This window comes from Arvicanthis niloticus, chromosome 4 (genome assembly GCF_011762505.2).
Source record: "Arvicanthis niloticus isolate mArvNil1 chromosome 4, mArvNil1.pat.X, whole genome shotgun sequence".
Taxonomy (NCBI): domain Eukaryota; kingdom Metazoa; phylum Chordata; class Mammalia; order Rodentia; family Muridae; genus Arvicanthis; species Arvicanthis niloticus.
The window spans coordinates 94,198,466-94,477,703 of NC_047661.1; the positions used below are offsets into that span (position 1 = coordinate 94,198,466).

Below are 279,238 nucleotides of genomic sequence, written 5' to 3' on the forward strand. Positions count from 1 at the left end.
ATTCTCTAATTACTGGCCCAGATTCTTTCCTGGCTTAACTCCCATAACTTCCCCCCAAGGAGAGCCCACACTAGAAACCAGCTGTTTTATGTTGTCCCGTTTCCCCACTCCCTTGCTCTCTATTTGGAGGGAGAAAACCAGCCAAGCCAGAAAGCCACTCAAGCTTCACATTCCCTTGTACTTAGTGTGGCCTCCTCCTCTGTCAGCACTCTGAGAACTCTGAGGAGTGGCAACCACTGCCCCTCTTACAACTGAAAAGAAAAGGCTTTTATACTCTTCTTGTTTCCACTCTGCATTTCAATATATAAGAGCATAAGACTAGTTGTGAGTTGCATAGCTAACCAGCTTTTGGGTTTGGGTGGAGGAAATAAAGGACAAAAGCTAAGTGACATTTCAGTGCTAGGAAGTTATCAGCAAAGGTGAGAGGTGAGACCTGAGATCCCCGCCCTTCTCCATCTTGTCCTTCCCAGTGGCATCAAGGCCTTGGGTGCAAACTATAAACATTTGTTGAAAGGATGTTCAATAACGAAAACACAGTCTGTTCCACTATCAATGGGGGATACCAGGAACTCTTGTCTGAAGCAGATCCAGCCTTGGAGGATGTCTTCCTTCCTCTAACAATGTTATCTTCAGGATAAGGTCCTGAATTCCTCATACTGAGGAGCCCAGATGTCTTTCTCTGACTTCATAAGATTAAGTACTGCACATGCAATAGACTCACGATGCTAACAATGTCAAATATTTCATAAACTCGAACAGAAAGAGAAAAAAAGGAAATGTGTGTGACCTCACTCCATGGTGAGACAGAGGAAGGAAAATGATCCCACTGAGGACTAATGCATATGTATTATTATTCACTCCACATTTCCATCAATCTTACCCCATTCTAATCCCACACTAACCTGGTGGGAATGGTGGGCAGAGATTACAGTCTCCATTTTATGTCTGAAAAGTTGAAATTGCTACAATCTTGACAAGAGAAGGGTCCCAAACCAGAGCCTAGCTCTGCTCTTCCAAGATGAGAGAACTAGTATTTCCTCTCCTGTCCGTCATTAGGCTCTAAGGTCTTTAAATTTCTGTGTAGAGTGTTACTTTTCTTTAGTGGATATACTTTAATCTTTCCACCTAAAAAAACCCAGAAGACAAGGCTATGTCATATTCACTTGGTTTTTTTTATATTTAAATAAGTCTCTATTGAAATGTAGAACCTCAATGATATTTAATAGCAACCAAATTATTTTAATAAATAATATTTGTCTTTCTAATATATTAACTGGTTCCCAATTTTACACCCAAACAAGGATGAAGTTTACTTCTTAATGAATGCCACCTTCATTTAGTCTGAGTAAACTTATTTTCTTTGTTTGGAAAGGGTCTTGTTATGTGTAGACCAGAAGCACAGACTTTTTTTTTTTTTTTTTTGTATCTTCCTTACTCAAGCTCTGACTCTAAGATCATAGTTTAAATGACCACATCAATTCCTAACAGTTTTTAACTTCAATATTTCCTATTCATAGTTTACAATGTCAAAGCTGAGTAACTATTAATTTTTGATCAAAGTGAACAATTAGTTTAAATGTTAAACTAAAAGCAGTCGTTGCAAAATAAAAAAAAAGAGAGAGAGAGAGAGACAAGCAATACCAGACAATCCACTTCAAATAGGATAGCAACTGAAACAGACAGTATGAGCTGTGATTTCGAAGAACACAGGTACACAGGGCCTCTCATGGAATGACTGCTGTGTGACAAGGTAGGAGAAGGTGTGGCCATCCAGTGGCTCACTGTTCTTGGGCCGTGTGGAAACTCTTGGGCAGCCTCTTTGGAACGTACAGAGCTGAAGAACATCTACTATGGGCTAGACTTCCGTGTACTCTGTTTAGAGCTGGCTCACCTGTCATGAGTTATCCTCATCCTTAAGATTCTGGGGAGTGTGTGTTATGTCAGTCATGAGATGTGTGATGGTTTGAATAATGACCCCCATAAGGTAATATATTTGAATGTTTGATCACCAGGATGTGAAACTATTTGAAAGACTTGGGATTAGAAGGTGTGGTCTTGTTGGAGTAGGTATGTCCCTGTTGGACTTGTTAAAATAAATATGTCACTGGGAGTGGTCTTTGAGGTTTCAAAAGGCCACACCAGGCCCCAAGTCTCTGTGTGTGTGTATGGATCAGGATGTAGCTCTCAGCTACCTATCTAGCATACCAAACTGGCCATATCTACCGCCATATTCCCTGCCATAATGACAATGGACTAATACTTAGAAACTATAAACGAAACCCCAATGAAATGCTTTTCTTTATAAGAATTACCATGAATATAGAATCTCTTAATCACAGCAATAATTAAGCTGACACATTTCAAAATTTGCAGCCTTCAAGTTGAAGAATAAATCCCTTCTTGATGACTACATCATGAGGAAGAAACCAATGAGCCAGAGTCCAAAGCTCTGCTTGGATAGCTTTTTTATTTTTTTCTTTTCTTTTTTTTTCTTTCTTTGTTTCTTTCTTTCTTTGTTTCTTTCTTCCTTTTGTGTAACAGAGCAAAACTGAATTTAGAAAGCAAAACTGAAATCTATTTGATGACCTTCAGGAAGGAGACTTCAAAGAAAAGATTTAATTGGAAATTGTAACTACTTGGCTCTTCTGGAATAGAATTCATTCACTGAGAATTAAATGTTGCTGGTTATTTGGCTCTCGTTTATACTGTTGTGTCTCTGCAATACATTTCCTGATCTTTCCACAGACTTTGTTCGGATCGGGTCTCGGGGATTCTATTTGCAGCTTACTGTAAGTTATTACATCTCATCTCTAAGTTCAGCACTTCTTAAACTTTTACACTCACAACCCTTCCTACTCAAGAAAGTTTCACATGACCTTAGCCAAATAAGTGGGTAAAATAGGTATATAAATAATTTACAGGCTATAATTCATAAGCAGATTAATTTTAAAACAATTCATTCCTTGATATCTGTATATTGACTATTAAAGATAGAAACAAATTTGCAAAGATATGTTTATTTATCTAACATAATACAATCCAAAGATATGCCAATTTGATACATGCTGAAGAATCATGGTAGGAAATACTGAAAGTTTTTTTTTTTTTATAATTAAGCCATTGTATCACTGTGAGAGCAGAAAGCTACGTGTCCAGTAAAAACACTGCAATGAAGAACATTCAGTAGCTGAGGTATTTCAGGCATTACTTGTTCTGATGCATGGTGTGATGGCATGCTCACTGCAAAGTTCATGAGTTTAATAAAGTCCCACAATGCAACATGGGCAAGCTCTATCAGAAACCCATTGGTTTCCTTACCCATTTGATTTTCAATTATTTTAGGTCTTTACATGATCAGGAAAATTGTATTGTTGACAAAATTTTCATGCCCATCCTCATGCTCTGTTTCTTGATCTTACATGAATTCCCATGTGTTAAGAAGTGTTAAGTTTGAACAGTCTAAGAAGTCAGTCTGAACTATTTGTCCAGTGTAGTGAATGGTATGTGTGCATGTGTTTAGAGATTGAGGGTTACCATGAATTCTCAGGATTCCAGCATACATTGATAAAACACATGTTACTTACATTGAGGGCAGACAAATGTGAGAGAAGCAGACACCCACAAATCCAATGGCCTAAACTAAAAAAAAAATAAATAACACACACCAATCCAATCATGTTTTTAACAACTGTTCAGCCTCTTACCTGCCTTCTCTATGACAGAAAACAGTGTCAGTGCCAAGCCCTTGGGCAAGATTATACCTGTAGCTGTTAAAGGCTGTTATATCCAGAAGTTGACTTTTCTCTCTCTTTAGAGTTGTTTAACTTAAATATATTATAGAAATGTGAGTTGTGGATTCATGGGGTGTTTCAGTGGATAAAGAGGTTGCAACCAAGCCTGATGGCCTGCATTCAATTCCCCAAGATCCATATATTTAAAAGAGAAAATCAGATCCCAAAAGTTGCCCTCAGACTTGCATACACAGACACACATACACACCACACACACACACACACCATGGCATGCACACATACACACACATTTACAATAAATGAGCAAATAAATAAATAAACAAATAAATAAGTGGGGTAATAAAAATATAAATTGAAGTGACTTGCAAGAGTCAACAGAGCCTGATGTGTTACTCAGAACTCAGAGCAGCATCCGGGATATACTGGGAGCTTAAAAATTAAACTGTTCCTGGACAAGGAGACAAACGACAAGGAAAGGTAGGCAATCTACTGGAATTTTTCAAATAATACTAGTGATTTAATCAACAAGGGTTTGGGGGGGGTATTTATTTTTTTATGTTTTTGTATTGGATATTTTATTTACATTTCAGATGTTATCCCCTTTCCCCATTTCCCCCCACCCAGAAACCCCCCACCCACGCACCTACTCCCACCTTCCCATCCTCGAATTTCCCCACACTGGAGCATCCAGTCTTCACAGGACCAAGGATCCCCTCTCCCACCTATGCCCAACAAGGTCCTCCTCCCCTATATATGCATCTGGAGCCATGAGTCCCTCCTTATGTGCTCACAGGCTGGTGGTTAAGACCCTGGGAGCTCTGGTTGGTTGGTATTGTTTCTCTCCCCATGGGGCCACAAACCCTTTAAACTCCTTCAATCTTCTCTCTAATTCCTCCTTTGTGAACTCCTTGATCAGTTCAATGGTTAGCTGCAAGCATCTGCTTCTGTACATGTCAGGCTAAGGTGACCTCTAAGGAGACAGCTATATCAGGTTCCTGTCAGCATGTTCTTCCTGACATCCACATTAGCATCTGCCTTTGGTGACTGCACATGGGATGGATACCCAGGTATAACAGTCTCCAGACAGCCCCTCCTTTAGTTTCTGCCCCACACTTTGTCTCCATATTTGCTCCCATGAGTATTTTGTTACTCCTTCTAAGAAGGACCGAAGCACCCACAATTGGTCTTCCTTCTTCCTGAGCTTCATGTGGTCTGTGAGTTGTATCTTGGGTATTGTGAGCTTCTGGGCTAATATCCAATTATCAGTGAGTGCATACCATGTGTGTTCTTTTGTGATTGGGTTACCTTACTCGGGATGATATTTTCTAGTTCCATTCATTTGGCTAAGAATTTCATGAATTCATTGTTTTTAAAGAACTTCTGGGGAATCACCATCCCTGACCTAAAACTGTACCACAGAGCAATAGTGATAAAAAAAAAAAAAAAAAAAAAAAAAAAAAAAAAAAAAAAAAAAAAAAAACCTGCAAGGTATTGGTACAGAGACAGGCAGGAAGATCAATGGAATAGAATTGAAGACACAGAAATGAACCCACACACCTATGGTCACTTGATTTTTGACAAAGGAGCTAAAACTGTCCAGTGGGAAAAGGACTGCATTTTCAACAAATGGTGCTGGCTCAACTGGAGGTCAACATGTAGAAGAATGCAAATCAATCCATTCTTATCTCCTTGTACAAAGCTCAAGTCCAAGTGGATCAAGGACCTTCACATAAAACCAGATACACTGAAACTAATAGAAGAGAAAGTGGGGAAGAACCTTGAATACTTGGGTACAGGGGGAAAGTTCCTGAACAGAACACCAATGGTTTATGCTCTAAGATCAAGAATTGAAAATGGGACCTCATAAAATTGCAAAGCTTCTTTAAGGTAAAGGACACTATCAATAGGACAAAATGGCAACCAACAGATTGGGGAAAGATCTTTACCAATCCTACATCCAATAAAGGGCTAATATCCAATACAAAGAACTAAAAAAAATTAGACTCCAGACAACCAAATAGCCCTATTTTAAAAATGGGGTACAAAGCTAAACAAAGAATTCTCAACTGAGGAAACACAAATGGCCAAGAAACACCTAAAGAAATATTCAACATCCTTAGTCATCAGGGAAATGCAAATCAAAACAACCCTGAGATTCCACCTCACATCAGTCAGAATGACTAAGATCAAAACCTCAGGTGATAGCAGATTCTGGGGAGGATGTGGAGAAAGAGGAACACTCCTCCGTTGTTGGTGGGATTGCAAGCTTGTACAACCACACTGGAAATCAGCCTGGCAATTCCTCATAAAATTGGACATGGCATTACCTGAGGGCCCAGCTATACCACTCCTGGGCATATACCCAGAAGATGCTCCAACATATAGCAAGGACATATGCTCCACTATGTTCATAGCAGCCTTATTTATAATAGCCAGAAGCTGGAAAGAACCCAGATGTCCTTCAACAGAGGAATGGATACAGAAAATGTGGTACATTTACACAATGAAATATTTCTCAGCTACTAAAAACAATGGAGTCAACAAGCATTTTGAGTCACTGTCTTTATTAAGTTTCAATCTTAATAGCTTAGTCACAAAGACCCTCATTGAGTAATATTTTGGCAATCTAAATAATCGCTAATCTCTTGACAAAACTGATTGGTTCTGTTAAAGACAAACACGGAAGCCTTGAATGTTGGGGATGTTTAGTACAGACTAAGAAGAAAGGATCTGTGCCATAGTCCTCTCCCAATAGCACCCAGAGCTTGGTCAGGCTAAGGAAAACAGAATTGCATATAGTCAACAACCTTTCCTGTAAGTTAGGTATCATTAGTGTGTGTGTGTGTGTGTGTGTGTGTGTGTGTGTGTGTGTGTGTGTGTGTGTATGTGTGTGTGTGTATGTATGTATGTATGTAGGCATGTATGTATATAAAGTTCTTATCCCATTGGTGAACCTGATACACAGTAGTAGTTACTCAAAATACTCAAAAATATTCATTGAGAAACTGAGTGAATACATTCCCATATATTTAATAATAAAACATATTGGCTTAGGTTTTATATGTGGGACTCTTTCCAAGGCAGAAACATTTGTATCCTATGATGCCTTTGTAGCATTTACAAAAGGCTAATTCCTCCTGTAAAGTTGTAGAGGAGACCCCATTGTCACTTAAGAGGACTCAGAGCTGACATGACTCATGGGGACCCAGTCCTACTGGCCTGGAGCCTGAAGTCTAAGTTTCAGCTCCAACATCATCCAGTCTGGGCACAGCTGTTGGAACAAACATTTCTCTACTGGTCACGCATGAGGCCTAGCCCTGAGTAAGTGAATTGTTGCCATCTTTTCTGAGTAACAGGATTATCGTTCTACTTTTGTCTTGTCCAGATATGTCCACGATGAAGAGACAGTCTATACAAGTGTTGGCAGGAAGAAGCCAGTAACACTCTTTCAATGCAAGAGACAAACACATGCTTTCTCTGCAACCTGGAAAAGCATTGTTTACTCATGACAAGCTAACTTTCACTCATGCTATAAAGAAGGTCTCTCTCCCTTTGAGTAACAGCAGTCTCCTCTCAGGGAATTGAGTTTTTCTTCTTCCACCTCCCTTTAACGTCAGCCAGCATTTCTACCATTGAGTTCTCTGAGTCATAAGCCAGACAATTCCAGGGTACACTCCCTAAACCAGGTTCTTTGACATGAACCACAGCCAGATCCGAGCTATTTCCTGGATGGAGAAGGCAGCTTGTTTGCTTTGTTCTCTTGGGTTGATTAGAGCCTCGAATTTTTCCCAAGGGACTTCACATGGCACCACCAACCCTAGGTGAATGTCACCTCCTTTAGTGACACCCGGGCTTCAGATTCATCTTCATTACTATCTCTACAACTCACAAATATTTGGGAAGGAAAGAAGCTAACAATGTCTAGCCTCTCCCTCAGCTGAGCATCTTTGGCAGACATGTTCTCCGTGGGATTCTGGCCTCCTCATTCTCTATTCCCTAATGCAAGCATTCCTGCACTGGAGATGTTCTCCTCACTGTTTTATTTCATTTAGAAAAGCACTTTGTTCTATTTTGGGAATATTATTGAATGTTCACGTTTCCCTTACCCACTGTTGTACAATAAACCACTTCAAAATTTTAGTGAGTTGAAAGAATAAGCTATGATTTTTTTTTAAAGAGTTTTTGAGTTGACCATGGGCAGCTTTGTGAGTCTTGACTAGAGTCTCTTCTATAGTTTCTGTCAAATGCCACCTGAGGGCTCTTGGATCTGGATATCCAGGACGGCTTACACACACACATGGCTATTGGTACCACTGAGTAGGAGCTCGGCTGAACTTCTCTTTCTACACAAATTTCTTCCCAAGGCTTGAGCTTCTCATGCGAGATATGTGAGTAATAAGAAATAGTGTCAACTAAAGAGGCCCAGGCAGAAGCTGCAAGGGACTCAGCATAGTGTCAACATCTTCAGAATTCTACTGATTAACCATGAATGAGAGAGTCAGCACAGATTTCACAAGTTCTATGGTACAGGAGAACCACAGGGAGGGACAGCCCATTTCTGAAGTCTAATCCAATGTTATACAATTAGAGGGACTCAATTCACATTCAGATTGGGAATCTAACTGAACAATAATTGGTATGTAAATAGTGGTTTAAAGTGTAAATAGTGCCAACCACTATTTACATGAAAGAAATCTGCCAGAAACAAAGTACGGGACACACACACAAAAAAATAAGACGAAGAAGGAACCATGTACACCAGCATCCAAAGGCAATGGAATAATGGAGAACACGGATGTGGGGCCATAGATGCAGAAATAACCATGACAAGTACACTTAGACAAGCCAAATTTCAAGCAAAGGAAACAATCCACTGTGTCAAATGCCCTGGAAGGACAGTTATGTGAAGCATGAAAAGTATTTCCACTGGATTTAACAATCAAGTGGTCATGTGTGACCTTAGTAAGGAGAGGTTTAAGGAACAGGGAAACCAGAGTAGAAAAAAATAGGGCAATGAATAATATCTAAGAAAGAAAAAGCAAAGAACAACGACCATCAGAGTACTGAGGAAGGCTTTATGCACTGAGATGCCAAGGGAAGGTGCTTTATTCTCAGATTGTTTGCATGTGTGGGCGGGCAGAGTGGCTCTCCCATCTGCTTTCTCACTACTCCTCAATGTTCTCTGCAGAGGTAGCATTCGAGCTGACACAGGAGAACGAGTACGTGTGCACAATGAGTTGAAAGGATCATGATCTTGGCTGGGATAACAGCAAGGCTGTGAGCAAGTGAGGAGCACGTTTGGTTCATTGAGGAATAGACTGGAGAAAAGCAAGCTGGCAGGTGGGGGAGTGATGTGCTAGTACACAAGCGAGCTATGGGTATTGTGGTCTTTCTTGGCTCGTACTATGCGTGAATTTGTATTTCTTACAGTAGAGTCACTGGAGAGTCTGAAACAAGAGAATGGCATGATTTTTCACTCTCTTTCAAAAAATAAACATACACCAACCCAGAGATTCAACTCCTAGGTATTAACCCCGAAAAAATGAATGTATGTGTTCAGAATATCCACATTGGGAGCTGGGGAGACACTCAATGGATAAGGGTGCTTGCAGCACTAGCAGGAGTATGTAAGCTCAGATCCCAGGACTACATTGAAAGCCAGATGCAGCCACCATGTGCCTATAACCCAGGCACTGCAGGGCAAGCTGATATAGAAGGAGCATTGTAGCTCCCTGATGGCTAAACTAAGGGAAAGACGGTGAGCTCCACATTCAGTGAGAGTCTCCACCTTAAAAGTATAAGGTAGAGAGCCATAGATAAGGAAACTAGACATTTTCTGGCCTTTGAGTACACAGAGGTATGCACACTTGCATGCATACATATACATAAGCAGAGAACACACACACGCACGTGTGTGTGTGCGCGCACACACACACATACACTATAGTCATGTAAAATGTTGTCATAATAACCACAAATGGAAAAGTCTTCTTATCCACCAATAAATGAATAAACAGATAACAGACTACTACTTGGCAATAAAAAAGAAAGAATTTACTGGCGATGGGTGACTATATTTTGTATGATTGAATTTCTGATATTCTATGAGAGGAGAAACTACTTTAGGCTGGGAAAAATTAGAACACTTTTCCTTTATGGTGGGAATGAAGGGGAGGCTTGTCTGGGGCAGTGGTTCTCAACCTGTGGGTTGTGACCCCCAAAAGGATTGAATATCAGCTATCCTGCATATAAACGTTTACATTACAATTTACACCAGAAACAAAATTACAGTTATGAAGTAGCAATGATACAATGTTACGGTTGGGGGTCACCACAACATGAGGAACTGTAACAAATGTTACAACATGAGGAAGGTTGAGAACCACTGGGAGACAGAAGGGAACTGGTTAGAGTGGCTACGATATGCTTTTATTATGGGATGGGGTCACACAGATGCCAAAGCTAGCAAGTGTAAACTATACCCCGTGTTAGCCAAAAATCTAAGAAGCGGTAACAAACAGAAATGTATGGCAAAAATTTTCATTATAAGAAAAAGTACACAAATATTAGCATGCCGTTAATAACACCCAATGTTGTAGTGCTCGAAAAGAGACCACTGGTGCCTGCAGTTTCTTTAAAGTGTACTAAAGTCGAGGCAGAGGGATGACTAAATATGGGGATAAATGGCTGGACAGGATGATAAGATGGGCCAAAGTAAAACATTACTTGAGTAAAACACTACTCCATCCAAGCATTTCAACTTTGCTTTCCGTCTTGAAGATTTTCATAATGAAGTACCCTGCTGAGCTTTAACAACTTGACACTGCCTAGAGTTCTGAGGGGAGATCAGCAATTGAATGTCATCTGTGGGGGTTCGCCCTGATTCTTAACTGATGCAATAGGGCCCAGCCCACCACAGACAGCACCATTTCAATGCCAGCATCCGGGTTCCTGGTAGTTGGTCCAGAACATCAGAAGAAAACTAGCTGAGCATGTATCTGTGAGAGGCAGCAACGAATATTCCTCCATGACTTCTGCTGCATTTCCTTGGCTGTGAGTGTGTTCCCTGGTCAGAGGTAATGCTGTGTGGAATAGCTGTCAGACATGCCTTCAAGTCCCTGCTTGAGTTCCCTCAATGATGGACTGTGACCTGGAAGAGCAAACCTGTAGCTTTGCTCATGGTATTTATCACAACAACTGAATGAAACTGAAGCAGGCAGAAAGGTCAAGCTGGCCTCTCCTTATGTCATTGATTTCAGAGACTACTGGAAATCAGGAGGTAGGAGAAAACTGTCTCAGCAGCCAACGCAGAGAGTGTCTTCAGTGTGCAGGGCAATGCCAGTGACTGTGGCCGTGAGAATGCCTTCAGGGAGCAATGGACAGGTTCTATATTTATGTTGGAAGTAGAGATGATTAGGCCTTTTGATGAATTGTATTACTTTATAAATAAAATGATGAGCTAGGCATGGTGTTGCAGGCCTGCAATCCCAGTACTCTGGAAGCAGAGGCAAAAGGTAAACATATAAGAATTCATCAAAGTGGACTATAGTGGATTTTTTTTTTTTTTTTGGAAACCCAATATATGGAGATTATCAAATTTATAGGATCAAGCATTAGTTTTACTTTGTTACTATGGGGATTGAAACATTTATGTAATACTTGCATGGTAAACAAAAAATTTAAAATGAAATTGTAGCTCTGTAGATTTAAAATCTTCAAACTATTTGAAACTAGGTTTAGTGTGCAGTAAGAAGAGCATATGATCAGTGTTAATTTAAATTTTTAACGATTACAGCAAGGTCATCAGAGGCATATAACACTGTCTGTGTAACAGTGCATTCCACCTTAGGAGGTAAGGTTAAAGCTGTCAAGATGGCTCGGTGGGTAAAGGCACTTGCCACTAAACTCCACGACCTGAGTTTAATCTTCAGAATGTACATGGTGGAGGGAGACAGCTGACTCCATACATTGCCCTCTGACTACCATACATATTCCATGTCACATACACATTGCTTGTGTGTGCACATGTGTGGACACACAAAACAAATAGATTATAAATCATTTAAAATGTTTAAAGAACAAAATTAACTCACCCCTTCCCCTCTGGCAATGTTACTTCCAAATCACCTATAAAAAAAAAAGATGGAGATGCAGCTTAGTTGGTAGAGAGTGATAAGCCCAGGATTTGATCTCCAACAAAGTGGAAACAAGGGCATTGTGGCACAGACTGGGAGGAGGCAGGAGGATCAGAGATTCAAGATCATCCTCAGCTGCTTAATGAGCTTGAGTCTAGCCTGTGCTTCATGAGATCCTGTCCCAAAACAGAGAAAAAGAGAGAAAGAGAGTTCCATCCCAATAAAATAACTCAGTTGATATTTAATAAGTGTTGCAGATGCTTGTCTTCTTTTCTTCTTATTTGCTGGTTTCATTTTCCTGTTTGAATTTGTCTAAACATAGTGCATGCTCTAATAACTTGACCTAGACTCTAACTCCTTAAGAGTCTTAATATATGGTATGATTTTATTTATGTTTTTCTGACAAAGGGTTCAGACCCCTGGAGGCCTCTGTAATACAACACTCTCAGATGCAAGATTTTAACACAAATTCCCAACCCCTTGGTTAGACTCCTGGTTTCTTCATCAGGCACAGCATACAGAGAGAAGCTCTAGATTAAGGAGGTAGGCAGAAAAATTGGGGGAGAAATGAAAACCTGTCATCCGTGTCATTATTTCCGAATTAAGCCTTAAGGAGTAGGAGAGGTGTCACTCTCAGCATCTCTGCGGTTGCCTGAGCTGCATCAGTGTCTGCAGCTGCATGATACACTCATCAGAGCTCACTGAAACACTCACCTCCTCTCCCCCACCTGTGCACCCCCCTGTCTCTCAGTGGAAACAAGGCCGATGTTTGTTCAAGCTCAATGGAAAATAGTAGCGAGCGTGATCTCGGTTTGCTTTTTCTTTTTAAGGTAACAACTGATCGCTTGCTCAAGTGCTTGACGAAGACTGAGGTGCCACCCTGAGCTCTGAGAGTTTCATTGAACCTTCATAGCAACGGTCCTAGGAGGTGGCAGCTATTATTATCTGCATTTTACAGGTGAAGTATCTGATGCTCCAAGGTTAAAGCATCTGCCCAAGTAGCAAGAAAGAACTGGAGTTCAAAAGGAAGTCAGACCATTGACACAAAAAGGCCTGCCGTGCCCTCAGCCTCACTGATCCCTCATGGAGTATGAGGAAGACCGATGGAGCCCCTTGAGTCTTCCACAGCTGTGCAACTCCATGGCTACTCCTCTGCTATGGGGAGCATTAGAACCAGTAGCTGAATCCAGAGACATCAATAGCAAGTGCTGCTACCCAGGCCTCAAGGCCTCCTATCTCCAATGTCCATCATCACAATGTTTAATGAATTGCCGTACTGTTCATCTAAAGTTGAGTATAAATTACACTAATGTGTTTTATCATAATGAATAGAAATCTGGCTGAGGTAACATTTGCATTTTCTCCACTGCCAGACCACTGTCTCTCCCCTCTGACTTCCCTGCTGTGCTCTTTGGAAGTTCAGCATCATCTTAATTCATAATCAATAAATAGGGTGTATGTTCCACCTCCTTGAAAGGGAACATCTCTCCAAGTTATTAAAATCAAAATTTGAAAGCATTCATGTCATCTTTAAAGCCTGTTTTCACTCACAGATTTCTGTATAATCCACATGGCTTCTCCATAGTAGGGTCTGTTTGACTTCCATAGTCGATAAAAGTAGTGTCAAAAAAGAAAGCATTTTATTCTGTTTTTACATTTCTCTGGGAGAACTTACCTTCTAAATCTGAATTGCTTTCTATACTTTAAACATGCAGTTGGTAGTCTCTCTTTACTGTCTACAGGAAATAAGGAATGTCTGTTTTTGAGTAAGGTTGAACATAGACTTGAAAGATTAGTAAGTAGTGAACACTGCTGTGGTCATGCAAGACCATGTGTGTTACATGTATGGCTAGGAAAGGTGCAAAAGCAGTGTGATTTGATCATTCGAGGACAACTCACTTTCAAGGATTGGTTCTTCAACCCCCTCAAGCCCCACTCCAGCGTGAATTAATACTTGACCGTCACAGTCCAAGCAAGAGCAATGACTTCTCTATGGTGCCTTCAACATCTGTCCTTTAGTGAATATAAACACAGAGTTTGGCTTTGCCTAGCACTGATTCAGCAAGTCTTTAGATTAACCATCTCTTGATAAAAAAAAAAAAAATGTGTTTATAAAGTCTAAGTGTTGTAAAAAAAACAGAGATGCCTACCACAAACAAAGGAAAGTGTCCATCCACTGAAATCAGCTGGGTAAGAATGCAGCCAACCTCACTCAGCTGATAACAAGCTCATGCCTGGTGGTTTCACTCCATTCAAGGAACTTCTTTCCCAGGCTGGATGGGTACAGCATCACCCAAGATTCTTTTAAATTAATAACAACCTTTTTATCTTTAGTCACCCTTAACAACTAAACAGTTAAGTCATGGCTCAATGGCCTGAATTTGATCCTTGGAATTTCCCTAAAAATGTTTTCTCTGCGACAGAATTTCCCTGAGAGAAAAGGAAGAAACGCAATGAATTCACACATTGTTTTTGGAATCTGTATCGGTCAGGAAAAGGAGTGAATACACCTAATAGTTAAACTTTCCAGAGTGTAACTTTCTGGTACTTAGAAGGGGCTTGGCATGGCAGACAGAATGAGTGACATCAGAGCTTCATCCCGATCATTTCAAAAGTGGCCATCTATGTGGCATTTTATGGCCACAGATGATTTCCCACGTCTGCACAGATGATACCAAATGACTGCATTAATGACTGCAAGGACACGGAGCAGACATGAAGAACCAAGGTGACTGCACTGTTGAAAAGGTGTGAGGAACTATGGGTCACTGGTTAGTCCTGAATAAGGGAATGCAAATACTCTTTGTTTTTCCTTTAGACTCAGCTGTACTCTCAGACTTTCCTAATTAATCTTAGTGGTGTAAGTCAGCACACCTCTCTCTCTCTCTCTCTCTCTCTCTCTCTCTCTCTCTCCTCCTGTTGGATTTTCTTTCTCATCCCACTCTATAAATGTTACATTGCCATTCTCTATACGCATTCAAGTGGAAGGAATTCACACTCACTTGATGTGATGTCTAAGAGATGCTAGGATTGATTGAAGGCCCCGGGAAAAAAAGAAAAATTCCATGTTTTTCCTAGAAAAAAATTTAGAGGCCCCTGAAGGTTTATATAACAATCTGGCAAGTCCCCAGACTGTTTTATTTACAACATCTGTTATCATTGGTGGTCATAAACATCGTTTTTTTTTTCCAAGTGAAAAGAGAAGTATGCAGTACTTGCTGATTAATTCACATAACTGAAAGCCTTGAACAGATAAAGTCTATCAAAGTCCCTCGGGTGGGATAGAAGGGAAACGTGTGCATTTAACAGGCAAATGTTCTCACATTCAAAAGAATGTTCAGTGGTTTGAGCACTGTGTGAATTATAGACTCAGAAAGCCTTCTAGCTGAGAAACTTTACAATATCCTGTCTGATCATATGGGAGCCCAGTGAATGATACTGGCAGTCACAGCAGAGAAATGAGCTTGTCAGAGGCACTTAGTTACTTCTCAAGGCCATTCTTGGGGTCAAGGGCAGCTGGATAAGGAACACGTATGAATGGAACATTTGAGGGCACAAGGAAACAGCCACAGATCTGACTGAAACCAATTTTCAACTTTCCAGAGGCTTGAAAACTCCTTAAATGTGGAAAGTCATTAAGAACACCGACTCTAGCAGAGAACTCTGGCCCTTACTACTTGTAAGAACATTCAAAGAGCTGGTTGAAGCACATATCTCTCGACCCATGTTCAAACATTTGGATTTAGTTAGTCTAGAATGTGATGAGGATTTGCAATTTTAACAAGCTCCAGGTATAAATGATGTCAGCACATGGATCACACTTTGAGGATAAGGTCAGATGGCCTGACCTCCAGCACTGTCTCTAACACTTACCACTGTCATATGGGTCCCTTAGTCAGCTTCTCCCGGAAATGAGATAACGAGTTCCTATTTTATAATGCTTTGGGGCGAGGTTAATGAGGGAAACCACATGATTAAGAGAACAAACCTGAAAGCAGGCTCAATACATAAATATTATGTCTGTGAAATACTTTATATAGCACATTATCTCACTCTCCAGATTGAAAAACACAGCTCTGAGAGACTGAATAACTGCCTGGTCATCCCTGAGGGAAGGAGCAGGGAAACCGAGAGATAGATTTCTGGGTATCCAGGCTATCTCAGGGCACAAGGCTGAAATGTCCTACGAGGTCTTGCGAAAGCTGAACACCGTCACGCAGTCTGAAACACACGACCTTCATGTAGGAAATGAATCTTTTTAAAGCAAGTGTGAGAGGCACACATCTAATGATGAAGTCTGTACCCCACTTCTGCCAAAGGCAGAGAATACACTGTCCAGGGTCATCAAGATGGGAAGTCAAGGCTGTACTGAACAAGGGGCCTGTTAGAGCCCTATCTGGGATGCTGGCATTACTCTATCTCTGCAGGAGATGAAAGGGCTGGATGACATTACACATAGATAGCTCTTGACTCTCAGAAGCACATGGAGGCCATGAGTACAATCACAATCCCAAGCTTCCAACAGGACACCTGGGATTGCCGAGTTACAGCCAAGATACTGTCTATATTTGACTGCTGAGACAGAGAAAATCTTTAACTTTTGCATTAATAAAATACATAATTATGCATTTTTTTAAAAAAAGAACAAAACAAACCCTCTTCTGAGCCCATAGAACGTGATATGCTTTTTGTTTTCATTCTGGGGATTTTTTTTTTTTTTTTTTTTTTTTGGTTTGGTTTGGTTTGGTGTTTTTCTGCAGAGCAGCTAAAAGGGTGATGACACCTAACCCCTCTTCAGCTGTACTTCTGCATCGGAAATCAGGAGAAAGGATGTTCTTCTCACATCCTCAATAAGCCTGTGCTTTGGGAAACTGGAATACCAGGAGGAACACAGAATCTTGGAACATTGCATTCAAAGCAGATCTGAAAAAAAAATGTTTAAAACTGATGACATTCATAAGATTCCAACAATACTTACATAATATCAAAACCTGCTTTGAATTGTACCAAACTGACAGCTTCATAGATTTCCTATGCTTATTGTACCTTCGTGTGTACAGAGCCTAATAACTGCCTTGCACAGGTTTGCTGTTACTATTTGAAATCATTCTGATTATTTGGTTCTATGGTAAAGCAGCAGACTTCACAGGCTGATTCAGAACTGAGATTTTCCTGACTATAAAGTAAAAAATATTCCTTCAGATAGATTTTTAAAAGGAACTGTCATTGATGGGAAAGAGAAATATTCTGACAAAAAAAGTTTCACTAAATATGGAAAATGGGCTGTTTGAGAGAGAGAAAGGAGGATCTCTGGACTGGGGCTTGGTGGCCACCAGCCTGGCTCTACGTTCAGTGAAAGTTCCTAAGCCAAGAATGAGAGCAGATCCTCAGCACACTCCCTCGGCCACCAGACACATATGTGTGCATGTACCACACACAGAAACATGAGAAGGTAGAGAATAAAGAGACAATTTCACTGTATAAATAAACCACATAAGCATTGATTGATCCTAATGATACATGCTTGTAATCTTAGCACAAAGAAGACTGAGGCAGGAAAATCGTAAACTCAACACCAGCCTGGGATATACAGCAAGATTCTGTCTCAAGAAAATAAAAACAATACAAACAAATGAAAATATATCATCTCATAGCCAGAAAAGTACATAGAAAAGTATGTATGGTACTAGCCATACCTGTACCATCAAATCAAACTATACCCTGATCTCTCCTCTCTCTTTCTCTCTCATTCTCTCTCTCTCTCTCTCTCTCTCTCTCTCTCTCTCTCTCTCTCTCTCTCTCTTTCTCTCCTCCTCCTCCTTTCCCCCTTCTCCTCCTCCTCCTCTTCCTCCTCCTTCTCTTCTTTGTCCCCATCATCATTCTCTTCTTGCTCCTCCTCTTCCTTCTCCTCCATTTCTTCCCCATTTCTTCCCCCTCCTCCCTTACCGAATCCCCCTCCCCACTCCCTCTTCTCTGTATCTTTCTCTAGATCTGTCCAGCTTCAACTCTTGCCCATTGCCTGCATTGGGCTTTGTGGGTCTAACAAAACTCTATTTTACCCTGTGGTTTGGGTTGGCTCTGACCTTCTCAACATCTATTTTCTGCTGTGCTTCAACATTTACCACAGAGTCCCAATCCCAGCTCTCTCCACATTACACGATTTTGGAAAATTTATGTCACCCCCACTGGCTCCTATGACTCTTCCAACTCCCCCCCCCCCCCCCAGATCTTATTCAGCTAACAAGTTGCAAGAAGCAACCCCCCACCCCATTTGGGGAACAATGGATGGCACAAATGGTGGCAGAATTATGGTTACATATTTTGTTCAGTCTTACCATTATGTTAGTTTCTTGATGGTGCTGGGAACTGAGCTCAGAGCCTTGAACTTACTAAGCAAGTGCTCTGCGGCTGAGCCTCATTGTAAACCCTTGTTCAGTCCCATTAATGACAAATTGTAACTCCAAGTCAAGAGAAAAATGGCAGAAAGGGACAATGTTTCAACACAAATTGCAAGGCTCTGCAGATATTCTCTGCTACATTTTAAACTTTGCTCTTTGTTCCTCTCTGGACTAATCTTCTACTAGATCAAATTTATATTCAATTATATTTATAATATTTATATCCTATTTTATTCTATTATATATCTAGATCAAACTCATATTCTAAAGCAATGTATTTCATCAAAGGAGAATGTCTAGACCTCTTCCCAGGCTCACTTTGTTGTAGAGGTAAGTGCTTTGATTCTGTTGTTATGGTTTATTTATTGTATTTGGGTTTGTTTATTTGTTTGTTTGTTGAAGGCTGCTCACTAGCAGGTACAGGTCATAATCTAGTTAATCTAGTACTTAATGCTACTCTCTCTGGAAGAAATGCTTTAAAGAGATCAAGCCAGCAACATTTTACCCAGGAAAACTCTTGTTTAGCATTCAGTGGGATTCTTATCTCTACCACCAAGTCCCTTTAGGTCTCTCTCTCTTGAATTCTAACTGAAGAAGAACCATAGACAGTTTCTGGTTTTTGTAAGCTTCAGGGGTGACCTATCTACAATCATGTCAATGATTTCCTTACCAGAATTCAACAAAGAATTTCTCAAATAGCAAAGTACAATATGATCTTCATCTGCAGATAGAATTATGTCCCTGATAGCACAGCTCCAGTAGCTGTACTAGCTAAGCCAAATAATAACAATTGGTTGCATAAATCTGGCAGAAGGAACGCCACATTCCTTTCTCTAGAAGTCTCCAGAACGTCACTGAGTGTTTATAGCCACCAAGTTTGGTTTCAAATCAAAGATGCCATGGGCAATAGCTGGGCAGTAATGTAGTGCCACCTAGCTTCTCTCCTGGGGTTGAGTCCATCCCCAGGTTTTCTGTCACTGAAGAAACTGGGTTGTCTTCTGCAGCGTGCCAGGGGTTTCTGGGGCACAAACAGGCAAAGGAAGAAACTTCTCTGTGTCCATCTCTCCAGGGACAACTGCACATTAGAGATTTCCCTTAGAGTTGGGCAAGATTCTCTATAGCAGTGGTTCTCAACCTTCCTGATGCTGAGACTCTTTAATACAGATCCTTATGTTGTGATGAACCCCAACCAAAACATTATTTCATTGTTACTTCATAACTGTAATTTTTCTACTGTTACGAATTATAGTGTAAGTATCTGATATGCATAATACCTGGTATGTGGCCCACAAGGGATTGAGACCCACAGGTTGAGAATTGCTCTACCAACCGGTTAGTTTATCATAGATTTGACTTCTCCCATCATGCATTTCTCCTAAGCAACCCCACCTTATGCGCAAACGACTCTATTTCTATACAGTATGCTTTCCCAGCCTAGAATCTCCTTGTCCTTCTCTCTTTCAAGTCTTTCCACACATTCAGGCTTCCCTTCCTTCATCAGCCTTTCCTAACCACACCGAGCTATAGTCCTAATCTCATGTCTGCACTGTTTTATTTTCACGCCTCTGTTAAATCTTCTGTTACTCTGCAGGAGTCATCCCGTTCCAGGCATGGATCTGGGCTCACCTACTCTTCCTTCAAAACTGTCACACTTCCTATCAGATAAACAATACGGCAGACTCCTTGGTGTTCCCTTAACAGTGCGCACGCAGCCTCTAGTAGACGTCCCCGTTAGGCTCCAAGCAGGAGATGCATTCTAGTCTTCCGATTCGTAATTTATGTTGTTGCTGAGTGAATAAAAGATTGAATTCATAAAGCACAGTTGTTTATTTGGTATTGTTTCTCTAACTAGTCTACATTCTGAGAGAGCTGGCTGCATCTGAACACAATGACAAATGCCTGCTTAATCTTTTTTTTTTTCCTCATGAAAATATGAAAACAAAATCCCAGGGAGTTTACTCTCCCAGTCAGTCAATCAGTATCCCCTCGCCTCCTATTTTCACTCTAAGACTTGCTTCTATTCCACTGGGGGAAATAAAGGAAGGGAAGCAATCAGGATTTCTGCCAGAGTGGAAGGAAGATGAAAATTAGAAAAGTCAGCTGAGGTTAGCTGGAAACCCGGAGGTCAGTCAGGCACCACAGCGAGGCTCAAGCACTCAGCTGTGCTGAGCCAGGACACAGCCTTTAATGATCCAAAGTCATCAGAGGCACAGGGGAATCTGCCGACACAAATGCAGCTCCAGACTGTTCTCACATTAGACAGAGTGACCACTTTAAAATGTCACCCAACTGTTGACCATCCTCCAGTGACCGCATAAGGGAAAAGCTGAGGCAAGCTAAGATTCCTCCCGAGCCTTCCCAGCTCACCTGCTTGCTCTTCCTCAGATGTGGGTATTCCTGATGTAAACTGCCATGCTATTTCCCTCACCCAGTCCCTGAATTTTCTATTCTCTGACTATTTCCCCAAACACATGCCCATCTCTTGTTTTATCCAGGTCTTATACAATATAACCTTCGGGTATGACCTTCCCTGGCTAACAAACCCAGGCTATAAAGCCAGGCTACTCCATTATCTCTTCCCTTTATCTTGAATCAAAGCTTTTATCGACTCTAGAAATCATTTTTTATACTTGTATTAAATATTTTATCTTTTTCTCCACAAGAATATAAATTTTAAGAAGGAAAAAAGCTTTCCATTTTCATTTCCATAAAGACCTTAGATCTGAATCTTGAAAGAATAATGTTTTGTGCACATGTCCCCTTATCTTTGTGTGTAGACTAACTACTGTGAGAAGCCTCATATTCTGGTACATATGACAGAGATTTCCTCCTTGCCCATAATCTTGTCTGTTCTGAGTGTTCCCATTCAGGTGGCCCAAGGAGTGATCAGTCTTCCAATCCCGCTGCTACGCATCCCCTACATAACCTTGGAGTCTGTCTCCAAGATTCTCTACATCTGGCTGGAGATGGGGAGCTAAGAGACTGAGAGTACTACACAGGGAGTTTGGGGAATCGCCTCTGGAGTGATACAGACAGTTTTCATACACACTCCTTTCAGCACAACCCAGTCACTAAGCCATATTGCTAAAGGGGAGCCTAGCCATGCAATCTGCCTGTGATGCACTAGGGAAAAGGAAGTGGGGTTTGGCGAGCATGCAGCACACTAACTGTCATGTAGCATAACCATTAGGTGATACACATGACAACTTGTAAAGGAGCTAAAGGCACGCTGGAAGAGAGTGGGAAGGGTGGACTAGGACAAAGCATTGCAGATGTAAAGAAGAATTTAGAAATAACAGCACATCTCAGGAATCTGAGATTGTAGAAGGGGATGGGCATAGGATATGAACCATGAAGGCAAAAGACTGGAGAGATGCGTGGAATCTGGGTCATGAAGGGCTTAATCTGCAACGTCAAGATGTTCAGACTCATCCTACATGAAATGGGAGCCAGTGGAGGTTACTACGGGATGGGACTAGGAAAACATAATTGCATCCACATTGTTTTAAAAAGGTTCCCTGATGACTGTGGAGAAGGTGAAATTCAGGACACATAAAATGCAGACAAGATACTTTAATAAGGATCTGTTGCTGAAATAAAAGAACCATTGGAGGATGGGAACCCAAACAAAGGCAGTGGGGTAATGTTTGTTAAAGTCTGGCTGATTTCTGGAAAGTCTCATGAACACACTGTTTTCAGGGAGCTGAAGACTCTAATATCATTAAGGGACTTGAAATTCCATCAAATAAAGGGGATAATAAAAATCACATTTTAATTAAATTTCTAATTAGATTTTCTAAAGCCTGCCATTAAAAACAATACAAGGCAAACTAGATGAATAAAACTGTCTTCCCATCAGAGCTACGAGATTACAGGGGTATGCGGCAGGAAAAACTGGGTGGGAGAATGTACTGGATTCTCACATTGATCGTGAGTACAAGAAGGAAGAAATTGAGAAACACCTCCAATCCTTATTCTGAAGATACAATTCTAATTAAAGAGCCAGTACAGATTTATTGCTCATTGTAACACTGAATCCCTCTCCACCAGCTTTATCAATATCATCCTTTCTTTATATATATATATATATATATATATATATATATATATATATATTTACATTTCAGATGCCATCCCCTTTCCCCATTTCCCCTCCCTAGAAAACCTCTATCCCATGCCCCCTTTTCCTTTTTGCTTTTATACATTTTTAAAAATGTTAATCAAAGGCTTTATAAGTTTGGTAATGCTCAATCAGAAGTGTAACCCAATACCCAACCTAGATATATAAACTATCTTTGACTGGTGGAGACACGTGAACATCTGCCTCCATGCCCCCCCTCTTTCTCTCTCTTTCTCTCATCACCTAGCTTCACCCTTTCTGTTAAAATAAAACTTTTCTCTCAAAATGCAATTAGAGCATAATTATTCCTAATTGTACCAGTGAGATACAAGATAGTCCTAATACCCAGTCCATCATTTTGTTGACTAACCAGAACCGCTGTCATCTCTCCTAACTAAAACACTTAGTTTTGAACCTGGCTTTTTTCTTGGCTTTAGAATGAATGTCAGCTGAAAACCATCCACTCAGATCTTTTCTCTTAAAGTAAATAGCCAGGATTGGCTATGAGACTATAGGTCTTCAACCCCATCAGAAATCCAGAATGACTAAGTTAACTGAAATTATGGGAAGCACTAAGCATAGCTTCTAAAACTTAACCAATTTATAGAGACTGCTGAACACCTGGAAAGCCCCTATACTACCGACCGTTGGAGCATCAAATCTTCAGCCTTCTGACACAGAATCATCTGACAGACCTTAGTGATACAGAATTATTAAGGGCTGATTACTCTGTCTAGGCAGATATAATCAGTTGACTATTCTGCAAGTGTGTCCTTTTCTGGACAGTAATTTGTCTGTAGATGGAAAGAGGCAATTCTTGCCTAGTGGCTGTCTCACCACAACTGGAGTAACTCCAAAGATGCTCAATTTCTTCTTAGAATCCAAAACAGGAAGCTGTCAGGAGCAGACAGGTCTCTAATCAAAATGAACATTAATATAGAAATATTTATAAAGTCAATTCTATGGACTTCTGACGTTTTGAAAACCAACTATCCATGTAAGGTAACCTGGACTGTTGTCTGTTAACTCCTCTCAGCTATTTCTAAATAAAATATGGGAAACACCCTAACAATAAACTAAAAGCCCTGAATTTGCTATAGTCCCTTAACTCATAGGCTAACAGTCCCAAATCAGTTTAAAAAGTTAAAGAAGGACTGGGTCTAAGCCTTGTATTCCTAAATGTGTTATACAGGCACAATGCCCATCAGAGTATCAATATTCATCTCACTTTTATATCAATAAGAAGCTTATACCAATGAAAACTTTAAATTTGAAATCAAAGTAAATTTTGTACCATTTAAGAAATTATAACTTCATCTTGATATTAATTATACAGATTTCTACCAATAGGTTATGGCTATGCAATAAGTCCTAGCTAATCCTCCCTGTTCCAACAAAACCACTACTTTTCCCTAGAAAGACAGACCAATATTAACCACCTTAGTCCCCAAGCCCAGGGAATAAGGGCACTGACTCTTCTTTAACTTCTTCAAGCTGATTGTGGGCATTGAGATATTAGAAGAGGGGTGTGGGGAAGAGTAAATTGATAAGCCTCTGATGCTGAGTCTTCACTGCATCCAGATGGAATTCCAGGACATCAGAGGTTTGAGCAGGTCTGCTCAGTATGCTTGATGAGTAGACACACCAAGGCTGTGTATTCTGCAATATACAATTTTCAGAACAAGTTTTAGTATCAAGAAAAAAAATTTTTTTTCCCTAGAGGGCTGACATTTTTTTAAAGATGTTGGTTCTAACAACTTTTCTTCTTTTTTTCCCTTTTTAAAATTGGTTGTAATGTTTACATTTCAAATTTTATCTCCTTATCCCATTCCCCCTACCACCCAGGAACCCCTTATCCCATCCCCCCTCTTTGTGCTTCTATGAGGGTGTGATTTTCTAGTTTCTGTGATGCTGTTTCCATTAACATAAACTGCCTCCAAAATTTATAAATCCTTCCCTTTGTGTTGTTAAATCTCCTATTTTTCTTTTCTTTCTTTTTTCTTTTTTTTCTCTTTTTTCTCCTTCCCCCCCATTTTTCATCTCTCTCTTTTTTTAAATTGGGTATTATATTTACCTTTCAGATTTTATCCCCTTACCCCACTTCCTCCCACCACCCAGAAACCTCCTATCCCATCCCCCCTCCTCATGCTTCTATGAGGCAGTGCCCGAACCTACCCCCCCCACTACCCCCTCCCTACCCTCACACCCCCCCCACTCTGTGTTCATTTTTTATGGGACCAAGAAACTCCTCTCCCACCCATGCCCGACAAGGCCATCTCCCCTACATATACTGTTGGAGTCATGGGTCCCTCCCTATGTGCTCCCAGGCTAGTGGTTTAGACCCTGGGGGCTCTGGTTGTTTGGTATTGTTGCTTTCCTCCTGGGGTCACAAACCCTTTCTGCTCTTTCAGTCTTCTCTCTAAGTTCTCCATTGGAAAACCCTTGATCATATCAGTGGTTAGCTGTGAGCATCTTCCTCTGAATGTGTTAGTATTTGGCAGACCTCTAAGTAGGCAGCTATATCATATTCTTGACAGCATGCACTTCCAGCCATCCACATCAGTGTCTAGCTTAGGTGACTGTACATGGGATGAATACCCAGGTGGAATGGTCTCCTGATGGCCCCTCCTTCAGTTTCTGTCCCATGTTTTGTTTCTATATTTGCTCCCTTGAGTATTTTTGTTACTCGTTCTAAGTAGAACTGAGGCATCCCCTCTTGGTCTTCCTTCTTCATGAGCTTCATGTGGTCTGCGGGTTGAGTCTTTGCTATTCCAAGCTTTTGGGCTAACAGCCGCTTAACAGTGAGTAGATACCTTGTGTGTTCTTCTGTGATTGGGTTAACTCACTCAGGATGATAATTTCTAGATCTATCCATTTACCTAAAAATTTTTCGAATTCATTATTTTTAATAGCTAAGTAATACTCCGTTGTGTAGATGTACCACATTTTTTGTATCCATTCCTCTGTTGAGGGACATCTTGGTTCTTTCCAGCTTCTGGCTATAATAAATAAGGCTGCTATGAACATACTGGAGCATATGTCCTTATTATATGTTGGAGCATCTTCTGGGTATATGCCCAGGAGTGGTATAGCTGGATCCTCAGGCAATGCTATGTCCAGTTTTCGGAGGAACCACCAGACTGATTTCCAGAGTGGTTGTACCAGCTTGCAATCCCACCAACAATGGAAAAGTGTTCCTCTTTCTCCGCATCCTCGCCAGCATCTACTATCACCTGAATTTTTTATCTTAGCCATTCTGACTGGTGTGAGGTGGCATCTCTGGGTTGTTTTGATTTGCATTTCCCTGATGACTAAGGATGTTGAGCATTTCTTAAGGTGCTTCTCGGCCATTTGAGTTTCCTCTGTTGAGAATTCTTTGTTTAGCTCTGTACCCCATTTTTAATAGGTTTATATGGTTGTCTGGAGTATAATTTCTTGAGTTCTTCGGATATCTTGGATATTAGCCCTCTATCAGATGTAGGATTGGTAAAGATCTTTTCCCAATCTGTTGGTTGCTGTTTTGTCTTATTGACAGTGTCCTTTGCCTTACAGAAGCTTTGCAATTTGATGAGGTCCCATTTGTCAATTCTTGATCTCAGAGCATAAGCCATTAGTGTTCTGTTCAGGAACTTTTCCCCTGTGCCTAAGTATTCGAGGTTCTTTCCCACCTTCTCTTCTATTAGTTTCAGTGTACCTGGTTTTAAGTGAAGGTCTTTTATCCACTTAGATTTGAGCTTTGTACAAGGAGATAAGAATGGATTGATTTGCATCCTTCAACATGTTGACCTCCAGTTGAACCAGCACCATTTGCTGAAAATGCTGTCCTGTTTTCCACTGGATGGTTTTAGCTCCTTTGTCAAAGATCAAGTGACCATAGGTATGTGGGCTCATTTCTGGATCTTCAATTCTATTCCATTGATCTTCCTGCCTGTCTCTGTACCAATACCATGCAGTTTTTATTACTATTGCCCTGTACTATAGTTTGAGGTCAGGGACGATTCCCCCAGAAGTTCTTTTGTTGTTGAGAATAGTTCTAGCTATCCTGGGTTTTTTGTTGTTCCAAATAAATTTGCAAATTGCTCTTTCTATCTCTATGAAGAATTGATTTGGAATTTTGATGGGGATTGCATTGAATTTATACATTGCTTTTGGCAAGATGGCCATTTTTACTAAATTAATCCTACCAATCCAGGAGCATGGAAGATCTTTCCATCTTCTGAGATCTTCTATTTCTTTCTTCAGAGACTTGAAGTTCTTGTCATACAGATCTTTCACTTGCTTGGTTAGATTCACTCCAAGATATTTTATATTATTTGTAACTATTGTGAAGGGTGTCATTTCCCTAATTTCGTTCTCAGGCTGTTTATCTTTTGAGTAGAGGAAGGCTACTGATTTGTTTGAGTTGATTTTATATCCAGCCACTTTACTGAAGTTGTTTATCATGTTTAGGAGTTCTCTGGTGGAAGTTTTAGGGTCGCTTAAGTATACTATCATACAATCTGCAAATAGTGAAATTTTGACTTCTTCCTTTCCTATTTGTATTCCTTTGACTTCCTTTTGTTGTCTAAATGCTCTAGCTAAGACTTCCAGTACTATAATGAATAGGTAGGGTGAGAGTGGGCAGCCTTGTCTAGTCCCTGATCTTAGTGGGATTGCTTCAAGTTTCTTTCCATTTAGTTTGATGTTGGCTACTGGCTTGCTGTATATTGCTTTTACTATGTTTAGGTATGGACCTTGAATTCCTAATCTTTCCAAGACTTTTAACATGAAGGGATGTTGAATTTTGTCAAATGCTTTCTCAGCATCTAGTGAGATGATCATGTGGTTTTTTTCTTTGAGTTTATTTATGTAGTGGATTACATTGATGGATTTCTGAATATTGAACCATCCCTGCATTCCTGGGATAAAGCCAGTTTATTTATGTAGTGGATTACATTGATGGATTTCTGAATATTGAACCATCCCTGCATTCCTGGGATAAAGCCTACTTGATCATGATGGATGATTGCTTTGATGTGTTGTTGGATTCGGTTTGCGAGAATTTTATTGAGTATTTTTGCATCGATATTCATAAGAGAGATTGGTCTGTAGTTCTCCTTCTTTGTTGGGTCTATGTGAGGCTTAGGTATGACCGTAATTGTAGCTTCACAGAACGAATTGGGTATTGTTCCTTCTGTTTCTATTCTGTGGAATAGTTTGAAGAAAATTGGTATTAGGTCTTCCTGGAAGGTCTGATAGAATTCTGCGCTAAAACCATCTGGCCTAGAACCTTTTTTGGTGGGGAGATTTTTAATGACTACTTCTATTTCTTTAGGAGTTATATGACTGTTTAGGTGGTTTATCTGCTACTCGTTTAACTTTGGTACCTGGTATCTATCTAGAAAATTGTCCATTTCATCCAGATTTTCTAATTTTGTTGAGTATAGGCCTTTGTAGTAGGATCTGATAATTTTTTTTAATTTCCCCTGTTTCTATTGTTATGTCTCCCTTTTCAGTTCTGATTTTATTAATTTGAGTACTGTCTCTGCGCCCTTTGGTTAGTCTGGCTAAGGGTTTGTCTATCTTGTTGATTTTCTCAAAGAACCAGCTCCTGGTTTTGTTGATATTTTGTATAGTTCTTTCTGTTTCAATTTGGTTGATTTCGCCCTGAGTTTGATTATTTCCTGCCGTCTACTCCTCTTGGGTATATTAGCTTCTTTTTGTTCTAACGCTTTCAGGTGTGCTGTCAAGTTATTAATGTATGCTCTTTCCATTTTTTTTGTGGCTACTTAGAGCTACAATTTTTCCTCTTAGTATTGCTTTCATGGAGTCCCACAAGTTTTGATATGATGTGTTCTCATTTTCATTTAACTCTAAAAAGTCTTTAATTTCTTTCTTTATTTCTTCCTTGACCAAGTTATCATAGAGTAGAGCATTGTTCAGTTTCCACGTGTATGTGTGCTTTCTGTTGTTTTTGTCCATGTCAAAGACAAGTCTTAGTCCATGGTGGTCTGATAGGGTACAAGGGATTATTTCAATCTTTTTGTATCTGTTGAGGCCTGTTTTGTGACCAATTATATGGTCTATTTTGGAGAAGGTACCATGAGGTACTGAGAAAAAGGTATATTCTTTTGTTTTAGGATGAAATGTTCTATAGATGTCAGTTAAGTCCAATTGGTTCATAACTTCTGTTAGTTTCATTGTGTCTCGGTTTAGTTTCTGTTTCCACGATCTGTCCATAGCTGAGAGTGGGGTGTTGAAATCTCCCACTATTATTAGTGTGAGGTGCAATGTATGCTTTAAGCTTTAGTAAAGTTTCTTTTATGTATGTGGGTGCCCTTGCATTTGGAGCATAGATGTTCAGAATTGCAAGTTCCTCTTGGTACATTTTTCCTTTGATGAATATGAAGTGTCCTTCTTTATCTTTTTTGATTACTTTTGGTTGAAAAATGATTTTATTTGATATTAGAATCGCTACTCCAACTTGTTTCTTGGGGCCATTTGCTTGGAAGATTGTTTTCCAACCTTTTACTCTGAGATAGGTAGTGTCTGTCTTTTTCACAAAGGTGCGTTTCCTGTATGCAGCAAAATGTTGGGTCCTGTTTATATATCCAATCTGATAGTCTATGTCTTTTTATTGGAGAATTGAGTCCATTGATATTAAGAGATATTAAGGAAAAATGGATGTTGTTTCCTGTTATTTTTGTTATTGGCAGTGGAGTTATGTTTGTATAGCTACTCTTTTAGGGTTGTTGGAAGATTACTTTCTTGCTTTTTCTAGGTTGTAGTTTCCCTCCTTGTGTTGGAATTTTCCACCAATTATCCTTTGAAGTGCTGGATTTGTGGTAAGATATTGTGTAAATTTGGATTTGTCATGGAATATTTTGGTTTCTCCATCAATATTGATTGAGAGTTTTGCTGGGTATAGTAGTCTGGGCTGGCATTTGTGTTCTCTTAGGGCCTGTATGATATCAGTCCAGGATCTTCTGGATTTTATAGTCTCTGGTGAGAAATCTGGTGTAATTCTTATAGGTCTGCCTTTATATGTTACTTTATCTTTTTCCCTTACTGCTTTTAGTATCTTCTCTTTGTTTTGTATATTTGATGTTTTGATTATTATGTGACAGGAGGTGTTTCTTTTTTGGTCTAGTCTATTTGGGGTTCTGTAGGCTTCTTGTATATTTAAGGACATCTCTTTCTTTAGGTTAGGGAAGTTTTCCTCTATAATTTTGTTGAAGATATTTACTGGCCCTTTAAGTTGGGAGTCTTCACCTTCATCTATACCTATTATCCTTAGGTTTTGTCTTCTCATTGTGTCCTGGATTTCCTGGATGTTTGGGGTGTTAGGAGCTTTTTACATTTCACATTTTCTTTGACCGTTGTGTCTATGTTTTCCATGGTATCTTCTGCACATGAAATTCTCTCTTCTATCTCTTGTATTCTGTTGGTGATGCTTGCGTCTATGACTCCTGATCTTTTTCCTAGGTTTTCTATCTCCAGGGTAGTCTCCCTTTGAGATTTCTTTATTGTTTCTACTTCAATTTTTAGATCCTGTACGGTTTTGTGTAATCCCTTCATCTCTTTGGTTGTGGGGTTTTTTTTTTTTTTGTTTTGTTTTGGTTTGGTTTTGGTTTTTTTTTTTTTTTTTTTTTTTTTGCATTTCTTTAAGGGCTTCTACCTGTTTACCTGCATTCTCCTCAAATTCTTTGAGAGTGTTGTTTATGTCCTTTTTAAACTCCTCCATCATCATCATGAGAAGTGATTTTAATTCTGAGGCCTGCTTTTCTGGTGTGATGTGGTGTTCAGGACTTGCTATGGTTGGGGAACTGGGTTCAGGTGATGCCAAGTAACTTTGGTTTCTGTTGTTTACATTCCTGCGCTTGCCTTTCACCATTTGGTTAGCTGTAGTGCTACTCGAACTCACTGGTTCTGACAGGAGTCTGCCTTTCCAGTTATCTTGGTTGTGTCAGAACTCCTCAGGGTCCAGATGACTCTATGATCCTGAGCTCCAGCTGTTCTGGGTACAGTGGCTCTTCTAGGATATTTCAGGATATGGTGTCTCCACAGTAGTGGAACAGCTAGGTGTTTGCTGCTCTGAATGTAGTTGCTCCTCTATGATGCTTCAGGATATAGTGTCCCTTGCTCTGCAGCTCTGTGGGCCGTGTCCTCTCTAGGATGGCTGCAGCTCTGTGGTCCTTAACCTCTCTTGGGTACCTCTGCAGCTCTGCAGTCCGTGACCTCCCTAGGGTGCCTCCGGATTCAGTTTCCAGAGGGGGGCAGATTGGCTGGGAGACTGCTCCAGCCACAGGTATCTGCACTCCCTAAACTCCTGTTTAGACTCCCAGCAAATTAATGGCTTCCATACACACTGGTTGCTTTATCCTGAAGGTTTTTGTGTCAATCTCCAAACGGCATAGGACCTTTAGGAAATGACTAGGTCATAAAAGCAGAGCCCTAACTGCAGGGTTAGTAGAACTTCTAAAAGGGGATCAGAAACCTAGCCCTCTGTTACGTGAAGGGTCACGCAAAGGCAGTGCTCATGAGCCTGAGAAACAGCCCTTACCAATCAATAGGTCATGCTCTTCCTAACCTCCAAAACTATAGGCAGTAAATCCCTGTTGTATAAAAACTCCCTAGTCTAAAGTGGTTTCTTATAACACCACAAGGGACTAAGACATTAGCCGTGCTCTTGCCATTTTCCCCCTCTCAGAACCCTTCCTCAGCTAAGCCATGGCTTCTGAAAGACCTCTAATTAAAGACCATTTCTCCTTGGGGCATCATCTCCACCCTGGATCCATGCTGTATGTTACCTTTTTATGCTTTATGGTTTCCATAATACTTATCACACCCAATGCAATATATAGAGACCCTTTGTTAGCTCCCTCGACCAGATTATAAATTCCACAAAAGCAAAGACTTTCATCTACACACAGATATATTTACAGAATAAATAAATGACTTTGTGGACAAATGAAGGAAAGACTTGTCACAGTTCAAAAAAAGGAAGGCAGGATACTTCCTAACAAAGAAATAAAGAAAGATTTGTCGTTAGGATAGGCTTTTAATTGGTCCTTGAAGAGTTGGTAGAATTTAGAGAATAAAAGATGAACCATGGAGGCTCAAGTTTTTCCCAAACCAATGAAAGCATATTATCTATAATAGTATATATAGTATACTATATATACTATATATATATATATAGTATATATATATATATATATAGTATATATATATAGTATGTATATATATTATATACATAGTATACTATGTATACTATATATAGTATATATATTATATATACTATTATATATAGTATACTATATACTATTATATATAATATAAATATAATAGTATATATATATTATAATATATATACTATTGTATATAGTATATATAATAGTATATATAGTATAGTATTAGAATTAACTAATAGTTAACATGTTTTAAAATTACCCTTAGAGATGTATTTGAATGCACAGAAAAGGGAGAATTGAATGAGGACTTTTTAGATGTTTTTTTGAAGGCTCTGGGCATGCTCAAAGGCCCTAGGGGGAGAGTGGAACTGAGGACATGGAAAGCATTCTCCCTTTCTGGTAATAACTCAAACCATCCTCTGATGAATCTGAGGTATTTTTTTCATGTGTTGATAGAAGAAAGGTTTTCTTAGGTAATAAAAACAGTGTGGAAAAAAATTAAGATCAAAGACAAAGATGAACAATTTGTGTGTGTGTGTGTGTGTGTGTGTGTGTGTGTGTGTGTGTGTGTGTTGAGACATTTCTTAAATTATGAGTAAAGAATACAGAGAAAGTGAGAGGAGATGCTTTCAGACAAAGTGACAGCAGACAAGACTCCAGGGAACACATAACACTGAAAAGATGAATCCTCACCAATTTAAAATACCCCAAAGGGACTGTCCCAGCACTGGCTGATTATTCTTCAAATGTTTTTTATTTTATTTTTGAGATTATAATATAATCACATCATTTCTCCCTTCTCTTTCTTTCCTCCAACCTCGCCTCATATACCCCTCCTTGCTCTCTTTAAAATCTGTGGCTTTCTTTTTCATTACTTGTTGTTACATATATGTACATATCTGTATATACATAAATGTGTGCATACATATATGTGTGTGTACATATATATGTGTATATATAAAACCCACAGTCTGTATAATATCACTCATATGTCTTATTTTCAAGACTGACCGTTTGTATTGTGGAGTCAATTGTTGTGCTCTTCCCCTGGGAAGACTATCTCTCCCACTCTCAACATTCCTTAGTTGCCTGTGGCTCTTTGTGTAGGGTTGCGGCCTCTGGCTTTCCTCCATTCACTTTGGCATGTCTAGTGGTATTGACCTTGTTCAGCTCATGTTTAAGCAGACAAGTTGGTGAGACTTTATGGCTGCAGCTTCTGATGTTACTAGGAGACATGCTCTCAAAATAAACTTCCTGAGCCTTCAGCTTTTATACTCTGACTACCTTCTCTTCCACAGTGTTCCCTGAGCCTTAGATGTGGGAATTGTTTTGTAGATATAAACCACTGGGTCTCGAATCCACTACTCTGCATCTTGATTGGTTGCAGTTACTGCAATGCTCTTCATCTGTTGCAAAGAGATGTTGCTACATCTGTCTGTGGTTATAAGGACAAACATTTAGATTGTAGTTAGGAATTAGATTGGTTTAGTAAAATAGTAGTTTTGGGTTCTCTTCCAAGATCAATGACTTCACTAGCCCTGAGTACTTGGCTAGATTTCTAGTACCAGGAATGATTTTTCTCTTCTTGAGTGGATGTTAAGTCCAATTAGAGAGCTCTTGGTTATGACCAAAATATGCATGCCATTATTGCACACGTAAGGTTATCATGCCATGCTGGTCATTGTAGTTCATGGGCATCATAACTACACAGGGGGCTTGATTGACTTTTTCTGTTGGAAGTCTGCATGGTGCCTTCTGGTGCCATGCAAACTGTTCCTCAAGCAGGAGACTTCAGGTCAGTTCCATCTCCCAGGCTTCTGTGTCTGAAGTTCACAGTGCCTTCAAGTAATAGGGACTTACCTACTACCTTTAAGGAGCAAATAAGCTTAATCTTCTGATTACTCTTTGTTCTCAAGAAGCTCAGTGACTTATCTCCTCCACAAGAATGCAGAAGATGCTATGATTTATCTACTCCACAGAAACATGGTACCTAAATCCGAATGTTATACAGAAGGAAAGTTGTGAGTTGCTTTAACTAATAACTCATTTTCCAGAGGTAAAGTGAATGTCTAGGATATATATATATATATCTTTATCAAGGTCACAGAGAAGGTTTAGTGTCAGATCTTGGAAAAAACACAGGGCTACTGGCTGCTTGTCCAGTTCTCTCTTTCTACCAAGCTGACAATTGTCCACAGTATAACATATTTTATTGAGCAATGAAATAGGTCATGTGGCCAGTACTTTTGGTATATTATCTCATACCAGATACAGAGCTTAGATCCTGGCTTACACATCACTTTCTATTGGAAGTTCAAGGTTGAGCCAACAATTGTTCATTTCTTTCATTTTATCAAATGTTAACAAGACTGCTTATATTTTAGATACTGTGTTAGACACCAACAAGCCAACGATAGATGCAATAGTCATGCTCTGACTTCCTAGAACTTATATTGTGGTGAGAAGGGTAAAAACCAGTGACAGATACGATTGCCAAATATTGTAATGAATGATGTGCACGAAGCAAAGGATAATTGTGGCATCAAATGCATGGTGCCTTCCTTAAATAGAGGAGCCAGAAAACATTGCTAAGATCTGTCATGGAGGTAGAGTTTAAAATAGGTAATGGAGTTAGACACTGGAAGATTTTAGGTCAAGAGAAGAGAGGTAAAAAGCTCTTGAGATAGCAGGGAGACAGAAGGCCTGCTTGTATGAAGCTTAGGGTCAGAGGAGGTGACCTGAAATGAGGTCAGGGTAGAGACAAGGCCAAGACATGTGAGACTTGGAAAAGCTGGTTTGGACCTTGAAATTTCAAGCAAGTATGTAGGAAGCCATTAGCAGATTTTAGTAGCATGGTCTAATTTATATTTTACCAAGAGTTTTGTATGGTAGGCAGTATTCTATTCATTAAAAAAAACCTCACTTAATCAACTGGAAAATGTTCATCCAATTATTACAATGATTCCATTGGGTAAGTGTTGTTACCAGAGTCATTATAGCTGCCTCCATTTCAATTATAAACCCACAGGCTTAGTGAGAGAGCCAGGATTCAAGCCCCTATCACAGATTCCCAGAATATTTCCACGGAACTACTGTATTTTTGCTTTCAACTTACATTTATCAATGAGAGTAGAAAACAAGTGGAGGCGGAGATATTAATGAAGAAATTGTCACAAAGCCAAGGGAAGAGTTGATAATTTATGAATTACAATGGTGGATGCTCAATTTCGTAATACATTACAATGGCAGCAATGGAGATAAAAAATGAGAATGGGCTTCAGATGTGCTGTGATAACAGAATTGATGGGATTCTGATTCAGTGGACTCAGGAGGTGAAGGCAGGTTTAAAAACAAAAGAAGGATAATATTCTCGAGTTCCTAGCACAAGAATGGACATGATAGATGGTGGTTGTGGTTATGATGGTGGTGGTGGTGGTGGTGGTGGTGGTGGTTATGGTAATTGTAATTGTGGTGGTGGTGGTGTCATTGGTTTTAAAATTGAAGATAAGGCGAGACTGTCAGGTTTACTGGCCCATGCATTAATGTCAGCGCTTGAGAGGAAGAGGCAGGTAAGTCACTATGATTTTGAGGTCAGGCTCAATATGAATATAGTTCATGATAGTCAGAACTACAAAATAGAGAGAGTCTGTATTTTAAAAAAAAAAGAAAGCAAGTTTTTAGAGCTTATTTTGAACACGTTGAGTAAACATGTTTATGAGTATACCTCTCAGAAAGATGACTACTAAAATTTAGAAGGTAGTTGTTTTTGAAACTCTGGCAGATGAGCAAGACAAATCCAAGAGTGAATTTAGAGAAAGGTCCAGTACTAAAGACTAAGGAGCCACACTATGAAGAGTATTTTAAGTGGAAGAGCATATTGATGAAATGTGATACTTCAGATAGGAACAGGAAAGAAGCAAGAGAGTCTGGAGACAGACATTCAAGACAACAATACATGAGGAGAAGGAAGAGGAGGAGGGGGAAGGGGAAGAGGAGAAGGAGGGTAGGAAGAGGAGGGAGGGGAGGTAGAAGAAGAACTTGGCGGGCCAGTGAGATGACTAAGTAGGAAAAGGCACTACTTGCTGCCAAGATTGACAACCTGAGTTTGATACCCAGGTTCAACATGGCAGAAGGAGATACTCAACTGCTAGAAGTTGTCCTGAACTTCACATATGCATCATGGCATCTACAGGCCACGTTTTATTCATGAACATGGGTAGGAGCCAGAAAGATGGCTCAGTTGGTCAAATGTTTACCTTGCAACAGCCTAAATTTGATCCCAAGCACCCATGTCTTAAAAATAAAATGAAGAACAGGAGTAAGTTAGATCTGCTCCATCACTTGTTGATGGGGTCTGTCTGCTCCCAACCCCTAAAGAACATCTCACTCAGCTCCCAGAGATGGAAAAGTCCATGCTTAAGGCTTTGTTTACTTATGTTCAAAATCCCACGAAATACCAAACTGAATTATTTCTATGTGTTGGATGAAATATGTTTCAGGCCCACTCTGCAAACTTGGAAAAGAAGAGAAAGAGAAAGATACATGTGAGGAAATGATGGGTCTATGGAAATAGGGAGAGGCAGAAGAGAGAGCACAGCACGCCTCAGACAGCAGCTTTAACTGCATTACACATTTGCCTGGGACAGGCTCACTGCTCTGAGCCACTCCTGTTCACACTGGCACCTTTTGATAAGTGAAACACCCATTCAGGGTGTGAGCAAATGTCCTCTCTCCATATTCCATTGCTCATAGCATTATGGATACATCTCCTGAACAGTCCTCACATCGCCACCCTCTCTAAAGAGGCATCAGGTTCAAAACTGACAACCCAAAGGGAGGTGGGGAAAACATGGTTCATCAATGTGGCTAACTCTCGAGACTCTGCCTCCCAGGGTCTTTAGAGGAAAAAGATAAAGGAAACCAGCTGCTTCACAACTTTCCCCTAGAAAACCACAGCAGTTATGTAACCAATATTTTTCAGCAATAAAAAACTTTTCTTAGAGAAAAGAATGGATGAGCTAACAGATGAATGAATGAAAGAAAGAAAAGATCTCCAGCCTTGGCTGATTCCCTATAGATTTTTCCGAGCATTCCAGACTCGGAGGGCTATGATATTGGAGTCATTAAGAGTGGAATGCAGGAAATGCTACAAGGAGTGTAAACAAAGAGACCTTGGCTCCTGGGTAATGGCTCCTCAACATTTGTCCTTGTGGAGTCTTTAGGCAATCACAGCCAACTGTTCTCAATTCCCTTATCTGAGGATGAAATTTCCCTGACTATGCAGAAAGGAGGCTGCCCGTGGCCTCCCAGAGGAGGCATTTTTGAAAAGCAAGCATTTCCCTTTCTCAGAGCCACCCCCTTCAGAGAAGGTTAGCTTTCCGGGAGAGGCTCCAAACCGTCCAGCAACTCTGTGTCCCTGAATTTTGGACAGAGCAACAGTAAGGAGAAAATTCAAGGAGAGTCCTTAAAAAGAAATAAAACAAAACAACTTTTCAGCTGGCTCCTAAAGGGGGTAAGAGAGGACACAAGAAGACAGTCGTGTTCCGAAGGCCTTGGAACCAAGTTAGTCGATGCTGGACCTCGAATCGTGAGTTAGTTCTCAGGTGGGTGTGCCAAGCAAAAAAATTTTTTTCTCATCTTGGTAATTAGTGGCATTTCCATATAATTCCCTAAATTGTCCATGTGGTACTATATATCCATTTATTTTGATGGCCCTGATTCATGGAAATGGTGTCTAGATAAAATTGCATAAAGAGACTAGAGAATAAGTTGTCTTGCCTTCAAACTGACTTCACATTCTACTGACAAAGAGCTAATACTTTCATCCAACTGTCCTCTCCACGTGTGAAAAATGGTCCTGTTGTCTGGAATTTTCCCTTGCCCCTGACACCACAAAGAGACTGGCAGAGGAGTCAGGTATGACTGATATAAAGTCTCTATTGCATCAGCATATGAGCACTTGGTAAACATTACTTCTTCTCTGCTCCCGACATTGTTCCAATCACAATGGCCTTGCTTTGCCTGCACACTTCCAGAGCATTTATTGCTGGCTGATTTGCAACAGCCCTGCCTTGGGTTTTCTCACCCTGTCTCATGGGTTTTCTCTCTACACCAGAAGCACCTCGGGCCATTGATTTGCATCTTAGGATAACGTCATTATTTTCTAATCCAGCAAGCACTGTCACATGAAAAGCTCTTGTCCAATGAGAAAAATCTACTTCTTTTTATCTGAGTAGAGTGGCAGATAAACTATACTCCTGCATTCTTATTACAAATCTTTTCTACAAGAAACGGAGAAAGAAAGAAGGCACAAGTGTTCACAGGGAACCCTCCCACCTGCTGGAGGTTTAACGTTCAAACCTTACTCTTTACATTAAGCTTCTTCTGGCCCCAATTGGTGGAATGTGAATTGACTTGGCAGAGGAAAAATTTCCCCTCCATCTGACTGATTGTAAGGGCACCTTGACAACCTTAACAGAACCGTTTCTGTGTGAGATGAAATAGGAACATCAGGGGTTGGATCCACAGCACCTGCTCATCACTGGTTTTGATTGGCTCACTGGTTTTTGTCAGGCATTATCAGCAGTGACAGTAAGAATTGTGACTCTGGGCTGGAGAGATGTCTCAGTGATTAAGAGTGCATGCCGCTTTCCCAGAGGGCACAGTTTGATTTCCAGAACACATTTTAGACAACTGCTTGTAACTCCAACTCCAGGGGATCTGAAGCCCTCTGTTGGCCTCCCCAGACACCTGCATACACAGGGCAGATGCACACGCCAAGCAAAATACAATAAGTCTTTTTGTTTTTATAAAGCTGAGAATCTGTTAACAATTTTTCCCAACCTACCTACAAACTGTCCATTCTCCTGGAAAAAAATTTAAAAATAAACCCAAAATATAAGTTGAAAAAATAGCAGCCTGGAACTCTCAATTGCCTGTCTACTTGCTAAAATCCCAACCCCTGCAGCTACCTTTTGTCCCATTTCAATATGCAAGAGAGACATTTGTCCAGAAAAATGTTTTTCTATCGGCTGAATTCCGCCTTCTCAGCAGTCCAGGATGAAGAACAGTCTGTTTAGCAAAAGTCCCTGGAGTTTCATTACCCAAATAAACACAGAGCTCAGGGTCCTCCCCTTCTCAGAGAAGGGGATCAGAAAATCACAGTTCTCGATTCAGAGCATCTGAGTTTGTCTCATGACTTTTACATTGCAAATTTCCCATTTACTTAATGGGAAAACTTTATTACTTTTTAACGGTCTTTTCACATCATCATAGACAGAGATGATCTCAGGTTCAATAAGGTAGCAACCTGATCTCAGAGAGGACTAGGGACTAGGGGGAGGATACAAGATGTGCTAGGAGGAAGGCCCTGTGTCAAAGAGTGTCTAGAACTGCTTTTAAATACAAATCCAGAATCCACAAATTTAGAGATAAGCTTCTCTTGGGTTGTGTTCTGCTGTTGCCTAGGTTACTGTTATGGTTTGGATGTGAAACATTCCACCGAAGGCTCATACTTTAAAACGTATGTCCTCAATGCACCGATGTTCAGAGGTGGTGCTGAAACTGGAGTGATTGGACCATGACAACTTTAGTTTCACCATCGGATTGGTCCACTGATAGGTCCATGGCTTTAGAAGCTTTGAAGGGAGATGAAAACTTAAGATCCAGGATGTAGTGTAAAGAAGGTGACCACTGGGGGCATGATCCTGAGGATATTATCTCTTTCCTGGACCTCCTCCTTCTTCTTTTACTTACTGAATGGCATGAGGCAAGAAGATTCCTCCACCACCCACTCCTGCTGCCATATCTTCACCTCCACCGTTTTAAAATTAGAAGCAAGTGGAGCCATCTTATCATGGCTTAATGCATCAGAAACCATGAACCAAAAGCTTTCCTGTCATGCCTGTTTTGTCAGACATTTTTGGCTAAGCAGCCCAGTTGTTTACATCAAATGGATCTATGTCCTCAATGTAGGAGCTGGCCAAGTGTCTATTGCCCTCTCCTTCCCTGGTCACCTGCGACCTGATAGCCATTCATCCTTACTAACTAAAGCCCATGGTTTATATTATGGTTCACTTTTACATTTTGAAGTTCTACATATGAGTCATATGTATCCACTATCACAGTATCATACCAAATAGAATTTAACTTTCCTGAAGTCTCCCATGCTTTATCTCTTTACTCCTTCTCTTTCCCCCAACCCCTAAATCCTGACAATTACCAATATTTTTACTGCCTCAATAACTTTGCCTTCTTTTATAAGTAGAGTCATACCGTTTGTAATGTTTTCAAACGTTTTTTCATTTAACCATATACATCTAAGCATCCATATTTTTCATGACTTAACGGCTAGTTCTTTCACCATGTATAGCATACCACTGCACGAAAGCACTATAGTTTATTTATCTATTGAAGATCATCTTCTTGCTCCCAAATTTGAGTTGGCATGATAGTAGCTCTATAAACATTACATTGTGGGGTTTTTAAAGTGTGTGTCTTGTGTGTGTGTGTGTGTGTGTGTGTGTATGTGCATTTGTTTTAAAAAATACTCATCCAATACTCATCCTGTGGGGTGGTGGGGCAGTGGGGCGGTGGGCTGTGGGAAGCAGCTGGGTGCTTGGTTGAGCATGAGCTTGGAACCTGGGACCATTATTAGATGGCAGGAGTTTGGCTATGCTCCCAGGCCCGGTTCTTTTCATTTAGCTTCAGCCCTCCACAGTCCCTCCCAGAGAGAGGTCTATGGCCATCAGTCATGAGGAACAGGCCTCAGGCCCTACAGAGATTTACATACTAATGAGATACCTGAAGGCCAGAGGGTGGAGCCAATTAAGCATTCTTTCCCAGCCCCCCCCCCCCCCCCCCATTTAACTCAGGTCTGCCCTGGGTTGGGGAGGTGGGTGCACATCCAGATCCAACGACCACCCACCATGACATTAAAGCCTGTAAAACTCATGGACTTTCTCTCATCATTGGGACCTTTAATGAGCCACAGCTGCGGTGCCTAACTTCGCATGGAGGAACTCTCAGCCTTTCCCAGCCGCATTACCCACATCATCTTTTCCTCATCAAACCTGTTTGCCAACAACTTGTTGACTCTGTGCACTCCTTATTCTATTCTATCAGTCTTCCTTCCTATGTTTTGGCTGGTTCTACACTGTCATGATGACCACGCCTTTACACAAAGTCTTGGATAGTGTTAAAGTTCTACAGCTTCACCTTATTTAATGGCACAGGTGTGTGTGCACACACACAATGTTCACATACATATACACATACATACACATATGCTCATGTTACAGACACATACACATATGCTCATGTTACACATGTGCACACACACACACACATATATACACATGCACATACACAATCCACACGAGTGCATGTGCACACACACATGCAAATACACATGCTCATGAACATATATTCACATACACAAAACACACAGAGAGACATGCACATGCACATGGCTGTACCATATAAACTGTACCACCAGTTCATCAATGTCCTCCAGTGTACTGGGATTCTGATTGGGAGTGTGTTGAAACTACCAATGTGGTCAGGAGCCTCTGACAGTTTGATAGAGCATTTTCCTTCCACGAATGTAGATCTCTTTGTTTATTTAGATCTTCATTACTTTCTTTCAGAACTTTATGATTTTTCTCATATGTATCTCGAATGTAGCATCAGATTTGTGCCCAAGTATTTCAATAAATACTTGAGTATTTAGTTTTAGGATGCTAACGTAAGTAGTATTGTATTTTGATTTACAATGCCATTCCTTGATAATTTATAAAGGAAAGCAATTTCCTTTTTCTATTAATCTTGTATCCTGCAGCTGCACCAGAACCACAGATTAGTTTCAGGTTTTGTCAAATCTTTGTGATTTTCTACGTATACTGCCATGTCACAGAGAGAGTTTCGCCTTTTCCTTCCTAACCATTATGCTTTTCATTTCTTTTTCTTTCTTGTTTTTTAAAATTATTTTATTTATTTGCATTCCAAATGCTGCCCACCTTCCCAGTCCCCCCTCCAAGAGTTCTTCACCTCATCTCCCTCCCCTTTGTTTCTGAGAGGGTGCTCCTCTACTGCCCCCCCCCCCATACCCACTTATAACCACCTCAAACACCACCATCACCACCCACCCCATCTCATGTCACCGCATCCTCCCTCCCTGGAGCACCAAGTCTCTACAAGATTAGGTACATCCTCTTCCACTGAGGCTATACAAGACAGTTCTTGGCTGGGTGCCTGGGCCAACAGACCACCCTTGTATGATTTTTGGTTGGTGGCTTAGTCTATGGAAGCTCTGAGGGGTCCAAGTTAGTTGATACTGTTGGTCTTCCTATGGGGTTGCTATCCCCTTCAGCTCCTTCAGTCCTTACCCTAACTCTTCCATTAGGGTCCCTGCCTCAGTCCAATGGTTGACTGTGAGCATCTGCATCTGTCTCAGTCCTGCATGCCATGCTTAGAGCGTGATTGCTTCCTTCTGGAAACTTTCTCTAATGGCCATGTCTTCATTCCTTGCATGGGTGTCAGGGATTTGAACGTACTTCCTGATTCTCTTACCCATTGAGCCATCTCTTCAGTTCCTGGTTTTGAGCTTTAATTACAGTAGGCGTTTTTTTTTTTTTTTTTTTCATTAGATTGTGTGTATTTATATAAATACTCATTTCTTACACTTATAACTGCTATGGTTAGCTAGTTTTCCTGGGAGTAAAAAAAAAAAAAATGTGTTTCAGAAATTACAGTATGAAACACTAACATTCCTGTGGGATGGGATTGCTCCAAACAGTGGCTGATGAGACATATTTGTGAAAGCAACCCAGTTCTGTGGAAAGATTTTATTCTTTGTCTAGATAAATAATTGGGTTTTTTATTCCAAAAATACACTTGATAGTATCCACTGCAATGGAGTAGTCATGTAAAAATATCAAAACCAAATGTTTTCCCTTTAAAAACAATTAAATTTAGCTTTCATTTACATGGGGAAAATTGCAGGTTTCTTTTCTTTTTTTACAAGAGTGATATAATGCATGCCCACAGACAATTATCAAAACTGGGAGCAGGAGAGATGACTCTTAGGCTAAGAGCTCATATTGTTATTTCAAAGGTCTTAAGTTCAATTCCCAGCATTCAAGTCAGGTAGCTCACAATAGCCTGTAACTCTAGCTCCAGAGATTCTGACACCTCTGGTCCCTCTGGGTGCTCTCATTTGTGTGTGTGTGCATGAATGTGCATGTCTGGGTGTGTGTGCACATGTGTATATATGTATGTGTGTGTGTGTGTGTGTGTGTGTGTGTGTCTATCTAACAACTTCCAGAACAGTGCATTTTCTCCACACAAAGAATCCTACTAAACTCTGTGTTCCTCAACACCACAAGCTAATGTCTATTTGTATATGCAAGTAAACTACACATATTTTCTCTGCCTAAAGTGTAAGGTCTGATGGAGACACTTTGCAGCCAAGGCAATAGGCAAAACAGAGTCAGGGATAAACGGCACAGCTGAAAACATTACATGTCTCACTAAGAAGGTACAACTAGCCTTGAATTGGGGAAAAGAGAAAGAACCTGTGATTCCTCTTCAAAGGGGTGGATCAGGTGAGTCCTACTGATGGTTCAAATAACGCACTTGCACACACCAAAGCAAGAGAGACGAGAACATGACAAGCTGTCGTTTCATGCATCATCCTCCTCCAACCAGAACCTGCATTTATCCTGTCATAGTAAAGTGAATGATGTGGACAGGTTTTATAGATGGCTGTGAGTTAGCGTATCACTGCTGGTGCTGCTGATGGCTCTGCCTCTACCAGCACATGTTCCTAAGCAAAGAGCCACGTTCTCTACCAGGACAGGTGATGGTACAAAAAGCAGGAGCTGGGAGAGGAGAGGATTACAATAACACATTTTTAAAACCAAATTTAATTTGGGTTTTGATTTTGGTGTTTGACACAAGGTTTGTCTAGGAAAAGTCCGGCTACAGTGGGACTTACAGTCCTCCTGTTTCGAGCTCCTAGCTGCTGCAATCGCTACACGCGCTGATATTACATCTTGAATTTTTTAAAATGTAATTGAAATTCTAGTCTTAATGAAAAACAGAATCAGGCCCCACCAAATATAGAAAGGGCCTGCTAAAAATATGTGAAGTTCATCTGCAGTTCAGAGCTCGGGATTTTTCTCATCTCCCAGCTTGGGTCTATTGGAAGTGCCATGAGACCTTGAGTTGCTTGGATAAAAGACAATCTATGCAAATGGCCTGTTCTGAAGATGAAGGGAGGGAGACTTGACCAATCTTCCATTGGCCCTTTTCTCAATGTTGGAAGCACAGATGTGGCAATGGTTAAATCTGCTTTTGCACCGACTAGTTTCGTGACAATTCTGAACTTCTGGTTTTTTTCCCCTTTCACATATCACATCCTGACCAGTTTTTCCTCTCTCTCTTCAGGCCTCCCAGCCACTCCCCAGCATCTCCCCTCTCCCCCAGATCCACTCCTTCTCTGTTTCCCTTCAGAAAAGATCAGGCCTCCCAGGCATATCAACTGAACATAACATAACAAGTTACAATAAGACTAGGCACAAATGCTCATATCAAGGCTGGGCAAGCCAACCCAGTAGGAGGAGAAAGGTCCCAAGTGTAGGCAAAAGAGTTGGAGACAGCCACTATTCCCACTGCTAGGAGTCCCACACGAACACCAAGCAACACAACCATACTTACAGAGGACCTAGCACAGACCCATGCAGGCTCCATGGTTACCACTTCAGTATCTATGAACCTTGATGAGCCCTTCTGAGGTGATTCTGTGGGCGTTATTGTGGTGCCCTGGACCCCTCTGGTTCCTACAATTCTTCCTCCCCTCTTCCATGGGGTTCCCTGAGCTAGCATTTGGCTGTGGGTCCCTGCATCTGCTTTTATCAGTTGCTGGATGACCCTCTCTAATGACAACTGGGCTAATCCAGTCTATGACTATAGCAGATTATCACTAGGAATAATTTCATTGCCTTTTTTTTTCTTTTTTTGCCAGTTATGTTTGGCTCTATCCTAGGTTTCTGAACTATCCAACTTCAAGTTCCTGACCAGGCAGTATCAGGCATAAGCTCCCTCTCATGGCATGGATATCAAGTTGGACCAGTCATTGAATGGCTACTCCCACAAGTTCTGCATCACCATTACCCCAACACATCTTTCAGCCAGGACAAATTTTTAGGTCAAAGATTTTGTGACTGGGTTGATGTCTCAGTCCCACCACTGGAAGCTTTGCCTGGTTACATAAGATGACAGGTTCAGACTCCATCTCTTCCATTACTGGGAGCCTTCACTAGGGACACCCCTCACAGATTCCAGGGAGTTTCCATTGTGCTAGGTTTCCACATCGCCCCCACAAAATGCTCCCCAATTTCAATCATTTATCCCAGTACTCTCTCCCTCTACCCACCCCCTCCCATGTGATCCCTCTTGTTCCCTTCCCCAATGGACCCCAGTCCACCTGTGAAATAGTTTCTATTTCTCCTTCGCAGGGAGATTCCTGCATCCCCACATCAAGCCCTTCCTATTACTTAGCTTCTCTAGATGTGCTGAGTAAAAAAATATTCAAGTTTCCTCTTCTTAAGCTATGAAATAGGTCATCTGGAAAATGAAAGCTGGCCAGTGGGGAAAGCACTTGTACATACAAGCATGAGGACCTGAGTTTGGATCCCCAGAACCACCAGAAAGCCAGGCAAAGTAACACAAGTCTGTAATTTCAACACTCTTCCAAGGAAAATGGGAGACAGAGATGGGGAAGCCTCCAGAAGCTCCCCTAGCCAGCTAGCCTGGCCACACACAAGCAAACAAGAGACCCTGTCCCAAACAAAATGGAAGGTAAGGAGCAACACCTGAGGTTGACATCTGGCATCCATATGGATATGGTAGCATGGACACCCATACTCCCAACACCCCACACATACACACACACGTACACACACACATACGTGCTCACTGTCTTAGGGTTTTATTGCTGTGAAGAGACCCCCATGACCACAGAAACTAATAAAAGCAAACAAGCAAAACATTTATTTGGGCCTGGATTACAGTTTCTGAGATTCAGTCCATTATTATCATGGTGTGGCGCACAGCGGTGTACAGGCAGGCACGGTGCTGGAGCTGAGCCTTCTACATCTGGATCCATGGGCAGCAGAAGGTAGCTTGAACATATGAGACCTCAAAGACCAGCCCACAGTGACACACCTCCTCCAACGAAGCCACACCTACGCCAACAAGACCACATCTCCCAATAGTGTCATTCCCTATGGGCCAAGCATTCAAGCACATGAGTCTACGGAGGCCATTAAAGCCACCACAGAGAGTTAAAAAAAATAAAAATAAAAATAAAATAAATTGTTTGCAAAGACTAAATGGCACAACCCCATTATCCAGGGTCAGTTCAGTAACTGCTTCCTCTCCATTATAAAGTGCAGCTTTGGACTTGGGGTGAAATCCCTTTATGATCAGACTTAAGACGTAACTGAACCACTGATATTTAGACATTTATTTTTTTCTTTTTTATTGGATATTTTATTTATTTACATTTCAAATGTTATCCCCTTTCCCAGTTTCCCCTCCGAAAATTCCCTACCCCTTTCCCCTCCCCCTGCTTCTATGAGGGTGCTCCCCCACCCACCTACCAATTCCCACCTCACCGCCTTGATGCTCCCCTGCACTGGTGCATTGAGCCTTCACAGGACCAAGGGCCTTTTCTCCCATTGATGTCCAACAAGGCCATCCTCTGCTACATATGAGGCTGGAGCCATGGGTCCCTCCATGTGTACTCTTTGGTTGGTAGCTTAGTGTCTGGGAGTTCTGGGGAGTCTGATTGGTTGATATTGTTCTTGCTATGGAGTTGCAAACCCCTTCAGTTCCTCTAGTCCTTTCCCTAACTCCTCAATTGGGGTCCCTGGGCTCAACAAAGCAAAACAATACAGTGGACGAGGTTAGCTTGGAGCACAGGTAATGTTGAGGTAAACTCAAACACCTTGTCCTCTTCAATAGGACATTTTGTTGAGACCAGCTCATCCATTCATTCTTCTCCCAAGATGTCTGAAATATCTCAGGGCCTTCTCAGGGTCATTTTGGTTCCTTCAGTCTCTGTTTCTGGTGCACATTCAAAGTGAGTGGAGGGTGGAGGGCCAGTCTTCTCCTCATTCTTCCTCAGTGGAGCTCACCTGACTCCCTATTCTCTCATACAGAAGAACAGGATGGAAAGTGAACACATAAAATAATAAAAATTAAATTTAAAAAAAGTCAAAAATACAATAACAAGTCTCAGGTGAGACGAGCCTCAGTGAGCATGGCTGACTTGGCTGTGGCCTAGAGCCTTTATACCACAGCCACAACAGCACACGTTGTACTAGGTTTCCACATCTCCCCCAAATGCCCCCCAATTCCAGGCATTGATCCCAGTACTCTCCCCCTCTATCCACTTCCTCCTGCCTGATCCCTCCTTTTCCCGTCCCAAACTGCTCCCAGTGCACCCGTGAAATATATTCTATTTCTCCTCCAGGGAGATTCCTGCATTCCCCCGTTCATGCTCAATTCATGAAGCATTGAGCATTCCGCTTCCTTCTACCTCTCACCTCACCCCAAGGATCCTAGCCTTCCAACTGCAGACCAGAATCTCTTTCTCTGTGGACTTCCTTTCCCAAACACCTCTTTTCTTTACTTATAGAATTCCTCTCTATTCAATTCCTGGCCCTGGGCCCTCCTGTGTAATTCCAAAGACCCCCTTCTGTGCTCAGATAAGTACAGCATCTTTCTGTCTCAGGACCACCAGAGGTTTGGAGATGTTATTTCTTCTCTACATTGCCCGAGCCTAACCATTTCTGTAATAAGAGACAGTAGTATAAAGATTCCTCTCCTCACTAATCTAGTCTCTTTACCCAAGCTTCTAAGACAGACCTGAAATTCAGAACAGAATTTTTCAAGTAAATATTTATTTTGTGAGCAGTTGTAGGTGAAATTTCAAAGAATCCCCACCACATCCTACTGGCACCTTCCACTAGTGTGGTGAGCTTGCTTTAGTTGATAAGCCCATATTGGCATATTGCTATTAATAAGGTCATAGCTTAAATGGCTGTTATATGATTTTGTACATTCTGCAGATGTTAGTGGACACATAACTTATGTCCATTTTACTTTATTGTATAAGATGCTTTAACTGCCCTCTGAAGCCCAAGTGCTCCGTCAGTTCATACATCCTTCACTTGACCCAACTTCTAGCAAACGCTGAGCTTTCTATTGTCCTTGTAGTTACGCCTTTTCTAACATGTTCTATATTTAGTGTGCAACCTTTCCCTTAGCAAGATGCTTTTAAAATTCTTCTATGTCTTTCTAGGCTTAATAGTTCATTTCTATTTTACCTTTAAATATTCCTTTATGCCAGGCAGTGGTGGCACACACCTTTAATCCCAGCACTTGGGAGAAAGAGGCAGGCAGATTTCTGAGTTCGAGGCCAGCCTGGTCTACAGAGTGAGTTCCAGGACAGCCGGGCTATACAGAGAAACCCTGTCTCGTAAAACCGAGACAAAATAAAACAAAAAAAAAAAAAAAATTCCTTTACTTGAGTGTATGATAGATTATCCAGGCACCTAAAGAAGGGCACCTTGGTTGTTGGAGATTTGAGGCACTTGTGAATATGGCTGGTTTTACACATAAGTTTGTGTGTGCGGACATAAGAATTCAAAACCTTTGAGTCAACACATACTAATACACAGGATTATATGAAGCCACCACACCATATTCCCAGTGACTGTATCACTTGATGCAGTCGCCAGCAGTCCTGAGTAAAAGCTCCCACATGACTTCCTTGCTCTTATTTTGGAATTTTGTTATTCTCACAGATGTGCATTGTGTACTTAATTCTTCAATAACCTTTATTTTAGATTCATTATACTGAAGAAATAGTGACTGTTGCAGGGAGAACAGTGTGCACTCTTGACTTGGAACAAGAATTTCAATTAAAGTGGGATCTATGTTTTCCAAACAATAAAACTCCTTCCTGTTGCTACCCAAAATTTGCACTTAAATGAGGTGGGTGTACTTCTTCGAAGCAGGTATAAGATTAATTCGGTAGAGAAATAATCTTGAAAACTTTCGTCACTTAAGAAGCACATTTAGAAACTTTGCAACTATAAGTAGCCTCAAGTAAAAAGCATCAAAATTTCACCCCAATTCTAAGTGCACCTAGAAACATTGCTCCACATGGTGACTCTTTCCTGCTTAGAAACTGGGACACTAGAAAAAATAATTTTACAATCCTAACAAACCCCTCCGATTCATATCTGTTTATTTTACTAACTGACTTCCTGTCACCACATTGCCTCTGAAGTTAAGCTCCTAGATTGGCTCTCATCATGCCTCACTGTCATGTAAACCACCAGAAATGAGGAACCTTTGCTGAGAACCTGTGGGTATAGTCCCACTTGCTTATATCTCCTCTCCAGGACCATCATCTCATCTCTGGAGTTCTCTGAGGAACACTGAGGCAGTTAAGGTATGTGCCTTCTCGATTTTGTGTATTTTCTTTTGAAAAAAATATTATAAGTAATAAGAAGAAGGGAAGGGAACCCTAAAAGCTATAATTGCAGTGAAATTAAGAGACAAAGAGAAATGACAAACATCTCATTGTAACTAGTGCATAGCAAAGTGTGAGAAAGGCAAGGGATATGGCTAAGGTCTCGCAGTAAAAGACTATGGTGAGTATCATGCCCCTAAAATGTCTGCAAGAAGCCAGTGACCTGAAATAGACAAATGAGGATATGAATTGAACAAGACAAAAAAAGTATGACCTGCAAAGTACGTGCCAGGACTCACAGAAGAGAGATCATGGAACCATGAGCAAAATATTCCCACTAAGAGTGAATGTGTCACCTGGTATATTAATTATACTTACATTGCTGTGATCCAGAAATCTAAGAAAAAAATGTACAAATCATATCTACTAAAGACTTTTTAGATCTTTTACTGCAAGACCTTACCCACATTTCTTGCCCTTTCTCACACTTTGCTGTACATAGTTTACAATGTGAGGTTAACTGTCTCACTCGGTGTTTTGTGAGGGTTCCACTTAACATGGTCACTTGAGCCATGTACTTGGGCAGGACATCAAGGCAGTAGTGACATAGTGAGAAAGAGTTCACTTTATGGTGGATGAGAAAGTAGAGAATAAGCAAGTTGCAGCCAGAAATAATACACCCCCAAGGATCCAGCCTCAATAACCTACGTCCTCCAGCTTAGCTTACAAGAGTTTCCATATCCGCCCAAAGGAGCACTACCATCTGGAGACCAAGTATTGAAATCATGAGCCACTGGGGACATACTGGATTTCAACTGTGAGACCTAGGTAGACAAATTTGTTCTGTGGAAACAGTGGTCTATAAAAGTTAGAAAAGCCTGGGTTTGAATATAGGAAGCTAAGTGGGAAGCAGAGAGTAAGCGGAGGCACGAGTCTGTTGCAGAAGGAAAATAGGAATCTTTGAGCAGTACAGCTGGATAGGTACCCTCACTCTTTCTATAAACCACGGGAGTTTCCTGAAACAATCCAAGAAAACTGAATTTGTTGTATTTTAAGAAAAAATGTACCTACCATATATCATGAAAACCTGTAAAAATCAGCAATACAATATTCCTACAGAAGTTCAAAGCCATTTGGGAAACACCACCATAAAACTGGGAAAAAATACATAACCTGGAGTAGCAATCTAATTTTTAATAATTTTATAAAGTAGCTATAAGTCAGAGGATAAAACCACAAAGCAAAACCACAGGATTCCAGGTGCACTACAACCAACATACAAGTATATAAAACAGAAATTGTTCCAATTAAAACATGAAATAGAAGAAGGAAAAAGACAAATGAGCCATTCAGGAATAATGTAAAATATAAGGGGCATAAAGGAAAATGAGGAAGGCCACTGAAAACATAAATTTTTCAAAACACATGTAGGATAAAAATGAAATAAGAGTGTCAGTTGTTAGGGTTTAAATATGAAGTCTCTCCACTGGCTGGTGTTTTGAACATTTAGTTCCCAGCTGGTGACACTATTTCAGGATGGTCTAGAAACATGGAGATGGGGCTTAACTAGAGGAAGTAGATCACTGAAGGCACATTCTTGGCAGTGAGTAACACGCCCCTGTTCTGTCAGGATGTCCTACCCAAGAGCAAAGGACCATGATGAGTTTGTGAGCCCAAGTAAATCCTCCACCCATTATTATATAACCAGTCACTGTAACACAGAAGTAACAAACACAAATTGTGCTAACAAGAATGTGTAAAGGTAAGCAGAGATTTAGTTGCTTGTAGTTGGAGTCTCGGTGATGAGAAAACTAAAGGGATAAGAGTCCATCATGCTAGAGAGAAGTAAATGTTAGTAAATAAAAAATGCCCTAAGATATAATTGAAGAAAACTGCCCAGCCCAAAAGAAAGCTTGAGTTCATATATAAAAAGGTGCATTGAATATTCAGAGAAATCATCCTAGAACAATCATTATTAAAACATATCAATAAATTATCACACCTTAAAAACATAAAAGAAAATGGGGAAAGGATCATTGAAGATTTCAGGGAAGATAAAGAAGAGGAAGAGGAAGAGGAAGAGGAAGAAGGGGACAAAATGTTAAAATCCAAGGGGCTGGAGAAATGGTTCAGCAGGTAAGCCCACCTGTTGCTCTTGCAAAGGACCTGGATAGGATTTCTAGTTCCCACACAGCAGATCACAACCATCCATAGCTTGAATTCCAGGGATCCAATGCTACATCCAACCTCTGTGAGCACTAAACACACGTGTGATACTCATATATACATGAAGGCAAAACTTTTCATACAAAAACGTAAAATAAATTTAATTAAAAAAAAAATAATAAAGCCAAAATCCAGTCATGATAGATGTTCTCCTGCTCCCAGTGAAGTTCTGTTCTGATTTTTAAAAAAAATTGTAGACTAAAAATCCTTTTGGTGGTTAGATTGAAAAACGTTTCCTAGAGGCTCAAGTATTTGAATGCTTGGTACCCAGTTGGTGGTTGATAGCCCCCATAGGCTCATATATTTGGACATTTGGTCCTCCAGGTGGTAGGACTTTTAGAAAGGATTAGAAGGTATGGTCTTGTTGGAAGAGGTATATCACTGGGGGTGAGTTTGAGTCTTCAAAAGCCTACGCCATTCCCAGTCAGCTCTCTGCCTCATCCTTATAGATGAAGGAGTAAGCTCTCAGCTACTGCTTCAGCACCATGCCTGCTTGCCTGCTGTCATGCTCCCTGCTGTAATGGTCATAGACTTTAATCTTCTGAAACCATAAATCCCAACTAAACTCTTCTATAAGTTGCTTTGGTCTTGCTGTCTCATCACAGCATCTGGAGAGTAACTAAGACAATGGCATTGCTTGAGGAGGCTATAGGAATGTGTAGCCTTGTTGGAGGAATCATATCACCAGAGATGGGCTTTGAGCATGTATAGCCTTGACCCACTTCTAGTTTGATCTCTCAGTCTTGTTTTTCTTGTTAAGGGTGTGATCTCTCAGCTTCCTGTTCCTGCCATCTTACCTGCCCCTTGCTGCCGTGTCTTCTCGCCATGATGGACTCATCCCTCTGATACCATAAGCCAGAATAAATTCTGTTTTGTAAGTTACTTTAGTTGTAGTGTTTCATCACAGCAACAGAACAGTAACTAATATATTACTACAAATTGAAATGTATTCAGTGCACTTCACCCAGTGAACATCATAGTATAATAAAACAACATAGTGAAGTTTCAGTTGCTAACCCTTACCATCATATGGCTGGCTGCTACAGTCTACTGACTACTGTGTTGCATATCACTAGCCCAATGTATAGTGTCTGCTAAATGCGTGTCAGTATCACAAAGATAAAATATCATAGGTTGAATCAGTGTAAGTAAATGTCATCTGTATATTTCTAAGAACTGGTGTCAGTCAGGAGACAAGGGACTATGCTCAGCGTACAGGAGAACTATATTGAAAGTAGAAATATAACTCTTGTACAGAAAATTAAATTTTGCTCTAAAAATGTTACCACATAATAAGTCAGTTGCAAACTAGCTTCCATTGTACTTCCTCTTAACTGGGCAGATGTGAGGTATCATAACACCACCTAAGATTTACAAATTAAACAATACAAAAACAAAAATATGTGTCAAATGACAACAAATAAGAACTTGAGGGAAAACATGTGCTTTAATCCATTACATAGATAATGGCTTATCATTATAATATAAAATGATTTCTAGAGATTCAGAGAAATTTAACAATAACCCAAAAATTAAATAGGTAAAAGATATTTACAGGTGAGAATGAAGGAGAGAAAGAAAGAAAGAGAGAGAGAAAAAGGCTTCTAAGTTTAAATTATATTCAAAAGAGCTATAGAATGATTTGGCAATATTTATCTAAATCACAAATGTGTTACACTCTTTAGCCAAACAATTCCCATGTTTTTTGTGGATATACCTACACAAATATTCAAAGATATTTGTATAAAGTTACCTATTGCACCAAGGATTGTAATGGAAAGTATTTAGAAACAATTCAAGTGTTCATCCATACAAGACTGACAGCATTAACCATGATAAATTTGTTTGATTAAAAAATATCACTTATAAAAAAGAATGACGTTTTTGTGTATTAACGTAAAAAAGAGCAAGGTGCAGACCCATGGGCATGATATGTGCTTCTCACACAAGAAAGAAGGGACGAGAAGGAGCACATGAGCTCTGACTTGTCAATGATATTCAGACACTAACAAAAATGTACATCTCCAAAAGTCAGGGGAGCATCAAGGCATCCAGTGTGGCTGGAGTAAAGGGTCAGAGGGAAAAACAAGAGACAAGCTCAGCAAGATGAGAGTTGGCAACCGCACAAGAGTCATGAGGTCCTTGAGAGGAAGATGGGACTCCGTTAGAGGATTTTAAGAGAAGGTATGACATCATCCCATTGGCAGGTCAAATGAAGGTACAGCTTCTGGGTTGATAACAGTCTGTGACAAGGGCAAGCGCTGGGGTTCTTGCAATAAGTCAGAACAAGAGTGGCTTGGACTAGAATGGAAGCATGAAGGGAGTGGGGGTGGGGCATGGTTGTGCAACTAGAACTGTTGCCGGGTTGAATGTAGATGTGAGAGAAAGAAGAGCTGTTAATGATTCCCTACCCCTGACCCTGACTTCTTCTCCACCCTCATGACCTGATGACCTCGTGTTCCTGTGGTCTGTGACCTTCTCTCTCAGCAGAATCTGCAGGCAAGTAGTGAGGTGACAGTGTTTTCTGGCCTTCTCTTCCAGAGGGTTTTTTTTTTCTCATATTTTATGATTGCTTTTTCACTTCTGAGTTTCGTGGTGTGTCTGCTGAGCTTCAGAACAATCCTTGCATTACAGTTTAACTGACAGAGCAGCTTTCTCTGAAAAGACTGGTGTTGACTGACTCTCTTTCATTTGACCAACATTTATTTAATGTCTATTTTTTAGTAGAAAAGTGACATTTAACATTTAAGGAATTTAAGGTGTGGAGAAACATACAGACTAATAACAAAGTTCCTATGAAGCATGATGTGAACTAGAAATTAATCATGAGAGCATGTGGGGACAGCATGTAACAGTTTGGGGTGTCTCAGCCAGAAGTTGTAATGAGTCAGGGGGAGACCCCCGATTTGTAAGCAAAGGAGATAGTTTAGGAAAGTCAGGAAGGGGTATCTAGAGAGATGGAGCATGCACTTGCTTGCAAATGATCTGAATTTGTTTCCTTGCAGCCATGTTGGCCAGATCACAAGTGCCTTTAACTGCAGCTCAGAGGCTCTGACTCCCTCTTCTGGATATCATAATCACCTGCACTCACTCATGCACAGACCTGCACACATACATATGCACACGAGTTTTGTGATGGTTGGTATGTGCTGGCCCAGGGAGTGGCACTAATAGAAGGTGTGGCCATGTTGAAGTAGGTGTGTCACTGTAGGCGTGGGCTTAAGACCCTCATCCTAGCTGCTTGGAATCCAGTCTTCCACTAGCCGCCTTCAGATGAAGATGTAGAACTCTCAGCTCTGCCTGCACCATGGCTATCTAAATGCTGCCATGCTCTCACCTTGATGATAATGGACTGAACCTCTGAACCTGTAAGCCAGCCCCAAATATGTGTTGTCCTTTATAAGATGTGCCTTGGTCATGGTGTCTGTTCACAGTAGTAAAACCCTAACTAAGACTTTTTTTTTTTTTTTTTTTTTTTTTTTTTTTTTTTTTTTTTGGTTTTTCGAGACAGGGTTTCTCTGTGTAGTTCTGGCTGTCCTGGAACTCACTCTGTAGACCAGGCTGGCCTCGAACTCAGAAATCCACCTGCCTCTGCCTCCCAAGTGCTGGGATTAAAGGCGTGCACCACCACCGCCCGGCCTCTAAGACAATTTTTAAAACAAAAATTAATCTTAACAACAGCAACAGCAGCAGCAACAACAACAACAACAAAAACCAGTCAGGGAGCTAAGTGGAACACTAACCATCTAGGAAATAAGACAAAGTCAATGTGACTAATCCACAGTGCATCAGAAGTGCTCTGAGTGGTAAGAAAATGGGGGAGAAGCTGTGTAAGCCACGCTGAGGTGTTTAGAATTCAGTAGACAAGTAGATAGTCATCACGATGTCTTAGCCTCAGAGAATCAACTGTCTAGGAGTGAGGTTCCCCCTAAGATGACTCAGAACAAATAAGAAAATAAGTCAGGGGATCTCAATAGAGCTGACACTAGAAAAAAAAAAAAAAAGAAAAAGAAAGAACTGCCAAATCCACTTGACAGCTGACTGGGATCCGAAGACCACTAGTTGGCCACGACACTGGATGTTGTGATGCCGTGACTCCCTCCTTGAGTGCTCATTAGCTCACATGTGGGGGGTTAGAAGATCAACCTTTGCTAGGTATGACAAGAGTGACAGGTGAGTGACAAGAAATCAAGAAAAGCCAAACTGAAGTAAGGAGACTGTCTAAGGCTCTTATCTGGCAGACCATGCTTAAGGATGGAACTGGAAGGAAACTGAAGAGACAGGAATATGAGAGTGTGGAGAGTCAAGGATGAATAAGGTTCTGTATAAAGTCAAAGAATGAAAAAACCTAAGAGGATGTAAGAGTGTTTTTCTTTCAGCTTGGAGAGATGACTCAGCTGGCAAGATATCTGGGCTGCTCTTCCAGAGGACTGAAGTTCATTTCCCATCACCTACACAAAGATTTACAGTCAACTATAACTGAAGTTCCATGGAATCAGATGCCTTTTTCTGGCCTCCTCTGGACACACACACACACACACACACACAGAGTGCACAGACATACTCACAGGCAAAACAGCCATATACATAAAATGATAAAAATTACAGACTTTTAAAGAATATCTTTTGTTTTTTATTATTTAATTTTAAGTTGTTTTGGGCTGAGCTTGGTAGTGCAGATCCATAACAATGTCTAGTCTAGAGACTGGGGCACTAGGATTTGAAGTTCAAGGTCAGCCTAAGCAACTTAGTAGATTTTGTCTCAAATTTTTGTTTGAAAAAAAAAAAGCAGAAAGAAGGCTGGATATGTAGTTGGTGTCAGAGTACTTCCCTGGCACATGTAAAAAGTCCCTGGATTCAATCATAGTACCACAAAATGAGGTAAAATAGTATAAGATAAATTTAAGGTTTGGGAGAAGGTGATATAACCCAGCCTGGCCAGCATAAAGCCTTGTGTTTGCTCTTCAACACCACAAATAAATAAATACATTTAGGAAATGTTTTATTTTGATGATGACAAGTTTCTCAGTGTTGAAACTGGAAATAGACTATGGGGGTAGAAGAACACAATTGCAGGGGCCACACCTACCTAGAATATCCTTACCAAAGGAGTCTTCCATAGGATACTCGTAACAGTTGAAAGCAAGGACACTGAAGAGAGTTTTCCTTTGAACACTTATTTTTTTTTCACACTTCTAAAAAAGATCCTTCGCCATCTAATGGACCTGAGAACGGCATCCGAATCTTGTCTCTTCTATGATAATGATGATGGGTTTCCCAGTAAGCTGTTTCAAGTGATTCTTTTAAATCCACAAAAAAAAAAAAAAAAAAAAAAAAAAAAAAAAAAAAAAAAAAAAAAAAAAAAAAGCTGTACTTGAAAAAAAAATGGAGAAACTTAGACTCTAGTTAGTAAATACTAGAGGCATTCTACTTTGAATCCTCATCATAATACACCAAAACTTTCTTAGGGTCTTTTTTTTTTCTCTCTCAAAAACCTAAAGGTGGCCATTTCTAATCAAATTTGAGAGGTTTCCTTGTTGGAACTTTTTTTTTCAATTATGTGATACAGTCCTGGACGAGGAGCGGAAGAACCTTCATTCTAAACTAGAAGGCCAAATCACATAACATTGGGAGCTAGATTTTCAACACACTGCAACAGTACGTGTTCTCTAGGCCCAAACTGTGCCAAGATGATTAAATTTTATTAAAAGGTGCTAAGCCTATCGAACTTCATACAGATCCTTCAAAACTGCTTCCTAGATTGCATCAGCACTCCCTAAAACCTGAAACACTTCAAAAGGGCTCACTCCATAAAAGGAAACTTAATGAAACACAGGCTTAATATTCCTCAGCATTCTCCTGGAAATATTCCCATCTCATCTGCAGTGTTTAATCTTGCTTGTCAACTGGGCTGGATGAACTAAAAGACAGAACTCTGGGCAGTTTCTGAGAGTGTTTTCTCCAAGTATTAACTGATAGGAAGAAGACTGTCCCCCAGAGTGGACAATATTTCCCATGGCAGTGATCTAAATAGAAAGAGGTTGGGGGAGGGACAATACTGCTCTTACTTACCTGCATTGGCTTCTTAATGGTAGGAGCATCTACGCTGTTGCTGCCATTCTTGACTGACAACTGAGTATAGCTTCTCTGATCTTCCAGGGAAAGCTGTCAGCAGGTCTCCAGAATCCTCCAGGCTATTAACTGCAGAACAGGAGGTCTGAGGCAGCCAGCCCCATGGACTTGGCAGCCTGCAGGACTCTCCACCTCTCCAGCATGCACATGGCCATTGCTGGACTATGCCGACTTTAGTAATAGACATTCATTCTACTGATTTTATTTCTCTAGAGATCTCTGACTAATACCCCTCCCTGTTCAAAGACTTTCTGGGTAGCAATGGAGCTGTGTACCAAAAATCATATAGTCATAAATAGTCTATAATTTCCCATAATGTCCGACTTAAGGAAGTGACTTACTGGAAAGACCTACCCCTACCCCAAATCCAAATGGTTTCAACAGGGAAACCATTTTCCACTATTTAGTCTGTTTATGTTATTAGTAGCATCCCTGTAGACAAAGAGATATTTGTTTACTTAGGAAAATGAACACTGTACCAGGACAGTAAAACTGCAGAGATTTGCAGTTCCCATCAGAGTTCTCACAAACATCTTACACCAAGGAGTAGAAACCCTAGAGCTTCTCAGCAATTCTACTCCGGTTTAGTAAACACAGGATTTTCCTCTCTGCAGTTTTTTCGGAGCAGCCTCAAGAACTGATTTGATGTGTTCAGTTCAGTTGCAAGGGTCAGACAGTCTCATGGGTGTCATTTCAACTCTTACAAAAAAGAGGTGTGAGTCACCAGCAAAAGAAATCCTCTTGCCCCGCCCCCAAAACAACACCTCCAAAAATCATTCTAAGCCCATAACTAAAAAGCAGATTGGAAGGTTCTGAGCTTGCAGGTCCCTGATTCTGAATGTCCGTTTACTGTTGTCTCTGCTCTATGATCCAATCAGAAATAACCCTTGGGAGCCTCTTCCTTGAGAGGAGAACAGCCCCTTCTCAATGTCATCCCTCAGAAGAACTGGCAGGTCACTTCAAATCCTCCTCGCTCTTTGCCTGTGAGTAGAACAATTGGGCTTCGTATGTCTTTCCTCAAGAACATGAAGACTGGAAGTACAGTCAGGGAGTGTGTACTTCTCTGAGCAAGAGACACTTGAGGAAGAGGAGAGGATAAAAGGAGGGATCCGGGAAGGAGAGAGAAGGAGTAAGTGGAGAGAGGAAAAGATAAGGAGGGAAAACAGAAAAACAGACTGCAGTTGAACCAATGGCCAGAGCTTGTCCAAGTGATCTAAACGCAGTAGCTGTATCACTAGGGCTGTAGGTTTCCCTCAAGAACTCATTCAAGAAATTATTTATGTCTGCAGGTATTTTTTCTGGAAGAAATATATTAGCAAATACACTGGATATTTTTCAGCTAGCAGACTAATGCCCTCCAAGATAATCCCGTCTCCTTCGAACCTATACACTCCCTGTCACCTTTGCTAACAGTTCTGTCAGACTGGCTTCCTGGAACGTACTACTGGATTAGCTTTTAAAATCCACTCTGCACACCAACCATCAATTTAGCATCAATTGACTCAGATTTTAGTTGGCAATCTATGGTGATGATCCCTAAATTAAAAGTTCCAAAGAGAATACCAAACTACATCTAGAATTTTAATCCAACATAAATTATTTGAAAGAGCATTTCCTTGGGTTCAGCCAAGCCTGCAATTATTTGCCCTCACTGAAGTCCGGGAATATAAGTGCATATTCTGATAGGAGCCATGCTTTGGTAGCAGTCCGTATTTTTAATTCAAATTGTCTTCCAAACAAAAAACAAACAAACAAACAAAAAACCGTCTTAAGACAATAGCTTTGAACTGCTCTCCTGACATCTGGTGACGCCCACTGTGGAAGATGACCATTCGAAAGGTTAAATGACATTTACATTTTTTTCCTCTGGATCTTACATTTTGCTATCTGTGATGAACTGAATCTGAATTTCCTACCAGATTTTACGTGAGGTCTCTTGGGTTGAAATCTTTGTTTTCTCATAGAGTCAAAGTTTTAAATTTCTCCAACTTGATTCTATTAGAAATTTGACAGACATTTCTGTTTTGTTTTTGTTTTTTTTGTTTTTTTTTTTTTTTTTTTTTTTTTTTTTTTTTGGTTTTTTGAGACAAGGTTTCTCTGTATAGTCCTGGCTGTCCTGGAACTCACTCTGTAGACCAGGCTGGCCTAGAACTCAGAAATCCGCCTGCCTCTGCCTCCCAAGTGCTGGGATTAAAGGCGTGAGCCACCACTGCCCGGCTTGACAGACATTTCTGTCATTTTAGTTTCGTCCTTGCTTTTATATATATTCATAACAGTTTGTGTGTTCACCTTTTGTTGCATCCAGTTTTAATGAGTTATTTGTTGCACATTTCCCTACTTGATCTGTCTGCAGAAAACAGGGACTGTAGGGACAGTTCACACAGGTGTGTATGGCTCTTGTAAATTACTGGAACCAAACAGTAATTGGTCCGCTGCCCCCTGGCTGTAGAAAAGTGAGTCCAATATCTAAGAAAGACAGACAAATGTGTGCACCTTACAGAAAGTCTCTGAAAGCCACTCCACCGGCATCCTCACTTCAGGCTCAGATGCAGTATCTTTCTTACAGATGAAGCCTGGACACGATGCTAGCAACCCACGTGACAGAAATGCAATGAGATGAGATGTATTTTTAGCTATAGAAAATTACCATCCCTTTATGCTTTCAGATTTTCATCTCTGCAAGTGAGCTCTCCTGTTCTTATGGTTTTTCGAGAGTAGACTGAGACTGATTTTTTTTTTTAAATGAGGAAAGACATCTTTAAGACAAGGAAGCATTTCTTAATCTCCCTTAATCTCCATTCCAGCTCAGGGGTTCAAACAGCCTCTCCTGGGCTGTGTTGTTCTTCCTGGTGACATCAAGGGATCTCCGTACTTTTGTAATAAAACTGTAGACTGAAGCCTGGGTAAGAGAAACTTGGTCCAAAGAGAAAAAGGTAAAATATGGTCATGACATTTGTCAGGGACATCATGTTCTATATTAATATGATTGGTTAAAAAGTTAACCTTGGGCAGGAAGATGCTCAGCAGATAAAGTTGCTTGCAGCCAAGCCTAACGACTTGAGTTCAGTCCCCTGGACCCACATGGTGAAAGAAGAGAACTAACTCCAGAAAAGTGTTCTCTGACCTTCGTGAATTCCCTCCTCCTCTGTCACACACACACACACACACACACACACACACACACAGACACACAATCACACAGTGCACCTGTGAGACACATTCACGGAGCAAGAGAGAGAGAGAGAGAGAGAGAGAGAGAGAGAATAATTTTTAACAAAAACACAAGTTTTTGTAATTATATATTTTTTACAATGGGTATAAACCTGGTTTCCTCAAACAGTGATATTTATACAATATTCTGGCGCTGCTGGGAGGAGTGGTCCATTGACAAATACCTGTAGCTTCCAGGGTTAGCAGTTTCAGAGAAGTTGTTGTCTGGAATACAACATCAGCACTCCCAGCATGCCTTGCAGAGAACCTTGTCCCTTGGGCAGACAGGGGGAGGGGCTAGAAAGGTGAGTTGAGGACCTGGGAATCTCAGGAACGGACATGCTCAGGGGAGAGCACATCTGAAATAAAATTATTGTTGTTGTTTGTTTGCTGTTCTTGTTTTGGAATACAAACACTGAGAACCAAAACCTGATTCTTGGTTAAAAGTGACATGGAGAAAAAACTGAAAATCACAAAAGAGGCTAGCAGAAAATGTGTCCCAGGTTAAAGGTGTGTCTTCTCACCTTAAAACGTCCGAATTAGAACTGGATCTTTCCACTTCACATAAAGCAAAAATCCCTCATAGGTGGTTTTAACTAATTCCAGATATGATCAAATTGACAACCAAAAATAGCTATCAAAATAGGGTTTGTTTGAAATGTGTTTGAGACTGTGTCACCTGAAAAGCTGTGAACATTGGGGAATACTACCATGTTCCCAAGAAAGCTGACCTTAACCTGGTTTCCATCTAAGTGGTTGACTTGAAATCTGTTTCATCCCCAAAAATAAAGTAATCAAAGCTGTTGTCCTTAAAGCAATTAAATGTGTATAGCTAATATACTGTGTCTCAACATTTGACCGGAGAATACGTTACGTAAGATACACTTCTCACGGCCTATATTCCAATTAGAAAAAAAAAGGGGGGGGTGGGTGGGACTAAGGTGGAACCAAAATGGAAACTGACCAGAAGCATGAATGAGCCAAAGTGAAAAAGAATGTGTCCTTTTTGTGTCCCTGTACCCAAAGAGGGACATCCTTTGTCACTGAGGCTTGCTTCCCTTTGGTTGGTGAGGGTAGGATATATAGCAGGCATGCTCCTTGTGACTAATCAGCTGAAATATCACAGGCCCCGAACAAGAAAGCATCTGTCATCGACAAGCTGAAGAGCTATTATGTAATCACAGAAACCAGCCTTTAAAGGCATCTCAGAGTTAACATGGGAAGGCTTCCCACCTGGCATAGACTCTCCCATTCGTGAGTTAATCTTCTACCTCAACTGGCATCCTTCAGGTGCTGGGAAAGTCATAATCTCCAGAGACAGCCCCGACTATTTTGAGTGCTTATAATTGAGATAAAGTTCTTTTTTCCTCCTATTAAGCTGAAATCTATCTCCCACCCACTGAGCCAAATCTTGCTTCTAGCACTTGCTCTGGATTCTGCATTTGACAGTGTGTTTATAAGCCCAGGCTTTGGAGCCAGCTAGACTTGAGTTCAACAGTCATCTAGCTCCTTTGCTAGTGACATTTAGGGACAGTAAGGAAGAGCCTCAGGCATAAACCAAGCCATGATACTTGCCTTGTCTTATTTTTTTTTCCCGTTTGAGAAAGGGTCTCACTATGTACCCCAGGCTAGCCATGAATTGACAGAGATCCTCCTGCTTGTGCTTATTGTATTTTAAGATTATAGACTGTGCCACCACACCTGGGTTAATACCTGTCTTTCATGTTTTGTGGAAAGCATCATCATCATCATCGATATTTCTGATGTTTGCAACATCGATTTTTTTATTTAGCCTTTTTTTCTCCAACTGATTATCTACTTCTTAAATTATACTTCACAACGTTTTTTTTTTTTTTTAATATCCTAGAGATCACACTTATTTGCTGCTCCACTGTGCACTTACAGTCCAAATGAAAGGAAACTTGGCTAAAAAAATGCCTGATATAATTGGCAGTTTACCTGTGATCAGAAATGAAGATATTTCTGCCTGATAAAGTTGGTTAGAAATACACTGCCCTGGTTCATCACAGTGACTCTATCCTTTGCTTCAAAAGCCACGGGATGCATACTTTAGACAAGAGAATGTCATTTTATCACTTGTCCTGTCCCCAAAAGAAAAGATTTTTTGCTGCCACTGCTGGCCTCTTTCCCTATCTTCAAACTATGCAGATTGCCTACTCCATGGGAATAGTTACCCACTTGAATGTCTCCACAGCGAGCCTCTCTTTTAGCAAGGTCTTGTGTGAAAGGCAGTCTCTGTTCTTTTCTCTCAACCTGAATCAAGGAAAGTTCTTCAGCCTATGTGAGGTAAGGTTAGACTGGTAAGGAAAGAGTTATTGAACCTAATGTGGCACCCATACTCAGTTACATCCTCCGGCCTCAGCCTTATAGATCTCAGTTTGTCCGTCCTGAATGGAGGTAGGCACCTTTACCTGATCAGCCCTTGACATAACCTCAATTTTATCAAAGAAGGGAGATGGGATAACTTGGTTTAGCATTGAATACATTCTGTTCTCCCAAAGGGTGCTCAGATAAAGGTTGACACAAAGTTTTCTACTCTTGAAAACACAAAACTGGAAACTGGGCCCAAATTACATAAGAAAAGTTTTGAAAATTCAAATATAGTAAATATAGCCTGAGTGGTCCCCAGCACTGCCACCTCTGAACTGCAGAGAAGAGGTAAAGTGATTTCATCCCATAGTGATTTCTCCTAGGTTCTGGAAACAGTGCCTGGTCATTGGTTAGCAGTATGTAAGGCCTTCTCAAATGAATACACCACTTTCCTATATCAGACCCTCAGAAATAACCGCACATGTTGAGCAATTAGGCATTGAGTTTAAAGTAGTGATTAGAATCAGAACATCCCAGTGTTGACTCAGTCATGTGAACAATGTGAATGTAACAGGAATAGCACTCTTCCTCAAATGATGGCACTGACAGCATGTCTCACAGTCCCATACTTTATTACACTGGGATGGTTAGATAGCCTTTGGCAAGATAAGAGTTGGGAACTAGGATTTATTCCCAAATCTATTTCATTAAGAAAAAAATAAAATATTCAAGAGAACAAGTCAAATCGTTGTTCTTTAAAAACTATCATTATCATGACACATGAGTATGAAGATGCCATTATAAAACCCATTTCTTGTTATATGAACATACATTAATTTAAAACTGGAAAATTGCTGTTATCAGCTACATATATATGTAATATATATATATACATACATGTATGTATAATACATCTGGTTATGAAAAATTCTATTACAAAATAGATAAAAATAAATGAAAGAAAAATAGCTTTCCTATCTTTTTGAAGATTCTCTCTGTCTTTATCTGTCTGCTTGTGTGCATGTGTGAGTGTATGTTTGTGTATATTTATGTGTGTATGTTTGTGTACATACACACAGACACTCATACATGTACACACACAAACATACACATGCACACATGTACACATGTACATTTAAAAAGAGATATTTAAAAAGAGATATTTAAAAAGAGATATCATAACAATGGAATATGTAGGGCTAAGGTTGTGCATGAATTCTGTGGAGAAGAAGCCCAAAGTCGGGTCAGAAAAGCCCTGGTGAGAAGGTAGACAGTGAATGGGCTTTCTGTGATTAAAAAGCTAGACTAACCCAGTAAAGCCCTTGAATGATCTGAGACTGGCATGAAGCTGGTCTGTGCTAACAGCTATGCAGACAACAGGGCTCTACCAACAGATCTGAGTCAGGAAGACAGCTTAGGGAATGGTCACACTGTGATGGGGACTCCAGACTTCCTGTAAAGTTCTGACTGTTACCTCTGTTGCACTAGCTACAGTGTCATGGTCTGGAGTCAGACCCGCCTTTCAGTCTAGTGTCTGCATTTAATAAACCCCGAGGCATCTCAGGCTTTGGTTCCTTGCATTTCTGTGCTCTTCCTTCTCTTTTTCTTTTTAATATTTATTTAGCTTTGGCTACTTTTTTTTTAATTTTATTTTATATGTTATTTACATTTAAGATGCCATCCCCTTTCCCCATTTCCCCTCCCTAGAAAACCCCTGTCCCATGCCCCCTTTCCTTTTTGCTTTTATACAAGTTTTTTAATGTTAATCAAAGGATTTATAAGTTTGGTAATGCTCAATCAGAAGCGTAACCCAATACCCAACCTAGATATAAAAACTATCTTTGACTTGTGGAGACATGTGAACAGGCTAGATTTTTTTTTTTTTTTTTTTTTTTAAGGCATGTGTCCTTGTGAAAATTCCAAAAGGGCCCAGCTGTACAGAAATTTGTGCAGGGCATCCTTCTTCCAGACATTCGTATCCAACATCTGCTTCAACTGCAGTGTTTCCCTTGTCTTCAGCTGTGCATCAGGCCTTCTGAAGCATCTGGAATCTCAGTGTGAAGCTCTAGTAAGGAGGCCCTATTAGTGGGACAGGACAAACTGTGCGAGGCTGCCCAGACAGTACCTAGGAATGGATATTGAAAGCACAATTGCACTTAGAGAACCTGGGACTCCATCTAGGGCTGACCCTTTAAAGGAGGGCTTCCATCCTCCTCTGACCACCCATCCCACGAGGACATTTAGCAGCCTGGAACTTCTGTCTCTCTCAACAGATGCAAGTGCCCAGAACCCAGGAGTTTCCAGCCCATAGAGCCGAAGATCACTTCCAGGGAATGCTACTAGATGCCGGAAGTGACAAGGTATCTGGCTGAAATAGGAATGCAGGCAGAACTGTGAGCTGTGGCTAAACAACACACATTTGCATGAAGTTTCATAAGGTCAAATACCAGGGAAGGAAAGGTCGCCCTCTCATAAACCAATAGCTCCAACTGGAGCCATAAACATTAAGGACCGGCCATGAAAGGAAGGGATATCATGATTCTTCTCAATATTCGTGTGTGTGTGTGTGTGTGTGTGTGTGTGTGTGTGTGTGTGTGTGTCAAATGTCAAGTGAGTCAAATATGTGTGTGCCTGTAGAGGCCAAAAGCTGGTATCAAGTATATTCTTCAGTTGCACACACACACACACCCATTTCATTTTCTGAGTCACACACACACACACCCATTTCATTTTCTGAGGCAGATCCTCTCACAGGAATCTGGAACTCACCCATCAGCTAAAGTGGCTAGCCAGCAAGTTCTAGCAAGTCCATCTGTCTCTGCCTTCCCAGTCCTGGAATTACAGATATGCCATGCCATGCTTGGTTTTTTAAATGCATTACAGGAATCTGAACTCAGGTCTTCATGCCTCTACAGCAAGCACTTTACTAACTGAACCACTGCCCCAGTTCCTCCTCTGTGTTCTTTGCTGTAGAACCATGCCACAGACTTGTAAGTCATTAAGATTGCCCTAGATCTGGGCGAGTGCCACGTGAACCTCTAGACTCTGTGATAAAGGTGATACAAAGTCAGCTAGTATAGTCATCATCAGATGGACAAGGTTGTCCTCCACTGTGAATCCAAACAAGACTGGCTCTCTATTGACAAATAGATCTTTTCAACAGCTTTCCTTATTTCCTTATGTTGAGAGAGATAGAAGTTTCCTTAACAGTGGTTTAAAGAAAGATTCTTTGCCCTTCACCCCTTCCTCTGCTGCATGCCATGCTCTGCTGGGTCCCTCTGAAAAGAAAAATATCCAAGTGTGGAAATCTTTTTTCTGGTATTCTGAGACAAAGAGAAACTTATCTGACTTGAAATAGCATCTGCAAATGTCCCAGTACCAAGCAGAATTCCTGTTTATTGACACTCTTCATTGTGGAAGAAAGAAAGTATGGGGTTAGGGCTGATTCTGTCCTAGAATTTAGACCTTGAAATGCATGCAAAAGGAAGGCAGATGTTATACATCTTAATAGGCATGCACATGAAGTAAAAGAAGCACAAAAGCAAAATAGGACAGCCCAGGATAGCAGTTAGGAATTTTTTTTTTATTCCTGAGTGGATAATATGTGGTTTCATTTAAATAAGAACACAATCTCCATTAATTTAATTTGTCAAAGCAGTAACTCCAACACTCGCAGGCAGCGCCGAGGCAGGCATTTTTAGATGTGTCAGTGCTACTTTAAAACTAAAAGGAGTCAGTCCTGTGGAGTTAATTACTAGTAAATTAATCAAAAGTAGGTCTCCCACGTGGCGCGGTGCCAGCCTGGGGGTGCTAGCCAGAAACATGGCAAGGTATCAGAGTCTCACTCACAAAGCTCTTTTTATGTGTGGCACATTATAGGGACAGAGAGGGAACTGGTTTGCATCACCCATGAGAAACAAGGACAACGCTTAACTAGAAGAGCTTGTTGACAGAGCTTTGGAAAACCACCACTTCTCTGTTACCTTTATGACCCATTCCTCAATGTTTACAGAAAGAAAACATAGCCATTTCTTTTCCCAGACCAATGTGAGGAGCTTATGTAACTAACTATATGAAGTAAAAAGCATTTTAGAAAACAAACTTACAGCCATCAAAAAGGAGTCACTTTGAACCAGTAGTGTTTTGGAACACAGTGTCTTCTGGTACAGTATCCTTAAAACAGAGACAGAGAGGATCCCCAAGAAAGAAGAGCTAGAGCCAAGAGAAGTGTATCTAAACTTTAATTAAATATCTGAATCCAGGAAACTGGAAACAGAAGACATCTTCATAGGAGAAAACTGGCACATGCACACAGTTTGGTTAATGAAATGACTGCCAATGTATTGTTAGTGACAAACATATTTATTTTATTTTGTCTAACTACAAAATGTCCGTTTCCCGTGTCTTCCATAATTTTTCAAATGTACCAGTGTTCTTACCATTCTTGGTCCAAGAGTGCAACAAAGCAAGCTGTCTTTGCTCCTGAATTTCACAGTTGAGGCTATTGGACCCCAGATTATATGAGGATAGCAGACCGGTCTATGCCTCCTGTTACTTTCTTCTCTGTTTAATTATACAAAATGAGTTCACGTGGGTTTTTTTTTTTTTTTTTTTTTTTTGTACATTGTAAATGCATCTAAATACATTTAGGAAGTCAAAGATGAAGATGGCAAACCTCAACTCATACACTGGAGAACAGAGTCCCATTTGAAACACTCCCTTTCGGCATGACTGTCTGCACGATTCTGTCTTCAACAGACATGATACTGATAGTAAGTGTTTTTGTAGTCTATATGAACAACATAGAACAGTGTTACTTCCTAACGTGTGGCTTGTTTAACCCCTAAAATGCACAGAAACCATTGTGGAGCCAATCTGTATTATATCATTCTGACCATTGGTTTCATTTGAGAGGCAGAGTCCTCAAATGGGTGTTTTCTCATAAACTGGGTCAAGACAAGAACTCTAGGTAGCCACAGGTTCATCTATGTCTCGTTTCAAATGATTAAAAGGCCTTTTCTTCTGGTGTCTAGAAGAAATAAAATGTCCTTGTCTAATGGGTATTGCTTTGTGTATCACATGCCCAATAAGTTCTAGCATCTAGGAGCATGCAATAGCAGCTAACATTAGCTATGCAATTATGGTATTAGTGTTTAATTATATCATGTGCATTGAGATATTTTAAAGAGTCTACAGGAGTCATTCTCCTTAGCAACCATTATAGTACAGAATGTTCAAAGTTGCGATCACACTCAGAGGCAAATAAATCGGTTACAAATGTGGGTAGCAAGAAATGTGCATGCTTTAGAAAATGTGAAACTGCTACCTAAAATAGATAGGCCCCCATTTTTTTCTCTCAAAATTCAATTTCTGGTTTCAGACCATCCAAAACTTGCCATTTTTTTTTCACTTTAACATTTGACGGTAGCTTTCCACCTTAGAAGCGAATAGAGAAGAGTAAAATAATAAATTTGGTTTGTTTCCTCACTGCTTGAGAGTCAATCTCATTTCAAAAATAACTCAATTAAAAAAAAAAAAAAAAAAAAACCCTTTTAAGAATAAAGGGCTTGAGGTCTCAATGACAATTCACACCGGTATACACACCTGTGGTTTCCACTCTTTGAGGTCAATGTACAAAGACTAAACTCTAACAGAAGGAAGTGTGGTTAGAATATTGTCTACACACAGTGTCTTTCTCAATGGTATTACCTTTGGCTCATGCACACTCACACATTCAAGGCGCTTCGTATATAAGACGGTGGAGGTTGGAAGGGTTGTATATTATGAAAGCTCTTTTTCAAAAGCAAACTTGAAATAAATTAACTGGTTCTTTTAAAAGGCCAGTTTATGAGTCCTTGCAGTCTGGGTGTCTGGATGGACCTAAGGGTGTCTTTAAAACACAGAAACGAAAGGGTAAAAGTCTAATGGCCGCACACAATTGGGACTCCATTTAGGGGGTGACCTTAGTTCAGGTATTGCACTGGGGAGGAAGGCAAAATCTTCTCCCTGGGGATCTTCCCTGGGGCTGGGGATAGCTTACAAAAGAAGGAGGCAGTGCTGCAGCCAGGTGGCTTAAGGAAGCCCCTCCAAGCAAGGTGTGTTACCAGTGCTGGCCAGCCGCCCGGGTACCCAGCTGCGCCTGGGACATGGCTGGCACCGCGGTGGCGGCCGCGGCGGCCGCGGCCGCGTCCCCGACGCCGGGCAGGACGGAACGCACGGATCTGCGGAACTCCTCGTTCCTCCACGTGTAGAGCAGCGGGTTGAGCGCCGACAGGGCGCAGCACAGGAGCCAGCTGGCCGCCTGCACGCCCCAGGGTACCGGGAGGGAGAAGCCGCTGGCCAGGCTCACCCACACCAGCGGCTGCGTGGCCAGCAGAAAGACGCAGCAGAGCAGCAGCACCGACAAGCCGCTGAGACGCCGCTGCGCCCGGCGAGGCTGCAGAGCGGCCGGCAGGGGTTGGGGCTGCGCGGGATGCGCGGCGCCTCCGGGACCCGGCGCGTGCGGGGCGGCGGGGAAGGCGGCGGCGGCGGCGGCGCAGCCGGGTAGCTGGTGCAGCAGGTGGAAGTTGAGCACGCTGACCCGCTTGACACTGACGCGCACGCGGCGCACGATGCCCAGGTAGCAGTGCAGCAGCAGCGCCGTCTGTGCCAGCAACGCCCCGGCCGCCAGGAGCGCGGGGTAGTGGACTTGCGGGGGCTCGGCTCCAGGCTTGGGAGCCCAGGGCGGGAGCAACAGCACCAGACCCAAGGCGAGCGCCCAGGACAGTGCCAGCATGCCCACCGTATGGCGCCGCTGGTACAGCACCTGGTAGGTGGCAGGCGCCCTGGTGATGAGCAGGTAGCGGTTCAGCGCCACGAGGCAATGGGACAGAAGGGACACGGTGAGCCCGAGGCCCAACAACCCGCCCCGGAGCAGACGGTAGCTGCCTCCGCCACCGTCCCAGTCTCCCGGGGGCTCCGAGGAGCCGGCGGGCAGGAGCCCCAGCACCGCCTCCTGTGGCATCCAGAGGGCGCAGACGCTGAGATCCGCGGCGCAGCCATTCACGATGAAGGCGTTGCTGGTGGTCTGCAGCTTTCGGAAGGACGACACGAGATAGATGACCATACCGTTGGCCAGCGTGCCCCCGATGGCCAGCCCCGAGTATAGGAGAGACACCGGGATCCGCCGGCCCGCCCACGATTCTTCTTCCTCGCAGAGCAGCAGCAGCGATCCCCCGGTAGTGGTGGAGGTCGAAGTGGAAGAGGAGTTGGTCATTCTGGCCAACTCTTCACACCTCGCGCCCTAGCGTTGGCTTCGTGTAGAGTGGCCCATCCTGACACTTGCCTGCTGGGAGGGAAAAAACATTTCTTCAGCCCGCTGTCACCGACACAAAGGCTGAAGCGAATAATGGGCTGGGGGTGTGTGTGTGTGAAGGAGAACAGGAGAACGGGGGTGGCAGATGACAGGTGCCTGCCTCAGAAATGTCTCCAGTGACAGAGAAGGTCCGCTTTACACTCAGCGAGCAACAGGGAAGCCCTAAAGTCATATCCATACCAAGAAGAGTTTCCCCAAACACACATGCCCGCGCGCGCGCGCACACACACACACACACACACACAAACACACACACAAACACACACACACAATTTGGGAATGTGTGTTGCCAGCCGGAGTCCTCTTTACTGAGAGAAAGTAGAGATATCCTAGCTGGGAAAAACGCCAAGGAGAGGGAGTAGAGAAAGGTACCTTGATTTGGGGCCAGTCCTTAGCTGGTGATAGCAGAGGGAGAGATGCCAGGAAATACCTCCGCAGCACCAGCAGCTGTGGTCCAGAAGTCAACAGGAGAAACTGAGCTGGGATCCATGCCAAGAGCAAGCGCCTTGCTTCTCCCATGCAGCATCCGCACACATGGTCCTAGGCAGGAGCCAGCTGTGGGGAGTCTCCTCAGCTGGCAGTAGAATTGGAGAGAATCAGGTGGTAGGCTGCAAGCCCAGGAGGGTGGGCAGGCAGGCAGGCAAGCAGCCGCAGCGAGGATGCCTGACTGCAAGAGCAGAAGCTGAGCTGGAGAGGAGTGCACCCTGTGCTCCAAGCAAGAGTGCTGGCTGATGTGGCAAACCCACTTGGAGCGCTCTCCTGCTCAGTTATCCATCACCCAGGGAGAAGACAAGCTTTCCGTGCTTCATGAATAATTCAGTGACTGCTAACTTGTAAGAGAGAGAAAAAATTCCCTTTTTTCAGAGAATCCTGTGGTTAGCAACTCTCTCTCTCTCTCTCTCTCTCTCTCTCTCTCTCTCTCTCTCTCTCTCTCCATTCTCTCCATTCTGTCTTTTATTTTTCACTGTCTGTTTTTTCTTTCCTTCCTTTTTTCTTCTCCTTTAAACGTTGGAGTAAAATTTCATCTCCATCTGAATCATCCTGGAGGCAAGACTTTTTTCTCAGAGATAAATATACTCCAGTACGATTTTGGAGAAAATTACTTTACATTTGAGTTGAAATTCAACCCCAGTTGGCAAAAGTGGGACATGAGTAGTTCAAATCATAATTTCAATTCGTTTCTCGTCGCTAGATACCTCTCCAAAGCTTGGCTTGTGTTTCGGTGGGATGAGAGGGGATGTGGGAATACCATGGTCAGGTGATGGAGTCCATAGCCTATCTAGACAATGGAACACCAGTTACCAATAAAGAGAAATAATCTGTCAAGACATAAAGCACCTAAGGAAACTGGAAACATGTATTAAGCAAAAGAAGCATCTGAATAGGCTTGTACTACACAATCACAACTGTATTATATACTGAAAAAAGTAAAACTGTGGGGCTCGCCAGCTGTCTGGGGCTAGGGACTGAGATGGCAAAATACAGGACAGAAACACTGCTCTGTATGGTACTCTAATGGTGGAAAACTTTACTGTAAATTTGTCCAAACCCACAAGATAATCAGCACCCAGAGAACCCATGTGTAAATTATGGGAGTCAGTGAAAACATGTCAGGGTGCTTCATCGATTGTGACAAATGAGCCAATGTAACGGAAGATATTGACAACTGGAAACCCATGCCTGCACAAAGTAGGCGATGTGTGGTGATCCCCCCCTCCCCTCCTCCTCCTCCTCTTCCTCCTCCCTCCTCCTTCTCCTCTTGAAGCTGGATATATTCCTTAATCTCTTTCCACTATATTTTTTGAGACAGGGTCTCTCAATGAACCTGTATGGCTTGAGCTAGGCTGGCTGGCCACTGAACTCCAAGAATCTTCTGTTCCTACTTACCTGGAGTCGGGATTACTGATTATGTGCCACCATACATGGCTTTTTATGTGCGTGCTTTGGATCTGAACTCAGGACTGATACTTGTTTACTGAGCCATGTCCCCAGAATCTTTTATTCAGATTTGCTATGATTCTTCAACTAAAGTTTAAAGCCTATTTTTTTTTAATAGTAGGTGTTGGGGAAACGCAATTTCCCTGAAGACTCCGTAGGATGAATGAGAAGGACCTCTGAGCTTTTCATGATATGGAATGCCATAGAGACTCACACTCAGGGCTCAAATCTGCTTTGGTGCAAGTGCTGGTTTATCTGTGTGCTTGGGAACTTCTCCTTAAAAGGTACACCAAACACCCTACTGCCACCAGCACTGGCAAAGGTTGTTCATTTACAAATTTAACTCAAAGAATAGGTAATACATATGATAGAAAAATGGTGTGTGGAGTTTCAGGCATCCTGGATTCTAAGGCATCCATCAGTTAGCCTTGCAGATTATTCCTGCCTTGTTAGCAAGAAGTGTCCACTTAGTGATGTCACAGGCCCTTTCCTTCTGGACTTTCTTTGAATCCCTATTCACACATTCAACCTTTCTCCTCTCTGGTACTGCTTGGTACAGACCTCCTGAGTTAACATGGAGTGAGGTCCTGGGCCATGAACCATGAACATTTATTTCCCAGTCCATCCTTGAGTATGTATTTCAGAAGGGAAATAGAAATATACCTCCCCTTACTTTTCGTTTGCAAACCTGATTTAAAAAAAAATAAAATAAAGCCAGTCATATTGATGACTGTGAAGAACTCTGATGATGTCAGCAAGCAGGCCCTGATGGATTTAACTAGATCAGGCTAGTTTTCAGTAGAAAGAGCAAAAACTAAAAGATAAGCAGTAGTTTGGTCTTACTGGAGTCAAGGTTCAAACGCCCAGCCTATTGGTAGTATGGACCCATTTGCCCCCATATTCTCCTACCATCTTCTGTATTAGAGGCTTCAGCACAGCAAACACAGCAGGGTTGCAAGGACCTCCTCCCCTATCAGCTATAGTGCAAACATGTCACCACAGTTAAAGCTGAAGTGCATTACCTCAGTCGTAAAGGGATTCTGTGTTCAAATTCTAGGTTCTGAGTCTTGATTGCTCTCTGTAACAAGTAATCTGGACCAATCTCAGGGACTCCTTCCCGTGAAGACTTACATACTTTTGCCAAAGGCATAACTCCTAAGCCTGGAAGGCCAAAGTCTTGTGTGTGTGTTTTATTTAGATTCACTTTTGTTTTAGGTCACTGGACTTAAATAATAAAGTGTAGGAGTGTTTTTCTGATTCACAGAACAATGTTGCCTGGTACATGGTAGATCCTTCTTAAATACTTTTTGGATTAATGAATGATTACAATTGTGATTTTACTTATTTTTCTCCTAGGAAAAGATTTCCTATTAGTCACTTTCCTAATGCCTCCAGAGGAGTTTGTCCATTTATCTCCCCGTCTGGTGAATTCTCAGCCTCTCTTGCATCCCTATCTATGGGTTCACAAAGCTGCCGGTTTCACCACAACCGGCTGAAACCTTCCCTGGACTTCATTTCCTTCTCAGGGTGGCTCAGTACAGCTCACTTCCCTTTTGTAGTGGAGTGGAAGCGCCTATTTCTGCTCCTGTTTCCTGTTCTCCCACTGAGTGTCCACCCACGCTGCCCTCAGTTCTCAGCACAGACTCAGCTAAGGTCAACAGCAGCCTCTAATTAATGAACCGGAGGAAAATACCACCCGGTATACTCATCCTCCAGCCGTCTCTCTCTAGGCTTCTGTTATTCTCCTGTTGCTCCTCTGTTCCCTTGGCCTCGCCCTCAGGACTCAAGTGTCATAGGTTTCTTAATGACTGTGCCTGGTGCTCTGTTCTCCGTTCCCCTCTCACCCTTTTCTCTGGCTAATTAGCCTGGTCTTATCCCAGGCTCTCGCTCTCATGCACAAGCCTCCACCTGCTCCCTCTCTACCACCCTTCCCTCTACCCAGACCCTCTAGCTAACTCCCTCCTCATTTCTATCCCCTAGTCATCAATTTCATGAACACTGTTCCCTTGGAGTTCCTAAGAATTCTACACAAATATGACCTCATTGTAGTTCTCTGATTTGGTACTTTACAGACAGGAGCATTTCTGCCCAAGCCTGAGAGCATATATATATATGATGGTTTTCACATTTAAGTGTTGATATAATGAGTTATACTTGTCATATTTTTATATTAAAATATTCATATTTTAATTTTTGTGTTTTCTTTGTATCAGGATTATAATAAAATCATAACTTAGAGGACACTTTTTTTTTCCCACGAGACGTGGGAGGAGGCGGGCTGGAGCAAGCGGGATTCAAACACGCGCAGGCAGATGCCTTACAGGCTGCCCCACCACCGGTTCACTTAAAGGAAACTTCTTTTCTGCAAATGTCTTTGTAGATTTGGAAACATGTATGAACTGTTAAACTGATCACTTTCTTTGTTACTTTTTACAATAATTTTAATCACCCTTAAAATTAATTAGTCTAAGTATCAACTAGAAAATTTGTACTATGTATATTTTAATAAAGTAATTCATTTTCTACTTCCACTGACACTTTATCATTATATTGTATAAATTTAAATGTCAGCTGTGTGTGTGTGTGTGTGTTTGCATGCCTGTGGAGAGCACAGGTCACTGTCAGGTGTCTTCCTTAGTTGTTGTCCACACAACTCTTTGAGACAAAGTCTGTCCTTCAATGTAGAGCCCACCCATTTGGCGAGACTGGGTAGCTAGCAAGCCTCAGGGACCCTGTCTTCCTACCTCCCCAGCCCCAAGACCACTGACACACCTTGCTGTACAGACCTTTTGCAGGGATACTGGGGATCCTCCCCCAGTCTTCATGCTTGTATGATAAGTGTGTTACCAACTGAGCATCTCCCCAGCCCACTGTAGGCTTCTTGTGATGTGTTGTAAGAGGATGCATGGTGGAAGTGAAGGGCATCTCTACCTGTTTGTTCATCTGTTTATTTGCCCAATACATAAATACACATACTCACACAAAAAAGTGTTGAGCCCCTGTTACGTTCTGGGGGTGGTGGTGGTGGTGAAAGCATAAAGATAATTAAGATCCGTCTCTGGCCTTCAGTGAGATAAGTCTACAGTGGCAGACATAGAGATAAGGAAAACCTATCATAAGACAATGTGCTAAAAGGCATAATGAATCCATAAGTAAGTTGGCATGGGACCAGCCACAGAAAAGAAAGGAATCCCATTCTGTTTGAGGTCAGGAAATCCTTCGTATAGAAAAGCTGAAGACAACTGAGCTGAATTCTGAGGGTTGACCTCTTTAACTCCAGCTCAGCCACACCCCTGCAGGCCCTGCAGTCAAGACCTCACATGACATAAACACAACCTCCCTGCTTTTATTTTATGAAGTGAACTCCTGTGTCCAAGTCTCTCCCACAAAACCTCCATATTTCTTGAGCCAAGGGGTTCAGAGTCAGGAAAACGTAGGCGATTGCCCATATATAAAATCATCCCCACTTGAATAGTATGGCTTGTATGTGAAATATCTGTCCCATGCCCTCCCTGGCCATTGGCTCATGGACTTGATCATGTGGTCCCAAGATGATACCAGTGTTGAGACGTGAAGAAAGTTTATTTTATCTTGTAGTTTATTGTCCATCACTGAAGGAAGCCAAGGCAGGAGCTTGGAGCAGAAACATGGGGGAATGTTAGTTATTGGCTTGCTTCTCCTGGCTTTCTCACCTACCTTTCTCACACAGCCCAAGCCTACCTGCCCAGGAGTGGTACTGCCTACAGTGGACTGGGCCTTTCCACATCAACCAACAGTCAAGAAAACGGCCACAGGCCTACCTGATGGAGACAATTCCTCAATTGAGGTTTCCGGTTCCCATGTAACCAGTCTGTGTCAAGACCAGACTGGCCAGTATAAGGAAGTTTTGGAATCTTTGCTAAGTGGGCCCTCTCTGGAGGAAGTGGGTAGTCTGTGCACAGGCCTTAGAGTTCATAGCCTATCCCCATTCTGGTCTGCTCTGTTTTCTAGTCCATAAGATGTAATCAAGCAGTTGTCACATGTTCCAGCCACCACAATGCCCACCATGATGGGCTGTATCCCCACAAATCGTGAGCCAAACATAAATCTAGGCCCCCTTAAGTTGTTTCTCATCTGATATTTAGCTACAGCATAACACAACCACCTTTTATATGATCTTGACTCTCTCCATCCAAAATGACCTTTCTGAATCTCGAATGGCAGCTCTTAAGGTGTTCAATATTTTGTCTCCCAATCCTTGGTTCTAATGTACATATCTGGGAAATGTGTTTTGCTTTGTAGAAGTCTAGAAATAGTTCTGGGCATGAGGAGATAGACCCTACAGGGGAAAAATGTAATGAGCAACTGACAGGATCCTACTGTATCTAGAGCCTTCACTTGGTCCCTGCTGCCCTCAGGAGGGACACAAGCATTGTTGTTGCTAATGTTTTTCAGGGCCTGTAAAATGTTCCACACATTGTTTGGAATGGTTTTCATCTCTTACTGCACTCAGCCCTCATGCCTGATTTGAGAGTAGTCAGGCTTACTCCTCAATCTGTATCCCAGGACAGGGCTTCAAATGTAAGTCCACACAGCATATGTCTAACTATCTGAAGTCATAATTCAGTCTACTGAATCAAATACATTATATTTTCCTAACTTGAAGGATGTATTTTCATAAGAACTGAAAGTACAAACTCAAATTGATAAACCTCTTTCATACTACTAGAAATTAACAGTGTATAAAGCTTGCCGTTGGTTCAGGGTCCACCCTCATGGCTCCCTCACCCTCTGCTCTGCCACCATATGCTAGTGAGGCCACATGTTTAGTATGATACCCTATACAGCTTGCATATCTAAATCCCATCCATACTCCCTGTTACAAAGCTACCTCATGGCGTAGTCTCAGACTGAGGGTTTCAGAAGGTGTGGAAACTGTAAAAAGGACACATTGAAGGATCCATGAGAACCATAGCAGCATGCTCATGGCCACTGCCAGGGAATTGTGGGATCTTGCTACTGGACACTAAAAAGGTAATGAGTGCTGGGTGACATTGACCCCTAATCATTTAAATAAAATAACCACAAAGAAGTTAAGTGGTTTTCCCACACAGAAGTTAAGATCACACAGCTAGAAAAACAGAACTGGGATTCAAAAATATGTTGTTGTGGCCCGTTCTTGGCCACCACACTATCTTGCTTCCTTTGGTAAAGTTCAATTTCCTTAATGTGGCTTAGATTAATTTAGTCTTTCCTTCAACTCCATCCAGACTCACTGTATAACTTGTCCTTTCTGAATGGGCATCATCCCTTTTCTCTCCCACCGGGCATCTTTGTTGAGAACACGCCAGGCCCTTGATGGCCTCTCTGTTAGTTCATAATCTGCCCCCACTTCTGTTTTCCAAGCTAAGCTCTCTTATCTTCTAGGTCTAGGCTAAGACTTCACTGTCTACCAGGAGATGTCTCAATCTCCATCACCAAGTTATCTAGCCTGTGTATCCCAAAGCAACCAGAGTGGGTATTGCATCCTGGGCATTGGATTTACCTTTCTTCACGATAAGCTAGCTGAGGGCAAGGCTCTTCTATTGATCAGAGTGCCTGGCTAAAAATTCTTAAATGTGTACTCACTGCTTAGGGCCCTAGGGGATGTCTATACAACCACAACTTCAATCTCAATTATCTTTTCAAGAGATAAACTAATATTAGGGTCACAGAATACAGTGCTGTTGCTATTTTTTTTTTTTTAATATTTTAAGCCTCATGTAACCACATTCTGTGGCACATGCTGCCAGATAATTTTTAAACAGGATTTTTTTTTTTGCTGGAAACATTTCCTCATTACAGAACCAGATAACAACTTTCTGAAGGACCAGAAGGATTTCCCAGTACTGAAGTTCATGGTCCTCCACAACATGAGTCAGCAATGGTGGTCCAGAGTGCTTTGGGAAATGATCGGGTTCCTGGTGGCTGTGACAAGCTACTCATTTCCCTCTCTGCTTCAGCCAAGTCACCTAACAACTTTACTAAGTCCAACACTAAGACTGGCTAAAAGCCTGTTGTCTTTCCTCAGATCTCGCTCTCTCAGACAGGATGCCACCAAAATCATCCTGGCCTGTACATTGTTTTTTCAGTGAAACAAGCTCATTAGTTGTTTTGTTTGCCCGTTTTGACTAGATTTAGCAGTCATTCAAATACGTGTAAATTCTTGCCTCCACAAGAAGGTCTGAAGCTTTTAGAAGTTAGGAAATTATAGAATTATGAGCTGGCCTGTTCCACCCTGAACTGTTTCAGTCGGAGAATAGGAAACTTTATCTTCACGACTCCATCTTTTTTTCTGCCTTAGCAGGTTTTAAAGGATTGATATCCTCACACAGTAACATCATCTTAGAGGGTGTAGGAGTGAACTACAAGGTAATTTTTTCAAACACAACTGCCACCATCCCCAACAAACATACACCAATCAGTGTAAAACCAATAGGAGGAGGTATAGCCTTATTAGAGGAAGTGGGTCACTGTGGAGGCGGGGCTTTGAGGTCTCATATATATGTCTATGTCTGGACATGTGAGCTAGAGTCTCTTCTAAGCTACCTTCAGATCAAGATGTAGATCTGCCGGCTCCTCCAGCACCATGTATGCCTGCACGCTGCCACGCTTCCTGCCATGATGATAATGGACTAAACTTCTGAAACTGTAAACCAGCCCCAAGTAAATGTCCTTTATAAGAGTTGGCTTGGTCATGGTGTTTCTTCACAGCAATGGAACCCCTAAGACAGAGTGCTGCTGACACGCTGTGAGTATAAAGGCAATGGTGTGAGAGACATCTTACAATCTATAAAATGCTCTCCCACCGGGCAGTGATGGCGCACGCCTTTAATTCCAGCACTTGGGAGGCAGAGGCAGGCTGATTTCTGAGTTCGAGGCCAGCCTGGTCTACAGAGTGAGTTCCAGGACAGCCAGGGCTACACAGAGAAACCCTGTCTTGAAAAACCAAAAAAAAAAAAAACCAAAACAACAACAACAACAAAAACAAACAAACAAACAAACAAACAAAAAACCAACCAAACAAACAAACAAACAAAAAAAAACCAAAACGCTCTCCCACAATAAGAAATTAGATCCATCCCAAAATGTCAGCAGGGCCAAGATTACCATAGAGGTTAAGAGGTCAGAGCTAAATCCAGAGTCTGTTTGTTACTATCCAAGCAGCTTTGAACAAGCTGTTTCTCTTTTACAAACTGGTTTGTTCGTTGGAAAATAAACACATGATCTGGATTAGACCTGCATGGGCCTGATTGAAGAATGGAGCTTAAAATGATTAGATTTATGCCCACAAGATAAGGGGACAGTATTAATTGTCAGTGTTCTGAACATACTGGTAAGCGTGGGGACTCCTGACATGGGCAGATGATGCAAGACAAAAGTGACATGGCTACTTAAAAGTAGAAAATCTGGCTGGCTTGGGGAGTTCATGAACCAAATACTCAAGTTACAAGGGAAGCTGTCTTAGTCAGGGCTCCAGCGTTGTGAAGCAGCACCATGACCATGGCAGTTCTTATAAAAGAAAGCACGTAATTGAGTTCTTATAAAAGAAAGCGTACAGATTCAGAAGCTAAATATAATGATATTTACCAAATATCAAAATACCAAAAGAATGTCCCTCAAAGGACATTACCACCTATTTTAAACATTTAATGCATTTGCTATTGTACATAGGATAGTTATAATTATGTTTAAGTGTTATTATGACCTGGTTATTGTTCTCATTTGGAAACTAATCACAACTTAAGGAGATATGATTATGTGTCAAGTTGATAAGGAATGAACTTGTGATGGCTGTTCTTGGTTGCCAAATTAACTACATCTGGAACTAAACCCCAAAATGGAGTTTTGGCTGAAGTCTGATTCACTGTAGCTTCAATGAGTCCTCAAAACTCATCCTGTGGTTATTTCCCCAGTCCCAAAATGTACAGCTGGGATAGATATCCTTGAAGTTGGTCTGAACTCATTTTGTATTACTATATGGCTACAAGCCTACGGGGGCTGAGAAGTGGAATATGGTGGTTTTTATGAAAACAGCCCCCATAAACTTGTAGGGGATGGCATTATTTGAAAGCACTAGGGTGTGTAGCCTTGCTGGAGTTGGTGTGGCCTTGTTGGAGGACGTGTGTCACTGGGAATGAGCTTGCAGGTTCAAACGTTCAAGTGAGGTCCAGAATCTCTACTGCCTGCTGATCCAGATGTAGAACTCTCAGCTACATCTCTAGCAACATGTCTGCCTGTGTGTTACCACGCTTCCTGCCATGACATTAATGGATTAAACCTTTGAAACTGTAAATGAACCCCAATGTAATACTTTCCTTTGTAAGAGTTGCTTTGGTCATGGTGTCTCTTCATAGCAATAGAACACTGACTAAGACAAAAGCTAATATAAGCATTTTTTAAAAAAAAAAAGAAATAATGACTGACTCTAAATTTATATACAAAAATCCATTCTTGTGCACTTTTCTGGAAAGAAGTTTACAGTTTTTTTATTAGTCTCTCAACAGAATTTACAATTTAAAAAAAAAAAAAAGGTTCAAGAGCCATCGATATTGTTCTCAAACAGTTGTACTCCTCAGAAGCTCATCTGTTGAAATCTTACCCCAGAAGGAGATGATGTCAGGAGATGGAGTGTCGGGGGACATGATAAAATCATGATGGCACACACCCACAGTTGCACCAGTGCCCATACAGTGAGAGATCGCACACATAAAGAGCTGGCACCAAAGGAACCAGAAAGTAGCCCCTCACCAGGCACAACTCTGCTGAAGGCCTTAATCTCAGACCTCTCAACCTCCAGACTGAACAAAATATCTGTCACCTATACATGCTCTTCCACACCCCACTCCATGGTATATAGCTGCAGCACCTCAACAGACTCCCAGTGTCTAGTCACATCTTATTAAAAAGACAGTGGAAGCCTAAACACAATGTCTAGTTTACCAAAGTCACAGACACCGTGATAGAGTTGTCTTGCAGCCCCGTAGCTCTTTTCTGAATTAATTCATTGAGTTGTGACTTTTGCATCTTCCATACCAGCCCCACCTAGATCTGCTCCAGATCCCCTGGCTGGGGAATCTGCATCTTCACCAGCTCTGTAATAAAACAAGAAACAGACGATTCTTTTCCACACAGCAATTTGAGAACCACTGAAGCAAACGATATTTCGACTGAGCTTGTTAGTTTTGAGTGTGGATTTGAAGGGAAGCCAAGGCATTTCTTTTCTGAACTACATCTTCAGCTTTTCCAGGAAAATCAACTTGAGTTAAAATTGCTTTGCCTTGGTTTTTGTCCAAAAGTGGACTTTTTCCAGTAAAAGGTTTAATATAAGTTTTCTTTTAATCTGCTTGAAAGTTTGTCAATCTGATAGAGATAGGTATTTTTAAGCACTAGAAAATGTTTCAGGCTGTTGAAGAAATCAAATTAGTTTGAAAAGGCTGTATAGTGTGTGTGTGTGTGTGTGTGTGTGTGTGCGTGTGTGTGTGTGTGCGCACACATGTGCTCTCTCTCTGTATAGTGTATATGTTTGGTGTGTGCATGTATGTATATGTGTCTTATGTTGTACTTCTGGTGTCTGTGTGATGGTGTATGTGTGTATGGTATGTGATGTATGTGTGTGGCGTGGTGTCTGTGTGTGGTATGTGTCATGTGTGGTGTACATATATAGTATATGTAGTGTCTGTATGTGTATTGTGTGTCTGTGTGTGTGTGTCTGTGTGATGTGTGTGGTCTGTGTGCTGAGTGTGATGTTTGTGTGTATGGTGTATGCGTGGTATGTATGTATAGTGTGTCTGTGTGTGGTATGTGTGATATATGTTGTGTGTGGTATATATGTGTAGTGTATGTAGTGTCTGTATGTGTGAGGGGTATGTGTGTGGTGTATGTGCTGTGTGCTATGTGTGGTGTCTGTGTGTAGGGTCTGTGTGGTGTGTGTGTATGGTGTGGTGTATGTGTGTGCTGTTTGTATGGTATGGAGTGTGTTACGTCTGTGTGTGGTATGTGTGTGGTATCTATGGTGTATGTGTGGTGTATATGTATGGTGTATGTGTATAGTGTGTGTGGTATTTGTGTTGTATATGTATGATGTATCTGTGTGTATGAGTGTGTGTGGTTGTGTGTACATATGTATGTATGTGGTATGTGTCTGTGTGTAGTGTGTGTTTGTATGTGATGTGTGATGTGGTGTGTGTGTGTGTGTGTGTGTGTGTGTGTGTGGTGTTCTCTATCATATAACATTTAGGAGAGTTTGTGGAGTTTGTGGTCATTATCTCCTTTCTGCTTCGCACTAGACTTCTCTAGATGCCTCTTAAACAACACAGATCAAACCAAACCAAATCACAGTGTTGGCATGTAAAGCAACCCCAAGTATGTTGCCTCACATCATCCTACCCTTTCCAGCCCACCCCCTCAGGTGGGAAGTCAAAGTGTTGGGCAGCACACAGACCCCCCAGCCCCACCCACACACCCACTCTGAGCAGGCACTGCTCTGAAGATTTAGAAGCTCAAGCTTGAGGTACAAAGTGCCTGAATACCCTGTGTGTGCATTTTTATTACTTCTGCACGTGTGCTGTATCCACAGCTGTCCAGTAGCATCTGTCCTGCCCGATGCTAAGTGCAAACACTGGTTTCCTCTTCCCAACAAAACTTCCCATACATTTGTTTGTTTGTTTGTTTGTTTGAAACTAAAACCTTCTGTTGATCTGAAAGCATTTTTCATTTAATTCAAACAAGGTTCTCTGTCCTGTATAAGTCCACTTCTGACCCTACCAGCCCTGGTATCATACTCCAGGGTCATTTCATAAGCCCAGGGGTGAATGTGAGCCACTCCAGCTGAGAGAAAAGCCACTCTCTTTCTGAGTGACCAAAACTTGAGTGACAAATATGGCCTGTGTCAGCAGCCAGCTGTGCTTCCCACTGAGGAGCAGATGCAGTGCTACTGTGAGTGTGGATGTACTGGCTGATGCTGTCAACCTGACACAGCTGGAGTTATCACAGAGAAAGGAGCTTCCCTTGAGGAAATGCCTCCATGAGATCCGGCTGTAAGACATTTTTCAATTAGTGATCAAGGGGAGAGGGCCCAGCCCATTGTGAGTGGTGCCATCCCTGGGCTGGTAGTCCTGGGTTCTATAAGAACTCAAGCTGAGCAAGCCAGGGGAAGCAAGCCAGTCAGCAACACCCCTCCAAGTCCTCTGCATCATCTCCTGCCTCTAAGTTTCCTGTCCTGACTTCCTTCAGTGATGAACAGCAGTGTGGAAGCTAAATAAACCCTCTCCTCCCCAACTTGCCTCTTGGTCATGATGGGTTTTGCAGGAATATAAACCTCGACTAAGACAGTGGACCTTCCCATTCAAGCCATGCCTAAGCGGAAAGCCAGGCACTTACCACTTGTTGGGCTCAAGGAGGCTTCTGTTGCCTAAAGCTAAAGTTCTCTGATAATTGGGGTGGGGGAGATGAGAGCTGGAGAGGTGGCTCAGTGATTAAAAGCATGCACTGCTCTTCCAGAGAATCTGAGTCTGAGTCCTACAAGCCATGTTAAGTGTCTCAGAACCACCTGTAACACCAGCTCCAGGGGATCTGATACCTCTGGCCTCTGTGGGAAGGTACTGTAAACAGATGGATAGATGGTTTACCTAGGGTGAGTCCAAATAGTACTCTTCTTGAACAAAAAACGAAACAAAAGGTAGTGATAAAATAGCTCCTAATGATCTTCTGCTATCCTTATAGATCAGTGCCTTGCTCGGGTGTCGTCAGAGAAGCTTCCTCCTGCAGCAGATGAGAACAACTAGGGAGATCTGCAGATAGACTTTATGCAAAGAGTGAGAGACCTTGGAATACTCAACCCTGAATGGGATCTCTCTCTGTGTGTCAAATCCCTCTCCTCAGGGCTCAGGGAACCCCACTGAAGAGTCTTAAGAGCCAGAGGGGATGAAGGACACCAGAACAAGGCTGTCTAAATCAATGTGACCATAGCTCCTATGAAGTCACAGAGACTGTGGCAGCATGCACGGGACATGCACGAGTCTGCACCAGTTCCTCTGCGTATATACTATGGCTTCCAGTTTAGTGTTGTTATGGGACCTCTGAAAGTGTAAATGGGTGAACACTGATTCTTGTGCCTTTTCTTGGGCTCTTTTCCTTCTGGTTGTTTCTTTTGCCAGATTCTAATATATTCATTTTGTTTTGTTTTATTATATTGTTAAAATATTTTGTTATGGAAAAAAACATTTAAATGTAAATGATCTTCACAGGCCCACGTGTTGGAATACTGTATCCTCTGCTGGTAGCCCTGTTCTGAGAGGGTCTAAAGGACTTAGGACTGAAACCTAACTCAGAGAAGAATGGGCCATGAGGTCTGTAGCCAAGCACCTCTTCCTGTCCCATCTCTGCTCCCTGGTCTCCAATATGTGAGCAAGCCAGCCTTCTGTTCCTGCTGCCATATCCTCAATCTCCACCTGCCACTGTGATTCTCTACCATGGTAAAGCAACCCTTCAAACCAAAAGCCAACATATATCCTTTCCTATGTTGCCATCAGACATTTGATCACAGTGTTGAAAAACTGAAGCGATATGTAGATAACTCTAGGCAAGGAAACACCTTAAAATGTAAAAACACTTTTTTAAAAGGCTTAGTTACAAACTTTTAAATAGAGCCTGTAGAGATAGCTAGGCAGTTAAGAGCACCTCTTGCTCTTACAGAGGATCTGGGTTTGATTCCCAGCACCCACATGGTGTCTCAGACCCTCTATTTACTCCAGTTCCAGGGGATCTGATGCCTTCCTTCTTCTGGCCTCTGTGGGTACTAGGCACACATGTGTTGCACAGACATACATATATGTAAAATGCTCATATACTTCAGTTCAATAGCTTTCTGTCTGCACTGTTTCTTTTGGGTGGGGGCAGAAAAGGGTTGCCACCAAAGTCTTCAGTGTCTCTTATTCTCAGTCTGCAGTCATCAGTGCATTGCAATGGACTTCAACATGTTTCCTTCAGATCACAGGCATCAACATGGTTGCTGGCAGCAGCGTGGATCACAGACACCAAATCAACATGGCCTCCAGCAGCAGCACTGACCATGTTGATGTCTGTTTTCAAATGGACATCAATAAAGTTTTAAAACAGTGAGCAATCAGGATATGTGATGGTTTGAATATGCTTAGCCCAGGGAGTGGCACTATTAGTAAGTGTGGCCTTGTTGGAGTAGATGTGGACTTTAAGACCCTCATCCTAGCTGCCTGGAAGCCAGTCTTCTCCTGGTTGCCTTTGGAACAGAAGTGTAGAAATCTCAGCTCCTCCCCCATCATACCTACCTGGACGCTGCCATGCTCCCGCCTTGATGATAATGGATTGAATCTTTGAACCTGTAAGCCAGTCCCAATTAAATGTCCTTATAAGAGTTGCCTCAGTTGTTTTAGTTAGGAGAGATGACAGAGGTTCTGATTAGTCAACAAAATGATGGACTGGGTATTAGGACTATCTTGTACCTCACTGGTACAATTAGGAATAATTATGCTCTAATTGTAAATTGTATTTTGAGAGAAAAGTTTTATTTTAACAGGAAGGATGATATGTAGGAGGAGCTAAGGGGGAAGGAGTACCAAGAGGAAGAGATGGAGTAAGGAGAGGAGAAGATGAAGGAGAGGAGAAGCTAGGTGATCAGAGAGAGAGAGAGAGAGAGAGAGAGAGAGAGCATGGAGGCAGATGTTCACGTGTCTCCACCAGTCAAAGATAGTTTATATATCTAGGTCGGGTATTGGGTTACACTTCTGATTAAGCATTACCAAACTTATAAAGCCTTTGATTAACATTTTAAAAAATTGTATAAAAGCAAAAAGGAAAAGGGGGCATGGGATAGGGGTTTTCTAGGGAGGGGAAATGGGGAAAGGGGATGACATCTGAGATGTAAATAGAATATAAAATAAAAATTAAAAAAAAAAAAAAAAAAAAGAGTTACCTTGGTCAGGGTCTGTCCACAACAGTGTCCTGACTAGGACAGGATCCTATGCAGAAAAATTTACAAATGCCCATAGGCCTTCCACTTAACCTGTTCTCATGATGGTCTACTCTGGACTGGGCTTGTGAGTCAGAACCCCAAGCAGAACAGTCCTGGTATAATAAACCTGCCTATGGGTGAGACATCTCACCAGCTCTAGGCTATTCTTGTTGGATGGTCAGCCTGCCGTGAACCCTGGGAGTACTTGTAACAATATAGCCACTGTGAGCCAGACAGTACATTCAGTGCTATAGTTCTACAACTAAGCTATACGTTCTTTTTAACTTTTATTTTTATTATTTTAATTATATCCTTTTTAAATGTGCTATGTTGCTTCTTTTTACAATCGTTAGTGTTGCTTTTAATATTTTAAAATTGTAATATTTTAAAACTACATTAATATATCTATATTTATTTGGGTTCTTTAACAACAGTGGAATACATGTGGTGAGCAAAATCTTCAGACTAGTACACACACACACACATACACACACACACATACACACACACACATACACACACACACATACACACACATACACACACACACACACATACACACACACACACACACACTTCTACACTTTCTGTATTTCCACACACTGGGTAGGTGGTGTTCTACTGAGCCACATCTGCAATGATAGTTCTTTAACAAAGACTTGGATGAGTTTTCTTTATTACTTTAGCCTGCAATGAGTGGGATATAAAGATAATAGGCAGTAAGTTTGTTGGGATTTTGTCGTGAAAGACAGACTATTACCACTTCTGATTTATGGATTTAAGAAATAAAATCTCAAGGTCTAACACAATGATTCTCAAGGGTTGTGACCCCTTTGAGGGTCAAATGACCATTTCACAGGGGTCACCTAAGACCATAGCAAAATTACAGTTATGAAGTGGCAGTAGCAGTAATTTTATGATTAGTGGTCACCACAGCATGAGGAACTGTATTAAAGGGTGGCAGCATTAGGAAGGTTGAGAACCACTGCTCTATCACATCCGAAGCACTAGAGTCAACAGAGCCTAGATCACACATCTTTATTCCCCCGGAAGAAACTTAGGATAGAGGGTTAAAGTTAGCTTCCTATGAAACTACACATTCATTTAAATACGCATTCCTTCTTACAGATTTGATTGGCTATGGTACAGGATGTGCATTCACGTGCCATCCCTACAAAGGGCGACTAACAAGGTTGAGCTGAGCTTCTGCTTGAGAACTCCAAAGGTAAGGAAGATGTACAAGACTTCCTACCCTGGCTTTTACATTAGTAGCTTAGAAAACATGTCTAAATGGAGGCTAGAAAGATTTTGAGAATATCAAAAAGAGCCAGAATATCAGGAAGTCAGCTCTAAAAGTCTCTCCCAGAAATGGCTACATAAGCAAGACATCGACCATGGCAACGATCAACGGACATGTTAATGTGGAAGGGAGAAATGTTTGCAGGTCCCACTCCTGGACATAGAACTATAGGCAACTAATGACTGCTGGGAAGAGGGCTAGCCTCTCCTCAGAATGAGCTTCCTTATTAGTTGTCCAGTGCAGTGATCAGCCTTAAAACCCTATAAACATGCCAACAAAAACGGGCTCAGCAGAGTGTATATGTGTATGTGTATATGTGCATGTATGTGTGTTACATATATGTAACAATGATGGTCAAAGAAAAATAAGCTATCAACTAAAGTGGGGACATACATACATAGGACATTTCCTAGGAAGGTAGCAGGGAAGGGCTGGAAGGAGAAAAGAAATGAGATAATGCTGGTAGAATCTAATTTTAATTAAAATATAGAAATAAGCCAGGCAGTGGTGGCACACGCCTTTAATCCCAGCACTTGGGAGGCAGAGGCAGGTGGATTTCTGAATTCGAGGCCAGCCTGGTCTACAGAGTAAGTTCCAGGACAGCCAGGGCTATACAGAGAAACCCTGTCTCGAAAAACCAAAAAAAAAAGAAAGAAAGAAAGAAAGAAAGAAAGAAAGAAAGAAAGAAGGAAGGAAGGAAGGAAGGAAGGAAGGAAAGAGAAGAGAAGAGAAGAGAAGAGAAGAGAAGAGAAGAGAAGAGAAGAGAAGAGAAGAAGATAAAATAAAATATAGAAATAGAGCTCCCTGCAACAGTAAGAGTGGTTTTCTGTGCCAGGACTATGCAATAAATTTGTCTTATTCAAGTTCCTGCTTTCCTTTTGGAGTCTAAATCTTGGCTGCTGCTGAGCAGGTTGAGTGCACAACAGCTCAGTGTCACTCTTGGCCTTGGTCTCTTAATGGTTCTTACACCACAGCATTTCCCGTTGTCTTGTCCCCACTCACTGATTGGGGATTGTGTTCTGGTCTGTGCTAGGAGAAGACTCCTTGGAGACTGTATCTGAGGCCTGAGACTTCAACCTTAAGTCTTTCCTTTTTTTGCAGTTTATTTTGTATTCTTTTTTGAATTTCTTGAGTCCCAGGAAATGGGAGAGGTCTTGGGGATCCCCAGTACACAGGGCTTTCCCTGGTCTAAAATCTTGACTTAGCAGCTGACTCTTATTTTCTCCCCTGCAGACCAGGTGGGTGAACTTTTCCTCTTTTGTTTTATCTTAAAATTAGCAATCCTAACAACCTGTCACTTAAACAGAAATCATTGACCAAGGATAATTTCCCCAGCAGATTTAATTTTAAGATAGCTCAAGCTGTCCAGAAGTCTCCATTTGTCATCATCCTTGGTTTTCAGGGCTGTGCTCAGCAGTCCCTGTCTTGTCATGACACAACATTGTCCCTTATACAGCCTTAAGTACAATAGCATAGAAAGAGCCTCCTCCTGAAAAGGCTCATGGTGACAGTCTCTGAGCCCCATGATTCTACCTCCAAGGTGTCTTCTAACAACATGTCTGTTTCTTCAGTATTACAGTTTGACTCTGTCCCAGCCATGGAAGGCACATGGTCTAAGGTGACATGAATTCCTACATAGACCAAAGACTGGCATAACGGAAGAAACAATAAGGGAATTATACCTTTCCTCAAGTCGGGAAAAGCTAGGTAGGCCTTCTAACCCAGCGGGCCACAGTACAGCTTCCTCAAGATTCGATAGGCAAAATCCAACGGGACTGAATCTTCCTAGAACCAGGAATGTTCCTCCTGGGCTATGCCTACCCTCTTACAATTCATGTAATGATATTAAAAGGCTCTCTTCCTGTAGGAAATCCAGATTTTAGAATATGGTGCCCAGTTCCACCCCATCACCCCACAAGGACAGCAGCAAATCAGCTCCTTTAATCTTCACTCTCTGGAGCCTCTAATGTCTGCAGGTTTTTATCTAACTTCCAAACATTTCAAAAAAAAAAAAAAAAGTTACAGTTATATTAAAGTAGCAGTATAACTTATAGAGGCAAAGTAGTAGGTGATAGAGATGACAGATGATCCAAAGATAAATGGTACAGAGAAAATAGATGACAGACAGACAGACAAAGATATCGATAGAATCATAATACTATCATGGTCTCCGGTTTTTATTTTTTTTCAGTTTTGTATTCAATAATTATTTGGGGGATCTGGATGTTAAAACTGACAATCTAACATGAGAAAAATATCTTAAATTTTTGAGCACAATAAATCTCAGGAAGACTCTTGGAGTGTACTAAAGGTATGTTTTTAACATGTCCGGACTAGGAAGGCATGACAGGTATCTTGTCATATCTCATCATTGAGTACCAGTATCAGTTGCTTCAGAAACTGGAGTCTATCCCCAATCTTCTCCCCTGTAAATTCAACCACTGTTTTCTGAAGTCCCATTCAAGAGCCTTCTAGAGGAGTCATAATATAAAGAAGACATAATTGATGGCTAATCTCCACATTCTCCAGTTCTGGAAGGTTTAGCACAAATGCTTGAGGCTGCAACCATTCTTGGGTTTTAACTTGTTTTGGTATTTGTAGTCATTTTTACAGTTACTAACAGGCCTCAGTCCCCATCTTCCCTTGCAGTGTAACTGCTCAAACATGTTTTGGTCAACTTGCTTAAAACTCAAAGATAAATAGCAAGTGGTGACATCCCTCACCTTGATATTAGCGATATGTGTGTTAAAACCAGGCATGCATGTGAAAATGTCCATTGAGACCAATTCCCCCCCCCCAAGATATATATTTTGCATTGAATGTCATTCTGCTTTCTACTTGCTGAAAGAAGTTTTAAACTCTCTAGAAAAGCTATTTTTCTCTTTCTTGACCTGATTATCATAATTCAATCCATAGAGGAGGAACCAGGTGGGAATATATTAACATTTCAATTTGGTTCAAAATAACTTAATACATTATTTGCCACTTTCCTTTGTATGCCGTGGTTCCCACCCTCTATATTTAATCCCTTTGTAAATAAAGTAGTTAAATCTTATGAGATCGTGTACTCTGCAATTGTAATTACTATTTAATCTTCTGAAAAGACACACAGTGACTGAATTGTCTATGAATTGGGTAGAGAACGACAAGGCCCTGGCCCTAAACTGCCAGAGTTGGCTGTCCTTCCAAAGACCAGAGAGTACTGCTGGACTGGTACACCAACCGACTCAGAGAAACATTTCACATCCAGATGACCAAACATGTGACCAAAGAAAGCATGTACAACAGAAAAGTTTTAAAAATATATCATGGATCTGATGTTGGTCAATTCATATTTCTGCTGTATTTGAGCCATGAATGAAAAACATAAATAACTGATCAGTCTTTCCAGATGTCTTTTAAGACTGATAAATCGCCAGGCGGTGGTGGCGCACGCCTTTAATTCCAGCACTTGGGAGGCAGAGGCAGGCGGATTTCTGAGTTTGAGGTCAGCCTGGTCTACAGAGTGAGTTCCAGGACAGCCAGGGCTACACAGAGAAACCCTGTCTCGAAAAACAAAAAAAAAAAAAAAAAAAAAAAAAAGGACTGATAAATCCTGTTGCATCTGAGTATAACAATGCCACACAAATGCAATGACCAGCTGATGAAGAGTTCATTGAGGTTAGCTTACTCCATTCATTTTAACTTCCTTTTCCACAGAAATTCAATCTGTACAAAATGTTTTTCTGTTCTTTGAAACCGGTCCAGGGATTTATTAAAAAAAAAAAAAATCTCCTGATGAACTTTGACCTCAGTTGTTTTTATTCCCTGAACAAGCTACCTGTACACTCCCAGCTCTAGATAGTAATAAGCTGGAGTTGTAGCACAGGGGGTAAAGTTTGCCTAGAGTGAGATCTGGGGTTCGATCTCCAGGACTCGGAAGCAGGGAAAAACGTTCAGATCTAAACCCTCTTCCTATCCACAGGAAAGGGTTTCCCTGTGCTTTCTGGACAAGAGGAGGACAGGGTTAACACAACAGCTTGTCTGATTTAGTTTTGTAATTTTTTTCCTTTAGGAAAAACAATCATTCTTCTTCAGAAGGAACTGACTGATATCCAGCATCATCCGTAGTTGCAAACGGCTTAGCAGGATCCACGCTTTGGGTCTGTAACAGTATTTTATTAACAGAAAGGAAAATCAGAGCTATAAAAAGAGAGAAGAGGAACCTACTGTTCTCCGATGTTCGAAAAATTCTAAGCACAAAGTCGCTCTGAGTGTGTGGCCTTGTGAATAATGGGGAGATCAACACAAGATGAACTGAATATGGAGAATTCTGAGCCGGAGGAAGCCAAAGGAAGCCAACCAAGTGGAGTGAAAAATAAAATTGCAAAGAGACTTTAGTACACTAACAACTCAAAACAAATCATGAATGCCCAGGAGTAAATTGCATAAAACTTTTATTTATTAGCAGTGTATTCTTCTACACTTCAAAATAGAACAAAATATCTTCTGGAAGATAAACTATTCATAACAAAATACATGGCAAACCATTTTTATTATAAGTGGAGAATCTCTGTGCTATATAGTCTCTATAATATATACACCCCCTTCTTGATGTGCCTTATGTATGCACATGTGTATAAACAAGCTTAAGACATACACATGTAGATACATATGACATATATATATATATATACACATAATTATGGAAATTTTACAGTAGTCAACTTTACAATCATTTTAGTAGCTGCACTCATTAGTGTTCATAGAACAACTAAGAACGATAATATGGTTCTCTTCCCCCACATCTCAAATGTCACCCCAATTACTTTACAATGATAATCTGAAAGAAATAGTATTCTCTTTCTATACAATGAACCAACTTTTAAAAATAATGACTCATAATAAAATATTTTACTTTTTCAACTTTGGAAAAGATAAACAATTTAATTCCTCTTTATGTTTTTGATTCTTAAGACATATAATTCAACTTTCCACCAGGTGAGTGCAATTATTTGGTACTGCAGCTCTGGAAACTTATGTTAACAAACCTGAGTCAAACTCCATTCCAATGCCATCCGAGAAGGGTAGAAACAAAAGCAAGGTGCCTTCTTGAAGCATATACAATAATCCGAAGATAACCACTCCTGATAAATACAGTATAAATAACTCAACAGTTGGAATAATGCACTTTGTATGAATCCATTTAACTAGCCCGTGCCCATTCTCAAGCAGCCTGGAAGAGAATCAGTATCTAAGAATCTCTATCTCAAATAGACAAGAAGCCAAGAGGCTTCTGGAAACTTAAATACAGAATCACACTTGAAAGGGCTGGGCAGTACCCTGGGAGGAGGGCGGGGTCCTTTCAGTTTCACATCCGGTTTCAGACAGACCCGCTTGTAAATCCGGTCTGTACGGGGATCGGGAGGGTGCTTCCATTCAAATGTCCCCTTTAGTGCACAGATCTACTTAGCAGCGATTTCTTCGGCTTATTCCTTCATTGCTTTAAAATGGACATCAGACCGTGCATGCTCACAGGGCAATGACCACCTCGTACCAAGAACAGAGCGTTCTGAGCTATCAACCCCCTTGAAGTGTTTTTTGGTCTTTAACAAAGTTATTGTACATTTACTGAGTGTGTTCTTTCGAACCGTAGGCGTGGGTCTTAAAATTTGTATCCTTCCTTTGCATATTTACAAGAAGGTATAAGCAAACTAAATGATTTAAGGCATTTTCTTTTTTTAAAGCACACGTGAGAGAAGGAAAGAAAGAAAAGCATTGGAGTGTTCTGTCATTTAACAGAGGGAGAAAATCAATGCTTTCAGGAGAAACGCCCGTTATTTCTGATCTTAAAAAATGCTCAAGATTTTTTTTTTTAGAAGCCTCCTACTTAAAAGGCTCAAGAACAAAAACAAAAGGGCAAATTGTTTTCCTAAATGAACCTATCAAATAACCCCACTCTTGGTAGCGATAAGGAACTTCTGATTTCCGTTAGAGCACGTGCACTCTAGTTCGGACAGGCTTCAGCAGAGAATGGCCTGATATACTGAATTCATAGGGGCGCATTAAAATCACACCTAAAAATTCACTCCCTCATTTCCATTTAATAAGGAAGAATTACATACTCACTGTAGACAAAACCATACTAAAGCTAAACAAATTTAAAATACAAGTTTTTTGGTAGCAAACAGCAGGAAAATCTAAATCAAAATATAGTGTAGCTTTTACATAATTTTGTATATTTATAAAATTATCAAAATAGTCTTTTATAAAGTTCATGATACATATATAATGTAACACTGTACATGTAAATGCAGTAACAAATACATTACTGAAATACATTAAAAATAACCTCTTAAAATACCAAATTTAACATTAAAACTGTTTTTACAAGTACGGACAGCTCCATAAAGATCATCCCAGTACGCGTATAGTAGTCAGTAGTCAGTGCTCTGGTCTCAAGTCTCTCCACAGTACTGTGTTAACACTCTCTCTAATTTAAGGTAAGAAGGCAGAGACATCCTCCGGGCAAGCAGCTGTCTTCTTCCACATTGCACATCCAGATGTCTAAGAACGGAACTGTCTTCACTGGAGTGGCAAGGCCTTAGTAATGAACATAATCAGACTGAAGGGACTGTGTAGGGAGAGACATAAACCGAGGTTAAATTCCATCACATGTAAAGCTGCTATTCCATCAGTGCAGCCTCCTCCTTCAACACAAGGCAGTTCAGGTGTGTTATATAAAAGACGCACGTAACGAGCGAAGCAAGCAAACGACGGTGGAAAGAAAGCTGTTACTAAGAAAGCGAGACATCTGGTTAGGTGATAAAGTGATTGTTAGAAAAATTTATATTTCAAAAGATTTAATAATGTTTAAGCGTGATTCCAATTGAGTACTAAACTGAAAGTAAAGACAAAGGCGTAGCATCAGTTTGATTCTTGAGCCTTAGTGTACTAATACTATTAACACAAAAACATTACATGACAGTTCTAACTAATTGAGAGCTGTTAGAACAAACTTCTGATTTTTTTTTTTACCTAATTAATACACATAAGGAGCATGCTAATGCTTCTCACAGAGTTAGGAGCCACTTAAATGCAGTCCTTAAGGATGCTTGAGTTTAGTAAATATCTTATAAATCCTTCCCTCTAAGGGAACACAGAGTACAACTAACTAGCTTTGGAATCTGATCTGAGGACCCAACGGTATGCAGAGCGCAAGAGTCTTACAACAGCGTAAGAGTATTGTAGGCATGAAAGAACAACAGAGAACCTTCCTTTCACACTGAGCTAGACACTGTGACAGAAGAGGAGCAAGAAAGGCATGCAGCAGAATGCTGGGACAGCAGACCCAAACCAGGGAAAGAGTAAGAGCAGCGGAAAGTTCACCAAAGTTATTTCTGAGTAGCATGTAACAGTTGCACAGAAGGATACAGATGAGTTCTAAGCATTTGCAATCCTTTGCAGGGTTCCTAGAGCAGCAACAAAGGAACTATTTTCTTTTCTCAATACTTTCCAAACCAATCCACAGTATTTTGCTAACAGGACTACTTTATTTATAGATCTTACTAATTTCCAAACTGGTCCATTTTGGTGGTTATATAGCTATTAGTCACACACACACACACACACACACACACACACACACAAACGCGCTTTCCAAAGAACTTTTGAAAACATATAACTATCTGTTCAGCATCAAAGTCCCAGGAAACTGTATGCTCTATCAATTTACTAAGTATTTTAACACAACTTAGCAGTTTATTTACATAGTGATGTTTACAGTGTAAAATTGACATTGTGTATCATTAGCAAAGGACTGGAGAAAGACAGGTGGGTCTCTGGGCTAAATGAGGTTGGATGTCAAGAACATTTGAAAAGGGAGAAGGGTTTTCACAAGTTAACTTTCTTGTTTGGGAATGTGGTTTATAGGAAAGCTTTAAAAGAGGAGGAAGATGATAAGAATTTATTATAATATAATATAATATAATATAATATAAATAGTGATTTCACAAAGGGGATGCCCTGTGGAGTGGGTTAATGCTATCAAACCCTCAGCTCATAGGACAGCAGTTGCTATATCAGTGATTATTGCCCTAGCTGCTTTCCCCCAGTTTCTTCTGAAGTCTGGAAACGAGTCACAGGCACAGCCAGTGAAGTGTCTCACTGTCAGCAAAGACTATCATCACACCTGTGCGTTACAGATGCTGTGCATTCCAGAATGTTCAACTTGTGTTTTCATTCTGATTAGAAAAGTATGCACATGCTGTAACGGAAATCAGAAGTTCCTTAAACAGCTTGTAAATTTACAACAACAAAGTTGTGTTTGCAAGCAGCCCTTTAGAGCCTAAGGGCTTCGTCAGTTCCCAGGCAGTGCAGGATGTGGCAAACAGCAGCCAGTTGACTGAAACTCTCTTAAAGGATTCTTACGCAGACATCCTTATATTCTGTAAATCTATGCCTGTGCTTAACCTTCTCATTTCCTAACTCCTTGCAGTCCCTGAGCTGGAAAGCAGAAAAGGTTTAGAATGTCTTCAGCTTCTGTTACTCACATGAACATGTACTCAATGGTCTCCCCACCAAAACTTTTGCTTTTGCATAGCAAAGTCTGCAAACCCTGACTTTAGTATTTTGTAAAATACTTTAGTATTTTGTAAAATATTAACTTCCTTTTTATTCTCAATCTAAAAATAAAAACTTATAATGAAAAAGACCAAAGGGAAAGAGAAACACCAGAGCATCTATGATATCTGCTGACTTCGAGACATCACAACTCGGAACAGTGCATGATGACAGAAACAATAGATTCCAAAGTATTGTGCGCCTGCATCATGAGGCTAGGTCTAGGGGCACTCTGGGCCACCAGGGCTCAGCCAGGAAGACCTTAAAGAAAAGCATCAGTACACTGCATGTGGATTCTCAGCTCAAATGATGGAGGCCTAAGCCTCCTTAGCTGCTTGTTCAACCAAATGCACACCAAAACAAAGCATGGCTTCGGGCTCCTTGCACAGACACCAGCAGGACTACCAACTGTACAGAATGTTTTCCAACTGTATATATCACAGAAGTACAGTACGAATTCCAGAAGGCTTCACAATCTACAACTGACCATTCATAAGCCAGAAGTCCCACAGCGACTTTAGATGATAGGGACAATCAACATACAGGCACAAAAACATACAAATGACAACAAAAGTGAATAATGTTATTATATACAGAGCTCATTCCCAATAGACTTCGTCGTATATTTGTAAATAAAATTCAAATTCGCTTCAGATGAGGGGTACTCACCCTGTGCTAATGTTGTAGCTAAGAGAGTAACCAGTTACTAAATTTTTGTTTTTTACAATAATATACTTTGAACTTGAAAAACAGTATTATTATTACTATTTACTTTATCAGATGAAAATAAAACTATTTGGGGTTCTTAATAAATTAGATAAAATACTTGGAGTTCATCGGTTCTGATATATTTACTGGGTACTTTCTATATGTCAGGCACAGTTTAGACACCTTTAATGTATTTATTCATTAAATCCTTCACGCCACCATTTCATGGATGAGGAGAGTGTGGCACATAGCAGTTATCTGGCCCAGATTACTCAACTAGGAAATGAAGAAGTCTGAAGCGTGGGAGCCTAGCTCTAAGGCACAAACATGGGCTGTTCTGCCTAGTTCCTCAAGCATTTGTCCTGGAATCACCACGTGAATTTCCATTTAACAGGTTCTTTCACACTGATGAGAACAAAAATACATAACTTACAAAACATTCTATGTATTACATTAAAGGAGATAGTGCATTTTAAATCATTTTTCATCAGAATCAATTTAGAAATAAAAGGTTTATTATAAGAACATCTACATGGCCGGACATAGTATCTCATACCTTTAACCTCAAGCACTGGGGAGGCAGAGGCAGGAGAATCTCTATGAATTAGATATCACCCTGGTCTACACAATGAGTTCCTGGCCAGCCAGGACTGTACACAGAGACCCAGTCTCAAAAACAACGACAACAAAGTCTACACTCGAAGTTTAAATTCTGCTTGGACAGTGTGGGTTTTTTTTTTTTAATGTCCCCATGTGTTAATGCCAATGTCTCTAAGATAAATAAATAACGATAATGGCGGAGATAATGGAGTTGTCATGAGACCTGAGATGTAGAAGTTACTTTATATTCACAAGTGGTCACATAACCAAGGTAGTTAGTCTCAAACTCGCTTGACCAGTAAGTTCCACAGAGCTCTCAGGCTAGATCAAGTCTCTTAGGAGTATATGGCACTACCATAGCATGAATACCATAAAAGAAAGCAGAAATACTTGACCAGGGAAGCAAGGATGAAATTAATTGCCTGACACAAATGTTTTATGTCAAAAAACAAACTTCCATTGTGAAGCCGCATTCCCTGAAAGCAGGATGGTTTGACATAAAACAAACTGTCAGGTAAGAAGGTCAAGACTATTGTTCTGTTCCAGAAACTCGCTGCTAATCTGTTCTGGCAGATGTACATTGTAACTTTAAAACTTCAGCTCTTCTGGAGGTGTTTCTTTCTTAAACAGCCCAGCTACTTAATCGCGGCAGGAAAGTGTCTCATAATTACAGATATACATACAGCACAGATGTTTAGTAAATACAACCATAAGCTGCTTCTCAAATACAACAAATAAGAGAGGATGACAGATTAACATCCTGACAGCAGAATAGTAAAGAGGTATCTTCTGTTCAATTAATTTGTATAAAAGCTTTCGGGGGGGGGGGGTAGCACACTGGGAAGCCAGAGCCCTTTCTGCAACTACTCGGTCTTTTGCTACACTGTATTCCTATTATATTTCTTTATTTCCTCAAGTCTCTTAAGAAAGAAACACATGGCCTGCTTGTTATACCCAGTATGAATTCTAACTATAGAGGCAAAATGCACCAAAGAAAAAACAGTTTAACGTTTTAGGTAATTAAGAAAACTATGTATTTGATAATGTAGGGTTTTTTATTTATACCCTTGCATCCAAAGTACTGAAGAACAAGTGAACACTGGGAGAATTTTAATCTACAACTCTCTTTGTGTCCCCCCTTATATCCCTTTCATGTCTCTATAATAGCTTGAGGCTTTCTGCACTGCCTAAAAATTAACACACAAAATGTGCACACTGATACATATTCCCACAAATGAGGCTTCTCAACACTTTAAAGAATTCACTCCTTTGACAGAATGCAAACTTGTCAAGGGCAGTAGATGAACATCCACTGGAGACAGCTTTATGGTCAACACAAAAAGCCTATACTGCTGTGATAAAATTGGCTTTGAAAAGGGTATGTACAGTCTCCTTGTGCCCTCTATGTATTCCAAGTGCCCCAAGATGGAACAAGACAATTCTGGTTAATTAAAACATGATGTAAAATATTCTTTTACCTTCCTACATGGCTTTTAATAGACTCTTTTTTCCCCCTGGGGGAATTTAATATAGGCTTTTCAGCAATCACAAAGAGTTCAATTGTTAGATGACAGATTGTTGACACCCTCCTTGACTCAGTCAACCATCACTTGAGTGTTTTCAGTTCATCCGAACACCAAAATTATATTGGTGCCAGCTTGTTTTAAATTTATTTTCTATTATAGTTAAAGCCATAATCCTTTAAAAAAAAAAAAAAAAACATAGACAACTTCCAGATTACTGTATACTAATGTTAAAACTGAAAAGTTGGTTTTCTTCTGATTCTTCACACACCAGCAAGGCTAACAGGGGTGTATGGGCTCATGGGATCATTTGCTTAACATGAGCACAGATATAGTATCCAACTTCTAGTTCAACACTACTCATTAGGTGCTTCTTATTCTGTGGAGCTTTGGGAAACAAAGATGCTCTGAGAAGCTTAAAAGCCCACAGAAGAAAGAAAAATCTTGGATACCTGATTGCATGAGTGATAGGTGTGTGAACTGTTGTGTGATTCAAGGAGCAAAAGGCTTTCCACCTGGATCAGTCACAGATGTGTCATCCAAAGAACCTGTTTCGGCAAACCCGGAAATATAAAACCAAGCAGAGAAAAGAGAAACCACAGAGAAAATATCATGTGCTCAGCTTCAGGCTCAAGCAGGGCATGGGTACCGAATGTCAAGATACCAAGTGCAGCTGCTGAATGGAAGGCAAACAACAGGGCACAGGGATGATGGAAAACGGCGTTGAATGGCAAGCCGAGAGATCAGGAGTTGGCCCTGTAGACAGAGCAGAACCCCTAAACAATGGCAAATGGATAGGACTCCATCAACTCTGTCCCAGAAAGAAATACGGAAAATGGTATACAAGAAATTAAAGGCAAGAGATGCCAGTGATGGGGAGGAAGTACAGAGGGTCACAAAGACCACAATGGGATCTGGAGGCAGCTGTGGCAAACCCAAAACTTCCTAAGTAATATGTTATCTGTGCAAACATGCACATACCACAGGGATGCCTTCTGTATATGAGAGGGACTGCAATAGAAAAAAGTCTTGTAGTTCCTGAACAGAACACCAATGGCTTATGCTCTAAGATCAAGAATTGACAAATGGGACCTCATAAAATTGCAAAGCTTCCATAAGGCAAAGGACACTGTCAATAGGACAAAATGGCAACCAACAGATTTGGAAAAGATCTTTACCAATCCTACATCTGATAAAGGGCTAATATCCAATATATACAAAGAACTCAAAAAAAAATTAGACTCCAGACAACCAAATGGCCCTATTAAAAAAAGGGTTACAGAGCTAAACAAAGAATTCTCAACTGAGGAAACTCGAATGGCCAAGAAGCACCTAAAGAAATGTTCAGCATCCTTATAGTCATCAGGGAAATGCAAATCAAAACAACACTGAGATTCCACCTCACATCAGTCAGAATGGCTAAGATCAAAACTTCAGGTGATGGTAGATGCTGGCAAGGATGTGAAGAAAAAGGAACACTCCTCCGTTGTTGGTGGGATTGCACAACCACTCTGGAAATCAGTCCAGCGGTTCCTCAGAAAATTGGACATGGAATTACCTGAGGACCCAGCTATACCACTCCTGGGCATATACCCAGAAGATGCTCCAACATATAGCAAAGACATATGCTCCACTATGTTCATAGCAGCCTTATTTATAATAGCCAGAAGCTGGAACGAACACAGATGTCCTTCGTGGATATAAAATGGATACAAATGGATACAAAAAATGTGGTACATTTACACAATGGAGTATTACTCAGCTATTAAAAACAATGAATTCAAAAATTCTTAGGTAAATGAATAGAACTAGAAAATATCATCCTTAGTGAGTTAACCCAATCACAAAACAACACACATGGTATTCACTCACTGATAATTAGATATTAGCCCAGAAGCTTGAAATACCCAAGATTCAACTCACAGACTACATGAAGCTCGTGAAGAAGGAAGACCAAGTGTGGATGCTTCGGTCCTTCTTAGAAGGAGTAATAAAGCCAGGCAGTGGCGCACGCCTTTAATCCCAGGACTTGGGAGGCAGAGGCAGGCGGATTCCTGAGTTCGAGGCCAGCCTGGTCTACAGAGTGAGTTCCAGGACAGCCAGAGCTACACAGAGAAACCCCGTCTCGAAAAACAAAAACAAAACAAACAAAAAAAACCCAAGAAGCAGTAATACTCAAGGGAGCAAATATGGAAACATAATGTGAGACAGAAACTGAAGGAGGGGCCATCTGGAGACCATTCCACCTGGGTATCCATACCATGTACAGTCACCAAAGGTAGATGCTGATGTGGATGTCAGGAAGTGCATGCTGACAGGAGCCTGATATAGCTGTCTCCTTAGAGGTCTGCCAGAGTCTGACATATTCAGAGGTGGATGCTCACAGCTAACCATTGAACTAATCAAGGTGTTCCCAATGGAGGAGTTAGAGAGAAGACTGAAGGAGCAGAAAGGGTTTGTGGCCCCATGAGGAGAGCAACAATACCAACCAACCAGAGCTTCTAGGGTCTAAACCACCAGGCTGAGAGCACTAGGGAGGGACCCATAGCTCCAGATGTATATGTAGGGGAGGATGGCCTTGTTGGGCATAGGTGGGAGAGGAAGTCCTTGGTCCCATGAAGGCTGGATGCTGAGTGTGGGGAAATTCAAGGGTGGAGAGGTGGGAGTGGGGGGCACATCCTCATAGAAGCAGAAGGAGGGGGGATGGGATAGGGGGCTCCTGGGGGGGTAGATGGGGTAAGGGAATAACATCTGAAATTTAAATAAAATATCCAATAAAAAATAATCAAAAAAAGAAATAAGTCTTATACATAGAGATTCCAAAGAATGGGGAGTAAGAGAGAATTTCAAAATTACGAAAGAAAGAAATGCCCTTATCAGTATTTAAAACTATAAAAATATATAATAAATAAACCTACAATAAGTAGGGGTAAACCTATCCAAAAGCTAGATAGTATGAGATATCCAAAAGTTAGATGTCATGTTTTCTGCCTGATATGTCTGCCTCACCTCAGGTTTATCAAGCAATTCTGTAGGGATCCCGGGGGCCGACATCCACGAGATAGGAGACTATGCAGTAGAGGAGTGATGTAGACCAAACAAGAGAAGCAGGGTTCTGAAAGGGTCGTGATTGCTATAGTCGAGTGTGGCCATGAGAAGCTGCTCAGGAGGGTTTGAGAGGTAGAGCAAAGGAGGAGGGCTGAGTAGGCTGGGAATATAGCACCAAGGGATGGCAGATGGGTGGAGCAGGAGGAGTTCAAGGACAGAAGGAACTGCCTGACAGGATCGGAAGATTGATGCTCACAAGTAGAGGGCTTGATTGGATAAATTCCAAAAGGCTGCTAAAATGGGGAGCCGCAGGCCTAACATCAAGATGCACTAGCAAGCTATGCTCCAAATGACCTCCTTTGTGGACAAATATCAAATATTTGTAAAATTTAAGGAAGAAAGCAAAACCATGGCAGGACTCAAAGCAAGATCAACATCCTTGTGACCTGGAAACAAACCAAGCCTCAGTGGTAGACCACTGACTACAGAGTTGGAGACAAGAGGAGGTAGCCAGCTGTTCTGTTCTCAAGGACATACAGGCCAAAAGGACACACAAGGACTCTAGGCTTAATGCCAAGACTGGCTCAGGCTCTCCCAGCTGTGAAAGGGGGCTGCAGAAGCCATAGCCACTCAGAGCAGGGCTCATTTATAGGCACATCCATGCCTGAGAAGCAAGCCTGGGCCCAGCTCACCAAGACAGGAGCCTGGAGTCATTCAGACCTGTTTCTAAACTGAAAGACCCTAAGAATTGGCAGATCCCACAGAAAGGATAGATCAGTCAGGGCGACGGATATGTTAGTCACCCCTGATTTCACTACTGCATATCAAAACATCAAACTGGACACCATAAATAGGCATAATCCTTATATAAATTAAATAAAACGAAACTTCAGAAAAGAAAAGAATCATGAAGGAGAAGCAAAGCAGGCAAACAAATAAAAACCTTCCATCTGGGACTGGGACGATGGCGCGATGAGCAACGTGTCTGTCAAACATCAGGATCTGAACACAGATCCCCAGCACCCACACTTAACCTGGGTACAGTGCAACCTGAGCACTGGGGAGGCAGACATAGGAAGATCTCTGGAGCTTACAGACCAGTCAGTCTTGACAAATCAGAGAGGGTCTCAGTAAGAGGCTCTGCCTCAAAAGAGAAGGTGGAGGATGAGGAAGACACCAAACAGCAGCCTCTGGTCTACACACAGATTCACGCGCGCGCGCACGCACACACACACACACACACACACACACACACACACACACACACACACACAGCCTCACGTCCAGAGTGAACCTGCCAACTAGAATGCTAGAGTTTACAAGGAAAGTGGCAGAGAGAGCAGACAAGGCCTCATCTCATCTAAGGCAAAGTCTCCTAAGAGGAAATGCAAAGCCTGAGAGAGTCTGAGCATCTGAGAGCCTCAAGGAACAAGTCATAGAGAAAACGAGAAACCATATCACCCAAACCGGCAGGCCCAGATTCAAACAGATGGCTGTAACAACAACGAGATCAGAGATACTATACAGGAAAGATGAAGGCATTGAAATTATTGCACCAGACACCATAAATAGGGACACCCTAGACAACACATACTATAAAGACAATTAATACCTAGAAAACACAGAAGGAACTCAATCGCCTCATTAATTAGAGCTCAGGACTAAAATATAAAACAGAAGGTCAGAAATACTGAAGATACATCTACAGGCATCAGCATAAATACGATGAGTTCTCTTCCCTTTTGTGCTAGGGACTTTTAGCAGGTACCTTCACAGTGGATCGGGGGTTTTACCTGTTTCTCTCCAGACTTTAGGGGGAAAGTAAGAGGAAGGAAGGAAAGAAGTACCTAAAAAATTAATAGCCGAGAATTCTCCATAACCGCAAAAGCCATCGGAACACCAGGAGACCAAACAGCAATGACAGCCAGGAGTCTAAGCCTAGATGTGTTACAGGAGCCAATGAATTTTAAAGTAAAAGAAAAATCATCTCACAGTACAAGCCTTTGAAACAGTCTTCAATTGGAAAGTGGGTATTTTAAGTGGAAGATGGCGGTGGGAACATAATGAAAGAAAGACCAGGAATGAAGGCCGAAGATTAGCTGAGTTCCTGTATTAGTTTAGTTCCTGTATTAGTTCCTGTATGGAACTATCGGTCTTGTAGAAACTATGTGTATCCCTGTCTGGCTTTGCTTCAAAGGAACAACACTGAGCCCTGTAGTAAGGATTTATACATTAGATACAACATTTTTAAATTGTTGAGCTTTATATACATATAGAAGATACTAACTTTCTTTTATTCCTTGCTCCTAAAATATGAATAAAATAAAAATAGATGCAGCATTAAAGTCATACTCCTTTCAATTGACCTAACAGTATTGTTATTATTATGTAAGAAAAGGGGTACACCCAGATCTGGTGGCTCAAACCTGTAAGCCCTGCTACTATAGAGGGTCCCAAGTTCAAGGAAGGGCTGACTGGGCTACAGAGCAGGCTCAGACCAGCCTGGGAGACTTAGTGAGACTTGCTCTCAAAGATATAAAGGGAAAGAGGCTGAAGATATAACTAACTCAGTGACAGAGCACTTGTCTAGCACCAGTCAGGTTCTAGAACATTCCTCTATACCAGAAGGGGGAAAAAAGAAAGAAGATGAAGAAATGAGTAAGGAAATTTAAGTTTAATAATAAGGCAATTAACAGACTATAAACCACCTCAATGTCATACTATTTTTTTTTTTTTTTTGTAGCAAATTTGCCACTTGCTGCAAATTTTGTATTTGAAAGGTGCTTTCAAGTGGAGAGATAAAAATAGCTGTCAGGCTTTATACAGAAAGTTAATGTAAACCACTGTTTAACATTGGAGACTTAAATTACAGCTAGGTACCTCTGCAAACACTGCACAAGTAGCTGCATGCAAATGTAAAAGCATCATCTGCATCTTGCTGACCTTGAAACAATGGGACACTTCCCCAGATCCCTGGGGTGGGAACACAAGAGCAGCAGGGTTTCAGGGTGGAATGCTGAAGACGGTTTAATGCTCTGACTGAGTTACTGTCCTTGCTGTTACTAGTGTCTTGGTATCTCTCAGCTTGAGAGAATCACCATCAAATCCAAAGCAAGGTCAGAACAAAGAGGAAGGGTGGAAAAAAAAATAATCACAGCAATTCAGAAACACCAAAAGTTTAGAGATGTAGCATCATCTTCACTATTACATGCACTAACATTCAATTAAGCAACCATGAATTCAAAATATTTAATACAGTTCACGTTTAGTTTGTCATTTATTATGTTAGTAAACTGTTCACAATGAGTCAATGACTAATCATCATATTTAAAGTGAGGAGGGGGTCACTGTTTGCAAAACAGAGTGTGGGCATCTAGCTGAAATCAGGACAATCCATTACACACTACTGAAAGGTAGGAGTAGTTTACTGGGAGCAGACCGCCACCGAATCAACCAATAATCACCACTAACCATGTTCCAAATTAACAATGAAATGCGCTTTATCATATTTACCAATTACTCAGGAGCTCTCACCAAACTAGCTTTGTACAAGGATAGAATCAATCATTTTATATCATTCCAAGCCCTACTTTAAGCCCCAGTTACTTCTAGAGGATACCAATATTCTGCCTAATGGTAGAACACAGAAGAACCTAATGATACACAGGCTTCTCTGGTTGTTCATCCAGAGACTTCAAAACAAAGGGCAGTGCAACTCAGCTCAGTGGAAGAATAGGCAATGGCCATGGGAGCAGAGAGCTGCGTTCTAGTTAAACTCAACATGGCGTAAGAATGTCAAGACCAGCCAGGCATGATGGCATGTGCGGGCCATCCTACTTGGGAGGCTAAAACAGAAAATCCACAGTTTGAGGTTAGGCTGGGCTGCATAAGTAAGACCCTGTGTTGGTGGGGGGAGGGGTGGGGACAGAAGAAAAGGAGAAGGGAAGAGGAGGAGGGAGGAGAGGGAAGAGGAGAAGGAGAAGGAGGAGTGAGAGGACGAGGAGGAGGGGCAGCAGTAGTGGTGGCTAGGAAAACTCCTTTCAATTCGACTTCTGACTTTAAACCAAACAGGTTTTTCAACTATTCATTATTGTATCTGCCTGAGCAACATGTTAAAAACCCTGAAATTCAAGAAGCTCATGAGATGTCCATTTATGGAAGTTTAAAATTAGGATATATATATATATATATATCCAATACATAAATATTGATGTTCATGCATAGACTGGCAAAACCTATGTCAATAAGAACTAAATACTCACCTTGGATAGGTGCACAAGCCAAAAAGGGGAAGCTCTGAAGTCAGTCTATCGAGAAGAGCCAAAGGATAACAGACATCTTTAAAGAGGAGAGATTGGTGAAGAGAGCAAAGGGCTTTGATTTGAGAAATATCACCCTGAAGCCAGGAGTGTGTGAGAACAGACGCAGAAGCAAGGGGAAAAAAACCACAGTGTTTAGGGACAGACAGCGCAGGGTAAGTGACGATACATAAATTCAACAGGGACTAACTGACTCTTTATGGGAAACATCGGCCAATTCTAAAATAGGAATTAAAAGTAAAAGAGACTGAGCTGAGATCATAAAAGACATCAACACAACAAAGGGAAGGGGGAAAGCGCAGAACCAAGAATACTGGGAACATTCTAGAAACACTGAGTGCCATCACGGGTGGGCCTTACGGCCTGCAGAACGGTGCCCCTGAGAGGTGTGAAGAGTGGGGTTACAACTTCAGAAAAATCACCAAAAACATTTCACTAGGTGACACCCAAAGCCCCTTCCAGAAGCACCTATTACAGGAAAGCTGACCAAACCCACTTAGGAGCCCAATGTCGCTGCCACACAGAGATGCTTGCACACTCATGCTTACTGCAACATCACTCACAGAAGTAAAGATACAGAACCAGGCATGGCGCCCACCAACCAGTGAGTAGATAAAGAAACGTAGTATATATACACAGCATAGTTTTATTTAGACAAAGAGTGAGAACATGCCATTTTCGGGAAAATGGATGGAACTGGAGAGTATGTTAAGCAAATTAAGTTAGATTCATGAAGACGAAGGTCACCTTTTGCCTCATATGCAGAATCCAGATTTTAATATGTACAGATGTGACACGGATATAGAAAAGGAAACTATTTAGAATGAGGGAGAGAATTGCTGGGAAGGAGGAGGAAGGGATGGGAGAAGGTAAAGCACGGAAAGGACACATCATGTTCTCTACTCACACACATACAACACACACACACACACAACATATATACACACAACACATACCACACACACAACAGACACACACCATGAAAGCAGAAGGACTACTTTGAAAGGAAGAAGAGTTGTGGAAGGGATGAGGGAGAAGGGAAGACGAGGGAGGAGAGAGGAGGGGGTACAAAGGAGGATGTTCAGCGTATGAATATGGGCAAAGCACAACAACAGATATTCAAAATTTCAAAACAAAACCCATTATTTTGTACACTAAAAGGTTAATTATTTATCTGGACATGGTGGCACATGCCATTAGTCCAAGCACTCAGAGACAGAGACAATGAGTTCCAGGCTAGCCTCGTCTACATAAAGAGTTCCAGGCCAGCCAGGGATACATAGGTAGGATTATTTCACAAAAGAAAAGTAAATATTTTATTCTTAAAAGGGGGACAACATTTAAAATGTAAACAAATAAAATAATTAATAATAAAAAAGAATAGAAGAATTATTATAATATAAAATTTTAATTTTCCAACCAAATCATCATCGCTGCTGGTCTCTCTTGCTTTAAAGTCCCCCAGCTCCTTCTCTACTCCTCGTTCCTAGTTTGGCTTCAGTATAACCTCCCATCTGCTCTTTGGTCATGCAGGCCTTCGCTGTCCTGGGAGTACTCATAGCTAATAATAGCCATAATAGCTGACAGCTACCAAGCACTGTTGGTAAGCACTTGCACAATACTTCATGTGACTTTTCTCAACCAAACACCATAACCGTTCTATTACAATGGACATCATGACATCAACTTCAACACTCGGTAAATCACCAGTCGTTTTCAAAGCCACAGTCCTATTTCTGTATCTCAAATATTCCTGTAATATTGAGTAAGCTTCGCACAAACAAGAAAATTTGATTTGCTCCTGACCGTTATAATTACATTATTTCCCTGAGGCTCAAAGAACTTACATAAGTTTCCAAATACCTCCATAAAAGGAAGTGTCAGAAACAGAATCTGAAGTCAGGTCAACTTGCTTTCAGAACCTGAGAACTCAACCATGGCACTAAAGCATCTCTGTTCTGACTTTTCCCACTGTATAAAACAACCATTCTCCAACCTCCGACCTTCACGAGGATTGACTGCAGACTCTTATTTATCCCACAAAACCCAAATGACTAAGACCTTTCCTCACAGCTTCCTTGCCTCATTAGAAAGAAAGAGATTGTTTAAATATCTATCATTTATATCTCTATTTTTGTAACTGCTGTAACAGTACATACACAACATAAAGCCATCAAAATACTATGTCTTTTGAATTCACACTGCCCTAGGTTCCAACTATGATTCTGTTATCTGTTTGTAGGATAATCTTGGGCAAAAACATTAAATCTCTGCCCCTAGAGACTTTTATATACAAAAGAGAGGTAATCATTCTTACCGTACCCATCCATTTAAACATCCACCCATGTTTTTATCCAGCCAACATATACCTGTGGAGTGCCTACTCTCTAACAGGATCCAGACGTGTAACCATGGCGATAAAGGTAGCATCTCTGTTCCCACGGTTCTTAGAGCCTACTGGACAATGAAATCCATGGTACTGAGAGGTGCTACAACAAAGACCAAAGTGGGATACAGAACAGCTTACAGGGGGAAACATCGGGCCCCAACAAAGACTTGGGGGTCAGGTAAGGACAGGGAGATGACTAGCAGTTCAGTGAAAATGTCATTAAAAATATAACATAGCAAATATTCAAGACAGTTACCACAAGCAATTTCAACTTAATAAAACACTTCCACCCCACCCACGTCCTCATCACATGTCCCCCGTTCCTTAAGCACTTGAGAACTCTGTCAGGAAGCAAATCGCTTTCTCCAGTAAGGGGTGGGGAGGTGGGAGTCACCCAAAGTGCAACCCTGTGCTTTTGCTCTGGACAGTGGAGACAAGGTTAACCCAACAGGCCAAGATAATGAAAATAAAATCTGACTATCGCTTAACGCTCTGTCACAGCTGCAAGGATTCCTTAACATTTATTCCTGTTTTCCGTGTTAAAGCAGTTAATGACAGAACAAGGAAATCATTTTTACATTTTTCTGGGGGCTGAGCTGCAGCAAAAAGTGATCGAGCAATTGCAGCTTTCAAAAGAGATGCTAATTGTAGCTTTTAAAATATTAGACTCCCTCTAAACACCTATCTTTCCCCACCCCCCCGCCCAATCCTCCAAGAGTTTCTGGGTCTTTCTTAAAGGTACAAGGAGGATATTAGCGCACAGACTGCATTTTTCTTACCTAGGAAGTTCAGAGTAGGTTATGTGTGTGATGGGAGAGGATGTCCCTGTCATGGTGTGTGTGTGTGTGTGTGTGTGTGTGTGTGTGTGTGTGTGTGAATGTAGTCAGAGGACAACCTTGTGTGCTGTTCTCATCTTCCATTGTGTTTTGGGTTGTGGTCTTTTTGCCACATGTCACTGGGATGTGTAGGCCTGCTAGCTTTTGGAAATTCTCTCTCTGCCTCCCATCTCACCCCAGGAGATTAAAGATGTGTGCAGGCAGTCAGCTTTTACAATGGTCCCAAGGTCCTGTGTTTACGTGGGCAAATGTTTTCCTTCCCTTAAAAACGCTTCTATTGACCAGCAGTCTCAATTAATCTGGAACCTCAACATCTCTGGCACCACCAAAAAGGCAGCACACACCAGCTGATATGAGGCCCCCCCAACACATATGACTGCCAGGTCTTGGTTCAATCAGAGAAGATGCAGCTAACCCTAAAGAGAGTGGAGGCCCCAGGGAGTTTAGAGACCTGTTTGGGTGGGGGGTGGTGGTAGTTGGGGGGTGGGGAGTGGGGACCACCTCATGGAGACAGGGGGATGGGGAGGAGGTATGGAATATGGAACAGTCGGAGAGTGGAGAGGGGATAAAATCTGTAGTGTAAATAAATAAATAAAAATTTAAAAATAATAAATGCTTCTGTTGAGCTTCTGTACTGCTTGTTCTGGGGTCCTGCACTGCCTTATCTTCAGCAACAAAAGGTCAGTCTCACAGAGCCGCTTCACGGACTGTGAAGGAGGATTGTTCCCAAACCCCTACTAATTTCCACGGGAAGTGAGAACCTTCATGTTCATTTAAACTTTCTACCAGCCGGTCAGCAGGGGGAGAACTTAAGTCTCCACATCATCACAGGAGGTCACAAAAGGCTCCAGAGACAAAGATAAAGAACAGGAGGTCTACACAGGAGATTGGCTTTCCTCTCCGGGTGCAAGGGAAGAAAGGGTAGCCATACTGCCAATTCTAGCCATAAATGCAGTTCTCTGCAGTACAGCAACAAAAGAAGACGTTAGGGGAGTTGGCAACTCAACTCCCACATTTTATAATTAATCGCTGGAAAATTACCCTACGCTGGCCGAAAAGAGGGACATGGAGGAGGAGGAAAGAGGAAGACTGAAAAGAAGCAACAGAGAGTGGAATGAGGCCAGAATTCACTGTGTAAACATCGTGGGGTGCAGGAGGGATTTCTACTGTGCAAAGAATCCCCTCCCCCGCAGGGGGAGCTCGAATTAGCAGAGGAAAATGGGGATTCCACTTATCCCTCCTAAACAGGGATCCTGGAAGGAAGGTAGGACCTTCTTGACAATTTCCTGATGCACCTAGCATCATACGTTCAATGAGGATGGCTGAGGATGGCATGAGCCTTTGGCAGTGTAATTCATGAGCTGTTGGTATCATTATTTATATAACACTTTTCCTGGAAATAAAAAGATCCATAGTCAGTTCTTAAAAAAAAAAAAAAAACAGTTTATGAAAATACTGGATGAACTCAATTCACTCTGTAACGAGCCAGCTGCAGGAGCACAGTTGAGAAAGCTTAATACACTCCCCTAGCGCCCACCCAGGAACCCCTACCTCTGCTCCATCCCACCAGTCCCATGGATTTCCACACTCATGATACAAATCTCCTCAGTGTGTATAAAGGGATTAGAATCTGATAAGAGCCAGGTCAAAGAACGGGCAGATGGCTAATTGGAACCCTGGCCTATATCAGAATCTAGAGATGTCCTCTTCTGGCCTCTGTAGGCACTACATACATGCATATGGCACACAGATACATACATATAGGCAAAACACCTGTCCATATGAAATAAACATAAAGGTTAAAATTATAAATAATCGTGAAATTTTTCATAAAAATAAAACCATACATAATTATATATGCTAGAGGTTCTCGTAGGGAGAGGATTGCATATGGATTATAGAAAAGGCAGTTTTGAAAAGAATATTGTAATACAAATTAGTCCAGAGAGCCTACACATGAAAACACAAATACTTGCTCACACATATACACACACACATACATACACATACACACAAACACATATACACACACAAACACACATAGATACAAACACAGTACACACATACATACACAAAGGCACAAACACACACAAGCACACACATACATATACACAAACACACACATGCACACACAAACACATATACATACACAACCATATACACATGTACACACACACATACATACATACACACAAGAAAACACACATGCTGCATTCTTATTTTAGGGAACATACTCATACGGGCTAAGGAAACTGGGTCTCAACATGCTCTAATCATGGGGCTGTGTTTTGCTAAGTGGGCCACAAGCACAAACCCTGCACTTCTCTTCCTCGCCTCACTGCCCCTGGAAAAGGCTGTCTTGTCCTGATGATTGGCTGAGCAAACAGCTAAAGAGCAGTGTGGGCTAATGTAGACAAAGCCCTCCAAGAGAGCCAGGCTTGCTCCTGCAAGAGAGCAACCAACCTGCCCACCTCACACCTTCTTGACCTATTGGATACAGTTCTCCTATTTGGGCTTTTCCCTCTCCAATGAAACCGATTTCAGTGCCTCTTGACACAGTCAAAATATTAAACTTGACCAATAGATGTTTACTCCAACAGAGCTAGTAAAAAGGGAGCCTGGTGACTAGATACGGATCTCTTTGACAAAAAAAAATTGTTTGTAGTTCTCACTTGTCTCTAGAAGAGAGGTGGCTAATTTTAAATGTCTTCCTAGAGACTCTAACCGCTCAGACCCTGGAAGTCTAGGGGGCTTCCCACATCTTTCTGACCTTCTCTTACTAACACCTTCATTTGCCACGTCAGCCCCCTGCAGAAAGCCGGATGCTCAGCTGTGGAAAGACTCTTGGAGGGCTTCCCACATTTGTTTACCCCAATCCTGATGGTGATTTGAGGAGTAGGGAAGCCATCATTCTCAACAGCATCCTAAGCGAAGCAAATGCCAGTGATCGTGCCTTGCCTGGTACCATGTATTAAGAATTCTTTGAGAACTTAACTGAAAAGTAACCAAAGCCTACAGTATCCGTGATCGATTGAATGAAAACCGTCTTCCTTTTGAGGAACCTGCCCACCCTGGCACTTCAGCAGAAGGGAGGGGGAGAGGAAAAACGGAAGGAAGAAAACCCAGTTGAAACTCGGCATTTACTTGAAGAGGAGCCAGCAGAAGATAGCATATGGACAGTTGCACAACACAGAGGGAAGGTGTCGATCAAAAGGTTTCCTTGGCACTATTAAATTTCTTTGGTGGCAGCCTCGGCTGGGAAGGCAAGGTACAGAAGTTGCATTCAGGGTTCTGAGGACCGAGAGGTGGTGTCTGTGAACTTACAGGTATCGAACGGCTCAGGAATCTCACTGAGGAGGAAGAGAGGGTCCCCGGGAAGGATGGTCTAAGGACGGTGGTATGCTCCTCGGGCTTGGCGCTCAGGGGGACTGGAGAGCTGTTCAGATTGCCCCCAAGACCGCTGCTGTTGCTGCTGCTGCTGCTGTTGGTGCTTCTGGTGTACTGGTTGTTGTTGAGCTCAGGGTAGTTTCTGCCAGGCGTCTGAGTGCTGCCATTCAAGAAGCTGGTGGTGAATGGGCTGGCTATGAAGGCGGCCTTGGTGGGTGATGTGGCCTTTTTGTTCTCAGGCTCTTCTGCCCCAGCGTTCAAGTTCCCTAGAGAACTGGCTAGCCGGGAATTTATGGAGAAGCTGGGGGATAAAGCACAGGTAGGAAGGGGGAAAAGAGGCAACACTGTATACTCCTATATGTAAATACCAAATCACAGCAACCGCAAGGGAGATGGTTCTGATCCACACGGATGACTAAATGGCGTCATCACTCTTGGTGACATTAACATTCATGGCCTTATTTATACACGTCAAGCTCCTTGGTCAAAAGCAGTTAACGAAGACCCAAGAGACTGGCTTCACCACTGACTGGTCTTAAATAGAACATTTGAGAACTGTCTCTGCCAGAAGCAGAGAGACTACAAGCTGACTTAAGTCCAAGATTCAGCCCCAGACATATTCCAGCATTTGCTGACATCAAGCGTGTCTACCAGCTGAGTTGGTTCCCACTGTGCACTTTGGGTGAGGAACGGGACTGTTAGTATGCCTGAGTGCATCTGCATCACAAAGCAAAATGGAAAGTCACTAGGAGATGATGACTGTTAACATCTCACCAACCCTTCTACAGCCTGCCAGGGAGGTAGGACAAGAAGTCTCGGATCCTCCTCTCATGGATCTGCAGCCAGATTCCTGGCCCACAGTAGCCCTTTCTTACCTCAGGCTAGCGCCCCGGAAGAGGTAGAAGAATTACCTTCTTATATTTGCTCCTGAAGACAAAGAGCCTCTGCTTATCCTTTTAGCTGTCACTGAAGGGGACAAACACACTTTGGGGGTCTTCACAGTCGACATGGTTGGTTGCGGTGAAGAACTTAATCTTTGTGGGGAGAAAAAGGGACAGAGTGTCGCACTAAAGTTGAGCTACCTAAAATATTCAGCAATGAAGGATGATAAGGTCAATTACACTCAATGCCCTAAAGGGCATAAAAAAATTGAGAAAGTCCCATTCATATCCCGTTCTTCCCTTCCAGCTTGCAATTGCCCTATATACAGCCGCCATTGCTTTTTGTGTTCTTGTTTCTTTCGCTACGATTCCCTCTGATGAAATCTAAAAACATCTGATACTTCAGTCTTCAAACCTTTTAACCTCTCTTCCATCTTTACAAAGTCTAGCTAAAAAGCCTTGGCTCAGCTAAAAAAAAAAACAAAACAAAACAAAACAAAAACAACAAACAAACAAAATACAAAACAAAACAAACAAACCAAAAAAAAAAAAAAACCCCTCTAAAATCTGGCACTTGGTTCTCTGAGTGGGACCTACTAGCTACAAGATTAAACCCACATAGTCGAGGGCATGATGATCTGAGGGCTTGATGATCTGAAGCATCTCGATACATTTTAGTTGGTTCCCACTTGTCTGTACAACCCAGGTGAGGAGCAGGACCATTTATCATCTGCATGTGCAACTGTATCCATTTTTTTTTTGTCCGTGAAACAACAGGAAAGAAAAAAAACTAAACATGCTAGTCTAGCTGTGGGTTCCCTGACTAGACTGCGCTCACCCCTTTGTGTAGTTGGTTTCTCCTGTTTCTCCTGCAGGGCATCCTCTCCTTGCTTCCGTCCTCCGCCCCCCATCTCACACTTCCACCTGCACCTTCATGGACCATTTGGTTGTTTCTTCCCACAAGGAGGCTCTCCTGCATCCCCAAGCAGGGTCAGCAGCTGTTTCAGTGAGCACCCTCCCAGTACATCACTGCTCTTATACTGTACTTCATCATCTTGAGTTGTTTGTTTGTCTTTTGTTTCGCCTGTTTTCATAACTCGCTATAAACTCTTTGAGAGCAAAGACTCATCTCTCATTTCCACTCTGAAGGGCTCAGCAGGTGCCCCATCATCAGGTTCCCAGTAGGCACACAGGGGAGAGTCAGGACTCAGTCACAGCTTTAATACCAAATATCGTTTGTCCTAGGAAAACCCTATGCTGAAGCTGGACCGTGCTTTCTGTCTGCTTCGGAAAGTTGTGTTTACTCCACCCTTTCCCCATCATCCATCTCCCTCAGCACTGCTTATGCCATATCTTCCCTTAAAGCAAAAATGGCCAGGTTATACAGGGAAGTGACTCGGGCTTTCGAGAAACCCGGGCCAGTAAGAGCTACCCATTAATCACCATCATGGTTAGAATTTTCTCCTCCAGGAGAAAATGGCAGCTTCCTTGTCCTAACTTAGCAGCAATACCAGCCAATCATGTTTAGTGTTCTCGGCAGGTGCCAAAATGGATCTGGGTGATACCAGTGTCCGGGTACCACTTCAGGAGGATCAAAGAACTTTTTTTCAAGAGAGGAACACTAATATTTCCTCTTCTCATGAGTAATAGAAAGAGGAAATAGAAATAATAGAAAAACACTACACAGAGATGAACAAACAAAAAAAGAGAGTAAAGGGCGCTCACAAGTGGAAACAGATCAGAATCAGTTTCTGGGTTGAAAAGAAAGTTGCAAAATCCTTTGGAGTTTACTAGAAAGAAGGTGCTGGAAGCTCAAAAGGCCTAGAGGTCATGACCACTGCACATAGCCTGAGGGAAGGACAGGAAATGTACTTTCAACAGTAAGCACTAAAAATGTCATTTATTTCAGATTTGGAGAGAAGGCTTGGTGATTAAGAGCACTGGCTGTTCCGGGTTATATTCCGACTACCAAAATTAATAAATGAATAGAGAAAGCTGGTAGTTATATTTATTTTTATGGAGTCTGATTCTTGGAAAACGTGTCTTAAAGGTCACATATATTGACTGTGGCTAATTGTGGACAGTACCTGAAAGTCTGGGCCACTGCCCTTTGGTGTCCTTTCATATCATCTGACCTGCAAAAACAGAAGACAAGAGCTCAGGTATCACCAGGTCCCCACAGTTAAACAAAGACCACATATGGCAACTGTGTCACAGACATAAAGATGTTAAACAATGGAAAGAGAAAAACCTTGTGGATGGATACGGCCATTCATTCACCCACATTACAGAATGAACCCCAACACCAGCAGGCAGTGTGGCTGCCTCACCATCAATGTTCCTTTATCATCTTGCTTTTACACAAAAAAGATGGCTCAGTGGAAGGGTAATGGTTGGTAATGCCATGACTGTAAAGTCTACCCCATATTTGGAATTTCAAAGAATTCTAAAGAAAATTCACATCTAAACATGGCTTCTGAGATCTGTGCAGGAAGGATTGTCCCTTTGCATATGTGTTTGCTAAATTATACTTTCTTCTGATACAAAGGCTCTCAACCTTCCTAATGCCCATTAATATATTTCTTTATGTTGTGGTATAACTCTTTCCCCGATCATAAAACTATTTTTGTTGCCACTCCATTACCATGATTTTGTTACTGTTGTGAATCATAATGTAAAGATGTCATATGCAGGATATCTGATATGGGACCCCAGTAAAAGGGACATTTGAGACCCAAGGGGTCGCGACCCACAGGCTGAGAACCACTGTCCTGATATAACCAACCCTTCCACCCTAATAAGATTGCTTTTCTTTTCAACCCTGTGTGAACGATCACAGGGTTTCAATTGCCTTATAAGCAGATATCCACTCCCAGCACTGATTTTGTTGGGTAATTTCAAACTTCAGTGCAAGATGGCTTATAATTTCTCAGACACTTAGAGGAATCACTTATCCAACCCTCAGAAAGCGAAGGTGAAGTCAGGTAGTGGAATACACCAAAACTTCATCCAACCTTTCTTTCCTTCACTCTCTGGTTTCCATACAGAACCCTGGCCTGCCTTTGAGGACCTGCCAGAGCACCAGAAACCCTCTTGTGAAACTCCAAATAGAATTTAGAAGTGAGAACCAGAGAGAACTGCTCAGTAGCTCAAGACGGAATTCCAGAAACAGGGATGTAACAACTGTTTTCATAAGCATTTAAAGCGTAGCTACTCCCAACAGTGGTGAGACACATAACAGCTTGGGGCGGAGCCGTGTGTCAGAAACACAGGTAAACTCGGGATTTGTAGAATGATATTCTGAAGTGAAGAAGAAACATGTTACCCACAAATGGAAGTCCTCTATGAACTGAAAGGTTTAAAGATGAGGCTACCTAAATGCACAGGATGGCGAGGAGCGGGGCTGCCTCTGGCTTTTTAAGGCACGTAGTTTGTCTCCCTGTGTTAAGTTGTTTTTAATTTCCATATCTTCATCTTCGAAATTATTCTGAAAAACAGGCATGTCCCATAGAAAGGTCATTACAAAGAGTTTAGCTTTATACTGATATCTTAAGAGCATAGGTAACCCACAGTTACAGATAAGAGCAAATGATCTTACCAAACAGCAAGTGATCTTCCTGTTGATTGAATTGTTCGAATGTGTTATAAACTCAGCAGTAAGCACACACTCACCATTTAAATATATCGGTCAGATTCCAAGTCAAAGAAGCGTGAGGCTAGAATATGTCTATGCCAATGGGTCAGAACCAAAGAGACTGTCATGTGGACACATTAGGCTTTGGCAAACAGACTGGCTCAATCCTGACTATAATGCATCCCAGACGTTTCTAAGAGTCACTACTGCAAATCTCATAACCTACTTATGAGCATAAGTAGGTAAGATAACTGGAGACATCTACCCAGTCACGATCTGCATTAGTTAACCCTCCAGGAAGCACGCAAGCCCTCTCGGGAGTTAAAGAGCCAACAGCACTCCATCGGGAAAGCATGGTTCCTTCTGAAATTCCATAGTTTTGGAAAGTAGAAGTGGCCAGCTAGTGTTGCCCCATGAAACCTCAAGAGGAAGGGCTTCATCAGCCAGGTTCGTTGTTGTTCTATTCACAATAGCCAGGAAATGAAAGCAACCTAAATATTGTTCAGCCAACACATCGATAACAAAATGTGGTACATATCCACTATGGAATATGATTCGGCTGTACAAAAACAAATGAAATAAGGATGTTTGCAGGTAAGTCTATTTTACTATTGATAAACCGAGCTCAACAACATGGGATAACTTCTACATAAATAGAGTTCTCTAACTTTTTGTCGGGTCCTTTGGACCTATCTATGTCAAGGAGTAGAGTTAGGTCATATGGTAGACTTATTTTTAGAATTTTGTGAACTCTCCACACTGATTTTGAGAATTTACAATCCCACCAACACTGGATAAGGATTTCCTTTCCCCCACATCCCCTTCAGGATGCGTTGTCAGTAGTTTTGTTGATTATTATCCTTTTGATTCAGTAGGATAACCCTCAGATGGGAGTGTGTTTCTTAGAAGAACTGCAGAAATCAGGAAAGTAAAAGGGGCCATTGCTAGGATCAGAAGTTTGTGGAGCAATAAAGAGAACAGTATATATATATATATATATATATATATATATATATATATATATATATACATATACATATACATATACATATATATAAACATATAATGGCTCTGATGAGGGAAATGGAAAATGGGGAGGTCTCTAGTTAGAGGACAGAAATATAGACAATAAAATAATAGTAAGCATGTCTGAAAAGGTCAGAAAAAATAATACTAGTAACAAAAACCACTAACACATGTACATTTGTGTATAAATAAACAAATATAATTTAAATTAAAAAAAAAGAGGAAGGGCTTCTCATGTTAACTCGAAAGGAGAAGGTCCTGTGGGAAGATGGAAGAGGCAGCTCTCTGTCTAACACAACCAAGAGGTGCAGGAAGAAAGGTCTTTGCTTTATTTTTTCTTTATTATTTTTTTAAAAAATAATTTTTGGTATTTAGAAATATAACAGTGGAACTAACAATATAGTCTTCTTAGAAGTCGGGGAAAATATAATACACAGCAGAGGGCTGCCTGGTTTGGCCTCAGTGAGAGAAGATGCACCTAACACTCAGAGACTTGAGACCCCAGAGAGTAAGGAGGCCTGAAGGAGTGGGGTGGAGTGGGGTGGAGTTGGGGAGTGGGGAGGAAGAACGGGATAAGCAGACCAGATGGGGGATAATGACTGGACCGTTAAAAAAATATTAAAGATAATCAAAAAATAAATCTTTTTTTTTTTGAAGGAAGGAAACAATACATATATAGTCCCAGCTCATACTCCCTGGAGAAGAAAAGAGAGTCTTTTCTTAAAGAGAAGAGGAGGAAGAATGGTGTTACAGTCAGAAAATCTGGATCTAAGCCCTTTGACATTGGATGAGCTACAGGATTTGGAATTTGCCCTGCTGGGTTTTGATCACACTTCGATCCAGAATTTCCTCACTATGCCCCCTTCCTCCCTTTCAGAATAATGATGTATGTTCTGTGCTGTAGTCTGTTAGAAGTGTATCGTTTGTTTGGTTGGGTTTTTTTTTATTATTATTATTTTTTATTTCACAAGGGCTTACAGTTAAGAAAGTGTCTTGGGTTTCCAGAAAGACTTTAGCCTTTTAAATAGTGCGGGGACTGTGAAAGACTATGGGGACTTTTAAAATTGCACTAAATGCATTTTGTATTATAATATGGCTGCTAGCATGTGGGAACCAGAGAGTGGAATCTGGTGATCTGAATGGGAATGGCCCCCATAGGCTCATATGTTTGAGTCCTTAGTCCCCAGTGAGTAGAACTGTTTCAGAAAGATTAAGAGGTATGGCCTTATTGGAGTAGGTTTACCACTGGGGGTGGGTTTTGACGTTTCAAAAGGCAATGTCTCCCAATCAGCACCCCCACCCCCTGCCTCATGGCTGTTGTCTTACATATGTAAACTCTCAGGCATGCTCCAGAGCCATGCCTGCCTGCCTGATGCCATGTTCCTGTAAGCATCAACAAATTCTTCCTTCTACAAGCTGCTTTTGGTCATGGTGCTTTGTCACAGCAACAGAAAATTAATTAATTCTGACAGACAGACAGACAGACAGATATATAGATACGTCTGCCTTAAGAAATAAAACACAAATGTTAAATCATTTTACTATCAAAAGCCAACAATAACCACAGTCACTGGCACCTTTCTCCAGGATTTTTATAGCGTTATGCACGTTCCCCTCTCCCCTGTCACCCTGACATTCTCCTCCTTATGAAAACAGGTTGTATTATACACACAGCTTTGAGAGTTATTTCTTCATTAAAAGTACATATTTACTGTGCTGTTTCAGGACAAATGAAAAAGAACCTCGCCTTGTCGTTTTATAGCCCCATGAAATCCTGTTGTCTAGACAAGCCAAGTTGTTTACTTAACAAATACTTTAGGTCAGGCTGTTCTCTGCCTTTCAGCACTGTACACAGCTTTAACAAGCATCATTGTAGACGCAAATGCTTGTCAAACATCGCCCTAGCACTGTGAAAGAAACGTTCATGAAGCGGAATTGCTGAGCTCATTTTAAAGCTATCTTCTACATGCTAACCAATCGCTCTCCAAAGTATACGTCCTCTTGGACTTCACCTAGCAAAGCTTAAGAGTTTATCTTTAATATCTGAAAGCTATAAATATCATCTTAATATGTAAATTCACATTTCATTTCTAGGGATGTAAACCTGTAGGAACCAGGGGATTTGCATTATATATATATATGTATATGTGTATGTGTATGTATATGTGTATATGTGTATATATGTATATATGTATATACATACATATATGTATATATATATATTGTATTAGAAGTTCTATTTATTTTTAGAAATGTATTGGAATGTACTGCAAACATGTCCCTCTAGCTGTTCCATGGTTAGAAAGTAAATTGGTGAAGGAAAGGACCAAGAGAGGTGCAGAGTTAAGCGGCTTCTGTAACAGTCTTATGAGACAGGATGGTTTAGAGGAGGGTGCAGCAAACTGCTTGGAAATCAGGAAGAAGAAGGCAGCTTGATAAAAGATCTACATATGCAAGTAGGCTCAGAGAAACCTAGCAAAAGATAAACCATGTTATTGTTTATTTATGTGCATATTTTAGGGTATTTGAGAGACTAAGAAGTATAGATGTATAATTGTTTGCTTGTTTGTTTGTGTTTGGTTTTTGTTTTACAGGTGGGGTTTCATGCCATTCAGAATGGCCTAAAATCACCACCTAGACAAAACTGGTCCTCTGTGCTCACAAATTCTTAACCAAGTATTACACGATGTTATTCAAAAACTATTTGCCTTAAGTTACGAAATCTTCCAAACAAAACTGTATGGAAACAGATCTCTGCCTCCTGAGATGCAGAGCTAAACACATGGGCACAGCTACTGGTATAGTCTGAAACAGGTGGATAAAAACAGACGTCAAAGGAGTGCAAGGCAAATATGAGAAGTGAATTGTTAGCAAACTTAAACAACTCAAATAGGAAAGGGAGATGGGGCACTGGTGCCAAAGTTCACATCAGTATTCGGATGTTGAACTTGTACAATGTCAAAGTTAGGGGAAGACAAAGATACCTTCACAATAAACTCCTAAGATCAGAAGGGAGATTAGATTTCAGAGACTGGAGCTGTAGGTTGGTGGTAGAGCCTGAGGGCTTGTTTAGGATCTGCAAGGTTTCATCCCAGCACCACCAAAAAGAAAGAAGGAGAGGAAGGAGGCAGGAGGAAGAAGGGGAAGTGGAGGCAAAGAGGAAGGGACAAGAGAAGTTAGACGACTGAGTTGCGTTTGTTTGAGCTCACTGCACTGGCTTCAACCTTTGAGAGTTGGACTGTTTTCCCATCACCAACTCCCTGCCCCTCTATCCCAGTCGTCTGTGGGCCCCAGCATGCTTTCTAAACTAAAGCAAAAAGAGGCACCCCGAACTGTGAATCCGGGTGCTGCTACTGCTCTCCCAAAAGCCTCTGGTGGGTCCCGTTGGCATTCCCATGGGAACAGATATACCTTCTCCATCCTGAGGGTGGGAAGCAAGGTACTTGAAAGGAAATGCTTAGAGATGGAAGATGGAATTCTCAAAGAGGCAGCACTACTTTCTTATCTGCTCAGTCATCAATTCACATGGAGTTGGCTGAACACTAGCGGCATCTGCATCTAAGTAACATCTCTCCAAGTCAGGAGCATCCACTGGTTGGTAGATGGTTGCTGTAACAGAGCCCTAGAGTAGCTAAATGAAAGACTGAACTTATTGTGACTCTGAGAGAAGTGTCAGGGGAGGAGTGGGAAAAGGTCTTGTTTTAAGTCACAGAGAGTGACATATTAGAGCCACAGAATGGACTCATGGAGAAGTACAATCTGTGAACCAGTGTGCCTACACTCAAAGAACACTCGCTACAACATGTGTGTGATCTGTGTGTGACCTTGGGCAGCTGCCTGCCTTTCTCTGCCTCTATTATGTCTTTCTCAAAGGGTCTTCATTCTAGTCACTGTGCCATATGGTATAACAGGGGTTAATTCATGTAAGGTGCTTAAAATGGTTCCTGGTATACAGTGGATACTACCTAGTAGTTGTCACCACTAAACTCCTAGTTTAGCTCAAATATTTGTTTTTAAATAAAGCCCTTCACGTTCCATCTTCTGGCCACTTTCTCGGCTTCTTATGGCCCTGAATGTCACACAGAATCCTTATTTTTGGCATTGTTTTGCGTTTGAGCATGTGACGTCACCCACCCATTTGGATCTGCTCCATTTCGTGTGTCTGTTCTCGTTTATTCTTGGATTTGAAATGCTTTCTTTGTTCATTCAAATAGCATTTACTAAAACTGTGCAGCCCGGGGATCAGAAACGTGATGGGAGCAGGTTAAAAACCTCAGCATGGGAGAAAAGCTCCCAGCTCAGCAGGAGCATGGAGGGGGGACGCAGGCTGCCCCCACATGGGTGGGGAATGTAACTCACAGCACTGAAGGTCAGGTTCCACAGAGGGACAGCTTCAGCTCTGAAAGACTCCTCACAGTTCTAAGTGTGCTGAGAAATTCACCAGAAAGTACCAGCCTTTCCAGTTACTATTTTCCTGTATTTGAATGTTATAACACCATATTTATAGTGCTTCTTAATAACCAATCCAAAAAAAAACTACTGTAGAGCCACAAATCCAAACAGAATTGAGATTCTCTGCTTTCATCCTTTTATTTTTATAAAGGTAATGTTTAGAGGAATATATAGCCTCTTGTATTTTATGCACAAAGAAATCCAGAACTTCTATGGGCCATTCCTCTTCAGACCAGTACAGACGCTTAAAACACGCTAAAAATCCCTACAGCGTTCTTATTTTTCTACTTGACGTTCACAAAACACTAAATACATCGCTAAGTCCATTGAGTCCATTCAATTCCCCTTCTCTGTGCAGTGTTCCATTGAAAGGATACTGGATTATACTAGTACTAGTTCCAGTACTGGTACTGGATTAACACATCAACAACAACAACAAAGTCCAGAAGTGTTCATTGTATAAGGCATAAACTATGTATGAAGTGGTCCAAAAGCCACAAGCAAGCCACTATGCAGGACTATATCATCCGTCATGGCCTGGGCACAAAGCACAGGCTCCTGTGTCAGAGAACTTGGTCCCCAGCTGGTAGTACTGTTTCGGAAGGATGTGGAACTTTCAGGAGGTGAAGCCTGGCTGGCAGAAGTGGGTTGCTGAGAGGGATGGAGGAAGCCAGGATTTGAGCTTTAGAGACCTGCCCATCTTCAAGACCGAGTTTCTCTGCTTCCTGCTGGCTGCAACATGAATAGCTACCACATGCTCTCACTGCCTCGAAGACACCCAGTGCCGTGCCTTCCCTGCAGCAATGGACTCTGTCCCCTCAAACCGTGAGCCAAAATAAGCCCTTCCCTCCTAATGTGTTCCTTGACCGATATTTGGTCATAGCAACGAAGTGGCTGATATACTATTGTACTTGGGCACCTGAGGGGTTCCGTTTGGTTTGGTTGTTTCTTGATTTCCTCTCTCTAACAGTATAAGCACACGCATTCATGAATAGCTAAAATAAAAAAAAAATATTGATGGGTCCTACTAAAGTTTACATAGTTGAACACATTCCCCAGAGTTTATATGTTAAAATCCTAACCCACAGTGATGGTATTTGGAGGAGGCCTCTTGGTGGAGTGGTTTGACCATGAGATAGCCCTCAGGAGTAGAGGAGATCCCAGGGATCTGCCATTCCCTTCATCTTATGAGGACAAGGAGAATGCACTGTCTATGAACCAGAAGATAGATCCCCAGTTCCTTCAGCAATTTCCATCCCGTGTCCTAGAGTGAAGCTCTCCCTCACCTCAATAAGCTCTCACGTCTTTCTGACTAAAAGAAACCTTTGGAGTATGCCAAGCATTGGTTTGAGACAGCTGTGTATTCCATCTATGTGGATCCTGGAGGCGGGGGTAAATTTCCTCAAGACTCTGGTCTGGGTCAGTGGACATCCAGCTAAGGTAATGTAAATCTACACTTGCTACTTAAATATTTCACCAGGCTCTTTTATCTCTGCATGTGTGTGAGTATGTGCATGCGTGTTTGTGTGTGCATGTGTGTGTGCGTGCGTGTGCATGTGTGTGTGTATGTGCACCATGCATATGGGTACATACATGTACATACACACGTATGTAAATGTCTGATGTTACAAATTGACATCAAGTGTCCTCCTTGATTACTCTCCACTTTGATTGCTGGGGGAGATGGTCTCTGACCCCAGCTATCCAGCTTGCCCCAGGGATCCGCTGCCATTGCTTCTTTATTCTGAGATTATAGGTAGCTATCACACCTGCCCAGCTTTTCCTTGGTCTCTGCGGAATAAATATGAGAACTCTGGTTCTCATATTTACAAGATAACAGCTTTATCCACTGACCTGTCTCCCCAGCCCTCTCTTCTCCCTCTTTAGGAATATAAAAACTTAGCCCAAATCCTGAGCTTTAATTCAGGCACAGCGTTTCTCAAAGAGCTAAACTAGGGTCAGACATGAGAGCTTGTGATTATAATCCCAGCATTCAGGTGACTGAGGCAGGTGGATCTCCATGAGTTCCAGGTTAGCCTGGGCTACAGGCCCTTTCTTGGGGCCTAGGGGAGGAAGAGCCACCTAAACTAAGCATTAAATGCCCAATTCTGAAAGTGATTCTGCTATTAAATAATTCAAGACCTTTGGGCACATCCCATTCTGGAACTCTCCTTTCTTATCCACAGACGAGAATTAGAACAAATGATACTAGCACAGTTGCCTCCAGCTCCCCAAAGCTCAGACTCCAAATCCTTCATAAGTAATTTCCTGCTACTTCAAAGAAAGCAGAGAACAATAGAAAGGGAAAAAAAGCATGAGTTTGCAATCAGACAGACATGGATTGCATCACGCTCTAAAACTGAAGTCAGCCCATCTCTGGAACACGAGTTCCTTAACACCAAATAGAAATACTATCTATTTCCCTGGGTGGTAGTGCAGATTAAATCATCCTCGACAGAATGACGATTGAAAGTGGTTTGTTTGGAGAAGAGTCTGGGTAAAACAGGTTGTCCTGGCTCTGCTTTCCCTCTGCACTCTTTCGAAATCAAAATGAACTGGGGGCTTTCAAAGGACCACGTGTGCTAGGTACAGTCTCTACAAAGGCAGCATCCCACTTTTTCTTCTTGGTATCTATTTCTGTCTTCAAACGGAAACTTTACTTTTCTGTTGCCTTTCTATAAATAGTCCTTACACTCTTCATAAGTGTTCTCCTTAAATTAGGACTCTAGTTCTGCCTTTACAAGGACACCTGGTTTCTTTGCTCTGCTTTGTACTCTACAGGACAATGAGCCCAAGGTTAGAAACGTGGCCCTCCCAGGAGGCCAGGGAATAGATAAGGTCACTTGGACTGGTGATATGGTTTAGCAGGCAAAGATGCTTGCCACCAAGCCTGAGGACAATCTCAACTTGATCCCCAGAACCCACATGGTAAAAGGTGAGAGCCAATCCCCAAAAGTTGTCCTCTGACTACCGCATATGTGCTGCAGCATGTGTGCATGTGTACACATATACCTCCCCCACCCACACACCCCACACATGATGCACACATAGATGTATGTCTTTAAAAGAAAAAAAAAGATAGGTCCAAGAGATCTGTGTTCAATGCAAGAACAAATGGACAATGTGAGGGAGGTAGATGCCTCCTGGGGAAAACTCACCTCTCCGATCCTTTCTGTGCTTTGTAATTTAGATAAATTCGCACCAATAGACATGTCATCCAAGCTAGAAATAATTTTAGTAATACTTCCTTCACTGGATGGTCTATTTTTCAGTTTGGATCGAAAAATGTCTCCTTGGACCCACAATGATGCTTGTTTTCTGTAAAGAGACAGAGAGAGAAAGAGAGAGAGAGAGAGAGAGAGAGAGAGAGAGAGAGATTTAAAATAAACAATGGTCATCTTATCAATGCTATATCTTAATAAGAAAGATATTAACAAAATATTTAACAGACTAGAAAGGTGAAGTATACCATTATGTTTCTAAATAAATTAAATACTTCTAAAATTAGATGAGATTTTTAAAATTACGAACATTAGCACAGAATCTATCCACACTGGTTCACTAATGTGTCAGGCTGTACCTGTCTTCTATTGTGGTAGAAGTTATTTTTCAGAAGCTAATCCTCAAGCTGTATTTTTGAAGCCTAAGATATATAAGCTGATGATGTTAGTATACCACGGAGTCACAGTTGATCTATACCAGCTGTAAAAACACAGATTTAAAATAACCATAGTATTTCTTTCCTTTGTGCCAATGTTTAGAAAAGCATAGCCTAGACTCTCATATATCTGTACCTTCAAAGCATCCTGCCCTCACTTTTGTATACTCCCAACCTTTCTACTTCACATCAACATGCATCATAACCCTGATCTGATGCTTGACTCTTGTGGGCTTCAAATTGTAGTAAGAAATAGCAGAGTCCTTGACAGAGAAAGAATAGATCTGGAGACAGCTGATAAACTCATACAGGAACATCCAAGAACTGTTGCTGTAAGAGAGAGGCTCTGCCTCATCACACATTCAGACCAATTCAGATATATGAAACACAGAGAAAAGGGGGATTTAAGAATAAAGACAGAGCTGGTCGGTATTGGCCCAAGCCTTGAACCCCCAGCACTCTGGAGGCAGAGCAGGGCAGGTGGATCTCTGTGAGTTAAAGGCAATCCTGATCTACAGAGAAAGTTCCAGGACAGTCAGGGATACACAGAGAAACTCTGTCTTGAAAAACTATAGATAGATAGATAGATAGATAGATAGATAGATAGATAGATAGATAGATAGATAGATGACAGAATCCTTGTCCCTTAAGAAGTTCCTACTTTAATAATGGGAAATTAAACAACTGAGATCCAGTATATTGAGGTCCCGTGTCCCAGACTCATACGAGACCCAAGTCAAAGGGGCCCAGTCCTATCTAAAGGAATCCGATGTCCCCATAAACTCAGTGACCAAGTGTCTTTGTACACATGCATCCACACACATGTATGCACATACACCTCTCTCTGTATGTCTCTGTCTCTATCTCTCTCTCTCTAATCTCCTTTCTCCCTTCACTCCCTTCATCCTTTTCTCTTCTTCCCCCTCATAAGAAAGGAAGTCTTCCATAAAACACAATTGTCATGTTACAATGCAGCAGTTGCATGTCCAACCTTCTAAAAGCCATGTTGTGATGGGCAGCCTGTTTGTAAAGTACATGGGATGCCAGAGTTGCTTACAGACACATTTCTCAGAATGAATTCCTATCCTTAAACAGATGCAGGGCCCTATCTGGAAAGATAAGCAGGACTCATCTAGCCAAGATTATACCCAACCCCATTCCACCTCACCCTAAAACAATCACAAGTTGAGGAAATGGCATACAGAACACAGAGCTGTTTAATTTGGCTGAAGCAGGATTTGGGGAAGCGTCCTTGTTCATGATGGACAGGCGCCATGCTAACATATTTAAATGTATTTAAATACAGACGTTGTGGCAGCATTTTTATGGATTTAAGAGAAAACAAAATGAAGTGGGAAGAGAGGCAGAAGGACCTAAGGTGAAAAGAAATTTCCAATTCAGACATAAGTTATAAGCTGAAGAGTCAGAGCATGCTGACAGCCCTAGGGTGAAAATTGCCAAGTGACAACTTCCACTTGCTTGGTTTCAAAGACTCAACCTGCCCTGCCCCTGGAAAGACTTGATCCGAACCTGAATATTAAAGATGAATAAGGTGTCAGAGCTGAAGCAAGTGTTGCTAAGCTATGATATACACAATTGCTTCTTGAGCAAAAGGAAGCAGCCTTTCACGGAGACACCTTTCCTCGGACAACTCACCATGTCACCCTAGCTTCTGTAACACTGTTTGTTGCTCCTTAAAAGCCTCCTCTCAAACAAAAGTAGTAAAATGTGTCTTTTAAAGTATCTAACGTTGAAAACTTGGTTCTTGTAAAGCTAACACATCTACTGAAAGCCAATCTTCCCATATCATAGCTCATTTTCCAAGAGGAAAAAAAAATGACTGACTGGCCCCGTCACTACTAGCTGATGTACTTGGAAGCAGAGTCTTGTCTCCATTTGAATGCAGCCTTTTTGAGAGACGTGGCCAGGGTTGAGGTGATTGGTTTTGGCCACATCCTGGCCCAGATTTCAACTAGACCTATGTGCGACATAATAAATAGATAGATAGATAGAAGATAGATAGATAAATAAATAAATAAATAAATAAATAAATAAATAAATAAATTGGCTTCAATATGAGCCAATGTGTAGTTACTTTGGATGCTTCTTTGTAAATATCTGCTTTTAGTATAACTCAAGTCAGATGTGCTATTTTAAATATTTGTGGTTTTGAGTGCAGGAAGGCACTGTGCCGTTGCTTCTATGTGGGGCTCACTCATTCACCTCCTTAAAGGAAGCTATCACTGCATCATGTTATCCTGTCTCTTCACTGTTAACTTCAGGCTTTCCATCCAAGATACTGCTTACCAGGATGAACCAACTTTGACCCCAGTGTTCATCAGAAGCCATGATTTGATCATTTGATATCGAAACCGAACCCATTTTCTTCTAAGCTTGTGATGTGGTGTATGAGTGTGTGTGTGTGTGTGTGTGTGTGTGTGTGTGTGTGTGTGTGTGTTGTGTATGTATGTTGTATGTTGCATATGTGTATGTGTGTGTGCATGCATCATGTGTGCACATGTATGTGCATGTGTGTGCATGTGGAGGCCTGAAGTCATGGTCAGAAGTCTTCAGTTTACACGCTGTGGCAGTTTCTCTGATGAGCTCAGAGCTCACAGACAATCTAGTCTCGCTAGCCAGCTTGCCTCAGGGGACAGAATACCCTGTCTCTGCCTACCAGATACAAAGATGACGGGCCTGCCAAAGAGTCTGTCAGGCTCTTACATGGGTTCTGTGGTTCTGAACTTCGGTCGTCACGATTGCATGGTAAGTACTTTATATACTGAGCCATCTCCCCAGCTGCCTAACCCATTTCTAGTTTGGTCTAGCCATGACCAGAGGACCCATCTACTCTATGCACTTCCTACTCATGACTCAGAGCTATGACAGACACATGGGTAACTCCTGGCTCAGGGCATTCACTACTGAAACAGTCGAACAATATCAAATGGTGAACAAGAAGCAGAGAGTGTGAGGGAAAGTATTCAGAGAGTCACACATGATAGGAGAGCACGTGAAAGGTTGTATAGAATTTCTTGGAGTATAGGGGAAGGCTTTTAATCCTGAAATGCACAAGGAAACTACAAGGAGGGGGAAATCATTTGGGATAAACTTTAAAAGACTCAGGTAAATAAATCTACTTTTAGGTATAGAATTTCTATGATCAGCTGTTAGACCATCTGTGTGTCTGGCCAAAATGTACACTTTATAATCTAACACAATATTCTTTCAACTCTTTCCATCTCTGGCCATTTGAGGACACTGAGCATTGTATGACTCCATACAGGACCAGCATGCATTGCAGGTGGGGACCAGCATGCATTGCAGGTGGAGATGTAGTATGGTGCTACAGTTGTGGAAAAGAAGTTGGCAGTGCCTCCAAAAGCTACACAGAGGATTCCACATAGTCCAGCAACTCAAAAAGAACTGAGAATGGGTCCTCATGCTCACAACATCCCCATGTTGGGAACAACTCAAATGCCCATGAGAAAGTTCATGCATAAACAAAATACAGAGGAATAATATTCAGGATTTAAAAGGGATGAAGGGACTGGCTGTGTAGCTCCATAATCGGAGAGCTTGCCTTAAATGAAAAAGACCTGGGTTCTATCCCCATCAATGCAAAACAAAAAGGGGGGCAGATAAAATTCTGATGCATGCTACCAAGACTGAGCTACAAATTTGACATGTATAATTAACTATCATGATGTGGGTGAACTATGAAAACACACAAAGTAAAATAAGTCAGACATGATATGAGATACCTAGACTACAAAAATTTGGTAAAATAGAGGGCACCAGAAACAAGGAGAAGGGGTCAGTGGAGGCTTTATGTTTAATAGGTATAAACTTTTTATCTGGAATGATTAAAAAAAATTTCACAAATAGTGGGGAGGGCTACAGAATATTGTGAATATACTTAAGATAAACAAACTCTACATCTAAAGTGGTTAAAATTTTATGATTAAGAATAAATTTAAATTTTAAAAATTATTACAAAAAAATCCAAACTTTTGTCTAATATAATTGGGACAAGTATTTCAAGGTAAGCTTCTTATGACCTAACTGTTGAAAATTCTATTAATTACTGTTGACATTTGAACCCACATTTTTTAGGATTTTGTTTTCATTAGTAACTTTTTAATGTCAACTGATGAATTGAATAAATTGAAAGATTTAAGAGTAAATATTGAAAAGAAAAGCAGCAAATTATGTAACTAAAAAAAATGTGACTTTTAACAAATAATATAAAGTAAAAACTTAAGCAAAAATGCCTGCTATTTTAACAGACAAGCCATGATATTGTCTACTCTTGAAATATAATTTCTTAATAATAATAAAGACTTTAAGTTCTTATGTTTTAGAAAAGACCAAATATTAGTTGTCTAAATGTGTTATTGAAACAGTTAAACTGTGCTCCTTGACCTCTTGCTGAATGTGCAAGATTATATAAAGAACCAGTAGTGATCAAGCCTGGACAACACAACAGTTACCATGTAAGTGAGGATGTACTCGAACCTCTGATGCTCCTGCCTCTCCTTCCCAGTGCTGGGATTCCAGGTGTGTGCCACCACATAGTTCAACTGGGGGCCCCAGGCTTTTTAGCAAGCACCCTAATATAACACAATTCTAAGCCTCACCCCGAGCCATGTGTTTATGTGGCTGGGTATAGTGAACATGAAGGGAGAGTGGAAACCAGCGGACAATCTCAGGTATCTTTTTGCATCTCAATCCACGTTTTTTTTTTTTTTTTGGTGGTGGTGGGAAACAGAATCTATTATGGAGCTCATCAAGTCTCAAGACTAGCAGACTGTCAAGCCTTGGCCGATTCTCCTACCTCTTCTCTCCAGCTCCAAGATAAGAGGTGCAAGCCACCTTGCCTAGTTTTTTTATGTGGGTATTGGGGAATAATTAAAATATTAGTTTCTGATCCAGTTCAACCCAACTGTGAAATTAATTCACCAAGGTTTCTAAGCACCTATGAAAGATGTGGTATATCTTGGCAATTTGTGGCATGTGATGGTTTGAGAAAGGCCCCTATCAGCTCATAGACTTGAATATTTGGTCACCAGGGAATGGCACTATTTGAAGTGTATCATTGGAGGTGGACTTTGAGGTTTTCAAAAGCCCAAGGCAGGCGCAGTGGCTCTCTCTTTCTGCTGCCTGCAGATCCTGGTGTAGAACTCTCAACCCCTTCTCCAGCACTATGTCTGCCTGCCTGCCTGCCTGCAGTCATACTCCCTGCCATGACAATAATGGGCTAAACCTTCGAAACGATAAGCAAGCACCAATTAAATGCTTTTTCTTATGAGTTGCCACTGTCATGATACCGCTTCCCAGCAATAGAACACTAACTAAGACATGGTAGAAGAGAGTAAAAATGAGCTGAAGCCTGTTTTTAGCTGAATGTGGGGTAAGGCCCAGTGTCAGGGCACACCAGTGCATTGTGTTAGAAATGCAGACTTTCCAGTGCCACCCCAGATCTGTTCAGTCAGGATGAGTCTTTAACTCTGATATCACTGGAGCCCTGAAGAGGCTTGCCACTAACTGAAAATGCAGAACCGCATCTAACAGATGACAGCTTACAACTAATATCTATGGGGAATTTGGGAATCCATGAATTTAAGATTGAAAAGGGTTGGAGTGGGGATGAGAGGGCGATGGAGAGACGGCTCAACAGTTAAGAGCACCGGCTGCCTGTTGAGAAGATCCAGGTTTGGTTCGCATTGCCTATACCAGTTGGCTCTCACAAGCCACCAATTCCAAATTGGTGGCTCCAATTCCAAAGCATCTGCCACCTTCTTCTGGCCTCCACAAGCACCTGCATGCACACAGTGCACAGACAGAAAAGCAGGCACACATATATACACATAAAATTAGTCTTTAAAAAAAAAACTGAAAAGGGTTTCAAACACAACGCTGTTATTTTCTGAAGATAATTCAAAATAGATGCAGCACCCAGCAGGGTCTAAGGTATCAACAGCTTTGTGTGGGTTCTCTGGAGAAACTTCGAGCTGAGTGGGACAGCCTTCAAACACAGCCTGACTCCACACGTCTACAGGTTGTCTTTGAGAAGTGGGCGTTCAAAGCGGACTAATAATAAGTTATCCATGTGTCATCTCAAGAATCCAAAGGGTATTTAACAGTAGAAACATTTTGGTTTCACAGTGATATTTATAGTATAAGAGTGGTATTTTTAGTTTTAAGTTTAAGAAACACATTTGATGGGTGTTTTGCAAACATCTTTATTTATATCCCAGGGAAATCTTTAAATAGAAAGATATCAAACAAAGGAAAAGTTCGGAACTGTGGATCAGCAGTCCGCAGAAGGGCTGTCAAACCTCGCTTCACACACGCAGGTGACACAAGTAGAGCATCTGTCTACGACACATCTGTGCATCACCTGGACCTTGGTTTGTTTTTTGTTTTGTTTTGTTTTTCAAGGAAATTAGAGTATGACTAACCAGCTTTTCTACAGACAGATTTAGAACTGATACAGCTTAAAGGGCTCTGACTGACTTTTCAGTTCTGAAAGAAAGAAGGCAGTCAGCCCCTTATGCCTATTTTATAATTTGTGACAGATGGAGACACTGTTGAACAGTTTTCTCCCCTATTTCTCTCCTAATGACTCTGTTAATTATTCACGATTTTGCGTCATCACTGACTTCATACTCTTCATCCCCAGTCTGGCTTCAAAGCCTATTTTTTCCCCTTGAAATGTTCCTGGTACACGTCTCTATCTCTGCAACCCATATCTAGCTTCTTAGTAAGCCTGTCTCCCTGACAGACTGAGTAGCTTCCTTTTTAGCCTCTCTGACCCCCATCTATCTGATTCATCATGTGCAGCCTGCAGCCCAGTCTTCCCTTGAGCAATACTGGCATCACACAATCACACAACTCCCCCACGTCAAATGCTCCAAATTACAAAGTAGGACAACCACAAAAAAAGTTCAGAATAACCTTGGCTGTCCCTGGAACCTGTGCACCTTACCATCAGTATTTCCTGGCTGTGAGCTAGTTTTTGTAGATGGTCACAGCCACAGTGGTTAAGAAGAACACAAAAGTTGGAGCTTGGGCATCTAATTGCACTTTCACTGGGCTAAGACCAAAGTGTAGCCAGGACTGGTTCCTCCTGGAAGCTCTGAAGAGACAACCTGTTTCCTTATCATTCTCAGTGTCCAATGGCTGTCAGATTCCTTGACATCTCTCCACTCCTTCCACCTTCAAAGTATGCAGATGTATCCTCTGCCTTGCTGCCTTCTCCCCTAGATGACTCTCTGACTCTCATGAAAACCAAGATCCTTAATCCCTTCTGCAGGGTTCCAGTTTTCTTAAACAACTAGACACACAGGAGCAAGGAAATACAACATGCGCAGTCAGGGATAGTGTACAGCCTACCATAGCAGACATCAGACCACACACTCACACACAAAAGCAAGGAAATACAATATGTGTGGTCAGGGATAGTGTACAGCCTACCATAGCTGACATCAGACCACACACTTTAGTTGTACTAATTTTCTCAAAATTTAAGGCAGTGCCACCACTTGTAGAAAGAGGAAAAACGTATACTTTCCCCTGTTCTTCTCACTGAATATTTTTTTAAATCTCATATATGAAACAAACAAATAAAGCCTCCCCAAAATAGATGAAGGTAAACCAGTTAGAAATCATGAGATTCAAGAAACAACACAGCAGTGAGGTCTCTGGGGTTTGTTTTGGCCACATAAATCCCTTATTTGCTTCTAAATAAGCAAGTGACCCACAAATCATGATTCAATAGGATCTTTTTCATCAACAAAATCTTACTTTCTATATAGTTAAAGGACCAGAAAAGATGATCCTAGTAAAAAAAAAAAAAAAAAAAAAAAAAAAAGTTTCCACAGTGAATGCTCTGGTACAGCCAAATACCACAGTAAAACAAAAGTGGCTATATTCTAGCCCACCATAAAAGACTGAAAAGGGATCTTAGAGTCTCACCCTACAAAGCTGTCAGAGGGCAACCTCACTCCCTTCTTCCCTGATCACAGAAGCATTGAAGGCAGCCATGTAGTGAGCCAGACAATGACACCTTGCAAGCAAGCCCCACTCTCCTCAGAGGTGCTAACAGTAGAACCTGGAATTCCATCCCAGTGGACTGGCACACCTCCCTTCTCAGCCTATGGTGCCACAGGGGGCCCTCGACCATTATATTATCAGTAGAACCACAGGGAACGCTTACAACTCCAAATCCACCCAGGAGTGATAAGAAGCCCTCAGTATCAGCAAACACTGAGGGAAGAAACCCAAGTTCTGACCCTACCTACAGCAGTAAGACAGAAACTCTTGTGCCCTACCTACACCCTCAGTGAAGCAATGCAAGAAGATACATACAGGCTGGGAACATGGCTCAGTTAGTGGATTCCTTGACCTCCCAGCACCACATAAAGCCTGAAATAGCAAGGCACACCTGCAATCCTGGCACTCATGGTGTAGAGGCTGAAGAACCAGAGATTCAAGGTCAAGATTATCCTTAGCTATACAGAGAGCCAGTCTGAGGCCAGACCAAGGCCCATGAGACCCTATCTTGCCAGAAGCCATCAAATTAAAGCTAAAAACTAGCAGGTGATCTTCCTGAGATGGTTCCACCATGGACTGTACAGTTAATAATGGATTTTCTTCTGCAGGCAAGGTCCAGGAGAATTTCGTTATAGGAAAGATTCCTGCTATTAATATGCTTTTCCTGTTATTATTAATATATATATATATATATATATATATATATATATATATCACTAGGTATTAGCCCATCCTTTTGAGCACAACAATGAAGATGTACTATCTTTAGTGATGCTATAAAAAAAATAGATGATTTCTTAAATTTTAATTATGATCCTATAAGAATTCCTAAAATTATATTAGTAATTATTAAGCTCTTTTATTATAGGACTGCTATTAAGTCCTCTCTGATAATCAAAAGTGCAATGAGAATTCTGCAAGTCTTCAAATGTCATGAGTTTATTGTTTCTGGGATAACAAACAGGCATCTACAACTTAGAACATATATCAAGAGGTTGCAAAACCATTAACCAAAGGTCACAAAAAGGGAACTAATGATTTACTATAGGTGCAAGGGCAGAATATAAAATATTGACTGGGTTTATCTATACAAAACTTTCACTAATAACTTGGTCACAAAAGTTATGATTTTTAACTCTCCATGAACCTGTAGAGCTGTGACAGATGATGAATGTTTAGCTAGATAATTACTCCTAATGGATATGCATGTAAACATTCTCTGTTGTAAACTTCTTATTCGATTTATGATTTGAATTTATGTGTAAACTTGTGGTGAACTTTTTGCCATCATGTATTCTAAAAGATGTGTAAGTGCTGAGGACAAAGAGAGAAAAAATAGAACTTTTGGATTTTAATAATAATGAGAGGAGCAAGGCTATTGCCTCTCTGCTGTGGTTCTAAACATTCACTAGTGAAATAGTTCAAATAATTATAAAATTGATGGTAGATAGCAGGAATTAAGCTAACATTTCTATAGACAGCACTCAAATTGTAAGATAAAAACAATAGATCACAGATAGAGGATGGTGACAGTAAATAGTAGTTAAGTAGAAGAGTTGGGGGATGGATGAATGAATGAATAGATGGACAGATGAGTGTGTAGATGGATGGATGGAGGAAAGGACAGATGGGTGGATGAATGGATGGATGTGTGGGTGGATGGGTAGATGGAGAAATGTGTGAGGATAGATGAGTGGGTGGATGTATGTATGGATGGGTGGGTGGATGTGTGGATGGGTGGGTGGATGAATAGATGGATGGATGGATGTGTGGATGGATGGATGGATGGATGGATGGATGGATGGATGGATGGACACACAGATGTGATTGATAGATAATCAAAATTAGTAGAGTAAATCATGGGCTGACACCTTGACGGCCATGAGTTAAAATGAACTTGGGAAGCTAACTCTACAACAGAGAATTGAGGCAGAAAATAAGTACTTCCAAGTCTTCTCACTAAGAGCTTCGGGGTGCATGTTGAGAAGAAGGACAAGATAAACTCTCTTCTCGTTTGTTTACATTTAATAGAGGAAGCCATTTGTTAGCTCTCAAGTACATGGGAAGAGCAAAAGAAAAACCACTGTTTGCACAAAACAACCTTGGAGAAGGTTCAATGCTATGTTTAAAGTGGCAAGGGGGGAAAAAAGGCATTTGAAATAAAGTTTCTAAGCCTAATAACAGGAAGTATCAGGGAAAGGGTAAGCAAGCATGCTTATCCAGTGGGCCCTTCAGACTCCTATGCTATCCTACTTCCCAACAGGCCAAACTGCCTCTCATTCTGCCCCTCCTCCACACAAGCCCTGCACTAGTACAGACTTCTGCTCATCCCCTCAGCTCCCAGTCCTCGAGTAACTGCTGACTAACACTCCTAAGGCCCAAAGCACACGTGCCCGATTGCTCTATTACAGGTATCCAGCCAACAGATCACGTGAGCAAAAGATGCAAGCCAGCCAACACTGGGAACAGCCTAAATGCTCATCAGGAGGACAAGAAAACAAATCACATGTTCAAACATTCCAATGCTACCCAGCAACAGAAGGGAACAGGCACTTCTATCATTAGCACGAAAAGAACGTAAAATTTGGAAAGCTAGATGCACATACTTCTTGGTTCTGCTCAGACAGGACTGAAAAGCCTGCTCAGTTCATTTATGGTGTGACGAGTCAGAACCGTAGCCTTGTTGAGCTGGGTGTGTAATGACAAACTGGACAAGAATGGACTCGGGTGCTGGTGTTTTCTACTTCTTGGTCTTGGGAAGGTTACACGGGAGCAATCCTCGGCTAAGTCACTGACCTAACCTCTCAGCCACTCACACCTCGCTTATTATCTTCCATGAGCATCAGCTTTTGCTCTTTTTTTTTTTTTTAATTTCACTTTGTTTTCTGAGATAGTATCTTCCTATATTTTTGAGGCTGGCCTGTAACACTATGTAGCCCAGCAGACCTTGAACTTGTATCTTTCTGCCTCGGAATTCTGAGTTCTGGGGGTGTTGTGCACTACCATACACAGCCTTCATTCCAGCCTTCATTTAGCCTTCATTCCAGACTGAAACAGTGGGTGTGTTTCCACCTCAGGACCTTCATATCTCCCTGCATATGCTCAACATTCTCCTTGCTCTCCAGTGCAGAGAGAGCTGCTCACCCCTCCCTATCCCCCTCTCCCTGTTTCTATCAAATCTTCATAGCACCTACCACCAAAGGCTATCCCATATACAAATTACATATCTACCTATGGCATACCTCTCCCAATAAAAAGGCAAGAACTTTGGCTGACACTTTGTTACACCCTGGAAGCAAGAACACTGCCTGATAGAAGACTGCAGACAACACACAACTGCTGGATGAATGTGTGTTCCAGGTGCTCTATCTAAATGACCTCTCCCAGGGGCTACACCAGTTGCACGCTAGGAAAAGGCAAAACCGAGAAAGGGGCCAGAGAGGAAAGAATAAAAGACTAAAAAGTCAAGTTTGATAACTTGGCAGAATAGCCCTAGACCACAACACTGGAAAAGACTAGCTAGGAGAGTTCGAGAGAAGCCATGAGCGACACAGGCATTATCCCATGCAAATTCAAAACACCTCACAAAGCAGAAAAAAGTATAAAAGAAATCTACCTTCTGGAAGGTTCTGATTTAAGCATTACAGTACTTAGCTATGGAAGTAGGTCACTCCTGCACTCCAGTTTGCTCAGGCAAAAGCTTGGAAAACCGTAGTATGACTCACATCGACGAAGAGTGTCGCCCAAAGTCTCATAGTGTATGCATTTACTTCAAGCCAACTGCAGATGCCTCGGGACCCTAATTTCTTCTGATACCATCACAAGAGAAGGCAGAGTAAAATGGAGTGGTGAAAGCATCGGGGACACAAGCAGAAAGGGGGACAATGGTGGACCTTGACACCCTGCACAGAAAAAAAGACCTGAACCAGTAGTGACCTGGGTCCTTCAGCTGTGCCTAACAGAGAGCCTGGAGCAAGTGAGGGTTCAATCTGCCTTTTAAAGGGACAGTCTTCCAACTGATCATTTTAAGACTGAGAAAACGGCTTAAAGACATAAGTTTAGGAACATTTGGGTTTCAAGTTTCAAGCCTTGAGGCCATTTATTCAAGATTACCAAGCAGTTAGCATCATAAACTCATGGCATAAACCCCATGCTATAGATGCATAAAATTCACAATGGAAAACTAGAGGAAGCCTGTGCTCTCTTTAAGAATAAAGACCCTATTTATTCGTAACATTTCTTTAAAACTCATCACGCTCCCGTCTCATGCTCTTGAGCTGAGATTTTCCTGTTCATTTCCTGACGCTCACTTTCTTAGCAGTTATTCCCCCGTGGGTTTAGTAAACTCAGTGCTCCCTTGAGCTCAAGGATTTCTTGGTCATTTCAGATGTAAAAAGCTTACTTGGGACATCTTTCTTACCTAGGACACCTCATCCAAACTAAAGTGATTTAAGTCAGATAGAATCATTCCAACTGGAGGGCAAAGAGGGAAAGTGTGTGCATAGGGTATCAGAAGCAGACTGTATATTAGAGTTGGACTGAAGACAACTAGTAACACTTCACTGAATCCTAGGAGGCTGGAGGTGTGGCTCACTGGTTAGAGCACTTGCCTAGCATTCAGAAAGGTCTGGGTTCAATCAGCCTTGTCATCACAGCGCTCAGAAGGTGGTGGAGGCACAGGCATCTAAGTCATCCTTAGCTATATATGGAGGTCAAGGCCAATCAGACCTGTTATCTCAAACAAATGAAAATTTCCCCTCTCCTTCTGCTTGTGCTTAATATTAAGTGCTTACTATTTTAAGGGGAAACCAGCTGTTTCACAAAGGGCATTCTTACACATTGTATCTCTGCACAGCGGCCTGGAGTTGGATGGAAAGACATAAGTGTAAGTGAATTTATAAGGGAGGGATCTTCCAAATGATTAGTGTGAAGCTGGCAGCAACCCGGTCAGAATGGAAACTTAGTGAGCCTTATCTTCTTATTCCTCAATTCCTTCTCACATGAATCCTAAAATTGACGTTTCCTTAGCAGCTTGGTTGTCTCTCTAAACCCAGTGACTGATCCCAGTGACTGACTTAGTGACTGACCCAGGGACTGACCCAATGACTGACCCAGGGACTGACCCAGTGACTGACCCCAGTTGTGAGAGGTTTTTTTTTTTTTTTTTTTTAAGTCATTCTGCTTTTAGACATGCAAGCAAAAGAAAGGAATGAGCAGTGCCAAGTGGGAAGACATAAGAAAATTGCACTGTAGCCACATCACGCATAGAAAGTGACAGAAAAGGGGTAGGCAGAGATGATGGAGCTCCTCTGTCACCTGATCTAAGAGACACAAAGTACAAGATCAGAGACCTTAGCTGTCAAGTCAACAATAGTCTACCAGAAGCACCACCTTCTCTAACAATGCAGTCGTTTTATAACTGCGTCCTCAGCCAGGGAACAAGGGCTGAAAGGCTCAAAGGTGAGAAGGAAACACATTCATTGGGAAGGGGCACTTACTCTTCCAGGAAGTGCTGCTGGGGTCCGATGATGGAGCCTGGTCGGCAAATTCTGATCCAAGCAATGATTTCAGCGTGTGTAAACCTGTAGTGTTTCATGACATAACAGGCTATCAATGTCCCAGTTCTTCCCAGACCAGCTGTAAAAAAAAAAAAAAGGAAAACAAGAAATGCAGAGTGTAACAAGTGCATTCACGAAAACATGGACACTACCCTGTCCACAGACCACGCTGGATTCTAGTGCAAAGACAGCAGCAATGGCTGACATTCACGCAGTGTCTCTCGTGTAAAAATATACATTTTTCAGGCTGGAGATATAGTTTATTGGCAAAGCACCTGCAAGCATGTGCAATGCCCCTGGTTCAATTCCCAATACCAAAGGAAAAGGGAAAAAAAAAACAAAAACAAAACAGGAAACAGAACCACCCACATTTTTCTTTAACCAATGGAAAGGACAAAATGTAGCTGTCCTACATTTTAGGAGTAAGAAAGTGACATGAATTCAAGAAATGGATCTGGAAACAGAAAACTGCTGGCTGGGAAAGGACGGATAGGTGGGCAGAGCCTGGGGTGCAAAGAAGGCCAAAGGGGCCTGGGGGACAGCAATAAGGAGCAGGAGAAGAATTACAAAGACACTTTGATTGGGTCGCAATGGAATGTAAAATGACTAAAATCTCTGACCTTGAAACTCATCCATGAAAAGGTTTCACTAGAAAAGGGAATAGGAAAATCAGGTGTGGCGGCACAGACTTGTAGTCCTGGAACTGAGGAGGCGGAGGCAGGAGAATCATGAGGTTCAAGTCCAGTCAGAGCAAAATATGTGAGACTCTATCAGAAGGAACAGACAAGACGAGAGGGAAAAAAAGAAGAGGGAGATAGACAGGGAGGGAGAAGGGGAGAGGGCAAGAGAGACAGAGAAACAGAGACAGAGAGGTGACATCTAGCCAATAGCTTTGTTTATGAATAGTCTAGGACCAGGACAGTAACTTAGTGGTAGGGAGTTTGTTTTTTCATGCATAAGACTTTAGGTTCAATCCCCAGTGCTACAATAAATCAATAAAACCATTGACTTGAATAAATAGAAACAAAATATTACATTTCCCCTGGTCAAATAATGAAGACAATCTACTCTCCAAGTACTGTGAAATGCACAGTATTTGATAGGATCTGAGAAACAGCCATAGCGTCTAATGGCGTAATATACATCATTGCTTATCAATTTTTAAACCCAATCTCATTTAAGAAGTATTAAAAATACAGAAAATGAATGTCTTTATGTCAGTTTTTCCATAGTTATTTTAATTAAGTTACATTGACTTATCTGTGGTGTAAGTGTGCACAAAGAGGTCAGACAGCAGTGGTCAAGGGTCCGTTATCTCTTTCGCTGTGTGGATCCCAGCAATCAAACTCAGATGGGCAGGCTTGGCAGCAAGCACCTTTACCTGCTGAGCCATCCGGCTGGCGGTCTTTTTGATGTTACTGCTTCCCAGAAGCATCTCAGGATATTTTATTTCTAATTGCCTGCCAGGAAACTGCACTGCCATAGGTACCTATACACTGAGTGTAAATCTGTACTTTATGCAGGAAAAAAAAATAGAAAGGATTTTACCCAGCACAAGCAGTTTGCCCACTTGATAGCAACACTGCTTAGAATGGACCTCGAACGTGGCATAACAAGGACACGGATAGTCACAATCATGCCTATAAATGTCTGGCCTAGACTTCCCATTTTTCCTGTTTTAAAAGCGTACACTCACTGTTACTAGATGAGGTGTGTGTGTGTGTGTGTGTGTGTGTGTGTGTGTGTGTGTGTGTCCTATTTACCTCAAGGATCTTCTGACCCAGATTGAACATCGACATCAGTAAGAGGGTATAGTTAACCATAGCTTCAGTGGACTCTCACTTAACTATGAAGAAACGGTTACAGTAACTCTTCGGATACATCACTAAGCTTGCTTAACTGCAAGAAGATCTGCCGCTGACCATGCCAGAACAGGCACCAGAACCATCTGGTCTCGGGGGTTTCCAGTTTGGGTCCCTGTCCGGTAGAGCAGAGGGGGCTTCTTCCTAGAGACTCCCCCAACCTCTCCTCATGCAGGGAAGCTGCCTGGTACCCCAGGTCAGATTCCTAATCCTCCTCACAGGCAAGAGATGGTGCTGCTAATGTTCAAATTTCTCTGAAACTCAAGTTGCTTCTCCCCCCTTTTAAAAGGAGTCTATAATTTTAGGTCTATAAAAAGAACCTACTTAGCACTCCATCGCTGGGAGCTCTTACCACAGTGAACAGAATAGGAGTACTTCTCTAAGTTTCTATTAAAACTTTAACAGAAATGTTGAAGCACCCGTAATTAAAGGGCTCCCTGGCACCGCATGACAAAGGTGCAGGGTGCTCTATTTATAACAAACGCTCTGGACTGCCAGTCCTTCTTCTGGTTTCCAATATGCACACAACAGAGTTACAATATTGCTGTACTGTAGATGAATATTGGTGCTAGAAAATGCCCCGAATTTACAGCTGTTCCTTTAATCACCCACACTATAGACTGCAGACAAGGCCTTGTGGTGGGTTTGGTCCCTTTGCAACAAACTAGCTGTGTCTAATTTGCCCCGAGTGACGTGGCGCTGTATGTCGACACATGGCATTTTCCTTCTCTCTCCTTTCTCAGGGAGAGTTCATTTAACAAAGGATGGGAGACTCACTTCCACCTCCTCTAGTTCAGTTAAAAACACTGAGTGCTGCTCCAATTGCCAGAAAATTAAGCTGACTTAATCAGGGTAGATGTCACAGTAATTAGCAAGCCCAGGTAGCTAAGTACGCCATTAAAAACAAAACAGCTGCAATTAAACCAAAGGTGTGATGCTTACGGAAGAACCCTGCATGCCTTAACAAGGAGGAAGCTACTTCACAAGTAAGTAACGCCTGGTATCAGTGAGACTCCTCTATAAGAGCTCACTTCAAAGCTTTAAAAAAAAAAAAAAAGTGATACTGGAAATATGGGAAGAAAAACAACTCTGCCATAGGGGAAAAAATGTGTATACATTTCTTAAGAGGTAAACATTCACAGGTGGGTGATATACAAAGAGAGCCTGTATATTAACTGTCTTCCCAGTATTTCTTAGACAGGACACGCTATTGAGGTAGACACTATGTTTCAATTTAAGCTTTGTCTGGAATACACTGTTTCCTTGGAATCATCCACCACCTCTGGCTTTTACAATCTTTCCACCTCCACTTCCACTTAGATCCCTGAGCCTCGTGTGTGTGTGGGCGGGGGGGGGGGGGGGGGGAGCTGGGGATGGAGGTTGGTAAAAAGACATCCCCTGGGTGCGCCAAAGTCTCTCACTCTCTGCGCTCTGGCCACTGTGGATCGCCGCTAATTCCCACTTACTGAAAGAGTGAGTGATGCGCACGTGAACCCACAGGAGCTGCGCAGGTTCAAGCCACACAGGGTCCCAGCAATGAGACAGGGAAGCGGACACAGGGTCCCAACCCTAACCGAAAAGCTCCTTCCTGGCAATGGGAAACAGGTTTTCCCAAGGGAATCTCCCTGTTCGTATTAACAATTTCTCAGGGCAGATCCCGCTCACAGGAGTTGAACAACACAAGATGAATTCCATGTTTTTGTGGGGCTGGGGAGCTTTGTTTCCTTCTATTTTGTTTGAGCACTTTTTTTTTCATCTTATTGGGTTTTTTTGTTTCTTTTGATTTTTGTCTTTTGTTTTCTTGTTTTGGGAGAGACAGAGTACATGAGGTTGGGTGGGTAGGGAGGTGAGAAGGATGGGAAAGGAATTGGGGGAAAGGAAAACATGATAAAAACTACTGTATGAAAACATTTTAAATAAAAACATGAAAGCTATGTCTTTTTCTCCCTTGAGTCAGTTAGTCCAAAATATAGCTTATAAATATACAGATATACACATAACCTTGTCATAATAAAACTGACGAGGGAAAAGGCAAAATTAATCTCCTGGGGGAAAATGATTTTTGTGTTGTTTAAATAGAAAACTGAACTTCGAAAGGGATGATAGGCAGATCTCATACTAAAGCTTCATTACCACAATCCACAAGGTCTCAGGCTCTGATGCGTGAGATACAGGAATGGTGGGCCTTGTCCTGTGCAACCTCTAACAGTATGGGACACCACCATGTTTCCAGAGTTAGGGTCAGAGGCTGGGTCCCAACTGCCCCCTCCCCAGCCCACCTCGAAACATACACACACATACACACACACACAAATACAAAGGGCCAAATACAGCCAGCCATCCACAGTGGTCTAATTAAAGACACATTTAAGAGTAGGAAACAGAAAGGGGGATTCGTTCAAGGTATTATAGTGAGGAGAGTGACCCCTTAAGACTTGCAAAGTGACCCAACAAGCCCCCTAGCTGGCTTCTCCCAGCAGGAAAATCCTGAGGAAAATCCAGTTTCGTGGGGTCCATAATCTCAACAGCCTAATAGTCAAACGCAGCTGGCACAAGACTCTATTTAGAGTCCTTTCATTCCCACGGGAGGGTTACAATACAGCAAACTTAGGGTGCCAAAGAAACGTTCAGAACAAGCCAGCTCTCTACCTCTGGGAGAGACCAGAAGCAAAGAAGTAAGCAAGGAGCGCCTTTCTAACAACCCAGAGAGAGGCCGGTCCTGCAAGCCAGGGTCTTTCCCACACAAAGAAGGGTGAGGGAATTGCTGCATCAAAGGTGGGTGCAGCCTGGCTTTGGGAGCCATCCCTAAATCGGGGGCCATGTGCGCGTCGCTTCCCTGTCTTCCAGGCTGCTGGGAGAACGCAGCTTCACATCGCTGCTCACAGCTCACTTGTTCAGCAAAGTTCCTCCACCTACTCAAATCTTAAACATAGAAACAAGGGCCTACAAAATGGCATTTTAATTTCTGTCAGAACCAAAGCCGCACTGTCTGAATAAGGCAGTTACAGCAGCGCTCCGCACATGAAAAGAACAGTACCATCCCCAACACCTACTGGCCGATTTGCATAACGTGCTACAAAAACCCTTTGTGGACACAAAGCCAATGTGAGCAGCGCCACCTCGCGACACTGTGAAGAGCTGCGAGTGGCACGCCAGAGACTCCATTCCCAGGAGTGATTTGTCTCCGCTGAAATTAAGATCACCAAACTAGAAACCCTACAGTGGAATCTGAGCTTCTTCCGACTTTAACGTAAGCTCAGCTCAATTTTAACCGGAAATCCTGCATTCTGATTTGTTAAAGCGGGGACCTACACTTGGTCTACCTGACCTGCATCAAAGTGCCCACTCCGGAAGCCAGGTATTCACTTACGCAGAAAAGTCTTCGAGTTAATTCTGAGATAACCCACATCAAGTAATGGGTGGGAAGACCCTCCAGTCTATTAGGCATAAGACTTAGGGGAGGGGCGGTGGGAGGGTGGAAGAGTAGAGAGACCCTTAAAAGAAAATAATCGAGAAGAACTAGGAGAATAGTCAGTAAGCCTGCCAAGCAAGAATGGGGTCCTGCAATTAGAGCCCCAGGATCCACAATAAAGCCAGAACCCAGATATAACCCTGGTGCTCATGAATGGGGAGGGTGGAGAGAAGAGAATCCCTGGGACTCACCAGCCAGTCAGTGTAACCAAAAAGGCAAACTCCCACTTTAGTGAAAGACCCTGTCTCAAAAATCCAAAATTGGATGACTAAGGAAGACTTGAGTTGTCAAACTCTGGCATACACACACGTGAACACACACCAACATGGAAACACTAAATATCAGATGACGGGAGAGTATGAAGAAAAGATCAGTTCTGAAGGGAACGAGGACAGGGAACCAACAATTCCCTAAGGAATTAGTTCCCTAAGGAAAGATAGTTTTTCTGGCCTACCGACACCTCTATGTTTCTTCCTGCTTATGATGTTCAGAGTCAATGGGCCTGGACTCAGAAGAATCCCAAGTACATGCAGTGACTTGTCTGAAAAGCTGGGCCCCACCAGCAAGGCGATTAATCCTTTGGAGGGATTATTAAAATGGGCTCGTGTTCCAACTGTCGAACACAAAAGAAAAACGTCCCACTGTATTCTGTCGCCAATAGGTCTTTCTCATTAGTAGGTGAGTTCGGGCCCACCCTTCCCCAGCACAGCGGGCCCCTGGGAACGCCAGCACACCTTTGCAGTGGACCGCGATGGCGCCCTCCGTGTTCTCACAGATGTTCAGGAATCTTCGCACGATGTTGTCGCTGGGGGTGCTGCCGTCTATGAAGAACAGGTCATAGTGCTCGAAGCCAGCGTCTGTGAAGCGCTTCGCCTCATAAATCTTTTTGTTCAATCTCACGATCGTAGTCACGTTGTTCTTTTTGAAATACGGAAAGTAGGCTTCGGGAGCGTGGAGAGGGTAACCTACAGGCAAACAGGGACAGTCAGCAGAAAACCACGTCCCACCTCACATAAACAACGAAGTGTTCAAATCTCACAGAATTAGGAGGAAAGAGTGTCTCTGAGAGTGTGAAAGGTCACAGAGGAACCATCAAAGTAGCGGCTGGCCTAACTGTGAACGCCAGAGGCAGCTACAACCTACACACACACACACAAAAAAAAAAAACCTCTGTGTTTTGGAAAGAGTTGGAGGAAAATGGCAACCTTAGAATGCGAATCCAAGAAGCATAATCTTGGAGGCCCCACACAAAGGCAGTTCTGAAGTACTCAAATGTACAGAGCAGTGCCTGGGGAATTTGGGGTGACATTCCTTCTTGAACATTATTCTTTACTTAACAGATTCGTTTCATCTACAGCTAAAGCATTTTTGAAGCTTAGAGGTACAGTTTCCATCTATAGCACGACTCCCTGTAAAAGAGGGTTATGATTAATTATCATTTTGCAATGTCCAAGTCACAGCTTGTAAGATTTCTCAAAATGATCTCCTTCAAATAACAGCTGGGAACTGTGGAAGTGGAGGTCAAAGGGTTCCATTAGACAAGAGGATATGATCAAGGGCCCCAGTGCCCAGCGTGTTGTCTATAGTTAAAAACAGCACACGGGACTGGATCCATGTGTTAAACTCTATGGCTCTTTCATAGTATGGACAGTTTTAATCAATCATGTGTAACATAAATATATACATGTCCAATGAAAATATTAGTATTTCAAGGGAAAGTTAAGAGAGCAACTTTTGGTAGACACTTTCTTTATGGTGGGGGAGACAATTTCCAGATGCCCTGACATGTCCCCCCAGCAAGCAAGCATTCTTGGGAGCTTCAGAGGCAACTGGGTCACTAATCTACTCTTGGCTGGTCATCCAAAGTGACCAGTGGGAATTTGGGCCACTGAAAACCTTGCCTTGCAGCGCCCGGGGTTAAGAGGACTAATTTCCTAACACACCAGTTACCACCAATCACTCACTCAGGATTCACCCATTTGGGGTTCGCCAGTTGCTGGCAGATTCTTGGCAGACCAGGCAAGTGAAGTGACCTCGTCAGGAGTTCACAGGGATGATGTGCCCCAGAGACTGAGCTAGAGGGTTTCCATACTGTGCTCTTGGCAGCATGTCCTGCTCACCCGGTTATTTTATTTTATTTTATTTTATTTTATTTTATTTTATTTTTTAATTTTCTCTCAGCTCCAAGCCAGTCTTTGTATTCTGGGCCTATCTACCACTCCAAGCAGACTACCTTTCTAGCATCCATCCTGTTTGCTCTCAGAGTAGGAGAGATGACAGGACAATGAAAGAAAGCCTTTCTTCCCATCTGTCAGTGCTTCAGCCAGAACTCCCATCTTGGCTTGGCATGCCTTGAACTGGCCAGATGTCTTCTCCGACAGCAGAGGCTCTGGGTCTCTCTGTTCCTCAAGCCCCAAATCCACACAGCATTGGCATTCCCTTCAGAGCTCTGAGGACCAGCAGAGGCTCTTCCTCCATGTGCCTCAGTCCACCCAAGTCCCCTTTGCTTCTTTCACTACCTTCTCCATCACCCTCTGCATCCTTCATTGCTGTCTTTCTTGTTAGTCTCACTGTAACAAACTCCCTGCACTAAATTCCTCTGAATGACTAACACTAAGAACTCTGACGACAGATGCCAATGGAGATGTATGGAGAGTGGGACCCTTATTCACTGTGGGTGGGGTGCAAACCAGTGATAGCCATTGTGGAAATCCGCATGGAGATTACTCAAAACATTAAAAACAGATGGACCAGATGACCTAGTGTACCACTCACAAACATATATCCAAAGGACTCAAATCCTACCACAGAGATATCTACACATCCATAGTTATGGCTTTCCTGTTCACAATAGAAAAGATTTGTACTCAGCCTAGATGTCCATGAATGGAGTGGATAATGAAAATGTGGGACCAATTCACAATGGAATGTTACTCAGCTGTAAAGAAAATGAAATTTCCTGGGGGCGGGGGGAGATGGATGAATCTGGAATGTATAGCATTAAGTGAGGTGACCCAAACTCAGAAAGACAAAACCCACATGTTTTCTTCCATCTGTGGATCCTAGCTTATAATGTATACATATATGTATGGAAATAATGTAGTTACAAATAAAGCCTAGAAAATTAGGAGAGAAAGAGGGGGTGAAAAGAGATGCTGATGCTAAGGAAGCAGTGGGAAAGGATGGGCATGTTTACAGGAAAGTCGGAATCACTCAGGGAAGTAACAACATAGAGCTCGGGTATCAGCGGTGGGAGAGATGATGGAGGGCTGGTGTATCAGCCATGGGAGAGATGATGGAGGGATGGGGTATCAGCCATGGGAGAGATGATGGAGGGATGGGGTATCAGCGGTGGGAGAGATGATGGAGAGATGGGGTATCAGCCATGGGAAAGATGATGGAGGGATGGGGTATCAGCCATGGGAGAGATGATGGAGGGATGGGGTATCAGCCATGGGAGAGATGATGGAGGGATGGGGTATCAGCCATGGGAGAGATGATGGAGGGATGGGGTATCAGCCATGGGAGAGATGATGAAGGGATGGGGTATCAGCCATGGGAGAGATGATGGAGGGCCGGGGTATCAGCCATGGGAGAGATGATGGAGGGATGGGGTATCAGCCATGGGAGAGATGATGGAGGGATGGGGTATCAGCTATAGGAGGGATGATGGAGGGCCAGGGTATCAGCCATGGGAGAGATGATGGAGGCCTGGGGTATCAGCCATGGGAGGGATTATGGGGAAGAGACTCTACTTAAACACACTTCTTTCAAAAATGCAATGATAGCTAAGACTGTGTGTGCTAATTCTAAAAAACTAAATGAATAAAATTTTAAATGAGTAAATAAAAATCCCTTCTGGCTGGAATTCCTGGGCATGGGTCCTGTTCTTCCATGTGGACCCTGCAGATACACTGTTTCTTCTGACTACTACCCATCCTCGGTTCTCCAGCCTTCTCCAGCAGACTCATAGGACAAAGGGGAAATGACTTTGGTTGCAGTGAGGGAACAGAAAAGCTTTTTTACCATTCAAGGAATGGCTGAGAGACAGCTCCGAGTCACAGGAAGCCCTGCTTGGCTGTGGAGAACCTCTGCCACAGGCTCCTGTCACTCACCTCATGAGGGCCCCTGCCTGGTTTGATGCCTATCTGGATCCCCCTTATCACCAAGGCATGAGAATCGCTGTTCATACATGAGCGTCCATGAGAAGTAAATCTGGGCGTGAGCTAACAAGCCTAAACTATAAGAGAAAGCATGGGTGTCTTTTGAGAAGGAACCTGGGGCATACTTGTAAACTTGTGGTATCAGGACATTGAGATAATGATGATGACAGTAACAATACCTAATCTTATTGATCACTTGCTATGCCCCCAGGAGCCAAAGTACCCTATATGGATTATCTCATTAAACCACACAGTCACAGAATAACTAATGCCTGGATAGCTTACCAGTCTATGCTCACATTGCTAACCATCGTTTAAACCCTGTAATTCAAATTCTAGCCCCTGTGCCGGTGACTATTTCTGGTAAGGCTCAACGCCATTCTCTTTATCAGGACATCAAGTAAGAGAACAGGGCGGGTATTTTTTTTTAAAGGACTTTGAATTAAATAAAACCAAGAAAAATCATCCAATGTCTTATGACCTCTCAGTGAGTGTGTGGCGGTGTTATCATCATGTTCGGATGCTTGTGAGGAACTAGTTAGACTGGTTGCTCACTCAACCCTTACTCTGTCTTGCCACTAGATGGAGACATGACGTCAGTGAAGCACAGGATCCAGAGAGTTAAAGACAGGCTAACCAAACAATTTCAGAGCTAAGAGACTTGAATTTATCGTTTCCCAGACCTGTTTTAAAGTTAGGAACGTGGAGGAAAGCTGAGTAAAATGATTGTTCCAGGTATAGTAATATGGTAGCCAGTTCATCGTGATAAAAAAAAAAAAAAAAAAAATTGTGTGGCTGCTAAGGGGCCTGCCACTTTAAGGGCCTTCACCCATATCTCTAATCCTGTCCTCACTAGCTGCCCAAGATGTGGATCTGTTCCCTCATTGGGCTATACAAGGGAACTGATGCTTACAGAAGGGAGACCGCTCACTGCAGTTTCCACACCCAGTAAGGGACAGGGGAGCCTCCGTTTTTTCTAGTAAGAAATCCCTCTCACCTTCCTCAGAAGATGTGGTTTCTCAAAATAGAAATCCCAAGTTCTCATTGTAACTAGATCAAAACTACTAATTAGAAAATTAGTCTAAGCTCAAAAAAGTATTTACAAAGTAAAAATTCTCTACAGGAATTATGGAGCTTCTAGACGCCATCACCTCTTAAGATGGAGCCTCTAGCTCCGTGGTTCTCAGCCTGTGGGTCGTGACTCCCTTATGGGTCCGATGACCCTCTCACAGAGTTCCGTATCAGATATTTATATTACTATTCATATCAGGAGCAAAATCACAGTTATGAAGTAGCAATGAAATAATTTCATGGTTGGGGGTCAGCACAACATGAGGAACTGTATTACAGGGTCACAGCACTAGGACAGTTGAGAACCACTGCTCTAGTTAAACATCAAGATTTTAGCTACAACAGTCCAAAATAAAACCGCTTCAGGTATGTGTGCTTGCTAGAGTTTGGCTCTCTGCTCATGGTTTGGCCAGTCTCTGACTCAGATCCTTCTTATGCTAATTCATGTATGTGAATGATCTGTTTACAGCAGTCTGAGAGCTTGCGTCTGAAAACTGGGGCACAGGGAGCTGGAGAGATGGTTCGAAAGTTAAGAGTATGGGCTGCTCTTACAGCAGAGTGAAGTTGGGTTCCCAGCACCCATGTTCAACAGCTCACAACCGCCTGCACCTCCAGCTCCAGGGAATCTGATGACCTCTTGTGACCTCTGTAGGCAATGTACTCCGTGTACACACCACCCATGACATCATAACCCCCCCACCCACACACACACACACACGTACACATAATTAAAAATAAAATAAACCTGCTTTTAAAATAATAAAAAAATTAAACATACAATAAGTTTAACATTTAACACACAAGTTAATACTGTTCAATTATGAATAAATATTCATCGAAGGATATTAGCAAAGGAAATGAATTATATACAGAAATACATTATGGAGAACGAGATGAAAGTAAACTACAATAAACTCTTACGTGACAAAGGAGAAAACAACCTACCATTTTCAATCTTGCTTTTAGGATGTGGCCCACTAAACGCCAAAAATTTTCCTGGAACGATCCAGTTGAAGTCCCCATTTTCAACTCGCTGGGAGAATTTTGTGGAAAAAGAAAAGAAAAGCAGTTTATAATGTTTGCAGAGTTTAGGAAGTCCTTACAAATAACGAATCACACCATTCGGTACTAGACTAATCAGACTTACATAAAGGGAAACTAATATAAGTTTCAAGATGCACCTTTTATACAAAACACTAGCGTGTCACCTCATTTAAGAAAAGTTTCTACTCAGATGCTGAAAAATATAGGCTGTATGATGCTTGTCTTAAAGTAAACTTGTCTCCTGGTTAGTCTACAATGAAATAAGATGAAATTTTTATTCCAGAAAAAAAAAAATAATTAGGTCGAGGTAAGAGAAAATAAGAAATATAAGGACTTTCATGGACATGGTGAGGAAGCTTTAAATGATGAGAAAACTATAAATATCTGGGTCACGAGAAACACATTCACTTTTTTTTCTAGTTGTTTTGTTTTTGTTGTTGTTGTTGAGGGGAGTATTTATGCCTACAGTCAATCTGGTTTAAAGACTGGCAAAGGGCAGGAAGGAGGAAGGAGGCACCATAAACCTCTCAGCCAATCTCCTGCAGGGGGCGCCAAGCCCAAACAATGACTGGCAATAAAGGCAGGTGCTTCTAGCTCTGGCTAACTGGTCACTCTGGACCCCTGACTTACTGGGTCTGAACATTCAAATAGACTTTCCAATACATTCTTTCTTTGAATGTTGACTATCCTTAGATAAGTTTGTAAATCCCATGAACCCAAATAAAATGTACCTGCTGGCCGACTGATTAATAATTGTCAACCCTTGGTCAAAGAACTTAAAGTGCTCATTGGCAAAGGCCTGCCTACAGACCAAAAAATGGCTCACCGTCCCACATTCCAGTTCCTCCTCCCTTCCTCGTTTTCTTCCTTGTCCTTGTGCTACTAAATCATCCTCACTGGGACAGGGATTGGGTTACACCCAAGACTTTGCCAGTGACCAGAAGACTTCTATGTAATGCATAAAAAAAATATTCACACCTCCACACCCAACTCCACCCCTGGCCCAAGTCTCCATCTACGTCAGGAAAGCAACAAGTTTCCATGTGAAGAACAATTCCTCTGGCTTACAGTGAGGGCATATGCACCTAAGCCAATTAGAGCTTGTACTCTTTGGCAAGTACAAAATAAATATGTATTAAATATGCCAGAACATTACGGCAATCAGAACCACTACCTCATTTATGTTATCCATTGCCATCTCCATGAAAACCAAAACTTGACTGGCCAATTTCTATTCCTAAAGCACAGATATATCTTTCCAATCATATAAAAAGATATATTAACAAAAAACTCTTTATATGACATCTTGAACATGTATCCACTATAGTAACCCAATGGTAATAAACAAAATCTCTTTACAACACCCTAAAAATCTTAGAAATGAACACACAGATGTGCAGCTATATCTTTATAAGAACTGGAATAAAGACTCAAATGTATGACTTTCTGCTAAGAGATTAAATGGTTCCTTGTTTAAACAGACTAAATGAATGATGTGATATGCCCCTTTACTTTACACTTTAAAAAGTCAAGAATAAACATGAGCTTCAATCATCAAAAGACAAAAGCATGTCCTTATCAACAGTAGAAGACAGTGGCTTTCTGTGTTCACTCTTTCTGTATCCTTGGCCACCAAGGAGGACAGATGAATATATTGAATTACATCTGTTCATTTTGATTATACATATCTGTTTAGTTAAATAGTAACCTTTTATAGTAGACCATATGAATAGAGACAGTGAAATAAATCCACTGTAATTTACCAGCAAGATCAATTCACTCACGAATCAACAGAATCGTTTTTGTAAACCTTCCTACCTAAAATGGTAAATATTGGGTAATACTTGGTTCTATTTAGCAGCCTAGGAGATGTTGGTAGAGTTAAACAATAAGATCTTAGATTTAAATTTGAAAAAAAAAAAAAGTCACAGCTTTTAACTGACCTCTATAAAAAATTACTCTGATAATGTTTCAGAACAATGACCTGTATGTCGCAGGATATTTGATCACATTGTGAACCCCAATTATTTACTGAAAAGCCTTGTTTCTAGTTGTGGGGTAGCTCAGCCCTGAGTACACACCTTTAATCCCAAACAATGAAGGTTAAGTTAGTTTGTAGAAGGAAATGCCCATGTTTGAAAGTGATGTCTAATTGAGTGGCAGACAACAGCGAATCAGAGAAAGATTTAATAGAATAGGATATGCCCAACTCTCAGAAAAAGAGAGAAGAAAGGAAAACTACTTAAGGACCCGTGCAGACAGGAGGAGGAGGTAAGGACCAGTGCAGACAGGAGGAGGAGATAAGGACCAGTGCAGACAGGAGGAGGAGATAAGGACCAGTGCAGACAGGAGGAGGAGGTGGCTTTAGTGGGACAGTTTTATAGAGATCGGTTGAAGAGAACAAGCAAAACACAGGTCAAAACAGAATGAGCCAGAGAATGAGAAGGAGCCAGAATATTAGAACAGATTGCCGAAATTATTTTGAGGCTAAGCAGAGCAATTCAGGAGAGGCCGAGAGAAAAGTAAAATTGAATCTGTCAACTTAGAGAGGAGTTTGAACCAGAACAGCTGAGTTGAACCAGACAGCCAGATTTCAGAAAGAACTAGGAAGGGGAGAGCTTATTCAGCAGTAATTCTCAGAGACTGAAAACCTTCTAGATTAGACTGTATAGAGGCTAGAAATTTCCAGGACTAGGCCTAAGTTACCAGACAGAGGCAGTAAGCCTCAGAGATGACAATTACATCAGGCGACTGAAAGTTACTTTACATCTGTGTCCCTTTCCCGGTGATTTCCATAAATGCTAACATGTCAATGACATAATATTTAAAATGACACAAATCTGTTGTCCTGATTCAACTTCAAAGAATCTAGATCAGGCAGGAACCCTACCACATTTTGTAAAGAAACACATAAGTGGGCATGAGACATGAACGTCGATTTAGTGTCAGCTGATGTAAAGCTCCCTACCCATCAAACACCAGTTAGAAAAGCCACAGATGATCTATCCACACTGCAAGATGAATGGCCCATTCCTACAATGGAAGTGTTAGATGCCGTAACTCACCAAACTGTACGATTCTCTAGTTCAGATTTCCCTTGAACAGCTAACTTGCTGTTCCTAAAATGGAATTTGACCCCAGATCATAAATTTCTACACTTGCAGAGAGTGCATTTATGTCTACAATGTACTGGTCACAAAAGTACAAACACTTGGACTTTTGCCATCATTAGGCCCACAGTAAACACAGAAAGTCCCTGGGGCTGATGGGGAGACTACCAACACAAGTTGTCTAGCCTGGCAATATGTGTTTTCCATCACTCTACCATGCATGGTTTCCCAGAATACATATGTCAAAAACTGGAACCTTAGCAGGAGAGATGGCTTGGCAGTTAAGAACACAGACTGCTCTTCTAGAGGACCTGGGTTCAATTCCCAGCACCCACATGCACATGGCAGCTCTTAACTGTAACTCCAGTTCCAGGGGATCCAACAGCCTCACAGAAATATATACGTAGGCAAAACACTGATGCACATGAAAATAAGTAAATCTTTAAAAGGAAAAAAAAAAGACCGTAACTTATTGCTATGCACAAAATAATAAAAGGGATTCTCGGTGCTTTTATTTGGGATTGACAAATACCAGCTATGATGACAGCAAACATGAGGTACATGCCCACTCTGCGGGACAGTACACTATGTAGCTCATTTAATTCCCATAATAAGCCCAGGAAGGAAGAGCTTCGACCATCTCCACTTTTTCATTAAGGAAACACTGCACTACATTGGCCGCACAGCATCCAGGATGGGCATCAGCCAGGAGGCTGCAGAAAGAGTCCTGTGAAGACTAAGACAAAAACTTCACTGTCCTTTCAAAAATTAATTTAAAGATTTCTTTTGCATTTTCCTAACCTCTGAGTCAATAAATTTACACTGACGGGACAGCTTTATTACATAAATATAAATAATGCCATGAAGCTGGACCCTTTATGAGTTTAAAGCATAGTCAATATTTGAGGAGTTGGGTTAAATTAAGTTCCCATGCCCTTTGGTGCTAGACAATCACCAAGCTCCAGATGATCGCTTCGGTTCTACTTCTGAATGAGAGCATGGTGGAAGAAAGGGGGTGTGCAGTGTGGGTTGACTATCCCCCCTCAACTAGTAACTACAGGAAGTGGGAGACATAGTGGTAGACAGACAATATGTCAGAAGACAGACCATGAGCAAGGGAGAACAATTGGGTGGGGATATTGATATTTGAGAGATTGTTCCAAAAGCTCAGGCCAGTGAGCGCCTCTGCAGCCTGTCATTCTGCATTCAGCCTCAATGCTGGGCTGTGGGAACTCCGCTGGGCAGACGAAACGCAGGATGCTAGGCTGGTTCTTGATGAGAGAGACAGTTCTTGGTTCCAAACTGTTCATCGTACAGAATAGGTGACTACCACTTCCTCAGGGTGGACCAGAGATTAAATCCCTTTTGCAGGAAGGAATGTCCAGGAAGGGATGCTTATTGGCTAAGCCCTTGGGTTAGCCCTTGGGGGCCATCTAGATTCCTCATTAGCATGGAGAACTCTGTTCTGTGTTATGTGTCTCTTTCTTTATGTGGGGGGCTGCAGTCGTGTGTTCCAGGCCGGCAATCTCGTTGGAGGTAGGGGAAACACCTACCATCCTCATGTATGAGGTAACAGGGATTCTGAACCCACTCAACCTTACCAAGTTTCCTGGCATGGTCCACTATCTCACAGCAGACTTAACTACAGGATGTGAAAATCCTGTATGCTTGCGGATGTCATTTTAATGATCAATATAAGGCCTGGGGGACAGCAGTACACATGTTGTTATTGACACTTAAACATCAGTGAACTTGAACCATAGAAAGCATGTTCACAGAAACCACGAGGTCCTATAACATCAGGGTTTCAGGGTGGGCAAAGGGAACCAAAAAAACGGCTTACAAGAAAGGCTGAGAAAGATGACCAGAGATTGCAAGAAGAGAAATGCAAGAGCCACCGCATTCCAAAATAAGGAAGGAAATTCCTTCACAGAGATTGGCCACAGGACCAATCTGGCCTGTTTGGTTTTGGACTCTCTTGTGTTGGCAGGGAAATCAAACCATAATAGTTATAGAGATCACACCTCAAATAGTTTGGAAGTGATGAAGGAGGGGAGGAGGAAGAGGAGAAAGAGGAGGAAGAGGAGGAGGAGAAATCTATAGTCTCAGCACTTGGAAAGCTGAGGCAAGATGTCTGCTATGAGTTCCAGGCCACCAGCACTACAGTGAGACCCTATATCAGGACAGCAAAAACCAAAACACACAAAGACACAGAGAAAGGAAAGAAATAAACCAAACAATAACTAAAGAAGAAGGGGAAAACGTAAAAATTTTTTTGGAGAGGGAAACCTTACAGTCTTATAGACTTATCTGTAAACAATGGGTGTGCTTTCTAGCACATGCTGAAGCCCTGGGTCCCTCTCCAGTAGCAGCTGTAGTGGCCAGGAAAGAATCTGGCTACCTTAAACTTGTGGCCTTTCAATGGTGAAATAAATACAAGATGACTCCAGACACATGCCTCAGATAGTTCTCACAGTCAGATCCCCGTGGGAGGTGCACCTTTGTAATTGCCCCAGTTGACTGAGGACATGCCCACACATCTGCACTCTGAGGCCTCCTTGACCCTGGTTCTGGGGCAGGAGGATACAGCCCTGCCCACAGTATATGAACAAGAGAGTATCAGAGGCCAAGCAGCATCCAGATTCCAGTCCAGTTTGCTCTACAGAGCCACTCCCAAGCACAGCCTTGCCTCCTCACACACTGACTCCTGCTGTAAGCCAGAGATGGAAGACATAACAACTGTCACCGATTCTCACAGAATGTGCTAAATTTAAGAGTCAACATCCACTGGTTACAGTACGACAGTTTTCTGATATAACGAAGGACGTGGTCAGTAGAAGGACTAGACAGTCTCAAATCATACCATAAACTAAGTTCACATTGCATAGGAATCCCGATCTTAGATTCACCAGTGATCTGTGTTGCACATAACTGATTTTTTTTAAAGTTATAAATTCTTGCAGCATAGATGAGCCAATGATGAAACTATTCTTAAAAAAAAAAAAAAAAAAAAAAAAAAAATTCTAAAGAAGTATTCTAACCCATAGTGGATATGTTCCCTGGAGAGTTACTACAAAAATCAGAATGTGTTCTTAATTAAAAGTCTCTGTCTAGGGAGTTAGCTGTGAGATTGTGTCTCCTAGTAATACCAGAAACTACGCTCGAAAGGTCTCACTAACGTGACTGCCCGAACACGAGCTGAACAAGTATAATGTCAATGAGCGCCCCAAACTGGATGGATTCCCCAGGACGCTTCAATTCTATACAAAGAACTGTAGGCAACTGACAGAATCCTCAAATGGGAGAGGTGTTCGTCCCCAGGGAATTGGTTGTCCAATGCAAAACTGTCAGCCCTGAAAACATACATACAGGTAGCATTATATGGATGGAGCAGACTATATCTAGAAATATATGTGTGTGTGAATACACACACACACAGATGCATGCAATAACAATGACAAAAGAGACCGTGAATTTGAAGGAATGTGAGGAGGGGCATATGGAAGGGAGGAAAAGGAAAGAAGAAATGTTGTTATTAAATTATAATCTCAAATATTTTAAAAAAAACAGTTTTGGCCAATTTCCACTGAAAATAGATCCCTGCATTTGCTCCGTTGTTAGTTATTTCACGTCTTAAATGCCGATTGACTCCCTGTGATGAGTAGATTCTGCTAGTGTGTTACCTCATTCACGCAAAGGCAGATAGGACAGACTCTGTGCACAAATACAGAGAGGACACGGAAGACACAATTGTGTAAATAGTATCGTCTAACACAAGACAGCATGAGCCACACGGGGCTGAGAGTGACTCAGGAGCCACATAAACAGCCCAAGCCTCCTATCCCAGCCTTCTCCTCCACCTCCACACCAAGTGCCAGGATTACAGACTGCTCGACACTGCGACTTTTTTTTTTTTTTTGCACAAGTTCAGGGAATCTACAATCTGTTCTTCACGCTTACTTTGGCAAGCATTCTTTTCTGATTGAGCCATCTCCCTAGTCTCAGCCTGGGTTTTGTTTTGATTTTTTTTTTTTTTTTTTTTTTTTTTTTGAAGCAAAGTCTCCCAACCAGAGTGATCAGAATGGAGCTGCCTGGGCGGGAACTGGGAGAAGCAGAGGCCCCAGCGGCCGACAGGTGTGAACTGTGTTTACTGGGTGCTGGGCAAATATGATCCTGTTCTCTGAGTGCCATGGTGAAAACCAGTGAGAAGCCCTGTGAGGTGCCCGAGCAGCTCCTCTGTCGTCAGGCAGACTTAGCCAGGTGTGGCTCTCACCTGCCAAGGTCAAAGATATGGCTCAGATTGTCAACATGTGAGAGAACAAAGTCAAGTCACCAGCCTGACAATCTAAAAAAAAAAAAAAATACCCTCCTTCTGACAGAGCTATTTCTCAAACAGCATTCATTCAAGAGGAGGTTAGAGTTACTGAGGGGAAGGGGGCAAATGGGAAACATTTAGTAGCTTCAAAGGAAGCTGTCTAAGTAGTTGCTAAATTCTGAAGTCGATCTTGAACTTTGAACTCTACTGAATCCCCAGGAGGCTGCTTAACGCAACTTTTTGAAACTGAAAAACTAAGTGAGGTAATGAATGTGACCCACAGAGATGAGTGCTCCTCACCCCCCTCCCAAAAAGATCACCCCTGAAGCTCCTGTCTCTGCATTTCTTCTCCAGCAATCCCACCCACAAGCAAGAACAAGGTATTGCTAGTGGGTGATCTTGCTCTACATTTTCCTGTGAGGTTACCAGATCGTGGACCAATCATCAAAATAAAACACCTCCTGGAAAGCAGAGGGAGCTATGAATTGAAGACCTAGCTTCAAACCCTTCCTAGTGGGCAGAAATTAAACACAACACCATTAGTGGCCAATGGACTTTAGGTCTTGTTTGTAAGAACAATTTCCTCCCAAAATAACAACAGGAAAAGCTGGTTGCTGGCACTGGGTATATACTTCGCCAAGGTCGTCAAAGCAAAAGAATGTCCTGTAGTTACTTCACCACTAGAGGGCGCACTGCCCATATACAGCAGGCACATGGCACCACGGTGTAAATTGAACACTAAGGCTCTTATTTTCACATTTCTCCTTAGGACAAAAGGTCGATATTATTTTCCTGAACTGATCCATGGCTAGATTTCAAAGGAGTGTCTGCTGTGTTGGCTCTCGGGTTCTTTGAGAATACCTTATGAGCCCTGTCGGAAAGTACAGACGTTTTGAACACTGATTCCTACCGGGAGCTTTCAGATCATGTGACTTTAGGTAGTTGTTTGTCTGGGTGGGTGAGTGGATTGGTTGGTTGGTTGGATCTGGATATTCCTAGTATTACTGGTAGAATTCTGACTAAGCAATGTCTGTCTGAGCAACAGGATAGACAGAGTGACTTGGGAACTGGAGAAAACATACTCTAGATTTTTGTTTTTGCAAGTCCTGTGTCTGATGCTATTTCTCCGTCCCGAAGGCAATAAGCCATCCACTGATCACATGGAAATACCCAAATTCCTGAAGCATCCTTCTCCAAACCTTCTAAATTGGACAATCTTGAAAGGACTCTCACACGAGATAAAATACTGTCTGCTTTCCCTAGGCTTCATGACACTCTGGAGGACCATGGTACAGGGCAAGCCTGTCATTTTGTGGACTCATTTCCCAGGCAACCCATGGCTCCTGTGTCATACAGTATAAACAGACCAGACTCAGGTATGTCATAGTGTAAACTCCACACTGGACTTTGAAGGCATAATATCTTTTAAAAATGTAAAATACTTCATTAATAATTTCTGTATTAACTATATGTTGAAATGTGTGGGATACACTGAATTCACTGAAATATACCTTTTAAAATACTTTCACCATTTCTCTGTAGCATTTCTAAATACTGCTACCAGGATATTTAAAATATTCATAAAACTAATTACAGATGGCATTCTTTAGATCCTTGAGTGGCAGGTGAAAGCAGACATAACCTTTGAGGAATGGGCACCGGTTCATCATTAGACTAGAAGCAAGGGATTACACCCTGCTGACCCGTCCCCTATATTTATAGGTAGCATTCTGGTCATATAAACCTCCTTTAAAGGGCTGAGGCGATGACTCAGCAGTTAGAGCACCTGCCGTGCAAGTACAAGGTCCAGCATCGCATCCCCAGAAACCCACATAACAGGTGAGTGTGGCAACCTGCTTGTAAATCTAGCTTCCAGAGGCAGAAATGGAAATCATAGAACAGGCTGGCTCATAAGCCCAGCCATATTGGTAAATCCTGAGACCAACTCCTCCTTAATGAATAGGTAGAAGAGTGATAGATGATTTATTAATCTTAGGCCCCCACATGCACACATGTGCATGTACCCCATATACACAAACACATGTGTGCCCCCACACATATAAAACCATGCATATGCATGCAGGCACACCACACAGTAACATAAAAAAAAGTGGGAGAGACTATTTAATATCACAGATATTACGCTTGGTTGGTTGGTTGGTTTTATTTGAGACAGGGTCTCTGTAACCCAAGCTAGCCTTGAATTCATGGCAATCCTCCTGCCTCAGCTTCCTAAGTACCTAGCCTTCTTAAGTCCTATTATATAGTGAGTATAGTTTAGTAAAGAAGTGACTATGAGTAAGATCGATGAAACAAGTGACAGCTCATGCTGGCAAGGATGCAGAATAAGAGCACCCTGACCCGCCGCTGGTGGGGGTGCAGATTTGTACAGCCACTATGGAAATCAGTGTGGTGGCTCCTCGGGAAGATGAGAACCGATCTACCTCTAGACCCAGCTGTGTCACTCCTGAGCAGAGACTAGAACATCTCGTCCTACCACAGGGACACTTGCTCAGCCATGGTCACTGCTGCTCCATTCGTAATAGCCGGAAATTGGAAACAACCCAGATGTTTATCTCAACAGACAGATAAAGAAAACGTGGTACATTTTCACAATAGAGTATTACTCAGCCATTAACAAATGAAACCATAAAACTCACAGGTAAATGGACTGAACTAGAAATAAAAACCATCCTGAGTGAGGTGACCCAGACTCAGAAAGACAAATATGGCATGTATTTGTTTATATGTGGATATTAGCTCTTTTTTTTTTTTCTTTTCGAGACAGGGTTTCTCTGTATAGCCCTGGCTGTCCTGGAACTCACTCTGTAGACCAGGCTGGCCTCGAACTCAGAAATCCGCCTGCCTCTGCCTCCCAAGTGCTGGGATTAAAGGCGTGCGCCACCACCGCCCAGCAGATATTAGCTCTTATGTCAGTGATAACCAAGCTAGAATCCATAGACCACACAGGTTAGGTTTAGAGTGAAAGACTGGGAGGCAGACAGATCTCCTTAGGAAAGGGAATACGAGAGATAGTTATACACCGATGGGAGATGGGGACTGAGGCAGAGGATCAAGTGGAGAGGGGAAGGTAAGAGGGAGGTAGGGGGAATAGGGGGAGATACAGCTAAGAATAAGGGCATTCAATGGGTAGTATGGAAACCCAATAAAGAAAAAGCTTCCTAAAACACATACACATTTGAAGGCAATCTGGGAAAGAGTGTAAGAGCCAGAGGGGATGAAAAGAGCCAGAGAGCCAAGAAGGCAAGGCCTAAGTCAGCAGGACTGAATGAAGCACACACTAACTCACAGAGACTAGGGCAGCATGCGCAGGGCCTGGACGGGTCTGCCCCGATCAATTCATAATACTGAATATAAGCCCTCATCCTTAATGAATAACAATCTCCAGTTGAGAACCACTTGCAAATGAAAACTTAGTTTTCTCCAAGGGAATCTCATCAGGGAAACAAACTACCCTTAAGGGCAAGCTACATGTCCAGCAGAAGACGGTCTAAAGAATCTTAGGAGGTTCCCTGCTATCTCCTCCCTCCTCCCTCTCCCTCCTCCCTCCTCCCTCCTCCCTCCTCCCTCTCCCTCTCTTTCCCTCCCCCTCCCTCTCTCTCTCCCTCCCCTCTCATCTCTCATTTTTTTATTTTTATTTTATTCTATTTTATTTAGACTATTTTCTTCTTTCTTTTTACCCTACAGGTCTTTTAAGTATATATTATGGCTTCCGATTCAGTGTTTTTAAGGGATTCCTGATTGCACAGCCCAGCAGATCTGTGTCTAGTCTCTTGTGCTCTTTTCCTTGTGTTTGAGTTTTTTTCCCTATTCTGATGTGTTAGATTTTCTTTTATCTACTATATGTTATTTCATTTTATATTATTCTACCATTATTCCTAAAAAGCTGTTTGCTTTCTAATGAGAGACAGGAAGGAAGTGGATCCAGATGGAAGGAGAGTCGGGGAGGAACTTGAAGGAATAGAGGGAGGAAACCACGACCAAGATATATTATGTGAGGGTAACGAAGAAATCTATTTTCAATAAAAGGGCAACGTTCCTATGAAAAGATTCATCCTGAATATCCCAAATCATTCCCAGCGAGTCTCACAATTGCTGTCAACAACACAATTTTGCTTTGAGATCTGCAAGTCCTTCTCTGGAATACTGGCTTTGTGTCCTGAAACACCGGCTCTTTCACTGGTTCGCCAAATGACCAGGCTCCCTGGAGCCCTGCAAACAGCAAGACGCATCATGACAAAGAGTGCCTGGGCCACAGACCATTACAAAAGTGACCCTTTCTTCAATTACTCATCAAGCACACGTTAGTGAAATGCCTACCACCTGCCAACCATGCTGTGCTTTGTGACCTTCCTTTTGATACACTGTGTGATGGGACAGACGGTCCATGCACAAAAAAAAAAAAAAAAAGGAAGACATTTGACAACAAAGCTTTCTAGACAGTCACCAAAATCCATTGCTCTGCTCCTAGCGGCTGGGTTCTTATTAATTCAGGTAAAGGCAGGAGGATCACGTTGTCACCGGGTCCCATTTATCATCTGGGCTGCTTTGTGAGAATAACACAGCACTGCCTGTGTAAGACTTGGTAGCTGCCTCAACAGCACCATGTGGACAGTGAGGGGAAGATTCACTAGGTGTCTGTTCCGTTGTTTGTTTGCTCTGTGTGGTGTGTTTGTGCCTCCTGTTCTTTCTCTATCCCCCAAGCCTGAATCACTCTTTTTAAGTGAAACGTCTTTAGCATTTAATGGTCTATTTAATGGTCTATCCTTCAAGCTCATACACTCAGGGCAGGGGTCCAGTGCTTGAGGCTCTTTGGAGATGGCATCTGAAACATTTTATTTGGAGATTCATTATAAGAGGACAAAATGACTCACACAAAGTTAGGTACACGACCTTGGGAGACACCTACACAAGGGAGAGGTTTATAAGCTACATTTGTCATTAGCTTCAGAGTAAAACACCTCCACTCACACACAACAGCTGTATGCATATATGTATGAGATGGAATCTTCTTAGGAGTGGGTTTATCTTTGCAAAGAAGTATTTAACTATAAGCATCCCCCTCTGTCCTTTTAAAAAATAAATAATAGGAAGCATTACAAGAGAAGTATAAGTCAATTCACTTTTTATAATGACTACATATGTGAGATTATATATATATGTGTGTGTGTGTATACACGTGTGTGTGTATGTGTGTGTATGTGTGTGTGTGTGTGTGTGTTTTCTTGTCCATTATAAATGTACTGCCTTCTGTTTCTAGTTTATAGGGTTGCTTTCTTTTCTTTCTTTCTTTCTTTCTTTATAAAATGTAAAAGATTCTTTTGCTACTACTAAAAATCATACAGAGAGAGGTGGGGGGAGAGAGACAGACATGGGGGAAAAACAGGGACAAAGAGTTTAAACAGCAGCCGGTGAAGTTATGCTAAACTTATTAACCTTGGAAGACATAGAGGTTTCTGAACTTAAAGACATCTATATACAAACACAGAAAATGTTTTTCCTCTAAGCTATGTCCCATGTCCCATTCACAGTAAATTTGTAGCCTAGTAAGGAAATTAAAGATGTAAATGGTCTTGATGTAAGAAAAATAGGCATAAATTGTAAACCATGAAACTCAGGGGACAAGGGATTCCAGAGCAGAGATCTGGTCCCCACAGACTCTGTACGAACATGAAATGAAGGAGAGAAGATAAGAAAAGTGGAGAACTGCATGAAGCAAGCTCAGCCAGAGCAGAGACAGTCTAAAAGTACGCAGCTTGAAGGAGTGGGTATAGTGAAAACTCAGGCAGTGAGGCTCCAGAGGCAGCCAGAGCCTGGCAGAGCTGAGAGAGTTGGATACGAAGTCACACACGGCTCAGCTCAGGGCTAAGAGCAGGACAAGATGGGAGTGCTGTTTTATGATTATCCAGCCAGGATTATGGAAGGAGCCTGAGAAAGGGACCAACTCTCAGGTAGAAAGCATCCATAACAGTCCAGGGTGAGGAGTTCTGACCCAGGGTAAAGGAAATGACATCAGAGAGTGAAATGAGATAATGCATTCTCTGGCACCAGCCACGGGAACACAACACTACCAAGACTGTGAGAGGTAAAAGGGGAAATTCTCGTCTCCAGCCTCGGTGATCAGTAGGATGCCCTCCATTAGCACAGGTGAATGGATCAGAAGACCAAATCTGTTCATGAAAGATGAACACAGAGCACATTTGACACACAAGCAAGATGTTCAAATAGACATGCTCAGGACACTAGCCCAAATTGGGAAGACTGCCTCACATGCTAGGGACAGTACTTGATGACCCCCCTGGAGAAACCCGACGGATAAGCTACGCTTAAGCAATGTTGGTCCTCACATTCTACAGGCTCCTCGGCCCACAGAAAACGTAAACTGCTTCTGGACCTCTCATCCCACTCCAAAGTGGTCCTGAGCACAGCAGTGGAGCAGGCCCTGAGTAGACAGGCATCCCTAAACGCTGCGTCACGGACAGAGCAGGTAGAGTTCATAGCTGCACCATGGGGAAAAGAGCACCAAGTGTCAGAGCTGAGTGCATGCAACTCCATGGCCAAATCAAATGTGTCATTGAAAGTATTATAACTGTGCCTAATTTTGCCTTAAATAAAACCTCACTTTTAATGTAAAAGTTATTTAGAATTGCATTACCAAACTACACTTCAAAATTACCTATCAAAAGGTACAAAAGACTGTCAATAAAGTTTGATAAGAGAATAAATATAAAGGTAGCTTGGTAGGAGAGAAAGAAAGAAAGAGAGAGAGAGTGAGAGAGAGAAAGAGAGAGAGAGAGAGGAGATAGACAGGGCTCTTTCCTAAATTAAAATTTTGAAGACTCTATAATAACCAAAGCTGACCATTATTTTTTGAAAAATGATAAATGGTTTTTATTTAACAGATAATACTGAGTGTTAGTTTTTTTAAATCAACTAACATGAAGTTATATTCTACAAAAAAAAATTAAGTGTACAAACCTCATAATGTTCATATTCATCCGCATCAAATGTCTCAAAGTCAAAAAATCCATGCTGTAATCCCTAAAAGAAAAGCTGAGTTAGTATTTACACACTAGTGAAAATCTACTAATTGTTTCTGCAATGTCCAATCACAAGAGTCCCACCAACCTCCGTGCAAAAGCTTCGGACCTCAGCTTCTCACTGCTTCCCTGTGAATCACTTATAACACTGACAACACCGAAACTAAATCCTCTGGATAATGTGGAAATGGGCCTCGCAAAAGGTGCTTCTTTTCCAACTGATATCCTAATTCTATACGCAAAACTAATAGCGCATATAAAATGGGACATACGAGAAAAGTTAGAGCCAAAGCCTCTTGGGGACTAGACTTCGGACAGAGTATATTACAGTGATAAATTTCTCATAGAGGAGCAAAACCGTTTCTACTTTGTTTTACACTTGTTTTCTAACGGTAGTTTGGGATAAAATAAGCCTATGCCACCACTCTTACATTTCAGAAGAAAGAAAATTTTTTTTAAACAACAGAAACATTTCATTTTTTTTTCTTAAGCAGTGACAAAACTCTTTAAATTTACCTAGCTTGTTCACACCTAATATTTTCAGGAAAACAGAAGTCTATTTTTGTATAAACCAGGAAGCTATAGACATGATAACAGAACATAAAACCACCGGTACGTTTAAAAGTTACCTGATCGAGTCATTAAAAATAGACAAAGATGCCAGTAAGCCAAGCTGCAGCACACGGAGGTGAGTGTGCATTGCAAAATGTGGAACTTTCTATACCAGAGACACCAAGATTACTCATAGAATAGGCTCCTCAGTATGATCTCAACGCTACTAAATCAGATTCTCTGGGACTAGGGCCACAGATTTTACCTCTTCAAATTATTCATTTATTTAGACACAGTCTCACATAGCCTAAGCTGGCCTCAAACTGGCTGAGGATAAAGGGAGGGAGAGTGGGGAGGATCTGTATGAGGGGGTACCGGGAGGAGGCAGGAGGCTTATTTGAAATAAAAAGTGAATAAATAAATTAATTAATGAAAAAAAAAACTCATCTATACTTGGAGACACCCTAACATGGAAAAGATTATGCTTTAAAAAGCCTTTATTCATGAACAAAGTCACACCTTTCCTGTAGGGCAGGAAGGATGTCATAAATTACTATATTGAGATGCCAGATACTATAATAGAGATCAGAGATGATCCAGAGGGAACTGTGTGACTTTCATGAGCATCACAAAAGAAACATCCTCCTCTATCAGATGGAAAGAGAGGCAAAATAATAATAACCAGGACAATAAAGGCTTTCTTCCCTCTGGCATGATTCCTAAATGTTTCATTAGTGGCTTGTATGTTGGGTAACCTGCCCATAAACTCCTAGACTGTTATTTATGGTCGAGCTTGCAAGAATGGGGTGGAATGTTGCCTTAATTTTTGAGTTTGTTTGTTTTGTTGTTTTGGTTTTTAACCACTTTAAAGTTTTTGAGAGTCTAAAATAATTTAAGGGGCTAGAGAGATGGCGGCTCAGCAGTCAAGAGCATTTGTTGCTCTTGCAGAGGGCCCAGGTTGGGTTTTCAGCATGCCCACTGCAGCTCACAGCCCTCTACAGCTCTCGTTCCAGGGGATGCAATACCCATTCCAACCTCTGAAATCACTGCATCAACACAGTGCAAAATACACATGTGCAGGCAAAACACACACATTAAAAACACCTTCTTTTAAATAAAATAATTTAAGAATGAATTATAATATCATAAATAGACACATTAAATAGAATATTTACACTGATTTTTTCCAAAACAGGGCAAAGCCCATTTTATGTTACATCAGAAAACAGAATTTTGAGCTAGCATACTGGTACTGCTCCTGGCTGAACAGGTGACATCATGCACACACTTCTGACTGACAGGCGCCAGTCACATTTCACCATGCAGCTGTGTCCTCTGGGTCCTCTACAGAATTCACAGTATACCCTGCAGAGCTTCTTGGGTTGTACATTAAACCCGTGCCAAACATTGCTTAACATTTCCATTGGATACATAAATAATTAAATAGCTATGCTTAATTAACCAACTTGAGGGTGCATCAGTCACCTGAAGGTATTGTTCAAACACAGAGCACAGGGGCCCACCCTCAGACTTTATGATTCAGTTCAGATTCTGGGGTGCAGCCAACCACTGACAACGGTGGCTAAGACAGCTTCTCGCCCCTCCCGCACTGAGAGCTAGCTTGAAAATAAAGATAAATGACTGATGGGACAGTGCCACAGCCACACCAGCACACAAAGGAAGTAAAGTCGCCGCGGGTTTTCCTAATATTTTCAATCTGAGGTTGGCTGGATTTGTGGATAAAGAACCAAAAGGGGGTTCTTAATGTGGAGGGGAGAGAAAGGCTAACGAACTGTGAAGGCAACCAAAGTATATGATATACATGCATGAAATTTTCAAAGAATATAAAAAAAAAGTTTAATCTAAAATTAAAAAAAAAAAAAGCAGAAACTGAAGGCTGACTATATTTCACAAATAAATTATCCAGGAGGTGAAAAGCCCTCTCTTTACTGATTCTAGATCCTTCCAACAACAAGCAAAGGTGTTGACAACTATTCCTTGCCCAGCTATGGCACAAGAGTGATACCGTTACCTTTCTGATTCCTTGTAAACAGTCAAGGACGGTGAGGTTGTAAGTGCAATTTCCAAAAGATGCATCCCTACAAGTACAAACAAATGGCATTAGAAACAGGAATCCAGATTTTCAGATAATAGAATAAGAAGACGGTTGGGCATGCTGGCTGGACTGCACGGCAGATGCAAGAGCCCGGGCCTTTATTCAGATTCCCACCCTGCATGCCGTCGGTGGGTACAAACTTGAGTGAGTTACCTTTCCTATCCAGATATTGTTTTCCTCATATGTGAAAGATAATGACAGTAGCTATCATCCACAGGACTGGTTGTTAAATGCCATAAAAATGATGTAAGGTCCAATATCTAGTGCCCAGCACAGCAGAAGCACTTAAATATTATGCCCACTGTTACTTTTAGGGGCAGGGGACTGACACACACTTGTTATATATTCCAGGCTGACCAGGAGTTACACTGTAGATCAGGCTGGCCTCAAACTTGTAGCAAATCCTCCTGTTTCTGTTTCCCCGAGAACTGGAATCACAGGCATGTGTGTTTCAGGACACCTGGTTCATGATTACTTTTAATAACAGTCTATTGGGCTGTTTCATCAAGTGAAGTATTCATGAATATGTAAACACTCTGGTAGGGGAGCAACCTCCTATCAGAGACCGGTGAACCAGGCCAGAGGGGTAGGGGTAGGGGGTGGGGCAACATCTGCGGGTTATTTTAATACATGCCGTCCCTCCACTGCAAGGAGAAGAAAATAAGTAAAACGCAGGAACAATCCCCAGTTTACTAGGATCAATAAGAATTCTGAATGTGCCATAAAGTGCTCTCAAAAAGACTAGGAACCAAAATGAAAAAATGTTTATTTAATATTAATTATTTTTATTATTATTTGTGTGTGCGTGTGTGTGTGTGTGTGCATGTGTGTGTGCACATGCCTGAGAAGGTTGGAGGCATCCCCTGAAGCAGGTGTTACAGGCAGTTGTAAGCTACCCGAGGCATGTACTGGGAATTGAATTTGGGTCTTCTACAAGAACAATATATGTTCTTAACCACTGAGCCATCCTCTCTAGCCCGAAACAAGGTTTCTAGTCAAAAATAAAGCTTACACCTACTGTACTGAAAATTGGAGACTCCAGACTGTTTTGTAGAGCAGCCTAACTCGGGTCTGTTTCAGGCAACCTAAAACTAAAGTATCAAGTTCGGGTCAGCTAAGCAAGAACTGGTCCTGGAGCCTTAACAGGACCAATGCTCCAAAGTGTCCACAGCAAGAAACTTGACCCAGAGTTTCTCAGTCCCTCAGCTGGGCCCCACTGCTGACCCAAGAAAGAGAGCTGTCAAGTGCTGAGCCTGGCACAGTCAAAAGTCCCAAACAAGGTTGGCTCAAGGGCAGCATCCCAGGAGGGTGCCAGAAGAACCCAGCCTTTCACACATAATCAACATAAAACCAAGTGTCAGAGCACCAACGATCCCAGGGAGGCAAGGTCCCGTGGCTTCTAAGCCATGAGTTAAAAACACGGGCTTTCCCACAGAGCTTCAGGATCCAATAACATAACATAACATAAGCACCGTGACCTACTGAAATTTATAGAAATGTCTCTTAGGCCGTCACACTTCCATGTTAGACTGTGTGAACAGGAAGGCTTGACCAAACTTCAACAGGGGCTCTACTGATTCTGTCCATGTTCTTTTTAAGTGACATTCAACATGTCCAAACAAAACAGTTCCCTTTCCAGCCACCTTGAAAACGATCTGAGATACAAGATGAAATACTAGTTTATAGGAATACATATGCCTTTGCACACAACGCCCCTTTTAGAGTAAGAGTTCATCATCTTTGCAAACAGCAACCCCCACCCCTACCCCCACCCGACCCCCAGTGATCTGATATCTACAGACCCATTATGTAATAAACTGTTGTTCAATACATAAGAATACATAAGAAAAAATACATAAAATTAACAAAAAGGGAACTCAGTTGTATTTAAAGAAAGTTAACCAAAAACGGAATTTGTAATACCTTGATGTGTGCTGTTTAATTGGTGAGGGTGTGGCAGCTTGAGTGTGCTCACCAGCCATGCGTAAGCTCCCTGGGCCACACCCACCCAGGTCACATTTGGTAAGTGCTTTAATTTTCAAGAAGGTGTAAATATAGATACTATCTAAGACGTAAGAGTGTTGTGATAGTAACATGCCTTTGACTTCTATTAGGACAGGCACACTGCTGACCCGACTCTAGCTAACTTCCGACATCTGCCCTTGAATCAGATCTCAGAAACTGGAAGGTGGATGAAACAAAAGCAAAAATGGTTTTCTCATCCAGATTCACTGACTCTGGATTCTCTTGGTAAACCTAGATTTCAAGCTACTGCTTCAGCTGCTTCAAATTTAAAAATATAAAATAAAATGAAGTTGAGGGCCGGGAAAGGAGACAACTCAGGTGAGAAAGTGCGTTCCTCGTACGTTTGAAGATGTAAGATGAATTCCTAGAATCCACATTGGTTTGACTTGTTTGTTTGTTTGTTTTGTTGATTTGTTTTTGTTTTGCTTGGCTTTGGTTTGTTTTAAGCCCAGCACTAGAGAGGATAGGGGACAGGAGAGCTGGGATCCTTGGGGCTTACTAAGCAGCTGCCCCAGCTTCCTTTGCAAGTGAGAGTCCCTGCCTCAAAAGAAAAAGTAGATGGTGTCAGACAGACCTCTGCGAGTTTAAGGTCAGCCTGGTCTACAGAATGAATTTCAGGACAGCCAGGGTTAAACAGAGAAACCCTACTTCAAAAAAAAATCAAAAATTAAAAAAAAAAAAAAAATGGATGGTACCTGAGGAAGGATACCCAAGTTGTCCCCCCGGCCTCCACGTACATGCTCATCATACACAGCAGTATGTACATACTCACATGTATGAGTGTGCATGCGTGTACACGCACACACACACACACACATGCACATGCATGCACACAGAGAACTACTTTGTATTTAAAAGGAGAATACATAATTCTGAGACTCGGAGGTCCTTTATACCTCAAGTCTATCTCTACCCCTAGATGCTTTTGAACAGGTACATAAACATAAGGTACTCCTGACCTAGGCTGTCTGAATGTCTGCAAAGAATGTTGAGATTCTCACAACCTCCCTTGTACTTTCACAGCCCCACTACCACAAATGATGAATGAGTAGGCCATGGTGACATGGTGGTCAAATCTGCAGACATACAGAAGTGGGGAGGCGTTAATGTGCCATGGACAGGGATGGGACACAATGCTGTCACTGCGGGCAGAAGTTTGCAAACTGGAGTGGGCTAAAAAGACAGAAGTTTGCAAACTGGAATAGAATAAACAAATATCAAGCCCACCCTCCAGCCCAAGACAGATGACAAGCCTTGGGAGCCTACTGTGCCGGGTGACTGAGATGCATCAGTGCACAGAGCATCATGGAAACAGCATGTCCCAAATTCTGTCCCCAGACTGGGCAAGACAAAGAGCTTATTAGGGGCATCTGGCTTGTGCACAGTTGCAGGAAAGTAAATAGAGCAGTGAAGGCCAAATCAAATACATACACACAAACACACACACACACACACACACACACACACACACACACATATGCCAGTGAAGGTTGACCTATGCATCTACCATGTCAGCTCTTGTTGAAGGATTTCTATTTCCAAAATCAAGCACGATAGAGGTAGGGGTAAGGGCAGACATGCAGTCTTTAAACTGGACATCAGTTAGATCAATAGGAAATAAATTAGAAAACCAAGAAGATTAAATACTTGATGGAAAAAGTCTCAAGAAGCTGCAGAAGTGGCCACACTAGGTCTTTCTAGAAGTGAGATTGAAGGATCTGACTCAGATGAGATTTGAAGGTTTACTGAAAAAGCAGAAAGACTTCACTCCCCAGGAGCAGTGTTACCTCCCAATAAAGTAACCAACCCTCTTGTGGATTAGCAGCAGCACCTTAGAACATCGAGCTGTAAGAGCTGTTTGTAAACAGAACACATGCCCTTGGAAGCCTCCAAGGATACCTGCCCAGCATGAGCTGCAGACTGAGTTGGAAGAGCCCATGCCAGAAGGCTTTTTATCTGTGTCATCAAACAAAAAAGGACTTTGGAAGTTTGGGGATACACCAGCCTCTCTTTAAAAGTCCCTTTTTGTTCTGAATACATCACTCAAGTCTTCCCATATCGCTTGCCTTCCCAATAAAAACTCAACATTTTCAGACCTCTGTGATCTTTTAAAAAGATCCAGTCATCCAAAACTTGCTTGCCTCCATATGGTCCCTGAGCTACCACACTGCCTTTGATTCTCCCTTAAAAACAAGACATCACTAAAGACTTGCTCTTCTTCATCTTCCCAATGGTTATTAGCATAAGTATAGTCTTGTACAACCCATCACATTCAACCCAGAACATTCTTGCAACACCCAAAAGAAGCCTATTTGTCAGCAGTCGCTCCTCTCCCTCCTGCTCCACCAGTCCCTTGACAAGCGCTCATGAGCTCTGTGTGTCTGGATTACCTAGTTACTCTAGATCCATGGAGCACTCTGAGAGCATCATCCCACCAACAAAGTCACCCAGTTCTTTGAATGCTCGCTTCTCTCTATGCCTGGAGTTTCATTTTACTTCTCTATCATTGTTCCCCAACCCCCTTGCAAAGTTGTCCTAAAGGGAAACCTCAACAAGCGCAAATCCCAGCCCTGACCCCCAGTCACTGCAGACCCTCTGCCTAGACTTTAATGTATATCTGTATCGCCTGGGTGACTCCTTAAGAAAAAGATGTATAGGTCACATTGAGTTTCTAAATCAGGAAGTCAAACACAAAGTCTGAGGCCCTGCATTGCTAAAGCTCTTGCTAAGGCTTTCAGATGGTGCCCATTCCGTTGGTGGGAGGGGACACCATGCTCATCAGTACCATCTACATAAATTACTTTAATCCAGTGGCCCCCAAATCTATCTCTTTAAAACATCTTAGAACTCTGAAATAGTACAGCAGACAGGTGTGGTGGCATGTGCCTGTAATCCCCACGCCTGGGAAATCGGGGCAGAAAGTTTTCTATGAGTTTGAGGCTGGCTTAGAGTAAACAGCAAGATCTTTTCAAAAAAAAAAAAAAAAAAAAAAAAAAAGCAAAAACCAAACCAAAACAAACAGCCAGCAACAACAAAACAACAACAAAGCCCCCTAAAATGGTTTGCAATAGTCTAACTAGTCACCTTTCTATATAGGTACCTCAAATTCATTGTGTGAGAAAAAATATCTCTTGGGCTAGGGATGTAGCATTCTTGGTAGAATGTTGCCTAGAATATACTATTGGATCCCAAGCACTTGATAAAGTTGGGCATGGTGGAATGCATCTGCAATCAAATCACACTAGGAGCAGGAGAATCAAAACTTTAAGGTTATCCTTGGCTTAGCTACACAGCCAGTTCCAGGACTGCTCCAGCTTGACCCCCAAGCTGGGGCTAAAGGGGTGCCGAATCTTCCCTACACCAAAATCAATAGCAACAATTAGCTACTCTTCGGCATCATAGGTAAAAAAAATACAACTCCCAGCATCCCTCAAGCTCCTCCCACTTATGTTCCTGTTTTTCTCCCTCAGGATCTCAAGAAAGCGAGAAAGTGCTCTACTCCCAATTCAAGTGACATAATCTTTCCTAGCCATTCTTAAAAGTTTTCTTCACTGAAGCTAGGGTGTGTTTTTAAAAGCACATCTTTTCCCTGACTTCCAATTGTCCTCAAGGTAAAATTGAAATCCTCAAGAGAACCACAGCCCTGGAGTGGATGGCCTCACCCGCCTTTCAGCTCCCTGCTTCCTGCTCCACTGTGTCCAAGCACAACGGCCTTCCCTGGCAGCTCATATCCGGGTCTCCACCAGACCTCTGTCTTCACTGGTATTTGTGCCTCCTTCTCATCTCTACTTAGGGTTTCTTCATAATCCTTCTGACCTCAGGTCAAAGATCATAACTCTCACAGAGATCTCTAACCCTACTTGGGGCTACATCAGGTCTCCAGGCTCCCATCCTTTGCACTGGACTTAATTACAGTTTGAAATTATGTCCTGGTGTGTTTATTTTGGTTCTTGGCTACTGTCTCTATTACAATACTGGATCTATACATTTAATGTTCATCCATGTCACCTTAGCACCTGGTACAAAATAGATAATAAGTAAATATCTGTAACTGCATGCTTAGATAAAATAAAGAACCTTGGCCTTCATCAAGAAAATTATAATATTTTAGGATTCCTTTTGTTAACTCAAGTAGGTTAATGCCTTCTTTCTCAGTAGCAAGAATTAATTTCAAATTCATTCTGCCGGTTTATGACCATCGTCTTCTGTCTTTTCTACCATTCTGTGTTGACTGACAGAACTAAAGGTGGCAGTGCTCCAGGTATGTCTCTCTTCCATTGTCACATGTACTAACCAGGTGTGCTTTAGACAAACAAAATAGACATTTGAGGAGCCCAGTCACCATAACAATATGCAAAACTACTTTAAGTCTTGCAGTCACAGGCCCCAACCTTTGGCTTAACTCTTGGTTTGCTTCATCATTCATTTGTTCCTGAATGCATTCATTCATAATTTATATTCATTGAACCAAATATTGCCTAAGGGAGATAAGAGGACATATGACATTTTCCTACTTACCTCAGAGAGAAAGAGGAAATGCATGCGCAGGCGCGCGCGCGCGCGCACACACACACACACACACACACACACACACACACACACACACGACCCCTGCTACCCAGGAAAACGACAGCCCTACGTCATATCTGCCATGATCATTCAACCACATCATACATTACTATGCAAAACTAGTGAGCACAGCACTGCTCTTCATTCAGGGGTAACATAAAACCTAAACACAAAAGCATCTAACTGACCATTGCTGCTGAAGACAAAATCTATGTCTCTAGCCTTCAATAAAGAAGACTAATGTCACAGCCAACCGTGGTGCAGAGACATCCAAACACCAATTCAGTTCCTCCTCATGCTTGAATATCATCTAAACTTCATCCATCCAGCAACTCTTTCTACAAGCAACTTCCGGCTTAACAGTCACCTGAGCCACACAGCCGCCATTGGGCGATAATCAAAGCCTGGGTTGATCTTGAGAGCATCAGTATAGATTCGTTAAACAGAAAAACAGATGAATGAAATCTGAAAACTATAAACAACAGAGACTGCCTTAATTTAGGGTTTTCTTTTCCTTTTTTTGTATTAAGTTTGCAGGAAAGTAGAAATTATACTGTGTGTGTGTGCACACATGTCAGAGGACAACTTTCAGAAGTTGGTTCTCTCCTGTCACTATGTAGGGGTCTGACTCAATTTGTCAGGTTTAGCCATATGTGCTTTTATACACTGAGCCACCTCACTGGCCCACCCTTTTCAATTCAATTGTAATCTACCACAATTTGGACTTGACCAGTTTAAAGTGATCAGTAGCACATGCTGGGCAGTACAGCCCTACACTTAAGAACTACACACTACTGTATCTACTTTGTATGATCCTATATTGCATGATACTATATACAATCCCTGAGAACTAGAGACTTTGCATCTGTGTTGGATGATCCTGTCATATGTTCCCTGAGAACTACACTTTTGGATCTACATTATATGATCCTATATTATATGAACTCTGAGAACTAGACAATATTGTGTCTATGTTGTGTGGTTCTATATTGTATGATCCTATATTATACAGTCCCTGAGAATGAGTCACTATTGTGTCTATCTTATGTGATATTATCTTACATGATAATATATCAGAGAACGTTCAATCTCCGAACAAATTGGTTGCATGTGTCTAGGAGCTGCAGAAAAAGACAAGATGGACTACTTGTATCTTTTAGACCACAAAGATAAAAACAATTTTGTGGAGAGAACACAGCTGCCCTTGAAAAAGCAAAGCATGATGACCTTGTGGGGTCAGGGTCCAAAGCTGCTTACAACCTGTACGGAAGCCAAAGGGGAAACAGGCTTCTGCTTTTCAGACTTAACATCCACCTTCATACAAATCATTTGGCTCGTCTAAATAAATAGAAATAGGTGAGAAATTGGCTTAATTCATGGCTTAAAAGGTCACAGAAAATCAGCAAAACAGAATCTGTATAGAACGAGCTACGACACCAGGAAGACAGTCACAGAGCTCTGCTCTGCACCTCTGATTAATGTTTGACTGACATTCACTTAAACAATGCGATTTTTCATGCAGGTGCACATGTGCGTGTCGTATGTATACATGTGTGTACATATGTGTGGAGGTCAGATATAAATATTGAGCGTCTTTCATTATTGCTCTCTAACTTATGTTTATTATTAATTTTTCTTTATTTTTATGTGTAGGAATATTTTACCTGCATGTAAATGCATGTACCACATGCATACCTGCTGCCATAAGAGGTCAGAAGAGGGCTTTCAAGTCCCCTGGAACTGGAGTCCTAGGTGGCTGTGAGCTGCCATTAGGGTGCTGGTAACCTGAACCTGGGTCCTCTGCAAAAGCAACACATGCTGCCAAGGGCTGAGCAACCTCTCTATCCCCTTTCACTTATTTTTTTGAGGCAGCATCTCTCTCTAAACCTAGAGTAAGCTCTGGGATCTTCGATTACAGACACACATGTGGGTTCTGGGGGGGTCACACCTCTGAGCCTCCTCCCTGCACAACAAATTCTTTACTCATGAGCCATCTCATCAACTCACAAGTTTCCTTCAAAATAAAATTAATGGCAGGATGTCATAAAGGTAAGTGGTTTCGGTCGTCTTCCAACCTAGCTGAGGCTGGCTACCAGACACAGAGGGAGCACAAAGGCAAGGCACTAACGCTGCTGCTGAAAGTTTGGTACCAGAAGGGGAAGCCAGAAAAGTAGGGGCAGTGGGGAAAAAATAGTCTGAAACAACTTTCACAACACAGGTTGTGACTTTTGTTAATAGCTTGAAAGAAAGGAATGGAGAGAGAGAGAGAGAGAGAGAGAGAGAGAGAGAGAGAGAGAGAGAGAGAGAGAGAGAGACTCATCTCCTTTGAGTTTAAGAGTCACAAAGATCCTAAAGGTTGGTTTGGGTCTCAGATTCTGTAAATGGTGTTTAACGGCCATTGTATTAAGAAGAGAAAACTGGTAAGATTCTATTTTTCATAGCTCTCCAAGCTCCATAAACTATAGCATAGCTTTTCAGAATAGACGGAAGCCAGAAGTTGTCGAACCTCACTGGATTCTTCTCCAAGACTAAACACCAAAATCAATGATTTATGGAACATCTGTGCAGTTCTTGCACTGACCCTAAAGACTACCAAAGATCAGTGAGACAGTGGAGAATGAAAAGGACATTTTAGCAAAGTGTAGTGGTGCACACACACCTTTAAACTCAGCACCCTGGAGGCAGAGGCAAGAGGATCGATCTTGTAAGTTTGGGGCCAGCAACTCTCAGGACAGCCAGGACTAAATTGTCTCAAAAACAGACAGACAAACAAACAGACAAACAAAAAGAACATCATGAAAGACTGTGAAATTAATTTTTATTTCCACATCTTGGAAACTCAAGAGAAAAGATATATCTATGGTTAAAGAGCTGTTCCCCTTTGAAGTACAGAGCCAATTACTAAACAAACTTTGACAAAACTCATAATGCCATATTTGAGCTAGCACACATCAGGTATGTTTTTATAATAATGCCTGATATATGTTTGCTTTGCTTCAGAAGAAGGTAACCTTGTGCCAAGTTCTAAGTGGTTGACCCTTCTGAGCCTTTGTTAAAGAACTGCAGGTTCTGACATGCCCTACGATTCCCCACTAATTGCTTTTGAGATTTCCCATTAAGGCTCAGCTCAATAGCTCAGCAACCAAGTCATCACTAAGGGTCATCTCCCAACACAACAAACACCTCCCTTAACACAAACACTAGGAGTCTATTTGCAAAGTCAATGTCACTAAAGGACTGTCAAAGGGAGGTTTGTGTGTCCTGGTAAGGAAGATTGATCTCAGGTTCTGAGAGAAAGCTTAGTTATTCCTGTTCACATAGTATTTTTTTTTTTTAAAAAAAAAAAGTTGATAAGCCAACTTATTTCTCAGACTCTCAGGAAACAACACAGAACCAGTTTTACAAACCATTGCAAATTATTCTGATCCCAAGGGATCACTTTGTTCCCCACAGGTGAAGATCAGGAAACTTGCCTTAGAGTGTTCTGGAAGAGTAGTTCTGCTGCCTGTTATTCAGGACTGAATCTGTACTCCAGAAAATTGCAGGTAAAACAGATTGCTTCGCTTTTATCAACATGAATCAAATCTTCTAAATAGGAGTGTGCTTTACAAATCCCCACGAGAGGAGTTCTAAACCTGGAGTGTTTCACCTGGGCAGCATTTCACATTGTCACCTGAGAGAGCAGCTTTCTAATCGGACACAGGTTCACACATTAGGGTCACATAGAGTATTTAATACCCAAATTTCAGCCAGAGTCAAATAATCTGACTTTATAAAATGTTTGACCAACACCATAGACTCAGCTTGGGGCATTCTGAAAAGGGGAGTCTGCAACAAGACTCATCCGGGCTTGCCAAGTCAAACTCAGCTGGCTTTACCCCCAGAACTGTAATCCCCTTGTCTCCACAAAGGCCAGTTGCCAAGCTGACCCTGAGGAGAGTCGGACCCAAGGAATTAAAATATCATTTCCCTCTAGTTTTCAGAGTTACTCTTGATAAACACATTGGCCATTCGTAATTCAAATGAAAGAACAATTTTCAACACAAATACCTTAATATTCCAGAGAGCACCCTAAGACTTACTCCCAAACAGGAAAACAACACTCTGAAGAACTGAGACACATCAGAGACAAGCAATGGTCACAAAAGTCATACACTGGAGTCAATCAAGAATTAAGTAGTAACAATGCACAAGTTTTTCTCCTTAATGGGTCTCATTTTCAGTGACTTTGTGTGGGTCTGCACGTTTGTGTGTTCTAGGGTTTGTGAGTGCACTGTGCACATGTCTATATGTTAGCCCTGTAAGTGCACATGAGGGTGCATGCAGAACCCATGCCCACAAAGTTGCCCATCTTGATTAGTTGAAAGAGCCTGTCTAGCTGGGCTAAACTGGGATGCACCTGCCTCTGACCCCCTAGTGCTAGGATTACAAGTGAGTGCCACCACAGTTGGCTCTTGGATGTGAGTTTGGGGACCAAACTCTGTTCCCTGTGCTTACACTATAAGCACTTTGACAGTTAAGCTATCTGTCCCAGCCCTTTAGGAAACTGTCAACCAAGGTTTATAGAATGCTGTAATAATAACTATAACTTCAAATAGAAAGGGAAGCAGATAATTTTATTTTAATAATGTACTGATACTAAATACTACAAGCGTCATGTGATTTAGTACTCTACCAAACATAGCATCATTTTTAAAAACCTGTGTCATATGAATTTAAGAGTACCTAAAAAAAAAAAAAATCACCAGGGCCCTTCGTTCTTGGGCCCCAGTTTTCATCCTAACATGAAAACATTTCACCTTAACAGCCTCTAACCTATGGGGTTGTCTTAGATCTTACCCCCAGTCCTCGATTCCAAAGTCAAATTTCTGTCTGCAGACCTCCCACCTGAACTCTGATAAGCATCAGCATTCCTCCTTACCTCCATTCACTTACAGAAACTATGCTGAGATCCTCTATAGCTGGTCACAAAGCCTGTCTTTAGATTCTTAAGACTCCCACCGTTATTGGCATGGGAAAAGGCAGTACAATAATTTTTTTTTTCTCTTGGAACACAAATAGGAAAACATGTCAATTTCCACTCTCAAGAGAAAAGTCATCTATGCAAACAAATAATTATCAGAAGTTTGCTTTCATGGTATGTATAGCATTGTGATACATAAAATATACTAAAGAATTTCAGGCAAAGGGCCTGCCAAACTGATACAAAAGAAAGGAAGAGAGAGAGAGAGAGAGAGAGAGAGAGAGAGAGAGAGAGAGAGAGAGAGAGAGAAGGAGAGAGAGAGGGAGGGAAGGAGAGAGGGAGGGAGGGAGGGAGGGAGGGAGGGAGGAAGGGAGGAAGGAAGGAAGGAAGGAAGGAAGGAAGGAAGGAAGGAAGGAAGGAAGGGGCTTCCTTAAGGTGTCTGCTCAAGTAATTGTTGGCTAACTGAATACATTTTGAGGAAGGCCATTATTTAAATTCACAGTAGCCATAAAACCCTTTTATTAGGAATAGTAAAATGTGCAGTTCATACAATTTCGATGGTTTCAATGAGAAAGGTCCCTCCTAATCTTAGGCATTTGAAATACTTAGTCCCCAGTTGTCTTTGTTTGGACAGCTTTAGGATATGGTTAGCTGAAGGAAGTGCATCACTAGGAGGTGGGCATTGATATTTAAAAGCCCCTGCCATGCCCTGTCTGCCAGGGCTTGAGATATGAGCCCTCTGCTGCTCTAGCTGTGCTGCTTGCTGCCTCTGCCTCCACTCTGCCACCATGGACTGCTAATCCTCTGGGATTGTAAGGCCCAATAAGCCCTTCCTTTGTAAGTCACCTTCATCATGTTTTATTACAGCAGTAGAACATAACTAATATGCTTGGGAACTCAGACATTCCAAAGAAGCGCACAGGCAAACATGGGCACCACACCTTAAAAAATAGCAAGCAAAATAGACTTTGTAGAAAAACATAAGCAATAAAAAAATTAAATGGATGACTTGGTGGGAGGGATATGGAAAGATAGCTTGGGAGTTTAGAGAAAATACTGTTCTAACAGAGGACCTGAGTTTAATTCCCAACATGCAGGTCAAATGGCTCACAACCATCTATAGCTGCGGCTTCCAGAATCCAATGCCCTTGGCCTCCACTGGCACGCACATGCACCTGCCCATACACAAACACATAATTTTTAAAAAGAAATATTTAAATGGAAAGCTGCTAACATAGCAATCAATAATCCAAAAAAGTCTAGATAATAAAGACAAAAGTATAACATAAAACAAGAAGAGTAACAAGCCTTGTGAATGATATAATCCAGATCATAATGAAGCCAAGGCCATAATGGGTACCCAGAATTACTGTTGAAAGGTCTGTGATAACACTCCATGGCCTCAGGGATTTTGTAATTATTGGGATAGGTGGCTTCTTTAGTTTAACTCCAGTACAGCACTCTTTCATCTAAGCTCCTCACCGTCGTCCACTTCAAACAAAAAGTGTGTAAAGAGGCCAGACTCAGAGATACAGTTTACCGTCAACACAACTTTCTGAGTTATCAGAAAAGCACTGCTATGCGTTCCAGTCAAGGTCAGAATTCTAGTAAGACACAAGGGCTTAAACCAAGGAACAAACGCCTCTGCATTTCTAAATATTCCTTCTCTTATAATGAGTACCTTTCAACAGATGACTGTAATTTCTTGATGTCTAACAACAAGGCAATAAAATTCTCTAGAGTATTTTTAGTTTCTTAAAACAAACCTGAAACAATGTGAAGAAAAAAAAGCCACAATGGAAAGGATAGAAAATGGCCTACAGGTCTGACCATAAGAGAGCGGGTGAATGGACTCTCTCACGTTACCCAGCAATGGGGCAGACTGAGGGTGCTTCCCATTGTCCAACTCACACTTACACAAGATTCTTTTCCAAGACTGAAATCAGAGAGAATGTTCCTGAAGACAGGTGTGATGAGCAGAGGATCTGAGGACCAACACGAACTAGAGCTGTGGTCCTGGGAGGCAGTGGTGGGTCTAGCATCTATCTGTAACCCTACCAAGCAGTCAGGGCTCACTCAATGCTCATGAGTGAAAGAATGGCTGGGTGAACCCATGATGTAATTGCTGAAATCTAATTAGCTCATAAACCAGGCACTCTGCCCTTTAAGTGCATTGTCAAAGTACAGAAGAGATCTAACGGTAGAGGAAATGCCTAGAAAGAAAGGGCCATTTTTTTTCTTCCTAGTCTGCAAAATAATAATAATAATAAAAACTATCTTGAAAACTTAAAGGAGGAAAAGGATTCTCTATTCACGTTGGATAGCATCATGGTCTCAGTGATGAGACAGTTAACAAGACCCCTTACCCCAACTCTTAGGAGAGGTCAAGAAGTCAAGCCAAGTATAGCCCAAGACCCAGTAGCAGCTGTACCTGAATGGAAGATAAGGAGGGTTTGAGCCAGACAGGAGAGCTCTGTAGGCTTCTTCTGGTGTCTTCTTTAAGTAGATGACCTATGGCAGACAAACAATAAATAATATTTAGAAGACCATACAAAACTAACTTACCTACTCACCAAATTTGCATTTTGTTTCTTCTGCTTGAAGTCACAGCCCTGGGGAAGCTCCTGTTGGTTCTCTTACGTGTTTTAGACTTTTATTTTGGTTGTTTTGTGCGTTGGTTTTATTTTGTTTTTGAGGCTGGGTTTTGATCTGTAGCTCTGTGGCCTGGAACTCACTATACAGAGCAAGCTGGCCTCTAACGCACTATGAAGCTCCTGTTTCTACATTACAAGTGCTACAATTACAGATGCACACCTCCATGCCTGGCCTTTTGCACTTTAGACAGCCAACTGAGTTACCAACATCCCGGTTCACCTTGAAGCTGAGCCATCACCTTAGGCTTACAGATAAATGGGTGTTTAGGGATGGGAGTAGGACCTTAAAAAGCAACCTGGGGTTCACAAACCTCCCTGGACAGACACAATGTGTGGTGACAATTGTACCTCTGTCATTGGTCTTTGCACCAAAGACCAACAGTTAGCTTTCTTGCCCTTCATTGAGAATGGCCAGGAGTTTAACTCAGGGCCTGGAAAGACCCTCCCTCACAGACCCTCAGAGCTCACAGTGAGAGTTCTCCCCGTGGATTTCAATTGACATCTCTGTTCTGAGAGGAGCTAGTGTGGCTCTCTAAAGGCTAAGTGAAATCATAATGAAACTTATAAAAATGAATGCTGGCAAAAAACTTTGTAAAACAAGTAGTCCTGGATCTTGATATCAGAGACATATTAATAAACTGCTAATATACAAACCAACAAAAAGGAATGTTTAAAACCATAAATAATTTCCATTTAGGTACATATTGCCTAGATAGCACATATTGGGTTCTGTAGTCAGTACTGGGTACAACTGTAACAGAATTTATATCATTGTATCCCAGTGACAATAATTGATAGGGGGCAGGTCTTTTAGTGACTTTGGGATAGGAAGAACAGGGCATGGAAAGAACAGGGCAAAAATGTTGGGGTGGGACAGAGCTTGTGGTTAGTATGGGTGGGCAGCAGGGAGCAGGGTGTGAGGCAAAGTGAGAGGTCAGACAAGACAATGACTGTGTGCTAAAGGATGTGTAATTCTTAAAAGCCTCTCTAGATAGAATTAATGGCATTATTTCCTCCCTGTGTCCCAACATCGAGATCCTATACTCAGTTACAGGACACGCAAGCTGCCCTGTATTCCAAAGAAGGTTCTCCTTCTGCCCCTTTGAACTCTAAGTCATCCCATCAGAAATATATAGCAGGTATTCACTGGCTAACAATTTCCAAATGAGTAGCATTCATGAGCTCTCTAACAAAAAGTAATTTAATAGACCAAAAAGGTACATCTAGTAGCTGGGGAGATAGCTCAGACATTAAAGAGCTCACTTTGCAAGCATGAGGACCCAAGTTCAAGCCCTGGGACCCATCATAAATAAATAAATAAATAAATAAATAAATAAATAAATAAATGCCAGCTCTGGTGTTGCATTTTGTAATCCCAGTACTGAAGAGGCAGAGATACACAGATCCCTGAGGTTTACTGGCCACCCAGCGTATCTTAACCTACTTAGCAAGTTCTAGCACCTACAGAAAACCTGTCATGTCTCCAAAAAGTTCAGAACAGCACCAGAAATATGACACCTGAGGTTGTCTGGCCTCACATGTGTGTGCACGCGCGCACACACACACACACACACACACACACACACGCACACACACACAAGTACACCTAGCTTCAGGAGCAAATTCCCATGTCCCGGTGACAAATGGAGAGAAGATGTGACAAAAGCACACATCAACCAAAGCAATCCAGTCTGAAATACATGGTCTGGGGCACTGGAGATGAGTTGTCTTCAAAGGGACTGCCACAGACAGAGACCCTGATGCTACACGTAAAGGAGTGTGACTCTGATTGCAGCTCAACTCATTTTAAAACTGGATTTGAACCAATCCTAGCTTCAAAAACTCATTGCAGTAACCAGTGCTACAGTGTAACTTTACCCCGATGGGTGGGTTCTGTAATAGAGCTGGTGAAAAAACACTGTTTTCTCAAGCTTAGGGGGTTCAGAAGTTGTGTACGGCTGCTACCAGGGAAAGCTGCAGGGAGAAAGCTTCTTGTGTTTAGATTAGATAATTAAAGCTTATACAACCTCCTTTGAAAAGTAAAAATACATTTCCCTCCTAAGGAGCAATTACACTAATTCCCTTTAATCTTGAGGCAATAGGGCTGCAGGAGGCAGTCACCCGGGCCCACATAAAGTAACCTCTTCAGACTGGTTACTCCACAGGGCTTCCCTCCCATCCCACCTGCATGACTTAGCACACATGAGGCATGTTCTCACATTGTAAGATGAGAGCCATTGTTTTTATTTTTATCCCAGTACTAAAATATTAATGGGTGCAGAGTGAAACCCAACAGAGCCCATCTAAGTACCAGGAAGATTCCTGAAACATCTGTTACAGGTTGACCTTTTTACGGTCTGGAGGGAAGTGCTCAGGGAGAGTGGGAAAATATTCTCCTCGGACAAGAATTCATTGTTGAATGATGCACGCATGCGTCCCTCATTTTAATATAAAATCCCATTTTTTTTTTCCAAGAGGGAATGTAAATGTTGTATGTATTCCCTATACCAGCTCTTAGATGAAGAGAGGTCGGGGAGGGAGTGGAAGATGGAGAGGCAAAGGGAGGCCTGATTGAAGCCAGGAAGGAAACTAACATTTATAAGTCTTGTGGACAACGAATCCAAAACCCAGAAATGTACCGATTGTTCCAAACTGCTGCTGTTCCTCTGTGGCCAAGTTAGCATTTGAACACAGACCCTCCCTCCAAACAGTCTGAGACAAAGGGCTCCCTTTCTCCCGGTTCCTAAAACGAGTACTCATGGCTTTTAGCTATTAAGAGCAGAGGTTTGAGAGAAACCAAATGATGCAGAATTGGAGAGAAGAAAACATCCTACTCTGTTCTTATTTTTGAACAACTGTGAACAATATTGTTTTTTAAATAGGAAGTAACTAAATCAGTTATGATATGTTAAATATGTCTTCCCCCCCCCCAAAAAAAAAGTCCATATTGAGGCCCAAAGTTGCATTAGACAAGTCTAATATTTCCTGAAAATATCTTTTGAAACTAGTTTCAAAGTACCTACCAGATATTCTGATTTATCTTTTTGGCTCTGTGTGTGTGTGTGTGTGTGTGTGTGTGTGTGTGTGTGTGTGTGTGTGTCCACACACAGAATGTACTTTCTATCCCTTGTACTAGCTGTTAGCATACGTAATCCAATGGGAAGAATGTTCCCAAACTTTGATTGACACTTGAGAAAAAAAATCATTATAAAATTGTTCTATCATTGCCAGGAAGTCCTACAGACCTACTCAATAAAAAATAAAAAGGCTAATACATATATGTACTTAGTTTTAACTGAACATGAGCCTGCTAATTATACTGATTTTTTTTTCTATTTAATTAACTTCAATGCCAAAAACCAAAGACTTTTCCATTTGTCACATGATTCCTAAGAGGCGGGATTATAACACATACTATTCAAGAGATGAAGAGATTTTATTTAAAAACATAAGAAAAATTAGAGTACAATCTAAAATAATCTGTAATGTTTATCAACAAGCCACTGATGCCTAAACTTTAATTATTATGGACTAACTCTTACATCACCACATGCTACCAAGTCTCTTCACATAGACACTCCATTATCATAAATCAGTGTCGTTTAAAGCATTTTATAGCATTACAAGTGGGAAAATCTGTCACTGAATCAACATAGAAAGGAATATTACAATACATAATGTAAACTTTAAAGCATCCGTATGTATATCACACACTGACAATATGTCAAATTAGGAATCTCTCCTAACTTCACAGAATACCAAGACGCTACTTAAAACGCTCCTAGAATTTATTTGCAATACTTTTAAATTATCTTGTAAGTTAAAGACTAATGTCACTAGATCCATAGAGCCTATAAAAATAATATGTATGGTTTTCAGAAGCAACTTGAGATTTGCAACTCTATTCGTACACTCTGACAACTTGCTCTCCCTAATATACAATCTGTGATTCTTAGAAAGAATAATTGCCTTCACATAGAAGTCTAAGCCAGACCATAGATTTGGTAATGCTCTCTCTTTCCACGGAGATACTGCCTCAAGCCTTATGTTTCTAGCTTTCTTTGGGGGCTGTTACTATTTTTTTTAATAAAGAAAAGAATTTACTGCTGAAAGAAACATACTTACTTATACCTTAATATACCTTTAAAAGAAATCTAAGAAGCTGATAAAATTGTTTAGTGGGTAAAGGTACTTGCTGCTAACCCTGATCATCTAGTCTGATAGTTTTCAAAGACAATCTCTTTGGGGGTAGGGAGTGTCATATCCAGATGGCCTTAGTTCTCAACTATTTTCAGGTTGTAATGTCAGCTTCCTGGACATCTCTTTGGGAAGAAATTTAATTGACTCAGAACTGCCCAGAATGTCAATTTCAAACCACCATGGCAGTGTTACAGGGACAGAACCTACCTGGGGAAGACTGTTGTCTGCTTGTGTCCCTCTTCTGAACAAGTAATATATGGAGCAAAATAACAGAAAATCCACCACCAATATTAAAGGATACTCTCTGAGAAAACAAATGAAGTCTCAAGGGTATTTTTATTATCTAATCACAAATACAAATTAACATGAGCACAGATTTCTTTACTTGGTTTTTAGAAATTGCATTATGTGTGCGCACACGCACATGTGGAGGTCAGAGGATAACTTGCAAGCACTGGTTCTCTCCTTCCACCCTGTGGGTCCCAGTGCTCTAACTCAGGTCACTATGCTTAAATTTTGTTTTATTTTGTTTTGCTTTGTTTTGTTTTGTTTTGTTTTGTTTTGTTTTGTTTTGTTTTGTTTTGTTTTTAACAGGGTTTCATGTAACCCAAGGCTGGCCTCAAACTTTTAACCGCAGAACCATCTTTCTGGCCCCACTTCTTCAAATTCTTACTGTAGTTTGTTTCTATGGTTATCTGATTTTGCCTATCTCCCTAGCTAGGCTGTAAATGCTAATGAAGGTAATTTTCATGTCTTCAGATCTGCAAGGCTCAGCACAATGAACATCAAAAACTCTCTAAAAAAATGGTTGGTCATAGCACAAACAAACAAGAAGTAATTTCTTTGTAAAGAAAAAATACATTCACAAATACTGATCCCCAATCTAGAGAATGTGATAACAAAGCACGGTGGTCAGGAGCCAACATGCCTGGGCTCAGATGTGGGCTCTTTCGCCTGCAAATGGTATCACATAAATTCTCTATACTTCTGTTTCCAGAAGTGTGAAGAGCGGACACTACTGGACCATGAACTTCCGTCAGACAAAAGGTCACAGGGTCATTGAGACATTGCTGGTTTGTATGCTGTTTGTTAGAGAGAGTAAACACTGTAACATACATATAGCATACTTCTAACTGTACCTAACATATAACTCTACCACAGCAAGAGAATACAGAAAAGAGATCCAATTAAATTAGTCACACAATATTTTCTCCTTTTCTCCACTTATGGTTTGAATATCAAATGTCTCTCACAGACTCCTTTGAGAACTTCAGAAGGTGGAGCCTCATTGGAGGAAGTCAGTCATTAGGAGTATGATGGTGCATGTTATACATGGTCCCCCAATCTGTTCCTCATTCTCTACTTCCTGTCTACCATGAGATGCTTTTCCTCCACCTTCCCACCACTGTGATTCTCCATCCCACTTTGAATCAACAGGACTGAGATGTATGTATTAAAATATCCAAAACCATGAGAGAGAATCAATCCTCCTCTCTTAGGTTGCTCCTGCCGGATCTCCTGTCACACCGGCAAGGAAACTAATACAACCACCTGTGACTCTAGATCTGGCTGGTTCATAGAACTAAGCCCAAAAGGCTGTCTAGGCATATGAACATGGAGACATGAGGTAGTTAATGGCCCCTTGGAGTGCTAAAATTAGGACGATGAGACCATCATCCAGGGAAACTCTCTTGTTTTAATGCAGACACCAGTACCTCTCTCAGTCCTGCCTCTTCAGTCTCCAAGCCTCACAATGCCTTAGTAGCATGAACATTAAAATAAATGTCACCAGCCCCGGCTTTATCAAATCCACTCTCAAAAAGTCTCAGGATTACTGATGTGGCTGGCCCATGTGTCTCTTGAACCACGTACATGTAAAGGAGAGAGAGTTGTTACTACTCAGACTCATGACTTTTGTATTTGAACTTTCATGAACTTTTATGAACAAAAGAACAAAATGGCCAAGACTGGGGAGAAAAATACTTCAATTACGTGTAAAGATTACAGATACCTGCAGAAAGCACATCTACGGGGGGGAGGGGGGAGGAGAACAGTATACAGCAAGAAACTCTGCAAAGAGCCGACGTCACGAAACTTTTAAAGCTTTGTCCTTGGTACCTAAGACTTGGTTCTCAGACTTCTTAAATGTCAAGGCCCTTAATTTGTAAACTGCTGTTTCCTGAAGACAGATTTCAATTTTAATTGTCATAAACAAGCACAAACAGAAATGTTTAAATTCTTAATGCTTTGTAACTTTTTCTTATTCATATCCTGCCATTCTATCCAGTGACAAGAAAAACAATATCTTCATTCAACTTTATAATTAAAAAAAATAAGAAAAAAAACCCACTCATTTGTGAGATGCACAAACAATTTCACTTTTGTTCTAACTTAGAGAAGCAGAAAAAAATACTCAGAGTGGAACAATCACAGACATTAAATAGGCAAGCCTGGGGTTACAAAGCCGAAATGCAACTGTGTTCTCAACAGCCTGGGTCTTGGTCTACATTATTAGTATCCTAATTAAAACACGAGAATAAGACTGCATCTTGTCTCCTGCATACTCTGGTTGAAGCCAGTTTATAGAAAACCCTTCAAGTCCAATAGAAACCACAGACCCAGAGGTCAGTAATGAAGAACACGGTACTTCTGCCTAACAAAGATGGAGACACAGTGTACTGTGAGGGGGGAGCAGAATTGGGCCTCACATCTCCACCCCCATCACTTATTTCTACCCTAAAATTCTTCATCCTGCATCTTCCAGAGAACAAGGACTGTGTTTGCTTGTCTGAGGTTCTGTTTGCTCTGAAATGCCCTCGTGACATCTCTACATTTTCATCTGGAGTTTGAGTTAAGTAGACAGATGACGAGCAGCAGACACGATGTGTTTATCTCAAAATTTATTTGGATGAGAAACGCTCCTTCCATCTCTCTCATAGACACAATCAGAGTAGAGTCAGCGGGAGCCTTCGATGGGCAGTTTGGGAGGATAGCAGACATTAGCCACATGTGTCTCCCCACTTAATTTGATGGAAAGTAGAATTTTCATAATCATCCTGAATAGATGTCTTTCCAGAGCTGATGATATGGCTGGGACAGCTACACATCTCTTGCTAGCACTGTTTTAATGACACTGTGGACTGAGTATGCTGGATTCAAGCCCATGAGCCAACACACACATCGCTGACAATTAAATCATGAGGACACAGGCCAAACCTCTGCCAAGCAAACCAAAGAAAATCACGCCAATATCTCATACCCGGAGGCTTTAAAAAAAAAAGTGCAGGGGGAAGGAAGAAAATGTGTAAGCCCTAGAATACCTAAGTCCTTCATGTTACAGGAGCAACCACAGGTTATATGTTACATACACTACCCAGGTAAACATATGCCTAAGTATAACCTCACAGGTTATATGTTACATACACTACCCAGGTAAACATATGCCTAACCTATCATCTACTGTCAGAAAGCAACCTCTAGGTAAAACTCAAACTCAGACTCAAAAGACAATGAATCAGAATGTTTGTGATCAAGATATTAGTGGCTGATATGAGTCAAGATTTAACATTTAAGTTTTTCAAACACCTATCGCTGTGTATGATAATTCTTTCACTTACAAATGAACCATACTTCAAAGCTTCCTTACAAAGGCAAATAGCTCAAATTCCGGAACTGCTTTTCCCAAGATCAAAGCTCAAAGCTGAAGCTATCGATGAAAACTTGACAACGTGAGTTCAAGCCCCAGAAACCATGGAAAAGTGAAAGGAGAAGCAGACTCCACGGTTGCCCTCTGACCTTTGCCCGCTGACCTCAGCATCCACAGGCACATGTGTCCCTACAGTCACTCGCACACAAAACAATAATAAATAAAAGTAAAATCTTAAAATTAAGGAAACCGCAGGGAAACGGATGAACACGTTCTCAGTTCTAAATTGAAATCTGAACTACTTCAAGTGTTTTGATAGTGTTTTATTATATTTATATCAATTTAACAAATGGGAACTATTGGAAAGAAAACGCTTTCTGAACACACACAGGAAGAGGGCTGCTAAGCAGGGGTGGAACCCAGTCAAGGTTGGTTGTTTTCCATCAAACAGTGGCCTGCGATCTACCCAGTAGTGGAAAAGGTAACCCAGGCTCTCAGTGTCCATCCAGTAACCAGATCACGTACCCAAGGAACGTTAAACAACAGCAGTGTTCTCTAAGTTAAAATTTTAGCTGACTGTGGTGGAGCATGTCTGTAATGCCAGCACTCAGGTTAAGACAGGGATCTCAAGTTTGAAGCTAGTCTGGGTGACAGCACAAGACCTTATCTCAAAAATAATAAATAATTTCAAAACATTTTCAAATATATTTATCCTGTTCTTCTCTGGGTTTTGAGTAGTTTACGGGAGACGTTAATTCGAAGTCTTAAGGCAGAGCCCCACTGAGAACAACTAAACCTCAGGTCTCAAATCTCCTGGTAACTTGTAAGCGCCTGCTCTTTGAACTTACTCAAGAACAGAAAACTAACAATGAGCACAAACAAGGAACTGGTTGTTCTCTCCCAGTGTTTACAAGAGTTGCTGCCTGAAGAATACAGGAGAAATAAGACCTTGTTCCACTAGTTGGGTGTTTGCAGAACAGACCCTGTGGTCATTGTCTGTACATTATCCTGGACTCAGCAAACAAGTGCCATATGACAGGATTGTCCTTCAAGACAAGAAAAGAACTGATCCCTCTTAGGCATGCAAAGGTCTTGTTTTTAAGTAACCAGGTTCCTACATACCGTAGCTTACTAATTTCCACAAATGAGAACACAGACAAGCAAAGGCAACCACAGACCTACCTGACCACACACTTACTTTATAGAAAATACATCTTCCTTCCTTGTAGCTACTAAGAATTCCCACCCCTGTCCCCACACACCGTGCCTCACCTCTGACCCCATTCCGGCTCACTTTAGTGAATACACCTCACTTCTAAAAATCCAGCCCACACATCCTCATCCCAGGGTCAGCTGTTTCTCCCTCGAGTCTCTGTAGCATCAAGACTTGAGGCTCAGGTTTACCAGTGAAAGGGAAATGAGGAAGGGACAGAGACAGGGAAAGGAGCAAGGCAGAGAATTTCCCCTAATTCCAACACAGACCATTTTTATCTTGGTTCAACAAAGAGTTACTGATACAGGAACCACAGATAACGCCAAGATCAAGGCCAGCATGCTTCTGACCTCATAGAGCATCCCATGCACACTTCTGATTTTTCAATCCAGGAGATGCTCCCAGTTTTCAGCACACTAACAAGCAACAGTGAAAACCTCGAAGCTCTTTCAAAATATAGCCATCTGGACCTGCCTGCTTAAGATTCAAACTCACTAAAATATGAGGTCTGACTACGATTATTACGGATACTTCTGACACACGGCTATGGCTAAGGACCAGTGTTATAAGCATTTGAATGTTAAAGACCGTGGCTATCCTTCAGAGCCTCAACTAAGCACACAATTATCAGCTTTAATGGAAAAAAAAAATCAGTAAAATTTCAAGACAGTATCAACAGGATTTGCTAAGGTCCTCTACAGCTCAAGTATGGCATCTGCCTCTTTGTTCATGTGGCGACTTGTAGACACAGAGTTCTATTTCCAGAACATTCAAGTGAGAACAGAAAAGACACACAGGTTAACAATTAAACTGTCATGACGGAACAGGATACATTTCAGTTGTGAAAGTTAGTCATCAAAGTAGCAGGTGAGTTTAAAAGGCTGTTGGGCCATTTAAACTCCCTAACAGCATCTTGTGTCATGGAGAATAAAATCCAGACTCATTCTTACATACCAGCCTGACATTCTTACATCCCCTGTGCTGCCTCCACATCAAGATGCAGCTACCTGGTCTTTGCCTCAGCTCCTCTCCCATCCGACTCATTCCCACCCAGCCTTTGGGACATGCTCTACCCAAAATACTCTTCCTCCGTATCATCTTAACTACCAGTCGCTTGAAGAGGACTTCCCTGACTCCAGTATGAAGTGGGCAACCATCCAGCAGCATGTGTCACTACGTTTTACACCCTTGTTATGCCAGGTGTATATCTCTGAGATATAAACTCAGAGAGGCAGGGATTCAAACCCTCTTGTTCATCAATACCACCTGAGAGCCCAGATGAATGTCTGGCACGAGTGTTCATAAATATTTGTTCAGTAAAAGAATGTACAAATTAACCAGACTGGAGGGAGTATAAAAAAATTTCCCACAGAGATGAATAAATGACTTATTCCCACTTAAACTACCAAGAAATTCATTATTATTAGTTTTGGGGTTTTTGTTTGTTTGTTTGTTTTTGTTTCTTTTTTGTTTGCTTGCTTGCTTGTTTGCTTGCTTGTTTGAGACAGGGTCTTACTATGTAGCCCTGGCTGGCCTGGAACCTACTACATAGAAAAGGCTAGCTTGGAACTCACAGAGATCTGCTTGCTTCAGCCTCAGGAGTGCTGGGTTAAAGACATGCACAACCATGGCCTCATTTACTGTTTTAAGCTTGTGTACGTCTAAGGATGATGCTGCTCCAAAGAACGAAAAGGCTCCAGTTATCACAACACTGTTATTCTATATATTAGCCAATTAAGAAAAGGAAGCGACAGAGAAAGAAGGGCAATAGGAGAGAAGTAGTCTGATGAGAAGAAGAAAGAGATGGTGGGGGTGGGGAAAACAACTGGAGAGAGTGAAATGACAAGGGTGCTGGATGAGGCAAGGTGGCTGCTATTTCACATCACAGTGTGCACTGGGACTTGGCTGCCCAAATAAGGCAAAGGTTTTAAAGATATTGGAATGCCAACTCTAACAAGGGGTCCCTTCCCTCCTGGTTCCACCTCTTCTGAAAGGTCTGAGTCTCCTGGTACAGTGAGGATGGAGACTGGGGTAAGGGGCTGAGCCTCCCTAAGCCATGTCTGCTTCTAGGAAGAATCTATGTCCGCAGCCACTGGGGCAACTCTGCAGAGAAATTGATTCTCTGGGCTGCTAGAGTGGACAAGGAAAAGACCAAAGGCCTTCTGATGCTGTCCTGAAGCTTAGGAACTTAGGAGGCCTAGGCCAAACAACATTCCTTAAAACTCAAAAAAAAAAAAAAAAAAGTTCATCGTAAGTTTTGTTGTTTGTTTGTTTGGGGGATTGGGGGTTGTTTTGTTTTTTGGAGACAGTATATCATTATGCAATCCTGGTTGGCACTGAACTCAATATGTAGACCAGGCTGATCTTGAACTCAGTGATCTACCTGCTTCTGGCTCCAGAGTGCTGGGATTTGTGGGCCACCATGCCCAACAACGTAATAGAAGATCTTAATCAACTTCTTTCCTGAATTCAGAAGTACAATATGTCACATATAAAATCCAGTCTCTGGTACATTTGTTAATCTCTGTGCTAATCATAGCATCAATCCAAAGTCAGGATATCCTTTCATATTTTTTTCCAAATACATTCACTTAGTTGGAGATAGGAAAACAAAACTATTTTGGAACTTTTTAAAATGCTAACCCCATTTTTGTCATAATTTCCCTTACAATTCACCGAAGTATCACTGAGAAGAAAACTAAATTTAAAAAATTGGCTCAAAAAAATGTAGTTTACGGTCAAAACTACAACTCACTTGCAGGCACTGAGAATAATTCTTTATCACATTCAAACTTATGGGATTGGGGACTTCCCTCATTCTAAAGCAGATGATATACTGTAATGTAGCACACTCTCCAATGCTATGCACATCTTAGATCGACTTCTTACTCCCACATTTTAACAAGCAGCTGACTCAAATGGAACACTGAAGTAGAATTCTGGTGAGAGGCATCAAGGACTAGAACTCAGGACTAAAGCAGAGTGACATCCACTTCCCCATAAGGGACATGCTTGTCAACCCAGAAGGAAAGCTTGAAACCGTGAGGCTACAGATCTTTTGCTTTTCTGTGCTTTTTTTTTTTCATTAATTATTATCATATTTGTGTATAATGTGTGTAGACACAGGTGTGGAGCTCAGAGTATGACTGTGTGGCTTCAGCTGTCTCTTTCTACATACATGTATGTGCATTCTAGGGCTCAAGCCTAGAGAGCAAGCAGTTTACCTGATGAGCCATTCCACCGGCTCCTGGTTAACTGTGGATAGATAGATAGGTAGGTAGGTAGGTAGATAGATAGATAGATAGATAGATAGATAGATAGATAGATACCTATGATACTTAACTTATTAGACAAAATAAAAGATTAACAACCGAAACCAGTAACGACAGAAAAAATGTAACAGCATGCTATAATAGAAGCTGTGTGAATGTAGTCTCTCAAAATCTCTTCTTATACTACTTTCACTGGAGAGATGGCCTAGTGGTTAAGAGCACTGGCTGTTCTTCCAGAAGTCATGAGTTCAATTCCCAGGAATCACATAGTGGCTCACAACCATATGTAATTGGATCGGATGCCCTCTTCTGGTGTGTCAGTAACAGCATGCTCATATACATAAATAAATCTTAAATCATTTAAAAAAAAAATGCAGTGTCTACATGATCAGATGAAGTTTGGTAAATAATACAGGTAGAGTAACCTGGTAAAGATCACTGCAATATAAACAATGAGACAGGATGCCAGTAGACTAGATACTCAGACAGGTAGTAGTGGGTAGCTATCAGGCAGGTAAGATATACGGTGTGAATCTGCTGGATGCAGGGATAATTCACAGGGATAGAAGCAGGCAGTAAGAAACATCATGATAGTACTGGAAATGGTGAAAAACTTAAAACTTTTTATTATTTTTTGAAATTTCCATTTAATGTGTTAGAGCCAAATTTGACTGAAACCTCAGAAAGTGGTGTCAGAGACAATGAGGAGTCTACTGATGGTCACATATGGAAATGTAATAACTGAAAGACTGAGTGAGTGGGAGGTCCGTCTGCACTGTGTTTATGTGGTCAACACAGGATTGCTCACCTCTGGGACTCTGAATCAAATGCAGGGAAGTTTCCTAGTGCATCCATCCCCTTATTCACTAAAACTGCAGAGACAGCTACTAGGTTTGGGCACAGGGGACATAAATACGTGAGTGAGAATCATCTTCATTCTAGAAAATCACTCTAGCAGGGCAGAGAGAGCTCACAGAGAACTAACTTTGGGAAGCTCATCACAGCACATTAGAGGCAAGTGGAGAAAGCTCTACTGAGCTCTGTTTTGAGTGAGGTGGAAAGAAAACAGCATTGTGAAGGGTAGGGAGGGGCAGGCTGGGGGAGGCAGATGATCAGGGAGGAGAAACACCAGGAAGAGCCTGTCTAAAAAGTTAAGTTTTGTATTATTTTGATTAAATAAAAAAATTCCCCCAAACAAGCCCACTGAATGACTCACACCTACTCCTGAAAGAATTGAGTCTGACTCAGCCTGTGGTATGCACAATCCCACAGAAAGGCTGTCACTCTGCTTGTTAGTTTGAAGCTGTAAACCACAAATGCCACCTCCCGCTAATAGCTTTAAGAAGTTGTGGAACAACTTGGAGTGTTTCCTTCAAGCAGAGGTGACACCAGCAAAGCTACTTACTTTCATGAGCCATGACTTTGCCACAAAACTAAATCTCCTGCTTTAGGTCACTGTGAATCAATAAAAAAAAAAAAAAAAAAAAAAAAAAAAAAAAAGTGCCTGGACCTATAAAATGAAATGCCAAAAGTCCTTCAAGGCCCTGTCATGGGGAAGTCCTGAGGAAGATGGGGCTCAGGCTGGCAAGGTCGAGTCAGGGCAGCAACGAGGGAAAAAACTAACAAACACCCAAGGAGACAGACAGGAGGATCAGTGGAGTTTGAAGCTACCAAGGGCTACAGAGGGCTCACATGGCACAGTCTGTGTTTACTAATGTGCAACCACATCTTAAGTTCTAAGGATCTTAGTGATGTCTACAGAGCAAGCTGAACAGGGGCTGCAGCTGGCTCCTCCTTTAACATCACGTCTGGAGAGAGTTTTTAATGAACTAATTCACTTTTCACAATAGAGATGTAATGTAATGTAACATAAAAATGTATATCAGTATAATGAAATCCATTCTATCAAATGGAACTTCTTTCTATGTTTTGGAGGGGTACATGGTTTTGGAAGGATTCGTTTTTTTGTTTGAAACAGGGTGTCACTATGTAGCCCAGGCTAGTCTGGCACTCACAATCATCCAGCCTCAGCCTCTAAATGATGACATTACGTGTGTGTGCCACCACACTCAGTTGTGTGTGTTTGGAGTGGGGGGCTTGAAATAAAATTTACATGTTAAAATTATGCAACCCAAAATCCATTATAAACCTAAAGTATAATGCTTGGGGACATTCCGACTCTCTTCACACTGACTTAAGAGGCTCAGACTGCCTATGTGGGGCCCCAGGTTACTCCCAACACTCTATTTTGGCTACCTAAGGAAAGGGAGGAAAAGCCTGAGAGAAGCTTGGGGGTAGCACGATGATTCCAACAATGCCATGATAAGGGTAATTTTTAAGATTTGAGCACTTAACTCAAGCACCTTTTCTCATGATTCCAGTATCAGCTGACTAAAAACCACCTGGAACTTGATACATGTCCATTATGTAGCAATGGGAGTCTCTCAGAGAAATTAAAAATACTGGCAGTTTTTCTTCAACTTGATCCTGTTAGCTGAGGACTAATGTTAAAAGCCCAAACAACTAGCCACACTTTCGGTGCCAAAATCCAGGCTCTAAAAAAACATGCCAAAATATTCCCCAGTCCTGATGGTGTTTGGTTCGAGACAATCTTATCATGTAGCCCAGGCTGGCCTTGACTTCTCTATACAGTAGAAGATGACTTTGAAGTCCAGATCCTCCTGTCTAGCATGGGATTACACAGATCCTTCTCTCAAATGCTGGGATGACAGACACGTGCTGTGGTACTAGACCTTGAACCCAAGGATTCATGCATGCCAAGCAAGCATTCTGCCAACTGAGCTACATCCCCACACTGATATTTTTAATAATATAGAAAAGAAAACAGCATGCCTCACTCACTGTGATGTAAAAAACTACCTGATGGGCAGGAGATGTGGCTCAGTTGGTAGAGTACTTGCCTAGCATGCACAAGGTCCCAGGTTCAATCTCCAGCACCATGTATAACTACAAGGTAGAAGACCTTAAATCAGAAATCCAGGTCCATCCTCAGCTCCAACTTGAGTCTGAGCTTGAGCTACATGAGAGCCTTGTCTACAAAAAGGGAGGGGGGAGGCAGGGAAGGAGGGAGGGAGAGAGAGAGAGAGATAGATAGATAGAGAGAGAGAGAGAGGAGTTGACTCATGAAGTCATTCAATATACATGTAAATGGTGTGTGTGTGTGTGTGTGTGTGTGTGTGTGTGTGTGTGTGTGTGTATCTGGGGTGGGGGTAAGAAAGAAAACAGACAAATTCTATCCCAAGATACGAGCCTCACCACTTCCCACTCCCATTCCCATATCGTTTAGCCGCCTGCTTGGACCTACCCTAAACCATCCACAAACATTACATACAAAGCAGATCTGAAAAGAGCTATGGTTGCATCCGGCAGGAACACACAGGTGAATAGATGTTCACCCAGTTAGCCAGAATCAACACTCAGCTGCTCCCTGGAGGACAGCCCACACACCTGTACCTGAAACACTTTAATAGCTCTCTATCATGGGAAGAGCCCCCCTGGCCTCTCGGCATGCTGTCTTCTAGCTGATGTTATTCTAAGAGGAGCTTCTCAGTTATCTCTGACTAAACAAAGCTTCAGCCTAGGGACTGAACCTGGGTTCTGGTCTTTCTCTTTAAGAAATGGAATTGATCTTGGACAAGCCATTAGATCTACCCCCACTGAGTTTCTAGCAGAACTGAGACAACATTCTTCCAGTGGTTTCCTATGGAGACACTCCAGGGCCCTGCAAAACTGGATCTAGTTTTTCTAACCTAACATGTTTATTTTAAAACTAAAAGAAAACAGTAAATCCATCCCATACACTCAATATTAAATTTTACCCCTGTGCGATCACTGAATAACATCACATTGCAGAAATAAAACTTGGAAGTTTTATTTTCTGTGTCATATGTCCTAGGAAACTTGCTTTTGAAGAGGAATCCAGTGGCCCTGCACAAGCACATGTCCATCCAGAAAGCTACACAAAATGTAACAACAAATGCCAAGAATGTCCAAGGACATGTATTTCGGACATGGTCTCACAGAAGGCATGGCAAATACACCAAAAGCCACAGTCTTACCATAGGAGGTATCATAAGAATTTTAAGGGACTTTTAAATTTTTATTTCCATAATGAATGCATGTCATTAAAATATGTAGTTATATATGCATAACTACATACACACAAACACACACACACAGGAAGAGTCTCACTATGTAGCCCAGATTGGCCTTGAACCCGTGGCAATCCTCGTGTCTTAGACTCTGAAGTGCTGGGGTAACAGGTCTAAACCACCACTCCTGACTCTCCCGTTTTCTTTATACAGTGTTGTTGATGCTGCTGCTGTTGGTGTTGGTGTTGTATGCATAATGGCAGGGGTCACACAGAGAGTTCAGAGGCCAACTCTGTGAATGTCAGTTCTCTCCTTCCACATTTAAGTGGGTTCTCGAATCAAAATCAGTATGCCAGCTTTGCTCAGAGAGCAAATCTACCCACTGAGCCATTTCAGTAGTAGGGACTAAACCTAGACCTTAAACATGCCAGGCAAATAGCATTCTATCACTGAGTTCAGTCTGTGACAGGTAGATGTGTTCGCAAGCTTATTTGAGCACAGAGGAAGCTTGTTTTCAGCTTCCAGGCAGAAGTAGAGAAAAACAAAATACAGAAAATATTTATGCAGTAATCTGAGAAAGATGCCTTCAGCAAACAAAAAAGGGAACAGGTACTTTTCCTAGATCCCAGCTAGAGGGAACACAAGGAGGGCTGACTATGGGAAGGAGGCACTGTGTTAACTATGTGGAAAGGACAAACAGAACACCAGTCTTGGGGAGACTGAAGAAAAACCTAAAATTTTCAAGAAGCCTGAGCTATTTCAAAGTCACCAAAAAACACAGGCTTAGAAGAACAAAAACGTGGCCCATTTACAGGCAACATCACAAAAGAGTTGCCTATCAACCCACTAAAGGAAGGAACTGCAAACAGGAAACCAGTCAGTCCAGCCATGTCCCGCCCCTCCCTTCCTCTCTGCATGATGCTATCATTAGATTTACAGGGAAGGATGACAAGCTGCTCTTCTCTGGCAGCTGCTGAGTTACTGTTTTAATAAACGTTTAATAGAAACATCCTTGTTATTTTGAACCAACAGTTTTCTTTGACAATTTTTTGCCTGCACTTAAAATAACACGTTGAAGCTAACAGATTTAATAAGTTTAAGGCGGTTCAGAAATCATAATTCACAGATGTTAATAAAGTTAATAAGGACAGGAAGTAACATGGTTTGTAAGAAGAGCAAAGCAAACAGGCAGTTAACCAACCAGACATCAATTAACACACGAACACTTTCTTTAGCCACTTTTAGCTAACATGGTTCGAACTGGCCATGGGATGCCAGCCCCACTATGTACATCTCCAACACAATCCTTACATCGAAGGCTCAGGGAACATTATGAAAGAAGGGACAGAAAGAATGCAAGAACCAGGGGACCAGGGCATCTGCTATGAGAACAAGACAGAAGTGGAGTTCAAAACCAGTTCAAAGGCTACACAGTGAAGGCTAGACCATATTGAGCTATATAACACTCAGTCTGAAAAGCAAAAGAAACTACAACATCAAAAATAATGAAGTGATAGTCTTTAGCAATGAAATTTCCAAAACTGTAAGGTTCAAACCCATTAAGCATATAGGAACAGAAAGAAAGGCTCTTGCTAGGGGGGAGCTTGAGTTCAACCCCTGGAAGCCATTTGGTAGGAGAGGAGAGAACAAAGTCCCAACTGTTGTCCTCTGACCTCTATACTCAGGCTGCTGTGACACACACATCTACACACACACATCTACACACACACACACACACACACACACACAAAATGGAATGCATGTGTAGAACTTTAAATTCTACATAATGCCAATTGTACAAACTGGTTTAAGTACAACAGGCCTTAAACACTATACTTTTAAAACGTAAGAAAGAACAAAGAAAAACCTTATTAATCCCACCTCTAGCAATCTAAAGATTAAAAATCCAGTTTTTAAAAAAAAGAACATTTGAAAGAACAAGTACAACATACATAATTCAGAAAAAAATGTTTTATATGCTATAAAAAATATTAAATGGTAAACAAAACTGTACCATACCCCGTCGGTGGGGTCTGCTGAACAGCAAACCATTAAAACAGGCTCCATAATAGGGGCTCAGTCGACCACATACAACACATGAAGGGAAGCACATCAAAGCTGCATCAAAGCTGCATTTTAAGCTTTTTCTTTTTTATTGTAAGAAAGAAAAAAAAGGAAGACCCCCCTTCTTGTTATATTATTCCTTTCTTAAACTCCTCACCCGCAATGGTTTCCTTTATGTGACACTTCCTTACCATCTCGGCCTGCTGGGATCCGCCATCCCAATCCTCCCATGCTTGGCCTGAGATTCTCACAGTAACCGCAGAAGGTAGGAGACACTCGCCTTCAACTCTTTGGGCTGGGCGCCTGTCACATGGTATCTGCTCCAAAGCATTAACTGGATGAATTCTCATTTCCCCAGGCTTCGTACCTATTGCACACTTTTCACAATTATATATTGCTTGTGTGCTCTCCATATTTGAAGCTTGATCTGTTTGTTTGTTTGTTTATATATTTCTTTAGGACTCATCAGGGTTCACAGGAGCTAAGTAAATATTTACTAAAGTTATCAAGACCTGACTACGCATCTCACAAGAGAGATGTTCAAGTGGTTTAAATAGACTCCTCCTTTAAACATGAAAATCACATTCTAGTAGAAAAAAAAAGGGAAAGAGCACATACTCATATTTGAAGAACTCTATTAAGTGGTAATTAGATTAACAACCACCTGACTGCTACTGAGCCACAGAAGGACTGACACAGAGGAATAACTTGGAAGATAGGGACACTAAAGGAGGGAGGTGGCTGTCGGATGGACATTCAGAGCTGTGGTCTAAGGGCCCAAGAACAAAACAGGTAAGAGAAGGGGGCAACTGACCCAGAAAACTGGGGAAGGCCACAGAGTCCCTCCACCCCAGAACTGGCAGGGATTTCTAAATGCTTAGCACACAATCACGACATCACCTTTATATGCAAGGCCTCCTTCACCTTCAGGCCTCTAGTACACACAGTATTATTATCCCTGAGCCTAAAGATGAAAGAACGGAAGATTAAATAAGCAAACGCTTGCTTGTGACATACACCCACTGAGTGGGTTGGTTCAAAGCTACACCCATGGCTGTGCTCAGTGGTTGTTTTCCAGCCAGACGGAGACTGACACCTCTCCAATTAGGAGGTGACTTACGAGTGGCACAATAAAACCATATTAATAGCCCTCTGTGTAGTGTACAAAATCAAAGGTAGACACGCATAGCTAGAAAGTCTATAAACCTCAGCCCGGTCATCCTGCAGTGCAGACATAATGTCTGGCTCAGGCTACACCCAGTTAGTCTATAATGTAGATCTCCAGCAAGGCAGAGGTTTAAAGATAAGCTGAGGAGGCTATAATGTGGTTGCCACCTCTGTTTAAGCATCCTCTGCATCTCTGAAAACTATTTGCTTCCTCTTGCGTACTATATAACTCAGACTGGCTGGACTCACGTACGAAATCCTCCTGATTCAGCCTCCCAAATCCTGGGTGCATAGGCGTGCACCTCCATAGCAACCCAAACTTCTTTATTCCTTAACTCTGAACTTAATTTTTAAACTAAAATAAAAATCACATTATTATAACTTCTCCTATATGTTTGTTTTATACACACATAGACATCTCCACCCCCATGCATTTCTTCAGCCACTACGGAATGAACCAAATTCTCCTTGGCATAACTGTCAAAGCCCTGCGAACTAAATACAGTAACACAGAACAAAAACTTGGTCTTGAATTTCAGAGCAAGAGCTTCATTAATATAAGTTTTTAAGATTTACACTTATTTCTATTTTATGTGTGTGAGTGCATGTAGGTCTGTGTACCATATTCATACAGTGCCCACAGAAGCCAGAAGAGAAGGCCAGATCCCCCCGGAACTGGAATTACAGAGAAGTCATGAGCTGCCATGTGGAGCCTGAGACTCAAACCCGGGTCCTCTGGAGGAGCAGTCAGTGGTCTTAACCACTGAGCCATCTCGCCAGCCCCTCATTAAAATAATTTTGACAGTGACTTTCTTCAAGTCTGGTGACTTAGGCATCCTGATTCTACAGCTGCCCCCGAGTGCTACACTGGAAAGAAGACATCTTATTCAAATGTGAGCCTTCCAATTTCAGAAGTGCAATGTCATAGCCTAGAAAGTGAAGAAACCATACCAGTGTGTGTCACTATGATCTCCAAGTGGCCACATCAATCCAGCAGTCTGGCCTTAAGATCAGCCACAGAGTAATACTTTCTGTGAACATGAGGCTTTATCTCCTTTCTGATCCTTGTGACTGATCTAGAAGAAAGGGCTCTAAATAGACTCTCCGTGCTTACAGATAAGGAAACAAACACAAACGTTTCTAAGGCGTACTGGAAATCACCTACAAGAGGATCTAAAGAGCCCCTCCTCTGGACGGTAATCAATACCATGGAATTAGCTTTTTATAAATAGTTCCAAGAGCTGAGATAATCCTGTGCTGGTGGAATGCTTCCTAGCACACAGGACGTCCTGGGTTCGATGCCCAGCCCTGCACAAACTGGGTCAGGGCATGGTAGTGCATGATCGTAGGAGTTGAGAGGCAGAGGAAGGAGGATCAGACGTGGAGAGTCCTCTCGACTACACAGCTGGTACTGACCACCCCAAGATATAGGAAACCCTGTTTTGTTTGGGGTTTTGTTGGTGGTGGTTTTATGTCTCTAATAAAAAGCTTTGTGTGCTTTACCACAACAAAACAATCTGAAAAATGAAAGTCTGTTTTCAAAGGAAGTCATTCTTGTTTCTTATGCCAGCTATCACCTTTGATTCTGTACCCTTTGGCTCAACATGAACTCAGATAATCCGGAAAGGAAGAAGACATTACTTACATTTTCTATCCAGCTTGCCCCTTTACAGAGGTTTATTCATTCCGTGTATTTACAGGCATCTGCCTCACAGCCAGTATGACCCTAAACTGGATGTTTGGTACTCAAGATACGCCAGCTAGGAAACAGCTGCTGCTCCTAGCACCTGCCCCTTCCACACTGGACATTCTAGGGTCTTCCGTGTGGCCGCCTCCCAGCCAAGACCTACTACCCATGATTCAGTGCAGCAGGAAGCTTCTAGGGCTCTTCCACAGCCTTATGGCCAGCTTCCAACTCAACTAGGGAACAACTTGACCTAACCCCTCATTAAATATATTATCGCCCTCTAGACAGGGCACTGAACAAAACAGATAAGGTCCCCACCCTTTGGTCTGGAAAAGAGGTAATACACACTAAATGCACAAGCACACAAAGTAACTTCAGAAACGAAGTGCCGAAGTGCCGTCCAGAAAACAAAACAGCGAGGTGCCAGGAGGTGAACAAGGGAGCAGGGCGGAGTTTGGGAAAACTCTCCAAGACAGTAACCTTGGGGGATGGGGACCAGGATGGACAGGCATTCGAAGGTCTGAAGTAAGAATGCTCCAGATAAAGAGAGCAGAACTAGCAAGGTTTCTGGTGAGAAAAGGCACACTATTTTCAGTTAGCGGGCCAGTACAGTGGGAGGACTTGAGCATAGAGATTAGATGCCAGAAAGAATCAGCCTCCGGATTCAAACCAGGGTCATGATACGCTCTCACTTTAATTGTTTGGAAAGACCACCCTGATAATTGTACGGCAAGTGAAATCGAAGAGAAACAAGAAGACTGAAAGGAGAGCAGGAGAAAATGCATGAAGCTACGGAAGTGATCAAAGATGGTGGACACCTGACCTAGGAAACAGCATGAAAGGGAAAGAAAGATGCGCTCTGGTTCATTTTGTGTTCTGGGAGTTAGAGCCAATCACACTGGACTATGTGTAATGTGGGAGGGAGTTACTGGGAAAGGGAAACCACTGCTAACTTTTGATTTGGTTCATCAAAAATAGGAGTTAAGTTTTCTGAAGGGGAGGGTTACTGGGGAAATAAATCAGTTTGGGATAGAGGGGACAAAGGTATATATTGTCACAATAAATTTGTGATGATTTAGGTATATGATGTGGCGCTATCCAACAGACAGTTCCATGTCTGACCTTCATAATAATTTTCTGCAGTTGGCAGGGAAGCCCTGGCATTACCTAAACCTTATCCATGAGAAGGCTAAAGCTTAGAAGACTTGCCTCAAGGTGTGAGTCAATGGCCCTTGAACGTGGCTGATGGCACATTTAAAAAGAGACTCAGCCTGCTGGGCAGCAGTAGCACGTGCCTTTCACCCCCAGCATCTGGGAGGCAGAAGCAGGTCGATCACTGTAAGTTTGAGGCCAGCCTGGACTCCAATGTGAGTTCCAGGATAGCCAGGGCTATCTGTCTTGAGAGAGAGAGAGAGAGAGAGAGAGAGAGAGAGAGAGAGAGAGAGAGAGAAAGAGAGAGAGAGAGTTGTCTTCACTAGGAACATCTCTCTGAAACACATATACCTGTTTTTGTGTCATAGGTTACATGGCTGCTCCCAAGTTAGAGCCCCTCTCATATCCAGAGATTTGTTCATAAGACTGAGACTCTCCCACCTAGCAACACTGAACACATAAGAACATTAACTGGTATGTACAAGTCCTATTACTATCTTATAAGAATTGTGTCAACAATTAAGTACATACAACAAGAAGCATTCACTCTGTAAGAAGTGACCACAATTCTAAATGTGGTTTCTATAGAACGGTTTTGAAAAGAACAAGTCTAAGGAGAACATTTACAAACTCAGAAAGGTCATCTGGGAAATGACCCATACAAGAAGGATGGCCTTCCACTCAGGACTGGGACCAGGTGTAAGACAAGCCCACGCTGTGCTCGGCACTTCTTCTACCGGGACCAGACCTGCTCTGCCCCTTGGGTTGATTTAAAGTGACAGAAGCGCCCACATTTGTTTTATCTCAGGGTATTTATTTTCTCAGGACCCCAATGCATGTGTAATACCTAGAATTTATTTCAAAATTCTAGAGTTAACTGGTGAAATTAAAGCTCATTCTAAACAACACTGCAATGACAGCTGGGAAGGGAGGGATGAGGGGAAAAGAGGGAGGAAAGGAGAGAGGACAGAGGGAGGGGAGAGAGGAGGAAGGAGGGAGGGAGGAGGGAGGGGAGGGAGGGAGGGGGAGGAGGGAGGGAGGGACAGAGGAATAGGGAGAGGGAGGGAGAAAGGGAGAGGGAGGAAGGGAGAGAGAGAGAGAATGAGGGAGTGAGGGTAAGAGAGAGGGAGGGAGAGGGAGGGAGGGGGAGAAGGGTGACCTGATAGAGGTCCTTTATGACAAAGGACCTATGAATAACATGCTCAAAAGCATCACAAAGCCCCATAGGAAAGACAGGCTTGGTGCACGGCTTGAGTCAAGAGATGAGTACAGGCGCTTTATACTTAACCACGCTGTCAATCAATCAGGTATCTATTATGAGTGTGAGGTGCAAAATATCATGCCTGCTTAATTCAGCTACTAGCACCTAACCAACCCTCCCCACCAAGAGCTGGCTTTTCCTGTATGTTCTTCAGATTAGAAACAACAGCCTGCCTGCTCAGCAAATCACCCTAGTGTCCTAAGACCCGAAAGGAAACGTCAGGGTCACAGTATCCAATTCACCTATTTTACAACATGGAAAATAAGTAGAGCTGAGAGAAAGGTGACCTGACCCAGTCAGCACAGAGCCCCTTCAGGATGAAAAAGCCGTGTTTTATTGATTCTTAGCTCCGTATACAGTACTGCGTAACAAGAAAGAAAGGGGGCCACAGATAACTCTGGGTATTCCAGAAGTGAAATGAACCAGGAAGTTAAATTTCCAGGAGCAAGGCCCAGGCTTCCGGTGACTCTCAGCTTGTCCTCTCCCCTGCCTGCAATCCCATGGCCTGCCAGTAGTCATCCGCCCTCCCCACCCCTGGAAATTTTCACTTGGCAAGGCAGAGTATGGTGCCCTCCATCTAGGTCTGCAAAGAAGGCCTGGAAAGGTCACACACCAGCAAGCTTCAGGCTCCAGAGAGACCTTGGCCTTTCCTGGGAATGAGGGGAAATGTCAGCACCCTCCCTTCCCTGTAAATCAGCATACGCCTCAGTAGGAATCACAGAGCCCTGAAGAGCTAGTCCAGGTTACAGGGACGTTTGAGCCATGCTGACTTCTGCCTTCTTATGGCCCGTCCCTGCAGAGCCAGAAATTTCCAGAAACTGCGACCTGCTCATTTAGAACTCATATTGACACATTTGTGCTTTCAGAGAACCAAACTTCTACTCAAACTTACTTTTGTAAAGATTGTACTGATTTGCCAGGGAGGTTATAATATATGCATGGTTCATATTCCATTTTTCTAAGCAAACACTTATATAAATGAATGCATAGATTGATTTAAAAATTAACAATGATAACCCTCTCCTTTGCTGTCTAGAGCATCCTCTGTCTTCCATCTCCACAAAAAAAATAGCTTAGCAGGCTTTAAATTTTCTATATTATATTTCACTTATACACATATTTTCCCCCTTGGGTATGTCCTGGCTAGGTATAGATGTTCTGCACTCGAAAATGCTGATAACAGGAGAATCTGAGCTACACATAATCATTCCAAGAGTCTCTCACTAACTATCCAAAAATAAATCTACATCTAGACGAGACGGCTCATGCATGAAATCTTAACACTAAGGAGACTAAGACAAGAAAACCACTTTAAATTTAAGACCAGCCTGGGCTACTCAGAAAGTCCCAGGCCAGTAATACAGAGGACTCTGGCTCAGAGCAATACAAAACAAGATGATGATGGTGGTGGTGGTGGTGGTGGTGGTGGTGGTGGTGGTGGTGGTGGTGGTGGTAGTGGTAGTGGTGATGATGATGATGGAGGATGTTATCCACTTATAATGCACCCCTCCTGTCCTACTGAAATGTGGCCAGCGTTAACACTTCACCGACTTCATCCCAGAATAACCGCAAATAAAGTACTTACGGCATAAGCACCTATCAAGAATGCTGCGTTTGCTCTTTTCCGCTGGTCAAAAGAGGTGTAGTGCACTATTTTCTTTCTTGATAAACTGTATGACTGAAAGAAAAGAACAAAGAAAAGTATGAGAGCTACAGAAAGGCAGGAGTTACCATCTTCTCTCAACTTCAGCAAGTGTAGCAGTTCCTACAATGTAACACCTTGCAGTGGTAGCTTCTAGCTTCCATGGTATTTGGGACATGCATGCTTGGAGCTGGGGGCGGGGGGGGGGAGGCTACCGCTCACTTTCTTGGGTTTGGGCGGGGTTACTAGCTCTCTTTTCTTCAATCAACCTAAATGTAAGACTTGACAATACAACAAGCATGAACGTCTCTGAGAATGGAGATAACTGAATCATTGACTCTGTTCTCAGGAGCCATTTTGAATAATTTATTCCTGATCTTATGTATATGATTTAACCACTCTTCTTTATCCTCAGCATGACACAGACTCCAGGAGATGTGATGGACCTTTCATTCTTTACAGTCTAAGATATGTCAACCACCCTATTGTCTTCTCCAAAACTTTCATTTTTTACAGACCAATATTAAAATTTTCTTTCAAGTATATACTCTAGTAACCCCCTTTTAGTTAGCTTAAAGAAAGTTATTAGTGAAAAAAGAGAAACCATCAAAAGGTTATCAATGAACATCACAATTCAACAGCCATGTATTAAATTCATGAGCTCAATCATTAAGCACTTGGTATATGCCAGGCAATATTACAACATGCTCAGGTAATCCAAAATAAAGCCAAATGGTTTGTTCAACACATGCTAAACATGAAAAGTAATAATTAGATCTATTAAATTAAATCAAATTATTAGTCACAATTCAAATCTAGAAAACATGGGTGTGGCTCAATTAAACATAATTTCCTTGGTTTGCAAGACTGCTATGGTATAGTGACAAATGGCTACTTAAATGTAGGCACATAAGACTTCCAGGGACTGCTTCTATAGTTTGCTAAATATAGGCATACATATGTCTTTTAATATTGTCTGTAAATTCATACTGAAAATATAAGTAGGTTATTATACCCAGCACACTGAACACAGCCAACAAAAAAAATTCCACTACCATGTTATTTTCAACAAGGAAAAAAAAAGCAAAATCCAAGAACGAAGGTGCATCATTTTAGTGTATGCAGGGAAGCAGGAAGCTCCTTGTATCCCAGCTAGAGACCAAGAGACATTGAATGCCCTTTCAGACATGAATAACTTCAAATCACATGTTTTGAAAACAGTAATGTCCTTGTTAACTGAACTTTTGAAAGTTATTGTCTGACTCAGAAACAATCTGTTCTTATTGACAGCTTTTTTTTTTTTTTCATAGCAAGCAGAGGGGAAAAAGGGAGTTGTGTCTGATTCAGTTCTGTCAAGTGTATTTAGTGAAACGATTTAAAGACTTCTCGGCTATCATCAGTGGTGTTCATACATGGCTTCTTGCTTTCTCAAATTTGATTTATTGAGTCTCTGGACAATTATTTTTATTTAATTTTACTATTTGTGGTTTAATTTGTTTGTCACTTATTGCTCTTCACCAATAAGTGGGGGTGTTCACCTGTTTTGTTTTGTCTCTCCCTGAATGGCCTCGAACTCAATAAGTAGAACAAACTAGCCTTGAACTAACACAGATCCATCTGCCTCTGCCTCCAGAGGGCTCACACATGGAGATCAGAGGACAACATTGCAGAGTCTAGTCCCACCTTCCCCCATATTAAGGTGAGTCTCTTGCACATTTCTGTGGATGGGCTGTGTACTCCAGGCTAGCTGACCCACAATCTTCCATATAATTCTCCTGTCCCCATTTCCCATCTCATATTGGAATGCTGAGATGAAAGATGCGAGCTACCACATCCAGCTCTTTACGAAGGTTCCAGGAGTGAAACTCCGGTCATTGGCTTGAGAGACTGGCACTTCTGTATGTGAGCCTCCTCCTTAGCCCTACAGGTTTTAACTATTTCAAAATATTTCCCACAGAAAGCTGCCAAGGGAAGCAAAGTTGTGTTTGTTGCAAGCGTACAGCTGATTTATAAGGGGAACATTTGGCACATTTCTCCTGCTCAGATGTTTTTGGACTTCATTTTCAGAGTTTGGGTCTGCAAAGCTGAGAAATGGTTTCCATGTGGTGAAGCTTGACCACTGGCCCCCAGGTCAGGCTACAGGGAGTAGAGCTCTTGCCCAAGGGGTCAAAGCCAACTCAAAATAGATGACAGCAGAGAAGAATCTTACAAACTGCAGCCTTGTCTAGTGCCCCCCTCACCTCAGCCAGGCTCCCTCCTTAGAGTCACCCTGCCCCGTAGTGGCTGGTACCGGTGGAATTGTTCATGGGGGAGACATCCTATCTCTGCAGTGAAAAAGCATTGTGGGTAATAAAATATTTTCTCGGCTATTTAGCTGATGTTTTCTGTGATTGGACTGATAAAATAAATCAATGTTTTCTTTCAAATATGAAAAAAACACCATTTCTATAAACACACACACACACACACACACACACACACACACACACTTGCCCTGTTATGCAATCCAAGCACCCTAAAAAGAACACCATCCAGTGGGAACACATCGATAAGGCTCTTCCATGAATATGACAGTTCATATTGACAGGATCAAGAATCCTCTAAAGAGACAAACCTCCAGGTACACCAGGGAGCTTCAGCCCTGTGGGGGAGCAGCACCAGTCCACGCTCGGGGGACCCACGGTGAATTCACAGCACCAGTCCACGCTCCAGGGACCCACGGTGAATTCACAGCACCAGTCCACACTCGGGAGACCCACGGTGAATTCACAGCACCAGTCCACACTCAGGGGACCCACGGTGAATTCACAGCACCAGTCCACACTCGGGAAACCCACGGTGAATTCAAAAGAAAGCAAACTGAGCAGCAACATCCACCTCTCTGCGTTTTGAACAGCCCTTCACATTCTTGCCTCCAGGACCTACCACCATAACGGACTGTGCCCTCAGATTGCAGGTCAATAAGCCCTTCCTTCCTTCCTTCTTTCCTTCCTTCCTTCTTTCCTTCCTTCTTTCTTTCCTTCCTTCCTTCCTTCCTTCCTCCCTTTCTTCCTTCCTTCTTTCCATCTATCTTTCCTTCCTTCCATCCTTCCTTCTTTTCTTCCATCCATCCATCCATTCATCCATCCTTCAGTTGCTTGTCACAGCAGCAGAAAAAGTCAATAATAAGATAGAAAACCTTCATCATTTGGGAAGAGACCAAATTCCAGGATAGCAGGATTCTACTTTATAAACAAGCCCACCAACATTTTTTTTAATCTCTGCCTTAAGCCCAAGGGAGAGCCTCATGCCTTTGACAGGATATGGGCCTCCTCTTCATTCTGGACCATCAGCCAGGCTCTTTGGTCTCCCAGACAGGCCTGGCTCTTCAAGGACATTTGCAAAGTCCTGGTCATACATCCGGCTTTCAGTAAAGCTAACCCCGTTCTTACAGATTATTTCTTTACATGATATACTCCGAGATAAAAAAAAAAAAAAAAAAAAAAAAAAAAAAAAAACCACCACAGTACAACAGCAAAGCAACAAAAAACCATGGATCAAGTCAAACCAGTCTTAATTCCAAAACAGAAGATGTCTCTGAAAGAATACGAAGCCCTCTAGCCAACTCTGCTGCACACGACCACTACAGAGAACACTCGCTGGCCACCACCCATCTATATATAACTTAGCCTTCTTCAGTCTTCCAGACTGACATGTATTGCCTCCTGAACCCTCTCAGGCTAAGTAGACAAACAGCTCTAACAGCAGCAGCAGCCAATATCTGTTAGCCAATTACTATATCTCATTTCCCAGAACAACTCGAGCAACGCCAGAGGGGTCCACTTTAACAGTACAGAGTGCTTTTCAAAACAGAGGTCCCAAGCAAGGCTGAAATATAATAAGCACACTGCATTTTACCAGAACAGAAGCCAGGTATCAGGCAAGGCCTGCTGCAAACTCTTACACAGCCAGGTGTGGGAGGCAGGAGGAATCCAGACCTCTCTCACTGAGGCTGATAATTGGAGCAAACCTTAATTATGAGGCCCTAACCAGTCTTGTGGCTCAGAATTTATTAAATAAGTCCTGGACTGAAAAGGTCAGCAGTATGGAAATTTTTTAGAAATAAAAAATAAAATAAATTTAAACCTAAACTGCATTATATTTCATTATTATATTATTGTGGGAACACTGCATGCTTGCAGAAGACTGGTAAAGAGGGTTCTGGAGAGCTCAGAAGGCATTGGCCACTGGGCCTTCCCAGAGTTTCTGATTCAGTGGAGTAGAGTCTGGGAAATATACTAGATACATCTACCAGTAAGTTCTGGAAAAATGTTACACACAAATATTATGCCATCCCTCCCCACCCCCTTGAAATGCTGTGATCATGAAACACCATGCATTTAATGAAACTGCCTCCTGAAAAACATTGAAGTCCCTTGTAAAAGAATTCCAAGTCATGCTATCCACCTTTTAAAAGCACATTACAGAAAAAACATTTCCACAGTCTCCTGAGAAACTCTTGTCACAATAAACAAATGCACCTGCTACAGGAGAGGACACCTCAGAAACAAGGCCCTTCAATGGTCTCTTAACAAAGCCACTTTCAGTGGGGTTACTCCAGAGGTTCAAAATTCAGACACTCCCAAGGTTTTAGAACTTGGAGTGGGTCAGGTGACAAACGACAAAAGCAGGTGCTCTCAAAGCACACGTAACTCAACCCTGCTGTTTCCATGCAGGACCCGGGCATAGCACTGTCAGAGCCTTCCATGTCTGAAAGAAGCCTCGAATCCAAATTCTGTTGTCATTTTCATCAGTCACAGAAGCTGACCAGAGATTTAAATGTCTCTTTAAAAAAAAAAATAGACTTACTGTGAATCCCTGAAACTTATTCTGTAAACCAACACTGTCCTTGAACACACAGAGACTCCCCTGCCTCTGCCTCCCAAGTTCAGGAATTAAAGGTGCACACGACTGCACTTTGCTCAAATTTGACAGTTTTGTTTGTTTGTTTGTTTGTTTGTTTTTGTTTTAAGAGAAGTTATCCATCACAAGGCATGTCTATAGACAGAATGGCAACCACTTTGCTATGCCTGGTTACCAGACTGAAAAAGTCCCAACATTCCTATCAGCATGAATTGAGCAGCTGCTCCAGAGACACTTAATGAGGGACACCCTGTCTCTAGCTGTTGTGTGATCTCAGTTTACGAATATTTGATGCAAAAAGTGGCTAGGGCCTCTTTCGAACAAGGGAACAACTACACAAGCATGGAAACAGGACACATGCTATACAATGATGGTTCCGTGAGACGGTCAGCAGAACAGCATCTAGCCATTTACATCGATCGTCAAGCCTGCAGAGACTTCCAGACCTGCTTCGCTTCCCAGAGAATCAAAGTTTTATGAGATAAATCGCAATAAGTATGTAGCATATCGTCAAAAATATTTAATAGTGCTTGTCAAGCAGGGAAGGTGACACTGTGACAGACTGATTCAAACGTCAAGGGGATGGGGCCACATGCACATTTTCCGTCTTTGAATGAAAAACTATGGGAAAGGTTGCATTCAGGCGTAGTCATATAAAACAAACCAGCCATGGAAACTCAGAGGTCAGAGGAAAGGAAAGCATGCTAACATAGGAATAGCACAGAGTGGCCTTAGAGGACAGTGACATACACGGATCATGCACTTGTTCCATTTAGATCAGGAAACCACAGACCATGTAACCATCCAGCAGCAAAATGTGATGCAAGTAAGTGCAAAGCTAAGAGAAACAGAGTTTGTCGGTCACGTGATGGCTCCTGGACTCTTCAGCAGCCTCCCGATAACGTCGTTCACCATGCTAGAAGGAAAGTGTTGGAATCGTTTGGCTAGTATAGTGTGTCTAATTAAGCTATGCATGTCAGTCCGACTGGAGTAAGGAAGATACCAGCACAGCTAGACTAATATACTCCTTAATAAGAAAACAGCCCATGCACAGCAAGCGTTGCCAGGGACCGTGTCAGATTAAGGAGATGGACAGCGCGGGAATCATGGTGGCCAAGGCATCATTCTCTTGCTGGTTAACTAGGTTAGCCCAGTAATGGCCATGACAATGAGCACCTCAACAGCCATCAGGGGTCACTGCCAAAGCGATAAAGTGAACCTGTCTTCCAGGGAGCAGCCAGGGTGGCCCCTGTTTACCTCCAGCTTTCTCAGGAAAGGGACATCCTTGAACATTTCCTTTGGCTGCACAAAATAAAGCGTGGTTCATGTTTTGTTTGGAGCTAAGATAAAAACAGTTGATTTATTATTATTATTATTATTATTATTATTATTATTATTTTAAAAGAAAACAACTGCTTCTTTATGGTCTATTTTTTGTTTGTTTGTTTGTTTGTTTCAAACCCAGGAGATTGCATTAATAAATGGCACATTTGGTCAAAAAAAACCCAAAAAAACCCACATTCATAAAATTAGTTCTCAGTAGGCAAAGGCAGGAGGATGAAGCATTCAGACCATCTTCAGCTGTGCAGTAAACTCCAGGTCAGCTAGCCTGGGTTACCAGAGACCCTGTCTCCAAAGGGTGTGGGTGCATGTCTGTATGTGCGTTGTACAAGTGTGTGTGTGTGTGTGTGTGTGTGTGTGTGTGTGTGTGTGTGTGTGTGCCTGTGCATGCGTGATCATTCTGATCAAGCGGTTAAAAGCACTTGAGAATTCTCTGAGGAGAGTCCTCTGGCCTGAGCATTTCTGAATGCATACAAAACATCCATTCTAGCCTTACAAGTTCTAAATGTGCTTATTCTCGTGAGATACAGTCCCACTACCTCTTAAACTACCCGAACTGTCTCCAGAATGTAGCTCACTTTTCTTCTCCCCAGTCCCATCAACCTGAGACAGAAGAGGACTGTGTGAGGAGATGGAGACATGGTTTTGTAGTTATAGGAAGAGGGTGTCTGTCATTACATCAAAAGAGTTCTTGTGTACAAGGACCTGAGAGTGTGGCAGCTGCCTGGGTTCCAGGATAGAATTACTGCTCCTAGCCATTCAGCCACAAGGGCATTCCCAGAACCCACCCCCTGCCAGGCCCCTCTGTGCTTTAATGCAATCCTTTCTTCCAGGATGTCCGTTCTTCTTGCGCTTTTATGCTGGAAAGGTAGTGGGGATGCTTTGTAAGTGGCTCTGAATATTCTTTGAATCCTTTCAAAATGGCCCAAGATGACAGTAATTGTCCTGTTGATTCATAGCAGCAGCTGGTTTTTACTTCTTAAGCTGCTGCCCTAGAAAACGTCTCCTTTTTTCTAATTTTTTTTAGCCCGAGCTGAAAGTTTCTGTTTCTCTGAGGAAAAGTAAAATCAATATGTAACAATGTGCTAACTCTATTAAGAAAAGCTTGTTCAGTCGTATCGTATTACTTTTATTAAATCTTCAGGTTTTTCAATTAGCTTTGAGGTTTGTTTTTTTTTTTTTTTTTTTAACTGATTGACTGATTGAATTAGAATTTATTTTATTTATTTATTTTTTTTAATGAACTGCCAATTTTGTCTCCTGCTACAGCCTGGAAGCGTTTACGCTGCAGCTCAGGGTTCTTAGCATTGTCTGAGCCACGGATACCTTTGAGAACTAATAAGGAGCTGTGATTCTTCTCAGAAGAAAAATAAAAGTACACACCAAAGTGTCCATTGAATTTCAGGATTTATAGATTCCTGGAAATTCCAGGATGCGAATTCCTGCCCTCGTCTGTCAATCACGGATAATGCTTTCCACTAAACAACGCACACGCCTTTGTCAGTTGTGTTCCTGCCCCTGAGATCAAGTCTCTCCTCTCTGGTCACTGCTTCTTCACAGGTAGAATTGGTCAGAAGCAGCAAATTCTGACCTATGATTGTGTAACTCCTTAGTTACAATTTGTCAAGCACTTTAAAATGAGCAGATGTTTTTGTTGCTGGTGGGCATAATGCTTTTTTTGTTCGGGGCACTCGAAGCAAATATTTAATAAATAATTTTTCCATTCTGGCCAACATAATTAAAACTAAAGTCACTGGGAATCAAGTGTGCATGGACGCATCAAAAGAAAAAAAAATCAGTAAATTTGCAGTAAATCATCATCTCAAAGCACTGCCCTGAAAAAAAAATCTATGACATCTAAGAAATGAGAAACTTGGAGATTCACAGCAAAAAATGTCTACGTGCCTCAGGCGTAAAACTAGGAAGGAAAAAAAATCATAAAATCTTAAATTGAAGGAAGAAAAGTTTTCCAAACTAGAAAGCACATGCCTAAAGCAATGTTACAAAAATAAAAAATAAAAAAATAATTAATAAAATGGTGAATGCTTAAAAACCACACAATAAGATTTCTAACAAGAAGTTATTAACTGAAATAATGCTAAGAAGGAGTAGAAGAAGAAGGTTCAGCAGGCAAAGGTACTTGCCACTACGCCTGGCAACCTGAGTTTGATCCCCAGGTTATAATGAAGAACTGACTTCTGTAAGATTGTCCTCTGACCTCCGCACACATATCACACACACACACACACACACACACACACACACACACACACTAAGGAATGAAGCCAGATCAATCAGACAGTCCATGGTGACAAATCAAATACATCATCGGGAGAAAGTACAAGGCTCAGGGTAGCAAGAGTACTGGGGTTTCCAGGAAATCAGCACACGAAATCATCCGCAGAAGAATGTAATGGCAGCGAGGTGCCCTGGCCCTGTCTAGATGAGGAGCCACGGAGAGCAAAGGAGAGGCATCAGTCAGATACCAACGCTCTGGGAGGATGGAGAGATTGCAAGTATAGAGATGCTGCTGGCAGAGTGACCACCTGTGTAACGAGAGAAGTAATTTCCAAATAGGAGAGCAAAGAGTCTAAGTTCCTCAGTCAGGATGGCCGCCACAGGCACTGGAAAGGTAAAATGGCCCAGAAACAATTGAATGAGCATAGAAGGATCCTAAACCCAAGCCCCGTCCCCCGCACGCCCCCACCTGACCTGCCAAGGCGAAGGTCAGAACGTGAACAATTCCACCCAGGATTCGAGGCAGGTCACACATCTCCTAGGCTTCTCATCTCGCCCTGTGATCTCTTCACAGCCACCGTTTATATTCCTAAAAGTACCCTGACCAGCTTCCCATAGGAAATGACAGCAACTGAGTCAGAGCAGGTGTTTAAAAACTTCCTGTAAGAGCTCTTAGATTTCCTATCTGAATTTACAGATGTGACACTGGGAAAGTGATTTGGCATAGCAGCTTAATTTTGAAATTTGGTATTTTTTTTTTTTGAGACAAGGTCTCCCTATTTTGTGGCTCTGGATGTCCTGGAACTGACTGTGGAGAACAGGCCTCAAACTCACAGATATCTACCTGCCTCTCTGCCTCACAAGTGCTGGAGTTAAGGGTGTGGCTAGAATTCTTACTTTATTGATGAAAAATGGATTCCACAAATCTGAAGCAATTCTGGCTTTGGATTGCTAAAGTAAATCTTTGTCTCCTGATACAGAAATTCCATTTGATATGGTTTACTGAAAGAGCCCGTGACTTATTAACACTGGAGTTTTGGAAAGCTACAGAGTACCCATTAATTTTATTAAAGCTAAATATGTAATTCCAGGCATATATAGCTGATTACTTATCACTGGAATAAAGCAAGGGGGTTGTCTGAACTTCGATGAACTTTCATAATGATGTAAGGAAGTTTTGGAAATGAAAGGAAATTTAAACAAATCTTTAATACACATTTACTAAAACTGTTAGGTATAGAATATGGTAGGAAAAAAAACAACTCAATTATATCTAGTCTACAGTCACTATAGAACACTGAGATAGATGCATAATCTGATCATTAATAATGATTTCTTTCTCTCTAGTAACTCCAGATAGTATTGAGGTCACATATAATTACTTGTAATACATGGATCATGCTAACTACATGATACTGTAACTAGGAAATAGGAGTTTGAGAGATGGCTTAGTGGGTAAGATCATTTGCTATACAAGTGTAAGGAGCTAAGCTTGGATCCACAGTACCCGTGGAAAAGTGGGGGATGGGCTGACTACATAGATTGGGAAACCCAGACCTAGAGGACAAAGAAAGGTAGATCCCAAAAACTTGCTAGTTACACAGACTGGCCAAATGGTAAGCTACAGTTTCAGTGAGAGATCCTGTCTCAAGGGAATAAGGTCGAGTGATAGAGGATACCCAATGTCTTCCTCTAGACACACACACACATACCACAGATATGTACACACACACACACACACACGAGAGAGAGAGAGAGAGAGAGAGAGAGAGAGAGAGACAGACAGAGAGAGACAGAGACAGAGAGAGACAGAGAGAGACAGAGAGAGAAACAGAGAGAGAGAAACAGAGAGAGAAACAGAGAGAGAAACAGAGAGAACCCCTAGATCCTCCCAAAATAAGGTTCAAGCATTGAGTGATGACTCTTCCATTATTTGTTCAGTCATTTAAAATTCATTTATATAAAAAAGATTATTTATTTATTTTGATATCATAAAAAAATCTATTTTTCTAATTACAGACAGTAGCTGCTTGGCTCTTGTTTCCTTAAATGAACTTACAAAGTCATTTTCAAGCCAGATAATACTGCATCCTTTAATTCCTAAATGAGTTGGGTGTGATAGTTTTTCATGTTATGTAGTTATTAACTGAAAATGTCATTGTATGACCATATAACATGTTGAGGTCAACAGCAAAAATCTATAAATGTATAAAGCATATAATATATTCTACAGGAAATGCTCTGCCAGACTATATTTATGTCTAAGTTCAACCAAAAACCAAAGGCACTCACTGAGCAGCTATGTGTATAAGACACTGTACTATAGAACAACCACACTTTATCTAACATAGAGAATAAAAACACTAAGCTTTACAAGTCTGTGACTATCTTACAAGCATACATTGTGGTGTACTGTTTTCCAAACTGAAACATCCAAGAGGTCCACTTATAGATTAAAAGAAAAATATAAATATTGGTTTTCATTTAGCAAACTTAATAATCCTAGTACTATAAATGTTACTTTTCTTATATACTCAAGAGTTTAAAAGGAAGAAGTCCACATGACAACATCTATATGTGCATACAGAACATGAGAAGGACCTCACGTAATATAAACACTGCAGGCTAACACTGAACGCCTGCCCACATGCTGTCATAGCAGGTAATTCATGGGTCTCACTTGGTTATTAACTCTACAAAGATGATGTTTAACAAACTTTTCCATTGTGACCAAACAAAACCTGGTTATACTCCTGATGAGACCCTTCCTTCATCACCTTATAACAACATCTACAAACAGATGTGAAGGCTTTGGACAAATTACCCTATGAAAGAATCTGACAGAGAGACTCATTAGCAATCTGAAAGGCTGTGTGCCCCTCTCTTGGATCATGATTGCGGTGACTCCACTCAGCTCGTATTGCAGTTGTCCTGAAGAAAGAATGAGGTTGACATGTCCTTTGTGGCATAATCCGGAGGATCGATTTCAACTCCTGGGTGACCTCTCACAAATTTCTAAAGATCTAAACCACCCGATTAAATCTCGTGTGTGCAAAGCCATCCCACTGGGCAGGTTTTCTGGCTTAAACATTTTCATCCCAAGACATAAACACATCTAGAATACTCACTTTTAGTTTCTTGTTTAGCTTACAGCAGTATCTGTACACCATTGCCAAGTTCAGAGGTCCAAAATCTGCATAGAAACTGAGATATATACATATATAAAATAGCATTTAGTACAAGCACAGTTTTCAGTAATATAGATGCTCACTTTTAATTTCACCTAATTTGTAATCAAATTCAAATCATCTTTAGGAAGGTTCAGCACTTAAGTGGTCTGGTCCGTACCAGGCTGGGGAACTCAGTTCCACTCTTCTGCTCTACAGTTCTAAATAATTTCTTAAGACACAACTATTTGGGCAATTTTGAGTTAGAAGTCCTTTTAACTCCCGACTGTGCCATTTAGGAGAAAGAACTGAAAAAGCAGCCAAGGGGATGAGGGGTGTGGATTCACCTGTGTGGAACTACTCTCTCCTGCTTTTACTTCTTCACCGACTCCATTGTGAAGCTCACCAACTTTATTCTAATTCCAAGTCTTCCCCTCAAACACCCCCAAGTCCTCTCGGATCTTATGTGCAGTGATCCTTTTCTTTCTTTTTTTTTTTTCCTGTCCTTCTTAAACTTCCTGTATTATAAGACATGTTGGCGCTTCTTCTATTCCCCTGCCTCTCCAGAATACAGTCACCAACCTGTATGCAAATCTCTCTTATCCACTGTCATGAGTGAAATCGGTGACCCAATGGGGAGGAAATGAGAACCGCATATAAACAGATACCTAACTGCCTTGCTTAGGGCAACACTGTTTTTGCAGCAGAGACTGTCCTGTTCTTGGGTTTCTTGGAAGCAGCATATTTTTACCAGCAGCTGGACCCACCTTCCAATAGGCCTTTAACACCTCAGTGTGCGGATAAGCCACCTTTCCTTCAAAATAGCCCTGAGCTTTTCTGAGTCACTGAGCAGAAACCTCTCAAACACAGTAAAGCAAAACCAATTCTTTTATCTAATGAGCTACCACTCTCATTATAACCCTTCCCTTTCTGGTTCCCTTCCAAGATGGAGAAACTACGCTCCCCTTCATCCTAGCCATGTTCTGGTGGAGTTCCCAGTCTCCTTCCCAAAGGAAGGCTCCTCACTAACTCAAGGATGATCCCAGCAGCCAGCAACCTGAAGCTTAACACAGCATGCTCTCAGCCTCCAAACAGGTCCCCTTAGGATCTGCAGTCCAAGGAAGCATCCACCCCTTAACCTCCAAACCTTTCTCCCACTCCTAACACAACCCTCCATTCATATCAGGTCTCTTACCTAGAATACTCGCCCCTCTTGTCACTCAGTGTCCTCAAGATGGCCTTAAAATGCAACCTCCACAAAGCCCTTCCAGTCACATTAGAAAGCTCTAACCAAGCTTTGCTCAAAGTCCTTAAAACTTACTATTTCAGTGACTCTTTCAACAAGCATCCATAACATCAGATGTTCTGGAGACTATTACATGTTGATTCTGCCTCCTCAGCTGCAACATGAGCCTCCCCATCAAGAACCCTATTTATTTAGACCTTACATATTTGGGGGAAAAAATGTCCTAGATGTGATGCAACAAAAACCGAAGCATCATGGAGAAATGCTCATTAGTACTCTAAATTCAACTCAGCCTGAAAGCACAAATGTATTAAATACCACCAAGCTTGAAAAAAATCGTCTTGAAAACACCCTCTTAATGAGAAAGACATTTAATTTTTTTTTCTGCCACCCAAATCACATATGTCAAATGTCACTCCAACTACAAGTCGGCCGATACCTACTGGTCTTTAGGTGGGTGTGTTTTGGAACTTATATTATAGCACTAAAATTGGCCACTTTTGTATACACCATTCATGAAAAAGATAATGCAAGATGGCCCAAAAAGAGACGTCTAATGATTTGAAGTAAAAAGTTCCTTATTCACTTCTAAAGTCCCCAGTATGGTGTTAACTTATTTCTAAAGTTCCCGGTGAGATGCAAGGCTATAAACATAAACAAGAACCCACTGAAAACCACCAAAATGCGGGCTGGAGGTACATGAGTGACTCAGCACACACTTAGCTTGCACAAGGCCTGGGTTCAACCCCAGCACAGGGAAAGAAAATGAGAGTGAACCGAGTATTAACAGATACCTAACTCCATTGCTTAGGACAATATGATTTACAGCAGAGATTTTCTTATTCTTGGGATTATTGGAAGCAGTGCCTCCTAACAAACATACCTTGGTTTTTTTGTTTTGTTTTTTTTTTCTATTAGCACATGCATATTGACCATTAAATGTGGAATTTTGGTCATTATCTCAGCTTTTTAAATTCTTGCTGAACAAGCTTCAAAAAAGTACAAATTGGAACTAAAGAGGTAACAGTTTAAAGGCTGTTCTTCCAGAGGACCAGGGTTCAATTCCCAGCACCCCCATGGGGGCTCACAACCATCTGTAAGTTTAGTCCCAGAAAATCCAGTGCCCTTTGTGCATTTTCCAAATACATAGCACACACATGCATGCAAACAAAACACCTATGCAAATATGTATATGTGTGTGTATGTGTATATATATATAATGAAAACAAAAAAAATAAGAAAAAAAGCATGAAGACTCTAAGTCATGTAATTCTAACTTCATTCTAAACATTATGTATCAACTTCAACCTCCTATTCAAAGCTACACAGTTTAACAGTGAAGCTTACTTATATGAATTCACTTTTGGAGGCAGGGTTAATGATCAGAACTATTTTACCAAGTTCAAGGAAGGGAAGTGGGTATCCTCACACAAAATCAAGTTAGCCAAATGCAGACTTCATCATTACAACGAACTGCAGTTCTCCAACATGGTAAATAGATGTAGGCGTCTTAAAATGATAAATAAAAATTTCAGTTTTTATATCTGAAAACTGAAGACATTTCCCATTAAAATGACTCAAAAGCCACATGAGCCAAACAGCCACAGAACTGGCCTGTGAGAAGCAATAATGGACAACGCCCATCAAGATGAAAAAGCCATAGACACAAAACTGGCCACCACAAATAAAGAAATTGCTAAGCACCAAAATACAGATACCAATAAAGTGTATTCAGTGGCAAATACTATCCAAACAGTAAGGGAGAGAAGAAACTCAAAAAGGCATCCTTAGAAGGACAGTGGGACAGTGGTGGCATACACCTTTAATTCCAGCACAGGATCTCTGTGAATTCAGCTTGGTCTACAGAGAAAGTTCCAGAACAACCAAGGCTACGCAGAGAAACCCTGTTGAGAGAAAGAGAGAGAGAGAGAGAGAGAGAGAGAGAGAGAGAGAGAGAGAGAATCCCTTTGCTAGCCCCTGAAACAAGAAATACACACAGACTCATAATTTGTTTGTTTGTTTGTTTGTTTGTTTGTTTGTTTTTAAGAAAAAAATCTGAAAGCAGGCTCCCTTGGACTTGTAGTTCAAACACTGACCAGTGTCTTCTCCATTCTGTCAAATTCCAACAAAATATCTCAACTCAAAGGCAAGTGAAGACCCCGCTCCCACTCTGTCTCGAGAAATATTCCAGTCTCATTGGGCTAGGTGGACATAGTTCATTGTATCACAGCTCCTTCATCTCCAAATGAATGAAATGTAGTTGATCTCCCCACTGACACATGCTCCTCCTCGAATAAGGTTGGCAAATTATAGCTCTATAGCTACAGAGAATCTCAACAAGTTTAAGAACTGAACATCAGGCAACAGGTTTTTCTATTCAATAAGTGTAAAAACCCAAAATCAAATTATTTTGATTTGACAGCAAAAAAATTAAAAAAAAAAAAAAAAAAAAAAAAAAAAAAAAAAAAAAAAAAAAAAAAAAACCCTGGCATATGAAGTGTATGGAGTCCTGCGGAGGGAGAAAGAAGGAAGGCTGTGTCCTTCTCAAAGGACCATGGAAGAGAAGCCCAGGTACAGAGAAAACACTTCCCAGGGTCACCTGGCTTTACAACAACCACAGTGTAACCAGCATAGACTGCTCGTCTCACAAGATTTACAAAGCTGATGGCTTATGATTATCTTTGGTGTAATTTATGTGAGTCTGTCCCTAAGGAGATCATTGTTTAAAGCACCACGATACCTTATTCTACACATTAGAAGCTTTGCGTAAAACTGTTCAACCCCTTGGCAAAAAGAAAGACTACTTTCCAGGCACCACTTGGCCCCCCGCCATGAAATTTATGGCCACCCATTCTGAGCAAGATGCTACAAGTTAACATATTAATCAACATATTAATTCAGCTCTTGTGAAACCAAAAGAAATTTTGCTTTTAAAATAGGATGCCTTACGCTGTAAGAGATGCCAATACTTTGCTTTTCATGTGTTCAGTGTGTGTGTGTGTGTGTGTGTGTGTGTGTGTGTGTGTGTGTGTGTGTTTGTATATATTCATGTATGGAGCTGCATATGTGCCACCTATGAATGTGGAGATCTGAGGCCCCAAGGCCAACCTTTGGGTGTTGTTCCTCACTTCTCCTTGTTTGAAAGTTTCTTCGAGTCTGTGTGAGCTTGACGACCTGGCCCAGGAGCTTCTGGAGAGCATCCTGTCTCCTCCTACTATCTCCCAGTAGGGCCGTGCTAGAATTACAGGCTCTGGTGCTGCAGCATTGGACACTTCTGTGAGTTCTAGCAATGTAAACTCAGGTTATCGGACAAGCCTTATACCTAACTGGCCCATCTCCCCAGCCCATCTTTAATTTTAATTTTTTTTTTTTTTTTTTTTTTTTGCTGTTGTTGTTTAAGAACATTGTTGATGCCAGCTTCTGTTTGCCTTACTATTGAAGTTTCCCACCAGCCGGAAGATGTTTTTGATCCTGACGAAAACACACAACGATCACATTTTCAGAAGATCCTAATTGCTTGGTACATACTAACCTAAGACACAGGGGCACGAGTCGAAGTGCCTGCACATGCCCTTAGAGTACAACCTGCCACAGTTACAGATGCCAGTGACTGAGCACCTACCAAGTTTCCTGTGTACAGGACAGCCTGAAAAAGAACGAAAGCCTACTGAGTAGCACTGGATTTCATTATCTATTTGATCACACGGCAGTCCCCAGGCTGGTGTCTCTGCCTCAGGATCAACTCCTGACACATCCTTTCAGGAAATCCCAGCTGTTTCACACACAGTAAAGGACCTTCTCCACTTAGCACTTTCTTTAGCCCTAGGCACAGGGCAAGGTTGTGTAAGCCTTCAGCTGTCACTTCCTAGTAAAAGGAGTGACCTTGTAGCATCCAGCTCTGAAGTTCTTTTCTTTCCACTTAAAGCAAAGTCAGTGAAGGGAAAGTCCGTTCCAAGACTCCAATTAACAAAAGCAAGGGGTGGCTTCTTTGGGAATGCTCTGCTAAGATTAAAATTCACTCCCACAGAAACATTCTCAGAACATGTAAGTTAACCCCTTTATTCACCGGAAAGGATAACAAGAGGACTGGGCAGCCAGTCTCTTCCCATAGCTCTGGCAGAGACAGTGGGGACTGATTCAGCATACATAAAAGGCTAACTCTCACCTTTTTGAAAGCAGTTCCTGAAATCAGAGCCTGAAAAGAAAAGTACTCTAAACCCAATGACAATGATCTTGTTACCTCCCAAAGCCCCTGGAATTAAAGCCCACACCCTCCACCTCGCCTCCAAGAATCCAGGTGCTTGTAGCTGCCACCTTCGTCTCTCTTTAGGGACTTATTTTGCAACATTTCCTCACCTTATTACCAGCAAGCTCAAGCCACAAGGAGTGTCTGAGTTTAGACCTTCTTCATACGCTACTCCGCAGCCCTGGTTAACACGTATTCCTGATTTAGGACTCAGGGCAATCACCTTTCCTCAGAGAATTCTCTTCTCAGCCCCACCTCTTCAGCTGCTCTCCAAATGTGCATATTCCACAGGCTCTGTTTCTTGTCTTCAAAGACCTAAAGGTCTTTTGGGGGCTGAGAACATAGCTCGTTTGGTAGGTAGAGTGCTTGCCGGACCATGCACACAGCCCTGGCATTCACCCCCAGAATTGCATAAAATGGTGAATAGTGGCAAATACCAAGTCATTTGCAGCTACATAGTAAGTGCAAGGCTAGCCTGGGATAGATTAAAGCCTATCAAAAAAGAAAAAAGAAAAATTCTCTAGTTCTTGCTTCCTTCAGAGGGCTTCAGTCATCTACTTTTAACACTTAACTAGTATTTTGTCTAAAATCCACTGCAGGCCAAGCTCCTTGAAACAGGCTGAGCTAAACGTCAGTCCCTAGGCATCCGAGCACCTAGTCCAGGGATGGCTGAGTAAATAAATAAAGAATTGGTTTGTTTGGGAAAGTAAAGCAAAAGAAAACACTCTTCATTCTAAACATTCTAAACTGTTCCAGACTAAGTGTGACTGGAGAGGAGTGACCGACACATCACACTTTATAAGCTTTGGGTATAAAGCAAGGTTAAGGGGCTGGAGATATTGCTCAATGGTTAGACGCACTTACTGATGTTTTGGAAGACTTGGATTCATTTCCCAGCACCCACACTGGGTGACTCACGACTGCCTAACTCCAGGTCCGAGAGACTGGGTGCTCTTCTAGCCTCCAACTGTATCGTCACTCAAGTCATATACATACAGAGACATTCCAATACTTAAAAATGATTTTTTTTCAAAAGCCTGAAGGAACCAGAGAGTAGGAGGCTGAGAGTGGAGAGACTGAGAGGCCCTCTTAGATAAGGAGAGTTGGGGCTCATTACAGCCTTCTCCCATCACCCCATCTTCATCACTGGTGTGCTCCAAATATGGCCTGCTCCATAAATAACCTCAGCTCCAGAGGTGTTCACCCCAATAGTCACCACAGTGCCCTTTCTAAAAGGTCGTCTTCAAGGTCAGTTTGGATCCCCAACATCATTGTAAAAGCCAGTTATGGCTTCATGTACTTGCAACCCCAGCACTGGGAAGGCAAACAGATGAACCCCAGGAGCTTCCCTGCCCACTAGCCTTGCCCAATCAGTGACAGACCCTGTCTCAGGAAAAAAAAAATGAGGAGCAACTGAGGAAGAAACTTGATGTTCAGTAGGCCTACCACACAAATACACTACACACAACACACACACACACAACTGCATACACATGAACAAGTACACACATAAAACATAAATAAGTATTAGAAAGAAATCAGTTATGGTAAGATCCCAACTCAGAAATCTCACCAACCCAAGTGAGCCCAATTCATAAGTCAGCCAAAAAACAAAGTTGTATTGTTTCTTTTTAAAGCTTTCTATGCCGGGCAGTGGTGGCACAAGCCTTTAATCCCAGCACTTGGGAGGCAGAGGCAGGCAGATTTCTGAGTTCGAGGCCAGCCTGGTCTACAGAGTGAGTTCCAGGACAGCCAAGGCTATACAGAGAAACCCTGTCTCGAAAAACCAAATAAATAAATAAATAAATAAAAATAAAGCTTTCTATGAAACCGTGCATGCCCTTCAGCCGTGTTTGTGAGTCTCACACAGAGTCTAGCCTTGTTTTAGACTCAACGTTCAGAAAACAAGTTTTCTGATGCCTCCTCCCACCGCACGTTTAGGCTCACAGCAGATCAGGGTGCAAATGGGTGTCAGAGGCAGGTGCACTGACCCAACAGCAAGCAGAACCAAGAAAGTACTCGATCAAGGCCAGATGTGACCACGTAGTCATCCCAGAACTGGGGAAGGAGGGTCATCACAAGCTTAGGGCAGTGTGGGCTACAGAGCAAGACCCTGTCTAAAGAAAAATAGAGAAAGGAGAAAGAAAGAAGTAAGGCTGAGAGAGAAAAAAGGAAAAGGGAAAGAAAAACTCAATTTATAGGTGTTATCAATAAAAGTTAACCAAATGGCACCAAAAGAGGACAAAACATTACCTAACAGGAGCCATTTAGTATACCAAAAAAGTGAGTGAGTGTGGTGTGTGTGTGTGTGTGTGTGTGAGAGAGAGAGAGAGAGAGAGAGAGAGAGAGAGAGAGAGAGAAAGAGAAAGAGAGAGAGAGAGAGAGTCTGTGCTCATACATGCCATGGCACATGTGTGTAGGTAAGAGGACAACTTGTGATGCTCACCATGTGGATCCTGGAGGATGAACTTAGCTCACTGAGCTTGTCAATAAGAACCTTTACCCTCAGAGCCATCTCACCTGACCAGGCCCTTTAATCTTTAGAAATCCTTAGACCTGAATCAAAGAACTGTTCAGTTGATGTATTTGTAATTATATAATTATGATCAATCCATTCATTGACAGAAGCACAAGTCCATTTTAGCAAAGTCTAAGGGTATATGGTATTTCAGATAAGATTTTTGCAAGTTAAAGATATAGTTTGATGGGAAAGCACTAGCCTAACATAAATGAAGTCATGAGTTGGTCTCCAGCTCCTCCAAAATACACACATGGAACTTTCCAATTCTTTGTATCAGGCACCTTAATCAACTGCCCACTTCCTAGATAGAAGTAAATAAATGTTCTCCTTCCATATGTTGATGAAAGAGAATTTGGGAAGAAAAAAAAAAAAACACCTTTTCTGTATCTCTGAAGAAAATCATATTTTATAACAAAAGTAAATCAAACTAGAAAATTCTTCCATTTATCAACAAGATATGAAAATGTTGAAAACCAAAGTACCAACTTTATGAATAACTGAAAGGTTTAATTTTATAAAACTATAGTTTGCGAGCTGAGGAGATGGTCCATCAGGTGAAGGTGCTAGCCACAAAAGCTTGATAACCTGAGTTCAATCCTAGAATCCACGGAAAGATAAAAAGAGATCCTCTGACCTTCATGTTTACACCGTGGAATGTATACACACACCCAGAGAGAGAGAGAGAGAGAGAGAGAGAGAGAGAGAGAGAGAGAGAGAGAGAGGAGGGGAGAGAGAGAATAAATTTAATACTACAATTCAATACAAATGTTTTGTAAGCTCTGTAGCCTAGGCTGGCCTCAAACAAACAGGAATCCTCCTGCCTCAGACTCACTAGGATTATAGGCATGAGCCACCACCTTTAGCAAACACAAACATTTCTTATGGAGGAATCTATCATCAACTACAAATAGTTGTGGTTATTGATCAAATGTCATTTATTCAGGTTGTCAAGGACTAAACACATTTCGACCAGAACAACAGAACTTGAAAAGCTCCACCCAACAAACAATTCTTGGGTGGTCCTGGAAGTATCAGGTTAATTTATAAAAAAAAAAAAAAAAAAAAAAGCTAACTTATTTTCTCTATTAAATTGAAACTAGAGCCTAAGAAAACTAAACAATAAATTCTACAATTAAATGTAGAAAGTCCAACTCAAACCCTAACTCCAGAGAACTTGAGATGAACTGTCTCACACAGTTCCCCAGACTTTAACACAGTAACTGGCTAAGTATCCTAGTCAGGCATTGTCTATTTTCTGCTTGAAGACCTCAAGAGTCAGAGACTCCATTACAATGAACCCTTTTACTTCTGCTTCCCACCTAACAACTCAAAACAGAAGCCCAACCACAAGATAGGTCGCCCCTCCTTCAGACCTAAAACACATAAACCTACTTAACCTGTGGCTTTCTCCCAGGCATCCAAGGTAATGAATTTGTATCTCAAACATTCCTCCTCTCAAACTGTGGGACACTTGTGCTCAGGGCCCTGATCAGTTCCTTTCTGTTCATCAGTAAATCCAACGGGCAGGTCCCAGGATCCCACAGACCAACCGCACCTGTGACTGCTCTCCTCCAAACAGGCTCACTCTTCCTAAACACACCTTTTCTTAGGACTCTGAAATAAATCTCTCCATCCTTCCCTCCCTCCCTGTCCTTCCTTCCTCGTGCATTCCACTTGTATTTCTGGGGTACCACTCTTATACCAAGCACAGTGCTAGGTCTTGAGATAGGATAGTGACCAAGAACTGGTAATACTGGTCTCAGACATCATAAAATGCCCTGTGCTCGTTACACATTAAACATCACACTCCATGAAGAAGTCTTTCAATAACCATGGCCATAACTAGTTCTTGGTTTCTTCCTTCCTAACACAGACAACTGTGTTAGGAGCCTCATGCACTGACCTCCATTCTGTCTCCACTTCCTCATTTACCTGTGTTTATCCCATGCCCTACCACTAACTCTCACACCATCTCCACCTCCATGGTGTTCTCTTGCACAGCAGTCTTCATTCAGCCGATTACAAATCTCAAGTTGTTCTACTTCACACCCATTTAAATATATATATGTGTGTGTGTCTGTTTCTTTTTATTTTTTCACAATGTTGTTTTGAGTTGTGGTTAAGTCATTTACTTTGGGCCTGGGAATGTGTTTATGAACTTACAAATGAGAACATCTGATGTCTTAGGAGTCTACCTCCAACAAAATAATGAAACTGCCCTGGGGTGACCTGGCACAGAGCATCGTCTCCCACAACCCGCTTGGATCACTCTCTCATGCTGCCTGATACAAGCAAACCCTGTAAGAAGACTCCTTAGCACTTCACCTCAAGTGTGTGTGTTTGCCAGTTATCTCAAGCAAGCTGGAAAAAAAAAAACTGAGTAACAATTTATCACTATGGAGATCAAAGTCCAGCTACACACTGCCAAAGCCTAAGAGGTCAAAGCGGAAAGTATTTAAACAAATATGAAAGTAAAACTGGGTGGTAGTGGATCACATGATCAAGAATAGACTGTGAAGTTGAACATAGTGACTCACATCTGTAATCTCTGCACCTGAGAGGCTCACATAGGAGGATTACCAAGAATGCAAGACTAGCCTAGGCTACATAGTGAGCTGAAGGCCAGCCTGGGCTACAAAGTAGGACCTTGTCTCAGAAAACCAAAAAAGAAAACATGGAGGGCTGTGAGGGCTGAGAGTAGATCAGTGTTAGAGTACTTGCCTAACATTCGTGAGATCCTGCTTTTGATTCCCTGGTACTGCAAAAGGAGGAGGAAGAAGAGGAGGAAAGAGGAAAAGAGGGAAAAGGAAGAAGAAAGAAGGAAGAGGGAGGAGGAAGGAGGAGAAAGAAGAGGAGAGGAGAAGAATTGACTGTAAATGTATATCAGTAAGTGTACAGTCTCATAATGCATGCCATAGAATAACACTAATTGTGTCCACAGGTACATACACAGCCAAGCAAACACCTACAATGTATGTGTTCAGAAGATGTAAAAGGCAAAAATTCTGCTGTGCAAAATGTGCCCTCCACGCAAAAGTGGCATGAAAATTATAGGTTAACCAGCTGCTTTTGGATTAGACTTGAGTCCTGCTCCACAGGAATGACCTCAGGCCCAGTACCATAAACCGATCATGGTTCTGGAGGTCACAGATGCTAGAACAGAACCCACCACTGCTGCTTTGCTAAGGAGCATGTTATCAGACTGCTTTCTAAATGTTTATGCTTATCCCCACAGATCAGTGCTACCTTCAACCTTGGCCCAGAAGCTTCTCTCTGCAGTGGTCAGTAGTTAATGCAGAGACTTGTAACTATGCAAAGTACTAAGAATGCATGTCTATTGAGTGTTCAACCCTAAACTGGACGTCAATATCAACTCCTAACCCAAGGTTCAGGAAACACCATGGAAGGTGGTGGGAAAAAAAGAAGGTAGGAAGGAGTGCTGTGAAATGCTGTCTTTGGGACATGGTGTGGTGCTGCACCAAAGAAGTCACTGCAGTCATTGGGTCATCTACCTAAGATCAACTCAACAAGATCAGTCGTCCAATAGGTAGCTCTAATTAGATTTAGTAGGTTATTAAGGGAGGAAGACAGACAGACAGACAGACAGACAGACAGACAGACAGACAGACAGAGAAGGTACAAAAAGTAAGGTTGTTGGGAGTGACTGAAGAGAATGGAAAAAAGATGGAGGTTCCTGGGAGACTGAAAGAGAGGAATTAGAGTTTATATGACCAGGATGCATCGTTCATATGTATGAAATTGTCAAAGAATAAATCAAAGATATTCTATTATTTTAAAAAAGGATATTTGAACCATACTGAGGGTTTGAGTTGGTTGGTTGTTGGTTAGCTGCTGTTTTGAGACAGGGTCTCATGCATCTGAGGCTGATCTTAAACTCCTGATCTTCCTCCTGCTGCCTCTATAACCTAGTAGTGAGGTGACAGTACTGTGACATCATGCCAGGTTTACATAATGCCAGAAATTGAACCCAGTACTGCAACACTCTCTAAGCTGAGCTACATCTCCAGCCCGTTTTGTTTTTTAAGGCAGGATCTCACTATGTACCCCATCAAGCCTTGAACTCAAAAATCCACCTCTCTCAGTGTCCTGAGTAGGAACCACCACATCTAGCTGAGTCTGTTCATTCTTTAATCTTCTAGTGCTGGGGATTAAGCCCAGGACCTGTATATGCCAAGAAAATACTCTCCCACTGAGCTACGGCCCCAACCAGATTTCTCATTCTTAACCATTGCAGGGTATTTGATCACAGTGTGAACCCCGAAATTGTGTTATTTACTGAGAATACCTGTTTCTAGTTGTGGTGTGGCTCAGCCCTTGGTACACATCTTTAATCCCTCTGGCTTGAAGACAAACATATCCTTAGTACATACGCACCTTTAATCCCAAACAATGAAGATAAAATTAGTTTGTAGAAGGAAGCACCCATGTGTGAAAGTGATGTCTAATTGAGGGGAAGACAAAGTGATGAATCAGAGAAAGATTTGATATAGGATAGGATATTTGCAGCTCTCATGAGAAGAGAGAGGAAAGGGAAGCTATTTAAGAGGCAGTGAAGGGGGGGAAGGGCAGTTTTATTGGTATAGTGGTACAGACAGGATGCAAAGAGAGAACAAATTAGACACAGGTGAAGACAGAACGAGGCAGAATGAAAAGGAGCCAGAAGACTAGAACAGATTGCCAGAGTTAGTATGAGACCAAGCAAAGCAATTCAGGAGAAGCTAAAAAGTTAGATTCAATCAGTGAGGTTGGAGAGGAGTTTGAGCCAGGACAGCTGAGTTGAACCAGCCAGTCATTGCTGAGAAAGGGTGAGCTTATTCAGCAGTTAAGTTTCAGAGGCTGAAAACCATCTTGGCCTAGATAAGATTGTACAGAGGCTAGAAGCTTCCAGGACAAAGTCTAGGTTAGCAGGTGGAGGCAGATGACAATTACATCAGAAGAATAAAAAAAACATTTTTATACTTAATAAGTAAAAATACTTGGTGACGTTTCTTGGATCTACCAAAGAAACTCCAGCCAGTCTCAGAAACTTTATTTAGTACTCTGTCATGAAAATTTAGTACCTTTCTTCTGAAAATCCAAAGGGCAGAAGAAATGGGAAAGTACGATTGAAAGCAGACACTGTCTTTCTCAGCAAACTGGCTTTCCACACCACTGGCATCCAATCCCAATGCCCAAGATGACCATTAGGAACACACAAAGGCTCTGACAATTAACACATTTGATTTTGTTAACTCTTGAGCCAAAAAAACATGAGCCAAGTTATTAGAAGTTAGCCTCTATTTGAATGACAGGGCCCAACTCCAACACCAAAGAATTAGCCATTCTAGAGAAGAGAGTGATGCTGGTAGTTCAGATACAACTGAATACAATACAGATAAGTCCTTGAAAGGCTCCAGTTATAGAAATATGTTTTGAACCACTAATATTTTTGCCTATACTCTTGTTTTAACTCTGGCCTATGAAAATATGCATAGCCCAAAATATAATTTCTCTTTTTTCTTTTTTTTTCTTTTGTTTTGTTTTGTTTGTTTGTTTGTTTGTTGATTTTTCAAGACAGGGATTTTCTGTGTAGCCCTGGCTGTTCTGGAACCTGCTATGTAGACCATGCTGGCCTCAAACTCAGAAATCCACTTGCCTCTGCCTCCCTAGTGCTGAGATTAAAGGTTTCAAAGTATGATTTCTTATCATCTATGTTTTATTAAAATGTCTCTGACCTTCATGGAGATAATTCTGTTAAGAACCAAGGAGAATCTAGTCATGATGGTGCAAGCCTTTAATCTCAGTACTCAAGAGACAGAGACAGAAGCAGGCAGATTTTTCTGTCTGCTCAAGGCCAATCTGGTCTAAATTTTGAGTTCCAGGCCAGCTAAGGATACATAATGAGATCAGACAGAGAAACAGAGACAGAGGAGAAATTTTCAAATTTTCAGGCTCAATTGGGTGCAGTAGCATACACTTTTAATCCCAGCACTCAGGAGGCAGAGACAGGTTGCTCTGAGAGTCCATGGCCAGTCTGGTCTACATAATGAGTTTCAGGACATCCAGAGCTACCATAGTAAGACTCTGTCTCAGAAAAACAAGAAACAACAACGAGAAAAAATTCAGTCTCATAGCCTGGCCTCATGAAGCCAGTTGGTTAAATTCGTTCCATGGGCGTTTCAGAAGGTCATTATTTCAATCAGAGTTCTACCGTCCTTTAATAACTCAGCAACCTTCTGCACAAACACAGCTGTATCCAGACTAAACACGCTCTCATATTTAAAGAGACCAGTTAATAGTTTCTCAGGTGATAATTTACTTATAAAGGTGACATTTCATTGAGACACTCAGCGAATAATTATAGCTACCAGGCTATATGAGGTTCCATGTGACAACGTATATAAACACACTCCCTTCTTTGGAGACATGCACATTAGGGTATCTGCCCTCAGGATGACATGCTCCACAGATAGAATCCAGGTTACCACACAGGGTCCCAGGGACTCTTCAGACCATCTCATTCTATCTTTGCAAGAAGTAAAGTCAAAGAGACATAATCTGTAGCCTCCTCTTGCCTTCCTTCCTCCCTTCCCTCCTTCAATTTTTTGCCTTCTGATTGGCTACTTAGTTATATCTTTTCTTTACTACCCTTACCCTGAAAAAACTTGATTTCTTCCTCCTCAGAAACAGCCTCATTCTTTAATCATGACCTTAGAAAACTCCCAACTTTAAGTATTTTAAAGGTAAACTCTCAGTCGAGCATGGTGATATAACATCTTTAATTACAACAATCAGAAGGCAAAGTCAGTCAGGATCTCTGAGAGTTCAAGGCCAGCCTGGTCTGCAAAGGGAGTACCAGGACAGCCAAGGATATATAGAGAACTGTCTTGAGGGGGAAAAAAAAGTATACACTGTTTAAAGGATCCCTTACATTTCTCAAATTCATCCTGACCAAGACAGAATGCCTGATCTTCCCACTAAAGCCAACTGTCTACCTATTTTCTTGTTTTGGCTCATGATATTCTCAGGCCCACCATGAAGAAACTATCCCAAGAACTGCTTGGTTCCCTTCCCTCAGCATCCTCATCAACGACCCACACAAGGATTCAGATCCTGCCTTTTTTCCATCAGAGCATTGACATGATGTCAATTCAGTACCTTAATTCTTTTCCCCCTTAAAAATCCTGAAGTTTGTGTGTGTTTTTGTTGTTGTTGTTGTTGTTTTGGTTTGGTTTGGTTTTTGGTTTTTTGAGACAGGGTTTCTCTGTGTAGCCCTGGCTGTCCTGGAACTCACTCTGTAGACCAGGCTGGCCTCAAACTCAGAAATGTGCCTGCCTCTGCCTCCCACGTGTTGGGATTAAAGGCGTGCGCCACCACTGCCCGGCTTGTGTGTGGTTTCTTATATCCTCTCCAATGGGCCTTAAATGATGCTTTTACATTATTTTTTTTTTGGATGGAGGATGAATATCCTCTGGAACTAGATGGCATCTTTTCAAATTCCAGCTCTGTTAACTTATTTTAGTGACACTGAAGTGCCCAGCCTCACTGTCCCTGTTGGCATCATTGCAGCAAAGGATCCAGCACAAAGGCCAATGCTCTGTAAACATCTGCTGTTATTTGTCATTAGTATGAATCTAGCCACGCCATCTCTGTTCTAGAGCCCTTCTGAGAGGCTCAAGGCATGCCAGGGTAACCGCAGGTTCCTCGCCGTGGCATTCAGTCTGTCCCCAGCTGGCCTCTCAGTGTCATATTCCACACCTCCCCCACGTGACCCGTATACACACCAGGCAAAGCAGACGACTTACTATGAGCTGAACACACCTCCCGAGCCTCCCTCCTGCTCCCCACTTTTCTTTCCTCTCACACCCATATCCACGGACACCTGACCATCCTTCACGCTGACCTTAATGCCTCCACAGAGCCTTTTATGAACGTCTCTGCTGGGCATGGCTTCACCCTTCCATAAGTACTTCCTACTATGCAGGTGAGGTTTCTCCTAGGACGGCTTTGTTCTCTTTAATTACAGTCCTCTTAGTCATCCACCATATTGCTTTGGAGCTCCTTAAAACCTTGAAAGGCACATGTACGTTCATCATGTTACGCTCTGCACGGTAGAACACAGTGTGATGTGCCGGAATAACGAAAAGATGGGTTTGCGCAGGTAACTAGGACCATAGTCACTACAGTGGCATGCTATGGCACATCACACTAGGGAAGTACATGCTCTGCTCAGGCTGAGTCTTTATCATTTCTTTTCTCACTCTATAGCCCAAGCTTGTTTGCAAGTCAGTATGTAACACAGACTCACCTCCAACTAAGCAACTCTTCTGCCTCAGTCTCTCAGGTGATGACAGGTGAAGCCACCACTTCCAGACGTTTTTTTTTCCCCTAAGAAAGGGTTTCATTATGTAGCTCTAATTGGTCTGGAACTTTCTGTGTAGAACAGGCTGCCCTCAAACTCACAGAGATCCACCTGCCTCTAACTTTGCTCCCTACATGCTAGAATTAAAGAGATGTACGCTATGCTTAGCTTCTTGCAGTTTCAAGTTCACATCCAAACTCACAAAGTGAACCAGATGGCCTCGCTAGCAAGTCTGTCCTTAGGAGACACCAGGAACACAGTGCAAAAAAAAAAAAAAAGTATAACTATTAAAATCCACAAAATCTCCATTATTTTTAAGACACCATTGTGCACTGTGTTTAGTTGATTAACTGTAAAGTTTTGCTAAGTCTACTATCTAGCAATCCCCAGGGAAGTGATTCAGACCTCAATAACTGGAGCCTGTTCAAATGCATATTAATAAACCCTGGCTCTTTAGTCACTGCAGAGTGAACATAATAGAGTGTATACACAGTCCTACCCTCAGGCACACAAAGGTCCCTAGGCCCTCGGCTCACAGACAGAAAGCCAAGAAGGTGCCCAACAATAGAGTGTCCACTCAATAAACACTAAAGGTGGTGACATCATCCAGGTGCCCAGGGTCAGGGAACTGGCAGCTTAGAACTCCCTTCTCTGGGAGTGGAGCTGTAATCTGACACCAGGGATTCAGACCTCCCTTTGCCTCTGCAGCTCTAGGCATTCAGGAGCAGCAGCAAAAGGCTCTTTGATGCCCACTGTCTCTTTAGCTATTCAGGAAGCATCCTTCTCCCAGCACTAAGAGAAATGTCCTGAAGACATCAGTTCCAAGACCCCCTAGGACGAAGTAACAATTAAGGATTATTTTCTCTCAGATAAAATATAGGCTTTTCAAGGTCCAGAATATTTTTCCTCTTCCATGGCCCAGTGGTACCCATAAATCCTGAAGCTGAATTACGAATATACTTTCTAACAGGGTAAACCCTAGAAAGATTTTTATGATTCATTTCACTATGCTCGTTTGTCTGCCCACTTGATTAGGATGGTAAGAAAATAAAACTAAATGTCTAAATTAGAGTGTACAAGGCTTGTCTGAAAGACCAGCTCTTTTAGTAAAGGAATATAAGTCATTCTCACCTTTCTATTCCTGTCTACTGCTTTCATTGAAAGGAAATATATCTCTCCAATTAATGTTTTACTAGGCCTAAAATATTCAAATAACCTTTTCCTTTACATCTATGGCCTTTCCAGAGCTCAGTTCCCAGTTCCCGGTTCTGATTTTTTCACTTTCAGATCTTAATCCCTCAGCGGGGAGGGGCAAGGGGGTGGGGGAAGACAGTCCTCTACTACTTAACGAATAATACCATCAAGTCAACCCAATCACACTGGAAATCTTCCACATAGATGCAACTTGGATACAGCTCCCCCCGCAGTCCTGCGTCCCACTTTCCTGAAATCTAGCTGCGCAAACAAAAACACCCTTCCAGACAACAGAAGCCTTGTGCACTAAGAAGCTTCAGCACCTGTAGTACATAGACAGACTGCCCTGTACCCTGTGGGTGCTCCATAAATACCTAGTGACTGATTCACAGGCCAATTACAGGTCTGGTGATGACACAGAGTATGACCGCCTGGTGCTACTCTGGGGAGTGTGAGGAATCCAGAATTGCCGTGGGAGTAGGAAGAATTAATATCCGTAAAATCCTAAAAGGACTGCAGTGTTGACAGGTTCGAACTATGTCCATTTTGTCTGCATCCCTCTCCAAACCATAGAAAGCTAGTAATGCCTCCTGAACTCTTTGGAAAAAAGTGAATAAACCCGCTTATCAAAGAACCAACAAGCTAAATAGTTGGGGTGCTGGGAAAAAAATAAGAGGGAAACTTACTTTTCATAGACCAGCTCCTCGTCGATGGAGAAATAGTGGATATTTATTGTGCTTTTTGGTCTATTCCTTAAAGTAGCAAAATATAATCGATCTGAAAGACAAGTTTAAAAGACAGACCATGAGAAGCAGGGACGTGAGGCTGAGAGTGCGTGCTGATCACGCACTAAGGATTAATTGCTACACATCATTTAAAGCCCCTTGAACACGTGGGATTCTTGGAGAAACAGGATCTTCCAGAAAGCTACAGAGCCCCAAAAAGCACAACTTGCCAAGAGGCTAGAAGACCCAGCAGGGGGCAGAGCATCTTCTGAGTTCCCTCACCCCCTGGTTGCGTGCGGGCGGGTGCAGACAGGAGCTGTGGGTACCCGCAAAACTGGAGACACAAGTTTGGTTCATAAACCTCCAGACCTCAGCTGCGTTGGAATGGGAAGAGAGGCGAGCTTCTGCCCCTGCAGCTTAGCAAACTTCAAGAGGAAGGAAGGAAAGACAAGGGGGTGTGGTTGGGGGTGGGGGGTGTCCCAAAAGCACCGGTCAGCCACCAAGGGTTAGAGGATTAGCAGATGGAGGATTAAAACCAGCAGAATCACCACCAAGATAGGTTTGCAGGGGGATCCCAAGCAGAGAAGGCTGCACTGTCCGGGTACGAGGAAGCTGCAGAGGGAGCGAGAACGCGAAAAAGAAGCCGGAAGCAGGGGGTCCTCGGGGAGTTGAGTGGCGAGAAGGGGCCCGAGCGCCGAGCCGCAGTACTGAGGGACACAGGGCCCGAAGAGAAACCCAGAGTAGAGGCTCGGGACAAAGGGGTGAGCTGTGAGGAGTTGTGGGGGGAGTGGCGTGGAAGGGTTGTAGGATGCCGGGCGGCTGCTCCTCACCTTTCATGAACTCGCAAGCCCCAATTAGTTCCCCTGACTCCGCTGCCATCTTAAGCGAGATCCGCACCGGGGGAGGGCTGGGTCGTGGCCAGCTGAGGTCACCCGCCCCCGGGGGCTTCCCCACTGCCCAAGAGCTGGGAGCTCGCGGTCCCAATCACCGAGCCTGCCTGAGGGAGGAGGCGGGCGCCCAAGGCGGAGGCAGCTGCAGGGTCAGCGCGTGGGGCGCCCCGGGGACATTCCGTGGGGAACCGAACCCGCTGGGCGCGGGACGCACACGCCCCGGACTGTAACCGCTGTGATCCGGACTCTGCGGCGGCGGCGGCGGCTGCTGCTGCTGCTGCTCGCGCTGCACAGTCTCCGCCAAACCTGGACAGCGCACACCAGCTCCCAAGGCCGGGCAAAGTCTTCCCCCGGCTCCCAAAGTGATCATGGAGGACAAGACGTTTGGCCCGGATCGCGCCCGTGGCCACTCTTGCGGCAGCGGGCAGGACTCCGGAGGTGTCCGCGGGGCTAGTAGCAGCTGCTCAGACTCCTCCCTCGCCACCTCCTTTCAGCAGCAACTCTTCCTCCCTCTCCTCCTCCTCCTCTTAGGTCCGCCCCCAGACCTGCCTCCCCGCCCTCCCTCGTCCCCCTCCACTTTCACGGCTCCGCGGCCATCCCTTAAAGGGACAGCTCGGCTCCTTTCTCTGAGCCGGCCTCAGGCCCCAGTTACCAGGCGCCCCGCGGGTCACTAGGAGCCAGTTGCTAAGGCTTTGTTGCCTTTCACCAATTGCTACACTGGAAACTTGGCCCTCAGCCTGGGTGGGGGTGGGGGATGTCAGGCGGGGCCACAAACTTATGAATGAAAAAGGATGGTTAGAGAGGAGTGGATGCCTTTCAGGAAGCTGCTGCAGCCTGGCGGGCTGAGATGCTGTCTCTACTACCCCTTTTCTGCATCGGCTAGCTCTTCTTCCACACCAGATTTTTCTTGTCTCTCTTCAAGCTCTTTCTCTCCTGCTCCACTCAGTTTCTTCTAAACTCTTGCTTGCGCGCGCACGCACACAGAGACATGCACTCGCGCGCGCGCGCGCACACACACACACACACACACACACACACACACACACTGAAAAACCTCTGACTTTCTCCATGCCGGATCATACCGCTAGCTGTCTTTCCACCAACCCCCATTCTCACCACTGTCGGATCTGTGTCTTTATAACCAAATTTCAAAAGAAACGATACCTCCTAGCTCCGGAGTGCACGGACTGATGCCCTCTAAGTACTAGAGTCTGCTCTCACCTAGGCTTTGTTCTCAAGGGGGAAAAAAATATTCCGTCCAGTTCTCCAAGTCCTGTCAGTTTGGCCACAGGTGTGAGCGCAAAATTATACCAGAAGTGTAAGGCTCTAGTCTCGGATTGTAGGCTATCCTGGGCGAAGGGAGCAAAGGGAAAGGATCACTTGTCCACAAGAAAAATGAACAGAAGATTCATCCCTTTAGTCTTGGCTGGAGCGCTGCAAGGAAGTACAAAGGTTCCTCTCCAGGAGGCCCGGGACTTGTTCTGCAACGTTCTGATCCAGTTTGAACAACTTTAATGCTGTGAGCCCTAGGGACGTAATTAGTGGTCAGCCCTTCCCTTACGAAAATGGCGCTACTGAACCACTATCCCCAGAGCATGCGCTCTGAGTGGTTTCTTCTTGAAACCGGGATTTGTGCAAGCCTTTGCCTCTCAGTTGCTTGTTGACCTCTAGGGAGAGAGGGGGCGCTCGAGCGAAGTGCCAACTGAAGCGACTTGGAACGCCGACGCCAGGGAGGCAACTCAACTCTTGATTCTTAGGCCATCATTCTGTTCTGCTGGCTTTCCAGAAAGCTAAACAAAGCACAAAACTGGAAGTGGATACTACTTTGATATACAGACAAGTAATTCAGAGCATCTTGGTAATTCTAGCCAAACACATCCTTGGTAAGGTAGTTAAAAACACGCCCTCTCCTTACATTCAAAAGTTAACCCCTTAACCACATTCATGGAAAGCCAGGAGTCCCTAAGAGCTAGGCACAACAGCCTCGTTTTCATATTTGGAAAAAGAGAAGAGTAGAAGAAAAAGAAACAGACTTTAAAACTGTAAAAGTCCTGAAGGTTGTAATGAGCCTTGAACCCTTTTGTAGTGGACTACATTTTCTAAGACCCATGAGAGCAAAGATACCCGCCCCCCAAAAAAAAAGGCAGAAGGGGGAGGAGGAGTCTAAAATAGCCAGGGGTGGTGGCCTGCATCTTTAGCTACAGCACCCAGGAGGCAGAGGCAGAGGCAGGTGGATTGAGGAGTTCAAGGCCAGCCTGGTCGACATAGTGAGTTCCAGGACAGACAGGGCTATGAAGAGAAACCCTGTCTTGGAAAATCAAAAATAAAAGAGAAAGAAAGAAAGAAAGAAAAAAAAAGACCTCTCAAAACTTGAATGTTACCTTTATTCTCCCAAATCCTAGTCTTACTAAGTTGAAAAATTCAAATTTTGTTGAAATAATTTTCAACTGAGTTTTTTTTTTTTTTTACAAAAGATATGGGAAAACAAAGCATCTGAATCTCAATGGGTTTCTCCCCTTTGTCTAAAGAGCTAAAGTAAACCCAACTCAATCCATTTCTAAAGCTGCTGCTTTACAATTCTTGTAAAGAAATTTTCATCTGAATATTATATTTACAAAACTGCAGTAAAAATAAAAGTTGGAGCCAGCTGTGGTGGCTTGAGCTGACTTAGCGTGGCTGTAGTCATTCTCCTTCCACAGTGTAGGGCTGGAACACAGGTCCTCAGGTTTGGTGCCCATGTCTTTACCCACTGAACCATCATCTCACAGGCTGCTGCTGCTGCTGCTGTTTTTGATTTTTTGCGGTAGGTCTCATGGAACCCCAGGCTGGCCTGGAACTCCATGTGTGAAGAAGGATGACAGTAAACTCCTGGACCTCCTTCCAGGAACACAGGCCTGCATCGCTCTGCCAACTATCACGTAACTGTAAGTTCATAAGTAGTCTCAGGGGATCCATGAAACACTTTCGGGAAGGTGGGCAGATTTAACTGAGTAGCGTCTGTTGTTTCCTAAAGATGATTCTGCATTGCCTTTCATCTAATTCTCTTTAGCGGTTTTAGACATGAGAAATGAATTGTGACCTAACAAAAGTCCTTAAAAGAAGTGAAAATGGGGCCTGGAGAGAGAGAGATACCACAGCAGTTAAGAATGCTTCCTGATCTTCCAGAGGTCCCAAATTCACTTCCAAGCACCCATGTTGGGAGGCTCACAATTGCCTTTAACTGCAGCCCCAGAGCATCCAACACTCTTCTGGACAAAACAGCACCCATACACATGTGGCATATACTCATATGTATATGACACACACACACACACAAATAAATTCTCCAAGTAAAAATGGCCCTGAGTTTTTGGCTTGTGCCTATGGACCCAGCATATGAGTACTTCATAAGTTGGAAGTCAGACTGGATTAGTGTGAGATAAGATGCTGTCTCAAGCCAAAAGTTAAATGAAAAACTATTTTTCTTAGCATATTTACTATATATTATAATCATTTTTTGCTGTAGTTTTTGGTTGTTGTTGTTGTTTTATTTGTTTGTTTGTTTGTTTGTTTGTTTGTTTTTGAGACAGGGTTTTTCTGTAGACCAGGCTGGCCTGGAACTCACAGAAGATCTACTTGCCTCTGCCTCCTGAGTACTGGGATTAAAGATGTGTGCCACCTCCATACAGCTGATAAAATGCTTTAATACTATGCTGTGTGTAATATTAGCAAAATAGGACCTCTCTAAATCATGTTATTAAAAAATCTGCAAGAAAAATATACACCAGTGTGCACACAGCACGTACACACCAAGATCCTAACGACATCACAAAACACATTATTCTCTCAGTTATCATGGGGCAAAGATCCTACTCTTGTAGTCTCACAATAAAGGCCTGCTCTTACAGCCCGTGGGGGAAGGCAAGACTGGACATGTCTTCCCAATCACCCAGCTTAACACAAATGGAAGAAACTGACTTTTACTTCAACCAGCAGTAAAGAATGGCATATCTTTACATGGAAATTGTAAGAGATTTACAATGTCACTTTGCTGTAGAAAAGGAAGGTGATATGCTTGTGGGTCTAGCAGAAAGAGAGAGTGTGAACACGTATTTAACTCCGCATCTTTAACTTGCATGCTGCTTGGGCTGACTCGCATCCCATGCAGGGTGCATGCAATACAAACCTACAGAATAGACTGTTGGAAGCAACTTCAAATTATGACAGCAACTTTCTGTCCAAGGTTCCCCTTGAGACAACGCCAAGATTCCTAGTCACTCTTTACAAAAATACAAAGCAGCTCTTTGACTGCATCCTAGAATTCCACAGATGAAATCCCTCATCTTCTTCAACCTTTGCTTCTGGTCCATCTGTCTACCCTCTCTCCTTTCTACCCCCAGTCTTCACCAATTTGCCCAGTTTCTTATGAATTGTGTCCCAGAATGGAATGCAGGCCAGTGATGAACTGGTGTGACTAATTATGATGTGTGGGGACAAGAAGGACACTTTTTTTTTTTTTGGTAAGTGATGGAAGGCTTAAGCAGGAACAAAGGCAATGGGAACCATTAAAAGAATCCAGTTTTATCGTTTAGCCGTCAAATCAAAAGGGAAATATTCTTTTGTTGGGAGAGGTCAAGGAAAAATTAAACTCATGCTGGTCAAAGGCTTGATGGCTGTGACATTTGCGTAGTCTGTGTTTTAATTACTACATTAGAATATTTCATGAAAACTTCTTCTTCTGTCAGTAGTGACATTATCTAAGAAGGTAGAAAAATATGGAATATATGATGGCTGCTTCTTACAAATTACTTTTAGATTATGAAACAAGGCCTCAAAATTTAGTTTAAATTTGCTATAATTTAGATTGACTAAGTAGTTTGATAATCCCTTGTATGATATGAAAACCAGCTTAAAGCACCTTTTAACAAAATATATAAGCAAGGCTGAGTATGTCCCTCAGCAGAGCACTTAGCATTCTGAAGGCCTCAACTTCAATCCCTAGTACCTCAAAAGATAACTACATAAATAAAAGTAAAATACATAGACAAGAATAATTATAACAGAACTGAAATACTGAAAATGTATAGATAGTGTGGCTCATAAAATATCTGTACACATGGCTGCAAAGGTTGCTCAGTGGTTAAAAGCATTCACTGCTCTTCCAGAGGACCTGAGTCTGGCTCCTAACACCCATGTCAGAGACCTGAGGCCATTATCTGCACTCAGGCCCAGAGGATCTGACACCCTCTTCTGGACTCTGAAGGTACCTGGACTCACTCACACACACACACACACACACACACACACACACACACACACACACACACAAAGACACACTTAAAAGTAAAATAAATCTTGGTAAAAAAAAAAAAAAAATACCTGCCCACAACTTCCTTAAGATCTTAGTATGGCTCAGCCATGTTCTGCATCACAATAATGCCTGTTTAAGAGTTCCAAACTGGAATCAAAGAACCAGAAGGAATGTGGAAGATTCGTCAGTTCCATTTTCAAACACAACGTATAAAGTCCAAGGGATTTAGCAGACCCCAGATCTGGGAAGAGAGATGCAGGATGGTGGAGGAATGCTAAGGGCTTCCATAATAGATTATGTAGCATGGCTCCTCTTGAGTTACACAGACTGCTTCAAATCACCTCACAGCATGGAAACCGGGGTAATGGTCAGAACAACACACACACACACACACACACACACACACACACACACCTTTTGACCCCTGCCCCAATTCTCCCTTTATTAAACCTAAAGCTCTTTTAGTAACCCCAAGATGAAGTTGGGGGGTCACTGAACCTCCTACATCTTTACTTCCCAATGTAGCAACATTGATTAAATCTCCATTATCTGGCTTTTATGATTAAGAAGAAAAAAGATAATTAGCCAGGCATAGTGTGGTTCACACCTATACATATAGCATTTGGCCAGGAAGGACAGGAATTCAAGCCCATCCATGACTACATGAGACACTGCCTCATAAAAAACAAAAGTCAAATGATAATTACTTTAAAATACTGTGACATGAATTGGCTCCCCAGAACCCACATGCTGGAGAGAAAGAATGGATTCACATAGGTTATCCTCTGAACTTCCTTTGCACGCATACAGTAGCACTGGCATACTCAGATAGAAATGTGTTTTAAAAGGAAAAACTAGCTTAATGACCATTAATCTTAACAGTGGTCATCTTTTCATTGACTAATGCAACCAATAAGAAATAGTGCCTTCTGGAAGTAAGATGAGGGGCCATGGTCAGGTGGATACGCTTAGTAGCATTCTGATTATTGGCTAGTTCACATTCTCAAGTAACCCAACAACTTTTTTGTGTTTTATAGGATGTATCTACCTATAATTACTTGTCATTCATATTCTTACTGCAGAAGAAATGTAAAAGTGAACCCAGATATAGTGGATCATGCCTATAAGACCAGCACTTAGGAGTCTAAGGCTCTAGGATTTTGAAGAGTTCAAAACCAACCTCAGATACATAGTAAATACCATCCCAGGCTGCTCTAAATAAATTCATGAACAAATGAATAAACAAATATTTTTAAGCAATTTTCCATTTAAATATGTAATATAATATCCCCCAAATAACTCCTCACCCAAAAATGACCACCCTTCTACCATCACCATGCTGGGAAACATCACTAGGGAGCTATATGCTGTAGTTTGAATTTCACTCCCAAATGCTTATTTAATACATCTCTAATATACTTAACATATTTCTACCAGGAAAATGATAATAATCAAAACCAAAAGCTAGACATAATTGCAGATGTCTGTAACCCCAGCACTTGGAGCAAATTCAAAAGGATCTGAAATTCAAGGTCATCTTCACCAACAGAGGGAATTCAAGGCCAGTTTGGATGATCTGAGAGCCAGTATCAAGAAAACAAAACAAAAAGTTAAGGAAACCGAGCAGAATAATGTGACCCTTGAGTTTCTTCTCACCTGCCTATGAAATCAATATGGTTATTTCTGCAATTTTAAAGATGAGGATATGGATGGATTCAAAGTAGCTACCCAACAAACATATGAAAATTGAATTTTTAAAGTGAGTAATTTAGATGTGAGCCATCTGGGTACATAAAATAGTGGGGAAATGTAGCAGGATATTTATTCTGCTACATTGTATTTGCAGTAGATTTCCGTGATTAGGCAGCAGAGGAGGAGGAGGAGCTGGGAAAGAAAGAGAGGAATGGGAGGGAAAAAATAGAGGAAGGGGAGGAGAAAAAGGGGGCTATCGGCCATGGAGAACCACGGATGGGTCGAAAGCTGTCCTGGGTAGCAACTTCTATCAGAAGGTTAGATATTGGGTAACAACTCTAATTGTGTGGGCATCCTGTAGATTGAGCATTTCTAAATATATAAATCCTTTAGATAATCATTAAGCTTTAAGAGTCTCATTTCTACCGGGTACTGTGAGGACGGCAGATATTACCTGGGATTCAGCTGAGTTTTGTGGATGCAGCGTGGGGGACTGGCAGAGCCATCCCCCACGCTGGCATCTCATGGGTGTCAGGGCCTGCGAATCTAGCTAGCCTGAGCCCCAGTCAGAGGCAAGGAGCAGCGGGGAACATGGTGGCTGCCCAGGAACAAGCCGGACCAGGCACCGTTTTCTAAATATCACCAGTACAGGGAAACACTGTGTTTATAACAGAAACCTGAATTCCAGGCATATCTTGATAGCCAGTGTGTGCCTTGTTTAGGACACAATATTCTCTGCTACAAACAGGGCTTTATAATAATGTCTAACTCATAGTAATAACAGGACTAAATAAGATGTTACATTGTATTGCTATAGCATACAAACAATAACTAACACTGTTAAAGACCTAGAAATACAAACCTACTTTTAAAGTCTAGTTTCCACAAGCCTCCTATGATTAAATCTATTTGGGTGTAGATACAGTTACTTTGTTTCCTCTCAAGGCCATGAAGTATGAAATGCACACACTTTCAGAGAAGTTCTTTTTATCCCCTGGCTATGATTCCTCCGGGTCCTGGGGTTACAAAGCTTCCCTTTCTTACTGTTTCTGACCATAGAATCTTCCTCTAGGGTATGATCCAGGCTAAGGGACCCATTCAGGCCTCCTCAGTACTTTCCTAAATTTCCCTTTTCTGCCTCACTTTCTTCCAACCATTCTGTTCCAAAAGCCTGGGGTTCACATGTTGTCTCCTTCAGTTCCTCTGGTGACCCTTCACACACATTTGTAATGCTGTATTTTCGGGTACCATAATCCTATGTAGAAGCCCCAAGAGAAATGATATTGCCAGGGAACTAACGGGAGACCTATTTCCCTAACCAAAAAAAATTACATTATTATTAATTGAACAGATTTCTGATAGTTGATTTATCATTGGCAATACGTTTAATTTTATCTCTTCTCTGATAGAAAAAGCAACTTTATGTCTTCAGTTTGACCAAGCTTTCCCGAGCAAATTTATTCTTCAAATTATATGTAAACTAATGCCATGAGGTGGTGGCACACACCTTTACTCCCAGCACTCGGGAGGCAGAGGCAGGTGGATCTTTGTGAGTTCAAGGCCAGCCTCATTTACAGAGGGAATTCCAGGACAGCCGGAGCTACACAGAGAAACTATTGCTCATAGTTGTCAATAACCATGTTTAAATAATATAATGTACACACAAGCAAAATTTCACCTTATTCTAAAGCATATTGCACAGTCTTTTCTGTTTTATTTGGGACAACATCAATGTTCTTTCTTACATATTTTTTGCATTCAGTCAGCAAATACTACCTTCTATTGTCTAGCCCTGTGCTAGGTGCTGGGAACCACTGGGGAAGAAATCTGAGCTCCTGGTCTTTAAGAATTTACATTCTGGAGAAGGCTGCGGACAGGCAATGGAACTCCTTATTGAGAGATGGACTAAGGTAAAGTGAGGACAGCACAGTAGGAAGCTTTGGTGAGGCAAGGCTGTACTGAAGAGTGGATAACGGTTCCCACAGAATCTGCACAGGAGGCCTGGAGGCAAAATGAGAGTTAGGCAGGTATAGGTAAAGAGGCTGCTGGGGGAAAAGGTGTGGAAGATGGAGAGAAAGAGCAAGGAGGAGTCGCCTTGAATCCAGAGATCTGCCTGCCTCTGTCTCCCAATCGCTGGGCCTCAAGGAGTACGCCACCACACCCAGCATCTGAGCTCTTATTTTCATAAATAGAAAAATGTAGATATGATAGCATGCATTTCTTTTAAACATTGACTATATTTTTAGTAAAAAAAATATTAAAAATAGAATATATAAGAATTACTCTATTAAAATAGTTCACTAACAAAAGTATTATGGGACGTATGAGAAACTGATTTCTGAAAACTGGCCAGAAATGGCCAGAAAGTCTAACTATCAATTAATTAATTACACAAACACCCTCCCCCCCCCACTAAAAAAAAAAAACCCTTTTCAGGTCTGAAGAGGTAGCTCAGTAGTTACCAGCACATAGTGCTCTTGTAGAGGACCAGAGCTCAATGCCCAGATCCTACATCTGGCAGCCTACAACTGTAACTCCAGCTCAAGCAAGATCCAGTGCTTCTGGCTTCTGTGGGTGCCGGCACACACGTGCACATACTCACACTACACACAATGTAAAAAAAAAAAATTCAAGACAACCTATAGAAACTATGGGTTAACATAGGAAGCATGCATACTCAACCTCCTAGGCTCCTTAAAGGCTTTGTTTGGGAAGTGCTACACTGCATACCATGTGCCCTGGATTCCCAGGACACCAGCCCTACACTCCCATCTCCTCATGAGAGAAGAAAGGCATTCCGCCTTTCCTATGTCCTATGCATCGCGTTTATTTAATGAGGCCTTTCTTGATAGTCACCAACAGTGTATGTACTCACATTATCCTTAGGGACTTTGCTTTATCCTCGACCTCCGTGGTATGCCTCTCAATATGATTCTAGTTCCTGATGCGTGTGTGTGTGTGTGTGTGTGTCTTTACTTAGGTTTTGTCTTTACTTAGATGTGTCTTTACTGGTTTTAAACTCAAAGCTCTGTCAGTGCAAAAAGCCAAGCATCCTTTCACTGACCTGTGTCTGCCATCTTCTGAGAGCATCATTATCATAATTATTACCAACTGCTTCCCACATGCCACGCCCACAGAGAAAAGTGATGAGACTCTAGACTCAATCTTCTCCTAACATTTGAATGGCTCCAGGACACTGCCTGTCCTCGACGACTCTCTCCTCCAAATTCTCCAGCTCTGTGCTTAGTTTATTCATCCAGTTGCTCAAGACAACTTCAAGCTAAGAGCCTCTTTCATTTATTCCCTCACAACCAGTCACTTCATATGACTCGCCTGCTCTGTCTGCAGAATGCATCCTGAGTCCCACAGTGTTGATCTCCAGGGCAACCTCACAGCTTTCCCTAGATCACTGCAACAGCAAAAGCTGTAAAACTTAGCCTTGCGTTTGGATCTTGAGGATCTGAAGACCGGGGTCCAATTGGAATCTTTCCTTGTTGTATCATTCAAATGTAGGCCAAGTTGGTCTTAACTGGAGTCAACGCTTCCCATCACAGCGCTATGGAGTCGTTCTCCAGGTATCTATCTGCCTTCTCTGCCTTGTCCCACTCACTGTTTCCCAACTCTGAAAACTAGGGCCTTAGGAACCAGGCTGGGATGCTTGGCCAGGACATAGCTTCCTGAAGTTGGACCAGGAAAGTGCAGGTGAGGCTGGAAATGAGGCAAGGACCAGATTGCAAAATCATCTAATATACCACTCAGAAGGAACCAGCCCTTGATGCTTCCAGCAGTGGTAGTCACAGAAAGCTTCTTAACAGTGGAAACCATATAACTAGGCAGCAATTGCTGGTGCAGCATGCATAAACCGGTAAAAAGATTCTAAGTAAAAAAATAAGAATCCTGGGAAAGAAATGAAGATAAACATTAGGTATTGATAACATAAAGCCTAAACTTACAGTAATTAGCTGATGTTCAGCACACGTTTTTCCTGTTCCTCCTCTCCCTCTTTCCCTCTCTCCCTCTCTGTTTCTATTTTTCTGTGTATCTCTCTCTCTCTCTCTCTCTCTCTCTCTCTCTCTCTCTCTCTCTCTCTCTGGGCTCCTCTGTCTCTGTATCTCTATCTCTGCCTCTCTGTTTGCATGTGCATGTATGTGTGTGAATATGGGCACATGGGAACATGTATGCCAAGGGAACATGTATGTATGTAGAGGTCATCTGAAAACCTTGCGTGTCAGTCTCTCTCTCTGCCTTGTTTAAGACAGGGCTTCTTTGTTATTTTTTTTTTTTTTTTCATTACTTATCCAGACTAGGTGGGCCTCCCACTTCTGGAGATTATTTCTACTGCCCAACTCCCTTTAGCAGTGCCAGGATTACAGATGTGCACTACCATGTCCATTTTCCATGTGGACCCTGAGGATTAAACCTGGGTCCCTGCACTTGCGCAGTAAGTAATGGACCACAGCCGCCGCCTTCTTTTTATCAACAATCTTTTTGGTGAGTGCTGGTGCAAGATGATTACAGAAGCAGCTCTACTGGGAGTGCCGAGTTCCACATAAAACCTTCAGAACAGACTCTTGCCTCTTGATACTCAGTATGGACAAGCCACTAACAAAAAGATTTAGAAGAACTCACTGATGACAAAGCCAAACAAAGCCTTTTATTTCAACTTTGGAGGTACTGATATTTCCGTTGTGAAAAGCTGTGTAATACACATGCATGTCATTTTTCTCATTGTTGTAGCAACCCAACAATATTTCCGTTGTGAAAAGCTGTGTAATACACATGCATGTCATTTTTCTCGTTGTTGTAGCAACCCAACAAAAGCAACTTAAGGAAAGAGCTGGAGCGCTCTGCAGGAGGACCAGGTGAAGAGGTGGACAAGCCGAACCAGAAGTGGGTAGCTGGGCAGTGGTGGCGCATTCCTTTAATCCCAGCACTTGGGAGGCAGAGGCTGGTGGATTTCTGAGTTCAAGGCCAGCCTGGTCTACAGAGTGAGTTCCAGGACAGCCAGGGTTACACAGAGAAACCCTGTCTCGAAAAACCAAAAAAAAAAAAAAAGTGGGTAAAGTGCTAGGGAGGACTAAGCTAACTTGGTGACTCAGAGACTCAGTGTGAGGGTGCAACCCATCATGACAGGAAACATACGAGGGCCAATGTGTGAAGCACCTGACAACACTGTGTCTGTAGTCAGGAGCAAGATGCCTTCTGACCTCCTGACCTCCACATCTGTGCCATACCATAGATAGATAGATAGATAGATAGATAGATAGATAGATAGATAGATAGATAGATAGATAGATAGATAGATGGATACATACATACATACATACATACATACATACATACATACACACACATAATTTTAAGGAGCCAATATTTCCAGGACCACCAAAAATTATATGTTTGGTGTTCTGTTGTTCTGGTTGAAATGTATTTAATCCTTGCCTCTGAGGGCACTGTACATATGTGGTGCACAAACATACATGCAGGCAAACAAATACATATAGAATAAAATAAAAGTAAATATTTTCAAATTTATTTTTAAAAATATTAAATATTAAATATTATCTAAGAAACAACAGCACTGAAACTGATGGCTAAAGGTGATTTACTCAAATGATGGTGTTAGAACAGTTAAACCACAGATGATTTGCTTATTATGTGCTATTTTAACATTTATTGCTTTATGATTCCAGTTTTTTTCTCGGGCTGGAGTTATAGCTCAGTGGAAGAGCATTTGCCGAGCATACAGGAGTCTGTGGGCCAATTCCACACTGAAAATAAAGACTTAGAACTAACAATGTTTCTGATCTTGGTTTCGTTGTCGCTTTATAAGATAGGATCTTGCTCTTAGCCCAGGCCAGTCTGGAATTTGCTCTGTCGTCAAGGCTGGCTTTGAATTTTGTCAGTCCCCCATCCTCGAACTCCTGAATACTGGGATAACAGGTGATGTCTTTGTTTTAGAAAAACTTGGACATCACCTCATTTCTCTCTGAATACCTCTCTAAAACTTGATTTAGAAAAAACACCTTTGAATAAATTTTATGACCATTTCCTTTATGACCTTAATTGCAAAATAAATATATAATTATAAAAGCAAAATCTCACATTTCATCCAAAGGGCAATTCATCTTTATCAAGCCGTAAAAATAGCTGTTTGGGACAGACAGTTATGGACTATGTACCTTCTTACTATTTTTTTAAAGAGTTTCTTCTATGTTTTTTTCTTATATATAAATTGTTACGTTTTAATGTCCATTCTATTTTTCATTATGTGTATCTGTATGTGGGTATCTGCACATCCATACAGGTACTGATAACGTTGAAATACCATAAAAGCTAGAGACATCAGGTTCCTTGGAGTTGGATTCTAGATGTTGTAAGGCTCCAGACATGGATGCTGGGGCTTGGTCCCCTGAAAAGAAGCACAAGGTCTTCACCACCGAACATCCTCTCACTCCTCTTGAAATGTCATTTAAAAATTAAAATTAGGGCATCAGTGAGTATTCAAAAAGCATTTTAATATGCCCAAGAATGAAGGGTCATGGTCTTGCAAGATTCCATCTCTGTATGACATTAACAGGTTATCGCAAGCAGATGTTGAGTCTCAGACCACTCTGTTACCAGGCACCGGAAACCTCACTTGGTTACTTGGCCAAACTCATCAGCACTTCCTCTTTCCACTATGTGGAATTCACCCCATCCCCCATAGACTTCTTTTTTTTTTTTTTCTTTTACAAATAGGCATTTGTAGAGAGTACCATTAAAATGTAGCCTAAGCTACATTGTGAAAGCATGCCTTAGCGCACACACACACACAGAAAGAGAGAGAGAGAGAGAGAGAGAGAGAGAGAAGCTCATTAATATGCAAATGTGCAAATGTATAAATCTCTATGGTGGATGTGATCTATGACAGCAGGGTCAGATTAAAGACATCTATGAGCCAAGGATAACCCCCAGAACTGTGAGCCTTTACCCCTGAATGGTGATGCCATCTTCTAAAGCAGAGCCAAAGAGTGTTCTTGGAGGGAACCAGGGCCTCCAACCGTGGTTTGTGTTATGTAGAATTTGGAGCATCTATTGGACAATGAGGTAGAGACATGTGTTAATCACTTGGGTATACAGACTGATGCTCAGGAGAACTGAATGAGACAGACTGGTCAATGTGAGGCTCTCCAGAGACACAGTCTGCATTTCAGAAAATAGAGAGGTGAGAACACGGCTTCTGGACACAGACGGTAGATGGCTGAGTGCTCATCCACCTGGTAGAAGGAACTTAGACAAGGTGCTGACAACTTGGCATCTTGGTTGCCTGGTCCACAAGGTGGGAACAACAGTACCCACCTAACTACATCATCTTCGTGATATAGTAGACATCATGTTTATGTCTTTCAAATAAGTCTCAAGAAAGAATATACAGAATCAGAATTTTTTTCAAAAAGCAGAGTTTGTTATGGAGAAGTGTTGTGGATATCCCTAGCCTCTTGTCATGGTAATTCCACTCCTGGGAGGGGCATACAGCATACATTTGTGATTAACTGAGTTGTGTCTTCCTTGACTGGACTTCCTTGGGCTAGAGATTTACCACAACAGAGAAAAGCTAAGAGAAACATGAATACACCTAGTTTCTCTTGCTTTTAGTTATGTAGTTTCGGTTGGTTGGTTGGTTAGCTGGTTTGGTTTCCTCTTTGTTTTGAATTTAAGTGGGGTCTCATGTAGCACAGGCTGGCCTCTAATTTGCTGTTCATCTATAGCTGGCTTTTCATCTTTCTCTCATAACCAATTTTAAAGGCCCTGTATTTCAACACTAGATCTGTAATAACTTTATTGGAAATGACAATTTGGATGCACAGATTACATGGAAATGTCTCCCAAGTCTCTTGGAGGCCACTTAGCTCCAACCAGCTGAGACTACTATCCTTTCATATAAGCTCCAGTGTCTTCTGGGTAACCTTTTGACTTTCTGTGAGCTAAACCTGCATGCTCCATTGATATAAACACAGCTCTTTTCAGCACACAGTTCCATGGAGAACATGAAGTTTGACTGTGCATAAGCACTTTCCCAATAACTTTGCTTTCTCTTACTTTCAATTTTCCTTTCACAACAGCTCAGGAACCCCTGTTTCTCTACTTCTCTCTTTTTGAAGTTTTACTCATTAGTATTGTATGTGTACATGCAATAATATATGTGTGGGGCAGTCATGCCATGATGCACATGTATGCAAGTCAGAAGATAGCACCAATGAAGTCAGTTTTTTCTTTCTATCTTTACATGAACTCCAGGGATTGAACTCCAGGGATTGTGCAGCAAACTCCTCTGCCCATTAAGCCATATCCTAAACCCTAGCCCTTAGGAGACAGAGTCAAAGCTTTTCCTCATCTCCACATGATTGATGCATTAGAACTGAACCATGTTCTGCAAAGCTTGCCATGTCAGTGATTGGTGCACTGAACTGGCTCAGTGTTTGGCAACCATGTTAACATTTTAAGATATGGTAAAGAGAGAAAGAAGGAGAAACTTCCACTAGATTTTCTTCTCTCAGGAAACATGGAAGCAAAGAAACTTAAAAAGACAGATGAAAAAATCAGCCCTCTACTCATTAAGAGTCTCCAGAATTAATAGAAAACACTTTTGAGTTCAACAGTTGTAGAGGGGGAAATTACATGTGTAGCAGCAATAACGGGAGATACCTAGTATTCTTCATATACGTGTATGAAGTCAACTTTAATAGCAAGTGAAAATACATTGAGAAAAAAAAAACAGTCTCTCAAAGGGAATTTTAAAACCTACTCTTGACTAGACAATAATCTGTCTCTTTCATAGATTCCTGGTTGAATAATTAATACTCTAATTAGTACCCTAAAAGGGAATCACCCAAGATCCGTGAACATTACTGTCAAATTAATAGTTTCCTCAGACTTTACATAATTAGACACTGCTGATTTAAAATTAATATGTGTGGCATAAAATTAATGCTTTCCCCTCATCCTTATATCTGGCGATGCTCATGCACTAAAGCCTAAAAGCTGAAGAAAGAAGCATGTTTGTGAGAGAACTTGTGTTCTGTGCGTTCCCTGCTTCTTAACTCTTAGCACTTCTAATGCAAATGCATCAGGGTTTCCCCACACCACGCCCTTCTGCCGACATCAACTGGGTGTCTTATCATCCAATCTAACTCTGACAGTGTCTACCTGGAGTTATCAATCCCACAAGTCAAGGAAGATATGGAGAAGCAAGGAATTTCCACACCCTCTCTGGTACTCTACTCTCCCAGAACATCAGGCCATAGAGCATCACTGAAGAGTCTTAACTCGTGTGTGTGTGTGTGTGTGTGTGTGTGTGTGTCTGTCTGTCTGTCTGTCTGTCTGTCTGTCGAGATGTTCTCAGCTCATTTTCCCTTACACACACTGCACTCAGATTGCTGTGCCACATCACATCAAAGCCATCATCAAAGCCGTCCTAGTAACAGTCACCAGCAGCCCCTGCTAACTCCTCATAAATTCTCATTCCTCATTTTACATGACTTACAAGCAACACTGAACATGTTTGTTCTCTCCCCTTCCAATAACTTGCCTTTGACTATTAATCTCCCGGTTCCCTTTCTGCCTCGTGGACTGTTGCTTTGCTAGGATCTGCTCCTTCTGAGAATTCCCTCAGTTCTCTAAAATGGGAGCACCTAGAACTCAGAGTGTGTGTGTTTCTGCCTCACCCACTTCCTTTTTTATGACCTCATCTTGTCCTGTGGCTTTTGACTACGATCTGTATGAAGTCTTGCAATTTTTTCCCTCCAAACCCTAAACTTCTGGTGTTAAATAAAAGCTTAATCTCTGTACAATCACCACCTCATTTGATTGACATTGTGCCTTTCCAGTGCCTTGGACCTGAGACCTTGGATTTATCTTTAACAACCCCATGTCTATCTCATGACACATTGAGTCTACAGCGTACCCTGCAACCTGCACCTTAAATATATGTGCAGAGCTGGAAATAGTAGCTCACACCTATAATCTCAGCCCCTGGGAGGTAGACGCAGGAGGATCAGAGTTCAAGGTCAACTTTAGCTACTAAGGTAGCTATTCTATTGCTGTGACAAAATACCATTACCAAGGCAACTTAGAGAAGAAAGTTTATTCTAGACTTATGACTTCAGAGGGTAGAGTCCATGAGAGCTAAGCAAAGCAATAGTTGAGAGCTCACATCTTGAGACACAACCATGAGACACAGAAAGAGACAGAGAGACAGAGACAAAGAACATAATCACTGGGGATCTTTCAAAACTTCAAAGCCCACCCCTAGTGACTCATCTTCTCCAACAAGGCCACACCTCCTAATCCATGAGCCTTTGGGGTGGGGGTAGGGAGCAGTCTCATTTAAACCACCATAGTAACTGTGAGGTGAGTTTGTGCTGCAAGAAACTCTGTTCCTCAGACAAAAATATATTCGTAATTGGGATGGTTCTCCAACCATTATTACATCAAAGCCACTACAATCTCTAAATAACTACAGCAATTCTCTAGCTAGCTTCCCTCAGGGCAGCTATGGGCACCCTTCCAGAATCCTGCCAAACTTTATAGATTCTTTGCTTTAATAGTATCCCAAGTCATTCAGAGGAAAAGTCAACATCTTTAGACTGCAATATAAGGCTCCCCAATACCTCTCAGCATCATCTAGTCTCAACTGTCTGCCTCTATTTCTCTTCTCTCCAGCCATATTGGCTTGCAGTTTCTTGAACATTCTAGACCCTCCTCCCTCGGCTTCTTACCTCAGTGCTCCCTTGTCAGGGCTCACTCACTCACCCACCCTGCACAACACTTATGTCTCTAAAACACTGGGTATTTCACTTGATTTATTTTGTTTATTATAAGTCTTTCCCACTAGATTATAATTTTATTCAGCAAGAATTTCTGCTGATTCTGCCCACTGCTGTGTCTCTGGGGCCTAGTACCAAATATGACAGATTGGAAGACCAAAGCCATACTTCTAAGAAGCTTGGATGGGAAAGGGGTGCTGAGGTGGGGCCACGAGATCGATGGAGAAACCGAGGGAGTCCTTTGTGTTGTTTTGTTTAAGGCTCATATCTTTGATCACAATTGCTGACAGGGGAAAAAAAAGGAGCCAATAGAATTGAGGCGGCAGCAGGAGAACCTGAATGACCAAAACAAATGAAAAGGGGAGAGATGTGTGGTAGTTCACGTTTGTCACTCCATCACTCGGCAGAGGCAGAGGCAGAGGCAGAGGCAGAAAGATCAAGAGCCCAAGGTCATCTCCAACTACACATTGAATTCTAGGCAAGCCTTGGCTAATAAGACTAGCTCTCAGAAGAAGCAGAGGAGGGCAAGGGGAAGAGAGGGATGGGGTGGGGAAGAGGGCAAGGTTTGTTTTGAGGTTTGAGTCCAGGGTTGATTGGCTCTATTGTACTGGAGCCCGTGGCCAGGCAGGACATCCCAATGCAAAGCTTACTTTAGTGAAGCAAGCTGCTAATCGCCTCACAGTGACCAAGAAGCAGAGAAAAGGGGACTGAGTCCCTGTCTCCCCTTCAAGGGCACACTCCCCTGATGCATTGACTTCCTTCTACTTGACAGTTTCATATCACCCACGACGGCACATGACTGACTAAGCCTTTAGTGTGTAGCCACAGAGGACATTTCAAATGGAATCCAAGGACAAAGGCAGCCATGCAAGGCTCAGGATAGAAGTAAGACCTGGTGAGCTCTCCAGGTTAACTATCGTATGATCGAAGAACTACGGAAGTTTTCCTTTCCTTTGAGCCCTTTGGAATTTCACTGTGTATAACTAGATACACTGAGGGGTCTCGTGTACACAGATTTACTGCTTTAATCACTTCTGAAAACTCTCTGCAGAGTACCCGGGCATCCCAGGAGTCACACTTCTCTTTTTCACTTTTTATTGGTTCTTTGTGAATTTCACACCATGCACTTCAATCTCACCCATCTCCTCCTTCCTTCTTACCGCCCTCCACTCTTGAAACCTCCCCTACAATAGAGTTAAAAAAAAAAAAAAAAAACTTTGTGGAAGCTATTGTGTGTCACAGTGTGTCCCACAGTTTGCCTTTTTTTTTTTTTTTTTTTTTTGTTGTTGTTGTTCGCACTTCTTTGCAAATGTTAATTGCAATGAGTCATTGGTCTGCTACTCTAGCAATACTGGAACCTCGCTGGGAGTCCTCTGGAGATCCTATTATTGCCCTGTGCAATGGAGTTCCTGGAGTTTGGGATCTGTAGGACTGGCTGTTTTACGACTCCAGAAGTTTATCTATAGGGTGGGCCAACTCAAAACCCTGGATCTGGGCTTGAGAGGTATCTGAGCTGGTCAGCTGACCAGCTTTCCTGATCTCCTATCCTCACCAGCCAACCCCACAACCAGGGCCAGCTCTACCCTGCTCCCCTGGTGAGGTGCAGGGCTCCCTCTCCCAGAGTGTTGCAGCTAGTGAGAAACATGGTCAGTTCTACTCTCATGACCCCTGGGGCCAGATCTCCTATCTGCCATATATGATGAGGGATTGAAGAAGGAGAAGAGGGTATCTCCTCCTTGTCTACACCTGAGGCAGGGCCAGCTCTCAGGCTCCTCACTTGCTGCAGCACTCAGGGAGAGCGGACCCTGCACCTCACCTGGGCAGCACAGTAAAGCTAACCCTGAGTGTGGGGATTTCAGTTGATCTGGCCACAAAGGCATGAGTGTGGGAGAACTAGCCCTGCTACTTGTCTGCTAGCTGTTTCTGCTACAGTGACTGGCCAGTGGAATCCTGGGATCTACCTATCCCAACTCTGATCTCTCAGGGTGACCAGAGACATGGAGTGTCTGGCTTTTAAATGAATACCTGAAATTCAAACTCGGGTCCTGCTTGGTGGTGTCAGCAAGGAAGAGATCCACTCACTTCCCTTTTGCCCTTGCCATCGGTGGGAGGTAGGAGAGTTAGCCCCAACAAAGTCATGAGAGCAGGAAAGCTGTCCCCGTCACTCATCTGCTACAGGCTCTGCACCTTACCTGAGCAGCAGAGTAGAGATGACCCTAACGGCAGAGCAACAGGCAAGCTGGCATCGAGCATGAGTGAACTGCCTGCCCCCAACTTGTTTGCCATGAGGCAGCGTGGGCGAGAGAGATGCTCTCCCCCACTCTCACCCCTTGCTACCTATGGCAGGCAGGAGAACTGGCCCCGGGACCCACAGTTCTTAACATGCACTTGAGCGCTTAGTTTGCACACAGCCTCTCAAAATAAGAAAATAAAAAAATAAAAAGACCATTCTGAGGTGCTGCAGAGGTTGGAAATTAAAGTATGAATTGACAATAATTTCAAAAGTAAGTTTCAAATAACTTCTTTGTACCAGACATTGTTCCTGATAATGGGATTAAAGCAGTAAATAGTGCATGTCCACACACACACACACACACACACACACACACACACACACACACACTCCTACATTTTAGGTGTGGTACATAACCAGGGAAAGGGGAAAACAAGAACAAATACATACCCATTGGGTGGACCCAAAGACTATGAAAAAAAATAAAGCTGGGTTTTTAAGACACAGGGCAAAGGGGTACTTTCAGAACAGGGGTACACACGGGAATCTCTCATGTAATGAGTTACAGAGCAAAGATCTGAACCAAACAAAGAAGCATGCTCTGCGGATATTTGGGGGAAAATTTGTCCAGGTGGAGGAACCATCAAACGCCGGTGGGTGGGGTGTGAGCATTTTTGTATTACTCGGGAAAGATTTGCGTGGGTAGAGGGAGTAAACGAAGGGGAACATGTCAAAAACCTGAGTGTGGAGTGGTGAGAGCAGGAGGGCCCATGCTAATGAGCTGCTGGCTTTTGCCACCTCTTTAGATTTGAATGGCATTTACACCCGTCAGGAATTTGCCAGGAGTTTGAGACCCTTGGCCTGCCATTCCTACCACCTTGCCAACCTATCTAACCCTTTCCAGCTTTGGACCTATGCTCTCTCACAGCGCGAGGCTCTCTTCTCCAGACATGCCATGTTCTTTACAGGTCAGTGCCTTCCAGGACACCACAGATTTGGTGTTTAGAATGCCACTGCCACTGTTTCTACCTGCCAGCATCTTCTTGGCCAACTAGTTCACATGCTATGTCTGTCACTCAGGTTGATCCGTCTTCTCTGTTTCATAAAACTTCATCAACTGCTCTCTCCGGAGGTGTTCATCCTTCATGGGCTGTGTCAAGACATCTGAACCCATGACTGCCATCCCCACAAGACTGAGCCATGTCTTGTATGAAATCCTCAAAAAAATTGTATTACATAAAAAGCGAGACATACAAGGTGATTGAGCAACCCAGAGATGGTAGTTCTCAGGATACAAGGAAGAAAACCTGGCTTTGGAGAGTAGAAACTCAGGTCTGGGATGCAACCTGATTAGATGCTTCTCTAGCATGCAAGAGGCCCTGGACCTGGATCACAAGCACTGCAAAAAAACAAATATGGTGGTTCATATGGCTGTAATCCCAACATTCTGTAGATGAAGACAGACTGGCCACAACCTCAAGGCTATCCTCAGCTATGTAGTGAGTTCAAGGTCAACCTGACCTATATGAAATTTTTCTTTAAAGAGGTGAGGGGGGATAGAAGGTATAGCATTAACATGTATAATCCTAGCATTCAGGAAGTATTGCCTGCTGTGTGTTTGAGACAGTATTGTAATTCTCAGGCCAGTATTCCATATAGAGTGAGACTCTTGTTCTCCAAGCACCAGGAGGGGAGCTGAGGAAGTGGCTCGGTGGGTAAGAGCTTGTTGTGGATGCATAAGGACCTGAGTTTGAGTTTCAGGCATCTATTTAAAAGCCAGTTACTGCATGTCTCTGACCACCCTGTGAGAGATGAGAGTTGGGATAGGTAGATCCCAGGATTCCACTGGCTAGTCACTGTATCAGAAACAGCAAGCTTCAGGTACAGGTGTATGCACATACATACACACACACACAGAGAGAGAGAGAGAGAGAGAGAGAGAGAGAGAGAGAGAGAGAGAGAGACAGAGACAGAGAGACAGAGAGACAGAGAGAGAGAGACAGAGAGAGAGAGAGACAGACAGAGACAGACAGAGACAGAGACACAGAGACACAGAGAGAGAGACACAGAGAGATTGAATTCTGCAGAATTAGAGCTCAAACACATTACTTCTCTAATAAAATGGTTACTACATTAAAATTAATTTCCCCTCTATGTGTCTCTTAGTGGAAACAAGTCAAGGTAGGAAGTATTTAGATCAAGCTGAGCTGTCTAACACCAGGAAACTATTTTCAAATGAGTGCTGGGTCAGGGCTATTGCACACATAGATTGCAGCAGCGGTGATCATACATACAAGACCTGCATAAGATCCAGCATACCAAAATCCCAACATGGATGGTGAAGGGTTCATGATGTCCCACCCCTAGCTAAGAAGCTCTTGGTGACAGATGGTAACTGAGAGAGGAGAGGACAATGTCTTCAGAAATATGGCCCCCTGAAAGGCCACAGTAGATGTTCTTACACCCACGCACATACAGTCAACACTAAGTGGACTCAGTTGGGGGAAGTGGAGAGATGAAGGTGGAAAGGAAAAGTGATGTGGGTGATAGGGGAGGAAATGAAGAGGAAGGAAGGAATGATGGTAATCAAAGCATTGTAAGGACTAATGAAGCTCTCAATAACTTATAACCACAGATAAATTGCATAAAACCTACTATTATGTATTTGGAAAGGATATCCAGTTTTCTGAGCCAATTTGTTACTTTCACAACTGCTATAAAATTCGTGAGGAAAATGAGAGGCACCCTGTCAGCCACATCAGCCCCCACTGTCTGTTCACACTGCTTATTCTGTTGCTTCTATGCAATCCGTCAGCTAAACCCGGGGTCTAAGGACAGCTACCCTCAGGAGAACCTTGACAATGCAGTTCGAGCTCTTGTATTCTTAGCTGTAAGACTGACCTCCATTGTTTCATGGAAGCTACACTTGTCTCCTCCATGAAATGGGAATATATAAAAGAGTCATCAGGCCCAGGGCTGAGAGGACATCTCAGGTGCAGGTTGCAGTCTGCTAATGCTACCTGCTGTGTTCACTCGGTAGGACCCTAAATGCTTGTGGTATAAAGAAAGGATATAAACAATGTGAAAGGGTGTTCTAGAATAAGGTCAATTAATAGCAGTGCCTCTACAAACCTTTCTGAAGGTTCTAGAATGTAGAATTACAGTACTGACCTAAAACTAGTGGCAAGCCTTGGATTTTTAAAGAATATTTAACTTTTCCATAACTTCTAAAGGATGGAATAATCACACACACACACACACACCATACACCACACACACTCACACCACACACAAAAACAAACCCCAAACACTACACACACACACACACACACACACCCTCAGGCAGACATCTACTGTGCAATGAATTCAAGGAAGTCATAAACAAAGTAGTTCCTGTGAGACATATTAAATTTTATGGGGGAAGTGATACACTAGTGTTGATGACACACAGGATAAAGGGATGCTCCCCACAAAAATATCTGCACCTGTCGACCTCCCCTTTCCAAAAAAAAGGTCAACTCTTTGACCTTTAACCTACTAGACACTGTTATCGGCCATGCACTTAAAGTCGTTTTAGCTCACTGACAACCAGATATGAATTCTAGTTGAGTTATTATTTCTAAAAACGCCTCAGGGTGTGTTAAAGACGTTCATGTGAGTACACATCTCAAAAGCCTAGAAACAAAACAGCCAAATCAACGGGCTATCTCAACACAGACTATTTAAAAAACTCACTGGGAGCAAGCAAAGCATCGTTCTTCACACTGACCTGCTATCTGTGGGGCCCATACTTCTTCCTCTTCATAGAGATATCCCCCTGGGCTGTTCGGACCCCACATATTCTGAGTCACCTTTTCATTCTTCTGGGTGGCACAAGCCTGTTGTATTCAGGTGAGAAGACAGAGGAATTCTCCCCTATCACATGGGCAGAGGTGGTGTTCGGTTACCTTCTATCAGCTAGATTAGAGGGTTAAGGAACTTGATCGGTTTACAGTCTGGGAGTGTTCAGACACCGTAATACAAGCAAGGGGCTGCATGACAGTACGGTAATGCTCTGTATCAGGAGACACCAAAAGTTGACAAAGAATGTGGTCTGATCCTAGGTTCTTCTTCTTTTTCTAATCATTATTGTCCAGGAGCTGTTGGTAAAGCAGAAGTGGGGATACACACACACACACACACACACACACACACACACCACACACACACACACACAGAGAGAGAGAGAGAGAGAGAGAGAGAGAGAGAGAGAGAGAGAGAGAGAGAGAGAAAGTAGCAAGTAGCGATGTCTGAGGTAACGAAGGCGGACTGGCTGTGTAGGAGTCTGTCAGCCTTCATCTGCTATTTATAGCCCTTCTGTTTACCCCACGTCAACACAGGCATCGCTGAATTGGAGATGACTAACAGTTTGGGTTGATTTGGTTTAATTAGACTGGATTAATACAGCCACTGTACAGTTGTGTGGGAGAGCCGTTAATTAATCATCTAAACTAGATGTTGATGTTTTCAAGTGTGAAACACTCTTTCCCCAAATTTGGATTGAATTTCTGCACTTGTATGCCAGCCTCTGTTCCCTCAGATTCCCACCAGAAGTCTGGAGCCCACGCAAACTCACGAAAGCAACTACTAATGAGCTGATGGGAGAGGTCCATGTTTGAGCTAAAAGTATCACTTGTGGTGGTGAAGAATGAGGAGGCACAATTCCTGGGCTGACAGAAAGACCTCTGCCACTAGCAATGAGACCTTGGGCAAGGCTTTTCATTTCTTTTCTCTTTCAGTTGCTTGACTCTTTGGCAGTGGCAGGCACTGAACCTAGAGCCGCATGCATGCTGGGCGGCCGTTCCACCACTGAGCGATCACTCCAGCCCTTGCACGGGTTTCTTTATTTTTTGCTATTAAATTTTAATTTCGACATGGAAAAATGTGAATGAAGCCCCCCCTACTGCCATAAATTGTGTAGTTGAGTTTCCCACATTTGTGGAAAACGCAGGGGTCAGCACATTTGGAGTGCATTGGCTAAGTCTTCCCCTGGGAAAACCAACTTCACTATCAAGTTATCTCCCCTGCCAGCTATTTGTGTTTCTTTACTCCACCAAACTTATATCACCTCTAAAATCAAGCTGATAATGATGCCTTCCCCTTAGGGCTTTCAGAGTTAAATGATATAATCAGTTGAAAGAATTACCATAATGCCTGCCACAGCCTGAGCAGTAAATGCCAGACACTGTTATTGAAGATAGCAAGGGGTATTAGGCTAAAGGAAGCTGTTTAGCTAGTTGCTCTAATGAGCACATTTTGATTGGCTGATAAAGTATCGAGGGGTTTTAAACTTCACCCTTGCACATGTTAGGCGAGTGTCCTACCACCGAGCTACATCGCCAGTCCTATGTCCTATCTGCCGCTCATTTGGCATCAGTAATTCTTCATTGTGGGGGCTGTCCTGGGTACCAGAGGGTGACTACTGGCATCCCCAGCTTATAGTCACCGTATCACCTCTTCAGATGCTATAGAAGGTCTCAGACCGGCAAGTGCAGCCCTATTTGAGAATCTCTCTAGAAAACAATTAGTAACTGCTTTGAAGAACGCATCAACTTTGTCACATCAGTCTTCCTGATTGCCTTGTTAGCTATTTCCTGTCTATAGCTAAATAATAAATCTCACACCAAAATGTGAAATTTAAAATTTCACATTTAAAATTACTTCTTCTCTTATCATTAATACAATACCATGAAGCAAAACGGTGTCTGTAATGCTTGCTTCCATGAGCTCCTCAGTGCCAGGCACACAAGGGAGAAACGGATAGATGGGTGCACATTTGAGCATTTTTCAGATGGATGGACAGACAAACAGATGAATGATGTCCTATTAGATTCAGCCACCAACTTGACACAGACCTGAAGTCATCTGGGAACCTCAACCGAAGAATTCGCCACATCAGATTGACCCTTGTCATGAGGTATTTTCTTAACTGCTAATTGGGGCAGGAGGGTCCAGCTCACTTCTGGCAATGCCATTTCTAGGCAGGTGGGCCTGGCCTGTATAAGAAAAATGGCTAAGCAAACCAGAGGGGGCAAGCTAGTAAGCAGCATCTCTCCATGGTCTCTATTTCAGTTCCTACCTGGCCGTTCCTGCCTTGAGTTCCTCCCTTGACTTCCCTCAGTGCTGGAAATGTAATATGAATTAATAAACCCTTTCCTCCTCAAGTTGCTTTTCAGTCACAGTGTTTATCAAAGCAACAATAAGGTAACTGGGAAAATGGATACACATTTGAGCATTTTTCAGATGTGTGTGTATGTATGTGTCTATGTATGTGTGTATATACATGTATGTATATGAAGATATGGATGGATGGATGGATGGATGGATGGATGGATGAATACACTTTTGGTTATTTTCACTCTGTTAAACCATTGTGGTCAGCGTTTGCGTTTTCTCTTGTTGACTCCAGTCTACTCATAAAAGAGATAAGTCTGACTGCACACCTATTCACAGACACAAAGAAACATAGCAAGCTGGCCCAGCACAGTGGAATGTGGAAAGGACAGCAGGGCAGGAGCCCCCAGCCAGCCACAGACCGTCAGGGTAAGGAGCCAGAGGCTAAACACAGATTGCCTCCAGGAAACTGGGTCAAGGTCACAGCTAGGGTCAGAACAAGAAAGGAGTAGGGACTGGGAACAGGAAGTGGCCCAGAAAACTCCCACAGTCTGGCAGATGGGCATATGGGTGTTCCAGACGATATGATCAAGATGGAATGAGCCATGTTGTCTGAATTAACCCTGCCAACTTAGCATCTATTACAGTTTAGACAATATTGTCCCAGTTGGAGATAAACAGGGTAAGGAAAACGTATCCTTTCCGAATGTCCCATTAATTGAAAGTATTTAATTATGTGAAGTACAACATAAACACACAACAAAATAACACAGGACTTGTGTCCTTCAGCAAACACTTATCAAGTGAACATCACTTTATCAAGTGAACATCACCTTGGCTATTTCCATAAGAACCAGAGACTGATGCAACCTTGCCAAGTGATTGCGTGAGGTTTCCAAAGAACACAAGTGAGGGTTCTTAAATCCCTAGTTATTGCTACTGAGATACAAATTGGTAAACAAACACAGGTCTCCTGAGTCATGTCATAGACACTCACTCTTTCCTTCATACCTAAAACACAGCTTAAACATTCATTTTTATTATTCAATTAAGACTTTTTTTTTTCATTTTATGCCCATTATTAGGAAAATTTTTGTAGAAAAACTGTGATGCTATTAAAATACATATAACTTCTTAGGAGAAGTTTCTCCCAGGGGCGATGTATCAGGCAAGGCTGGGTATATTTCCCCTAAGAAGCTGAGTGTTCGGAAAGGGTGAGAGGGGTGAGGAGAAATGGATGCACACGTATCATGTCTCCCTTTTCACTTTCACCGGGAATCCTAGACCAGTCTTGAAACTTAATTCTAGGAGTTCGCTTAAGTTCTACTTTTATGCCTGGCCATGACTTTCTACTATGCTGGTTCTTACTGCTCTGGGCTTGATTTATAGGTTACTATTTTAAAGTCTTTGTTTATTATTAGAAGTGAACTCATTTACTAACAATGGGGCAAGATATGGACAAAAATGAAATAAAACAATGATCAAACCATTTTATATAACCCTGTGAAAAAAGAAAATAGACAAGACCAGTCTATGCCAAATACTGTATGGGAAAGAAGCATTAGGAAGTTCGAGGTAATTTTCATTCCTTTGTTTCTTTACTTATTTAAGCTCTAGAGCTTTTGGAGTTTGAGAGTTGCTAGTAAAAATACAGCACTCAACTGGGGAAGTAACCCACTGGTAGAGCATTTTCCAAGTGTTTCCAAAAGCCTAGCTTTGCTCACCATCCCTGAACCAGCAAAGCAAGCACTCTTTGGAAGGTGAATGTGCTCACTTTATCACTTAGCAGCTTCCTGGGTACCCGATCACCTGTGCAGAATTGTTTATGTGAAGATGCTATGAGAAAAGATACAAGAAGGACAGGCAAGGTAGAGTCAAGGACCAATCTTACTTTATAATTTATAGACAGGGTCTGAAGCCCGAGGGTATGTTTTATCATTTCTTTGTCAAACATGGAGACCATCCACTCCCATTCTCCTGAAGGGATAACTCCAGCAATTGCTTCACTCTGCAAGAAAAGCCTTTGGTCAGAGTGCAGCTAGCCTTCAATTCATCCTAGCATGATATAATGCAAACGTTTCATTATTCGGCCTAAATCAGCAACAGATGCCAAAATGTTGGTGGAGTCATTGAGATCATCATATTGTTACAAAAAATATTATCCCTGATGCTGAAGGTGACTCATGGGGGTGTGGGACTAAAGACATCACTCACTGGTTAAGAAGGTGTACTGCGCTTCCAAAGGACAAGAATTCATTCCTAGCACCCATATCCAACAACTCACAACCGTCCTGTGGTGGTTTCAATATGTATGGCTCCCACAGACTCATGTGCTTGAATGTTTGGCCCATATGTGGCACTATTAGGAGGTGCTGCCTTGTTGAGTAGGTGTGGCCTTGTTGGAGGAAGTGTGTCACTGGGAGTAAGCTTTGAGTCTCCTATGCTCAAGCTAAGCCAGTATGGCACACAATGTCCTTCTGCTGCCTTCAGACCAAGATGTAGAACTCCCAGCTCCTTCTCCAGCACCATGTCTGCCTGAATGCTGCCGTGCTTCCCGCCATGATGATAATGGACTGAACCTCTAAAACTGTAAGACAGCCCCAGTTAAATGTTTTCCTTTATAAGAGTTGCCTTGGTCATGGTGTCTGTTCACAGCAATAAAATGCAAATTAAGACCTGCCAGTAACTCCAGCTCCTGGGAATCCAACACCCTCTTCTGGCTTCTGTAGCTGCAGGCCTCTGCATTCACATGCTCATACCCATACAGAGACACAGAGATACATGCTTCAATTAAACAATTTTAAATTTATCCCTTAAGAAAACATTATCCCTAATTAGCTCTAAATTACCACGCGTGTGCTGATTCCACCTGATAGTCTTCCTGTGAAAACTGTAGAGTCTGTTTTATGGACAAGTACAGAGGGCCAGTTTCTAAAGATGTCCATGTCCAAATATGCCTGTTTGGAAGGAATGTGCATTCCCTGGTGTCTGGCTGAAATCAGTTGAATAAACATGATTTGGGGTTCCTCCCACTTCACCGTCATCTGTATGGAGATGTATGTGGCTCTCAAAGGCTCTCTGAACCTCAGAAACAGAAAGTTGAGGGTGGCAGCTAAATTCATCATTTTGGCTTTCTTACAGTGACCGTGGTGGAGAGGGACAACAGACTTAACCCTGGAAAGAAAAGAGAAAAAAAAATAAGGTTAAATAGAATTCAACGTGCAATAAAGATGCTGAAACAGGAAGTAGAAAGGGCGGGATTAACTACTGTTAACTGTTGATTTTGCCCGGCCACAGACCTTGTTTCTTAACTTCTTTTTTCCTGGCAGTAGCTAGTTAGTCTTAAAAGTGATCAATACTAAAATCCTCATTGCCGGTCTCTGCTAATTGTCTAATAGGATCATTCCAAGGTTACACCTGCATTTAAATGAGTTCACTCTGCAAACTCTGTGCCAACCCAATGCTGTAATTTTCCCCCAGCCACTTCAGTGATTCCATTTCTTGTAGCTCTGCTTTTTCTTTTAATATTTGCTTTATTTTTAATTGGGGGATGGGGAGGGTATATGTGAGCACAGATGCCTCTGAAGGGCAGAAGAAGGCATTGGATCCTTTGGAGTAGTTGTGAGCCACCCACCCAACATGGATGCTGGGAACCTGCGTTGGATCCTCTAACAGAGTGGTCTGGTCCCTAAGCCACTGAGCTATGTCTCAACTCCTTTTCTTCTCCACGAATTCAAGAGTCAGAAATATTCCTCTTCTCTCACAAGCACAAGCTCCACCTGCATCATCTTCCCATCCTTTTGCTCTGCTGGTGTAAGACCATGACCTTGACATTGCCTATGGTTAGCTCTCCCAAATCTCCAGGTTCACCAATTGTCGTGATCACTTCAGCAAGTCAATGAACCCAGCTGTCTACTATTCCAAAATTTCTTTCAGGGAGCACCTTTCAGGGCAATGAAATTATACTACCCAGACCCCAGCACCCATGAGTGTGCTCTTCTGATAAAAGACTGCCCTCAATGACTCCTGACCAGGGGTAACCATGTTACTGAACTCTTCATTGACTTCAAGGTTTACTCTTCCTTCACAGGGAAGAAAAGACAATGTTCAACTTCTGACAGGAGACAGTGACAAATTACTTCTAGCATTTCAGAAATTCCATACAACTGTGATGTAGCAAAAAATAATTTAAAAAATACTCTAGAGTATTAGAAGAATAAATGTGGCATATCTATGTTATAAAGTCAAACCAAAAATATCACTGGATGACTCTTTTCTGTTAGAGCATCAGTTATGGTTGGTGAATATAGTCCATTACATAGAAGCTCCATTGGGGCCTTTTACACAGCTCAGCCCTGGCTCATTTTTGTTCTCTGAGCATTTAATCTTATCATCCCAGAACCGGGCCAGTCAGTACACATTCCACAGGGATGCTGTCACCAGTTCCAAGGTTGAGAGTGGGCCTTTGTCTCTCCAGCTATTCTATCTGCTGCCCTCAAAAACAAAAAGCAAATCAAAACAAACAAAAAAAGGCTATAAAATAAATTCCGAGGTCTTTCTATTAACATTACAGAGCTGAAAGGAACCAAAGCAAATATGTAGATAATTTCAAAGATACAGAAACGCCAAAGCTTCCTCCAAACATAACAATCTTTTCTGACTTGGTCCCTGGGATGGAAACCAAAATGGATTCCTCCTCTTCCATTCGCTGTATGTGGAGGGTTTTTGTTTGTTTGTTTGTTTTGTTGCGATAAAGTTCCATTCTCTAGCGTAGACTAGCCCAGGAACTCACTTTATAGCTGTATGCCTTCTACCTCAGTCTCCAGTTGTATGCCGGCATGCCCAGCCTTTCCTTCATATAGCGTTGAATTTACCAAACTTTTTGTTTCCTTTGTGCTCTTACTTAAAGGGGGAAAGTGAGCTGGCTCTTGCCCTGTAATGTTACTTTCCAAAGTATTCAATTAAATCAAGGCAGAACAACAGGTGACACTCCCTCTATTAAATCTTCATAACTTTCTACAATAACCAGAGGAGGGAAAGGAGCTAAAGGAATGGATCCATGTTGCTGCACAAAGATAACAACCTGAGTTTGAATCAAAGCATCCAAACAAAAAAAAGAAAAGAAAAGAAAAGAAAACACTCATGATTACAGGGGATCCCAGCTTCTTAGGAGGTGCTCTGGGGCTTCCTGGCTGCCAGCCTAGCTCCAGGCTCTGTGAGAGACCCTGTCTCAAAAGTGTGAGATTCTAGAAGATAGAGATGGACACATGATACCATTTGGTCTTCACATGAGCACAGGTGTACACACCACACACATATACATATATACCAAACGTACACAGAGAAAGAGAAAGAGAGAGGGAGAGGGAGAGGGGGAGGGGGGGGGAGGGGGAGGGGGAGAGGGGGAGGAGGGAGGGGGAGAGGGGGAGGAGGGAGGGGGAGAAGGGGAGGGGGGAGGGGGAGAGGGGGAGGAGGGAGGGGGAGAGGGGGAGGGGAGGGGAGAGGGAGAGGGAGAGGGAGAGAGAGAGAGAGAGAGATCATCTCATAGTAGTACTTGATACACAAGTGTTAAGGAGACAGCAAGGTTCATGGAAACAGGGGCTAGAGAGAGAGATGGCTCTGAGGTTGAGCGCTTGCTGTTCTGCAGAGGACCTGAGTTAATTCCCAGTTTTTTGCTCAGATGGATGACAAACACCTGTAAGAAGATCCTTGACTCCATGGACTCCACAGCATCTGTATGCTCGTGTGCACGGGCTCATGGAGGGAGGAGACAGCCGTGAGCAAACCTTCTCGCTCACGGCTTTGATTCTGCACACTCTTGGCCAACTTCTTTCAACTTCATCTAAAACTGCGAAGTTGGCCCCACAAAAAAGCAAAGGTCTCTAGGTATGCCTAGGCCAATACACTCCTGAGAGGTTTATTTGCTGAGAGCACCATGGTAATGCACAGGCATTGCCCCTAGAGCAGCAGAGAAATGCAAAGAGGCGACTCTAGTCTCTCGATCTTTGGCAGTGTAGTCAAGCATTCAGGGGATGGGTTTGGTGCCCATTGAAATATAATTCACTGGAAATAAATTTGTCTCTCCATTTCTACATCTGTAATAATTGATTGGAGTGAGGATTACATGAATAAACAAATATTCCAAATACTGAGAACAGCACCTAGTATAAAGTATTCGATATTGTTAATAGCTCCGTTAACATTAGGTTTACAGGATAAACCTCTTCTTCATCTTTTTTTTTTTAAGGCAAAGGCTCATTTTAGACTGGCCTGAAGCTTCCTACACAGTGGACAATGACCTCAAGCTTGGGGTCCTCCTACCTCCATCTCCTGAATGCTGGATCCCAGGCATGTGCCACCATGCCTGGTCTACTTGGTGCTAGGGACCAAACCTGGAGCACGTCAGGCAAGTCCTAAAATAACTGAGCCCCAGTCCCAGCTCAAGACTCTGTTCAAGGGACTTATTGACTAATCATTCTCAAAGTATTTCACCCTGAGAAGTGATTAATAATTTTGAAGTTACAAAAAAAAATGCCATGACTTCTTCTGGGTTATAATCTTTAATAAAATTTCAAAAGTACTAAATGCTAGTTACAGGCTTCTTCTTCTTCTTCTTCTTCTTCTTCTTCTTCTTCTTCTTCTTCTTCTTCTTCTTCTTCTTCTTCTTCTTCTTCTTCTTCTTCTTCTTCTTCCCCTCCTCCTCCTCCTTCTCTTCCTCCTCTCCTCTTCTTCCTCCTCCTTCTACTCCTCCTTCTCCTCTTCCTCTTCCTCCTCTTCTTCCTCTTCCTCATCCTCCTCCTCCTTTTTTGTAGTTTATTTTATGTGTTTGAATATTTTGCCTTCTCATTTGTCTGTGTACTACATATATGAAGTATACATGGAGGCCAGAAGAGGGTGTCAGATTCCCTGGAACTGTTCAGTTGTTGTTGCTGGGAATCAAACATGGGTCCTCTGGAAGAGCAGCCAGTAGTACTCTTAGTTACTGAGCCAGCTCTATAGGCCCATAGTTACACATTTCTTAAAAAGAATGGGACAAGACAGTGGTGGTGCACACTGTTAGTCCCAGAACTTGGGAGGCAGAGGCAGGTGGATATCAGTGAGTTCCAGGACAGCCTGGTCTATAAAGTGAGTTCCAGGACAGCCAGTACTGGCTCAAAAAAAAAAACTAATAATAATAGTAGTAGAAATAATAAATAAATCAATCAATCAATAAATAAATAAATAAAATGAAAAGGAAGAAGAGTAGGCAGAAGAAAGAGAGGAGGAGGAAGGGAGGCGGAGGATGAGAAAAAAGAGATGAAATTACCCTTGACTCACAGCTGAGTTCTACTTTGAGTCTTTATTTTCCAAGTGCCATCTGTCCTGTCCCCAAGATCTAAGAATTTATTAAGCATTTAAAGTTCAGCATTGTGACACACATACCTGCTTCAAGGCACCTATAACACAGAAAATGAGCACTTCACATCAAAGCTACTCAACACATAATTGTTGAGTGGATGAATGAAAATAATTGGGTCTACTCGGAGATAACATATAATTCTAGGAGACAGTGTATAATTAAGGACTGAAATCTACAGTTCATTAGAAATTCAGAGAAGACTAGAGAGAGGCCTGGAGAGCCCGGAAAGATTACTTAGAGAAAGGTTGACTTGGGCTGTATTGATAAATGTGAAGGACTTGAAAAGGCAAAATGAGCTGGAGAGAGAGCTACAGCAAAGGCAGACTGGGAACAAAACCGTGGAGACAGGAAGGAGGATGGCATTTCCTACAGCAGGGAGGAAATGTCGTGACAACAGAGAAGTTGTGCAGTTTAGTAATGAGGCTCTTAAGGCGACAGGTATGGCCAGTCATGGTGGCATGTGCCTTTAATCTCAGCACTCTAGAGGCAAAGGCAGGTGGATCTCTGTGAGCCTGGTTGACATAGTGAGATCCAGGACAGCCATGGGTATGTAGAGAGACACTGTCTCAAAACACACACACACATACACACACACACACATACACACACACATACACACACATACATATACACACACACATTCACACACACATACATACATACACACACACATACATACACACACACATACATACATACACACACACATACACACACATACATACACACACACACATTCACACACACACATACATATACACACACACACAAGCCAAATATCGTATAAACCCCCTCATTCAGTAGCCACTGGGGTCATCAAAAGCTGTATACAAGATTAGTCTGAATCTGTTTATTGGCAAAATGAAGAAATAGAGGCATTATGAAGAAGAGGCTTTGCTGGATGAAGAGATGGCTCATCAGATAGATAAAGGCATTTGCTGCCAAGCTTGTCCGGCTAAATTCAATCACTGAGATCCACCTGGTGGAAGTAAAGTCTTGAAAGTTGATCTCATCTATATTCCACGTCATATACATACACAGGAATAAAATTTGAAATTAAAGAAGTGTAAAAGTGTTTTTAAATACTATCCTGTCCGCCCAACCACCAATAACCAGGGCTCAGTGTACTAGAGTGACTGAGAGAAGGAGACTAGGAAGGGGCTGGAGAGGTACCTCAATTGGCAGAGCTCTTACCTAACTTGTACAAAGTCCCAAGTGCAGGCCCCAGCACCATAAACATGGCACTTTATCATATATCAGCAGTCCCAACATTCAAGGGTTACAGATACCCCTGGATACACAGCCAATGGCCAGCCTGGAATATCTGAGACCTTATCTCCAAAACAAATAAATATAAAACAAAATAAAAACTGAGAGGAGTTGATTAGTCAATTCTATTTTGAACTTAAGAACTTTTTTTTTCCACTGGGAACATCTTCTCTTCATCAATGCCCACTGTGCACCCCGAATCTTCCCAGTCCTAAGACACTCACCTCTTGCCTTTTACTCAGAATCTAACCACATCAGTGTTTCTTAGGTCAAAACAAACAACAACAACAAAAACAAAAAGACAGAGAGGAAAAGCAAACTCAGAGTGGGTAGTAGAGGAAGGGCAAAATCTGAGTTTATTCAAATTGAATTTGGGGTGAAACAGTAAGACTTAGCTTTCAAGTTGATGACTGAAACTACAGTAGACAGAAGTACCCCTGAAAATCAGGAACCATTCAACTGAGTAGTTCTCTTAGGGACTCGTGATGCCTTTGCTGACATAAAATGAAGATAAGTTTTTTTTTATGTTCTTTGCTATTATGAAGGCCTCCTGACTTAGTCAAAGTTATTATTGCTGTGATAAAACACCATGACCAAAAACAGATTGGGGAGGAAAGGGTTTATTTGGCTTACACTTCCACATCACTGTTCATCATTAAAGGAAGACTGGACAGAAACTAGGAGGCTGAGCTGATGCAGGGGCCATGGAGGAGTGCTGCTTCCTGACCTGCTCCCCATGCCTTGCTCAGCCTGCTTACTTATAGAATCTAGGACTACCATCCCAGGATGACACAACCAACAAGGGGCTGGACTCTCCTTCATCAATCCCTAATTAAGAAAATGCCCTACAGGCTTGCCTACGGCTGGATCGTGTGAAGGAATTTTCTGAACAGAGGCTCCCTCCTCTCTGATAACTCTGGCAGTGTCAAGTTGACATAAAATTAGCCAGCATATATACCCTTTTCTTATCTTCCAAGAAACAAACAGATAGCAAGCAAGACTAGAGTGTAGCTCAGTAGTAAGTGCTTGTCATACACATGCAAGGCCCTACCACTTCAATAAATAAGTAAACAAACAAATTATGCATCTGGCACATTTCTCTTTATTTAGTTTCTCTTTGTTGTTTATTTATTTATTTATTTTTTTCACTGGTAAAAGCTGTATTTCTCTCAGATCTGGGACTTGTAGATCCGAGTAAGCCCAGAGCACAAATGGAGACACAAAGAAATCAGTCAGGTTTATCATGATATCCAGGGGAGGGGCCTGGAAGATTCACCATCCACTGAAGAACAATACAGCTTTCATTGCTGCGGTTGTCTTCTGTAGCTCTGCTGATGTGGAAGCAGGAGAATCTTCCAGAGCCTACAAGTCCCACAGCTCTTTCTCAAAGGATTTTACTTACATTCTAGAAAGTAACATTAACCAATAGCACCTTGAAGCATCTTCACTGAAAGAAATGAATACACCGTGGAGAGAGAAACTGGTCAGCTGGCTAGGCATGGCCATATGCTTTTAGTCAAAGCATTGGGGAGGCAGAGGCAGATGAAGCTTTGTTGAGTTCAGGGTCAGCCTGGTCTGTATAATGAGTGTCAAACCAGCCAGGGCTGTGTAGTGAAACTCTGTCTCAAAATAAAATCAAGTAAAATAAGCAACTATTTTGACTATAATTCTTTTTTTATTTAAAGAACACTTACTTACACATCTTCATTATTTATTGCCTTAATTGAGCTGTCTACTGCTGCAATAAACACCATGACTAATACAACTTGGGGGAGAAACCATGTCTTTTATCATACACTTCCAGGTAACAATCCGTCTCGGAAGGAAGTCAAGGAAGGAAGTCAAAGCAGCAAACTGGAGGCAGGAACTGAAGCAGAAGTCCCGGAGGAGTGCTGCTTCCTGGCTCGTTCCTCATGGCTTGCTCAGCTTGCTTTCTTATACACCTCAGGACCATCTAACCATGTGAGCTATTCCCTCCCACATCGAGAAAACATTCCCCCACAGACTATAAACATTTTATCAATTGAAATTCTGTGCTCCCTGGTGACCTTGGCCTGTATCAAGTTGACAAAAAAAAAAAAAAAACTAACCAGCATATTTATCTTAATTTATTTTTTATGCAATACTGGGAATAGAATCCTGTACCTCCTACATGATATGCATGCAAGAGTACTTGAGCAATTTCCCCAGTCTTCTACTTTTACACATGAAGAAAAAAAATCATAGTCCTAGAGTACTGCCTGACAGGGAGAAGACATATTTAACCCATCGAAGTATCTGTTTAGCTTAGATAACAAAGTCAAGGGTCAAACCAAGACTTTGACTGGGAAGGGGCAGAGGCCTCTTCCTCTGCTGATAAGAATTAAACCAGTGCTACCACCTTGCATATCCACCTAGCATGGTGGTTCCTCAAAGAACTAAAAGTAGCACTGCTGTATAACCTAGCTCCGTACTACTCCTAAGTATGTACCCAAAGGGATCCAGCTCAGTGTGCACTAGAGATGCCTAGACAACCACATTCACTGTGTCGGTACTCAATCATGTTATCAGACTAGGTCCCAGCCAGGGATAGGTGGATAAAGACAATGTGGTGTTAGTGAGGTGGCTCCATGGGCCACGGTGCTTGCCACCAATCCTGACAACCTGAGTTTATTCCTTAACGTCCACCCCCCCCCAAAAAAAGCTGAAAATTTCTCACCATATGAAAGTATGCATCTATGTGCCCTTAAATGGCTATAGGACCATGTGGTGGTTTGTATATGCTTGGCCCAGAGAGTGTGGTCCTGTTGGAGTAGATATGTCACTGTGGACATGGGCTTAAGACCCTCACCCTAGCTGCCTTGAAGTCAGTCTTCCACTAGCAGCCTTTAGATGTAGATGTAGAACTCTCAGCTCTGCCTGCACTATGACTGCCTGGATGCTGCCATGCTCCCACCTTGATGATAATGGACTGAACCTCTGAATGTGTAAGCCAGCCCCAATTAAATGTTGTCCTTTATAAGACTTGCCTAGGTCATGGTGTCTGTTCACAGCAGTAAAACCCTGACTAAGACAAACCATCAAGGGAAATCTTGCGATAAAAAAAAAAAAAAAAAAAAAAAACCCTACAAATCTATAGATTTAAATTGATCCCATTAAAAATCAAATATATTTTTATAGTGGTTTTACCACCCAGGATGTACACCAGAAGCAGACCCAATTATACCACATGAAGCGTAAGAACCCCTATAGAACCTATAGACTACTTCCCTTCTCCTCTCCCAGTCCTGTGCTACTGACATCAGCTGCTATCTACACCAGCAATGCCACACCATGTGGCTGTTGGTTTAAGCCATCCATTCTCTTTTAAAGAGCTTTAAGTGTGACAATAATCACCCATTCACGGGTGGCACTACCATCTCCAATACGCACCCTTACAGCTGCCTATTTTCTTCCTATGATCTTGCTTCCTTCTTTTACACATTTTTTTTTTTTGGTAGTACAGATCTAGTAAGGTAATTATTTCAGCTTTTATAGGTCTGGAAAAATATTTTGTCTTCACCCTAAAACTTATTTTTTCTTTGTAATTCTTTTAAAAGTTCAATGCTTTGAATATTTTCCCAAACACTCTACTTCTGAGAGGGATTTTATCATTCTGTCCTTGTGTTATTTAAACACCCGGTAACTCTGAAGATTCGCTTTTTGTCCGTGGTCTTGGCTGCTTCCTGTGCGTGGGGTTTGCTGGGCTTCTTAGACATGTGGGTTCATAGTTTCCATCGCTCTTCTGAAGACGACGCCATCATTTGCTGCTTCTTTTCCTCGGCCACCGTGATTACACATCTATACTTAAAATAGAGTGACTTGCCCCACAATTTCTGCTTGCCAATTTCCATTATGAACTGAATTTTCCCTTCTGTGGGTTTCACTGCGGAGTGTTCCACTGCTGAGGCTTCAGGTTTACAAGCCTATTTTCCTGCAATATTTAACTGGCCTTTAACTCCCTCCTGTGTTTCAGTCATCCCGGATACCCTAGGGTAGTTTTTGTCCTTTCGCCTGTTGCTGTTTGGTCAGTCAATTTTATTTTATTTTATTTTATTTTATTTTTGTGGGTTTTCTAAAAAATAGCCTCAGGTGTCCTTGAACTTCTGATCTTACTACATCCACTTCCCAAGTGCTGGGAGGCTTGCACCGCTGTGGTGGTTTGAATAAGAATGACACCTATAGACTCATGTTTGAATGATTGGCTCAAAAGGAATGGCACTCTTAGAAGATGGGGTCTTACCAACCAGGCAGCACACACCAGCTGACATGAGGCCCCCAACACATATACAGCAGAGGACTGCCGGTCTGGGTTCAGTCAGAGAAGATGCACCTAACCCTCAAGAGACTGGAGGCCCTAGGGAGTGGGGAGGCCTGGTGGGGTGGGAGGTGGGAGGGCATCCCCATGGAGACAGGGGTTCAGGGAGGAGGTATGGGATGTGGAACAGGGTGGACCGGGAGGGGAATAAAATCTAGAGTGTTTTAAAAAAAAGAGAGAGATTAAATAAAAAGAAGAGGAAAAAGAAGATGGGGTCTTGCTGGAGTAGGTACTGGAGGAAGTTCGAGGTCTCATACGTTCAATCTAGGCCTAGTCTCCTGCTACCTTTGGATCCAGATATAGCATCCTCAGCTCCTTCTCCAGCACTGTGTCTGCGGGCATGCAGGCACGCTTCCTGCCGTGATGATACTCGATTAAACTCTCAGAACTGTAAGCCAGTCCCAGTGACATGCTTTTCTTTGACCTGACCTGTCCCTAGAGGCATCGTGGGTATGGCTGTTGTATCAGTAAGTGGCAGAGAACGTGTTCTGACCTGTGAAAATGTTAATAATTAGTCGCCTAATACTAAT

The 279,238-nt window shown here is 42.0% G+C and overlaps 2 protein-coding genes and 1 long non-coding RNA gene across 6 annotated transcripts; 1 reads left to right on the forward strand and 2 right to left on the reverse strand.

The window, feature by feature from the left end:
- Nucleotides 1-36,974: 36,974 nt before the first annotated feature.
- Nucleotides 36,975-52,220, forward strand: LOC143441902 (uncharacterized). The gene is made up of 3 exons (XR_013109655.1): nucleotides 36,975-37,181; nucleotides 49,056-49,105; nucleotides 52,113-52,220. It is a non-coding gene; the product is annotated as an uncharacterized LOC143441902 (long non-coding RNA).
- A 16,376-nt stretch (nucleotides 52,221-68,596) lies between these two features.
- Nucleotides 68,597-71,387, reverse strand: Gpr88 (G protein-coupled receptor 88). Of its 2 annotated transcripts, none has more exons than XM_076933163.1 (2): nucleotides 70,752-71,387; nucleotides 68,597-70,349 (listed from the first exon to the last, which is right to left on the reverse strand). In XM_076933163.1, the coding sequence occupies exon 2, from the start codon at nucleotides 70,278-70,280 to the stop codon at nucleotides 69,126-69,128; it is 1,155 nt and encodes a 384-aa protein (XP_076789278.1). In that variant the 5' UTR covers nucleotides 70,281-70,349; nucleotides 70,752-71,387; the 3' UTR covers nucleotides 68,597-69,125. The 2 variants fall into 2 exon arrangements, with proteins under 2 accessions (XP_076789278.1, XP_034356505.1); XM_034500614.2 differs by having other exon boundaries at nucleotides 68,597-70,352; nucleotides 70,752-71,383.
- Nucleotides 71,388-92,044: 20,657 nt separating this feature from the next.
- On the reverse strand, nucleotides 92,045-241,237 carry Cdc14a (cell division cycle 14A). 3 transcript variants are annotated; one of them, XM_034501115.2, is made up of 16 exons: nucleotides 239,469-240,174; nucleotides 238,600-238,690; nucleotides 220,306-220,381; nucleotides 208,640-208,732; nucleotides 183,058-183,137; nucleotides 168,986-169,052; nucleotides 166,340-166,402; nucleotides 151,817-151,904; nucleotides 146,372-146,602; nucleotides 140,244-140,382; nucleotides 126,188-126,347; nucleotides 117,292-117,404; nucleotides 116,005-116,052; nucleotides 113,948-114,070; nucleotides 112,974-113,337; nucleotides 92,045-94,238 (listed from the first exon to the last, which is right to left on the reverse strand). In XM_034501115.2, the coding sequence occupies exons 1-16, from the start codon at nucleotides 239,515-239,517 to the stop codon at nucleotides 94,209-94,211; spliced, it is 1,815 nt and encodes a 604-aa protein (XP_034357006.1). In that variant the 5' UTR covers nucleotides 239,518-240,174; the 3' UTR covers nucleotides 92,045-94,208. The 3 variants fall into 3 exon arrangements, with proteins under 3 accessions (XP_034357006.1, XP_034357005.1, XP_076789279.1); XM_034501114.2 differs by lacking the exon at nucleotides 92,045-94,238 and having other exon boundaries at nucleotides 112,790-113,337; XM_076933164.1 differs by lacking the exons at nucleotides 92,045-94,238; nucleotides 239,469-240,174 and adding an exon at nucleotides 240,750-241,237 and having other exon boundaries at nucleotides 112,791-113,337.
- Between the last annotated feature and the right edge of the window lie 38,001 nt (nucleotides 241,238-279,238).

Coding starts and splice junctions, on each gene's coding strand:
- Gpr88 (XM_076933163.1), bottom strand. CDS start 70,280: ATGACCAACTCCTCTTCCACTTCGACCTCCACCACTACCGGGGGATCG.
- Cdc14a (XM_034501114.2), bottom strand. CDS start 239,517: ATGGCAGCGGAGTCAGGGGAACTAATTGGGGCTTGCGAGTTCATGAAA. Junction 238,691..239,468: donor GGCTTGCGAGTTCATGAAAG/GTGAGGAGCAGC, acceptor CTTGTCTTTCAG/ATCGATTATATTTTGCTACT. Junction 113,338..113,947: donor TCAGGAGCAAATATAAGAAG/GTAATTCTTCTA, acceptor TTTATCCCCCAG/CTTCTCCATAAATTCCCGGC.